The following is a 273,097-nucleotide window of genomic DNA, read 5'->3' as shown; positions in this document are numbered from 1 at the left end:
GAGCCGAGATAATGCCACTGCACTCCAGCCTGGACAAAAAGCATGAACTCTATTGAAAAAAGAAAAAGAAAAAGAAAAAAAAAACTTATCTTGGGAAAGGCTGGTTAGAATGTTTATGATTGTACACCTAAAAACAGTGACTTTGACTATCTGTACATTATATCTCAACAACTCTTAGAAAAAGTGAAGTTGTCAAAAAAAAGTCAATAAAATAAATTCATAAAATTTCTTTATAAAATTAGAGAATTTGTGTTGAGTTGCTGCTGGTAGAGATGACATGGTCCATGAGATGACATGGTGCATGCTGACAGACGACACTCAGATCAACATGGAGCCTGAGCACAGTGGTTCAGGCCTGTAATCCCAACACTTTTGGGGGCTAAGGCAGGAATCACTTGAGTCCAGGAGTGTGAGACAAGCCTGGGCAACATAGCCAGACCCTGTCTGTACAAAAAACTAAAAAACTAGTTGGGCATGGTGGTGCACACCTGTAGTTTTAACTACTTAGGAAACCGAAGCAAGAGAATCACTTGAGCCAAGGCGTCTGAGGGTACAGTGAGTTATGATTGCACCACTGCACTCCAGCCTGGGTGATGAAGGTTAAAGGAGTTCCTCATTTGATAACAGGATGAAAACAAAACAAAACAAAACAAAAAACAAAACAAAAAAACCATGCACATTTTAACCGTAAACTTCCATGATAATTTTGACAAGCAAAAATTGATGCTTGGATGTTCATTCAAATTGACCAGGTATCAACACCAGGGTTGTAATTTTCACTTTTAGACCGAAACAGAATCTCTATCTTTTAGGCTATGTTTATACAAGCTTATTCTACACCCTGGCTAATCAGGTCTTATCTGTGAGCAGAAGAATAAAAAGTGAGGGGAACTTCCAGAAGAACAACAGCAACCCTTTCAGCTATGGTCATATTTTTCCCATTTGATGCCACAGCAGAGACTCTTTCCCATGGGTCACTACTGCAGTTGAGGTCTCGCCTTCTTCCCATGGTTGTCTGTGGGCGGGCAAGGGTCTTGCCACTGCGCAGGTCATTAGCAGAAGCTTTGGAGCTGGAGGAGACCTTGGGGAATTAGTGACCCCCTCCCTTTCTATCACTGCAGTCTAGGGTTTGAAGTCAAAGGCATGGTGGAAGCAGAGCGTAGGAACTGCCACGTTGTACAAGTCCCAAAAGCTGTTAGGACAACTTCCCAGTGTGCCAGGCAAAGTCATTCTCCCTCCTCGGGTGAAAAGCTCCAGGACAGCAGGCTACTGGCAGGGTCCCTCACTATCCTCAAGTGTAGTCCAGATGCTTACCAACTCTGAGAGGCCCACTAGATGCCAGCTAGCTTGAGACTTGGAGCAGGCATTCGAGTCATCTGTGAATAGGATTGTCCAGACAAATAGAAGAAGCCCAGTTAATTTTGTTGTGTTTTGTTTGTAGACAGAGTCTCATTCTAACACCCAGGCTAGAGTATAGTAGTGCAGTCATGGCTCCCTGCTGACTGGACTTCCCAGGCTCAAGTGACCCTCCTGCCTCTTGAGTACCTGTGACCACAGGCATGCGCCACCATGCCTAGCTAATTTCTTCTTTTTTGTAATTTTTGTAGAGATAGGGTCTCACTATTTGCCCAGGCCAGTCTCAAACTCCTGGGCTCAACTGATCCTTCCACCTCAACCTCCCAAAGTGCTGGAATTATAGGCATGAACCATTGCAACCCAAATCCCAGTTAAAGTTGAACTACAGATAAACAACAAAAATTCATAGTCTAAGTATGTCCCAAATAGTGTATGAAACACACTTAAACTAAAAATAAATTTGTAGCTGATCTGAAATTCAATCTGAACTGCACATCCTATAGTTTTATTTGCTAAATCTAGCAACCCTGACTATGAAGTCAACCTCCTTTATGTTGAACCATAGACAAGGACACAGGTGATTGAGCTGCTGCTTTGGATTTCTCCTATAAGGGGTAGACAAAAGGCAAGGACCAAGCTTAAGACCCTTCCTCCAAACCACCCCCTCATTATTACCTCAGGCCTTAGCTCTACTCACCTGCCCCAACTCATATCAGCTCAAAACAGACTTGGGTGCCCCTGGAGTGTCTTCATTTGTGAGGTCCTAGTTCATAGTTCCTAGTATCTGTGCCTGTCATGCGTGTCTACAGTTTCTCAGGATTCATCCTGTGGGAGGGAGATAACAGCCCCAGCTGGTAAACCATCTTGCCAGAAGCTTGAGCTGTGGATTGTTTTTAAAGGACGTTGTATTTATTATGTCTATAGTTTATCGAAGGATGTTAACATGGAGAAAAAGGACAAAAGCAAATAGGACAAAATATTAATAGTCATTAATTCTGAGGAGTGCGAATTTGGGTAATTGCTATTTTCATTTTCATACTTTTCTGCTACCTAAAGATCAACATCCTACTTTTTCCCCCATTGAAATACCACTTTTATTACATGCTGAATTCATACACTTCCTCTTCTATTTCATTGATCGCTTTGTCTGATCACACCACTGTGATTACTAAACCTTTGTATTACATGCTGGTTTCTCTGTTACTTTAGGGTCAGTTTCTGGTTCCTTATTTTGTCTGTTTGGTGAGGTCTTTTCCATGAACATCCTCGATGCTCAAGGATGTGCAATGATGTCTGAACCCTGAGGCTCCTGCAGAGAGACTTTGGACTGTGACTGGGTGCAGAATTCTTGTTGTTGTGAGGGGAGATATGAGCAAGTTACCTTCTATTCTGCCATCTTGGTGATGTTTATTCTGTTACTTACATGTTGGTTTCTGATACAGCAAGTCCTACTCATTGTTTGTCTTCAATGTTTTCTGGTTATTCTTGTGCATTTTGTTGTTGTTGTTGTGTTGTTGTTGTTGTTGTTGTTAGGTATCCTTAGGTATCTCAGAGGTTTTGTGTTATGAGTTAGAACTCCTTTCTCTCCACCATGTTTTCAATTACTGAAAGGTAATGCATGAAAATAATTGATTTATGTACCTTGATCTTGTAACCAACAGCCTTGCTAAACTTTATCTTCATTTTAAAGATGAGGAAACCAAGCCTCAGAAAAGTTAAGTAACTTGGTGAGTAAAAGGCAGAAAGGCAGAGCCAGGATCCAAGGAACAACCTGCCTCATCTTAGGAACTTGGCTCTTCTGCAATGCTAGGGAGGTGTGGTCTTACTCAGGGAATCTGGCTCCATCGCCTCCCGCTCTGGTCCCAGGAGGGAGGGAGAGTGCTGCCAGCATGAACAAGATGAGACTGACCGCATTCCCCACCACCCCAGTCTTTCCTTTCTTTGCTTGCCCTCTAGTGAAGGAGCTACTGCTCTGGGTGCTAAGAGCAGATGCAGAAGCTGGCTCCTCACCTAAACTAGCAACTGCTGGATGGTGACATCAGCCAGAGCAATGATCGCCTTTTAACCTGGAAATTCCAACCCACATTGGGAAAAAGAGGAATGCTTGCTTTTCCCCCAAGCTGGCTCAGCCGACTGTTCTCTCCTCCCCCAGCTCTGGACTCCCTCCAAGCTTTGTTTTTGTCTTTCCTCCTCCTGGGAACCTGTGCTAGTCTCTGAAGCTTTATTTCCCCTACTCTGACTTCTTGTTCATTCCATGGTAATGAGAAAGTGATGAGTGAAATGTAACTGTCTTTAGCCTGTGTTACCTTTGCCTTGGAAAATGTCTTCAAAAGTTCATTATTTGTTCGTAGGTGCCTTATGTCACTCAAAAACCCAGCAAAGTCACTCAGCAATATAGTTTAAGATTACCTGTGGCATAGCAGGGTCCTGAATACTTCAGAACAAATTAAAGGAGGGTAGGTACATTATTAGATGCACGTTGAATTCAACTGACTTATGTGCTTACCTTTGAAAATCCCTCTTACCTGGCAGAGCCAGAACTATACGCACGAACACGCACACACACTCCACATAAATCAAGAGGCAAGGGCAATGGATGCAAAGAATGAAGGAACATGAGCAATGGCAGGTCCAACTTCAGAGGGGCTCTGTGGGCATGTCTCTTCTGGGGGAAATTTTGAAAGATGCAGGGAAACGCTATTTCCATCCTAAATCCATAAAATACCATGATGCCTAAAGAGCATTATCGGGGTAGAGAGTATAGGTGTTTATCTTAGAGATTTTTTTTAAATCTCCGTTTATTGCAGAATCACATGCCCTAAATCATTCCAGGAAGAATTTATAGAAATCTCTACAACTTCCCTTAGAAGCATATTTTTCTGTTCACCATTAGAATCTAGAAGCCCTTAGTGGAATCCTTCTTGCCGATTAAGTTTACTCCCTGATGGTAAGAGCAGCAACAACAAAGAAACACATTGGTCTCCTGTCATACTTCCTTTCCCCTTTGCTCCCACCTCTGTTTCCCAATTCGTTGGTCATTTTCATTAGTCTCTGGGCTCACCCCAAGTTGACTAACTCTTGCTTAATAAACGAGTGCTGGAGGGGGTGAATGAAAAGCACTTTCAGGCATTTCCTTTAAAAGGAATTCCTCTCCCTCACCGCCAGATGGGAGCACAGCCAGAATACCCACAGGTAGGATCACGCAGAGGTCATCCCGGCGTCTGCCTGTGGTGCTTCTGGGCCATTTTACCCTCTTCTGGGAAGGGAGGAAAGTGGTGTTCTGGCTGCTCAGATGTAACCTGCATCACAGACACAGCCCTGACTATCTTACTCATGACATCCCAGTAATATATCTGGTTTTACACCCTGGAAGCCCTCCTGCAAGTGACATGTCAATCAATTGCACTTTGAACATACACAAAGAGAGCTGACTGATCAGAAGAGCCCTCTGCTGAGTCCTCCTTCAAAGAGACTAATTCTTTGGCAAGAATGAGTCATGGGCCCTAATTTTTCATTCCTCTGCATCGGGGCTTTCAAATATCTACCCCTCTTAAAGCAGAGCAGGAAGAGGTTTCTGTTCTCCATTTATGGTGAGTCAGTCACTCCTAGCATAATGGCTCTCAGTTTCCTGACCTCATTGTCACTGTCACCATACTCATCATCAGTACGTGCCGATCTAGTGCCTATAGGTCAGCTGGGCGTCATGCACCTCAGAATGAGGCAGGAATTCCTAGGCCAAGACTGGGTGCCCAAGGGACTGCCCTCTCAGGATCATGAAAAACACAGCTCCATGGCTACAGAAGCTCTCATTCATGGAAACACACAAGCAAACAATGCATCACCTGGATGCCTCATGTCGGACACAGCTTTACAGAGACAAGGTGGGAATGCATTCAGCAATCCCATCTGAAGTGTGTGTGGGTGGATCCACTCTGATTTATCCGTGGGAAATGTTTAGACCCAGCCAGCTGCCTCGGCCTCCCCTCCTGTGCTTGCCGCTGCTTCCCACCATGCTCCTGTGTGTGCCTGAGATGGGGCATCTGGAGCCAGCAGGAGAGCAAGGGTCCTCTGAAGCACTCGAGGTCCATCCAGAGACTGCATCACTCACAGTCTGAATTTCATTGGTTTACTTTTTTTATTTTTGAGACAGGGTTTCACTCTATCACCTGGGACAGACTGCAGTAGCACAATTACAACTCACTGCAGCCTCCACCTCCCAGGCTCAAGCCGTCCTTCCGCTTCAGCCTCCTGCGTAACTGGGACCACAGGTGCACACCACCACACCCAGCTAATTTTTGTATTTTTTGTAGAGATGGGTTTTGCCATGTTGCCCAGGCTGGTCTCAAACTCCCAGGCTCAAGCTACCCGCCCACCTCGGCTTCCCAAAGTGCTGGAATTACAAGCGTAATTCCACTGCGCCTGGCCTATATTTTTAAATTCTCTCATATACCAATTTACATGATGCCTGTTTCACACGTGTCAGTTCTATCTTCCCCACAGCCCAGCAAGCCCCTAGTGGGTGGAACTCATGGAGAACACTTACCATCTGCTCCATCACACAGATCAGTGCGGCATGGAGCAAACACTGTTCTGGGGGATAGGAGACAACTGTCCTATTGCAGTTTTACTCTAAGCTTCCTGTCAGGCTCTGGGCCTCACACTCCTCATCCATGAAATATGGGAACTGTATGAAGTGTGCTTCCTGAGCTCTTCCAGAGTTGTAGTAAACTGCAAAGGTCTGGCCACCAGGCCACATGGCCACAGCCTGGCCACCGACGGCGAGATGGCCTCCCAGGTATTATGAGCTCCCCGTGCACACCCTGCACCTAACCCTAAAGTGACACCCTCTCTTAATGACCCACTTCCTTGTCACAATGCAGGGACTGTGCCTCCTTCACTGCTGTATCCCAGTGCCTTGCGTGTCATAAGTCTCCAACAACTATTTCTTGAAAGAATAAATGCTGAGCAAAGGCAGCTGGTTTGAAGGCTCAGGTCAGATATGTCTCTCAGATGTAACTGGGAGAGGGAAGGGGGCTGGCAAGCAAGAAAAAGGGAAGAGTTTTCAGGATGTCCAAGTTTTCAGTGTCCAAGAGACACTGAGGCAGTGCCAAGCCCAGCACGAGGGTAAGGCTGCCACTTTCAGCTCAGACTTCCCATCAGGTGTCAGGTGACAAACACCCCCAACCCTCCACAGCAACCTCCAGACCCAGTGACAAGACACTGAGGAGGTTTCAGCAGCATCCCACAGCGTGCCAGGATCACCAGCCCCTCAGCCCACACCCACAGGCTGGAGCTCCACGCCAGTGTTCACCAGGCTGGTTTCCAGGTCCTGCACTCCTCAGTTCAAACAGGGCCTCTGGGTCCCCACCCTGAGAAAGAGCTGGAGCGGCATCCTGTTTCTCCCCACTTTCCCTCCCTGCAGTTTCCCTGTGTGGCAGCTTCTCCCCAGTATGAGCCACAGAGAGACTTGGTGGAGGAAGCATCCTAACCATGGGAACAAACGAGGCCATTGAAGTGGCTGAAGGAGCCAAGCACAGTGGCTCACACTTGTAGTCCCAGCACTTTGGGAAGCCAAGGTAGGAGGATAACTTGAGCCTGGGAGGTTGAGGCTGCAGTGAGCCGTGATTGTACCACAGCACTCCAGACCCTGTCTCAAAAAAAAAAAAAAAAAAGGTTGGAGATGAACAGCCAAGATACACCTGGAATTCTCCAGTTCTCCTTCTGTCGGGGTTCCCTGGGAGGGCCTCTGAGAGGCAGGCATGTCACCAACATCCTCCCTCCAGGAGGGCCCCACCTGTGCCTCTCAGGCAACAGGGAGGGTTCTTGCTGTGCTCTCTGACATGGAGAAGCCTCGGGGCTAATGCGGGGCAGTAGAAGGGATCAGGAGTTCTGGCCCAGCTACCAAACAGCTGTGCGGCCTTCAACAGTTCTCCCCTCTCTGACCCCAGTTTCCTCATCTCTGGGGCTCCTCCAGCCTTTAAAGACTAATTCTGCTTCTTCTCTTCTGTATCCTGACACACCCGGGCAGCACCACACTCGTGTGCAGATTGCTCTTTTGTGAATGCACTGATGACATGTGTGTCTGTGTGTCTACCTTGTATGTGCACATCTGTTGGGTGTGTCTGAAGGGCTGGATTGTGGAGGGACAGGACAGTCTCATCACACTTTCTTAAGCCTGAGGTTGAATAAAAAGAGCACACCACTTTTCTGCTGAAATGGACTGAGAGGGGAGGCTGTCTGCTTACCTGCACAGGCTCTGCATCTGCCCATCAAATCTGGGCCCATGTGAAGTGACCGTTGAGTTGGCAGTGGACAGGAGCAGATCAGGTGAGTGTGGCCATTTGCAAGCAGATATCCCCAGTCCTGGACCTTGGCAGTTTGTTCAGATCAGCTGGCACCTTTAGTGCCCTTTGGGGAGCAATTATTGCTGCTGACTACAGGCACAAAGGGGGCTGTGAGGTGGAGGATCTGAGGCAGGCTGGGCAGTGCCTGTTAGACACACCAAACATTGAGGAAGTGTGGCCACCCCAGCACAAATAGTGAAGATGGCAAAACATTTCTGGCCAGCATGTCTCAGGCGCCATCACAACAGAATTACCTTCTCCACACTCGGCCCCTGGAGTGTCCACAACAGAATTAGCTTCTCCACACTCGGCCCCTGGAGTGTCCACAGCAGAACTAGCTTCTCCACACTCGGCCCCTGGGAGTGTCAGCTGGGAGACCCGGATTTTGGCTGCCCCTCCAAATCACCTCTGCTCTCCTCCTCTTTCCATATAAGCTCCAGGAGGGAAGGGAGTTGTGGCTGCTTTCTTCACTGCTGTATCTCCTATGCTAGAACAGCAAGTGCCTGGCATATTATAGATGCTAATAAGTAGTTACTCACTAAACCCAGACTCCACAGAGAGTAGAAGTCTGGGAAGTCTAGCAGTCGAGGAATTGGGGGTAGGTGGCTGTGGCCTAGGTCCTCAGATGCTGTGCCCAGGGCCCTGGCTCTATGATTCAGGCCAGCCTGCTCTAGGGAGGTAACCCCTGCTGCCCCACGGTCTTTAGCCCTACCAGCCCTGCCCTGGCCCTAGCCTGGCTGGAAGCCAAAGTTCCCTGGTGCGTTCGCCACTCCTCATCTGTGGAAGAGGCATCTCCCACCCACTTCCTCTCCTCCTCCACAGCCCCTATTGCCAACTGGCCCCACCTCCTGGGATTCACCACCTGCCAAGGACCTTAGTGTTCCTCCCAGGATGACAGAGATCACCTGAGCAGGATGGGCAGAGAACAGGGAAATTGAAGAGTTTGCCTCTGCCAGCTTCAGGCACCAGAGCACACACCATGGCCCTTGAATCCAGCACTCCTCCAAACTCAAGAAAACTTGTCTCAGATAGACCCAATAACACAGAGTTGGAGAGGGCTGCAGAAAGACTGGAGAACAGAAAGGAATGTGTAGTTCTTCTTTAAATTAGACAGCCTGAATCACACGAACTTCTGCCACAATTCTATCTGGGGTGGTTAGGAGGCTAGTCGGAGCTGGGAGGAAAACGCCCAACCCTCAGAAGTGGACTAACGCTCATAACACCAGAAAACCAAGATATCAAAGGGCATGCCAGAGGCAGGCACTCCAGGGAAACAGCGTTAAGGGGTAGTGCTAGGCCCAGTTCATCTTCGATGACTTCTGAGGGATAAGTTGTAAGCAGAATTACAAACAGGTTAAAAACAAAACAAAAATGGCAGAAAGCGAAGAAGGTGTTAACAATCTATGAGTTTTGAGATTTTTAAAAGGGTGGTGACACAAGTTGTCCGGGAGACCAGGTGTCCCAGCCACTCTTCTAGATATTGACCACCAGGATAAAGGTCACGGTGCAGGTCAAAGGTCACAAAAGAGGGAGTGGAGGAGGAAGGGAGGTGAACGATCTCTATTTCAATGTAACTTGGCAAAGCCTGTGAGTAAGACTGTCTAGCTTCAGAAACAACAGTCTTGGGAAAACTAGAGGGGGAAGGGGAAAAAGAATAAACGAGCAGCCCCAGGCAAGAGGTGATGGCTGAGAAAAACCAGAACGGAAACAGAATGAGATGAAGTGACTAGGAAGAGGGCCCCAGCAGGGAACATGGGAAAGAAAGGAATGGCTGGGAGGGAAGTCAGCCTGGAGCCAGCTTCCCACATGGGAAGCATGGTGAGAGAAGGCTGGGGACCTCCCTTCCCGTGGACATGCTGGCCCAGCCACTCCCCACACCCGGACCCTCCAAGGCCTTTGTTTTGTGGAAAGCTCTGCAAGCATTTGCTCAGCACAGCTCAGGAAACAAGTGTCCTTTCTTCTGGGGGCCAGATTATCATGCAATGAAGAGTACAGAAAACAAACACAATTATTCTTTCCACTTGAGAACCATGCACCACCCTGGCTGGGGTTGGCAACGGAACCAGGTGAGGGAACTCCTCTGCTCTTCCTGGCCTGTATCAACACAAGCTATGATTCATATCTTTCCTGTGCAAACTGAGACTCCCAAATAATCTCTAGATGGGGGAGAGGCCTCCCCCTGGCCTCAGTCCCAAGGAGGAAACAGCTTAGAGAACAAAGAACTGCCGCTCCGAGTGCCAAGCTGCCATTCCAGGCAGGTGAGAACGTCTGCCAAATGGTCGGTTACCAGTGTGCCCCTAAAAGGACACCTGTGTGGAAAGACCATGGAATCTGGCTCTACTTCTTGTGGGTCTGTCTGGCTAGTTAACCATTCTGGGCTCAATGCCCTCATCCATGAAATGGAGACTGAATGCTGATTAATTCCTCTCTTACTCTCCCAGCTTTCAAAACCACAGCAAGAAGAAAGCAGGCAGCAAGATAAAAGAAGATTCAGGCCAGGTGCGGTGGCTCACGCCTGTAATCTCAGTACTTTGGGAGACCAAGGAGGATGGATGACTTGAGTTCAGGAGTTCAAGACCAGCCTGAGCAAAATAGTAAAAAAAAAAAAAAAAATAGATGGGCGTGGTGGAGCATGCCTGTAGTCCCAGCTACTCAGGAAGCTGAGGTGGGAAGATCACCTGAGCCCAGGAGGTGGAGGTTGCAGTGAGCCGAGATGGAGCCACTGCACTCCAGCCTGGGTGACAGAGTGAGACCCTGTCTCAAGGAAGAAAAAAAAAAAAGGAAGAAGATCCAGCTATGTTTGGTCTGACTCTTGCCATGGTAGAGACGGGACAATGAGTTGCAGAACAGAAGGATGAGGTGCCTTGAAGTGTTCTTTGTGGTTTGTAGACTAATGGAGAATGTAGGGGACAATCTACAAGGTTAACAGGAGAAACAGGGAAATAACAAATCCTCTGCTAGGTGCAGCTGTTGGAGCTCTTTTGATGAAGGACTGGAGAGCTAGGAATTCTTGGTCCTCAGGAGGAGGAGGGACCTGACTAGAAGACTTCTGGGATAGGCAGCCTCAAATGCAGCCTGGAGGTAATGCTTCATGGTACACCATCTTGTACAGTTTTATCTTCCCAACAGGACCATGAACTTGTTGAAGGTAAATAATGTTCATTGTGTTTCTTTTGAATTCCCATAGGACTAGTCACAGGATGGACACATGTTTGGCACTTCCTTAATATTAGTTCATTGTATCAGAAGCAGGGAAGCCTCAAGAGACATTTACTCAGCACTTACATGTATCAGGCCTTGCAAAAGTTTTCACATGTGAATATTCATCACAAACCCCATTTTACAGACATGCAAGTTGAGGCACAGAAAAGTTTCATGGCTTGCTCAAGGTCCCACAACTATGAGCAGGTCTGAGATTCAAACCCAAGTCTTCCGCCCCTCACAACCTCTGTCCCCAGGAGACAGAGCGCTGGCTGGCCTTGAGAGTCACATTATATTGCAGTGGGCAGGGCACAGGCACACACACGCTCCAGAAAACCACGTGTGTGACCTACACAATAGATATGGAAAATTAAGAGCAGAATAAAGGGGCCATCAAAGAGGGGTGGATTACTAAGGAAGATGATTACAGAGCAGGACCTTCAAGGTCTGGAAAGATAGCTTGATGGGGCTTGGGGAACCAGGCAGTAGCTGCTGAGAAAATGCTTAGGGAATAGGAAGCACCCCAAGGAAACAGTGAAGCACAGTGGCTTGTATTAACACAAGATGTTTGGACAGGAAGGAGTTGGTCCCAGGCCTAAGAAAGCGGTTTAGAAATGAGGCAGCGTTTGCTGAGTCCTTTACAAGATGCATCATTAGCACATGACGGAAAGCAATTAACTTGCTTCTTACTCATCTGCTGATCAAGTTGCAACTGGAAAGGAGTTTGCACATTGTGGGGAGGGGGTGCCAGGGAACCAGCGAGTGGCCCTTACACCATTTCCCGAGGGATGTCGAGTGTGAGCTCAGGGTTGGCGGATGCCCAGGGGATGCCATCAGAAGGCCCTATCCATTAGCAGTGCCCCGCCCCCGCAGGATGCTCATAAAAGTCATGGGCTCAGGGCTCCCCAGCCACCTGTCTTCTCCACTGCCTGCACCAGCCCACCTCAGGTGCCTTCTCACCAGACTTCCTCACCCACCATGTCTCGGCAGTCCTCCATCACCTTCCAGTCTGGCAGCCGCAGGGGCTTCAGCACCACCTCGGCCACCACCCCAGCAACTGGCCGCTCTCGCTTCAGCTCTGTCTCTGTGGCCCGCTCTGCAGCGGGGAATGGGGGCCTGGGAAAGATCAGCAGTGCTGGAGCCAGCTTTGGAAGCCGCAGCCTCTACAACCTGGGGGGTGCCAAGTGGGTCTCCATCAGTGGGTGTGGCAGCAGTTTCCGAAGTGGCTTTGGTGGCAGGGCCAGCAGTGGGTTTGGAGTCAACAGTGGATTTGGCTATGGGGGTGGAGTTGGAGGAGGCTTCAGTGGCCCCAGCTTCCCTGTGTGTCCCCCTGGAGGCATCCAAGAGGTCACCGTCAACCAGAGTCTCCTGACTCCTCTCAACCTGCAAATCGACCCCACCATCCAGCGGGTACGGGCCGAGGAGCGCGAGCAGATCAAGACCCTCAACAACAAGTTCGCCTCCTTCATCGACAAGGTGAGCAGGGGCTTCATCCACCCCCTTGGGTTTGGTATCGAATAAACTCTTGGAAGGGCCATCCCATGGTGGGAGAGCAATAATGAAACGACTCCACTGTGGGAATGAGCACTGTTCAGCAAGGCCTCCCAGGGGCTGAGACCCTTTCAAGTCAGGCCAGCTTGCCCCACAGGACCTGGCAAAAATTTCCTCTCTTTCACAACCACGCGGGCTGGTTCAGTCAACACCAAGGGAAGAGTTTAGTTGATTCTCTACAGGAGAGTTGCTGCTCAGCAAACTACCCTAACCCAGAGTAGGTGGTATTGAGAAATTTAACCCAAAAGCAGCCAACAGAAGCCTCTAGGCCCCACCACCCAAATCCTATGCAAGCCCTAGGGAACTTTCTGGTAGCTCCATGGACTGCCTCCTTCTGCGTTGGACTTGTCAGTTACATTATTGTCAATGGGTGCCACGTGAAAAAAATATATCTTTTTCTTCTCTCCCTTATGAATAGGAGTGTCTGACTCTGCCTCTCCAACTTCTCAAGGTTTCATTCTCTCTTCTTCCCTCCAGGTGAGGTTCTTGGAGCAGCAAAACAAGGTCCTAGAGACCAAGTGGGCCCTCCTTCAGGAGCAGGGCTCCAGGACCGTGAGGCAGAATCTAGAGCCCCTCTTTGATTCCTATATCAGTGAGCTCCGACGGCAGCTGGAAAGCATCACCACCGAGAGGGGCAGGCTTGAAGCTGAGCTGAGGAACATGCAGGATGTTGTAGAAGATTTCAAAGTCAGGTAAGTGGAACACTGGCTTCTGGCCACACACAGCCATCCTAAGGCTCCTTTGTATGAGGATCAGAGAGGTGCAAAGGAGCAAATGCCGGTATCAGCTGGGAGCTTTGGAACTGTAGCTGTTATCCCTCAAGGTGGAGACAGCACTGTGTGGGGTAACACAAGGACCTTCATCTCGTGCATCTCTATTGATGAAGATCCTATTCCTTTTGTCCACATGACTACAAAGGGGTATCAGCATCATCCGACAAAACATTGCTACTCACTCTAGAAATCATAATGTAATTTCACAGTCAGTATATTGTTTAATTCCATTGGACATGGGCTCAATTACTGGGATGGTTTGCATTTCCAGGATGGCATTCACTGTGGAGTGAAGAGAGGTAGCAAGGAAGAGTTTAAAGGAGGCAATCTGACCTTCCTTGTGGGGGGCAACTTTTGACTGCACATCATCCAGGCTGCAGTAGGTGAGGTATCCAGTGGAAAGGGATTTGGCCCAGGCTAACCCGTTAGCCAGCTTGCCCTTATTTCTGAGCTTGAGCTACCCCTAGTTACAAAAAGCATACTTCTCGGGGGCCACCCTGAGGTTCAGTGAAAATATATCAAAATGTACCTGAAAGAGCCTGCTGAACAGATAAAGTTTACTCCACGATTTCAGCAGACACTTGAGGTGGAAAACCATTTTAAAGATTGGCATTGCATATCTATCAAAAGATGGAATTGCCTAAGTACATTTTTCTATTCCTTTAAGTTCCATGCTCACCTTCTACTCTTAGAAAAGTTTATTAAAAACTAGCAGAAGAAATTATCCCCCTTTTATGGAGGGAGAAATAGAGGTTAGGTGAATCACCCAAAGTCACGCCCAGGTCAGCGGAAGAGCTGGAAATGATTCGAGGGCTCTTAACTCTTGCTACACCAGCCCAGGAAGAGTTCAATGCAAACTTACTCAACAGCACACCCCCTCCTCTGTCCTTATAGGTATGAAGATGAAATTAACAAGCGCACGGCTGCTGAGAATGAATTTGTAGCCCTGAAAAAGGTGAGTGGGGATGTCTCTCAAAGGAAAAGGTTTAAAACAGAATCTGGAGTGTCGGGTAACCTGATCTCTGACCCTTGGGCCACCAAAAAAATGTCACATCAACCATGAGAATATCTGCAGGGTTCAAACCTCCTAACATGTTCCCTCTACGTTGATGGCCCCATTAGCCCTACTTGGGTTTCTGTGAGCTCAGGGATTCAAGTCCCAGTTCTTAGTAATCACCCATCCCCAACCCCAAATCCCCCAGACACAGAGTTTTCTAAAATCCAAACTAGATGGGCTAGGGAGAAATCTGCTCAGCTTCTTTTGGGCTAAGTGCTTGGGGCTGCAGACTCAAAGAAGCATCCTGTGCTGTCGTTCCAGGACGTAGATGCTGCCTACATGAACAAGGTGGAGCTGGAGGCCAAGGTCAAATCTCTGCCTGAGGAGATCAACTTCCTCCACTCAGTCTTTGATGCAGTAAGAGTCTGCAAGTATTTCTGTCCCTCCTAGGTCTGGGGCCTGGAAAGAAAAGGATGATGCATTGTGTCATTCATTTACTCAGTGCCTCTGCCCAACATCTTGCCTGGATACTTCAAGCTGGGGCTTGGGGGTAAGGGGACCAGGGAGAACTGCTTGGAGCCTTATCCTACTAAACTACCCCAGCTCTGATGCTTCTCCCCCGAACTCCCTCATCCCATGAAAGGACAACATCTAGCAAGGAGAGAGTACTGATTCCCAAATTCAAGGTCACTGGGTAACTTTCCCAAGGAATCAAGACATACCTGTTCCCTTCCCCTTCCCTGAAAAGTATTTAAAAAGAAAAAAAAGCAAGCTACCCCTCAGCTCATTGGTCAGGGGGCTTCCTGCCCTTTGAAGATGCCTCCTTCTGAGCGCTAACCCTCCGAAGGCAGAGACCTGGGTCTGTGGAAAGAGAGAGAGAGGTGGAAAGTGATGGAGTCACACTACGCAGGGGGAAGCAGGGTCCCAGATGTCCCCTGATGCTCTTGAAGAAGGCTTTTATGCTGGCAGACTGAACAGACATATGTCACATTCAAATCTGTGCAATTCTAATTCAGAAGATGCTTATCCATCCTTACGCCCAGGGAAAGCACACAGATGGGAGCCTTGAGAAGCAAGGCTGGGAAAGACTTTCACCACACTGATCTTTGGGGATGAATGGGAATACCTAGGGAACAGCTGGGAGAATCTTCCAGGAATACCAAGGAAAGGATTCCTGACCTAGATGGGTAGTCAACCATGAAGATTTAAGATCCTTCTTCTTATGCCTTGGTGATGCTGAGTTTACTGCCCTGCAGGAGCTGTCCCAGTTGCAGACCCAGGTCAGTGACACGTCAGTGGTGCTGTCCATGGACAACAGCCGCAACCTGGACCTGGACAGTATCATCGCCGAGGTCAAAGCGCAATACGAGGACATTGCCAACCGCAGCCGGGCCGAGGCTGAGTCCTGGTACCAGACCAAGGTGAGCATGGACACCTGCATGATAGGCTCCAGGGTTAGTGTTCTCTGAGGCTCCACATTATCACTTAACTCAACCTCAGGAAATGTGTGAGCACATTCGTTTATTTCAACTTAGCAGGCATGTCTTTGATGCTATGAAAACTTAGCTTAAAATGCATGTGGAAGCCCAACCAGGCACACTAATATGTGATCAACCCAATGCTGGGAGCTCGGGACATCCACCGGCCCCATATTCCTCAAGATCTGGGTGGCAGCAGAGTGAGACACCAGGACAACTGAGACACAGTCATGAAGCAGTTTCTAAAAGGCTTATTTATTCTCTATAAAATTTCTGAGCTCCTGCTGTATGCCAATCAAGGTTACAGGGTTGCAAATGAATAAACTGCAAACAGAGAACCCAAGCTCTGGAAGGCCATGAAGTGAATAGACAATCATGGAAGGGAAAAGATAGCATGAATAAAAAGCTTCCAGGAAGACGTGGGAGCTTTGTCCAGTTGGGAAGCCATGAGGGACAAAAGATTGCCGAGGAGTGGGGAGAGATTTAAGGCTGAACAAGGAGCTGGCAGGCAGAAACAAGCAAGGGAGTTTACGTCAGGAAGAGGAAGGCTGGGATAAACACAAACAGCTACTTCCCAGAGCTCAGACAGCCACAAAGATGTTTGGCTTTGGAAGGGTACAGGTGACCCACGATACCAGCTCCCTGCCAAATCCAGACCCCTCTTGGGGCAGCTGCTCACTTACAAGCTGGTTCCTACTCTTTGCCTGCTCCATGCACTGCCTCAGTCCCGTCTGGTCAGGAGTGTGGTGGAAAGGAAGGTGGGTAGCAGGGGCCAGGGGTCCACAGCGCAGAGGCAGCGCCTTGACGGTGAGAGGAAACATGATGCACTTAACCCCAAGGTGAAGTGGTTGAAATCGATAGCAAACAATTCCTCATGTTGTTGGGTTGTTGCTCCATTTAATCGTGTATAGAAACAGGAAGCTGAGCTCGTCAGCACTTTCAAGAACCTCACAGATCTTGACTCAGGCAGGGGATCTCCTTGTGTTGGGGAAGGGTGTACATTTCACTTCAGTCTGCTGGAGGAGACAGGGTGTAATTATCGCTCTTAAATTCATGTGTCCTGTGTCCTGGATATGCACCATTAGATTGAGAACTACCTGAGATTGGAAATACTTTTACAAAGACTTCAAAATTGTGCCTTCCACAGCCTCTGTACCATCCCACACCGTTCCCCCATATCTCCTCCCTGTTTCCCCAGCACTGGTGTTTGGTGGGCTACCAAAATTCATGAGCACAGTTGGTCTGGATGCATGCTTTGTGACCAGAAACTCCCCAGGGATAGTGACCAAATCACCATCTCACTCCTAGAACTCACCATGTTCCTTTCCTGACCCAGGGCCTTCATGCAGGCTGTTTCCTTTGTCTGGAATGTTCTCCCCCACAGCTGGTCACTTAGGTCCCTCCTTCTCATCCTTCAGACCATAGCTCAGGCCTCTCCATCTCTGGAGAGACTTCCCTGACCACCACTCCCCACTTCCAACTCTAGGTCAGATTCCTTCACTACACTGTTCATTTCCTAAGGGCACTTATCTCAGTGTGGAACTATACATTTGATCATATGCTGATTCAATTAATGTCTATGTCCCCCAATAAACTGTAAGCTTCAGGGGGAAGGAGTGAATGACCAGGAATAAATGAGCCTGCTTGTGGCACCCAGGGTGAGTCTGTGTGCACAGCGAGTGCCCGGGCCAGGCATTTGACTCAGTGACTGAGTTTGCTCTGGTTCTCTCAGTATGAGGAGCTGCAGGTCACAGCAGGCAGACATGGGGATGACCTTCGAAACACCAAACAAGAGATCTCTGAAATGAACCGCATGATCCAGAGGCTGAGAGCTGAGATCGACAGCGTCAAGAAGCAGGTAAAGTTTTGGCAGGGCCAAGAGCTCCTCAAATGCTCATTTCTTCTGGGCCATTCTGCCATCTTTAAGAACTCCTCCCCAAGAAGCACCACACCTCCATGGGCTGTCAGCAGGATTCATGGTTTCCTCCTGTCCTTACAGTGCTCCAGCTTGCAAACAGCCATTGCTGATGCAGAACAGCGTGGAGAACTGGCTCTCAAGGATGCACGGGCCAAGTTGGTGGACCTTGAGGAGGCTCTGCAGAAGGCCAAGCAGGATATGGCTCGGCTCCTGCGTGAGTACCAGGAGCTGATGAACATCAAGCTGGCCCTGGACGTGGAGATCGCCACCTACCGCAAGCTGCTGGAGGGCGAGGAGTGCAGGTGAGATAGATGCACCAACTTCATCCTCAAAGCAAGTTGAGTTCCCCCCAGCTTCCTGGGCATTCCTAGGGGCTCAGGCTGTTGCAGCCCCTTCTCCTGGAAGAAAATGCAGCTCAGAATTGGGCTATGGCAAAAAAAAAAAAAAAAGTAATTTTAATTTCCTTCCAGGCTAGTAAATCATTTGAGGTGCAACTACAATTAGTACCCCCATGGAAACCTAAAACCTGATCAGGTCTAGGTAAATGAATTCTACCAAAGGAGACATCTGGTTACATGGCAGCTCTCAAAATGTGGTCTAAAAGGCCATAGGCTGAAAACAAACAGTCCTAGGATTTGGGCTTACAGATCTACCACTAAGTAGCTACATAACCTTGGGAAAGTCAGTCTCCCTTCTCTGGCCCTCAATTTCTTCAATGATAAAATGAAAAGGTCAGATTACATGATCTGCAAAGCTTCATGGGAGTTTTGTGCTCTACCAGTTAGAAGCTGTGTAGCCAAGAGCAGATTACTTAACCTCTCCATGTCTCAGTGTTCTCACCCAATAAAATGTAAATAACAATAGTTCTAAATTCTCACATTATTAAAAGGGTTAAAACAGGGGAATACACACAAAGCTCTTAGAACAATGCATGGTACACAGCGTGTTCAATAAATGTTAGCTATCATTCAGCTTCGTGGCCAAAGACATAGGTTTTGGTGTCAGATGAATCTGGCTTCAAATCCAGCTTTGTGACTATGGGCAAGTTAGTTAACTTGTCTGAGCTTCCATTTCTCCCTCTACAAAAGTGAGTGAATAATACCTACCTCATGGGGTTGTTGAGAGAACTGAGTGGTGTGATGTAGGTAACAGATACTCAACAACTGTTAGCTCTTGTTAAGATTCTCAGTATGTGTTTATGAATGAATGCCAGTTCTGTCCTGAAGATGCTAAAGCAAAGTTACTTGGTTACTAAGATAATAATAAACTGATATTACTATTGTTATTTTTATGACTCAGACTCCTCTCCACACTTATGTATAATAAGCTCTGCGCTGGCTCAGTGCTTGACAATGGACCCTTGTTGAGAGACAAATCTTATTATAGGACAGGCCCTTCCTATCCAGTTGATGCCATTGTATGATTACTTTTAATTTCCTTAAGGCATCTAACTAGTTTAAACCAAAAAATGGATTTCTGAGATTATAGATTTTTGCTCCTATGAACCTCAAACTCCATCTTATTTTATTCATTAGATTATTAATATTATCTTTAATATTACTAGTTCTCAAATGATTTCAACCTGTATTACTTCTGCAATAAAAATAATAAAGTATGTTTAAATGCTTTGAAAACAATTACAAAAGTGTCATTGCAAAGGCCCATAAGCTGCTGGCCACATTGGTAACCTTTCTTCTCCCCGCTCTTCCCAATCAGGTTGAGTGGAGAGGGAGTTTCTCCAGTTAACATTTGTGAGTATGACATCCTTCTTGTGCCATTTGGAGTGTGTGTGGTAGAGGGGATGGGGATGTGGTGGGCCTGCAGGAGGGTGAAGATATGAGGGGTTAGAAGGGACCTCACAGACAGAGTTCATTTGGAGAAGGTTGGAGGTTTTGAGTCCCTTACAAAGCAAGCCATATTAGGAGAGTCTTTGATGTCACAGTTCTTTCCTCTTTGAGAGTGAGGGTGTCACAGAAGGGGTGATGGGAGATTTGTTGTCATTGTTCTGAGTGGGTTTAAAAGATCCTGGCCACATCTCCTCCCTGCCAGAATTCCCTGCCTTTTTTGTTGGGGCTGCAAGCCCAGCACAGAAGTGAGCATTTGATGAAGACAGGATTTATGACAATTCCTGGTCTGGCTTGGACCTTTAAAGGGAGCCTTTATGCTGCAGACAAGAGCATTGCCAACTAGGCAGCTTGTCTCCCAAACCATTTTTGAAGAAGCTCCACTGCTTGGCTCAGTTCTGCAGAGTATATCTGCAGAAAGATGCCAAGGGTTTTCAAAGCAGTGAGGGCAGCATAAAATATGACAGTTAGGTACAGTAGCTCTAAAACAGGAGAGTTATTAACAAGATGGCATGGCCCTGTGCTGGTGAGAGAAATGGTCACTCACAGAGCTCAGTGCTGGCATCACAAGGGCAACAGAAATGACTCTTACAACTCACCCTCTACAAATCAGTTTGGGTTTGGTTTTCTTGATGGGCATTCATAAGGGCAATTGATTATATTAGCCAATGATTCTAGAAGGCAAAGCCGTCTGAACCACCCAGGTGTCCTTCTTCCCTGATGTCCTTGTCTGGTGGTGCCGGAGACCCTCTAAGCTAATTTTGGGGACAGACCTTCAAGCATAACCTTGAAGCTCCTTTTCTCTTGAAAACACCTCATTGTCTGTATTAGTTTTCCAGGTCTGCTGCAGCAAAGTACCACCAGTCAGGTAGCTTAAAGCAACAGAAATGTTTTGTCTCACAGTTCCGGAGGCTGAAATTAGGGGTTAGCAGGGCCCTGCTCCCTCTGAAACTTGGAGCCCAGGCCAACCTCCTGCTCTGTATGTCAGGCAGGGTGGCGCTATCCCCTCTCCAAACCAGATGGAGTCCTGGAACATGGTGGCCCAGCCCCCCTCCAGCCTCCTCCTAGCTCTGGCAGTGGCCATCCATCCTCGGTGTTCCTTGGCTTGTGGCTGCATCCCTCCACTCTGTCTCTGTGATTGTATGACCGTGTGCCTGTGTGTCTGTGGCTTCAGATGAATGTCTTCCTTCTTTCTGTATGGACACCAGTCATGTTAGATCAGAGCCCACCCTACAGACTTTATCTTAACTTGGTTGTACCTGCAACAATCCCATTTCCAAATAAGACTGCATTCACGGATGCTGGTGTTAACACTTCACCATAGGTTTTTGAAAGACACGGTTCATTCTGTAACTGAGTCTATTTTTTTTATTTGATTTTCCTTCTGCAGAACCCTAAGTAGGGTATTAGAATGTGTAAGGGGATGAGTTATAAATTAGGAGAAGAATAGGTTGGGAGGAGAACTGGGGCACAGTTGACTGGCCAACAGGTTAATCTGTCACTTGATCCATCAAGAATATTCCAGCCTCCACTCTGTGACTCTGAGTGTGGGGCTGGGGGACCCTGAGGGAAGAGGAGTGTGCCCCTCCCCCGATGAGCATCTAGAAGGAAGAGAAACTCTGGAGTCAGGCCCGGAGAGGGAGACAGGCCCAGATGGCACAGCAGGAAGATCAAAGGGAAAGCAGGTGGACTGGAGCTGCTTCCAGGAGGAGAGGGCTCCAGTAGGTTCTAGAAGGGGAGGAGGAAGCCATTCCTGCCTGAGAGGCTGCCTGGAGCTGCAGCTCAGGAACACAGGCCAAGGCATATGGCAGTGATCTCACTAAGCAGGGGATATTGGAAGGAGGCAAACTGCTGGCTGATGAGACCACTCCTCCCCACCAAAGGACTCCAGGGCACAGGCCCTGACACTCCCACTGTCTTCTCTCCTGCACTTGATCTGACCACACCTCCTTTCTTCCCGGCAGCTGTGGTCACCTCCACTCTTTCCAGTGGCTATGGAAGCGGCAGCGGCATTGGAGGTGGAAGCCTGGGCCTCGGTGGGGGCAGCGGCTACTCCTTCACCACCAGTGGCGGGCATAGCCTGGGTGCAGGCCTGGGAAGTTCTGGTTTCAGTGCCACCAGCAACCGGGGCCTAGGGGGCAGTGGTTCTAGTGTCAAGTTTGTCTCTACCACATCCTCCAGCCGGAAGAGCTACAAGCACTAAGAGAGCCGCATGGCTCCCTCTCCCCTGCCTTGAGGCCTGTTTGCAGTCACACCTGGACACCTGGGTCCTCCTCCTTCCTCTCTCCTTGTAAGGTGCACTTGTGCTGCTGGGAGCCTGGAGTACTGGCTACACCCCATTCCCAGGCCTAAGCTAGCTTCTCCCTCCTGACAGTGCCCAGACTGCCGGCAGCACCTGTCTGCTACACATGTAAAACCAAAACCTGCTCTCTCCCGAGGCTCTCATTCAGCCTATCTTGTGAGGTCCAAGCAGCTGGAAAGTCCTCCTCCAGCTCCACCTCCCTCCCTCCCTCCAGATGCAGAGGTTGGGAAGTCTGTCTCAACGCTAGGTTGTCACCCACCTGTCTCATCGTGTTTATAAGCAGCCTGTTGGGAGTGAGCGCTCCTTCTGTTCCCTCCCTGGAATGTGTCTATTAAATGCATGTGTCACCTGTTTGTTGTCTGGTCCTCTGTTTGGAATGGTGACGGACCCAAAGTAATTCTCCTCCTCCCCCAGGCCTGCTCCCAGAACAGGCCTCACACAAGCAGTGCTCAGAGGCATCAGCCCTGGCCCCTTCCCTCTGAGCTAAGAAGGCTGGCTGGCAGGAAGGGAGGGCGGGCTGCAGAGGAGCAGGGAGTGCAGGGCTGGCCAGACTTCCTTTTCCCTCTCTTTGGCATGCATTGTTTGGGGAGCTGGAGCTACTGGGGGAAGCCCAGACTGGCCTCCCTGCTCTGTTGGTGCCGTCCCTGTTCCAAACCAGTGTTCCAGAATGCCGACACCGGGTGGGCGGCCCAGCAGAGGGGCTGATTGTTCCCTGACAGCTTCAAACTTGCAGACCCAGCAGAGAAATAACAGGCCACGAAGAAGAGTTAAAAGGCAGCCCTGGGAGCAACGCTTTCACCAAGGAGAGGAGCCATTTAGCCCATAATTGCAGGCAGCAGTGAGACATCCAGGAAGCTCCCACATTCCTGAGTTTACAGTCTCCTGGACCCCTCCCATCAGGCCTGAGCTGGGTCATAGCCCAGTGGGCTCACCCAGAGTGGGGCAGTCGATGTGGGCTTGGAGGGAGTGGGTTCATTGTTCGGGACTAAGCTCAGGACTGATGTAAGCTACTTGGGAGCCAGGGTTCTAAAACACCTTTGTCCAGGGTGAAGGAGCAGGAAGTGAAGTGGGGGGAGAGGGAGGCCTTGAATCAGAAGGGAAGATGAGTGTAAAACCAGGGGCTAAAATTTGGAATGGATGGGAGGGGGAGGATGGCAGGAAGGAGTGAAATGACACTGAGAACAATTGTGAAATCCCCAGTGTTGGGGTAAGGGCAAGTTCAGACTGAGAGAGGAGAGAAGTGGAGGGACAGGAATTCGGAGTGACATCTTGAGGCTTTCTCCACTGGCCAAAATGCCTCTCCTCTCTGGCCTGATTTTCCCATCTGTGTGGGGTGCAATGATTCAGGGCATGGGACCGGGAGTCAGGGTTCTGACAATGGCCGCAGTGCTCACTAGCTACGTGACCTCAGCCAAGGTGCCTAACTACACTGTGCCTCAATCACCTCCTTTGTCAAACAAGAATCATAACAATGACCCCTGTAGTGCTATTTCAGATTAAAGAAGATACATGGAAACCAGCTACCCATAGTGGCTGCTCAAAAAATATTCAAAATCGTCGTTATTTTTATCATCCACCCTCACAAAGTTATTATGAGAATCAAATGAAATCATGCTTGCGGCTGACCTGCCATGTGGTGCGGCACAGACTGAATCTCCAATAAATGAATTTTTAGAAATCATAAGTGAATAGAATGGGAGGGAGCATAATTTAGTGGCTTTGGGTTCAGAGCCCAAGACCTGGGAATAGAGAAGGGAGTTCAGACGAGAGGCTACAGGAGTGTCCGCAATGTGTGGCTGAGAGCCTGGGTGGGTAGGGGGCCCGAAAACCCTCAGGCTTGCCCCACGTCTGCTCCAGACCCCAATCCCCATACCTTGTCCTGGGAACTTTGTTTAAGGGGGAAAATTGTGTGTATTTCCCAAGTCTGTCTCCCACATTGAGGTGAGATGAGGGTTATTCAAGAAACCCAAATTGGCTGCACAAGACCACAAAGGACTCAAGAGAGCAGAGAGAGGAAGGGACGTGGGGGCTGGCCCAAGGCCACATGGCTCATGATGGACATGGCTGGGGACATACCCGGGTCCTCGCAGTTCAACTCCAGTGTGACCCATTGCAGCATTCCCAGAGTATATGGGCAATTGAGTCCAGATTCTAGGTCTAGAGAGATCATGTCAGAAAGAAAATGGACATGTTAAACTTTCTGCCAAGGACCTCCTGCCCGTTTAATGGAATTCAAAACTTTACCCGGTAACATGATGGTGGAGTGTTCTTTTCTTGAATTACCACACATGCACCTGGTTGGTGCCAGACCCTCTGACTCTTCCTGCTTCTTCCCTCTCCAAACCAAACCATTTGTCTCCCAAGCCCATTGCCCCAACATCTGCTTGGCTCTCTACGTTCCAGGCTCCTTCCAGGCTGAGGAAGAGGAGAAAGAGGCTGCCGCCTGGACTCTGAGGTCCAGGTTGTGCAGAACCTCCCTGGACTGTTAGGGATCCCATATCCCAGAGCCTTCTGGGAGGCTCCTGCATGGAAACTCTCTCAGTCTCTTACCTCTGGCTGGGGCAGGTGTGGTTTCTGGAACAGGAGAACAAAGTCCTGGTGACTAAATGGAGCTTCCTGCAAGACCAAAACATCGTCAGGGCCAATTTTGAGCCCATGTTTGTTGCCCACATCAACAACATGAGGCAGCAGCTGGACTGCCTGGGTGGAGGGGAGGGGAGGCTGGATGTGGAGTTAAAGAACATCCAGGACGTGGTAGGGGACTTCAAGAACAAGGGAGCAGACTCAGCCAGTGCCTGGGCCAGGGCCCTGCCCTGGGGCTCCAGGGGAGGTCAGATGGGGCAGGAGAAACAGCCTCTGCTCTCCAGAAATGTCCAGTCCAGTGGAGAAATGGAACACACTTAGGGCACAGAGGTGGAATCAGAAATAAACATAAAAGTATCAAGAGAGCTGGGACCCACCCTGTGGCCAAGAATGCCGAGGCTTTAGTGAAGGGCTGGGATCGTAGATGATGATACCTAACATAAGTACAAAAAGCATGATACACACAACATTCTTCAAACTCTGCAGATGAGGAAAGTAAGGCTCTGAGATAGCATACCAAAGAAGACACAAAGTGGCAACTCGGGAGTTAAGAATGAATCCCATAGAATCTTACTCTCATATGAATGCAAGTAAATCTCACTGCTAATTTGCACAGTGTTCACATATTCACTCCAATCCAGGCCACGAGGCTGGAGAACAAAAAAGAAAGAGACACATTTGCTGCCTTCTCCCAGAACCACATACATACAAACACACACACACACACACACACACACAAACACACACACACACATACACACACACATACCCCCAAACACACACACACACACACACATACACACACACACACACATATACACACATACACACACACACATACACACACACACACAAACACACACACACACACACACCCCGCTAAACATGAGATGCTCAAATACTAACGCCTATAGATACAAATTTATTGATTTTATTGCTTTTGCTTATTTTTATTTCTTATTTTTCTGGTTCCAATTATTTTTAATTATCTTGGTCCAACCAAAATTAGTAACTGGATCCTGAGTTTTGGTTAACACTGTTTGTATACTATAGCACAAGTTCAGGTTTTAGGGTTGTGCTATCCAGCATAGTAGCCAGGAGCCAGAAGCCACACGTGAGTATTTAAATTTAAATTAATTAAAATTAAACAAAATTTAAAATTCAGTTCCTCAGTCACACATGCCACATTTCAGGTGTTCAATGGCCACACGTGGCTAATGGATCCTGTAATGAACACAGATACAGAGCAATTCTGTCATCATGGAAAGTTCTGCCGGACAGCACTACAGACTTCAGAGTCAGTGGTTTTAGGATCTTGGCTCAATCACTTAATGGCTGAATGACCTTAAGAAAACTAACCTCTCTAAGCCCCAGGTTCTTTATCTATTAAAAGAAACATCAATAGTACCCATCTCACAAGAGCACTGAGATTATTAAATCAAAACTTGCATGTAAGGTGCTTGGTAGGGTTCACAGTGCCTGGCACATAGTAAGTTGTTAATAAGTGTTGGCTATGTTTATTGTATTTATGATTAGGGATGTATGTGTAGTGATACAGACGCAGACAAAAGAAGCAAGTGCAGATGGGTAATTTATAACATGTATGCAAGCATGGACTAACAGTGTTTCAATCCAAGAAGGCTTCCTGGAGGAGAAGGCTAAAGCTTAGGGTTGAAAAGGAAGGAGGCACAGCGCAGGGATATGGCAGGGCATCTGCTGAAGAGTGTGCTCCTGGTCAACGGCCAGGCAATGTTCCTGTGGCATCAAAGTGGCCCGTGCAGGGCCAGGTGATGCTTGCCCTTCAGCAGAGGGACTGTGAGCTGGGCCGCATGAAAGATGAGGACAGTTGTACGGAGTTAGGTAAACAAGAGACATTCAGAGTTCTTTAAAAGGCAACTCAAGGAAACAATAAGGAAAACCCAATTGCTTTTCCCAGAGAACACTGGGAGAAAGTACAATATTGAAATTTCAATGGCAGGCAAGAGATTTTCTCAGATCCTATGGAGCAGCAGAGGAAATATGAAAGCCAGGAAGATCCTGCTTCATGTAAGTCATGTGATGGGACTCTGGTTTTAAAAGAATGACAACTTTCCATTACGTAGTAGAGAAAGATTCTCTGAGAGGTCATATGACTGATGGGTAGAGCAGCTGAGATCAAAACCACAGCTGTCTAGCACCACAAGGGTGGGGTGTGCTGATGCACCCAGGTAGGTTGGGTGGGGAATGGTTCACCTGGAATAGAAGCGAAACTTCATTCCCAGAGCTCAGTGAGCAGGGGGGCACCTCCTCATGCCCCTGGGGAACAGACAGGGCGGGGTTGCTGCCTACAGGCAAATTGAAGAATGAGAAAGCTTTGGGAGAGAGGGTTCCTATGGGCCTGAAGTCTCTACTTCTTAGGCCACAGTTTAGTGTGCCTGAACAGAGTAAGGGAAATGCGGGTGTTGTGGGGTGAGGGGCTGCCGGCCTCTGACCTTTCTCCCAGTTCCTCTCCTCCCTGCCCTGGGTTGGAGCAAGACCATTAAAAAAAAAAAAAAAAAAAAAAAGGAAATGTATATGCCCCTTTAGGGGACCCAAATACTCCAAGGAGCCGAGCTGTCAGAAAAGAAACCTCAGAAAGAATGAGAGGGAATCTGTCTTGTTGTTTTGGTTTTGGGTTTTGTTTAGTGGTTTGTTTGATTTGGGATTTGGGGCCATATGTGTCATAGGAGAGCCAGGCTACAGTGGAGGATTTGCTAAGGCTGCTCTGCAGACCCGCCATTGTCTGCCCACCTCCACTCCACTGTCTGACCTAACTCCTAGCACCCACTCCAACGCCAAACCACTTATTGATCCTTCCCACAGGTATGAAGAAGAACTCAACAGGTGCACTGAGGCAGAGAAGGAGTTTGTGGTGCTCAAGGTGAGTGGAGAGAGTTCCTCCTGCCCGGCTCCCAGTGGCCTCATACAAGGCCTTATTTAATTGCACAGCAAGCCTAGAAGTAGGTCTTACTTTAACAGTGGGAAAACTACAATTCGGAGAGGTAAAGACACTTGCCCAGGGCTACCTAGATAATCAGGAGTGAGTCAGGACCCAGGACTCCAGAGTCTGAGCTGCAAATCCCAACACCAGCCCCCACCCCGTGTGGAGTCCGGTGTGGAGACGGGAAACAAAATGGGCCTTGTCCTGGGCTGGGTCTCCAGGCACCCAGTCATGCTCAGGAGGACGGGGCACTCCGGAAGCAGCTCCACGGAGTTCTGGGCCTTCCTGCTTGGTGGCCGGGGCCAGGACAGGGTAGTCCTCACCATGTGAGGTGACGCAGGAGATCCTTCCATGTGGCACCAGAGCTAATGAGCAGGTGGGCACCCCTGAAGGCCCAGGTCTTCACACAGTTTGGAAGTTCTACTCCCTCTCTCCCTGCCAAGTTCTACTCCATGGCCTGGAGTAGACAGTTGTTCTGACCTTGGGAACTGAAGCTCTTCCACCTAATTCACAGACAGAGGGGGCTGGTTATCCCTGGAAGGGTAAGGCCCAGAGTGATAGTGTGTTCTGTGGAACATGGATGCTGCCTACATAAACAAGGTGGGGCTGGAGGCCAAAGTGGATGCCCTGATGGATGAGACCAACTTCCTGAGCACTTTCTGCAAGGTGATGAGAGTGCCCGGTGCCCCCTCCAACAAAAGGACTGGGGGCTGGAGGTTGGAGCCCCAGCTGGGCACAGAGTCTGTGGGCTCCTTCCCTGGTCTTCTCTCTGCTCCTTATCCCATCTGCATATTGCAAGGCGGATGCCGCTTCCCCTACCACAGGAGAAAATGAGGTTCCACAGAGCGGCTGGCAGGTCAGGAGAGATGAAAAATTCAGCCTTAACCATTTGGATCAAGCATGTTCTGTTGGGCAGGCAGAAAAATGGGCCACCTGTCATTAAAATATGGATTTCCGTAGAACTTTCTGAGCAACTTGGCTCATCTTGCCCTGCCCAAATTTACTTGCTGCTCTTCCTAGAGCAACTGCCGGGTGATGCAATTACACAAATCAAGTGGCAATTAGTGAGCCCTCAGGTGCTTCTGGAAGCAAGCAACACAATTGCCTGGTTCTCCATTTGTGTCCTCCACAGAGCTGCAGGCACAGTGCTGAGCAAACACAACGGAGCCCAGAGCCCATAAGTTCTTAAAGCTTATGGTATAGTGCAGGATAAAGGCACAACAGAGATAAATCACTGTACCATTTCAGACGCTACAGAGGCAATGAAGACAAATGACAGTAGAAAGCAATCATAGGCAATGGGCGGGTGACGTTGGACAAGAAACTTGAAGGAATTGAGGATGTCAGCCAGGAAGTGTGGTGGGCGGGGGCAGTGCTCCAGCAAGAAGGAATGGGAAGTATAAATTTCCCCCGGTGTGATCCAGGAATGCCAGGAGGAGGACAGTGTGACTGGGGCAGAGGGGAGAGTGGTGAAGATAGGGCCAGCAGTGTCGAGGTGGGGTGTAGAGTGAGTGGAGTGCCTCCAGGTAGGCCTGGTAAGAACAGGGGATATGCCCATAGGGGTCACACATATGTAATGCCCAACAGAAGCTGGTCGCATGGTTCCAGGACCTGGGGCTTCAGCTCTGATTGTTTGGGTGGGCTCCAATTCCACCTTACAGCTGACGGGGGATAACCAGCCCCCTCTCTGCTTGTTCTCTTCAATGCTGACAACCAGGGTGGTATTGGCTCCCAATTCTGAACTAGCCCATGGCCAGCGAGCCTGAGGGCCGAGACCTTCAAACTGTATCCACAGCCAGGAAAAACCATTTGGGAAAAATTAGCTGCAGCACAGTAATAAAATAATAATTTGTTGAAACGGGGAACATATGAATCAGTCATTAATAAAGAGAGCAAAGGAATATTTTTACTTAGACTTCTGCTTTGGCCTACTGATTCTCAAATTTTAAAGAGCATCAGAATCTTCTAGTAGTTTTGCTAAACACTAATTCTGATTTAGTAAGTCTGGGCTGGGCCCACAGTGTTGCATTTCAATCAAGTTTCCAGTGATGCTGATGCTGCTGGTTTGAGGTCACATTCTGAGAACTACTGAGTTAGATGATCCTGAAAAGGGATCATTAACAAATTAATTGTGGGTTTACTGTTTCCAGACCATCTTATCTGGATGTCATTTAATCTTCACGAATTAATACAAGGCCAGTATTATGATCAGCTTTGCTGAGATCCAGGATGCTATTTAAAAGTGATTGGCAGATACAAGACTTGAATTTGTCAGTTGGGTGCCCTTTCTGCAATTTCCAGCTGATTTCCATTTCTCATCCTATCCCTGAGGAGCAGGGAGGAGCCAAATTGGGAAACACAACTGGAAAGTAGCCAAGTTTTCTGGCTCCTTCTGACTCATTTTTCTTTCACAAGATATTTTCTTTATTTGGTGTGAAGGGCTGTGTTTTCTCAGAACATGAGACATCTGTGATACTGACAGGTCACAACATGGTGTGCTCCTGTGACAAAAGGAGTGGCTTCTGGAGAACTCTGGCTAGAGTTACATGTGCTGCTGCTCCCTCCACACAGATGAGCTGATGACAAAGAACAGCTATAAACTCAACAACCTCCCTAATGTTCTTCCCAGCCCTTTCAGCCTACACAGGCCACTCCATCCCAACCGTGCAAGACCCTCAATGCCAAGGTCTGTTCTAGGGGGCAGGTCACAGCCTCCAAAAACATGCCCCCACACACACACACATGCATACACATGCTCACACACCCACATGCATGCACACACATACATGCACATGCATGCATACACGGATACACATGCACACATACACACATACACACATGCACACATGCACATGCACACTCTGCCTCAGCTCTCTCATTTGAACCCAACCACAAAAGCTGGCTCAGCTTCAGGCCCAGATCTCTGAAATCTCTGTGGTCCTCCTGTTGATGGACAACAACTGCAACTTGGACCCAAATAGCATCATCATTGAAGTCAAAGCCCAGCATGAAGACATCGCCAACAACAGCAGGGCCAAGGCTGAGTTCTGGTACTAAACCAAAGTGAGACATCAAGGTCAAGTTCATTAAACAAGCACAAAAAAACTAAGATTTCAAAGGCAAACAAGTTAAGAGCCATGTCCTCTCAGATGTCCCAGTCTGATAGGGTCAAGGGATCTAAGTTCAGCTTGGGGCTCACCCTATGTTACCTGGGGGAAGCATGTCAGGACCTGGGGAACAGCCAGTTAAAGGCAAGAGGTGGTCAGTCCCTCTGCCAAGAGTAAGATGGAAACATCTCCAATGCCCTGTATCAGAAAGACAAGGGACAGCTGGACAGTTCCAGCCATCGGTGCCAACAGGAGGAAGAGAGAGGGAGGGTGGGGACAAGAGGAAAGTTTAACTCCTTGTGGAGGAGGCTTCAGGATCCAGAGAAGAAAGGAGGAACTGTCTGGGGCCCAGGGGCTGGAGGACAAAGGCTTGATCTAAGCCACAGAATGGGATTTTCCAGATGAGAGCAAACATTCTGCCCTGGGAGTCATTGGGATGATAAGTTGCAATGCTGAGGAAAATACAAAAAAAGGAAAAGTGATTGACACCCTGCATGATACTGAGTCTGGGAGGGTGAGATACATGGTGTCAAGGGAGAGGGAAGAAAGCCAGGTACAGGAAGAAGGGAAAGAGCACAGCCACAGCTGTCCAGCTGTAGGGTGAAGCCAGTGGGCATAGAAAGTGAGGGACAGAGCCAAGAGAAAATGCAGATGAATTTGATTGGGCCAGAGGCGGCCCAGCAGGGAGGCTGTCAGACACACATGAAAGCCTATGGGGCTATGGGAAGCCACAGCCTTCTCTTCCCTGGCCTGGCTGTCCCTGCCCACTGCACACATCCCCCATCTAAGGTCTGCTTCTCCTCCCTCCTAGTACAAGGAGCTACAGCACTCTGCTAGCCTGCACAGGATGAACTCCACACCACCAAGATGGAGATCTCTGAGCTGAACTATTAATGCAGAGGCTGCACTATGAGATTGATAACTTGTAGAAGCAGGTAGGGCTGAGTTCCCAGGTGTCCTCCCATCCATGCTCCTGCCTCCAGGTGGACTTGTACCTGGGCCTCACTCAGCTCCTGCAGAGAGGAGCCTCCCAGATGAGTGGTCTTCCAGGAATATAAATACGCATTCACCTAGTGCAATGGTTAATATTGTCAACTTGATTGGATTGAAGGATGTGAAAAAGGCACTTTCTTCTGGAGGAGTAAATGGCAAAACCTTAGTTTGCTTTACTTACTCTCAATCCAGAAAAGCTCGGCATTGGAAAGAACCTCAGAGGGCTGGGTGCAGTGGCTCACACCTGTAATCCCAGCACTTTGGGAGGCCAAGGTGGGCAGATCACCTGAGGTCAGGAGTTCGAGACCAGCCTGACTAACATGGTGAAACCCCATCTCCACTAAAAATACAGAAATTAGTGGGGCGTGGTTGTGCACACCTATAATCCCAGCTACTCAGGAGGCTGAGGCAGGAGAATAGCTTGAACCTGGGAGGTGGGGGTTGCAGTGAGCCGAGATCATGCCAGTGCACTCCAACCTGGGAGACAGAGCAAAACTCCGTCTCAAAAAAGAAAAGAAAAGAAAAGAAAAGAAAAGAAAAGGACCTCAGAACATCATTTTTTCCATTCTGGCTAAGTCTCAAATTATCCAAGGGGGACAGAAATCAATCTTATTTTTAAAGATGATGAAGCTCCAACCTCCTTTGCATTAAATCCACTTCAGGGAATTCTTTCATATTTTCAACCTAAAGTTCATAGAGGATCTTACTGCATCCTGCAGCTGTTGGACCCAGGGCAGGGGTGAGGGTCAAAGGAGTCAAGGAAAGGACTCTAAGCAAGACCCTTTCCTCCCAAGTCCTGTAACAAATGCAACCATGCTTGGGACAAGCCTCAGGGGCTCTGGAATTGCCCGACAAGCTGACAGTCTCGCACTACCTCTCTGCCACAGCTGCCTCTTCTCATTTCTCTCTGTATTTGTGGCTTGCTCTCTCTCCTGGATTTCCCTCACAGGTGCACATGAGCTTCCCAAGGCTAACGAGCTGAGGGGAGAGTTTGCCAAGCACAGTGCCTGATACATGTAAACACTCTGTGCTGATAACTTTAAATACGAAGAACTCAGGGCCCCTTAACCTCTGAGTAAACAAAATGTCTCTTTCTCTGCCCAGTGGTCACAGACTCACTGAAGATGTCAGAGCCGTGAGCACCTGTGAGTCAATGTCTTGGAATGGTAGAAAAGTAGGGGGCACAATGGAAGCTGAGAGCATCACTCATGAGGGTCTGGTGGATCAAAGATGAACAGGTAGGGGCAGGGATGTCGTGAAGACCCTTTTGGAGGCTCTACGGAGACTCTTTTTGTTCCCTTCTTCCCCGTGAAGTCGAGAGAACTCAAAAGGGGCACATTCCATGTCACTAAGGAACTCAACAACTTAATCCCCACTCTGGCTTAATCTCCACAAAAACTGTGGAGATTAATCTGCAGGTGACCCCTCACCCCCAGGGCTGGTCCCAGAAGATCCCAGTGATGGGACAAGACTATTCAAACAATCGTGGGTCCCCAGTCTGAATGCCTGATTTCTCAGCTAGTGCTGTCAGGAACTCAAACTAACACAAATAACGAGAGGCTATTAAACAGATTAACTGTAAAGACCTATATTTAGAATTGAAGCATATTAATTCAACAAATACAACAGTGACTGATCTGGCATGGCCTCAACTCACAGGAGGGAGAGCAGGAATGACCTCACAGAGTGACCCACCAGGACTCTGGGGCTGTGTGTAAAAGCTCAGCATCCTAGGCAGCATTAATGGGAGCACTGACTCCTGGTCATGGGAGTAGAATCCCCTTAAGACCCGTGTGGGTCAGATCGCATTACAGAGGTTGACCTGCCAGGATTGGGAAGAGCCTGGAACCAACTCATCAGAGAGGCAGGAATGCCTCACCAGGAAAAACAGACGCCAAGAGGGGAAATCAATGAGACGTTTCCAAATGTTTACCTGGTTTGCAAAGATGCATCCAAGTAGGGAGCTCCTGTTGCTGAAAATATTGAAGCAGAAGCTGAACAATTGCATCTTGGCAATGTCATTGAGGGGTTCTGGTACTGGGGGAGGCTTGTCCAGGTGGCCTTCAGGCCTCTTTCAACACAGGAGTCTATGGCTCCCTTCCAGAATACAAGGCCTCCTCTTCCATCCAATGTGAGAGCCTCCTACAAGACAAGGGAATGAACCGAGCACAGGAGCTAAAAGCCTTGGCTTCTGGTGGGCATGGACTTGGGTATGCCACTTGATCTCTTTGCACCTCATTTTCTCCTCTACAAAATGGGATTGATTGTAGTAATAGTGTCCTCTCAGCCCCATTGAGATCCACATGGTCACAGCTGTGAATGTGCCTTGAGCATGGCGATGTCCTCTGCAGAGGTTCATGAGGAGGTAGCGTGTGATAGGGTAGTGAGTCCGTGCCCACCCTGTCTCACACTGGCTCAGGTGTTCCCCGAGGCTCTCAGGGGAGGGAGGGTTGCCTGGAACAAGGCACTGCGGGAGGGGAGCAGGCATGGGGATGACACCCAGGAAAGGCGTCATGGGAAATGGGAAAAGCCTGCCAACATACCCTGTGCCCTCTCCACAGCTGAGGTCTCTTCCTTCGGGGGCACAGGTTCCAGTGGGGGCAGCATCCTCTGTGTGGGTGGGGGTGGCCGCAGTAGTGGCCTCTGCCACAACAACAGGAGCAGTGGCATCAGCTCCACCAGCAGTCACAGTAGCTCCAACATATTCATTGTCTCCAAGAGATGGTCCATAAGGAAGTCATGGGAGCCACACACCCCACCTGCCTCCGCTGCCACTCCCCTCAAGCCCTCAAGCTTCCCAGTCCCAAGGTTTGATGCTTTGCTGACATCCTACACACAAAATCAACAGCAGGAGGCACAGGGAGCAGGAAGTGGCTTGTGAGGTCATCCTGTCCATCCCTCTGCCTCCAGAAGGTCCCCACAGAGGTACCCCACCCGCTCCCCATCTCAGAGCCCTGCAGGGTCCACAGGCATCCATTCCAACCAACGTTGACTCAACTGCTCTGTGCCAGGACCTGGGCTAGCACTTTGCCCGTAAGAAACTTCCAGAGTAGGGGGTGCAGTAGGGTCTTCCCCCTCCTGTCTGAGCCAGACTCACAGCAACCACAAGACAAGGCCTCTTATGCAGTCCTTCCCAGGACCTCAGAACTGACCTTGGTGCCCTAGAGAGGTCGAGTGCAGTGCAGGCCCAAGTTTCCACACACATTTCTCATTGCAGATGGAACACTTTTCCCGCTCAGGCCAGGACATGTCTTGCAAACCCTGCCACACACACCACCTCCTCACCTCCTTTCTTCCCCCTGCCCTGGCCCCAGTCAAGTCCCCTGACAACTCCCACCAGCAGAATATTTGAGTGAGAAATCAACACCCTTCAAAATATGATCAACTCTTGTTTATTCATAATAGAATGGAATGATGTTATCAAGAACTCAAAAGCCCTCCATGGCCCAGAGCTGCAATGAATGAGAGTTCACAGCCAAATTTCTTTCAAGTCTGCTTTATTTAAGTCAATATTAGACTTGCTGTTCCTAAACAGAAATGCCCCGATGACAGAGGGGTGGGAGGGAAGCAGGTTCATGGGAGGGTGTGGGAAGGCAGCTCAGCCCAAAATGTTTGCAAGAAATACACCATGAAAAGCCTATTTTAATTATCCTGCATTAAGAACTGCCCTGTGAGATCCCTGCAAAATAATCCTCCAGGCTCAGGACTATTCCTCTTCTCTTGTGCTAGCCACACCTCTCTTCTGGAAAGTTTTCCTTCCTTTTAACCTTGCCTTTTTCACCTTTCACCCTCACTTCTTTTTCTACTCACCTCTCCCCACTGCCGCCCCCCGCACCTCCTCTCTCTCAATCCCCTTTTCTCCTCCTGTCCTGTATTTTTCACCCTTCTTCCTCTCCCACTCTTTCCGTTTGACAATCTATTAATATTGCCTGCTCTTTCTCTTCCGACCTCCCTTTTTCCATCTCCCTGTCTCTGAACATCTCTGTTCCATGTCTTCAGTCGTGGCTGACACTGAAGCTCCTTAAGCCAGGACGCCACATTCCCTGCCCCACAGCAGAGGCCCAGGCTAGTGCACTCAGAGGAGAGGTGGCTCTTTCTTTGGTGTTTTTCCTCAGTCTGAGGGGACACATTGCTGAGCCCCAGAAGGACACAGGAGGAGATGGCTTGGAAATGGGGATGGAGTAGGCATGGGGTTCTTTTTTGAGGCCTTCACAGGGTGGTTTCTGTATTTAATTTGAAAAGTTATCAACCCCCCCCCAACACCTGCCAAAACACATTCCAAAGGCAGGTAGAGATTGTCTACTGCACTGCCAAAGTGAAGACGGAGTTCACTGCTTCCGAAGAAAATCACAGCCTTCTCAACTGCCTGTTCCCTTATGCCCCCTAGTTCCTGAACCCACTTTCATAAAATGCCACCAAGCTCTCTAGGTCTTGACTGAGTCCTGTCCTAGCTCACACTCAGAGGGCAACCCTGGACTCGGGGGACTCAGGGAACAGTTGCCTTCCACGCACAGTGAATCCAAGGAACCACCCTGGCCACTGCTCCTGAGCTCTGGTCCTGGGCTCGAGGAACCCAACACGCTCACTGAAGCCCTCCTCTGGCCTGGACATGGTGGGGAGACTCTGCTGCGTCCACTGCTGCAGTGACCCCTGCCCTGCGGCGCTGCCCACTGTCTCCCTCACCCGCCCTAGTGTGAGTCTGCTCTCTGGTGGGGCCTCTGAGTGTCTCCATCAACATTCACACCATCCTGGGCCCTCTCTGTGGACTCAGTCCAGGGCAGAGTGTGGCCTTCTTCCCCTGACACCCTGCAATTGAACCCCCTCACCCAACCCTCTGCCTTCCATCATGGCCTGTGGTCTCGCCTTGCACCCCTCCTCTCTCCACTACTCTGGGGCCCACAGTCAGGACTATGAAAAAGGGGACAGGGAGTGTGAAATGTCACAGTGAGACTGAGAATTTCCGAGGCTCAAGAAACCTTTGAGTCCCAGTGTCCTAATCCACAGGTTGGAAGGTTGAGGGAGAGGGACGACAGAATGTGTTATGGGCAGCAGATTCCCAATTCCTCACCAGGACTACCCTGCTCTGGAACAGCACGGCAGGGTGAAGTCAGAAGGAACAGGATGGACTCCCAGCTGATCGGCCACAAGCTGTGTGACTTGGGGATGCTGCTCTTAACTGCTCTGCTCCCCATTTTCCTGTCTGTGGCTTAGTAACTAACTCACGGTGTGGTCAGGGAATTAAATGAGACCATGGATGTAAAGAGTACGGAGTGGTCCCAGCACATGGTAAACACCCAATAAATGTTTATTGTTGTTATTATTATTATTATTATTGGCTTGATTTTGGCCTAGTAATGAGTCTCAATGTGGAAGGCAAAGGCCAGTTGGCCACGGCAAAAGTTTCACTGATGAAATTGATGGAAAGGAGGAGGAAAGAAAGTGAGGCGGGGACTTCAGACATCTCCAAAGATCTGTGTCTGTGACCTGCTGCTGGAAAGAAAGCCTGAATCCCTGAATCCCACATCCACCTGAAAATTCCCAAAGGCAACAACTCTCCCCAGAGACATTCTCAGGCCAAAGCTGGCTCTGTTGACCTCAGGGGCACTCAGGCTGGGTTGGGCAGAAGGGGAAAGGAACAGCCACATGGAAGCTGAAACCTGATGCTGAAATCATGCCTTTTGGGGACCCCAGAAGCGTTGGGGAGAGCGTCCCTTCCTCTGCCCTTCTCAAGCACCAGGCCTCTCCTCTCAAGTTCCCTACAGCCTTTGTGGACTGATGGGCCCTGTAGAGAAGTATCTATGCCTGGAGCCTGTCTACCTTCAAGACCCCCATGGGACAGTGGGTCACTGAGCTAGAGCTCAGGAGGGTTAAAGTCTGGCCTGTTGTAGGGAGGCTTCTCCCACCCCAAAAGCCTTCCTCCTGGGAACTTCCTGACTCATCTAGGAGCCCACAGAGGGCACTTGGGTTGGAAGGATCTGCAAAAAAGACTAGAAGCAGCCTTGGGGACATAGCCAGAGCATCCTTAAGTGTATGGGACTTGCTCTGTAATCCCACGGAAGCCGGGGTGTATAATTCAAGGCACACCACCCTCCTATGAAATGACATAGTCCCAACTCTCTCTTTCCTTGAGGCTGAGCCACTGGATACATGGAACATATCTGTCTGGTTGGCCCCTTTCATCACCCCCACAATCAAGGAAGGAGGACAAATAGGATTTTTATAGGGCCCACCAGCACTGACAATTGGCCCCTTCTCTTTGCTCTTCGCTACCCTAATTATCCACCTTGCTACTTAGCACTGCCAATATCCCAAGCTCATAAACCTAGTTTAATGGTGATTTGGGGTTTGGCCCAGTTCAGCCCTTCATCCCCCTACCAGATAAAAGGGGGAAAGCTGAGCCATGACTTGATCATCCTGCCCCCTGTTCTTTCCTCCAGGGCCCCATTTCTCTGCCTCTCTCTCCTGCCATGTCGTACCACTCCTTCCAGCCAGGCTCCAGGTGTGGCGGTCAGAGTTTCAGCTCATACTCGGCTGTCATGCCCCGGATGGTCACTCACTATGCAGTGAGCAAGGGGCCATGCCGGCCCGGGGGTGGTGGGGGCCTCCGAGCTCTGGGCTGCCTCAGCTCACGGAGCCTGTGCAATGTGGGCTTTGGGAGGCCCCGGGTAGCCTCCAGATGTGGAGGTACCCTTCCTGGCTTCGGGTACCGACTGGGGGCCACCTGTGGGCCTTCTGCCTGCATCACCCCTGTCACCATCAATGAGAGCCTGCTGGTCCCACTGGCACTGGACATCGACCCCACCGTGCAGAGGGTAAAGAGGGATGAGAAGGAGCAGATCAAGTGCCTCAATAACCGCTTCGCATCTTTCATCAACAAGGTAAGGGGGCAGTGGCCCAGGGCCATGGGATGACCCACTGCAGATCTGGGGTCTGGTCTCGTTCTGGTCCAAGGGAACCAGGAGGAGGAGACTGATATTGAGGAAGCCTCAGTTTGTCCAGTGGCCTCTCTCACATTCCATGACCACCAGCCTTTGAAAGCCAGTTAGATCAGACTCCACACTAAACATTTCTGCTTCCTTGTCTTTTTAAAAATATATCCTCTTTCCCTGAATATTATCTGACAAAATCACCAATCGCCAAGATTGCCTGAGGTCAGACTGTAAGAGGATCTTCCAAAGCAATACTGAAAGGAATGATCAGAGAGGCAGAGAAATGAATGCCCTTCCTGATGAGGCTTTAACAGTAGAACTGTCTTCTGTGTGCCTGAACTGGGTCACAACCCTTGAGCCCGAAGGTGAGGATGGGAACTGTAACCCCAGAATTTCCCATCAGTTTAAGCCTGGGATGAAAGGAAAGCGGACAGTCAGAGCTAGAGGTGCAAGGTGACGGTCACGAAAGTCTGACATCTGTCAACCCCAGAGCCACTGAAAGGCTGCTAGGAAGGCGTGCCTTCAGAAGGTGCTGAACTGGCCTGCCATCCCTCAGCAGCCCCTGGGCCCATCCCACGGCCGAGGGAGGCTGTTGGCGTCAGGATTCATTCCACAGTTTGAGCTCGTGTTTCTGGTGACCCCAAGGTTTAGGGGCAAGAGTCCTGGGCCGGAGGTCAGGAGCCCTGGCCACTGGCGTTGACTCTCCTCCTATACCCGGAATCCCTGTGCAAACCATTCACCTCTTGGCCTCTGGACGATGCTGCCCAGTGAGGAAGGGGAGGAGTGATGGCGGGAGATCAGGGGAGGTAATATATGCCAAAGTGCTTCACAGAGGAACTTGTTTAGTCAAACTCACAGTTTTATTTCTAAAGCTTATTAAGTTCTGGCTATAAACTTATTCCAACAAATGGGCCCTGATTAGCAAAAACATCACACCACCTTCTGTTAGGCTGGGCGCCTCCTGTTGATGTAGCCACTGACCAGAAGTAAGGCAATGCTACTTCTGCAGTTTTCTTGACAGACAATGCACAATATAGAAAATTCCAGAGCAAGGACGTTCCCTTTGTCAATGTCCAGCCGGGTGGCCATGGTCAACTTACTCAACTCCTAATCTCAGTTTCTACCTCACGAAACGGGAGGAGGTGGCCAGCAGCTATCCACATTACTGTAACCTGGACTTTTTTTCAGATACAGCCATGTAGGATACAGCACAGTAAGTGAAAAGAGCTTAGAGCTCCTTGATCTGACTTTTCCCCTGAGTTCCCTAGGCTGTCATAAAGGAAAGCCTTGATCCCCAATCTTCACATCCTCTGACATTAGTGTGAAGTTAACAGAGTCTCTTCCCATACACTGTCCCAAGTAGGAGCTTTGGGAAGCAAAGCAAGGCTTGAAGGGACAGGATGTCTCAGTCAAGGTCATGAGGATAGAGACAGGCAGGCAGGCAGTGCTGAAACAGGGATTGCCCAGGCCTCTTGGAGAAGTGCTGTCCACTACAACACACAACCTCTGAGTGGAAGGTAGGGGTCCACTAGGCTCCCCCAGGCAGGGGAGACACAGAGAAACATACCCTTAGATGCCAGTCTATGCAGAGACCCTGATTTTTGCAAATCTAGTGCAGTGGTAGCCATGTGTTGGGAGAGAGGGCACAAACTCATTCCATTGCCCTCTCTAAGCCATGGTCCCCAGGATCTCTGCTGCCTGTTGACATTCCACTCTTGGCTGCAGGTCCGTTACCTGGAGCAGAAGAACAAGCTGCTGGAGACCAAGTGGAACTTCATGCAGCAGCAGAGGTGCTGCCAGACCAACATCGAGCCCATCTTCGAGGGCTATATCAGCGCCCTTCGGCGGCAGCTGGATTGTGTGTCTGGGGACCGCGTGAGGCTAGAGTCAGAGCTCTGCAGCCTCCAGGATGCACTGGAGGGCTACAAGAAAAAGTGAGTCAGTGCTGCTTTCACCCTACTGGGGGACCTGGGGCAAGGGACAGAAACAGTCCAGGCCGGTTCCATTTATAAAATGGGGAGCCTAAACCTAGTTCATTGGGTGGCAGAACAGTTAGGTGGGATCCTGTCAGCAGGGCACCCCACTTGGCACACGGTGGGAGCTCTGAGACTGTGTATTGCAATCTCTCTCCCCACTACTCCACCTAAATAAGGCCCTCAGGAACTCTCTCTCTGTAAAACAAGCTCTCTCATGTGTGGCTTCTGGAGTTCCAGGTTTCGGCTGAAACCGCCTGTTCTGCCTTTGCAGATCCTGAACTACTTCCTGTTCCATAGACAGATCCCCAGTCCTCTTCCCTCCTGGCTTTTGTTCCTGCTGCTCCTCCTGCCTGGCACACCCCTTTCAGCATCTCTCTGCACCACGTCCAAGCTACCACAGCCCACCTTTTCTCTCACCCCCAACTCTGGCTTCCTGCAGAGCCCTTCTGCCCCTTCCCTGCATATCAGGCTCTAGCTCCTTCTGCCTCACTTCCCAGTTCTTTGTGGTTCCTGTTTTCTCTTCTGCTACACTTGCGCCCCCTAAGGACGAGCTCCAGGTCTGATTCACAACTTGGAGTAGGTGGTTGATAAGCATATGGTAATTAAGTGCTTGCAAGAGGCTGAGGCCCAGATAAATTGTCTCACCAAGTCCTGGGCCCAGTGCCCCATGGGAATCCAGTGCCCCATGGGAGTCCAGTGCCCCATGGGAGTCCAGTGCCCCATGAGAATCCAGTGCCTCGTGACAGTCCAGTGTCCTATGGGAGTGCATGTTAGAGGCAGGCGAGTTGAAACAGGTGTCTTTTTATTGAGGAGAAACACGGCAAATATACTGAGAGCAACAGGTCATAAGGGTTTGGGTCAGTGGAGTGGAACCACATTGGGGACACTCACTGCAGGTGTCAACCACATGCCTACTCAATGCCAGACACTGTGCTAGAAAGTGTGGGTGCTATGGAAAGAAAAAAGGCTAGCTCTTTCCCAGTCCAGTGTGCACAGACCACCTGCACCTACACACAAACAGAGAAGAAGCGGGAGAAATCCCAAGAAAGGGAGGAAACAGGAGTCCAGGAAGCCTTCCTGGAGGAGGTGCCATTTGCTCTGGCCCTTGGAGGATAATGGCTCATTCCAATGGCATTATCCTCCATTTTGGAAATGGGGAAAGGACAGGAATGGGTGACAAGGAAGAGGCAGGGCGTGCCAAGTGAAGGGGGCAACTCTAGCAGACTGTGACAGGTGAGATGCAGTGAGGCTGTGGGAGGGGTGGAGGCCAGCCTCTCAGCAGAAGCAATGCCTTTCTTGAGGAGTGAGTAGCAAGGTGAGATTAAGAGACAGGATTTGCAGCTCAAGATGAGAACTTTGACTTTTAAACATGAGACAATCGGAGAAGGATGAGATCAAACTGGTATTTTAAGAATAATAGCAAACACTTTCACAGTACAGAGCCTGTGCCAGGCACTGTCCTAGTGCTCTTCAGGTATTAATGCATATGACATGTTAGCCCACAACAGCCCTGTGAGGCAAAACATAGTGTTATCTATGGATGATGAAGCTGTGCATGATGAGGCAGAAAGGCCAAGTCACTTACCCAACTTGCCTACAGCTTGCATAGGACAGAGCCAGGATTCAAACCCAAGGGGACTAGGCTCCAGAGTCCAGGGCCAGTGCTGCAGCAGTTCTGCTGGGAAAAAAAGAGAGATGGGCATGATGAAGCAGAGAAGCTTTTAATGGATTGATGCTGCTCATCAAACTGAACCCCCTGACCAATTCCCTCTGCCTTAGGAGAATGGTGAGTGGGCTGAGGAGCCCCAAGGAGCTTGAGGAAATAGCGTGGCTGTCTCTGTGGGTCTGGTAAAATGGATAATTGCTACCTCTGCAAATGGACCACAGGTAGAGGCCAGGCTCTGAACCCTCCCAACGGGGAGGATGCACGGGTCAGCTGGGAATTCCAGTGACTCAGAGAAAACAGCCAGGCCAGCAGCACAGCCTTCTTCCACCTTCCCAGGGGAGGCCACTAGGTGAAGTGAACCTCCTCGGCAGCAAGGTAGAATGAAGGTAGCTTTAAGGAGGACTTCCCAGAGGACTCATCACGGGAACAGGCTCCTGAGGAACGGGGAGAAGAGTAAGCTTGAAAAGTGGCTACTCACCCATCTCAAGTGGGTGGAGGAGCTAGAGGTGCCAAGACAGGGCTGGACCTGGGCACTCCCCAGGGCATTCAGTCAGTGACAGGCAGAGTCGCCCCCAAAGGCCTAATGCCAAGATCTCTTCCAAAATCCACAAGCCCGACTAAAGCATTTTTTTCCTGCCCTTTCCATCAGATATGAAGAAGAGCTCTCCCTGCGTCCCTGTGTCGAGAATGAGTTTGTTGCCTTGAAGAAGGTGAGGATGATGCTCAGACAGGCAGAGCCCCTGAGCTGGACTGCCTTGCCCCAGGCCACCTAGCCCTGAACTGAGTCCAAACGTGTCTGCAGCCCACCCACCCTGAAAAAGGGTTTCTCGCCCCTCGGACTCCTGTGCCAGCCCCACTAACCCTGAGAATGAGGAAGGCCAGCCTCCTCTCCCCCGACCTTGTCCCCTTGCAAAAGGCCAGCCATTGGCCTGGCCTGCACTTCCCGACTCATACAGGCCCAAGCTGGGTTAAAGTCATGTCTACCCCTGCCCGAGCAGCTGGAGACGGGACAGACGCCAATGCCAAATCAAAACAAAAGCTCAAAAGCTGTGCTGCAAGCCCCCAAACATGACAACAATCGCGATGGTTCCTCAGACAGATAGCCAGGTATTTCCAGGCCCAGACTCTGCAAAGCGGGCTCTGAGAGGCTGTTGCCAAGGCTCATTTAAGCCCCACTCCCTTCAGGTCCTTTCGCATCAGGAAGCCAGGCCTGGGGTCCCGGGACTAGGGACCCCTTTTTCCCACCTTGGCTCCATCACCCCTTCACTGCCTGTGGGGGGTCTGTGAGGAAAGGTGAGCCCCACACCTTCCCCCTGCCACCAGCTCGCCTGTGAGGTGGCCCAGCCAGGCCACATTCTGTCCCTGCTCTGCTGCAGGATGTGGACACAGCCTTCCTGATGAAGGCTGACCTGGAGACCAACGCAGAGGCGCTCGTGCAGGAGATCGACTTCCTGAAAGGCCTGTATGAGGAGGTACCCACAGCCCTGCCCTTGGGTGGTTAGTCTGGGCTGGAGCCAAGGGAGCGAGAGGGCAGCAGAGTGGCCGCCCGGTGGGTACATTTCAGGGCAAGCATGAGAAGAGGTCCACACTGGAGAGACGGTTCTCAGGCAGTGAGAATCACAGAAGTTGGATCATCCAGGCCATGGCTCACAGGCCCCTCTGGGAAAGTCTCCACCAAGCTCTGGGCAACCAGAGGGTGGGGACAAGGAGTCAGTTGGTGACTGAAGCCCAGAACAGCCATAGCAGAGTTCTATGCACTCTGCTCTGGGAAGGTCAGAACTGGTTCTCCCCTTCTTCTGCCCCTGGAAGCTCAGAGAGCTCACTCCTTCTCACCTGGGCCCTCCCCACAGGAGATCTGCCTGCTCCAGTCGCAGATCTCTGAGACCTCGGTCATTGTGAAGATGGACAACAGCCGGGAGCTGGACGTGGACGGCATCGTTGCTGAGATTAAGGCGCAGTATGACGACATTGCCAGCCGCAGCAAAGCCGAAGCAGAGGCCTGGTACCAGTGCCGGGTGAGGCCCAGGGGGTGGGGGCAGGGAGACTGGAGAGGTGACAAAGAGACAGGAGAGGGGAGGACCCCCAGACTCCTTCCCCGCAGAAGTGGGTGAGGAGTTAATGAGAGCCGCGCCATGCCACAGACACGGGGAATCCCATAAAGCCCAGCTGCTTTGTTTCTGCAAGGCCCCAGGCCACATCCCTGCAGAGCACGTGGGAGGGACCCCTCCTTCCCCGAACAACCCAGGCCTGTCATCAGGGTGCCAGGGCGCCTGGCTGTTTGTACCTGAAGACTCACCGGAAGTGCTCCTGTAGGCAGCATTCAATAAATACTAATTGGTGGTGATGGCAAAGAGGGCTCTAAGCTTCGAGGCGTGGGAGGAGGCTGGTGGCATGGGGTGGCTACTAATGGTAGAGCAGAAACAGTGATTAAGATGGCCTCAGACTTAATAACTAGGGGCTTGCTTGGAGGGCAGGGGGGCCCTAAGGGTAATTAGATTTAACAAATATCATCGGCTCACCCTCTCTTGCCCTGCCTATGGAAGGCACCAAGCATGCAAGCACTCATTGGCCCACTCATTCAACACTGTGTGTTCAGCATCCACCACGTGCCAAGCACAGTTCTAGAAGCTGGAGACACAGCAGGGAACAGAATAGACACTAGTCCTTGCCTTCATGTCGCTTTCATTCCAGAGACAAGTTGGGGGCCAGGGTGGGGTTGAAGGGGCAGGGGGATGGATGATGAACAAGGCACATAAGTGCAGTGGATGTTTGTTAGATGGTGATACCAAGTGCTAGGAAGAAAATAAACCAGGGGAAGGGTAGGGAGGGTGGCCAGCAAAGATGCGCTTCCCAAACCAAAACACCAGCTAGCAGGAAGTGATTGCAAAGGTGGAGCAGCAGGTAAAGGGAGTTTGATGACAGAGGGAACAAATTGTGTCTGCAAAGGCAAAGGTGTTGTCATTTGATCTAATCTTGAAGGACAAATAAGATTCAATGGGCAGATGGGGGGAGGGTGTGCCAGGCTGAGCAGCGGGTGCTAGGACACAGCAGCAGAAAGCGAGGGGCCTGGAGTGCCATGTGCTGTGGAGACCGGGCTAGAGGGGTGTCTTGAGGCCAGGTCACAGTATACCTGCAGGGCTGTGCTAAGTCGTTTGGTTTTGTTTTGAAGGCAGCGGGTGCCACTACCCAGGGAGTGCCCAAAGTGATGCTCTACCTATTTTCTGGAGCTCCATGGTGGTTGGAAGTATGAAACTTTGACCTGGAGTCAGCTCCTGGTGAACCCGTCTGTGGCCTACCCACGGCCAGGTTTCACTCTGGCTGGCCCATCCTCTGGTTGCCCCTGGCAACCACCATCAGCTAGGTTGGGTTCAGGATTACAATCACCTCATTTTCCCATCCTGCTAAGTCAGAATTGTAGAGACAATTCTATTAGTTAAGGACTGCATTTGGCTACCAGGATCAGAAATTCTAAAAAAAAAAAAAAAAAAAGTAGTTAAAATTGAATTTTTACTTTTTTCTCAAGTAGCTTGAAGTACAAAATAGACTGCTCAGGATGACACAGAGGTTCTGTGACATCATCAGGGACCCAGGATCCTTCTAGCTCCCATTCTGCCATCTGTAATACATGCTTCATCCTCTTGGTGGCCTCACGTTCCAAGACAGCTGCAGCATCTCCAGTCTTACATGCTTATGCCAGGCAGCAAGGAGAACAGAGGGGAAAAAAACCAACTGGGTCATTCCCTCCTTTAGAGAGCTTACCCAGAAGCCCTGCCCAGCCATGGCCATAGATCTCATTGATTGGAAAGCTGAGAAATATTCTCTTATCTGGGCTCATGGTTACCCTAAATAAAAGCAGGGTTCTCTTTGGTTCTGGGTTTTTGTTGTTGTTGTTGTTTGGTTTTTGTTTGTTGTTGTTGTTTTTGTTTTTTGAGATGGAGTCTTGCTCTATTGCCCAGGCTGGAGTGCAGTGAGTGGTGCAATCTTGCACCACTGCAACCTCTGCCTCCCAGGTTCAAGTGATCCTCCTGCCTCAGCCTCCCAAGTAGCTGGGATTACAAGCATGCACCACCATGCCCAACTAATTTGTGTATTTTTAGTAGCGAAGGAGTTTCACCATGTTGGCCAGGTTGGCCAGGCTGGTCTTGAACTCTTGACCTCAAATGATCTGCCTGCCTCGGCCTCCCAAAATGCTGGCATTACAGGTGCCAGTCACTGTGCCCAGCCAGGGGTTCTGTTTTAAGAAGAGAAGAATGGATATTTATTGGGCAACTGCAGACTTTCCTACTGTAACCAAATAACAAAAGAGCCAATGAGTGTGATTATGTGCTTATCTCTCGTTTTGCATTTTCTATATAATATGCTCCCACCCACTATCAGAAAAATCTAAAATCAGCTAATTTTTTAAAATTTACAAATGTAATCTGTGCACACTATTCAGAAATTGGATTCAGAGTGCAAAGGTTTTTATAAAAAAGTGTTACCTCAAGGTAGGACATAAATTGCATTTTTTTAAATTGTTTTTAGAGAAAACATACAAATGTTTTCATCCTGATGGGCAGACCCATCTCGCTGGGCAGTCCTTGGTCTGTTAGGCAACCCAGGCTGAGCACAGAAACCCCTTCCAAGATCCAGAGGCATATCTAAAAGGGAGAGAGCCCTCGGGCGAACTTGGGCTCTGGGACAGAGAAAAGGACCAGACACAGAACAGCTAAACAGAGGAGGGGATCTCAGAGGCTGGAGAATAATCTAACAAGCCTGGAACTGGGGATGGGGTGAGATGGGAATCAGGAGCAGCCCACATAAAGGACCCCAAAATTGCCAAGAAGTGGAAGAAGGTAAAGGAGCAGAACCAGTATGAGAACCAGAGAGCACCTGAACTAGGAAGTCATGGGAGAAAAGACTGGGAACAGTGAGAAAGGAGGCTAGGAGATGCCACCTTGCCGTGCCTGCGGCTCTGACTTCTCTGTCCTGGCAGTATGAGGAGCTAAGAGTCACAGCTGGGAACCACTGTGACAACCTCCGCAACCGTAAGAACGAGATCCTGGAAATGAACAAGCTGATCCAGCGGCTGCAGCAAGAAATCGAGAATGTCAAAGCCCAGGTGAGGCCAGGGAGGACCTCCTCGCTGCGAGAGGCATCCTAGGCTGACTGCCAGTCTGTGCCGTGCAGGGCGGGTTCAGTCCCTGCTGTGAGTGCTGTTGAAGAGGGAATAAACTTATGCTGCCTTGCTCAAGCAGAAGCAAGCCCTTTCCACAAAAGGGCTGACCCACAGCAGGATGAGCAGCCACAGGAAATAGTCAGGTCCCCCACAGAAACGAGGTGACCAACGTCAAAGATGAAAAGCAAGGATGGTTCACTAGGTGCAAGGATAGAAAAGATGTTCTCCATGGTCCCTTCAGACCCAAAGACTGTGATTCTGTGATCCTGAAATTCAAGATGACTCTGAATTGTTCATAAAATCAGACCCACTCCATTCTCCTGGGGTAGGGAAGACCAGCTAGGCATTTAAAACCTATTAGCCCCACAGAAATTCTCAGCGTACTTAAGAGGAAAATCCCAGCTCTCTTGGAGGTATTTTAGACAGAAAACCCATCCCAGTTCCCTGGAGGAACCAGATGTCGCAATCCTAGGAGGAAGCTTGCAGCAAATGTGAGCCTGGCACGTAGCCACCCCCATGTTCTCTCTGCTCTTCTGCAAGTCTGGCTTGGGGCTCCAGGGCCCCCAGTGATGTTTTCTGTGCCCCTCCCACAGCGCTGCAAACTTGAGGGTGCCATAACCGAGGCAGAGCAGCAGGGCGAGGCGGCTCTCAACGATGCCAAGTGCAAGCTGGCAGGGCTGGAGGAGGCTCTGCAGAAGGCCAAGCAGGACATGGCCTGCCTGCTCAAGGAGTACCAGGAGGTGATGAACTCCAAGCTGGGCCTGGACATTGAGATCGCCACCTACAGGCGCCTGCTGGAGGGCGAGGAGCACAGGTGAGCTCCTCTGGGAGGGGTCAAAGATGGGCACCAGGTGTGACCATCACCCAGCCCTCTGGCGGCTGCTGCTAGTATCTCTCACCCCGTCCCCCACCCCGGTCATTGAAAACCCACAGCAGCACATGGCCCACAGTAAGGGCAAGAGCGGGGAGATGCTGCATTTACCTGCATCTGTTTGATGTAGTTACCTGTCTTTTTTCACATCCCCAGGCTGTGCGAAGGCATCGGGCCCGTGAATATCTGTAAGTAGATGAGCCGTGCCCCACTGGCTCTGGGGTCTTGGGGATTGATCACTCCAATACAGGCAGTCCACACCACCCCTTCCCAGACCTCTGATGCCTCCCCTACCCCAAAGGAAGAGCTCTGTCTGCCGTGAGCTCCCAGGCTGATGGAAAGGGCTATCCAAATATTTTGGGAGTCAGACTAGGAGCAAATTTGCAACAGCATGGTCCAAGTGCTTCGGGGCCCAGAAGCCACAAAGAACCACCCTGACAAGAGGATGCTCTTCTAGAAGAAGAGGATTTGAAGCAAGCTCAGGAAGGAGGGACCAGTAGAAACTGAGAAAGGGTGAAGCTGAATCTGGCCTGGCCTGGCCCAGGCTCTAGGGAAAGGAGAGAGGTGCATGGGGACCTTGCAAGTACTTTGTGTGACTAGGGTGGGAGACACAGAAGCTGGAGGCTGGAATGGGGTGTCCATAGAGGTGAGTGGCAGCAGGTGGGAAGAACGGCCTGGCTGAGGGGTTTCAGGGCAGTACACTGAGAGCCACACCGTGTGGGGCCCTGAGCATCCCTTCCTGTTCCCACAGCGGTGAGCAGCTCCAAAGGCGCCATCCTGTACGAGCCATGTGGGGTCAGCACACCTGTCCTCAGCACTGGTGTCCTCAGGAGTAGTGGGGGCTGCAGCATCGTGGGCACTGGTGAACTGTATGTCCCCTGCGAGCCCCAGGGGCTACTGAGCTGTGGGAGCGGGCGTAACTCCAGCACGAAACTAGGGGCTGGGGGTAGCTCCTCCAGTCACAAGTGTTAGCACAGTCCCAGACATCCAGGAGACAGGGCCTCAGCCCCATGGCCCTGGATGTCACACTCCCATCAGAGCTAAAGACAAGGATGTTCCAAAACCCCACCTCCCTGTATTGACTCCACATTCCCCTCCAGTGTTCCCTCCTTGGGAACTGAGCTGCCCCTCGGACCCCTCCTTTGCCTCATAAGTCACCTTCCACTCAGCTGAGTGCAGACCCTCAGCTAGGCCGGGATGGTGGGGAGGGACAGCAGAGAAAGAGAATGCGTTGCTCCTAACCCCAGAATGACAATAACCCCCAGAAGGTCAAATGGACACACCACAGTTCTGCTCTGTGGATCATCCCATGGAAGTTTCCTCACAAAGCCAGCTCCTCTCCCACCACAGGCTCCACACTGCCCTTACTTCAGGCTTTCATGCCCCTAAGAAGAGTGAATTTCCTTTAACACCACCTGAAACATGCACCACTGCAAATATCAAAAGGAGACACCCCCAAATCCCACTCTGAATTCCAAAGTCAAGAGCCACGATTTCAGGATCTGTCAGGACCTGCCAATGTCCTCTCAGCACAGAGAATCAAGCGGTGGCCTTTGGGCAGTAGATTTACTGTCTCAGGTATGTTGAACTCAAACTATGAGAGTAAATCTTTCTCCTGAGCTCACATTGGCAGGTGATGTCAGGCAAATGCCTAGAACAAAGGGCAAAAGGATATGGAATGTTTACTGGACAGATGGAAAACCAAAAACAGATATCATTTGCTCAATGGAATCAGTCCCGCCGCCACCCAACCCCTTCTGTACATAGCCGCCCCTTCCTGTTCCCCCTCCCTTTAGCTCCTCTTGCTTTAGGTCTGATATGACAGTGATGTGGGGCTGCCCCAGCTGACTTGGAGGCCCTGGGCTCAGGAGCTCATAGACAGAGGAGTTGTGGGCTGACTCCACCTCCCAGAAGTCCCTCTTGCCAAGCCCTGTCCCACTGGGGCTCCAGGGCCTCTACCCTGAGCATCTGGGCTTCTGTTCAAAATAAACCTACTCTGTTCATGGATTACAGAAATCGGGATTATTTACTCTGCTCTGTGGAAAGTGTGATAAGGCTGAGGGGGAACTGGTGAGCAGCTTTTGGGGACTGGAGGTTTGGGAACAGAAATGAAGAATATTACACAAACAGAAAAATTACATGTAAATAATTTACAAATGGCCTGTGGAAGAAATAGGGCTCCATACAAATCATACACAAAACCGGCACATCACACCCCAATGGTTCGCAAGTCACTTGCCATGTTAAAAACCACGAGCCCGTTGCACACAGGCCTCCTCACTCCATGGTGCCCTATACACACCCTAGAGAAAATCCATGGAGTCCTCTATCATGTCTAGACTTAGCAGCTCCCAGGCCCTGGGTTCTGTCCCTATCCAGAACCATTCTCAGTGCCTGGACACCCCCAGCTCCAGAAAAGCAGTGAAGATGGTGGCCACCCATGGTTTGAGGAGGACCAGGACACTCTAGTCTCCTCTCCCCATGTAGACAGCCCAAGACCTGGAGATTTGGCGGCAGTGTTTCCACCCTCTGCGAGGCCTCAGTCCCCTTTTCTTTGCCTCACTGACCTCCTGAAACAGCCACTCCTGGGGGGCGCTTTCCCCCTGATGGCTCCCCTCTCCTGAGAGCTGGAGTGACTCCCCACTCTCCCCAAAGAGCACCCATGCTGCGCCAAGCCCTGCATTAGAGACTGATGATGCAGAAATGACTAAGACGCCCTCTTAACCCTGGAAGGACGCTCAGCCTCCGGGAAGGAGGATTCATAAATAATGAGTGCCAAACAGCATGGGAGCCCCAAGAAGCAGCTCACGACTGCCTGACAAGGGTCAGACACAGGATCACAAGGAATACTGTATGGACAGGGACTGAAGGGAAGTCTAGAGTCAGATCTGTGGGCAAGCACAGTCAACAGAACCCATTCCTTCACATTCTCATTGGCTCAGTCTGCATCTCTCAAGCACCTGCTATAGGGCTGGCTACCCCGGGCCTGGAGACACAGTGGGGAATGAGACAGCCCTGGTCACGTCCAGTTTACCCCATAAGCGCAGTAGACACCGTATGTGGGGCTGATGGTAGAGAATGTAAGATGGGGCAGCCACTGTGGAAGACAGCCTGGCAGTTCCTGAGCATGGTCGCCACAGAGGTACCAGGTGAGTCAGCACTATCACTCATAGGCATACACCCAAGAAAGACAGAAACCTATGTCCATGCAAAAACATGCCCGTGAAAACTTATCACAACATTATTCCTAATAACTAAAAGGTGGAAACAACACTGTGTAGACATGCCACAGTGTCTATCCAAAATATGGCACACCTACACAATGGAATCTTCTCTGCCATATAAAGGAGTCCTGTGCTGATACATGCTACAGCATGGATGAACCTTGGAAACATTATGCAAAGGGCAAGAAGCCAGTCACAAAAGGCCATCTATTTTACAATTCCATTCCTATGAATGTCCAGAATATGGGAATCCACAGAGAAAGCAGAGCTGTGGCTGCTTAGGGCTGGAAGGAGGAGAAGACAGAGCTTAGGGGAGTCATAGGAGCCACAGCTAAAGGTTTCTTTAGCCCGGTGTGGTGGCTGCACCTGTAGTCCCAGCTACTTGGAAGGCTGAAGCAGGAGGATCACTTGAGCTCAGGAGTTCAAGGCCACAGTGAGCTATAATCACACCACTGCACTCCAGCCTGGGTGACAGAGCAAGACCTTGTCTCTTAAAAAACATTTTTTTTAATAAAAAATAAAGGTTTCTTCTGAGGTGATGAAAATGTTCTAAAATTGGCTGTACTGATGGTTGAACATTCTAAAAGCCATTGACTCCTACATTTTAAATGAATGAATTATACAGTATAGGAATTATATTTCAATAAGGTTATTTTTTTAAATGGGGCCATGGTCGCACACCCCATGGGCTTACAGCCTACCAGGAAATACAGACCGGAGACGCAAAATTACAGCTGTGATTTTGTGTTGTGATGGTGGCAGAGCAGAAGGCCATGGGGAGAGAACTGAGGGTCCTGCCTTAGTCCTGAGGCTCCAGAAGCTCCCAGGAGGAGGGGATAGCAAGCTTGAGCCCTGGAGGCCCACAGGACTGTCTGGGCAGGATGCTGGCAGCAGGCTCCAGGCTGGGGCATCACAACTGCCAGCTGGGCACGCAGCACATGGCTGGGGCCTGTGAATGTGATTCCAGGGCCGCACATCCACATGCCGGGAAGGAGAGAAGGAAATGATGGATCTGAGAGCCTCGTTCCCACTTGAAGCCTCGTCACTCTGGACCTGGCCCTGGAGCCAGCTCCACTCCCTGCTGAGGACTAACTCAGAGCACCCTAGAGCCACAGGGACGCTCTGCCCTATAGTCAGCAAACAGATTCCAAGGAGACTGGCCACCCCATCTCACAGATGGCTGCCCGAGGCCCAGGACACAGCCCACCTTTGTGTCGGGACTGAGATAAGAATGAAGGAGGAGAGGGAAGGAAGACTCCGTCCACTGCAGTGAGGCAGGCTCAGGGCCTGGGGACCATCCCCTTGAGACTTTGGTTCCAGAATGCCCGGCCCCTGATAAGTGTCTGCTGGGCAGGGAGGCTGCCTGGAGCCATCCTGTAAGCACTGCTCATCCCAGGAGTGTGCTCCCCCGCTCAGCCCTGGATGTGAGCACAGACACCAGGGCATCCCCTCCAGGACGCCCACCAGGGACTCCCCAGCATCGTGCAGCTGAGTCCCCATTCCCCCTTCCTCCCCAGGAGAGGAAACATTCAAAACAGGCGGGACAAAAGTGCCTCCTGGTGGTGGCTGGGACATCTGCATTCCATTCAACACAGCAAACACCTCCTTGAGTGTCTTCTGGGGTCAGCCCTGCACTGGGTGCTGGGATACAGAAGGAACAGGCCCCGGCCTCCTGCGCTGGTGAGAAAGAGAACTGTCTGTATGAAGCCAGAGCTTCACTGCACTCGGCTTGGCCTGGAGTCTCCTAATCCCAGCCCCTCCAGAGTGTGCCAGTGAGGACAGGATGGGGAACAGCCCAGAAAGGCCTCGTGAGGCTGGGGGGACCTGGAGTGGAGCTCTGTGTTTCTGTGCCTGTCTCCACAGAAAGTCGCCCATTTCCTGGCCTTCTTCCTCCCGAAGCTCTCAAGTGCTCACCAGAGTTTCTCTCCCTCCCACACGGCCCCTCCTTGCTCCCCTGGCCCCTCCCTTGGGTGACTCTGCCCTTAATGGCCCTTCCTCACACCAGTCACATCTGTGGTCCCAGGTCCACCCACGACTGCCACGCTCCAGCCAGGGTCACCAAGTACCTAGAAAGAATCCTGGCAGGGGCTTGAATTGGGAAAATGGCTCTAGAAATGGCACCATGAGCAGAAGAGGGGGCGCTTGGGGTCACTGAACCTGGAAGAGGCTGTCCTAGCCATCCTAGCACCTAAGTGCAATGCCAGGCACACATTAGCGTGTTGAAGCAAACTGAACTAGATGTCTACCAGGAGCCACGTTTTCACTCTGGACAGGTGACAGCCTTGTGGGCAATGTGAGACGTTGCATTAAACCTGAAGAAATCATCCTTCCTGGAAGAAGTATTAGGGGTGGGTAGAAAACAAGAAGGGGGTGCTTTATCTCCCCTGGGGAGGTGTGTTCATTCATCTGAGAGGGGAGAGAGGAGGAGGTACTGGCAAGGGTAGACCTAGCCTCTCACACACACCCCCCTGCCCCCCAACCCACCCTTGCTGGGGGACTCCGAAGCTTCCTTTCCCAGCAGGAGCAGGTCTCAGCATGAAAACCTCCCCAGCCAGTGCCTCTCTCCAGCACAACTCGTCCTCAGGCAAAACAGAAGCCCTCTGAAGACTTCTCAGCATCTGGGCTTCTTCCCCTGTCATCCCCTTTCCCACATACACACCCAGCCACAGTGCAAACAGGGTTGCCAGAACCTGCATGGCCAACCAGGATGTCCCCCTCCCTCACGCAGCGCTTCCCCTCCCTTTCCTCTACTCAGCGTTTCTGCCTCCTCCCTGCTCCACAGATAGCATCCTGATGACCCAGCAACCAGGCATAGTAATGCAGCCACGGAGCCTGGGCTCAGCCCGCAGGTCTCTGGAGTTACACTCAGGCTGACTGACAACAGCAAGAAGAAACTGTTGCAGCAGCAAAACCTCCCGCCCAGAGTTGCCAGGGCAACTCCACCCCCTCTCCCCACCTGCCACCCCCTAAAAAATGACTGAGGGTTGTGTTATGCATCGTCTGGCGAAATAATGCTTCCAAACTACAAACTGCTGATGGCAGAGCAAGGGCTATGCTTGACTGGTCCCAATTACAGTTAACCCCACCCCACCCAGCCTGATCAGGGTTGAGGGAAGCTGGGACATGGGACTGGAATGGCTAATGGGGTATGAATGTGTCTGCCACTGGAACGGGAAGGAGGCGGGTGTGGATGGGAACAGGGATGACAGTGTAGAAGTGAAGGGAGGATTGTGCAAAACAGAGAAGAAAAGGGAGGAAGGGAGGGAGGAAAGAGCAAGGGAAAGGAATGGAGTACAGTAGCAGCTGCCAGGCACTGCACAGTGCACATCCCAGGCACTTCCTATTCAATCCTCATCATACTATGAAATAGGGAATATTCCATATTTGTGAAGAAACTGAGGTTTAGAGGTTAAACAATTTCCCCAAGGTCTTTGGTATACCATAGGAGTGGAATGGACTACTAACATTATTTAGAATGGCCAATGTGTGCCAAAAAATGTTAATAAGCTGGTTGTATTTGGTTTTAAAGTTCTCTGCAGATAAGTTCCTCTAGTGCCTGCACCTGCAGCAGAACCTGGCCACCACCCTGCCCTTGGTATAGCACTATTCAAGATCATACTGCTACTTGGTGACAAATCTGAGTTTCACCCAGGTCCATCTGACTCTAAAATCGATATCATCTTCTGGGTCCCCAACAGGGTTCTCTAGGCAGGCCATCCCTCCCACTCCCTTCCCCTTCCACCTCCACCAGGCAGCCTCTGGTCCCCCTGCCCCAATGTCCTGGAACCCCTTGCCTGGCCTCAGAAGAGTGGGATGCCCTTTCATTCAAGTAGCCTGGCTCAAACCCCAAGAGGCTGGAGCTGGGGGACAAACCGGATTGGTTCTGTGAGCTCTTGAGTTTCTGCACCACCGTCCCCTCCTGGGCCATTCCTGTCCATTTGGGAACCTGGAGTCTCTTTTTCCTGAAATATCTGCAAAACCAAATGTCCAAATTCCTGTTCTTCACACTCCCTGTTCCTTTCTCCTCCTGCTTTTAATCTTTGCAGCCTCTTCCATTCACTCAATGAAACTATACAGAATGCCCACCATGTGCCCCACTCTGAGCCCTGGGGACCCCAACAGAGCAAAATGCACAGTGGTGTCTGCCTCCAAAAGCTTTGCTTCAGCCAGGACAAGTCAACGACAACAGGCAAATCCACTCAGGGAGAGGACCTCAGATGGCTGTAAATGCTAAGGAGACAAGGAAGAGGGGCAGGCGTACAGGGAGGACAGGGAGTTTCCAATAGAAGCTGAGAGGATGACATATGAACAAAGCCCTGGAAGAGTCAAGGGACCCAACCATGCAGCTATTTGAGGAAAAAGGTTCCCAGCAGAGAAAACAGCAAGAGGGTAAGCATCCGAGGCAGGAGTCGTTCTGCCTGTTTGATGGACAGCCAGGATGCCCGAGTGGCTGGAACACAGTGGGCAGCAGGACAGGTGGAGGACATGAAGTCAGGGAAGAGGGAGGCACACTGCCTAGCATCTTACAGGGCATTGACTCTGAGTGGGTGGGAAACCATGGGAGGAGTTTGGGCATGGAAATGGCATGATCTGACACATTTTTAAAGGATTGCTCTGTGCTGCTAAGAAAAGTCTGAAGGGGCAAGGGAGGAAGCTGGGAGACCAGCTGGGAGCATAGTTCAGAAGATGCTGTGGGAAGAGATGGGCCTGGGCCAGCATGGGAGCGGCAAGATGGTGAGAAGGAGTAGGAGTCTGGATATAGTTTGAAGGGAGAATTTGCCAATAACTTGAATGTGGGAAAAGGGAAATGAAAAACAGAGGACAAAAGGATGACTTCAAGATTTCTGGCGTGAACTATTGCAGAGATAGTGATGTTGACAAGTGGAACATACTTAGTAGGAACAATTAGGAGAACAGTTTTGATTACAAAGTCAGCCCTGTATCTGTGGCTCCCAGCTTTGTGGATTCAACCAACTGCAGATTGAAACTATTCAAACAAAATTGCATCTGTGCTTAACAAATACAGACTTTTTTCTTGTCAATAGAGTATAACAACTATTTACATAGCATTTACATTGTATTAGATATTATAATCCAGTGATGATTTCAAGTATACAGGAGGATGTGTGTGGGTTACATGCAAATACCACAAAATTTTATATCAGAGGCTCAATGAGCATCCATGGATTTTGGTATCCCTGGGGGGTCCTGGAACCAACTCCCTGGAGATATCAAGGGACAACTGTATAAAGTTTGAGAGGTTTATCTGATATCCAAATAGAGGCCAGTTAAAACATATGCGTGGCATTTAGGGGTAAGAGGGTCTGGGATGGAGATGTGCCTTGGCAGTCATGAATGGATAGATGGTATTTAAAGTTGTGAGTCTGTATAACGTCACCAAGGCAATGAGTCTAAAGAAGAGAATAGATACCCAAAGATTGAGCCAGGGACTCTTCAGTGTCTAGAGGTTGGGGATATGAGGAGGAACTGGCTAAGAAGGCTAGAAAGAGTGGCAAGAAATCGAGAGAGTGTAGTGTCTGAAAATCGAAAGAAGAATGTGTTTCAAGAGAAAGGGCATGGTCAGCTATGTGAAGAAAGTGAGGGCTGGGGACAGACCACTGAATTTAACATGGAGGCCACTGGTGATTTTGACGAGAAGTATGCACTTCTTATTGTTTTTCTGCTTCATTTCCCCCTTAAACATACATTCATTTCCTGATAGCTGGGAAAAAAAAAAAACTGCACAAATGAGCTGGATGCTTCTGGTCAAAAGCATGCATACATCCCCTTCCAAGTAGAATTCCAAGCATCCCAAAGAATCTCAAGCATCCAGTCAAACATGAGTTCCCCTGGGCAGAGGACACAGTAGAATAGAAGAGGTAAACACCAGCCTGGCTCAGGGTCCTAAAAGAGCTGCAATGTTGATAACAATGATAATATTCAGTTGCTGAGAACTTTTCCTTTTCTATCCAGATGTATATTGCTTTGTGTCTCTCTACCCTAACCAAAGATTCATCAATAATTCAAGGAACCTGAATGGACAGGCCTATAAATCACCCCTATGGTGTATTTTGGGGCTAAAAATCATGTAGTTAACTTTCTATACAGAAAATTTCCAACGCTCTGGCCTCAAATCATGCCACAAAGTATTGGCTGCTGAAAGTCCTCAAGATAAACGTTCTACTGGGCACGGTGGTGCATGCCTGTAGTCCCAGCTACCTGGGAGGCGGAGACGGGAGGATCACTTGAGCCCAGGAGTTCAAGACCAGCCTGGGCAACATAGACCCTGTCTCTAAAAAAAATGTATTTTTTAGATAAATCTTCCCCCACTACCATGAAGATAGAGACTGTCTTTGTAATCTCTGTACCCTCAGCACCAAGCACACTGCTGGGTACATAGTAGGCACTCTAAAACTGTTGAATGAATGAATATCTCTGAGTGTCTCAAATCACAGATGTGTCTACACTAGCCCAAATGAACTTTACTGTAGATTCAACTCTTGTATAAACAGCCGTATCAGATAAAACATGGCAGAAGGTTTTTTGATGATTTAATTGATTTACAGAAATGCAACAAACTGTATTTTCTCCATATCACTTCTTACTTGGAGATGTGCACACACCCCCACCTCTTTAGGGGGTTATATCTTCATGGATGCATCCTTTGTGAGCCTCTTGCTGGAGCTGTTGCCATCCTAACTTTCTGGTGGTTAGCCACACTTACAGTGAAAAAACTTATTGCATTTATGACCAAAGCAAATTAATGTCCCCATAATGGCAATTGTGGTGGACTTATAGGGAAAAATAGGACTTTAATGTTTATGTGTTTATGTGTTTTTAATGTTTATTGGTTTGCTGTTACAGTCCTCATCCCGATGAGACTAGGTGTGTCTGAGTTAACTCATTGTCAAGGAGGTTATAGGCATGAAGAGTTTCTGCTAACTACCCAAGCTCATAAATGCCTGCAAATGGATTTTTTCGTTTTTATGGGGCCAAGCCTCAGATCACCATACGCATAAAAGCGGTGCAAGGGATCCACTGGCCTCAGAGGGACTCCCAGCTCCAGCTTGCCCATTCTACACTCGCTCTTTCGCTCCCAACCAGGAAGCCACCATGTCTTGCCGCTCCTACCGAGTCAGCTCTGGTCACCGGGTGGGCAACTTCAGCTCTTGCTCAGCAATGACACCGCAGAACCCGAACCGCTTCCGGGCCAACTCTGTCTCCTGCTGGAGTGGGCCCGGCTTCCGGGGCCTTGGCAGCTTTGGTAGTCGGAGCGTCATCACCTTTGGATCGTACTCACCCCGGAGAGCAGCTGTTGGCCCTCGGCCTGGCCGCTGTGGAGTCGGCTTTGGTGCTGGCTGTGGGATGGGTTTTGGTGATGGGAGAGGTGTTGGTCTGGGGCCTGGGGCTGGCAGCTGTGTTGGTCTGGGCTTTGGAGCTGGCAGTGGCTTTGGCTATGGCTTTGGTGGCCCTGGCTTTGGCTACAGAGTTGGAGGAGTTGGAGTCCCAGCAGCCCCATCTATCACAGCTGTGACTGTGAACAAGAGCCTGCTGACCCCCCTTAACCTGGAGATTGACCCCAATGCCCAGAGGGTGAAGAAGGATGAGAAGGAGCAAATCAAGACCCTTAACAACAAGTTTGCCTCCTTCATTGACAAGGTACCTATGATAGCTGAATCTCTGGGTCTAGGAATATGACAGGCAAAATGCACTAGAGTGCCCTTTCCTTTAAAAAGAACTACTGGCCCAGTTCTGGGGACTTGACCTTGACCTCAGATCTTTCAAGTGCCTACCTCAGGCATTGTGGTGCGCTTTCTGGGTTGCTCTGCTGCAGAGCAAGGCCAAGCCAGAGGACGTGCTGCACGGTGGGATAGACTCAGACAGTGGTGACATCTTCTGGAGGACAGAGGAGCATCCAGCCAAACTCGAGGGCATCTCGACAAACTAAGATGTTCCATCTGGTCACTTAGAAATGTCTCTGAAACAGACTGGAAACACTGGGACTTTAGCCAGGTGTTGGCTGGTATATGTTTAAGAGGTTTTATTCTTTGAGATTCTTTTGTTCCTTATGAAGTTTTCATAGTTTCTGAGGCTGAGTGGCCTCATCTGCTCAGGCTTAGAAAAGCAGAGAATGGAGTTGATTAACTAAAAAAAAAGAAAAAGAATTCATACCCCCTCATGGGGTACCAAAATTTGGCCAAGTTGCCTAGATTCAGGGAAATTGTAGGGAATGACCACTGGTAGTCCCTGGTTTCCAGGGAGATAAGTGGGAACAGTGATGAGGATAACCCAGAGGAACTGACAGCCCACACACCGTGTCTATGTGGAGATGGAATGGTTATGTCTGAGAATGGAGGAGAACCTCTGTGAGTTTTGGGTTCTTCCTCTCTAAAATGAGAGGCTGGGGTAAAGGATCTATAAGTTATCTTCCAGCTTTACGCATCTCAGCCAGTGGAGTATCTGAGATGTTGGATAGGACTTACAATCTGAGAATTCCCACCTTCTAGTACCATATCCCACCCCAAATGTAGTTTACTCTGCTCCTCATTCTCTGCCAGGGATGCCTGGCATCAGTTTTCAGATATAGGAAAACCCCAGCTTAAATAGAACCAACTCTTCCAACTTCCTGATGTACAGGTGTATCCCTTTCTTAGAGGCTAGATAGGGGAATGGTACTGAAGTGCTACGGTTCAAAACCCCATATTGGTAACTAGGCCTAACTGAGCACAAGGAGGGAGTCACAACCTGCCCTTCCAGCTTGTGCTGAGTTAGTGGAGGAATGAAAGTCAGCAGAGGAGAGAACCCTGTCGACACGTGGTCAAGTCATCGCTGGCCATCTCAAGAGCTTGGTCAAGGCATGAACCCTACCAAGCACTTCAAATGCCACTTCTGTGACCTGTGGATTTAGGTGCGGTTCCTAGAGCAGCAGAATAAGCTCCTGGAGACCAAGTGGAGCTTCCTCCAAGAGCAGAAATGTGTCAGGAGCAACCTGGAGCCACTCTTTGAGAGCTACATCACCAACCTGCGGAGGCAGTTGGAGGCGCTGGTCAGCGACCAGGCCCGGCTCCAGGCTGAGAGGAACCACCTGCAGGATGTCCTTGAGGGCTTCAAGAAGAAGTGAGTGACATCTGAGCTGCACAGACCAATGACAGGCCTGGGCTGGCCCCAGAATCAGTTGCCAAGCTCAGATGAGAGCAGCTGGAAGGATCAGGGTTGAATGCTGGTTACCACATCAAGCCTGGGGACAGGGGTAGGGGGTAGTGATATGTGAACAGAGAGGAGGAGGCCCTGCTGAGGAAAATGGTGCCCATGTTTAGCATCTTTTTCAGTTGGGCCCTACTTGCTCTATAGTCAAGTGCAATGATCCTACATCATTTCTATCAGAGAAACAAAGCAATAGACCAAGTTTTCAGATCCCAAACGCACGTTAAGACCGTGGAATGGCTTTGGAGAAACTGAGAGGCACTGGCTTATGAAAGGTCATGAAGATGAGACAGAGGAGACGATGTTATAGCATTCAGATAGCAGTAGGGAACCATGCTCCTGCATGAACTGAGAGGTCTTGAGAGGTTCACTGGGGAGTTGGGAGTAACTGCCTCTCAGTTCAGAGCAAGAACTCGCCCTCTTAACTTTTGTCATCAGGTATGAAGAGGAAGTGGTATGTCGGGCCAATGCTGAGAATGAGTTTGTGGCTCTGAAGAAGGTAAGGGGTAACCACAGCCCTGCCCAACTTCTCCTCTGGACTAGCAAATGTTCTCAAGACTCCCCAGGAAACTGCCAAGGCAGCCCTGTGGAGTCTGGGACTACTCACACCACCAAGACAGTGGAACCTCAGAGATAACAAGAGATTTCCTACAAAGTTCAGGTTCAGCCTCAGATTCTTTAGGATTGGGTCACGTGCGAGCAGAGGTATGAAAAGATGACCTAAGTATCTTGGATTGTCTAGATTTTCTTTGCCTCTAACTGAACATCAGAAAATGCCCAGCAGCCCTTGGGGAAATGTTGGCATTATAATAGGGAAAAGAGTAAAAGTCACTGAGCTTCACTTCTATGCAGCGACCTTACCATCTGTGGGAAGTGGCTGCCTCTTTGCCCCCATCTCCAGACCCGGGTGGGAAGGTGAAGCAGTGGCCAGGCGATGAGTATTTATCCTTCTCTCTTTTATACAGGATGTGGATGCAGCTTTCATGAATAAGTCTGATCTCGAGGCCAACGTGGATACCCTAACTCAGGAAATTGACTTTCTAAAAACCCTTTACATGGAGGTGAGGGCTCATCTTCTCTAGGGCACCCAAGGAGATCAATGCTTGGCCCGGACTCCCTGAGGGCTTAGTCTGGGCTAGCATATTTTCATTTACCATAATATAGCTTTCCTCTCACTCAAATCTGTATGCTGTATATGCCAATATATCCTCAAATGGGGAAGGGAAGGTGAGCAGGCTTTTCAGCAGTCGGATGCAGGTCAAACTCCTTGGATCTATGATCCAACTCCTTATTTGCCAATTTAAAGACTGAGATCTAGAAATGTCACTTCCTGTGTACTGACCAGAAGACTGAAAAATTGATTTGCCAGGAGAAGTGAGAAAAAATGTGTTTGACCTAATTAGCAAAACCAGCTGTCTTTTGCTTCATAAGCAATCTGTCCAGTCTGGCATAGGCCCAGCCAGAGATGAATTGCTAGCTCTAAGTGAAGAGGAAAGCCTCCTCTGGAATTCTATTTGCAGGCCAGTCCCAAGCCCCTTGGTTCTTCTATTAAGGGCTTGGGATATAGGAATTCCTAGACCACCATGTGCTAAAATATTGTCAGGTCTCAATGGTCTGTGACCAGCCCAGGCACTTTGCAGATAATCTAAGAAAATCTAAGCCCTAGAAAAGCTCCCACTTTCTTCCACCATGTTTTTAGGTCCCCATGGCTTTAATACTCACTGAGCAAAGTAGTGTGTTAAAGGGATATCTCTGAGTAGATCACAAGAGTTCTAAAGTCAGCCTGAGATGGTTCTCAGGCATGTCTTTTTCTTTATCATCAATTTAGATGGTCTTGCCTTTTTACGAACCAATAAGTGATGCTCTCTGCCCATGACACCACTTCCTGGGCACCCTGTGGCAGAGTCCCAGCTACTAAATGAGACTCTAAGCACATCTATCTCCCCAATCCTCCAACACAGGAAATCCAGTTGCTGCAGTCACACATCTCAGAGACATCGGTCATTGTGAAGATGGACAACAGCCGTGACCTGGACCTTGACGGGATCATCGCTGAGGTCAAGGCCCAGTATGAGGAGGTGGCCAGGCGCAGCCGGGCTGATGCTGAGGCCTGGTACCAGACCAAGGTGGGCAGTGGAGGCTGGGGAAGGGATGGAGGCAGCTCTGGGGATAAGACTCATATATAATAGAGCAGGCCCAGGGAGGTTTGAGGCCCCCAACTCAGTGGGGGCTATGATCTTGACCTGACCTTTGAACCCTCAAAATACCTTCCCCTCTCCCCAGTATGAAGAGATGCAGGTGACAGCTGGCCAACACTGTGACAACCTGCGCAACACACGGAACGAGATCAACGAACTGACCCGCCTGATCCAGAGGCTGAAGGCAGAGATTGAGCACACCAAGGCTCAGGTGGGCAAAGGAAAGGAGGGAAAGCCTCAGATGAGGGAGAACCAGGGCCTCAGGTTTTGGGAACCCCCAAGTCTAATGAGGTAAGGGAGACCATCAAGATCCAGAAACCAAGGAATGGAGGGACCAGTTCAGGAAGGCTTTCTGGAGGATAAAAATATGGAAGGGAAGGAGAGCTTCCCACACAGAAGTAAAGGCCTAGGGCAGACCCAGCAGGGAAGGTGGTACAGAAAGAATAAGATTACCCTCTAGATGCCATGGCTCTGGAGCAGCTGAAATCAGGAGGGACAAAGTCAGTGGGGATGGAAACAAAAGAGCAATGCCCTACCCCATAGTGACATCAAACTACAGGATCTCCAGTGCCCTGGAAAGCAGCCACCACGGGGTCCCTCCCTGCCTTGGCCCCAGGCTATGTTCCTACTAAGAGGGGCAGTGTTTCTAACCCAACCTGGGGATGCCCTGGCACTGCCGAAGCCTACCTGCAAACTGCCTTTCCTGCAGCGTGCCAAGTTGGAGGCTGCAGTGGCCGAGGCCGAGCAGCAGGGTGAGGCGACCCTCAATGACGCCAAATGCAAGCTGGCAGACCTGGAGTGTGCCCTGCAGCAGGCCAAGCAGGACATGGCGCGGCAGCTGCGCGAGTACCAGGAGCTGATGAATGCCAAGCTGGGCCTGGACATCGAGATCGCCACCTACAGGCGCCTGCTGGAGGGCGAGGAGAGCCGGTGAGTGCTCTCAGTCCAGCAGGAGAGTGAAGTCAGACTTAGGCATCTAGAAAGATTAAGGAAGAGAAGGGGACAGTGAAGAACTGCAGACATACTTAGTCTTTAAAGATAACAATACCTTCTCTGCAAACATTAGTTGCATTGCCCTTGTCAGGGAGTTAGAAGAAGGCTCTAGATCTGTGACTCTCAAATGCAAGTCTAGACAAGCTTCACTAGAATCATTAGAAATTTTGCTAAAATTACTACTAATGATAAATTTCCTTAAATATTTTAATTTAATGGTTTTGGGATAGGGTCTAAGAACGTGCAGTTTTTCAGCACTCCCCAGATGTGTGTATAACCAGGGGTGAGAACCACTGCTCCACAGATCTGCTCAGACAAGAAAGCCCTTTTTATGGCAAAGGGGTTTTCAGTAAACAATAGTGCATGTGAAATGATTTGTTTCTTTCCCTTTCCAGGCTCTGTGAAGGTGTTGGACCGGTAAACATATGTAAGAAACTTGTTTTTTCCTCTTCACACATTTCTCTCCTCTTCAAACTTCCTTTAAACTCAGGCCCACACTGGGATCAGGAGGCATCCTAGATGGCCGGTCTAACCACGACAGTCAGGGGAGCTGGGACCATCCAGCCCTGGACAGGGAGCACCTTCTTAGGTGAGGTCTGAGATCTCCCCAGAGCCTGCCTTCTCCAGAGTGAAACATTCACAAAGGTTTGCAAGGCCTCCAAAGTGGAGGACAGCCAGCATTTTTGCTTGAGTGGCCTTGTCCTTCAAGGGAAATATCTAGGGGACTTAGAAGGAATGGGAAGGCCTCTGCCAAAGGAGACTCTCATCCCCTGATGGCAAGGAATGCAACAAGGCCGAATGGAAATCTCCCCACCATCGATGCCCTGCATGCTTTGGGCACGGCAGGCTGGGGACACTGGCAAGGCAAGACCCAGCCCCTGCTCTCTAGAAATAGAATCTTCTTGAGAAGATGAGTCCTAGCTCATCACCTAGGTTGATGGTGGTCAACCTAACCCTGGAAGGATCCCTGGGGAGAAGAGCAGATATTGGCATCCCTGTTTTGCCCACTCAGAGAAAGTACATGATTTGCCAGAACTCATAAGGTGAACCAGATTTCAAACCCAGATTTCTGACTCCAAAAACACAAATGAACACTGACGTGTAGTGGAACCAAGTGCTAAACTGGGTGGGTCAGACAGTCAGAGCTACATGTACTTGGAAGAGAGTGTCCCTTCCCACTCCCACAGAGGCAGGGAGTGAGCAGGGGAAGCTGCAGGCAATGGCTTTCTGCAGGAGGTCAAGCCTGAGTGAACTTCGTGGATGGCAGGAAGGATTCTGGGAAAGAAGAAAGGACAGGAAAGAGTGTGCGCCTCCCTGGATGGGGCTGGTCTAGCAAGGTTTCGTTGGATTTGAGTCCTGAGGTATGGAGGTGTGTCCAGAGGAGAGCAGAGGGCTACAGAGCACAGACACCAGTGGGTCAGGAGAGAAGTGACAAGGGACTAGTGTCGGAGGAGTTTCCTGTGTGCTGGGCTAGGGGAAATGTGGAGACCACCAAGCGGCATAATACAACCGGAAGATAAAAGGCCCATGGCTTTATGGAAGCTATTGCTCCAGCTGTCTGGATAATCCAGCTCACTACCTACATCTCACAACCCAATTTGACGTTAGCCATATATAAATGAGTCAACTTATGGATGTATGCAAACATCTGGGGAATTGGACGAATTCATCATTTTAATCTGGATGTTTGATTTTAATGTAGTCACAGTCTTTGAGCCATCCAGACAAGAGAGGGAAAAAGTGTATACGGACTGTGTAGACAATAGGGACCACTTCTCCAGATGCCACAACCCTGCCCCAACTCCCTCCCCACCAGACCTGGAGGTGCAGCCCAGGGGTAGCATGGAGGTGGAGGGCCCTGGTGTTGGCAGCTTGCCTGATGCTTTCTTTCTCCACAGCCGTCAGCAGCTCCCGGGGAGGCCTGGTGTGCGGGCCTGAGCCTTTGGTTGCCAGCTCCACCCTCTCCCACAGCGGGGTCACCTTCTCAGGCAGCAGCAGCGTCTGTGCCACCAGTGGTGTCCTGGCTTCCTGCGGCCCGAACCTGGGTGGAGCCCAGGTCGCCCCGGCCACTGGGGACCTGCTGAGCACTGGTACCAGGAGTGGCTCCGTGCTCATCAGCGAGGCCTGCGTCCCCAGCGTCCCCTGCCCCCTGCCCACCCAGGGGGGCTTCAACAGCTGCAGTGGCGGCCGCAGCTCCAGCGTCCACTTCGTATCCACCACCACCTCCCGCCGGACCAAGTACTGAGAGCCCAGCCCCAGACAGCTGCTGCCCAGAGAAGCAGCAGCTCCACGGCTCCCGCTTCTGCCCCCAGGGTTCATGGGCTCTGGGCTTGAGGGTCTCCAGCTCTCTTTCCTGCCAGGAAGCCACCCCTTAACTCTCCCCCGGCTGTTCTGCCTGGCCCCATGTCCTCTTGGAGGATTTTTCTGCCATGTAGATGCTCCATTAGCAGTTCCAGCCAAGCTGGCTTCTCTCTGCTTCCCAGTTTCTTTCCTTTGGATCACTTCTCTCCCTGTCAGCGACAGCCTGGAGAAAGGCACATTCAGTGCCATAACAACAATCCACCCAGTGCCCTCACCACCCGTGGCTTCGGGTTAATTTGGAGCTGTTCACACTGCAGGCATCCTTAAGTCCACATCCTTCACTTCCTTCCTCTTCCTTTCCCTGGTAGGAAAAGGTTCTTTCCTTCTCTCCCTGATCCAGGGGATCCCAGTCTTTGGTGGCCCCAGGCTCCCTAAGCCCCGAGATGGCTCTTCTCCCAGTGGCTTCTGTCCTGCTGTTTCTCTTCCTGTGTTGTTGGTGTAACTCCAGCATGCAAGTCCACGAGGTGGGGTGCAGGTGGACAGGCGGGCTCTGCAATGCTCCCCGTACTCCTGCCCCTGCACATGGTGTGAGGCCCAGCCCTGTCCACTGCAGGGTTGTGTCTGCAAGCTCCAAGGAGGCCTGAGGGCTGGGTGGGGTGGGCTGCCTGTGTGCGCTGCTCTTTGTGTTCCTGGGTTTTCAATAAACTTGCCAAGTTCATCTCGTAGGGACTCTGGCCTCTCCTTCTGGATCACACTGGGGTTGGGGGAGTTGCCTCCTAGACCCCACCAGATCACAGCCCGCCAAGCTGAGGTGGGGCAAAGACTGGTGTCCTGGGCACAGGGAAGACACTGAGGAAGGAGGGCCCAGGCCCTTCCCTGGAGGGACTCACAGTTCTGCAGGGCATAGGAGAGGTAGCAAAGGCTCCAAAAACAAGTGCCAGCCAGCCCACTGCCCACTTACCCCCACCACCGGGAATAGCCTTGTGCCCAGAGGCACCCTCCCATGACCAAAGTGAACCCTTCCATCTGTAGTTTCCTAGGTCTCACCCACCCTCAGTTCCCCCAGTTCATTATAGGTCCTTCCTGGTCTTTCTGTTTCCACTCGTGTCTCCATCCAACTCATTCATCACAATGCTGCTCGAAAGGCCTTTCTCACATAAAAAACTGACTGTGGTTCCCTCCAGCTCATATCCCTCAGTAGCTCCCCACTGCCTCCCAGAAATAGCCCAAGCTCCTTAACATGGCATACAAGCCCTATGTGATCTGCCCATAGACTTCCACCCCCAGCCATCCCCTCCACACAACCCACTGCCCACCTCTCATCTTTTGTCTGTTCATCCAATAAACATTTGAGAAGTGTCTACCACGTACCAGGCATGATGCTGGGAAAATGGTAATGGACAAGATTCAATCCCAACCCTCGAAGAGCTTACAGTCCTGTCTGATAGATGGACAAGTGCACAAGCACTTGACTCAATATATTAAGTACTATATTATGAGTAGAACTCATGCTGTACTACCCAAACAAGAGGCCCAGCCCAGACTTGGGGCATCATTAAACACTTCCTGAAGGATATAATGTCCCAGCAGAGATGTGAAGGATGATGAATTAGCCATACTAAGAAGGAAGAAGTGTCCCAAGCAGAGGCAACAACAGCATGTGCAAAAACCCAGACGCTGGAGACAGCAGAAGCTTGACAATTTGCCTGGAGTTGAAATTGACCATGACTATAGCATAGAGTGCAAGACATAGCATCAGGTGGTGACAGGAGTCAGCCAAGGCACAGTCATGAACAGCACAGCTCCATTGGGGTGCATGTCTCATAGTAGGAATGGTTTTCTGGTCAGCCTCACTCCAAGACAGTTCTTCTGAGGGAGCAGGAAGCATGTCTCGCATTTTTGTGTGTTCTGCATTGCCAAGACCCCAGCCAGCACTCTGAGGATGTAGAGGTTGCCTTGCTCACAGCCTCAGGCCCTGCCTGATGGTGGGGTCACCAGCCACTAGCCCTCCTGCTTCCAGGAGCTCATGACTTCCCACTTCATCTTCTATGTGCAAAGTCACACACACCCCTTGGGGGCAATTTTAGTATTTGTCATTTTAAAAGTCATTGATGGGCCCATAAAAAAAAAGAAGTAAACAAAGGAGAGTCAATAACTTGAAGATAGATCAATAGAAATTATCCAATCTGAAGAATAAAGAGAAAATAAGATCTTTAAAAAGTTTTTTTTTTAAGCTAGAGAAAAATAACACATTACATATAGGAGAATAACAGTTCAAATTATCATAGATTTCTCATTAGAAACCATGAAAGACAGACGACGGTGGCACATCACATTTAAAGTGCCGAGGGCGGTGGAGGCAGGGAAGGACTGTAAACACAGAATTCTACAGCCAGCAAAAGCCTCCTTCAGAAGCCAAGGCAAAAAGAAAACAAAACCAACAATGAAACAAAAAGACATTCTCAGATGAAGGAAAACTAAGAGAATTTGCCATCTGCAGACTTGCTCTAAAAGGAAACAATGTCAGAGGAAAACATAATTTCAGGAATGAAGGAAGAACAACAGAAACGGTAAATATCTGGGTAAATATAAAATTTATTTTTGCTTCTTTTATGTTCTTTAAAATATATGACTATTGAAAATAAAAATGATAACTATTGGTGGGGTTTTAATTTATGTAGATGCAATATCTATGATGACTATCACATAAATGCGGGAAGGTAAATGTAAGTGATAACATATTACCTCTAAGTAGATTGTGAAAAAGTAGATTACATACATTGTATCTCTAGAGTAGCCACTAAAAAATAATACATAGAGATATACTCAAAAATCAATAGAGGTCAGGCGTGGTGGCTCACGCCTGCAATCTCAACACCGTAGGAGACTGAGGCAGGAGCATCACTTGAGCACAGAAGTTCGAGACCAGCCTGGGTAATATCAGAAGACCCTATCTCTGCAATAATAATAATAATAATAATAATAATAATAATAATAAATGAGTTTTTAAAGTCATAGATCAAAAGAAAAAAACTTAATATCTAAATAATCCAAAGAAGATAAAAAAGAAGAAATAGAGAAACATACATCAGAAGGGCCAAAAAGAAAACAAATAATAAGATCACAGAACTCAAATAAAACAATATTAATAATTACATATAGCATAAATGGTCGAAACACACTGTCAGGGAGAAAAAGCTTTCCTTTACCCACTTAGTTTTAGTGCTTGGAGTCTGTGAATTAAAATGACAAAAGACAGATTAACAGAAGGAAAGTTTAATGGCTACTGTCGCTGTCTTTGGTAATTTGTGTCACTATCAATCAACCTCATTTAATTGACATTTATAGAGCACACCACCTCAAACAGAAAAATACACATTCTTTTCAAGTGACAACAGGGAACATTCACCACGATAGACATTGTAAATTATGTAGCCAGTCCTGCCTGAATAACTCTACATCTAGTATGTGTGCACTGAATGTACAGTTTTAAACCTTCCCACAAAGAAGAGTTCAGACCTAAGCATTTTCACTTGTGAATTCTACCAACATTTAAGGAAGAATTCAACCCAGACTCTTCCAGAAAATGTAAGAGGAGGGAAAACGTCTCAATTCCTCTTGAGACTAGCATTACCCTGATACCAAAACCAAGTAACATTATAAGAAAAGAAAGTTATAAACTAGTATCTTTAATGAACAGAAATGAAAAAATCTTCAGCAAGGCATTAGTAAAGTAAGCACAGTAACAAATGAAAGGATAGTATATCATAACCAATGAGAGTTTAGCCTGGGAATTCAAGGCTGTTTCAACTTTCAGAAGTCTATTAATGTAATTCATGATATCAACAGACTAAATAGAAGAAACAATATAATTATCTTGATAGATGCAGAAAAAGCATTTGACAAAATTTAACATCCATTCTTGGCTTAAAAGAGAGAGAACTCTCAGCAAACTAGAAATTGAAGGGGACTTCCTTAGCTTGGCAAATGGAATCTGAAAAAAAAAAAAAAAAAAAAAAAAAAAACCTACAGCTGACAGCATACTTAATGGTAAAAGACTGAATGCTTTCTCTCTAAGATTAGATACAAGATAAAGAAGTCTGCTTACACCACTCTTAGTATTGTAAAAGCTGTCCCGGCCATTGAACTAAGGCAAAAATATACAGGTTGGACATTGTGGAAGACAGTGTGGCAATTTCTCAAGAATCTAAAACTAGAAATACCATTTGACCCAGCCATTCCATTACTGGGTACATACCCAAAGGATTATAAATCATGCTGCTATAAAGACACATGCACATGTATGTTTATTGTGGCACTATTCACAATAGCAAAAACTTGGAACCAACCCAAATGTCCATCAATGATAGACTGGATTAAGAAAATGTGGTACATATACACCATGGAATACTATGCAGCCATAAAAAAGGATGAGTTCATGTCCTTTGTAGGGACATGGATGCAGCTGGAAACCATCATTCTGAGAAAACTATCACAAGAACAGAAAACCAAACACCACATGTTCTCACTCATAGGTGGGAACTAAACAATGAGAACACTTGGACACAGGAAGGGGAACATCACACACTGGGGCCTGTTGTGAGGTAGGGGGAAGGGAGATATACCTAGTTATTAGGAGATATACCTAATGTAAATGACGAGTTAATGGGTGCAGCACACCAACATGGCACATGTATACATATGTAACAAACCTGCAGGTTGTGCCCATGTACCCTAGAACATAAAGTATAATTTAAAAAAATAAATTGACTCTTCCAATCTGAGGACATAGACTAGTACTCCTTTTGGCTAAATTTTTCAATAAAGTTTTATTATTTTCCTCAGAGGAAAAAATATATAGAGAGAGGTTGGAAAGCAAGAAATACAGCTCAGAAGTCATCAGTTTCTGTATAGAAAATTCTAAGAAATCTTTTCTTAAAAATCTACTAGAGCTAATAAGTGACTTTAGGAAGGTTGCAGGATGCAAGGTCAATATACAGAAATCAATTGTATTTCTATACTCCAGCAATGGAAATTTAAAAAATTGTTGAAGTATCATTTCCAATAGTACCACTTAATTCCAAAGGATGAATACTTAGGCATAAACCTTTAAAAAGTATGTGAGGATCTGTATGCTGAAAACTACAAAACATTAATGAAAGAAATCAAAGAAAACTTAAATAAATGGAGAGGTATACTGTGTTCATGAACTGGAAGACTCAATATTATTAATATGTCAGTTATCTCCCAAAGATGACATAGGGGTCAAACCCATGGACAAGGGCACAGGCAGACCTGAGTTCAATCCCAGGTCTTCCATTTACTGGCTGCATGACAAAAGGTAACGAGAGGTAACAATAATATCTAACATATGTTGAACTGAGTAGTGTTCCAAATAATTCTCACAGGTTAGCTCATTTTATTCTTTCAATATCCTTAGGTGGTAGGTGCTTTGATTATTTGCCATTTGACAGATGACAAAACTGAGGCCCAGAGAGGTTAAATACGTGGTGAAGCACAGGAGCTCTGGCTCCTGAGCCCAGGCTCACCACCACTGTGCTGTTCTGCCTATCATGTAATCTCAATATGCCTCTTGCCTCATTTGTAAAATGGAAAAAATACGTCCTACCTCAAAGAGATGTGGGGATGACACACAATGATAATCCAAGGTGCTTGGCACTCAACCTGGCACACAGTGGGTACGCAATTGCTTCAGCAGTGGTGGTGGTGGTGGTGGCTTTTCTCTTTTATCAATGAACAATAGCTTTGTCAGCAGCTCAGCCACTCCAGTACCAACCACAGGTGGATGCAGAAGCATCAGGGACTGTCTCCAGCTTCCAAAGCTCTGGAAACCAGAGCCAGCTGCAGGCAGATCCCTGGCCTTCTCCGCTTCTGCCACAACTGAACTGCTGCCAGGCCAGTTGTGGGAATTTGCTGCCCTCTTATGGCCACCAGCTTCGGACAAGAAGGCATAGGAGAATTTCAAAGCAGGATACCAGCAGGATTGGCTTGTGCAATATAGCAAGGGGAGGAGGGAGCTTAGAGTCTTGTGAAACCATTTTGTTGTTTTCCAAATTTGTAATTAGGACACAAACATAAAAACAGTAAGTAACAGCTTTTAAAAAGAAATCTATCTCCTTTCTCACCAGCCCAACACAACCGTTTTCACTGTTCTGTGTTCTTTGTCTCCATGGGTGTTCAGAAAACCACAACCTTGAAGCAGGAAAGAACCGGGGAGCGGTCTTAGTCCCATGGCTTTCAAACTGCATGTGTTCCTCGGGGCTCAAGGGCCAAGGCTTCCCACAAGCTGTCATTTTCTGCCAAATCTCAAATGTCTAAAGTATCCGAGATATCCATTCATTTACACATTCATCAGGCAGCAATAGTTACTGAGCACTTACTGTATTCCCAGCACTGTTCTAGGTGAACAAAATGAACAAAACAGACAAAATCTCTGCTTCTATGGAGTTCACTTTGGGATGATGGGAAAAACAGACAAAATCCATAAATAGAATAAATAAGTAAATTCTGGAGTGTGTTAGGTGTGATGGAAAAATAAATAGATCAGAGCAAGATACGCCGGATGGAGAGTGCCCCAGGGTGGAGGGCAGGTTGCCATTTTTTTAAGGGTCAGAGAGATAGTGCTGGGGCAAAGCCCCGCAGGAGGTGATGGGCAAGCCACGTGCATGAGAGGGGAGCATTTGGGTGGAAGGGACAGCAGGGCACAGGCCCTGAGTCAGGAGTGCACCCTGTCCTGGTGCTCCAGGAGCAGTGGGAGATCACTGTGGTTGCTGAACACAGGGAGACCGGTGACAAAGGCCACAACACAGACAGGCAGTGCAGGGCCTTGTTGGCCATCATTAGGACTCCAAGCAAAATGGGGAGTTAGGTGTTTGAGCAGGGGAGTGACATGATCCAACTTATGTTTTACGGGGCTGACTCTCCTGTGTTGAGAATGGAGTTGGAGGGCCAGGGGCAAACAGGGAGACCAGCATGTCAATCTTATCTGTTCTACAACTACATAAGTAGATACACGGCTTTACATAGCTGTTTTCCTCCTAGGATTTGGAAGATGGCTCAACTGCCTAAAAGAAAGAAAAGAAATAAAAAAATTTCAAAACTATTCATGCAGTCCATTCCTGAAATCAGAGGCTCTGTAATGACTGAGCCTCTGCTCTGACGCTGAGTAACCATGGAAAACAGCAAAGCACCAGGGAATGCTGCCAATAGGAAGGCACATGCACAGAGTTCAGGAGGAGAAGGGAGTTTCTTGGAGTTCCCGTGGAGCAGGCCAGGGAGTAGCCATGTCAGTTGGGCACGGAACCCTATCACCACACACTGGAGAGCGTAGAGTTGCTCTGACCCTCCCTTCTCTCACTTAGAGTCCCTGAATCATGCCCAAGTCTTGTGAAAGCCAAAGAGAGGGAAAGAGGGCTAAGAAGACCCTCCAAGAGCTGCATCTCAGCAGCTGCAGTGGCGCAGCCTTGGATGCATAATAAAACTGTGGCCAGCAGAGGCAAAGGGCAGTACCCAACTTGAATCAGCTGTGCAGGCCTTGTCCATGGGGAGCCCATCAGGATTGACTGAGGAGGACCAGCCCACTAGGAGGGATGGGAAGACAGCCCACAAGAGCCCAGGCAGACACAAACACAAAACTGGGAGGATGGACAGGCAGTCCTAAGGACAGACAGTGCAGGATGGGGAAGATGTCAGCACCCTACTGTCTTTGGACAAATCCAGGAATTCTTCTTAGAAGGAGGGGATTTTAGCACAGTAGAAAAAGCAGAAGGGAAGGAAGGTAGTGGGCCTCTGGGGTCGGGGAGAGTCGGCTGCCCCAGGGAGCATCCCAGCTCAGGTAAAAAGCACCGCCTGAGGGTGGGGCTGAGGTGGGAGCAGTGAGACCTCTGAGAAAACCCCAGAATATGTACTCTGGAGCAGAGCAGATTCACAGGAGGTCTCAGAGGTTGCCTGGACCTCCAGGGTAAAGAACTTCTCTGCCCAAGTAGTTCCTGAAGACTTTCTGGAAGAAGCAGCCTCTTGGGAGCTCTTTACATTATGGGAGGGTTATGGACTCTTCAGATTCCCGAAACTAGACGGGGCCTTCAAAAGGTGCAGGGAGCAAGAGGGGGCAGGGCCAAAGGAGGTGATGAGTGACAGTCCTTAGGACAAGAGGGTGTAGAAGTATGGAGTTACCTGGGGAGTCCCAGAGAGGGCATTTATGAGACAGCAGGGAGGAGAAATCACAGCCTCCCCCTGATGATCTCACAAAACTTTCCTGGGAGAGGCAGCTGTTCTGAGACATTCCAGGCCAAGGTGTGACAGGGAGAAGGTTGGTGGAAGGGAGAGGGGTGCAATAGGGCACAGGTGAATGAGGGTACAGTAAATGAGGATGAGACACTGAAAGGAGATGGGGCTCCCAGCCCTCAAAAGATCCTGACTCTCAGGGCAGCAACTTGGGTTCCACTGAGCAGGGTGGTTGGGTGATGGCTAGAGGCAGGCACGAGGCTATGTGTTATCTGTGTCCTCCCTGGGTAGAACCATAAGCAAAGGCCCAGGCGCTTCCAGGGCAGCTGTGCCAGATCCACCTGACCTGACTTGCTCCCTGGCCCTGGACCACCTGGGACCAGCCCTGTAAGGAATCTGCTCCCCTCAAGTCTTTGCCCTCAGCCCAGCTTCTCCAATCCGAAGCTCCACCTGGACAGCGTCCTGGGCGGCCCCCAGCCCCAGCCCTGGGCTCAGCACTGCCATCAGCAGTGATGCAAGCTTCACCCAGCATGCACGAGCACCTTCCTGTGGGCAGGGTGGGCCTGTCTCACTCCCGCACACCCTTGAAGGGGCTCACACCCTTGGGCTGGACAGACCTGCTGGTCCTGGAGAGGTACCTTAGCTCTGGAAACAGTGGACTACCCCCAGACTCCTGAATCCCCTGGCCCCACCTCCCCTTCCCGATTTAGGGTGGAGGGTTGGATGGGGTGTGTGTTGGGTGCAAGGGAAAGCAGCTGAAATAGGAGCCTTCCTCCAGCACAAAACCTCCTGCCCACAAGAAGGAACAGAAATGTCTCTGGTCCCATCATCTTTAAGAACCTGGAGGAGGGCAGAGGCTTACAGGAGTTGTGGAGAGGGGGAGGTGCTTATGGGCTTTCAGGCCCCTCCACCTGCCACGCTCGGTCCCCACCCTCCTCCAGGAATCCCTCTTGGCCCATAGCACACCAGCTCCAGGTCTACACAGTACTCAGTCAGTGAACTCACTGTCCAAACATCCCTGGACCCCAGCAACAGGCCCCACACTGAGCTCCCCATACAGCCTCCTCTCTCTGTCCCCAGACTCCACTCAAAATTGCTATACAAGTGAAATCAGACTAAAAAAACATTAAAAGCAGCCTCGAAAGGGTGAAGGAGTCATAAATGTGCAGAGGAGGTGAAGGCCATGGCAGGGCAAGGAGCAGGCCCTCTCTGCTGGGCGAGGCAGGTGGGAGTGTTCCTCATGGGAAGGAACAGGCCTTTTCCTTTACACAGAGCTTTCCCGTCCCAACAGCACCTTCTCACGTATCATCCTCTTCACCCTCCCAACAGCCCGGGAAGATAAGGATGAATCCACATTACAGTTAAGGAAACAAAGGCTCAGAGAGGTTAAGAACTTCCCCCAAAGCTGTACAGCTAGGAAGGATCCAAACTGGCCCTTGAACCAGGTCTTCCAGTTTTGATTCCATTGCCCGGGTTGCCAAACCCAGTTGCTTTTCCGTGGATGATTATGATCTGCATATGTTCTAGGGTCAGCTGGTGCGACCACCTGCTCTTTCCCCACCAGCTGCCAAGGTCTCTCTACCCTGCCCTGAAGAACAATGTGCAGTGTGGAGGTGAAGTGGGAATCGATCAGCCTGATCCTGGATGAAGGTCCTGGGTGAGGTCAGCTGGCTGTGGAGATTAGAGCAGATGCAGGACAGAGTGCAGGGCATTTCGTGAAGGACTTATGGGAACACAATGGCAGTGTCTGGTTATGGAAGGCTTCCTGGAGGAGGAATTACCCTCTGAGGAAGCTCAATGGCTCTTCTTCCTTAAGTTCCTAACACTTGGGTGTCTGGCTAACCTCCCCGGGGGCAGACCCACATCCCCAAGGTTTGTACTCCATAAACATTAAAAGAATACACTCATTATCCTAATAAGTGGCCCAAGGACACGCAGGGAAGCAGAGACTAGAAGGATGGGGCTCCCAGAACCCCCAGGAGCCAGAAATCATAGCAACCTTAGACAAGAGTAAACCATGATCCCACTTCCAGCTTTGTGCAATGCAGTCTCTAAACATTCCTCTAGGGATGACAATTCAAGGGCTGGCCAACAGAAGGAATACATCCTGTAACTGGTGGTCTGGGAAGCGAGACTCACACGACCCATTTTTTCTTAAAGAGCAAAGGAAAGGTGCCCACAGCAAACTTATAGCCCCCAGGTTATCCCAAGGTTGAGTTCTCCAATCCTTTCGACCAAATGGAAGAAAGTGGCAAGAGGGAGTCTCCCCATAATCCGCAAGTGGCCATTATTGTGGCCACTGAGAGTTGTGTGGTTTGCACTTTTGCTGGGTGAGAAATGAAAGCTCTCGACCAGCGCCTTCTGGGCTGGAATCCAGAAGGTTCCAAGAGATCATCTGCCCCAGCCCTCTATCCCGGCGCCGGCATAGTCAAACTGACTGCTCTGGTCCTGAACCACATTCCAAGCAATGTTGCCTAGAGCAGGGGGGGTTCACCTGACCTATTGGCCCCTGAAATGCAATGATTTACTTGAGAATGTGTCCTCTGTGGAACCAGATAGTTGGATGCAATGATCCGCCAAGTCTCACCTAACCCGGGACCCTCCAACCTCTCCCTTGAGACAATGGCCCCGGCCTGTATCCCAAACCCAGCCACCCCCAGGCTGTTGTGGAGTTCAAATCCGTCTCCAAGTGTGGGTTGAGGCCATCTCACAGACAGACTGTGAGAAAATTAATTACTTAATATATGTAAACGAGCTTTGAAGATGAAAAGTGCAAACGCAGTCTCCTTAATAACATCTTCAAGACTTCACGGAGCCCCAGAGTCGCTGCTGAGCTCACCTTTAAGATGAGTCCGTGGGGAGTTGCTGGCAAACTTCCCAAGCCCATAAACAACATAAAATGGCTTTTCACTCCTTTTATGCAGCCAACCCCAGCTCTCCCCACCAATAAAAGGACCAGGGAGGATCAGAGAGACCAGAAGGATCCTGAGCCTCGCACTCTGCCGCCCGCACCGCCTTCCGCTGCCTCTCAGACTCTACTCAGCCTCACACGATGTCGTGCCGCTCCTACAGGATCAGCTCAGGATGCGGGGTCACCAGGAACTTCAGCTCCTGCTCAGCTGTGGCCCCTAAAACTGGCAACCGCTGCTGCATCAGCGCCGCCCCCTACCGAGGGGTGTCCTGCTACCGGGGGCTGACGGGCTTCGGCAGCCGCAGCCTCTGCAACCTGGGCTCCTGCGGGCCCCGGATAGCTGTGGGTGGCTTCCGCGCCGGCTCCTGCGGACGCAGCTTTGGCTACCGCTCCGGGGGCGTGTGCGGGCCCAGCCCCCCATGCATCACTACCGTGTCTGTCAATGAGAGCCTCCTCACGCCCCTCAACCTGGAGATTGACCCCAACGCGCAGTGTGTGAAGCAGGAGGAGAAGGAGCAGATCAAGTCCCTCAACAGCAGGTTCGCAGCCTTCATCGACAAGGTGGGTGAGGCCTAAGACGGTCCAGAGAAGCCTCCAGCCCTGCCCTCCCTTGGCGAGGTCCCAGTCTGCTGAGGAGACAGGATGGCTGCCGGTTTGAGGCAGCAGAGGGAATGACGTGCAGACCCATACAGGTGGAAGGGTCAGTTTTCATCACTTAACTCCCGCAGTATTTAATGAGGTTCAGGTGTGGTCTAGAAATTGAGCCTGTGATCCAAAGTGTGTGTATGTGTGTGTGCATGTGTGTGTGTGCGTGTGTGTGTGTAGCGGTGTGTGTGCGTGTATGTGTGTGTGTGTGGTGTGTGTATATGTGTGAGTGTGGGTACACGTGTGAGCATATGTGTGTGTGTATGCATGTGAGTGTGTATATGTGTTTGAGTGTGTTTCTTGAGCCAAGATGACATAGGACTATCAGAACTGTGTCTGAAAAACCAGACTGGGCAGCAGATGCTGGAAGAGTGGGAGATAACGGGGAGACCAAAAGGCCTTGTGGCTCCTAGCCAGGCAGCCCGTGAAGGGGCTGAGGTAATGCCCAGAGCCACGCTGCCTCCCCCAAGTCCTTCCTGCATCACTCAGCATGTGAGACCCCAGGCAGGTTACTCTGCTGGATAACAGGACCTGCCTCATCCACCTGTGAGGATTAATGAGTCCATGCATGAAACATAATGGCAAATAGCACTCAATACATGTTAGCTGCTATTATCATTATTTTCCAAGGACAGTGGTAGGTGAGGAGGTGTAACAGCCAACCCAGGCCTGGCAGCCCCTTCATGAGAGAGAGCCAAAATGCAGATGGGGAGGTGGCCAGGCTGGCAGGAGGAGGCCCCCTAATGCAGCCAGAGTGTGGAGAACTTTGCATAGCTGTGAGTCTGCTGCTCAAGAAAGGTTTGTAGGGGGAAGCTGGGAGCCTCCTTCACAGGCTCCTCCTGTGTCCACAGGCCTCTAGCAGAGCAGAAGGACCAGCTTTGAGGGTCTAGGATCAGGGTTTGGGGGCAGATGCAGTGACCTTCCCGTTTTCACTCTTTCTTTAGTAATCTGAGTCTATCCTCACAGTGATGGTCTGGGGTGGGTATCAGCATCTCCACTTATCAGACAGCAACTTGGAGCTGAGTGGGTGTATATGAGCAGCTCAGACATGCTGTAGGGGCAGGCAGAGCATGCCTGTCTCATGGTAAGACTATCACTTACCATGAGCTGGGCATTTCATACCTTGGAGTCTCAATTTCCCCATGTGCAACATGGGTTAAGTAATATCTACATCCCACAGGCCTGTGATAATTGGATGGAATTGTTAGATGATATAGACATAGACACAGATATTAGACATGGATATGTATATCTTAGCACAGGCCTTGGCACTAAGTAGTAAATATTTAATAAGTGTTTGTTGCGTATATGAACAAGTGAAGGACAACTGGTAATTATAATAATAGTTAAATACACTGAGCATTTACTACGTGTCAGGGACTGTTCTAAGCACTTGATACGCATTAACTTGTTCAATCTTCACAAGAGTGCTAAGACAGGCACTATTCGCTCCATTTTAGAAAGGAGAAAACTGAGCCCCAGGAGGTTAAACAACTTGCCCTTTAAAGTATCAAAACTGGGACTTGAAACAGATCTTTGGCTTTGAGTCAGGTTGCTTTCCCTCGCACCCACAACTGACTCCCTGGGGGCCTGGGAATGGGCCCCTGGAGCCGCAGACACTCAGCTTTATGGCTCAGCCCATTCAGCCAGCACCTGAGGGCAGAGAGAGCTGTGGGAAACCAGGCGCCTTGCGCTAGGCTCCCTCTGACCCTCTTCTCTCCACCTGAATGGCAGGTGCGCTTCCTGGAGCAGCAGAACAAGCTGCTGGAAACCAAATGGCAGTTCTACCAGAACCAGCGCTGCTGCGAGAGCAACCTGGAGCCACTGTTCAGTGGCTACATTGAGGCTCTGCGGCGGGAGGCCGAGTGCGTGGAGGCCGACAGCGGGAGGCTGGCCTCAGAACTCAACCACGTGCAGGAGGTGCTGGAGGGCTACAAGAAGAAGTGAGTGCAGCAAGCTGGGGAGACTCAGGGGAAACTCAGAGAGAATGCTGGGAGGCTCTGCCCATAGCCCTCTTGCCACAGATTCTTTCAGATTCCAATAGCAGGCTGCCTGGAACCCAGAGCAGATATTCAGTGGGGCCTAGATGTCTTCAGATTCCTGGGATTCACCTCTAAGACTCCACCCCTGTGAGCCTTAGAGCTACTTCCGGGGAATGAAGAGAGGAAATCCAGTGGAATTCTGACACTGTATGTCCCTACCCTTCTCAGCTTACCTTTATGACATGGGCTCTGTGATCTCCCTGCCAATGGAACCAGCTCTCTTGGGACCTAGGATGCACAGATGATTTTAGACTTGGGGGAAGGAATGTGCATTCCTAACCCCATCTCAGAGGCAGAAGCACTGCGGTGGAATGAAGCCAGGCTGGGACAAGGGCTAGCCCATGAATAATACAGAGAATCGATCCTGGAGGGGCCAAGACAACATCTGGAGGGGATTAACCCCTTTTCAATCCCCTGAAGAACTTGCCCAGGAGTTGGGATGGTATTCAAGGTCCAATTTCTCAGCTCCAGCCCTCTCTTTCCCACACCCAGGTATGAAGAGGAGGTGGCCCTGAGAGCCACGGCAGAGAATGAGTTTGTGGTTCTAAAGAAGGTGAGGGGCTGGTCATGGGGCAAGGAGGAGGGGGGCCCATCAGTGCAAACTCCAGCGAGGGGCAGTGTCACCACACTGACCAAAGGCACCTTCCTTTGGTCTCCTCTCACATGCATGTCCCCTCCTCTTTGTCCCACTGCCAGGACGTGGACTGCGCCTACCTGCGGAAATCAGACCTGGAGGCCAATGTGGAGGCCCTGGTGGAAGAGTCTAGCTTCCTGAGGCGCCTCTATGAAGAGGTAAGGGGGCACCTGCCACCCAGCCAGGGAAGGTGGAGAGGTGTTTTGGAGACAGAGGAGCAGTGAGGCAAGGGTGCATGTGTGTGCCTATGTTTGCCAATGTGCAATGTAAGTGTGAAAAGAGCTTGCACATACGTGCCACAGGCCCACAATACAGAGGCCATGTCCAAGTTCATGTGTGTGAGGAGCATGGGGTATACATGTTCTTGGGCTGCTCTGTGTCTGTGACCTCTGCGTGTTGGTGTGCTGCCTGTGTGAGTGCCAGTCTAGAGATGGGCACCAGAGTGTGCATGTGTGGTGGGGGTCAGGATGACTTTGCACATAGGGCATGGTCCTCATTAATGGACTAATAACTCATCCTGGCATCCAAACCCCAACTCCCCTGCTGGGTGACTTTGGATCAGACCTTTTTCACCCTCTGGGCCTCAGTTTTCCCACTTTTAAGGCAGACACTGTTCCCAGATGGCCTCTACAGCCCCTTTCAGCTTTGTTGTTTGTAAGGAGCCTGTGCATGAGCGAGGGTGGTAGGAACAGAAGTCATGTAACCTTCATGACCAGTGCCTGGTCTAGGGAGTGGACATTGCCCCCTGGGGTGGATCATATGGCCCAGATCAGGCACCAGAAGCAAATGCACTGGCTGTTGGCCCCACAGGAGATCCGTGTTCTCCAAGCCCACATCTCAGACACCTCGGTCATAGTCAAGATGGACAACAGCCGAGACCTGAACATGGACTGCATCGTCGCTGAGATCAAGGCTCAGTATGACGATGTTGCCAGCCGCAGCCGGGCCGAGGCTGAGTCCTGGTACCGTAGCAAGGTGAGTGGCACAGGACACCTGCCTGCTAAGCATGGCAGTGGGAGGGATGTGAGGCATCTATTAGAAAAGGCTTCTCTTGCCTGGGAATTCTGATCCATGAGGACAGTACGAAAAAGTCCAATAGTTCTCAGGTTAGGGTGGCCGGGCAGGACTGCCATGTGTGGTTGCACAGACTGAGCACTGTACAACCTGCACAATCATCCATGGCGCCCTGAATGGATGGGAGGTCCCACCCTGAGCCTCATGAGCATCTCTACTTCCCCCAGTGTGAGGAGATGAAGGCCACGGTGATCAGGCATGGGGAGACCCTGCGCCGCACCAAGGAGGAGATCAACGAGCTGAACCGCATGATCCAGAGGCTGACGGCCGAGATTGAGAATGCGAAGTGCCAGGTGGGGTCTGTGGAGGATTCAAATATCCAGCACAGGCAGGCTGCAGCACCTGGCCCTTAATCAGGCCTCACATTGTGCCCATGAGGAAGCAGGGACCCAGAAGGAGGGCAGGGGCTCTATCATATTTCACAGCACTCAGGCCATGTCACTAACTTCCAAAAGGAGGATCCAGCCCCTTCCTTGGCCACCCTGTGACTGCCATCAAGGAGAGATGGTGAAAAGCCCACCCATCTCCTCCCTTGTGTTCACAGGCCCATTAACTACCTGGCCATAGGCCAACCTTCTCTCCAGGACCCTCCTCTCCCTGCCCTAGCTCCATCAGCTTGGGCGAGCCAAGCTGTGCCTTCTCTCTCTCATCCTGGCCCTCGTATCTCCACCCTGATAGCGTGCCAAGCTGGAGGCTGCTGTGGCCGAGGCAGAGCAGCAGGGTGAGGCGGCCCTCAGTGATGCCCGCTGCAAGCTGGCTGAGCTGGAGGGTGCCCTGCAGAAGGCCAAGCAGGACATGGCCTGCCTGCTCAAGGAGTACCAGGAGGTGATGAACTCCAAGCTGGGCCTGGACATCGAGATCGCCACCTACAGGCGCCTGCTGGAGGGCGAGGAACACAGGTGGGGCTAAGAGGACTTTGTGGGGTTTCAGAGGTGGAGGCTGTGGTCCTCCAGGAGTGAATTTCCTTGAGCTGAGTGTGAGCTACAACTCTGGCCATGGCTAGTACAATAGCTCCAATAATAATAATGCTAACTGAATGCTTCTGTGCTCGACCTGTGCTAAGTGTTTATTTTATAATCTTCACAATCCAATAAGATAGGTATGATTTTTCCCATGTAAAGATAAAGAAGTAGGCTCAGAATTCAATGCCTTTATCACGGCTGCGCAGTTAATAAGCAGAAGAGCTGGGACCTGCATCCAAGTCTCATGCCTCCCAAATCCGTCCTTGTTGAATAGCTTCCTACTGAAGCTGCTGCGTGGCCTGCCACATAGGCCTGTGTGTTATGATGATGATGCACTTCTATATGCATTTAGCTCTTCATTAACCACAAAGTCCTTTCATACCGTGCTGTATCTGATTCAACTCTCCTTCCTGTGAGCTTGATTGGCACCATCCAGGCTGGTCACCATCACTCAAACTAGGGGCACTGTTCATAATCTTACCTGCTGCTGCTGAAAATCAGACAGCCTTGTCCTCATGATTAAAACCAGCAAAGAAAGCAAGCATGTAATGCAGATTTGGGGGAGCCCTTCTTCCCTCTCAGGGGTAGACTCTGTACACAGGATAACCCTCTCTGTCCCCAAGCAACCATCAGTCTCAAGGAATCCAACTCAGTGTCTGCAACTAACAGAGTTTTCCTTCTCCCTAGGCTGTGTGAAGGTGTGGGCTCCGTGAATGTCTGTGAGTATCTGCCTGAAATTCTCCTAGAAAAATGGCTTTTTTGATGGAAAAGCTGAACTCATTGGCCTAACCCATGGAGCCTCAAGTGTTCCCCCAACTGTTTCACCCTCCCCTGGCTCCTCAGTGGGGGCCATGACGGGTGTTAGAGAAAGCAGAGCTGAGTGCTCTTCACTAGTGTTGACAGTGAGCTATAGGCCATGGACCTGCGACCTGGAAGCTTTGCTCCCCGGGGTCCAGGGGTCCTCACTTCCTTCCTGCCACAGTCCCCTAGATGGACTGTGCGTCTCAGGAACAACAGGACCTGCGTTGTTGACCACCAATTCCTTGCAGAGGGAGGCAGCTCCTGCAGTGCCCTGGGGCTTGTTGTAGGGTAGGTGAGATCACAGGGAGCTGCTCACCCCTCCATGTCTCCTCTCTCCACAGGTGTCAGCAGCTCCCGTGGCGGAGTCTCCTCTGGGGGCCTCTCCTATAGCACCACCCCAGGGCGCCAGATCACTTCTGGCCCCTCAGCCATAGGGGGCAGCTTCACAGTGATGGCCCCTGACTCCTGTGCCCCCTGCCAGCCTCGCTCCTCCAGCTTCAGCTGCGGGAGTAGCCGGTCTGTCCGCTTTGCCTAGTAGAGTCATGGAGCCAGGGCTTCCTGCCAACCGCCTACCTGCCTGCATCACTGCACTGAATGGCATGTGAATGTAAAATGTGTGCTTGCTTCCAGAATCTTCCGGATGTTCCTACAGAGGGAAAGACCCTCAGGCCGCTCCCCTGCACCTTCTCATGCTAGGGACATGTGTCCTAGTTGTCCTCCTAGCAACATTTACAGAGGCGTTCCCAGCCCTTCACTCAACTCCTACTTAGCTCCAAAACACCTGTAGCCAATTTGCATTATTCCCCAAGTTCTCAGGGACAAGACCAGTCCCCCAGCGTAGTGGTCAGCAGGGAAACTCCACCTCCTGGGTGGAGGCGCCATCCTAACCATCCAGCCACAACCCGAGAATCAGGGAGAAAGTCCCTCTTCAGCAGCCCCTCCCCCTGGCTGGGTAGAACGGTCCCCCAGCAAGCACTTGCCTGTTCATTCCCGTTCATGTTTTGCTTCTCTCTCGGACTGCCTTCCTGCTTCTGGGCTAACGTGTTCCAGCCAGGCTCCTCATGTGACCTCACAGTCAAGAGGCCCATTATTGTGGGGCATTCTTTTGCCTACAGCCCCTGGTTAGGGAACTTTGGACGGGTCTTGCTGTTCAGTGCACCTTTGTACATTTCAAAGAAGACCCCATGGCTGCTCCAGATGCCCCCTTGCTGGGTGCGGGTGGGGACTGTCCAATGCAGCGCTGGTGGGACAGAGTCCAGCCACTTCCTAGGTCTCCCTCTTATGACTGTCTATGGGTGCATTGCCTTCTGGGTTGTCTCAATCTGTGTTTCAATAAACGCCGCTGCAATGCAAGGATGTGTGGTCTTGTGAACAACAACTTCTCCACTCCCTTCTTGCCTCTTCTGCAGCTGACCAATCCTAGCCCCCTCCCCATGCAGTGTTTCCCCAGTCACCCCCCAGAAACTCTGCCACTTCCTGTCCACTTCCACAGTCTGATTCCACTTGTTCGCCCTCAGACCCCTCAGGCCTGGACCATAGCCCAGCTCCCCGCGGATGGCCTCTTTCTCCCCGACCCACCCTGCGTACTCCCAGCAGCCAGAACTCCATCCCAAACTCACTGCTCTCACCTGCTCCTGCCTGGCTCAAGTCACTTCCCCGCACATGTGTGTGCTTCTTATGCCAAATGCAGGCTCCCTCCATCACCTCCTTCCCCAGGTACTCCTCAGCCCTGTCTAACCCCTCCACGCAGCGCTCATCCTCCCAATCATGGACTCCACCCCAAGAAGACAAGTCTACCCTCTGAGGCAGCCCAGAGCCACTCTCTCCTACATACCCCTTGTGGACACATAGCTCATCCCACATCCCTCCTCCCATTTGCCTTTGCTCAGGGCCCTCCTCTGCTCCCCATAGCTACCACCCTCATGCCCACGCCCTCCACCCCACCCCCCTACCCCATCACATAGTGTTTGGAACCCTGAGAATCTCTGGTTCTGTCTCTGCGGATCTGGGCCAAGGATGTCAATGGGTGTGTCTGGACCTGGATCAAGCTGGAAGTTCCATGAGGACAGGAAGTATCTCCTCCTGGCTCTGACCTTCCACTGAGTCCCAGGATGGAGCTCCAAGATATGCCAGGCCTGGGATGTGCTGGATGAATGCAGGCAGCTGGTGCAGCCGGAGGTAGAGACATCCAGTCCCATTAGCTGTCAGTCATCAGGCCGGTGTCTGCCAGCCCCTCCCTGCTGCTGCATCCCACAGCCTCTTTCCCTGCAAGGAGAAGCTAAGGCCCTGTGCATCCTCACTTCAGGCCCAAAGGGCTGTAGCCCCACAGGAGGCTGCTGGCTGCTTCTGAGTGCTCAGGCTGCTACTCTGTTTGAGGTTTGCTAGCAGACACCTGGCGGGCCTCCTCCAAGTCTCTTGCCTGCTGCCTCCTTTCTCCCAGCTCTTTGGGCCCTGACAGCATGGTGACAATCACAATAGGCCAACTTTCAACTTAAGGGACATCATTCACCCACAGGAAATGTTAAATCCCAGGGGCTGAAACATCAGGAAATGGAAATTTGAGCCCCAATTCTGCCAAGACTGCCAGGTCTCGGCGAGTCCTTGGACAGAAAGTGGCTTCTGTGCTTTGCATGTCAGTCTGGGGTCTGTGAGATGAGTGGGTAGAGTCCTTACCAGGTCTGCTGTCTCCCGTGGTTCTGAGATGCCACAGTGAGTCTATGCTTGGGGAAAACAGCTTAATGCTCCCATGGATCTGGGCTGAGCAAACTAAAATGCCAAATCTGATACCCAAAAAATAATGGCACCATGGATTGAAAAGTCTAACAGCCAGAACCTGGGAGATAGGAATAACTTTTTTTGATACATTTTCGTGCTTTGTGCGCAAATACCATTCAACAGATTCAGCTGGCCAGAGGTGCCTTTTGCTTATGGGGAGGTAAGCCTCTGCCCCAGCCCTCCTTGCAGCCAACAGCAAAAACCCATAGCAAGCTCTTCTGGCTCAAAGGATGCTAGGGCTCCTGTAGCTCTCTCCTGATCAAAGAACTATTCCCCACAGAATGCAAAGGGTATAGTCCAAAGGTGACTAGGGATTAACAGAAAGAAAAAATTCTGAAGACGTCAAGTGACCTGAAATCGAGAGATCGAGGAAAAGCCAGAAGTTCAAGAGGCCCAAACAATAAAGTGGGCCATGGGAGTGATCCCAGATCTCTGTCCTGGACTCCCTCCTCCTTAGAAACATCACAAACCAAGCTAACACCAGCATCAGAGAAAATTAGACCTGCAGTCTGTATTCAGTTCTTATGTAAATATTAATGATATCCTTGCCCACAAACACACAAAACTTCCAGAGGATTCGAAGAATGGAAAATAATCCTTTCAAAGAAACAGATACACTTGGGATTTGTCATCTTTTCCTTTCTCCTGAAACCACTAATACTCCTCCACCAATTCTCAACCCACTCTGCTTCAACCCATCCTCACAAACACCTATGCCCAAGAGAGTTCCTTCCCCCAGCCCGTGTTTCTAACTGTTCCCTGCTTCAATCTTTGGGATCTCAGAAAAATAGAATTTTGTGTTACTACTCACCTTAGACAAGCATAGTTAGGAACACAAATTAACCACATTATCAAGAAAATTACCAAGTGTGTTCTGTGTAGACACGGACATGACCATGTGGGAATTCATGTCCCCTTGTCTGGGTTATTCACACCCCTGCCTCTCTCTGGGAACATAAGCATTAGGAGGTGACTGTACTAAGTGCTTTGCTCATTGAAGATTAGAGCAACAACATGGGCACTAAGCGCCACTCTCCTTGGGTGTAGGGATGGGCCAGGCAGAACAAGCAATGGGATAGGCTTAGTTCACACAGCCTCAGGCCTCCTTCCTGCTTCCCCCAATCCCCAACCTGTGTATGCCTGGAAATCCCTGCTCATTTCCTATTTGTTCAAAAACCGGGGGCTCCCTCATATTGGCAGGAGAGCAGCCAGGGAGTGGAGTGAGGCGGGGAAGCACAGCACTCATAGGATAAGCTTATGCATTAAAAATGAAGAAAATACCCAAGACACTCAGATAAATAGCCACCCTCCACCACCAACAAAAAGGAAACACAGACCCTTCCCCATTCGACAGTCCCATGCCCCAGGGCAGTGAATGTCCCCCTGAGACCCCCAAAGTGTCGTCAGAGTCACTCTGGCGACCCTTTTAACCTGGCTTTACCGCTGCTCGGTGGGATCCCCACTGTGATGGGCAGGCCGCTGCAAGACCCTTTGGTCCGGGAGACAGAGACAAGGGGAGCACCCCCCTACTAAGATAGACCTCGGTCAGCCCAGGTCAAGTCCCTGCCTGGCCATTGTGGTCCCTGAAACAGAGTCTGAAGGCATCAGAACTGCGTGGCCGAGGAGAACCGTTCTAAGGCTCTTCTCTGTTAAGGCGCCCGTGCAGTGCTGGCCCTCTGGGTGCGACAGACTCGGGATTGGAAGGCGAGTCACAGTCCAGGCCAGCAGGACTTCCCTAGCCTCGTGGTTCGCAGGTCACTGGGGTGGGAACAGTTTACAGCCTAACAAGGGACCTGCAGGTCCTCCCTGCCGGTCCCCACTTTGGTCCTGTCTCCCGTTGAGGCCACCATTGTCCCCCACCTCCCCACTCACGAGAATCAGGGGCCGCCCTACCCCCACCCTCCTACCCCCACCCTCGCTTTCCTCGCGGTCGCCCCGTGCCCTGCCCTGCCCGCCTACCCACCTCACGTCCGGCCACCAGGTACCCTGGGCGCATCTCCAGATGCACGGCGCGGCGACCCTCTGCTGGAACCCCGGGATCAGATCCTCAAGGGCCTTGCGTCCTTGGCTCATGCGGGGTTCCCGCCTTGGCGCCTCTGGCCCCGGACCGGTTCCCGAGTCATCTGCCGTCCGCCAGGATCCCGCCGCCCGCGCCTCCCTCAAATGCGCCCGCCCTCCACACCTGGGCCCTGGCCGCCCCGCTTCGCCACTGCCCGAGAGCTCCCCGCGTCCCGCCCGTAACCTCCAATCCCACCCAGTGGTGAGGGGCCTGGAGGGACAGGAGGGCGAGCTGGACGCGACCCGCCCGCCGTTTTGGGGTAGTGGGCAGGGTGTTTGGGGGTTGTTGGCTGCTCAGGGCTGCCCCGTGACACGCCCATAGCCCTTTGGCCAGGGTCGGCGCCCTCCTCTCCGAAGTCTAGGTGCCTAGTGCATCCTGGCGCAGAGGTTTCTTAAAGACCCTAGGGGGTTGCCCGTCGGCAGTGAGTGGGATGTGGGGAGTGAACCCACGGGTAGTCAAAAGGCCAGACCCTGCTCCCCCAGACTCCGCCCCTAGGCCAGGGTGCCACACCATTGCCTTAGCGGGTCCGGAGCTGGTATCGGAAGGTCTGGCAGTGTGCGTGCGCACCTTGGAGAAGAAAAGGAATAAAATAAAATAAAAATTTAAAGACTTTTCCATGTCATGAGATCAGATATGCATTCTTGTGGCAAAAATTTTTCCTACCCAGTCAGGCTTTAAACAAACAAAAAAAAAAAACTTTAAAAAAAAAAGTTCCAAATAAAATAAGGTGGGAGCAATAGTTCTTCCTGTACAAGTGAAAGAAAATTGACCCTCAGAAACCCCTGTCTCCATTTATCACATACAGGTGAGACAGCCCTAGGTAGGACTTCTAGGGAACTGTCAGTTCAAGAGTAGGCCAGACACAGAGTTCACCAATCAATTGCCTCTGACCAGGTTGGAAGGGCAAATGCCTTCCAACCACGGGTCTGAGCTTTGATCCTGGGTTCCTATACAAGAAGCTTGTATTAACCGCCCCACAACACGATCTGTCCAAGATCCTTGGAGAGCAGAGGGTATGGGGAGATGTTTCTACAGATGCTTCTAGGAGGTCCTATGTGTCACCTTCCATCTCGTCTCCAAAGTGTCAGACAGCTGGTGAAGGAGCATCAGGCAGAACTCCTCCAGGAGCATCTGATGAGCCAGAATTTTTAGCCTGAGGAGCAATTAGGGAAATGCTGTGGAAACATTTATGAGCAGCGGCATTCCCCAGACCTGAGTTGGAATTCTGGACTAGCTGGGTAACTTAGTAAAGCTACTTCTTTGAGCTTTAATTTATTTATATGTAAAATGAGGATAATATTCTCGTTGCTGTGAGAAATTAATGAAATACATATATAATGTGTCAGATACTTAGCAGGTGTTTAACAAATACAGGCTCCCTTCCTCACCCCTTTTGTACCTTTGCCCACAACCTGCCCTGGTGTGTGTGTGGCCCAGACTGTGGCTCTGACCTTTTAGCATAGACAAAGGAGAAATGCAAAGGGGCTAGACCGATCCAGTGAGAATCGGAGGGACAGTTACTTCCACGGCCAGAATTATTTGACCCTCCTCTTCCCTCTACCAACATAAACCTGTGGTTCTCAAGCTTTAGTTCTTCTAGGAATCACCTGGAAGTTTGTTAAAATACAGATTCCTGGGTTCATCTCTAGAACTTTTGATTGAGAGTTCCAGATGGAGCCCACGATCTGCACGTTTAGCAACTACCCCACGGGGATTCTGATGCAGGTGGTGGTCCTTGGACCACATTGTGAGATGCACCAAGACAGTCAGGGCTTTGAGTGGGTTGGAAAGACAATGAAGGAGGCAGGCATTAATTTGGCACCTAAGAAAAAGTCTTTTGTCATTGATATTTAATCGAGCACACCAAAAGAAAGAAGGAGCCATACAGGAATCATGCAAATACAGTGAACTTCCAGGCAACCAACAGTATAAACCCAGCTGATTAGCCTCCGTCAGTCTTTCAATCTGGACATATGAATAGTTGGGGAACTCTGGGAATATACAATCTCTCAGAGCCAGTGAGAAGCCCAGCTCCACACCCCCACCGCCCCTCCATGCTGAGGCAGCATCTGGAGCCCCTCTCATCCGAGGGCAAAGCACAGAGGTGTTTCCACACACTCTAACTGGCTCCTTTCCAAGAGGATCTGGCACACTCAGGACTTAACAAACATCTGTTAGCCGAAGTTAATTGCGGAAGACAACGACTGAACAATTTATATCAAAAAAAACCTTTCTATTTCTTTCCTGGACCACAGGGAGGGGGAGAAGAAATGGAAGTGAAAATAACGTCAAACCCAGGGTTTACACCCAAAGAGTAAATCGCTAACTCCAATAAGAAGGAAACAGGAGAGTTAGTTGTGGGTTCTCTGTAAGGAGAAATTACTGAACTGACATTTGGGCATGCAGGAGAAAAGATTTCCACTCCCCAACCTACACTGCCCCCATCAGAACATGTCAGTCCACAGTCCCACCCCCTCTACGCAAACCACACAGATCGGGCACTGGAGCAGGCCCCCACCACAGAGGGGGAACACAGTGCACCACTGCTGATGGCCACACCCTCTGAGCGAAGGGAGGCAGCAGAGTCCAGGTCCCCGCAGACCACACCACCCTGGGAACGGCTCACACCTGCGGACAGAGACACAGGTCAGAATTCTCTTCCATCTCAGACACGTTATGACCCAGAATCCTTTAGAACCAATGATTAATTCTCTTCCTTCTCTAAGGGACCAGCAACATGAGTCTTTTTAAACTATGGGCAAACCTGAACCCATTGCCATCTGCTTCTTCAGGAGTGTGGTTTGCAAATTGCACTCCAAACTCTACTTGGACCAGGCTGATGTTGAGAGGTGTTCACACAATCTTTGAGCAAAAACTGATAGATCACAGTAGAGGAGTCATCTAGAAATATGATTGCTAGAGAGGTGAGGGGAACGGAAGGATGGGAATCAGACACCTGGCCCAGGGGCTGTGTGTACATTGGATTACTAGATAGAGATTTACACGTTGCCTGCAGAGACCCACATGATCAGAATATAAACCTAACATTTTTTTCTTACTAGAACATGATACCACTTGAGTAGTATTCTGTGTGTAACAAAAAGGCTTAAGCTACTTTTGCAGAACCAAATAGGGGTTCAGAATTTGCCCCATTCATTAACTCAGACTTCATGGATATTCCAGATGGATCCATGTATGGTCAAATATTTGAGGTCATCAGTTTGTCTGGATCCCAGAGACATCAGCTCAGGAGTCCCTTGTCTATCACTCCATAGACAGAGGCTTGGTCATCAGTTAGATGCAATCTAATACTAAGATTACTGACACCTCAGAGAGCCATGCCCACACATACCCAACTTACAGATATTGACTGAGCCCACGCCTTCACACAGCCTGCAGGGAGAGGAGAGAGTGTACAGTTAGTGCTGAGTTCCTCTGCTTTTGCACCAAACCTATTCTCCTCCATGCTGAAGGAGGGGAGGGGCCCTAAGAGGCAGGGGTAGGCTACCCACCTGCTGCAGACAGCATCAGTGTTGGTCCTGCTTGCTGGGATCCCCAAAGGACAGGAGTATATTAGGTTTCAGGATCCAAAAGGCCAGTTTATGCCATGTTTGGCTTTTGGCCATAGAATTTGGTGAACTGAGAAGTAGAGATGAGGGGGGCATCCTCCTGGTCCCTTGGCTGGAAATGCCAGCAAAGCCAAAGTGGTGAAGGAAGCTGCTGCTACCTAGTTAGATGTCTCTGAGCAGGAAAAAGCTTGCCTATTACACAAACAGATTCATTTTTATCCCAGGATATTAAATGATACCCCAGATATCTACCTGATTTCATTCAATGCAGAGGGAGGCTGAAGAAGAGTATGGTGTGGTTAAGAGCCTGGACTCTCAAGCCAGGCTACCTGGACTTAGATCTGGCTGTGCCACTTACTAACTGGGTGACCTTGGGCAGGTCGCTTAACCTTTCTGTGCCTCAATTTCCCCGGCATAAAATGGGGATGATAATACTCGTCTGAAAGGATTATTGTAAAGTCTGATTGAGTTCCACATGGAAAGTGCCTAAAATGCAGACTGGCACATAGTAAGGAAATCCAATATGTTTCCTACCAACATTATAAACATCTCATTTCTGTAATCCCAGTACCTTGGGAGATGGAGGCAGGTGGATCATTTGAGCCCAGGAATTCGAGACTAGCCTGGCCAACATGGAGAAACACTGCTTCTACTAAAAATACAAAAATTAGCCGGGCATGGTGGCAGGTACTTGTAGTCTCAGCTACTTGGGAGGCTGAGGCAGGAGAATCACTCGAATCCGGGAGGAGGAGGCTGCAGTGAGCCAAGATTGCACCACTGCACTCCAGCGTGGGCGACAGAGTGAGACTCTGTCTCAAGAAATATGTCTGTATCATTTATGATGAGACATTTATGCCACTGCAGTGAGCTTTTTATAAACACTCCCTCCTCCCTCACACCTCTGCACTTTCTGTTCTGTCTCCCTTTTTGTAGCTTCCCACTTCAAACCTTTTTCCCCAGGAAAGCTCTACCCTGCCTCATTCTGCCCAGCTCAAAACACTTCTTCACTCATCTTTTGAGTGAGGATGTATGCATCTGGCTCAGTTTCCTGCCACTCAGTCTGGCATTGCCGCAGCCTTAGGACTGTGACCTTTCAAGGAACCCACAGTGCCCGTGGTGGTGCCTGTCGAACCACAATGCTGGCGACAGCTATCTCTGAGTTGAGTGGCTCTGGATGCTTTTGTTTTCTTATTTTCTGTGTTAGCAGCAATGAGCATTACTTCATGTAATTAAATTAAGTGTTTTAAATGCCAAGAGGAGGCAGTCTCTTAAAAGGTCCATGGCCACAGTACACATAGCACAATATGCTAAATCAACTTTAAAATCACAATCATTGGGGATGTGTGCTAATAATTCTGATATATTAATCCGTTCATTATTAGTATCATAATGAAAATCAGTGCAAGTGCCAGCTGCTCACTGAATGCTAGTGAGTGGGTTGGGGCCTTAAGTGTCCGAATGCAGAGAGATCTCCTGTGACTTCACCCAGAGCCCCGAGGAAGCTGACAGAAAAGTGTGTGTGCTTGAGTCAAGCATGGAGCGAGTCCAGCAGCGTGGCCAGGCTGCCCTCAGTGCCGCTTCACGGAAGGTTTCTAAAGCCGACCAGGCCTATGAGTTCCCTCTCCATGGGGGCAGCCTGGCCTGACCATCATCTCTTGACAATCACCTCCTCCCACTGGGGCTTGCTATGTTCCATTAACACTCACTTAATCCTGCAACAGCCTTATGAGGTGGATTTTGTGATTATCTCTGTTTTACAGCTGAAGACACTGAGGTATAAAGAGGTCACATACTAATAAGTGGTGGAACTGGGATTTGAACCCAGAGTGAGCTCATGGCCTGTACTCTCCACCTCTATACTCTACTACCCAGTCTATCCTCCCCACCCTGAAGGGACCCAGTTAGAAGCTCTAATGATGTGGCCGTCCCAAGTCCAGAGGCCCACGCAACCATCCCAGGTGTAAATACACATCACTCTGCCCTACACTGGCTTCATCTGCCCTCAATTCTTGGCTCAAATTAGCACAGCTTCTCCTCAGCTGTTGAGAAGGCAGCCTCCTTCTCCAACAGCTTCCCTGGGCCACTAACCCCAGGCCCTGGAGGACTGATGTATGTCTGTCTTGTCTTCCTTTGCAAGGACAGAACTTGTGCTGCTCATTTCTATTCTCTGGTCCTGAACACCAGGCTATCTAGGCTGATAGGATTCTTTTCACATCCCAAATCAAATGGCCTTCAACTAATTTTCTAAATGATTCCAGCTTTAAGAACCCACGGAAGCTGATTACAGAAACGTCCTTTCAGCCAAGAGGGTAAAGTAGTGGCCTTGGAATGAGCTTCAGGTTCCAGCCCGAGGGGCCGTGCAGGAGGGAGAAGAGCATCGGTGGCCAGCCCGGAGACCGGTACATTTTAGCTGAGCCATTAACTGGCTGTGCTCTTAGGCAAGCCCCTTCACCTCTCTGGTGTCAGTTTCCCTATCTGCAAAGTGGGGACATGGTTGGAGTCCATGATTTCTAGAGTCTTTCTCAGTTTGAACATTCTCTTCCTGGAGGATTTCAGTCCAGCTCTGAGTAGGGACGTGAAGGGACCCTGGAGCCCCCGTCCTCACTGGATCCCCTCGCCCTCCAGCAGTTTGCAATAAGTGGTGATCTCCACGTCCAGGCCCAGCTTGGAGTTCATCACCTCCTGGTACTCCTTGAGCAGGCAGGCCATGTCCCGCTTGGCCTTCTGCAGGGTGCCCTCCAGCTCGGCCAGCTTGCAGCGGGCATTGCTGAGGGCTGCCTCACCCTGCTGCTCAGAGTGGGCCACCGTGGCCTCCAGCTTGCAGCGCTGTGGGGATGGACAGAAGGGAAGGAGTTTGAAAAGGGTGCAGGTTGTGGGGACTCTGGTGGGTCTCAAGTGGCCTTGGTCATCCTATTTTATCTCCATTCAAAATGGTTAACTTTTGAACTTAATACTATTTAAAAGAAATACATCAATGGAAAATTAACTAGGCAGGGACATGGCCCATTTGTATGTTTTTTCCTTCATTTTTGTACACTGTATCATAAAACTGACTTGAGTTTGGCAGGTGAGCCATTAGAGGGAGGAAATGTTAGCACTGAAATAGGAATGATCATTATTAGTGATATTACCTTATACTTGTATATACCATCGTTCATTTACAAGGTACTTTCATAGATGTTATCTTATTTGACCTTCAAAGTTAATCTGCAAGGTTGCCACAACAGGTATTATTATTCCCATTATACAAATGAAAAAATTAAGACTCCAAAAGGCTGTGACTTGCCCTAAGCTATGCAATTAATTAGCGCCAAGCTCAGGTATTCAAAGGCCACTGTGCAGGGTCTCACTCTTTGGCCTGCTGAGATCATCTTGCTGAAAGAAGCTCCCATGTGCAACAACTACCAACACGCTAACTGCAGCCCCTCCCTTCACCCCACTTAAGAAAGCATATCAGAATCAAATGAACAAAAGCATTATTATTACAGGGACAACTTCGAATCTTCTCTAATTTCACATCTAAAAAGTAAACCATTTGCATATTTCACTACTCAGCTCTTAACCACAACAAATTACTAGTGATACATCCTGCACAGTGATGAAGAACAGCAGCTTAGAAGGGAGAAGACAGAGACGGAGCCAGCCATGTGTGGGAGCTCAGTGTTATGCTGGAGGTAGTATTACAAATCACTGGTGAAAGGATGGATTACATAACCTATTTTCTTACAATATGTAGAAAAGTTAATTTAGAACCCTACTCACTGTGTATACAAAAAAAATAAAATAAAATAAAGTTCAGATGGATCACAGACCTAAATGCCAGAGGTAAAACTATAAAACTAATATGGGGGAGAAATTTAAGAGACTACCTCTATTATCTCAAAACCTTCTAAGTCTAAACCATTAAAGGAAGAACTTAAAATGGATTTGGGCACATCCGGTTTAAAGATTTGGGTTCAACAAAGGACAAACAGACAAGTGATAGACTGAGGGAAAGTTAATTGCAACATGTGTACTGACAAAGGCTTACAATCCAGATAGAATGGACAAAGGAATACTGCAAATCACCAAGAAAAAAGAAGGGAGCCACAATAGAAAAATGGGCAGATATATGAGTAGACAGTTCTTAGAAGGGGAATACAAATAACTAGTAAGTGATAGAAAGATTTCCTATCACTGGTTAACCAAAGAAATGAAAATTAGAATAACAATTAGGTGCCAGTTTACACCTATCAGATCCACAAGAATTTGGAAGTTTGGTAATGGCAGGTGTTAGAACAGGAGCCCTTGCATGCTGATGATAGTAGTGTACTCTGGCACAGTTCAAATACACGTCTCTCCAAAGATGACAGCAGTCCTTGAAGATAGGAGGGAAGCAGGAACCAGACAAGAAGCGGTAGGTGTATGGAGTGGGGTCTCGGCGTCCCCCAACCTGCTGCTTGGCGTTCTCCACCTCTGCCGTCAGCCTCTGGATCACGCGGTTCAGCTCGTTGAGCTCATCCTTGGTTCTGTGGAGGTTCTCACCCTGCTGGGTGACTGTGGCCTTCACCTCCTCGCACTGTGGGTTGAGAGGCAAACAGCAGAAACAATGGCTAGAGGCTGCTGTTCCCGACCCAATCAGCCAGGCTGCTGTTCCGCAGCTCTCCTGCCTTCTGGCCCTGCTCTACCCGGGACCTCAGTGGCAGCCCCTCTAGAGTGCAGGAGTGTGTTTCCCAGAGAAACTCGAGGCTCACAGCTATCCTCCTGTCTCAGTGGGGCAGTCCTGCCCTCCAGACTACCTTGGTTTGGTACCAGGTCTCGGCCTCCGCCCGGCTGCGACTGGCAATATCATCATACTGAGCCTTGATCTCGGCCACAACCAAGTCCATGCTGAGCTCCCGGCTGTTGTCCATCTTCACCACCACAGACATGTCAGAGATTTGTGATTGAAGGAGGTGGATTTCCTGTAGGAGACAGCAACCAGTGCCCTCAACTCCAAATCCCCTTCTGATCCTATCTCCTCAGGAAATTAAAAAAAAAAAAAAAAAAAAAAAAAAAAAGTCCCAACTCTGAAATTAGAAAACTACCAGCAAGTCAGGAAAATTTTAAAATTGTAGTTCTAAGAGTAGAAGGCTGGAATTGGGACTGTGGCCTCAAAGCAATGTAACGTGGAATTCTACTAATACAGGGATCAACAGGGCTGGATTTATGTGCATGCCGCCACCCTGGGCCACCCCGCCTTGGGGCCTGAATAATCCAGATCAGCTGTAGCTCTGTGCGCAAATCTAATCAGCCAGATCGTGGCCAGAGGTAGAGGCCTGGATTATCTGCTTGGGTTTTTACACTACCTGAATTAACAAATTAAGTGTCAGAGCTCCACTTCATGACGTGGGAATTAACCACATTCTTTCAAATCATCTTAAAGGAAGAGCATCACCCACTTCCACCCAAACAAGATAAAAATCCCCTCTGGTCACAGAAGGAAAAATATCCGAGCCTAGGAAAGTCAAGAATGTACAGTTTTCCCTAGAACCTAGGAACCTGGACAGGCCACACTCAAAGGAAATCCTCCCCTGCCACCTCTCTCACTTGCTCTTCCAGAGATGGGGAGAGATTTACCTCCTCGTAGAGGGACTGCAGGAAGACTGGCTCACGTTGGCCTCCAGGTCCACCTTGCGCAGACAGGCGCAGTCTATATCCTGGTGGAGACAGACACGAGAGGATAGGAAGTGACCTTTGTCCCCCTTGCTGTACCCCTGAGCCTCGGCACTCCTCATTGGGCCCTGAGACCACCTCCTGGCCCACCTCTCTGCCTCTGGCCTGCCCCTGCCCAGCCACCCTGCACTTACAAGTCTAACCTAGACTTCTCATCTTCACCTTCAAGGACCCCCTAGAAGGGACAGATCCTTTGTTATCTGCCAATGACATTACCTCCCATTGCATAAAAGAGACCACCTGTGGAAACGAAGTGGAAAGAGGTCTGACCCCTTCCAGAGCTGAGGACCTTGCCAAAGAAGGAAGCCTGATGCCACGGCCCAGAACGTCAGGCTGCTGCCTCCCAGCCAGACTGACCCACAGAGCACAAGCCTGTGACAATCACAGAGCCTCTCTGTAGATTGTCCTCAGAGCCCAGGTCAGGAAACACCCAGCACTCAAATAGCTGAGTCTCCTGCCTGGGACCAAGGCCAAGCCTTTATTGGCAGATCTGTCACCAGCCCCCTCTCCACTCTGTGATATTTACAAATAAGGAGGCTGGCAAGCAAGCAATTGCTTGTTAAAGAACATTCACATGCACTTTCACTCAGCAACATGAAACAAAAGGGAAATCATTCACAGTTTTATTTCTCTGGGCTTTTCCATCATCACCAATTGCGCTGAATGACGGCCACACTTTTAAATCATTAACAAGCTGAGAACCAACCCCTAGTCTGGGATAACAGGGGGACGCAATGCCCGCAAGAGAGCAACACAGAATTAAAATTGAACATTGCAGCCAATCCGGGAGTTAAAAAAAGCCAAGCAGAAGCGTGGTGAAGTTTTCTTTTTATGAAGCCGCCATTGGCACCGTCTGGGTTCCTGCATGGGCTCCACGATGGCTTCTGCGGCCAAACTAACCCACCTTCTTGTGCCAGGGGCTCCAGTGCCTTACCACCAACAATTGGGCTGATGGGAACCTGACAGGGCCCACAGCATCAGAGCATCCAGTGTCCAGGATTTAATTCTTCCCATGTGAGAACAGTCACTCACCTTCTTCAGCATCATGAACTCGTTCTCAGCTGTGGCCCTGAGGACCAGCTCTTCTTCATACCTGAGGAGAGACAAGCCAGGTGGAAAGGCCCCTGGGACTGAGGACCTGGCCAGGCCAGAGCCCAGGTGTGCCAAACTCCCTGGTTTTCTCCTTTCTCTGTGCCTTTGCAGAAGAGGCTTGGCCTCTCTGGACTTCTATTTCCTAGCCACAAAGAACCCATTGGAAGGACACTGGACTTGAAGTCCAGGTCCCTGGTATCTGGTCCCAGCTTAACTGAAGTTGCTGCAAAACCCGAGGCAAGTCATTTAATCTCTTTGTATCTTGGTCTAAATCACCAGAGGTGCAGTGAGGCACTCAGTAAACATTTGTGGAATTATTTAAAACAGACCGATGTTCCACAGAGCCTTTAAATTCTACACTGTACAAAACATAGAGCTCTATGAAGCCACCCGCATGAGGTTTAATTCCCTCTGCCCCAATATCCAAGGACTTGAATTCCTAGAAGCAACTTCTTGTTCAAGCCATTCCCCCACCCTCCTCCACCAGCCAGCCCTCTTTCTCTTACCTGTGAGACTACAGCCCCGGAGCAGCCCTGCCCCCACAAGGAAGACCAGAGTTCCCAGAGCATGGTTTTCATAACTTTTTTTTTTTTTTTTTTTTTTTTTTTTGAAATGGAGTTTCACTCTTGTTGCCCAGGCTGGAGTGCAATGGCGCAATCTCAGCTCACTGCAACCACTAACTCCCGGGTTCAAGCAATTCTCCTGCCTCAGCCTCCCAAGTAGCTGGGATTACAGGCGTCCACCACCACACCCAGCTAAATTTTTTTTGTATTATTAGTAGAGACAGGGTTTCATCACGTTGGCCGGGCTGGTCTTGAACTCCTGACCTCAGGTGATCCACCTACCTCGGCCTTCCAAAGTGCTGGGATTACAGGCGTGAGCCACTGCACCCGGCCTGTTCTCATAACTTTTGAATTACACGGTCATTTGGGGCTACAGTAAGCACTCAGCTCTATAATTACCAGCCTGCACTCCACCAGAGTGGGAGGCAGACTTTGATGCCTGCACACTGAGGACTGTGTCTACATTTGCTTCACCCCAAAGGAGGTGAGGACCCACTGCTGGGTCCAGCCAGATGGTAAAACCTGAACTTCCAAGAATCCCAAGGAGGGTTAGAATTACCAGGATTGATTGAGGTCAAAATCACCCTTCACTCTGTCTGTATCTACAAGGTAAGTACAGTGATCCAGTGAGTTTAGACTAGGTAATGGACAAGCCAAACAACTCAGGAAAACCCAGATTTATATTGGTATTTGAATTGTGGAGCCTTGCAGAACAAGAACCTGATGGTTTATCTGCAGAATAAATAAAGGAAGAGTCCAAGTTCATCAGATACTTGGAATGGCTTCAGCCAGTTCATTTTCAGATATCTCTCCAGAGCCTTTCACTTTTCTCCCGTCCTAGCTCTGACTGCTCCGGGCTCCTCCTCTCCAGCCCTGCTGGCCTTGCTCCTCCTGTTTCATTTGTTCCTGTCTCTTCATCTGCATCAGTCTGTGCCCTGCTGTGTGTTCCATCCCTCCCAGACTGGGAACTCTTCTCTATAAATATTTTCCCAGCCCCCAGCACAGGGCTGCAAGAGCTAGCAGCTGACATGAGACAAAGCAGATGGGTAAAGCAGAAGTGTCTGATAGCTCGTCAGGACAACCCTGGCCTTCAGCAATCTTGGCTTTTGGAGGAGTTACGTGGTCTCAGCTAAGACCGATTCCACTGCCTAGAACCATCCCAGCCCTGTCATGCTCACTTCTTCTTGCAGCCCTCCAGAGCCTCCTGTGTGCAGTTGAGCTCTGAGGCCAGCCTGCCGCTGTCAGCCTCCACGCACTCGGCCTCCCGCTGCAGAGTCGCAATGTAGCCCTGGAACAGGGGCTCCAGGTTGCTCTGGCAGCACTCGCGGTTCTAGTAGAACTGCAGCTTGGTCTCCAGCAATTTGTTCTGCTGCTCCAGGAAGCGCACCTGCCATTCAGGAAGGAGGAAAGAGACTAAGGGGGAAGCCTGAGGGTAGGGTTTGCCTGGTCCCCCAGAGCCCTTTCTGCCCTTGAAGATGGCCCCTGCCCTGCAGCAGCCTGTGACCTTCCCCAGGAGGCCAAATTATTGGCCAAGTCTGAAAGTGCAGGTCACAAGTAGTCCCCAAGTTACTTCCCCCACCCATCCCCCCTCCCAGAAAGAGCACACTATTTATAAACATTCATTTATTCTACACAGAATGAAATTAACATCTGATCCTGCAGAAATATTTCATACTATGCATAGTAGGCAAATAATGTTCCCCCCAAAAGGTGCCTGCACTGAAGGATCTGAAATATGAGAAGGACTCAACTCGCTATTACTGGCTTTGAAGATGGAGGAAGAGGGGGCCACAAGCCAAAGAATGTGGACAGCCTCTGGAAACTGAGAACAACCTCCAGCAGCCAGCCAGCAAGAGAACAGGGACCTCAATCCTGCAACCACAAGGACCTCAATTCTGCCAAAAACCTAAATGTCCCTGGAAAAAGATGCTTCCCTGGGGCCTCCAAAAAGAAATGCAGCCCTGCTGACACCTTAACATCAGCCTTTGAGGTAGTAAATTTGTGTTGTTTTAAGCTGATACGTTTATGGGCATTTGTACAACAGCAATTTTAAAATGTACACACCATGGCCCTTCCTTACTCTGATGCTGGGGCACTGAAGCCCAGGATGGGGGATCCCAGGCCAGGAATTAGGAGACCTCTCACTCTAACTCTGCTACCAACCAGACCACTTCGCCTCATTCTCACTGAATTTCATTGTAAAACAAGACAGGAGAAATACATTAGCAGTGATACACTGGAAGCTGCAGGCCCTATCAGGCCCACAGGTATGTTTTACTTGGCTTGCACACTGTTTTATAGAGACCTGATTAGTTGCCAACATTTAATAACTGAGTGGTTTCAAGTAAGAATCTGGATCTCTCTGACCCTCTTGACATACCAGAAGTTCTGGCAAGGCTAGGTAGGCCTGTGGCTGGAGTGAGCAGCAGCTACTGCCCCTCTAGGTGGGCACACCTCTCAAGTTTAGCATCATTCATGTGACCGCCCCCATTGAAGTTTGCAGTTACCAGACCTAAAGCAGGTGATTTCTTCTCCAACACCAACCTTTTGGGAGTACAAGCCTGGTACAAACCCTCAACTGTCTGACTGTCCATGCTTGTGGGACAAGGAACCAAAATTCTGATTATCCAAAAGGCATCTGCCTTGGGTTTTAACATGCAGACCCAGGTCATGGGACAGCCCTCTGGCAGGATTAAACCCACCATATCAATGCACTTTGTAGTCTGGAGCACAATGCAGTTTGGAACCTGCGGGAAGAAGGCTGAAGGGAAGAGGGTGGCCATCAGCAACACCAAGGGAGGGGAAAGCCGGCCTGGTGCAGTGGTATAAGTTCCTCTCTCCAGACCCAGAACTGACGCCTCTCACTAGAGACAGCAGCATTCATGGGTTATGCCCAAAAGGCCACATGCAGAGACCCCTTTGAGCCTGCATTCTCAGGGCACTCCCTGTGCTTTTGAGCAAATTAGGAAAAGATGCCTCCAGCCCCTTGCCAGGGCGCACGGTTCTGCCAGCAAAGCCTGGGCTGGATTCCAACCTCCCCTGCTCTTGCTAGATGTCCTTGTGCAATGAATAACCTGCCTAACTCTATGGTCAGCTTCTTTGTGCCGATGGAAGGGAAGAGTAATCTGGACAGCCAGCGGTATGTTAACAATGGACGCCCAGCACCTCTGTGTGCAGATATGCCCTTTTCTGATGTAGCATTGATCTGAGAGCAGAACTTCCAACCACCATCGCCCTGGTTTGTGCCTTCTTATGCAGTCCCAGGATGTAGATATGCACACCATTCAGCCCTGGAAGATGAGCTTCTCCTCCTTTAAACTTTGGTGGCTGCCCTCCCCCAAAGACTGTGAGCTCCTCGGGAGGGCATCATTAGGTTAAAGGAAACCAGAGCTATACACTCAACCAGGAGGACTCCGAAACTGCAGCATCAGAAAAGTGCAATTCAACAGCCTCTCTCCGGACCATGCTTTAAGTTTCTCACTCACTGCCTTTAATCTATCCATGTGCTTCAGGGTATAAAGTGCCTCGGACAGAAGTTTTAAGGGTTCACAGCCTTCCTATCACGTCCCCTCCAAGGAGGAGCAGGAAAGGATCCTCTCACCCCTCTGCATCCTGGCTCCTGCTCCATGCTAGGGATGGCAGCATCTTCTCTAAGGGGGAGGTGAGACATGCCTAAGCAGAGCTGCCTGCTCTGCCCACACCTTCCTACTGTGTGCCGGTGATATCAGGAAGATGGACGGCGCACACACATCATGCTTGCTGCTTGCCTGTGAGCGGCAGCAGCAAACCCTCCTGTTCTGTCTGGTAGTTTCAGATTCATTACTGCATTTGACTCACATGGCAACACTTGAAAGGCCCTGATTCAGCCATGTTCTCAAGGCCACATGCTAGTCAGTGACAGGAGAGTTTGAACCACCCCATCATCAGGTTCCAAGTCCCTTTCCCCTTCCTAAGCCACAGTCCCAGGAAACAACACACAGACCCACCTTGTCAATGAAGGCAGTAAACTTGTTGTTGAGACACTTGATCTGCTCCTTCTCCTCGTGCTTCACACACTGGGCACTGGGGTCGATCTCTAGGTTGAGGGGTATGAGGAGGCTCTCATTGATGGTGACAGATGTGATGTGGGGCGGGCTGAGCTTACAAAGGCCCCCTGCCGGGTAGCCAAACCTGCCTCTGCTGTGTAGGGCCCATCCACAACTCACCGTGATCCGGGGAGACCACACCGTACACAGGATCTGACTGCCAAAGCCTCCCAGGCGCCTGTAGCCTAGCCCCCCAGGACTGCCCCCATGATGGGCCGTGGCACTGACACAGCTGCGATCCCCAGGCTGGACACAATGGCAGAGCGGGAGCTAAAGTTCTTGACCCTGCAGCCAGAGCTGATGCGGTAGGATTGGCTCGCCATGCCTCTGCTCTGCGGGACAGTCCCCTGGTCTGAGGATTGAAGGATGACACGGTCTCACACTGGAGGCCTGTTATCGCTCCCGCCTTTTATTGGGCAGGGGACAGGCCTCCTGACAACATAAAAGGCAGAGAACGTTATTAATGCCATTTATGAGCATGGGAATCTCCCGCTAGGCAGACCGTGAGGGAAACTGAAACCTGCCTCTTTTAATAGGCATATCAAAGAGACCCTGCATCCCAACAAACCTGCCCCTGCCATTCCAACCTCACAGGCCTAGACACGTCTATCAAGCCCCTAATTCCCCTCCAACCTGTGAGAGGACCAGGAATCTTCATCCCACCAGGCAAGTCAAGGCTTGGGCCAGCACATTCTTGAAACTCCAAGGGTCCTATGTCCCACGAAAGTCCCACCCAGCCCATCCTTTCAGGTTAGGCACTTGTGGGGCAAACCCTTCAAGCCTTTCCCTATGATTGCTGTTAGCTACAATTCGTCTTATAGGGTAGCCTTTGGACTTTGTGTTGCCTCCCCTTGAAGGCAGAAGTCATGTCTATACACCTTTATATCCCCTCTAGCAACTAGTACATACCAGGTATGTTCAGGAGGGAGTGGCCAATATCTGCAGAGCATCTTTATCTAGTCCACAAACACTAACTGACCCTCCACTATGTGCCAGGCCCAGTCACTGTCCTCAGGAGCTGGCCTGGAGCAGGTGCCTTCATTTGGCAGACAAGGTCCCACCAGAACAGGCCCTCAACTACAGGCTGGGGGAAATAAAGCTAGGTGGACAGTTTGCCTGTGAAGAACCTGACCTCACTGGAGAGACAGGCAGGGAAGAGTCAAAGCCAGAGAAGGAAAGGTGACCAGGTAAGGGGCACAGATAGCATGTTCTTAGCCTTCCTAGGAAGGTCACTTATAGCTGGCCAGAGGGTCACCGAGGAGGCAAGACCGAAGCCACGTCCCAGAGGATGGCAACATCTTTAGGGAGAACAGAGGCGGGGGTGCAGAGTCTCCAGGCACAGCATAACCCTAATTCCTAGAGAAATTAAGCAGTGCATGAGATCCTTCACAAAGCAGGGCCCTCGGCCAGGGACTGCCCACCCCTGCCTCCCACCCCTTCCTATAGGGCACTTTCTGTGTCACACCAAGAACAGGATGGAAATGGGACTTAATGGGGAAAGTGCCTACCTTTTTATACAGCACAGCAGCAGCCTGGAGGCAATTATGGCAAACCGCCTCAGCCCCAGGCCCCTGAGTAGAGCTCTCTGTGCGTGAAGACAAGAATAAAAAATAATCTTCCGGAACTCTCTCTCAGAGAAACAGGCTTCGGGAAGGGGCACAAGAAAAGAGCCAAACAGCTCAGGAGAGAGTAGGAGTCTTCCTGGTCCCTTTCTCTCACACACGTGCACACGCATACACATCCACATCCACACACATGCATGCATGCACACATTCCTCACAAGAGAAAGACACAGAGGACAGAGTCACATGCTAGGAGTAGAGTGTAAGGATGGACACAGAGGGAGCAGCTTCCGGCCCAGCCCCGGGAAGCATCAGTCTGAGATGGGGGCCTTGTTTCTGCATCTGCAGCACAGAGCTCCAAGGGGAACCAAGACAGCAGAGGAGGCCTGGGGAGGCGCCCTATAAATTGAACTCTGTCAAGAAACAACGTCCTCCATCCATTTGTTCTTTTGGCCGTGTGGCTACCTCACCGCTTGCTGGCCACGGAAGGACAATTCCCACACTAACCCTAACCCATGGGGAAGAGTTGAGTGTGTCTGAAGGTGAGAGGGCTTCTCCATGGTGGACACACTAAACAAGGGAAGCAAAACAGAAACTGGAATTCAAAGCTGATGTTCTGGAAGGGCCTGTCTCGTGCTGGTCTCTATTTGTTTCTTTCAGTCAACCAGCATTTACTGAGCACGCACTATATGCCAGCCACCTTTAGATGAGCTGGGAATATACCAGAAAATAAAATAGACAAAAAACACATATTTCTGTGGGTTCATATTACAGTGGGAGAGGTGAATAGTAAACTTAGATAAATAAATTATATGTTAGATGGTGATAAGTGTTACAGAAAGAAGAAAGAAACAGGTTAAGGGGAGTCAGGAGAGCTGGGAGAAAGAGTGGGTACAATTTCAACTGTGGTTAGAGTAAGCTCCACTGAGAAGGGGACGTTTGGACAAAGGTTTTAAGGGGGTAAGGGCAAGCCACATGTTCCAAGGAAGGAGCTTGCGCAAAGAGCCACAGTGGGAACAAACAGGCCTGGTGTTCCCACCAAGAGCAAGGAGGCTGGTGTGGTTTTTGCAGTGAGAGTGAGGGAGTGAGTATGGGCATGGTCAGAGAGATACAGCGATAAGGGGTCTCCACACAGGTCATGGAAGGCCAGTGAGCTGTTGTAAGGACATCTGCTCCCACACAGAGTGCCGTGTAGAGCCTTGGAAGGTTTTGCGCACAGGACTGACATGACCTGACTTGTTTAAATGATCACTCTGACAGCTGCCTGGGAAACAGACTGTAGGCGACATGACAGTGAAAGGAGGGAGAAGGGTCAATCCTAGGAGATGGCAGAGGCTCCTGCCAGGGAAGAGGGCATGAGAATCCCTGGAGGGCGTGAGAGGTGGCCAGCTATGGATAGAATTTGAGGAAAGAGTCAACTAGATTTCTTGACTTACTGGATTTGAGATGTGAGACAAGGGGAAGAGTCAAGAACGCCTCCACATTTTCTGGTAGGTTAAAGTTGTCTCTGCAACAAAGATAAGCAGTAGCACAGTGAGACAAGTGCCAAGGCAGGTGCCCCAAATGCTCATCGTGGCTTTGCTGACTCATGCAGCCTGGCACAAGTCACCTACCCTCTCTGGTCCCCAGTGTTCTCAACTGTACAAGCAAGGGTTGGACCGGCTGACTTTCAACATTTCCTAAGGAAACCATGTGGTCTCCTTTTTGTTGGAAATCCTTGAGAGTCACCTTGGCATTTGTCCTCTTTCCAGGCTTAAGAATCAAGAGATCACTATCTATCCAAACTCAGAGTCCCCCTCTTGTTCCCTAAGTACCAACATTTCCTTTTTGTTTTGTTTGTTTTATGTGTGTGCTTACATTTTTAACCCAGTCTAATTGAGGAATAATTGTCATACAAAAAGCTGTACACATTTAATCTATACAACTTAATGAATTTGGAGATATGTACACACCAGTGAAACAGTCACTATAATCTATGCAATAAACCTATCCATCATCTCCAAAGGTTTCCTTCTACCCTCTTGATTTATTATTTATTTATTTATTTATTATGTGATAAGAACACTTAACATATGATCTACTCGCTGAGCAAGTTTTTAAGTATACAATACAATGTTTTTAACTATGGGCACTATGCTGTACAGTAGATCTCTTGGACTTATTCACCTTGTATAACCAACACTTTTTAGAGTTATACTGTTCTATTTTGAGCTGATAACTTCAATCACATGCAAAAACTCTTTACTTGTACTCCCTCTCCCCAAAACTTTGTCAGGATTCACTTCTTTTTATATTGTGTATACATTAACCAATTTTATGATCATAGGTTATTCCTCATACTTTTGTCTCTTAACTTTTATACTAGAGTTAAAAGTGATTTACATATTACCAATACAATATATTATTCTGCGTTTGTCTATATATTTATCTTTACCAGTAAGATTTATATTTTTCTATGCTTTCATGTTGCTGTTTCGCATCCTCTTGTTTCACTTTGAAGAACTCCTTTTAGCATTTATAAGGCAGGGCTAGTGGTAACAAACTCCCTAAGCTTTTGTTTGTCTGAGAAAGTATTTATCTTTCCTTTATTTTTAAAAGACAATTTTGCCAAATACAGACCTTTTTGGTTGGTGGCAAAGTAAAAACTTTTGCTTGGAGCAAAGTAAAAACTTTGCACACTTGGAGTGTATCATCCCACTCTTTCTAGCTTGCAAAGTTTCTGCTGAGAAATCTGTTACTAGTCTTGGTCAGTGAAGAGGAAAGTTCCCTTGACAGTAATGAGTCATTTTTCTCTTACTACTTTCAAAATTATCTTTTTGTCTTTGACTTTTGACAATTTGATTACAATGTATCTCAGCGAAGACCTCTCTAGTTTCAACTATTTAGGGTCTTTGGGTTTTATGAAGCTGGATGTCCATTTTCCTCCCCACATTTGGAAAATTTTAAGCCATTATTTCTTTCAATAAATATTTCATACATATAATAAATATTTCATCTTTCAATAAATATTTCATCATAGGAGTTTTTCCTTCTAAAACTCCTATGATGCGTATATTGGTTTGCTTATGGTGTCCTGTAAAAATCCCACAGTTTTTGTTACTCTTTTTTTTTCTTTGTCTTTCATTCCTCTGACTCACTAACTTCAAATGACCTGTCTTTGAGCTTGTTGATTCATTCTTCTGCTTGATTGGGTAGGTTGGTGAAGCTCTCTACTGACTTTTTCAGTTCAGTGACTGTGTTCTTCAGCTCCAGAAATTCTGTTCAGTTCTCTTTTGTGGTTTCTATCTCTTTGTCGAACTTCTCATTTTATTCATGTGTTGCTTTCCTAATTTTGCTTAGTTGTCTATCTGTGTTCTCTTGTCATTCACTGAAATTATTTAAAACTATTATTTTGGGCCAGGCATGGTGGCTCATACCTGTAATCCCAGCACTTTGGGAGGCTGAGGCAGGTGGGTCACCTGAGGTCAGGATTGCAAGACCAGCCTTACCAACATGATGAAACCCTGTCTCTGCTAAAAATGCAAAAATAAGCTGGTTGTGGTCGTGGGCACCTGTAATCCCAGCTACTCAGGAGGCTGAGGCAGGAGAATCACTTGAACCCAGGAGGTGGAGCTTGCAGTGAGCTGAGATTGCACCATTGCACTCCAACCTGCGTAATAGAGCAAGACTCCATCTCAAATCAATATATAAATAAATAAACAAACACTATTATTTTGAATTATTTGTCAAGCAGATCATAGATCTTCATTTCATTAGGCTCAGTTCCTGGGGCTTTATTTTGTTCCTTTGATGGCATCATGCTTCTCTGATTTTTCATTATCTTTGTAGCTTTACATTGATGTCTGTGCATTTGAAGAAGCAGTCACTTCTTCCATTCCTTTTAGGCTGGATTTGGCAGGGAAAGCCCTTCAGCAGTCACCCCAGTCAGCAATCTGGGTGGGCCTGGTGCCAGAGTCTACAGGAGGGTGTGCTCAGTGCCAAGGTCCTCAGACAAGTGGGCCTGGTGCTACGGTCTGGAATCCATAAACAGACATAGTGATGGGGTCCTCAGGTGGGGCTAGTGCTGAGGTCCACAAACTGGCAGGTTTGGTGTCAAGGCCCATAGGTAGGCCCAGTGCCAGGGTTTGTGGGCAGATAGGCCTAGTGCCAGGGTCTGCAGCTGAGTGGGCCTGGTGCCAGGATCTAGGATGCTCAGTTGGGCCTGGTGCCAGGGTCTACAGATGGGCCTAATGCCAGGGGCCAGAATCTATGGGTATATGGGCCTAATGCCAGGGTTTGTAGAAAAGCTGGAAGTTCACTTCATTCTCCCTTTCACAGCAGAACTCCCAGGCTGAGAGGATCTTTCTCTTTTTTCTCTCTCTCTCTCTCCGCTCTCTCTTTCTGCACTGTGCTATATAAGCTTGGGGGAAGGGTGACATCGGTGAAGCTATCCTTCTTACGCTTTTTCAATACACCTTACATCTTTTCTTATTTCTTTGCTCTACACAGGTGCTATAACCTCTCACCTGGGTTCTAGAGCTCTCATAAAGATATTTTTGTCCATAGAAGGTTGTTAAATTGGTATTTCTCTGGGGAGGTCAAGGGCTGGAACTATCCTGCTGACATCGCTCTCCCAAGATTTCTGGTAGTTGTTCTCCATCATTTCTGCATGTTTTTTCGGTCCCCTTGAATGTGATATTATCTGAGCCCTAGGCCTCTAAGGCATCAAGATGAAGCCTCAATGTCATGCCTTTGACCTCTAGCTCACCACATGACATTCTCCTGCTTTTCAAGAGTGACTATTTTCACTCTTATGAGGAAAAAAGAAGCAAATCAGGCCCTGAGTGCTTTCCTTTGCTGCTTCTATTTGCTAATGTCACACTCTTTTCCTCAACCAATAGACCTCCTCCTCACCTTGTGCCCCTTTCCTCACCTGTGCATCCCTGAGCTGCTTCTGGTTTCAAGAATTACTTGCAGAAAATAAAAGTCAACTTACTTTGTTGTCTTTGGAATTGATATTACATAGCCTGCCTTCAGGCTGTTATAAAGGTAGCCTTTTAAAATCTGGATTTAGGCCAGGCGCAGTGGCTCACACCTGTAATCCCAGCACTTTGGGAGACCGAGGTGGGTGGATCACCTGAGGTCAAGAGTTTGAGACCAGCCTGACCAACATGGAGAAACCCTATCTCTACTAAAAATACAAAAACTTAGCTGGGCGTAGTGGTGCAAGCCTATAATCCCAGCTACTGGAAGCTGAGGCAGAAGAATCGCTTGAACCCAGGAGGTGAAAGTTGCGGTGAGCCGAGATTGCACCATTGCACTCCAGCCTGGGCAACAAAAGGAAAACTCCATCAAAAAAAAAAAAAATCTGGATTCAAATATCTCTCTTTAGCAACATTGATTTCTTTACATGCCTAGCTCTTTCCTTTTTCATTAAAATTATTTATGAAAGTACCTGCAGAATTTTATTTTCTATTTCTTCCTAGGGTCTCTGTGTCTTACCAGTAATTTCTTGAAATTCAATTGTAAAACACACTTTTCTAGAGTTACGGTAAATATTCATATGTCCAAAAACACTATTCCATTGCTGTGATGGAAAAGCAGGGAACAAGCTATCTTTCTCTTAGGTTTATTTATTGTCATGTCAGCAATTAGACCTTTTTGGACCAGGAAAGGACTTAGTCCCGTGGATTCCTCTGCCCTCTGGGAGATAAAACTGCTGGGAATGGACCTCAATAATTGCAGGTGCTCTGTTCAGGTATCTGGCATGTATTCTGATACAGGAAATTCTTCATTCAACAATATTAAAGTCTTACAGTCTGTAGTTTCCAAAGCATCATCTCCATTCTCTGGTGAGGTAATTTTCTGTGCAGTTTTGTTTCTTTTTCTCTTTCCTTTATCATCACTTAAATACTTCCTTCCTTGATTTCATAACATTTTCAAATGCCTTCTTCATAGTCTGTCCTTAAGTCATGAGTTCCACCCCAACAGCCTATGAATTTACAATTATCTCTTTTTGTTGACATTCCATGTTAACCTGCTAATTCCCTATATTCGTCATGCTTTTTCAGGATTCAAGGAAGACCCATGTTTCAGCAATTTAGATGATGGGAGAATATGGTGAGGCTAACGGAGGACATTAGGGAGAAAGGACATCTATCTCAGCAGTAGCATCAAGTTTCTTCTCCACGGTGTGCAAAGACTAATGGAAGAAGGCTTATCATTGTTCAGTATCAATGGCATCTCCACTAGCCCACGTGAGGTGTCATCTCAGGAGCAGCTGCCCCTGCTTTCTTTGAGGGGGCTGTGCTTGTATATTCTCAAAGATAGAAAACTGGGTTGGGCTAGTAGATCTGCATCTCATATGTAACACCCCTGTTAAGCAGAGTCTCCCATCAAGACTGGCTTTCTCCCTGATATCCATGCTGGTCATGGTTACCTCTGGCCCAATTTCTGGCCTAATCTTGCTAATCTTGTATCCAGGGTCACACAGCACAAAGCATGGCAGCTTTATATAGAGATAAGCATCCGAGAGCACTTTCCCCAGAAGGACCTAAGTACAGGGCAGGAAGAATGTCCTGGATTACCAAATGCATTATTGTATTCACGTAGTATAAACAAAGCTCGCTGCTGTTTAAAAAAAAAAAAATGTAATAGCCCAGATGACAAATCATCAAAGGAGAATGGAGGATGGAAGCAGTCTGCTCTGATGGAGAAGAATTTATTATCATTGACATTGTTTAGAATTGCTGATGATTGGTGATAATGAAGACTAATTTTTAGTCTATTTTATTATTGTTGTTAAGTTCTGTACAAAAAACTTACTTCTTATGGTCTATACCTAGGGTGGAACAATCCCACTGCCCCTGCACACAGTCCTATACACCACTGAATGGCTCAAACACAATAAAAGTTTATTGTTTGCTCACTTAACACTACTGAGAGTGTACACTTGTCCGTAGGGCAACTCTCTTCCAAATAGTCGTTGAGGAACAAAGTTCTGATGTTGCGATTCTTTGCCTCACCTTGCAAGATAGAGCAAGCCTTTGAGCTGTCAGATGCTGGATAAACTGCCAAAGAAAAGCTAAGAATCTTCTATTCTAGGGACTGAGAGATGAATGCACTACATGGCCTTTCTCTTTTGCCTCCAGCTTAAGGATAGCTGGATTTTTTACTAACATCAGCAACATTATAAGGGTGTCCAAAAAAAACAAAAACAAAAAACACAGATGGGTAGATCTCAGTTTGGATCTTCTGATATGCTCAGCTCCTGAAGGAAAGCTGACAATTTTTGGCCATACTCCCCAGATGGGAAACCACCAGGACTGGAGGTCCCTGTCAACAGAGAACAAAACTACAAAGGCAGCCCCATTCATGGCCCATCCAAGCTGCCCTGCCTGGCATTCATCTTTGGCAGCCAGCCTTTACTTAGTACCTACCTGAATGTGCCTGTTGATGGTATCATGGCCATGCAAGCTGGTGCTCTGTGGCCTATAGGGGTGACATAGTGGTCACTGAGTGCCTATCTTCCTCCTCATCCATGAGTCCTTGGCCCAACCTCATCCACTTATCCATCCATTCAATCCATATTACTTATCCAGTACCTATTTGTCACCACACTAGACACTGGTGACACTAAAATGGACCACAGTGAGTCCCTGCCCTCATGTGGCTCACAGTTACTGGACAAGATGGAAAATCAAACATCTGCAGTACATTGTGATGAGTACTGTAACATCTTAATAGAGATGTGCAAAGATGCCTGGCTCTGTTGAAAGGAAAGGCCCCCTGAACCAAGTCTTGAGTTTCCAGACCCAGGGGATAACGTGTACAAAGGTAGAGAGGCATGATCAAGAATGACCCTCAGAGAAGTGCTGCTGAGCATAGTTGGAACTGGGTGTTGTTCCCCAGCAGCGTGATGAGAAGTGAGGTCGGAAATAGGCCAGGCCAGGACACAGAGACCTGTGTACCACCCCTAGGAGTTTGGACTTTCTCCTGTCAACAGTGAAGAATTTTCAACTGGTAGTGACACACAGAAGTGGGTGGATCAGGATGAATGAATTGATGGATGGGTGAGAAGAGGGAGAGACTGGATGCATGGTCAGATCAACTAAGTAGTGGGATGAAGAACAGATTGTGGAGCATAATAAATTAAGCAGGAAATCCAGCTAACAAGCCAATACATGAAATGAAATGAAAAATTACATAGGCCTGAGCTAAGACAGTGTTGGAGGAAATGGAAAGAACCACAAAGTATCTAGAAGGCACATCAATTTATTGGATGTCAGGGGAGAGAAAAGAAGTAGTCCAGATGATGGTTCTCAGGTTGGCAGCTTGTGAGAGAGACTGGGAAGTGGTGCAATCTCACTGCATGGAGAGCAGGAGGAAGTGCAGGCATGGTATTTGTGGATGAGTGTCCGAGCTCAGTTTTGGGTATGTCGAGGTTGAAATGCCTAGGTGACATTAAACGAAGAAACATAGAAAACACTAACTTGTATCAAGTATGTGTGATGGGCAGAATGTGCTCAATGCTTTCCAGGCATCAGTTCATTTAATCTTCCCCTAACCCAATGTGGGAGGGTGTCAGCTGGGATCAGCTAGGCTATTTAGTGGCAAGAAACAGCCCCAAAATCTCAGTGGCTTAAAACAACAGTGCTTTGCTTCTAACTCATCCTCCACATCCACCATTGTTGCCTAAGGGCTTTGCTTCTTAATAAACTTACTCCAGGTCCCTGGAACAGCCATGACGGAGCAACTACTCCCCGGAATTTTTCCAGTTGCTGTGGCAGAGGGACAGAGAGGTCTGGGGATCACACTGACAATGCAGCATCAGGACTGGAATAGCCTAGGACGAGCTAGGCTATTTATCACTTTTGCTTACACTTCACTGACTGGAGCCAGTCACACCAAAGGGCAGGGAAAGGCAATCCTGCCACTTGTCTGGAAATGGGGAGACCTAGAACTATCTGGTGGCCAGGCTAACAACAGTCTCCGGAAGATGTAGTATTCTCACTCCAGAGGTCACTAAGGCTCAGCTAAATGGGTTGGTCACCAGCAGGTGAGTACAAGAGCCAGCTTGCCCAAGGCCAGTCTCCTAAACCCCACATCACTCTGGCTGACTGTCCAGAGGAAGCTGGATGTGACAGCACAGCACCTGGGCAGAGGGGAGTCCTCAGTTGCCACTATTGCCCATTTAATGACAAGCACTCAACAGGTCCCCCTGCAACAAGGATGATGGTTGTTGGCATTTGGAACCCCTCTGCAAAATGCTTTTCAACTGAGAGCTTGGTATTAAGTGAACTCTGCTTTCCTGGAGGTTGAACGTAAAGCCATCTTGCCATCTGTGTTAGTCCATTCTCACGCTGCTATGAAGAAATACCTGACACGGGGTAATTTACAAAGAAAAGCAGTTTAGTTGACTCACAGTTCCACAAGGCTAGGGAGGCCGCAGGAAATTTACAATCATGGCAGGAGGCACCTCTTCACAGGGCGGCAGGAAAGAGAATGAGTGCAAGCAGGGGAAATGCCAGACTCTTATAAAACCATCACATCTCATGAGAACTCATTATCACAAAAACAGCATGGGGGAAACTGCCCCTACGATTCAATTTCCTCCCACCAGGTTCCTCCCACAACACGTGGGGATTATGGGAACTGCAATTCAAGATGAGATTTGGGTGGGGACACAGACAAACCGTACCACCATCCAAGGCACAGTTTTGTGTCAGGAATAAGCAGATAAGACAACAGAATGGCAAACACAAGCCAAGTGCCCTTCTCTGGGCAATACCCTCCCTGTATACAGTATAAGTCAATTAAAAGCATCAAGATTGACCAAGCTCCTCCTGAGCTGGTTGAGAGGATTAAATGAGATAATTGTGCAATGTATTTAGCACAGTGAGTAACATATACTGTACTACATGCTCAATAAATGGTAACTTCTACTGTTATCTCCACCTTACGGTCTCACAGGCATCTCAAGCCAATGTGAACCTGAAAATATCACACGCCATGGGGTCCTAATTTAGCATAGTTACAAATTATTCTACCCATCTCTGGTTTGCAGGACAAACTCAGGGTCATTGTGCAGGCCAGATGCAAAACGTCATAATCAGTGAAGCGCTGCACCACAGTCGCCATCCTGCTGGCTGATGCAAAGATGAGGCAGCAACATAGCAAGGAGAGAATGCCATTCCCAGTCCATAAAAGGAAAAGCTTGCACAAGATGGTCCCTGAGAGCCCATGGGGGCTGCACCGTGGTCCCTGCAACCCTGAGCCTCCAAGTAAACTTCACATTATATCCAATGTACTTAATGCAGCCTGAAAGCCAGTAATTCACTTTAGAAATATTTTTGTCCCCACAGAAGAGTTCTAAGTGAAACTTCATGTATTTAGTACCTTACAAAGTAACACCTGTTTCTCTCATAATTCTAGATCAGCAGAAGGTCCCTGTCTGTGAATTAGAAACCTGCTTCGAAGATGCTTCCAAACTAAGTGAGACTGATAGCTGAGGGAGAGGACAGAGAGCTCAGGGCAGAATAAGAGCTTTGACCCAGGACAAGAAGGGGGAGGGCGCAGCTACACCTGAGGCAGCATGGAGGCAGAAGCAGTGTTTCTGGGGTGCAGAGTTCTGAGAAGAGGGTGTACATTACCAGGCTGAAGAAAGTGGGTATCTGAGGGAGCAGCTTAGAGTCTCCTGCATCTGATGGGGAAGGGAGACGCAGGCTCTTCTGATTTCTAGGGTGAATAAGTAGCCCTAAAATCCTATGGAGGGCTATGTACAATAAGCTAGGATATTTGCTGTGGTACTCTGTGAGGAAGGGCAGAGCAGATGCATTTTTCCTGTGTTCCCCGATTTGCAGCCAAGGCCTAAAGCTGAGCACAAGAGGTTGTCAGCATCCCTCCTCTTCTAAGAGAGTTGCACACACCTGGTCACCACCCCTCTTAGCCACAGGCCCAAAAGATGGTCTCCGAGGACAACTTAGATGGAAGGCCATCCAGCAGCATGGAGGGCAAGATGTGGCCATATGTTGCAAGGCAGTACCAGGGTAGGGGACCTTGTGAAATCAACCCTCCAACAGGCTTGTGGGCCACCACCTAAATTTAGAGGCAGCCACGGAGACTGCTGCCCTAACAAGCTATCTCCTAGGCAGGGAGCCCTGCCTGACCGTCCCTCCCCTGACTCAATACATGCTGCAAATCTCAAAAGAGAAGGAAGGTGGAAATGTGTGATGAAAAGACCCCCATCCCACCAGGCCATGAGAGCCATAAATATGCTAGTTTGGGCATGTGGGGAGGTGGCCTAGTTGGGGAGGTGGGCAGACAGAAGAAGTTTAAATAGAGCTTAAAACTGAAACCTTACAATGAATTTCAATTTTCTTAATTTCTGGAATAAGATGATGCCAATACTCAACAGTGATTGCAAATTATGGAATCCAGGTAAGTCTGTTCCACTTTACTACAGCAGTTACTAAGTCCCCAAATTTAGTGACTTTAACAGCCAAATTTGTCTTACTTGGGGACTGCAGTCTGAGCAGGGAGAGCTCATTGTGTCTGTTCTAAGGAGCTCCTGCACCCTCAGGCAGCACCCACAGACTCACAGCATCCAGAGCAGTGGCCACCCTTCCCCTGCTGCTCAGACCCCATGAGGGGAAGAGTGGCCAGCCCCAGCCCCTCACTGCTTCCAGAGGACACTGCTGGCCCAGATAGCACCCAGAGGGGTGTCCCACGCACCCAGGTCCCTGAAAGCCTGCACTGTGAGGGCTCCTGAGGAGAGCAGGATGGGTGTGTATCTCAGGGGAGTGGGTGGGGTGCAGGGTGGAGAGGACTTGGGAAGTGCTGAGCAAGACTTTTGGGGGACCAGGTTAATGTGTGGGGCATAACCAGAGAGGCAGAGGGTGACCAACAAGCTCAAGCACAGGGCTTGGCTTAGGGTTCAACATAAGGCCCATTTCAGGTTGCCCAGCCTAGCTAGAGCCTCCCTGTTCTGAAGGGATCCAGCAGGAGTGGTACAGCACGGAGGGTGGGGTGGCACAAGACGCCCTCCAGGGCTAACCCCTCCAATCGTTCAGAAGGCTTACGGGAGGAGTGTCAGAGATGAACAGGAAGAAAACCGTGGCCCCGAAATGCTTGTCATTACCCTGGAACTGGAGCTCACCCAGCTGCATCACACCTGCATGATGTGCATCCATTTCATAGAGCAAAGCCCTGAGTTCTGTGGCTCAGAGAAGCCGTGTGAGTCATGGCTCTGCTGCAGAGCATGCCTTAGAAAAGATGTCCTGGACTGCCAGGATTGCCACAATGTTCCCACGGGAGGGCACCCTAGCCTGGCATCAGGAGGTACCCAGTGCTGCCACCTAGGAAAGCCCTTTTCCTACAAGAAACCCTCCTACATTGATCAGCGTGGAGTGTGGCTTTCCTGGCTCTTCCCTGCCTGGATTTTTTTCACTTTCCCAGGGGCTTCCCTACATGCGCTCAGCACTGGGCCGTGTACCCCTCCCTGGGCAGCCCACTGCCACCACCCCAGACATTAACTTTCTAAACAGATCTTTTGAGCCAGTCTTCCCTCCTCCAGCCCATTATATGCCTTCGCAGCTTTAGTTCCCAAAAGCTCCACTTTCAAGATGCATCTCCCCAGGCACCAAAGGCTCAGCAGAAGACATCTGAAGGCTCCTGGGCCTGATTTTCAGGCTGGCCCCAGCAAAGCTCTCTAACTCATCTGCTAGGGTGCCTCCAACTTCCTTCTGCTACACATAATGCCACAATAAATAGCCTGTTCTTTGCATAAGGGCTGCTTTCATATGTGGGGTTGGGTTTCTCTCGGGAGTGCGAGTGCTGGGTCATTTACACATTTACACATGCCTGAATTCATTGAACAACTCTACGTTGCTTTGCAGAATGTCTACAACACTCCACGATCCCAACCACAGTGCCAGAGGGTTCTCATCCTCCCACCCCTCCACATCCACCTTTCTGATCCTTGCCATTCTGATGGTGCAAATACATCTCGTGGCCTGATCTGCATCTTTCTAAGGACTGGGGGCAGTTGGCATTTCTTCATATTCCTATTAGCCATTTGGGCTTTCCCTTTGATGAACTGTCTATTCAGATCCCTAACTAGTTTTCTACTGGATTTCCTTTCTTTTACTTGTGGATTTGCAGGCATTCCTTACATATGTAGATGTTTCTTATACACACACACACACACACACATATGTGTATAAGGAACTTCTCCACATATAAAACTTCTCCCAGGCTATCAACTACCAACTAATTTTTTCTATGTAGTCTTTCACTAAACTGGAATTTTTCATTTCAATGTGGTCATGTCGATCCATTTTTTACCTGTTGGTCTTGATTTTTAAGGTTTGCTTAAGAAATCTTTCCCCACCCATAAGTAAGGACATTCTCCTACATGGCCTTCTGCTTGCCTTTTAGCTTTATCTGTCCTGGCCTTTAATTCATCCGAGGCTTCCCATGGGACATGGTATGAACTAGACTCCAGCTCTATGCTTTCCATATGGTGTGTCTATTTTTTTACAAATCTCACCGACTGAATAAATGGCCCTTTGCTTGTTGCAACCCTCATTAAATACCAGGTTTCACCGATGGGAAGAGGCCTGTTGTGAGTGTCTGTGCTGCTCCATTAGTCTACTGGCATATTGCTGCACACTTTATTATTACTATTTTATCTCGAGTCCACAGACTCCTCTTTGCTTTCCTTTTTCATAACTGGCTTTGCTATAAATAAACTTTACTCTTTCAGAAAAAAATTAATTTTATCAAGTTCCTCAAAATAAATCCAGCTGGAATTTTTGTTGGGTTTGCATTGAATTTGCCAACTAACTTGGGGGCAATTTATAACTTTAGAATGCTAGGTCAAAGTATTCCTGAATATAGTGTAATTCCATTTAATCAGATTTTCTTGGTTTTTTTATTATTATTATAGAGTTTTATATTGTTCTCCTAGAGATCTTGTGCATACTTTATAAAGTTATGTAATACTTTATTGTTTTTAATCTCTCTTAGGAATGGTATCTTTTTTGAGATGGAGTTTCAATCTTGTCACCCAGGCTGGAGTGCAGTGGCACAATCTCGGCTCACTGCAACCTCCGCCTCCCAGGTTCAAGCAATTCTCCTGCCTCAGCCTCCCGAGTTGCTGGAACTACAAATGTGCCCAGCTAATTTTTTTTTGTATTTTCAGTAGAGACAGAGTTTCACCATGTTGGCCAGGCTTGTCCTGAACTCCTGACCTCAAGTGATCTGCACACCTCGGCCTCCCAACATGCTGGGATTACAGGGATGAGCCATTGTGCCCAGCCATATTTTCTATATATTTTCTGATTAGCTGTCACTGATAAAGAAAAGCACTTTTGATTTTTGCAAGTTGACTTTATAACTAGCAGCACAGCTCAACTTTTCCTGTTACTTCTACCCTGTATTTGTTGACTGTGTTGGGTTTTCTACACAACTGATCCCATTGTCTGAAAATAATGCCAGTTCTATCTCTTCTCTTCCAATTCTTACACACATTTCTTTTCTTGGCCAGGAATTCTAGTACTTTACAGCATGGCCTCAAGAATGGACGCCTTTGTCTTGCTCTCAGTCTTCACTGGTATGTGCCTCAAGTTCATCCTTTAGGTGTGACATCCTCTAAGCTTCAACAGCGGTATCCACCGCCCTGTGAACACGTCTTCTTCAATTCACTCCTGGCATTGCCTCCACCCTTCTGACCTTTCCAAACCCCTCTATCCTTCAAATCCCAGCTCAAGTCTGACTTTTCTTACAAAGCCTATGACTGCTCCAGACCAAAGCAAGCTCCCACAAGGAAGAGGAGACTTGAAGAACTGCTTCATCCAGAATACAACTTGTGCATACTTACAAATCTGCCCAACTACACTATTGGATCCTTGGACAGGGGCCGTGTATTAAATCCCTCTCCTTCCTCTTCAGTACAGAGAACTTGCTTAGTAAATAGTAGTGAGTATGTGAAGGTGCCATATCTTATCAGCTCTGGAGGTGTGTTGTGAGTTCAAGGCCAAAAGGCAAAACTGGAGGTATCAAAGAATTCTTCCTGCCTGGACCAGGAAGCCGCATGCAACTTCTGCCCTCCTGGATTGCACACCTTCCACAGGCTTCACATGCACCCCTCTCCCCAGGTCATCTTCACAAAGGCCCAAAAGGCCAGTATTAGAATCCTCATTTTTCAGATGAAGACACAAGGTTTACAGAGATTAGCTAACGTGTCACACACACATCGTGACTGAAATGAGAGCTGCAGCCACATTTCCAGGACTCCCAGATCTAACAACTTCACTGCAGCAGGCTTCCCATGGAAATGTCGCTTCCACAGCCAGGTCAGCAACCTGTGGCCTGGCACACCTGGAGAAGACCAGAACAGTCCCCTTTGACTCAACGATTTCACCTCCAGGAATTTGTTTTAAGGAAATTACTAGACATGTGCCCAAAGATGTGTTTATTAATGTTCATCTCAGAGTTGTTTATCAAAAACCCATTAAGAAGGAACAAAAAATGTGAAGGAACAAAATGTGAAGGAACAAAATGTGAAGGAACAAAATGTGAAGGAACAAAATGTGAAGGCAAGAAAGAAGTGACAAAAGTCAGAGCACCAGGGTATCAGAAACCTAACAGACAGGCAGGCAGCCACCAGAAAAACACACAGGAATAAGGCCAGGGGGTTGCACCCCAAGAGATGCAGGCAGGAATCTGAGGACCAGATCAACAGGGCAAGCGGTCGTTCCTCCAGGCCAACCCAGGCCAGGTGTGAAGGGCACGCACAGAGTCCAGGTCCTGCTGATTGAAACAGCCTGTGGCTCTGCCGGACCCTTTATGGGCCCATGGTTAGGGCAGGAACCAATCACAGCCTGGAGCCCAGGAGGGAGGAGGCAGCCTGGGGATTTGGGTGTTGCTGTCTCTTTGTCAGTTTCCTGTCTAAGTCTGTTTTCAAGGGACTCCTGGTCTGCAGTTCCCTTTGTTCTGAGCCGTTTACAAATAGATGCTCTAATTAAGGCTTTCTGAGGTGGCAATGATTGCCTTGTAAAACTGTTTTCTGCTTACCCAGGAATGGTACTCTGCATCTCACTAGCTGTGTACACTGTCCCTTTGCAAGGCCCTGCCAGGTGCCTGCAACCAAGACCCAGTTACCCTGCTAGCACAAAGTGAGGTGGGGGTGGCGCTTCCCACCACCAGGCACTCGCTCAGTCCTCCCAACCCCCAGCAAGCTGTGGATTGCCATTTATATTTCACAAGTAAGGACCCGGGGGAAAATGCCTGTGCCATGGCACAAAGCTAGTAAGAGACATAGTTGGGCTTCGAAATGTGGTCTTTTTATCTCCAGGGTCCATGCTATCTTCAGCTCCAATCAGGGCAGGGGTGGGCATGGTCATGGCTCCCCCACCCCAAGGAGGTCATATGTCTATACAGAGCCCCTCGGTGGAGGGGTCCAACACGATCCAAGCTTGCTGGATTGAGACAGATGAGCCAGGTCAGAAGACAGCAGCGCAGTTTCCAGCATGGTGATGGGGAAATGCTTCACAGAGGGTTCACTGACCTGCAGTCCTCAGCATTTCACCAAGAAACAATCCCCCATAATCATTGGATATGTGTAGAGAACATTCCAGGTGCTCACTGGTTCCAGAGTGGGTGAAGAGCCTGGTCTTTCTTGGCTGTCTAGCATGTGTTTGACCCAACCAAGACTGAACATGACAGCACCAGCCAGCCCAGGCTCCCTCAAAGATGCCCTCAAAATCCCTCTAGCCACTCAGTTGCAATCAGCCACCTCCAGGCCCCCAGGTACCCCCAGGCTGTGCTCCCCTGGTGTGTCTTTCATACCAGGATCCCCTATCACACAGCCCACAGACCCAGACTCTGGAAGGCTGTCCACAGGACCCAAGAGGAGGGGCTAGGAGAGTCCTTTTTTTGGATCCATGGCAGATGTCCAGCTCCCAAAGAGACTTCAACAGCACCATCACCTGCCCTCCCTCAGGCCCACAGAATATGGGCCCCTCTTCCCAGATCTCCACTCTAGGATATAACTGGCCCACTCACCCTGAGTGGGAGTGGGAAGGGCAAAAGATGAGAGTCCCAGGAGGGTTACTACTAGCCCAGACTGGGTCAGTGTTGGATTGTGGCTGGGTCAGGACACAGGTCCATCAGTGGAGTCCTCCTCAACCTCTCCTGACAAAAGCAGTCCAGAGATGTGTGTTTGGAAGTGTTGATGGGCTCAGGTCTCTGGGTTAAGGTGAACCTCCTGGCTTGGTCCCACTGTCCATCCATCAAAGCCATTGCCTATCCTCACCCAAAGGAACAAGGGCCCAAAGTAAGAGAGCTTGGCTTTGGGAACAGCTGCATGAGCTAGCACCCTTCTCCCACCCAGTACATTCTCTGAGGTGAGACTGTGATCTCATTTAAGGACCCTGCCGACATCCCTCACCTCCCGCAGCTTCCCTCCTTCCTGGTGATAACATACACCTCAAGACCCCATCACTGAGCTTCCCTCCTGGGACCCTAAAGAACATCAGTCAGCCTGGACATTGTGGGGGCCTTCCCCCCACCTACGGCTTCTCATCTTTCTCCCTAGCCAAATATTGGCTCCCCCACATGCATGCTACCTCCAAGCACCCCAGGTCTCTGCAGGATTTCCAGAACCTAGCACAGTGGCTAGTGTCTAGTTGGTGGGCACCAAATAAGTATTTCCTGAATAAATGAATACACATAGTCTAGTCTGCAAATCAGAGCCGGACTCTTTTCTGGTCATCTCTCAACCCTGTACTACCCCACCCCAATCCTCCTCAAGCCCAGGTCCCCACTCTCCTCCATGAAGCCTCCCCTGCTCAGTCCCTGGAGCTCTGAGGTATTCCCACTCCCCACTCCCCACTCCCCATCCCATCAGCAATGACACCTGGAACTCTGAAGTATAGCCTGGCTCTGACCAGAACTCTCTGAATCAGTTTCTTCCGTGTCCCAGATGGTGTCCCTGCACTAGGAATACCCAAAGTGCAAAGACCATGCCCTCCCCCGACCCAAATCTCTACCCCCACTCCCATCCCTGCCCAGGCTCTGGGCAGGAATAGGATAGGAGAGGCCAATCTTGACAACGAGGGAAGGAACCTGCCTTTGAGATAAAGACAGGAAAGCCTACAGCAAGAGGTTGTCTGGGAGGCAGCCTCCTCCTTGGGACAGGCGGGCCACTCCACCCCAGGGCTGGGCCGTGGGTCCAGGGCCCACAGCCCAGCTCTGCCCCTTTCAGAACAGGGTTCAGGGAGCAGGCTTCACCCCGGTCACTGCACCCGTTCCCCTAGCTTGGAGGTGGAATGCGGCTGATGCTTTCAGGAGCCCCTCTCCGGCTCCACAGCAGTTCCAATGGGAGGGGCAGGAGCAAGGAGCAAGCTTGTAAAGGGCTTTGAAGATGAAACAAGGCCGGTGGCCAGGGATTGTTGATGCAGCCACACTGAAGAGGCAAGCAGGGTTCTAGCTTAAGAGGCCAGGGTGATGCCAAGCCAATAAAATTCAGCTATTGTCTCTGTGCTCCCTCTTTTAACGCCAGCTGCTCCCGGCACATAAAAGGGCTTGCCATCTGCCAGGGAGCTCGGGACCTTGGCTCCATCCTCTGCCATCTTCTCCACTGTCCAGACACTTCCTAACCTCCATCATGACCTGTAGCTTCATCTCCATGGGCTGTGGGTTCCGCCCTGGAAACTTCAGCTGCGTCTCCGCCTGCGGGTCCCGGCCCGGCCGCTGCTGCATCACCGCCGCCCCCTACCGTGGCATCTCCTGCTACCGCGGCCTCTCCGGGGGCTTCGGCAGCCACAGCGTGTGCGGCGGCTTCCGCGCCGGCTCCTGTGGACGCAGCTTCGGCTACCGCTCCGGGGGCGTGTGTGGACCCAGCCCCCCATGCATCACCACCGTGTCGGTCAACGAGAGCCTCCTCACGCCCCTCAACCTGGAGATCGACCCCAACGCGCAGTGCGTGAAGCAGGAGGAGAAGGAGCAGATCAAGTGCCTCAACAGCAGGTTCGCGGCCTTCATCGACAAGGTGGGTGTCCTGGATCATACCCTTCCTGAACCCCCACTCATGTTCAGGACTCAGGCTGGGCACTGACAGGGAAGTCAAAAGCAAGAACTTGCCCACAGAAGTTCCCAGGCCAAAGGGAAAGGTAGTCATATTTCTAGGACACAGACAGAAAACAAAAATAGGGCCAGGAGCTGCCAGACTGATGGGGGAGATTAACTGAAAACACAAAAGCAGAACGAGAGGCAGAGCCTTCCATACTGAGTGATAATATCACCTAGTGAGCAAAGGATCACTCTGTGGGCGCTCAGGGCATTTGAAGCCAAATAACTGCTTAAATGCCAAGGAGGTGCTGTCTCCATCAAGGCAGGGCTAGTAAGTGTGGTGCTGGAAGAGTGTCTGGAAGTGGGTCTCATGGACGGCACAGAGCTCTTTCTATACCACACAGTGATTTGGCCGCTGAACCAGGGCTAGAGTAGTTTGTCCAAGCCACTGCTCCTGGGGCTTAGGATCCAGGGGTGAGCAAGAGACATGGTCCCCGTCCTCACGGGCTTTATGGGGAGGCAGGCAGTGCACAGTCTGGATTTGGTTGAACTCATCTGTGGAGTCAGTGTCCAACTCGAGTCTGCAGGCACCTTCTCCACCGAATCCAGGCAACCACCTTGTGGCAGTGATGTGAGAGACTGGGAGAAAAGGCTCTGACTAGGAAGATGTTCTGAGGTTGGAAAAAGCCCTCCAGAGCCAAAACCTCAAGAGAGAAATCACACTAGAGAGATGCCCACCAGAAAGGATCGGAAAAAAAAAAATCTGGAATTTCTAATAGCACGAGAGACCAAGAATAGCATAAGACAGGACTTACTAAGGGTGTGGCCAAGTTATTAGACAAAAGAAGCTGGGTGGAGTATGGGCCAACCTCCTGGCTGGGAGAGGAACGTGAAAATTTCCTATAATTATCAAAGTGAGAGGAGATGTCCCTGCAGAGCAGAAGATCAGGGTTTGAGCTCTTCTCTGCCATTGTGAGCTCTCAGGCAGTCCGGGAACCTCCTTGGCCTCCAGTTCCTCATCAGTAAAATGAGGGAGTTGGAGCATAGGACATTCCTATTCTCATATTCCAGGTAACTATTATTCTAATTGCATTGTTGTTATAGGGTTTGAATAATTGGCACATGCTTTATTTTTCAACTTCTACAGTCTGCCTTTCTAAAAAGGTCCACCTGGCTTGGTGTGATTGAACAGCAGTAAGTGTTCAGTGTGGGGTTCCTTTCTGTTAACGGTTCTTTTAATCCTCATAGTAAGGTGAGATTTAACCTCCCCACTCTACAGAGGGGGTGAGTGCTTTATCCAGGAGCACATTGTTAACAAGTGGCAGCAGAATCTGGACTCCAAGCATTTTCCATGACACCAGGTAAACTGACTTGGAAGAGATTAACTCCCAGGAAGAGCTTCCAGGTGGGGAACTGGTTAAGCCCTGGTGGCATTTTTGAGAGAGATGACATAACCCCTTCCAGGGAAAACTCTGGGTCAGAGAGTTGGGGACTTTCAGGCCCTGGTGCTGGGAACCCCTCTTGCCCTATGATGCTGCAAGAAGAGGTTCTTAGGTTCTGCCTCTGGGTGGCAGGTGCGCTTCCTGGAGCAGCAGAACAAGCTGCTGGAGACAAAGCTGCAGTTCTTCCAGAACCGCGAGTGCTGCCAGAGCAACCTGGAGCCCCTGTTCGAGGGCTACATCGAGACTCTGCGGCGGGAGGCCGAGTGCGTGGAGGCCGACAGTGGGAGGCTGGCCTCAGAGCTCAACCACGTGCAGGAGGTGCTGGAGGGCTACAAGAAGAAGTGAGTGAGGGCAGGAGGGATGCTGGGCACAGGAAAGAGCATGGTGGCAGCTCCCTGAGCCCGGAGGAGTGTCCAGTCTGCAGCTGGCATCTCTGCCTGAGAGTGGAGAATAACCTGTACCGAGACACAGGGGTCCCTTGGGTGTGGGGGATGGAGGCTCAGCTTGTCTTTCCACCAGCAGATCAGGGAAACAATGCTCTCTCCCTTTCTCCACCCATTTTTCACAAAAACTTGTATTCCTTGGTTCCTTTGAGACCAGATCTCAAAGTCCTGGACATGTGTCTTCCTAAGTTTGCTCTCTCACTCGGCTAACACAATCTGATCACCTACCACATGCCAGCATATTGTGCTGGTGCCAGTGACGCAGGGCCACGCAATCCACACAGTGCGGGTCCTAGTGGAGCCTGCAGTCTGCTGGAAGGCAGGCATGACAGAGTTATAAATCTAGCCCTTCAGCTACAAAGTGTGATATATGATATGAAGAATACACACTGGATCCTCAGAAGGAATCTGTTTTGAGGGGTGGCCAGCTTCCTTCAGTAACATTCTCTCCATGGACTCCCCAGGCCCAGCATACCCCTCCCTCCCTATCTTTTGAGCTGCCTCCCACAGCTCAGGCCAGGAGGGGAGAGACAGAGTGAGGATCCCACCACCTGCTGCTGAGTGAGGGTAGGAGAGGGCTCGAAGGAAGAGAAGATGGAGACCTGGGTGAGAAAAATAGCACCTCACACTCCCCAACCACACTCATTCACACACTCAGCTTCCAGATTCCTGTCCTCCCAACCTCCGACAAAACAGGGGAGTGGGTGCTTCATTTCTCCAGCTCGTCCCAGTAGGCCCGGGCCAGCAGCCTGGTTCCTCCAGAGCCCCACCCATTTCACTTGGGGGCAGGAGATGAGCAGGGGGAGGTCTAGGAAGGAGGCTCCTTTGCACGCATGCTCATGGCCAAGATCAAGAGCTGTTCAGACAAGGTCCTGTTCTCCCTCCTCAACTCAGGTATGAAGAAGAAGTCACACTTCGAGCCACAGCAGAGAACGAGTTTGTGGCTCTAAAGAAGGTGAGTGAAGCCCAGCTGGCACTGAGCTCGCCCTGAGTCCCACCACCCATCCTCTTTGTCTTGCCACATGGCAGCCAGGTCCTTAGAGCCCTCTGAGGAGAGCCGGCCTCACAGCCCCTTCTACCCCACACAGGATGTGGACTGCGCCTACCTCCGCAAGTCAGACCTGGAGGCCAACGTGGAGGCCCTGATCCAGGAGATTGACTTCCTGAGGCGGCTGTACGAGGAGGTGAAGGGCTCTCAGCCATGGTGGGCACAGATCCCCCCATGGGATCCCTGACCCCCTGCCCAGACACCCACAGGCATGAACCAGGCCTGCTGGCATATGAACCCAGGCTCATGGCTGGAGGGTTGGCAGGGGCAAGGAGAGGGAAGGAGCAGGGAGGCAAAGGGATGGAGCACCAAAAAGGAACAAATTTAGTAAGGGGCAGGAGAGTGAGCACCCCAGACAACTGTGCCCTGGGAAGCTGCCCTGCATCCTTCCCCTGAGCCAGTGGACTGCAGCGTAGACCCCACACAGCATCAGACAGACTTGAACCCATTGCTCTGGCCCAGGACTTTCTCTGGCAGCAATAGCCTTCCTTCATGGGGCTGGTCTAGAAGAAGGGAAAGAGGCCCCCATACAGGGTCTGAGCCCCTGGAAAGCATCTGGACCATGCTGGCTGCACATGGGCCTAAATAATTCCAAAAGCAAGCAGTTGAGAAACGGTTGTGTTTTCCTCTAAAGAGATTTCCTATTTGTGCAGAAAGTTATGCGACTTCATCAGGTTTGTTTCTCCAAACATGAGAGGTTTGCTCCCAATGAGCCAAAAGGATGATAGGCATCGAGGGATTAGGAGAAGCCCAGGTAAGTGAGTTGTCCTTCCTTTCCCCACCTCCTGCAGGAGATCCGCATTCTCCAGTCCCACATCTCAGACACCTCTGTGGTTGTCAAGCTGGACAACAGCCGGGACCTGAACATGGACTGCATCGTCGCCGAGATCAAGGCACAGTACGACGACATTGCCACCCGCAGCCGGGCGGAGGCTGAGTCCTGGTACCGCAGCAAGGTGAGCGGCACAGGACTCCTGCCTGCTAGACATGGCAGTGGGAGGGATGCGAGGTATCTAGTAGAAAAGGCTTCTTTGTCTGGGGATTCCGATCCCTAAGGATGGTAACAGAAAAGCCAATAGCTCTCAGGTTGGGGTGGCAGGGCAGGACTGCCACGTGTGGTTGCACAGGCCGAGTGCTGCACAATCTGTGCGATCGTCTGTGCTGTCCCGAATGAATGGGATGTCTCATCCTGAGCCTCATGAGCATCTCTGCTTCCTGCAGTGTGAGGAGATGAAGGCCACGGTGATCAGGCACGGGGAGACTCTGCGCCGCACTAAGGAGGAGATCAATGAGCTAAACCGCATGATCCAGAGGCTAACGGCCGAGGTGGAGAATGCCAAGTGCCAGGTATGTGAACCCAGCCCACCCCTCAGTGTAGGAAGAGACTGGAGTTAGCCCTCAGCAGAGGGATTTGAATTAGATTCTGGAAAAGTCTTCCCAGTGCAACCTCAGGGTGACAGGGTAAGATGAGGAAACTACTGAGATATTTCTGATTGTCTTGGCCAAGGTGTGTGTGAGTATCTGTGTGTGTGGGGGGTGTGTGTGTGTGTGTGTGTGTGTGTGTGTGGTATAAGTGAGGAGGGAAGAAAGGTTTAGGAAGCTGATTGAGGAGACAGTATTTTAAGATAGAAGCTGAATGATCCTATTGGAGACTGGCTGGGACTTCAGGAAACTAAACTTCACTTTCTCCTCTCCATACCCAGAACTCCAAGCTGGAGGCTGCGGTGGCCCAGTCTGAGCAGCAGGGTGAGGCAGCCCTCAGCGACGCCCGCTGCAAGCTGGCCGAGCTGGAGGGCGCCCTGCAGAAGGCCAAGCAGGACATGGCCTGCCTGATCAGGGAGTACCAGGAGGTGATGAATTCCAAGCTGGGCCTGGACATCGAGATCGCCACCTATAGGCGCCTGCTGGAGGGCGAGGAGCAGAGGTGGGTCCAGCCCAGCCCTGAGCACTCCACTTGCATAGACCTGCCCACCTTTGATTTTTCCCTATCTCAGTCTCAGTGCCCAGGCGACATTCTTGCCTCTATGGATCCCGGATCCACATCTTCAAGTTGTCTCATTCTCAGTTCTTCCGAGATTTATACCCTGTCTGGTTTCTAGGACATCACCTATTCTAGGGCAGGGTTGTTGGCCAAACTCCACCCCTGACCTCGTCTTCCCAAGAGGGCCTTCCCCTTCTGAAGGTTGAGCCTATCCAGACCTGACAAATATGGTTATTCAGGTTGTTCACTGCACAAAGACAAATGACAGCTGAGAGACAAGTGAGAGCTGAAATCCAACCATACTCTGCTTGCTAAATAGTGTGACCTGACATTGCTTCTGCCAGAAAGGCAACTTTTTCTAAGTTGCACAAGGGCATAAATGTGGGTCAGAAATAGCCCTGAGATGACCCATGTCGGCCCCTAGGGGAAATTCGATGACCTCATTCTGACTTCTTTCATCTTCCCCTTCCTTACTTTTTCCCCACTCAGGCTGTGTGAAGGTGTTGAAGCTGTGAATGTCTGTAAGTATCCTGAACCCTGAAAAGGAACATGTAGACTGGGGACAAAGGACTTCTTGACTACAAGTATAAGCAGAGACTTTGGGGGGAGTGTTTCCAATAATTCCCCCAGTAAAGAGGATAGATTGGTCATGCGACAAGAGAGACTAAGGTTAGCTGGCAGAAAGAACCTCACAGCATCAATGTGTTAGGGAGGGGAAAAATAATAAGATGTCACTGCAAGAAGGGACCTCAGATGACACTCATAACCTTCACCTTGTATAGGTGAGAAAGCTGGGGGCCAGATAGAGTATCCCCAAGGTCACAAGGCAGAACCAGGACCAGAACCCCGGTCTGCTGGCTCCCAGGCTAGGGTTCCCTCCACACCTTCTGAATAGAACTGGAGGTTCCTCGCATCCTTCCCTGGATGGCCGACACATCAGACAGACCAAAGGAAGGTGGCTGGATGGGACAGCCACCAGCAGGGGTCTCTTGACCCTGCCCTTGTTCCCACAGGTGTCAGCAGCTCCCGGGGTGGGGTTGTGTGCGGGGACCTCTGTGTGTCCGGCTCCCGGCCGGTGACAGGCAGCGTCTGCAGCGCCCCCTGCAACGGGAACCTGGTGGTGAGCACCGGCTTGTGCAAGCCCTGTGGCCAGCTGAACACCACCTGCGGAGGGGGCTCATGCAGCCAGGGGAGGTGTTAAGTGGCCCAAAAGAGAACCAGGGGAGCCCCTTCTGCCTGCCAGATGTGCCACTGCCCAACCCTCAACTGAGAACAGCAGCACATCGCTGGCTTTTCCCCTTGTGTTCTGAGAATACACCATCAGCTCATTCCCACCAGCTGCTCCTCCCTACCTCTCATCCCACTGGAAAGGGGCCTGCGGCTGGGGAATAGACCCATTCCTTCCCTGTCTCAGCCTTCTGCCCCTCCCGGGAAGAAGGGCCTTCCTTCCTGGAAGGAGCACTGTGAGACTGTTCCCCCTGCCTCTCTGGCCTCTTGTCTCCCCTTTTTCAATAAACTTGGGGACCTGCTTTCTTGCCGTAATGTCTTGCTTTCCTGGGGCCCACCCACACCCACCAGCTGGTAAGCACCCCAGCCTGATGATATGGCCTCAAGACTAGAGTCGTTCTGGCCAGTTCTCAGCCTGGACACCGATAGGGCCTCATCCCCAGATGGTTCTGTCATCTCCCAACCAGGCAGTGCCGACTGTGCTCACAGCACCTTCTACCTGTCACACCTATCAGTCTGGATGGCACAGGGTTTTGCTCTTCCAATTGGCTCTGCAGATGACCGAGGAGGCCAGAGGATCAGCTGGAAGGCAGTGCACGTGCATGCGCATGTTTATATGTATGCACGTGTAAGCATGCTTGTGTGCGTGTTTGAGTTTTGCCCCCTTCTTGCATACGCAGTCCCCACTTTCTTTTCCTAGCATATCTTCACTCTGCCACCCAGCCATCCTACCACATAGGTACCATAGCAGTAACTGCCAAAAGGGCCAGCAGCCACCCTCGGGGGCCACCCTTTGTCAGTCTGGCCCCACCCCATTGCCACGTGCTCCTCATGCTGCCCACCAAACAGGGAAAGATGAGAGCCTTGGCACCTGCCCCTGGCCCACCCTTCCCCCATGCACACACCTCCTCAGAACCTGGCAGCCTTCTCCACAGCTGACATGAGGACACCATCTACTCACTCCCTCAACTGCCCCACTCACTGCCCTCATCTGAGATACCTCACAGCTTCAACCCCAAGGCTAAGAGGCTCCTCTGCCCGCTGCTTGGCCCAATCTCTCCTGTCCTCCACTTGGAAAGCTCTGGAGAGCTCTGGAAGACTTTGAGAAGCCCCTCACCCCACCCTCAAGGAATCAGGCCTGGAACTGTCCTCGCAAGGCTGCAGCCCACCTCCAGTGTTGTGCATTGCCTTCCTTGCTGGCCCTCTTCATTCCTCCCCTTCACCCAGCCCCTGGCCTTTCCAACCCGTCTCACCAGGATGTCCTTGGAGGACCCACCTCCTTCCATTCCTCCCCCTGGAATCTCCAGCACTCCCAGGGCCCTTTAGCCTTCCCCCAAGCTCCAGGGGCTGCCCAGTGCCTTCTCTCCTTACCACTTCCCAATTCCTGAGCCTCGGGCCTTTCACCTCCTTATCTCCCAGGCCAGGCTCTCAGCTCCTCCCAGGCAGTTCTGCTCACTGACTTACACCTCACCCTGCACCTTGCCTCAAACATCCAACTACCCCGGGGCCTTTTCCCACCTCTCTGCACTCTCCCTAGGCAGTCGCATCAGTCTCTCACCTTCAGCTACCACCCACAGTTAATGTCCTCCCTGGTTAAAATCCCCCACCTGGGCTTCAGAGCCCTGATGATTCTCCTTCTACCCTCCCTCCTCGGCTTAGACCCACCAGCTCCAGTTCCTACAAGACAACTCCACTTGTCAGTTTTAGAGATGCTTCGAACTCAGCACACCTTCCAGCTTAACTCATTGCTTCCCACCCTCTCAACCGGAGTCTCCTCCAGTCTCTCTTACCAAGATCATCAACACAGTTGCCCAAACCAGAACCTATGATTTATCCATGCCTGTACCCTCAATATTCATTAAGCCCCAAGGACTTCTTTTTCTACCTCGTAAATACCTCTCCACGCCCCTCTTTCCTCTCTCCCTGTTGCTGCCAGCACACCCAGCCACCACCATTTTGCCTGGAGTCCTGTTCTTCTCCCTTCCATGCCCCACCTCACAGCAGCCAAAGAGACCGTCATCAAACACAAGGCTGCGCTTTCAGTGGGTCACCACTGTCCCAGGAACAAAGTCCAGACTTAAATACAATGTACCTTCCCCTGTATGTCTAGCTCTGACTGATCGCTCAGTGCCTGTCACAGCTTCCTGTTCCTCATTGCCCCCGACCTTTCTCCCCTACACTGACTCAAGATGCCCTGAACACCTGTCAAATAAGGGGTTGGACCAGAGGCTTTCCAGGGGCCTTTTAGTTCTGCCTTTCTTGGGAAGGGGCTCTGATTTCTGCTCTGGGGTTTAACACTCCCTTCTCAGGGGTTAAGGAGGATACTGTAAGGACTGCCAGCCTCGGGAAGTCATGGAGGTGCCACCTGGGGGAACCCAGAGGCTCCATGCCTCTGGTGGTGACTCATCTCCCTTCCACCCAACCAGCTCAAGGGGCTAGAAAAGATTGTTGGAGAGTCTGGTCCTGAGTCCCTGAGCCCCATCTTCTCCACCACCACTGCCACCTCTCCACCAAGGAGGGGGTGGCTATGAAGAACCCTGAGCCTTGGTGCTGGGAGAAAAAGAGAATCACAGCCAGAGGATTGTTAAGCAGGCAAAGCTGATTATTTCCTAAAGGAGATAATATTGAAGCTGAGACCTAAAGGAAAACCAGGAGCTCATTATTTCAACAACAAATCATTATTGAGCTCCTGCTGTGTAGCAGGTATTGTTACACAAGCTTGGGTTCCTATAAGAAAAGAAAATAGTTAAAGATGCTTGTCCCTGCAAAGCTTACATTTGAAAGCAAGAAGTGAACTGAAGTAAGGAGTTAACCAGGAGGAGAGAGGTGCTCCAGACATGGAGAACAGTATGTGAGAGATAGAGATGAGGCTGGAAATGGAGCATGGGGCCATCCAGGAGCTCTGATGTGTCAGGAAGGCCGCCAAGGAGAGTGGGGGCTGCTCTCCAATGCCTCTAAAAGCTGAAAATGAGCACATCGTTTCTACATCCTCCTCCACGGCCCCTCCTACCCCAGCTCCAACTCCACTCCATGAAAACTTTCTTCACCCAAGGGTGTTTCTCATTCCTCCTTCCTTCCAGGCACTTTTCCCATCCTCTTGCAGAGGTAGATGCTATGAGCCAATTCATGAGGCCTTCCATGCTTCACAGAGAGCCAGCTGCCTCTTCTCTGGAAACTTCCTGCTGGCTGCTAAGGAATGTGAGCTAACTGGATGGTGGATCCCTCTGTGCTGACAAGCCTGAGATAGGGCCAGTGTGGCAGTGCCAGTACCCAGAGTAACAGTGCTGTGACATCCACCCTTCTCTGTACACCAGCTGAAGCTCTCATTCACTCAGTGGGCTGCTGCTATCACCTGCCTTTATCAAGTGGGTAAACTACCAGAGGCTCCAAAAGCTGAAGGAGCTTGGCCACACACTCCTGCTGACAAAAGCTAGGATGCCAAACCTTCAGCTCCCAGTATTTCCTACCAGCCCACTCTTCCCCTGCTATTCAGAGGCTGGGAATAATGCACTGTTATGATGTCATGATGATAGTAATAACAACAAGAGCAGTCATAAAAACTAATTGTTTAGTATCTGTTGTATGCCACACTATACCCCAAACTTATTTGTGTTGTGTTATTTAATCTTCCTGTGGTAGCTATCTTCAGAGATGAGCCCCCAACAGCTCCTCCCTCTCTGTGCATGGCACTGCTCATATCAAAAGTGGAGTCTGTTTTTCCTCCCCTTGATCCTGGGCTGGCCGCATGACTGCTTTGACCAATAGAATCTGATGGAAAGCACCTTCTGCAGCTTCCGTGCCCAGGAGGCCTTAAAGGGATTGGAGCACATAGGGAAGAACAGAAGCCCCGGCCATCAGCTCCTGAACTTTTGACCAGAGCTAGCTCCAAATGCCAACCTTACAAGTGAAGCCATCCTGGACCTTTCAGCAGGGCCAGAGCCCCAGTCAATGATATGAAGCAGAAGACTTACCCAGGCAATTCACACAACTATGAAAAATATTGTTGTTTTAAGCCACTAAATTGGGGGATGTGTTGTTACATAGCAATAGATAAGTGGAGGGCAAGTTGGTACCTGGCAGAGAGATGCTGCTGAAACAAAACTCAAAACCTGTGACATTGACTTTGGGCCCAGGCATCAGGCAGAGCCTAAATGTGCTCAAGGAGACAATTAGTGAAAGCAGGATAGCCATCTCTGGATGCCGAAGAAAAGCCCTGGGGGTAGGGGCTGCTCCTTATGGCTGCAGCTCCTGTGGTCTTTAGAGTTCTTGCTTTTTACTGGCCAATCTCTGTTATGGTTAATAATGCTTTATGTTAAACTTTCTCTGTTCAAATTATTATTTTCTGATTGGACCCTGACTGATACACCGTGGCCAACCACGTCAGCTGAACTCCCAGCTGGTGGCCAGCACCAAGTCCAGCCATGTGAGATTTTGGCCTTTCAGACATTCTAGCCCTCCAAACAGCATCTTGTAAAGTAGAACTGCTCAGTAAGCCCACAGAAGCCTGAGGCATGATAAAGTATTGCTGCTTTAAGCCTCTCCATTTGGGTGACTTGTTATGTGTAATAGATATCTGAAACACCTCCCTACGGCCCAGTAGATATCATCATCCCACTCTAAATTTGAAGGAACTTAAAGCTCAGTGAGGCTTAGTGATTTGCCCACAGTTACAGACTAGTAAATGACTGAACTGGCACTCAAAGGGCATTAACATAGCCCTTTCAAACACAATCCCATGTAGGGAGCTAGAAGGATCTTAGGAATACTGTCCAATCTCTCCATTTAACAGCGAAGGCAGCTGAAGATTAGGGGCTGGAAGCAATTTGCCCAAAGTCACACATGTGGCAAATGGCCACTGAGGCTTGGAATGAGAAGCCCAGTTCTCCTGACTCTCAACCCAAGGCTCTTTCTCCCCGCACAGTGCTTCTCTCACATACTTCCCTTCTCTCACATACCTTCCTTCCATTCTCACCTGTCTTTTTCCCCATGAACTTTCCCCTCCAGGAAGGCCTTGGGGTGGGGGCAGTGGATGATCACCCTGGTTGAGAACCCCTAGAAAACATATGGCCACATCTAGAGACATTTTTAGTTGTCACAAGAGGGTGGTGGAGGATGCTTGGCATCTAGCTGATTGAGGCCAGAGATGCTACTAAACATCCTACCAAATGCACACAACAGCCCTAAAACAAAGAATGACCCAGCCCACACACTGTCAATAGTGCTGAAGTTGAGAAATCCTGGTCTAGAGAAACCCATGATCCCATAAGACTCCCTGGCTCCCTGAGTCTTCTCTCATTTTCCCCAAGGCCTGGGCTGCTCAAGGACAGATGGGCGGCACCTACTGTGGTCATTTTCAGCTACTGAAAACTAGTGGATAAACGGGTCCTGAGGCGCTCTGGCAGGGAACCCCTATCACAGGAGGGCCCTGGCATTTTCAAGACTCTGAGACACTAGGCTTGATTCGCTACAATGAGTTTATTGGAAACACAGAGTGAAACAAAGACAAAGGAGAAGGCAGCAGAGTCATTACTTTTTCAGAAGCTCTTGCGGGCCACACGTGGGCCTGTCCCTCGCAGAGTCACAGAACCACCATCCAGGGTGCACGTCTCCATTCCACAGGCAGAAGCGCATGGGCAGAGTCCCAGGTCGTGCAGACAGGGACATTCCCGGGCCTCCCCCGTTCCTCCAAGCTTTGGGGAAGAGGTCAGGCAAGACCAATGCATACAGCAAAAAAACAGAAGGTAGGCGGAAGAAAAGGATGAATCCTCGGGACAACAAATTGACTACCAGGAAAGGCTAGAGAGAGAGAGACCACGGCGCTGGCCGGGCCTCCCCGGACTCCTGCGACCAGGGATGGCTCCCAGAGCGGAGCGGTGGGGAGGGAACTTAGAGTGCACGCAGCTGGCGGCGGCTCTTGGGAGGCCGGCCAGGGCGGCGCGTTCCGGTGGCCCGAGGACTGGCTGGGTGGAGAATGATGGCTACAGGCGCTGGCAGAGGCCGCAGCTTCCTAGCACCTCTTACAGCTGCCGCCGCAGGCGCCAATCCCGATGGAGGGGGCGCAAGCGTTAGTGGTGCCCACCACCACGTTGCTGTTGCTGGGGACGCTGCTGACTCTGGTGGAGACAACAGGGGCAGTAGTGGAGGCACAGAGATCGCCACAGACGACGCCACCGCGGGAGCTGCTGACGCCTGCAGGAAGAAGAGACGGAGGCGTGCGTCAGGCGCAGCCGCTGCCTGAATGGGTGGCTCGCTGTGAGCCCACGCGCCCTTTCCCCAGAGGCTCCTAGACCCGCCCTGCGGAAGGAGGGGACGGACCCCACTACTTACAGACATTCACCGAGCCAACGCCCTCACACAGCCTGCGGGGAGAGAAGGGCAGAGGTCAGTGCCTCAGAAAAGGCGCTGGGCCCCCGCGACTGAGGTGGAGGGGGTACATCTGTGGCCCTCCATCTGGGCACTTGCCAAAGGGAGAGGGCAAGAAATGCTCTCAACCAGGAGCCAGCGTAGCCCCCGGTCACTGTGAGGGTCTGGAGACAGAAGGCCTGTAAGTGCCTGGCTCTCCACCGCTCCTGAGCTGTGCAACCCCAGCTTCAGCCAGCCTCAGCCTGGGCTTCCTTATCAGGAAAATCTACTTCGTAGATCTCTTATGAGGAATGAATCAAATAAGAGGCGTCCAGTGCTTACAGCCTGGCTCATAGCCCTTAAGAGCTATTAGCTGCCACTGCCTGGAAGTTGGCTCTGACTGAATTGCAGGTGCATTTGAGGGAAGCAGATTTAACTTCTGAAATCCAGTCTGATTGGTGTCATTAGATTATAGGCATCAGGGGGGTAGACTTTGTTGTCTGTTCCGTTCCCCACCACCTAAAAATAATGCCTGGCTCAATACAAAACTGTTGGATAAACTAATGGAATTTTAGAACAGGCTCAGAGACTGCCCACCACCGTCGTCTCATCCAGCAGATGGAAAGGCTGAGGCCCAGAGGGAGGACATGTCCAATGACAAGGCAGGGCTGTCACCCCAAACACTCATTTCCACCCAGCCCACATTTCCCTCCCACATAGCTTCCCCTAAGGGAAGAAAATGGAGTTCCCCTGAAAGCACACTGGCCAAGGATTGGTGAAATCAGCTTCAGATAAGAGAAGCCACAGCCACCATCAAATCGTCCCATGCCCAGGTTCCCTAGGCAACACACACCAAAGCTCCTGAGTTCATTCCAAGAGCCCTGTGTGTTGGAGGAGTGGGCCGCTCAGATTCCAATGCCATCTCCATGTGTCTCTCCAACTTCCAAATTCAGACTTGGAAAACTCCTCCTCCCAGAATTCTTCACTTATGAAATTCCCCAGGCCCAGCCAGACCCCTGCCTCTGAGCTTTCCAATGGAACAACTCGAGTTTGTTGGAAATCTCATCATGTGGTCACTTTAATTTCTAGGTCCCAAACCTGTGTTCCCCATTTCCCAAATACACAAGATGCTCCCTCTACATCCCCAATCTTCACCCGCCTCTCCCCAGGGCCAAGGGCCTGACTGTCCACAAAAAAAAAAAAAAAAAAAAAAAAAAAGAGCTTGGAGTGAAACCAACTGACTAACTAGGGGAAAGAAACCAAGGGCAAAGACTGCGCTCACATTTTGGGAGCATTGTCCTTCTGGGAGCAGGAGCTGTATAGCTGCCCTCAAGCTGTATAGCTGGCCTTCAGCCATAGGAAGGCTGAGTGATCAGTAGGTCTTCTCCACTCCCCCCACCTCTGAAGCAAGCAAGCAAAAATCCTGAGAGCAAGGCATAACTGCCCCAACGGGTAAGTCCTTACTCTGTGTCTAACTCATTCCCACTTGCTGCAATAGAAGATCCCTTTGGGATGTTCATTGCCATTATAATAGAAAAATGTGAGTTGATGGTGTCATTTATCTGAAGCTGTCCTTATGGGATGTATCTGAACTCCCAGGTCTGGAGCTGGAGCCAGGGCCAGACTAGGAAAAACAGAAGAAATCCTGAGAGGCACTTGCAGCTACAGCTGGAAGGGAAGGAGCACTACCCAGGCAAGCTGGCCCCAAGCCTTAACTAGGCTTCTCAGTAACAGGAATACCTGCTGCCAGATTACTGGATCTCAACTGAGATTAACAAGACCGCAATTTCAGATCAGTGCCTAGGTGAACATGAGAGACTCAAGCAGCGCTAGATCATACTTAGGGGACTTACACAAATTACCTATCTGGTTGCAGGGTGGGGAGGTTAAGAAACAAAACTTGAGTGCTGCCGGGAGTGTGAAGACAGGGCAAGCTGAGAACTCTGGCACGGCTGGGAAAGGGAAAGGTCTATGGGACCCACCTCTGCTCCTCGCCCTCCAGCAGGCGCCTGTAGGTGGCAATCTCAATGTCCAGGCCCAGCTTGGAGTTCATCACCTCCTGGTACTCCCTGATCAGGCAGGCCATGTCCTGCTTGGCCTTCTGCAGGGCGCCCTCCAGCTCGGCCAGCTTGCAGCGGGCATCGCTGAGGGCCGCCTCACCCTGCTGCTCAGACTGGGCCACTGCAGCCTCCAGCTTGGAGTTCTGAAGACAACAGAGAGAACAAGGTAGATCAGAATCTCTGGGTCTCTCTGATGCTTACCTGGATGAGACCATGCTCCCCACCAACCTGGGAGCACCCCAGAGCACAGCCTCTCGCCTTCATCACCTGGGACTCACTGAGAGACCACAACCAGGGACTCTACATGGACAAAGGGGCTGGAGAATGAATGCTGAGATCCAGATGGGGCACACATAGGCTGTGTGACAATGGTTAGGCCCTCGGTCTCTCTGACCTTGGGCACAGATGCCCCATACCTGGCACTTGGCGTTCTCCACCTCGGCCGTCAGCCTCTGGATCATGCGGTTCAGCTCGTTGATCTCCTCCTTGGTGCGGCGCAGGGTCTCCCCATGCCTAATCACCGTGGCCTTCATCTCCTCACACTGGGGGAAGTAGAGATGCTCATGAGGCTCAGGGTGGGACTTCCCATCCATTCAGGGTACCACGGATGATTATGCAGGTTGTACAATACTCAGCCTGTGCAACCACACATGGCAGTCCTGCCCTGCCCCCCTAACCTCAGAGTGGCAGCCATCTCTTCTCATCCCCAGAGACCAGCATCCCCAGTAAAGGAAACCTATTTAATAGATACCTCACATCCCTCCCACTGCCATGTCTAGCAGGCAGGTGTCCTGTGCCACTCACCTTGCTGCGGTACCAGGACTCGGCCTCGGCCCGGCTGCGGGTGACAATGTCGTCGTACTGTGCCTTGATCTCGGCGACGATGCAGTCCATGTTCAGGTCCCGGCTGTTGTCCAGCTTGACAACCACAGAGGTGTCTGAGATGTGGGACTGGAGAACGCGGATCTCCTGCAGGAGGTGGGGGCCGTGACTTTAGTTGAGAACACAGCCCCACCCACCATGTCCTGACTCCACCTTCTCAGGCTTTCTCTGGTCCCCAGCCCTGCCCCCTCACACAGCCTCAGGGACTGCAACCTCTACCCACATCCTGTCCAATATTCCCACCCCCAACTCTCCTCTCTGCTGGCCGCCAGGTCTCTGCCTGGCCCCTGGGCCCGCACCTCCTCATACAGCCGCCTCAGGAAGTCGATCTCCTGGATCAGGGCCTCCACGTTGGCCTCCAGGTCTGACTTGCGGAGGTAGGCGCAGTCCACATCCTGGAAAGGTGGGGAGTGTTAGAGCTCAGAGGACCCTGGTAATCTAGCCCCCAGACTCGTCTCTCTGCCCATCCATTCCATGCAGCCAGGGGAAAGCAGTCCCCGGTGTCCCATTCCCATGCCTCTGCTTCCCTTCTGCCCTTCCTGGGATGAGCTGGCATCCTCTGCCCCTCTGAGGACAAATCCTGTTTGCTTTGGGCATGACTCACCAGCCTTTCACCCCTCCTTGCCCTCCTGTCTCTCCCTTCTCCCCTCTCCTGCTCCAGGAAGCCTGCCCAGACTGACCGCCCTGCTCTCACACCTTGACCCTTTCCTGTCCTTCAGTAGTGCTCCAAGAGCCCAGTTCCTGCTGCTGATTCTGCTCCATCCTCCCTTAGACCCTGGGATTGTATCTGTGCCTCAAGGTCCGACTCCCCAAAATGCTAGACAGACTGCACTGTCTCTCAGCAGAGACACTGTATCTGCTATGGCTCCAGGGGACTCAGCAACAGACCACAACCTCTGGAGCAGAGCAGGACACACAGAGGACAGTGCAGCGACCCCCTCACCCAAGGCAGGTGCTGATAGATGTTCCAAGGTCATTGTCCTTTTTCAAGACCCTGGATGCTCCATCCAATGACCTGCACCTGGGCAGTCCTATCCTACTGTGGAAAGGTCACTGTGCTCCACACTGAGGTTGAGACCCCCTGTGTGTCCCCAGGAAGAGCCTGTCATTCTGAGATCCCACAGATCTGTGCTTCTCAATCCTGTGTCACTTGCCTTCTTCAGAGCCACAAACTCGTTCTCAGCTGTTGCTCTCAGAGAAACCTCCTCCTCATACCTGAGGCAGAGCAGAGGGCAGAGAGGGGAGGTCAGGGCAAGGCAGGTCTCTGCAGAGCCCCCATCACATCACACTTCATCACAGCCACGGGGACAGTACGAGAAACACCCCCACACAGCCCGGGCCTGGCAGACTAGCTGAGTGCTTTCCGGTTGGATGTGGGATGTGTCTGGGATTCTCTCTCCACTTCGAACTGGGGAGGAAGAGGGCTCACCTGGTACCTCCCAGTCCTGTTCCCAAAGGGTCTCTGAGGTCCCCAGGAGGCAAATAGGACTCAGCCCCCAACCCCATTCTGGGAGTAAACAGCATATCCTCCCGGGGCCTGTAGCCCCAACCTCCCTTCACTGGTGTGAATCCCAGCTCAGGTGCTGGACCTGCAGACCCTCGGAGCTTAGAACCCAAGGCAGTGGGAACACCCAGAGCCCCAGACCTGTCACTCGTGAGAGACCCTGGGCTCACATCTGACAGGTGCTACAGGTGTCGGGGCTGAGGGTCAGGAGAGAAGCAGAACCCTGCAGAGGCTTCCTCCCCACCGAGTGCAGGGGAGAGCTGCTGGGTGATGTGGCTCAGGGAAGAGAAGGCTGAAGTGGGATAGAGACAGGTAGTGGGAGTCACAGCCCTCCTCTTACACAGGTGTCTGGGCAAAGATTCCACAAATGAAAAGACCCGGCCACCCTCGGTCATCCTAGCGGTCATGGCCACTCACCCTACCTGGGAGTTCTTATTGTCTAATCCAGTGTATTTAACCTAAACCCCATTCCTGTGCCCAGCATCCCTCCTGCTGTCACTCACTTCTTCTTGTAGCCCTCCAGCACCTCCTGCACGTGGTTGAGCTCTGAGGCCAGCCTCCCACTGTCAGCCTCCACGCACTCGGCCTCCCGCCGCAGAGTCTCGATGTAGCCCTCGAACAGGGGCTCCAGGTTGCTCTGGCAACACTCGCGGTTCTGGAAGAACTGCAGCTTTGTCTCCAGCAGCTTGTTCTGCTGCTCCAGGAAGCGCACCTGCCATTCAGGGTGGGAAGGAGGGGCAGATGGTTTCTGGTGCCCCCAAAGACAGCTCTGGGGACCTGGTGGAGGAGGGATACTTTAAAGGAAATCCCCAAATCTGGAGCTTATCTGCGATTGAGTAGAGGTGGGCAGTGGGAGACAGAGTTTCTGGATTTCCTGGTCATGATCTGTGCCTAGATTTCCCACTCAGGAATGGAGCAAGGGCTGGGTGGTGTCAGTGCCTGCTCTCTGGGGAGCTGAGTGACCCCAAGCAGATGAACACAGTGGAGGCTCAGCTCCTCACTCTGAAGCCAGGTGAGGCAGCATCCCTCACAGGCAGAGTACCCAGGTTCGGATCTCAGATGGGATTTCTGGGGATGGTGCCAAGAAGAGGGTGTCTAAATTGAATCACCATCTGGAAGGGAGCTCAGCTGTCCCAGCTCTTCCCCTATGTCATCTGGAAGTCAGTGCACCCTACTTTCTCACCCTGGGGCTGCCCAAATCCCTCTGAGTTCAGCAGCAGCGGTCACATGTCCCCCACCCCCAAATCCCTGATGTCTAGCTTGTGTCCCAGAGCAGCCTGGCCACACTTTTCCTTCACAAGCTCCCCGTATCTGAACTGTCAGCTGAATCTGCGTCTTGAGTGCCTGTGTGTGTCTCTGTGTGTGTGTGTGTGTCTGTCTGTGTGTCTGCGTGCCTCTCCCATCAGACTGGGATCTCAGGCAGTCAGAGGTCTTTCTGTCTCTGACTCCATCCTCAGTGCCCAGCCCTGGCTGTGTAGGTGGTGGGAGTTCAGGAAGGGTGTGATCCAGGACACCCACCTTGTCGATGAAGGCCGCGAACCTGCTGTTGAGGGATTTGATCTGCTCCTTCTCCTCCTGCTTCACGCACTGAGCATTGGGGTCGATCTCCAGGTTGAGGGGCGTGAGGAGGCTCTCGTTGACCGACACGGTGGTGATGCATGGGGGGCTGGGCCCGCACACGCCCCCAGAGCGGTAGCCGAAACTGCGTCCGCAGGAGCCGGCCCTATAGCCTCCGCACACGCTGTGGCTGCCAAAGCCCCCGGAGAGGCCGCGGTAGCAGGAGATGCCGCGGTAGGGGGCAGCAGTGATGCAGCAGCGGCCAGGCCGGGGCCCGCAGGCCGAGATGCAGCTGAAGGCGCGGCCACCACAGTAAGATCCGCAAGTCATGGTGCTTTTTGGGGAAGAGAGGAGGTTCTGAGGATGGAGACGTCCAAATGGAGAGTACAGTGGTCGGGGCGTCAGGCGTTCACTATTTGCACCTCTGTAGGCCTTTTATATAAGTGGGGAAACTGTGACCACGTGGGTCGGAGCAATTAGAAGGCTTTATGGGCTTGGGTTGTGTAGCTGCTGTCGCTCCCCACTTAATGTGCTTAATTGGTGCCCAGAAGCAGCCAGATGTTTATGATACTTTGCCCTAAACTGCAGTTTTCCTCTTCAAAGGACCAACTCACGTCCCCCACACCCACCTCAACCTCCCAATACACAGTTGAGGAAACTGACGTTGGACGAAGGAGTGAGCAGTGACTCAGGTTCGAATGGAAGGGAAGGGGTGGGGCTGCTACTCTTTCTGTCCTGCCGGGTTTGACATTGTCGATGCGCTGTCCGTGGTGCTGATAGGACTAGCCAGGAAAGTTGGGAGAGGGAATCCCATGATGTGGAACTTGGGGGGCGTTTGATGGTTTCTCCGAACCAGATGGCCTGTTTCTGCACCCCAAAAGCCCCACATTTACAGAATCTCTAACTTAAGTCACCTTCTCAGGACCCCAATTCCTCCACACGTACTCCCAAATCCCTTATCTATACCTATCAACATGTTTTTCTCTCTCCCACTCTCTGGTGCACACACACACACACACACACTCACACACAATGCACTCACATGTTGGCCTTCCTACTCACAACCTCCCTCTCTCTTTAACACACACACTCACACACACAATGCTTTCACATGCTGACCTTTCTACCCACCATCTCACACACACACACTCACAGGTTCTCACCTGCACATTCAACTAGCATGTATACTAGTCCTCAGGCCACCTTATTAGGCCATATTGGCCAGCTTGGCTGAGCGAAGGCATTCCCTCCCTCAGAGTGTCCCATGAGGCCTCAGGGGCACACACTAGCCCACTGGTCCCAGGAAAGCACAATTACTTCCCACAAGGCCCTAGACAAGGATTGAATGTCTGGATGTCCTCTCAGGCCTCTGTGTAACCTCCAGGGCCTAGAAGGTCTAGGGTGAGCACCACTGTTATGAATCTGTATAGTGTCTGGCTCAGATTATGAGATCATGTAGAGCCACATGAGGAGAGCATCCAGCCCCTGCTATCATCTCCTGAGTCTCTGCTGCTTTCCACACTATACTCCTTGAAACTCCTGCATGGAAGTTTGTCAATACCCTTGGCAGGTGCCAGAGAACAGATCTATATTTGTGTGTGCCATCCATCTAGTATAAGTAGTGTGGGTCTTGAACTCACGAGGGCTGGGTAGGAACCAAGACTCTGCCCTGAGTATCCCAGTGTAATCTGGGGGAAGGCACTTGACTCTCCTGGGAAATAGGTTAAGGCTTTCCCTCCTACTACTGCCTTAGAGTTACAGAGATGTGTACAAGCTCAGCAGACTCCAGAGCACAGAGCAGAAGGGCTTCATTACAATCATTAGGAGGCAGTGGGCTCAGGGGCAGTGTTTATTCAGAATTCATGTTCTGACCCACTAATTGAACCAACCAGAATTTTATTTTAATGAAATGGATTATGAGAAAATCAAATAGAGCAGAGTAGACCAGAAAATAGTAAATTGCACCATATGTCACGAGAATAACTTGTTACATGCCCTTTTTATTTCAGTTGTATGGCATATGTATATGTATGTGCATACCCAGTCACTATGTAAAATTATTTCTTACTATAGTTGCAGCTGAAAAGTTGAAATATCCATTTCTCATTGTATACAAAAACCAAATTAAAATGGATTAAAGACTTAAATGTAAGACCTGAGACTATGAAACTGAGACTACTAGAAGAAAACATTGAGGAAATGCTTAAGACATTGACCTGGACAAAGATTTCTTGATTGAGACCTCAAAAGCAAAGGCAACCAAAGCAAAAAATGAACAAATGGTATCACATAGAGCTAAAAGAACGTCTGCACACCAAAGGAAACAATCGACAAGGTGAGAAAATGACCTACAGAATGGAAGAAATATTTGCAAACTATTCAACTGACAAGGAATTAGTAGCTGCAACATATGAGGAACTCAAACAACTCAATAGCAAGTAAACCAAATAATCTGATTTTAAAATGGGCAAAAGATCTGAATAGACATTTCTCAAAAGAAGAATATACATGGCCAACAGGTATATTAAAAATGCTCAACATATCATCGAAGAAATACAAATCAATACCACAATAAGATTACCATCTTAACCCAGTTAAAATGGCTTTTATCAAAAAAGAAAAAAAAAGGATGCTGGCAAGGATGTGGAGAAAGGGGAACACTTGTACGCTGCTGGTGGGATGTAAATTACCACAGTCACTATGGAAAACAGTATGGAGGGTCCTCCAAAAGCTAAAAATAGAACCACCAGATGATCCAGCAATCCCACTACTAGGTATACTTCCAAAAGAAAGAAAATTCATATATCAAAGAGATATCTGCACTCCCATGTTTATTGCAGTGCTATTCATTATAGCCAAGATTTGGAATCAAGCTCAGTGTCCATCAATGGATGAATAAAGAAAATATGTTACAGATACACTATGGAATATTATTCAACCATAAAAAGGAATGAAATCCTGCCATGTGCAACAACATGGATGGAACTGGAGGAAATTATGTTAGGGAAAATAATTCAGGCACAGAAAGACAAATTTCAGATGTTCTTACACATATGTGAGAGCTAAAAAAATTGATCTCATCAGAGAGAGAGTAGAATGATGGTTACCAGAGGCTGGGAGGGGTAATTGGGAGGGGAAGATAAAGAGGTGTTAGTAAATGAATACAAAAATAAGTTAGATAACAGAAATGAGATTTAGTGTTCAGTAGCACAATAGAATGACTATAATCATTTATCGTGTATTTCAAAATAACTAAAGGAGTAGGTTTGGAACGTTCCCAACACAAAGAAATAATAAATGTTTGAGGTGATGGATATTCCAAGTACTCTGATTTGATCAGTACACATTTTATGCTTATCTCAAAATATCTTATGTAGCCCATATATATGTATAACTATTATGTACCCATAAAAAGAAAACATAAAAATAAATAAATAAAAAGTTTGAATACATGGCATATTAGTTAAGCACACAGACTCAGATTCTAAACTGCCTTGTTTCGAATTCTAGCTCTGCCATTCTCTAGCTGTGTAAACTCAGGCAATTACTAAACCTCCATGTACCTCATTTCATGGTTTCTAAAATAAAGGAAATAATAGTGCCCACCTCATAAAGTTGTTGTAAAGATTAAAAGAGTTAATCCATGTAAATCACTTAGAACTAAGCCTGGCACACTCTAAGTGTGTAATCATATTAGTTGTTGTTGTTGTTGCTGCTGCTGCTGACATATCCGCAGCATTGATGGGATATACTCACCCACATGCCTAAGCCATCTGTGTCCAGTTTCCATTAACTCTGCCTATCTTAAAGAACTTGTAGAAGGATTAAATGAAATAATGCATGGACAATGTTTAACAGCACATAGAAAATGCTCAATAAATGTTATCTACTGTATTCTACAATGGGAGCCAGTCCAAGGGGCAGAGGATCTTAGACCTTTGGCCATGGTTACTCCTTTTGTCCTCGAAAAGAACACCAAAACAAATGCCCCTCCTTCCATCTCTGCTCCAGCCTGATTGCCTCAGAGAAGGTCCAATGAGAATCTCTTCTCTTTGCAAAGGAACACATCACCAATCCTTGGGCAACCATACTACTGGATGAGAAGAGAAGCTTGGATAATCTGAAAATTCTGAATCTGTGAATAATTCATAAGTGTGTATTTATTATTTGGACTTAACAGACCATTAGAAATCCTCAGTCACAAATCAAATGATGGCACACTCACTCATCTTTATTTTTGCCTGATCCTAAAACCTCCTTATTGGTCAGTAGCCAGAGGATTTCATGGGGTTGAGGTTGGGAGATACGACCTTGATAATTCATCTAAGTACAATGGTGCTCCAATGAGAACAAGAGAAGGCAAGCTTTCTTTGCAGATGGACAAATGGAAGTTGGCGTTGAGGAAGAACTTCCCAGAAGGAGACAAGTAGTCATTGTTTTCTAAAGGAGCTTGCATTATCTCTTCCATTTAGGGAGGCTTTATATAAAAGAAAGACACTTCTTATTCTGCAGTGGCCACCATTTTTGTGGAGATAAGGTGAACAAAAGACCTTCAGATCTGGAGATCAGAGTCTCTTAGCCCAAGTGGAACTTTATTTCAAGGGGCACCTGTAAAGAATGGGCAAATTAGGTGATTTTAACATTAGGAAGTTCTTGTTCAGTGCTCCCTTCAGTTCATTCTGCTCCCTGGAGGGTATTATAAGGCAGACTCCTCAAGATAGTTGACCGCTTAGAGTAGATAAAATTTTCCAGCTGGGGGACTCAGGGATTTTGTGACTGATATTTCCTAGCTCTATGCTCAATCCTGTCTTAATTTTGGAGGGAAGGAGGCACTAAGAGGAGGAAGGAGACATGGGTTCTGGAGCTCCCAGTCTGGTAGAGCATATTCAAATTCATGAGAAAGGCCAGAAGTCTAAAGAGGGTTATTTTTCAGACATACTGTCAGATGCTGAGGAATGCAATGACTGCTGACAGTGTCCTTTCTAGGACAATGTGCAATTGCAGCTAATCTGATGGGAAAGGCAAGAAAGGCTCCCTGGAGAGGGTGAGGACAAGCTTTAGGCAAAAGGCGGACAGGACAGTGTTGATGAGAAGATGTGCATGGAGGCATTTCAGACAGTGAGAGACAATGAGACAGGGCTAGTGGGTGGACAACAGGTGATCCTGTGGGCCCTTGCAGGAGTGGAGAGGATCTTGAGATGCTGTGACAGTGGAGACAGAGGGAGAAAGCCAGTTGAGGCACAGCCCTCATAAGCAGGGACAGTGTCATCCCTGAGACTCTGCTACACAGCTGTGGGCTGGAAGGCAGCCTTTGACATCTAGAGCATCTGCATGCCGGGTTTACAGGTGTCCAGAGGGCCATGCCCTTACTAACCTTGCAGCTGGCTCATGCTTTCTACTCATAGAAAGCAGATGCAGGCCAGGGTCCAGTGAAGGAAGTTGAGGGGTAGTGGGGAGACTGCTTACACAACACCTGGGCTGTTGAGATGTTGATAATGGAGTTGACCCAGGCCAGTTGGGTGGGTGATTGGGGAGAGGCCCAAGTCAGAGCCCTGCCTTCTCAGCCAAGAGAGCCCAGGACACTGGCCAATTATACATCAGAACTCACCAGAGAGGAGTCCCACTGGAAAAGGGCCAGAAGGCCTCTGTGGGATGCCTGGGTGGGGCTGGAGCCTGACTCAAAAGCTCCATCCTGGTGACGTTCATCCCACTAACCAGCTGAGTACCTGCACCTCCCTCACCCCATGTCCCTGCCCTGTGAGGGTTCATTACTATAAATCTGGAGCTATGGTGCCCACCTCTTCCAGTGGGTCTACACACACTTCCCCTTGGTGCTGTGCTGCTTCCCCCATCCACCTCCTCCTCTGCTCTTTCATCCCTGGAGTGACCCCTCCACCATACTCCCCAGATCTTCTCCCACTTTTCCTCCACTGTCCTCCAGTTTCCTCCTCTTCCTGACTATCTCCCAAGATCTCTCCCTCATTTTCTTCTCCACCCATGCAGCACTCTCCTTCTCTTCTTCTAAGTTGCCCTTGAGAATAATAGTCTAAGACCAAGTATTTATTTCTGCCTCTTTTCCTAGAAATCTCCTCTGATTCACTTTTCTCTTTCCTTCTCCAATCTGGCCTCTGGTCTCTAGTCTGCCCCAAGGCCTTCAAGATCCTTGCTCTCATTGACTGACTTTCCCTACCACCCCCTTATAACCCAAGCCAAGGACTTTGCTTGGGTTAAGGACACATCTCACTCACTTCATTCTTCCTTCAGGCCCCAGCAAGGAAGGTCACCTCTCTCCACCCCCACCCCCAGGAATGACCACATCATCTGCTTCTTGTGTCCCCACCCTATCCTACCACATAGCTTTGCACAATAAACCACCAAGCTTTGATGGCTCCATTACTTAGCACTTAATATGCAGCTGGTATTCTTTTCATTCATTCAACAAATATTTATTGAGCACCTACTATGTGCCAAGCCCTTGGAATATATCCACAAAGAAAACTTTTGTACATATTGATGTGTTGCAGGGTTTGCATTTTTTTTCATGATCTGGGTATGTATCCAGCTTTTCTCTTAATACTGGAAGCTCGCCAAGAACAAGGGTGAGCTCTCCTATACCCTCTGGCCCTGAACCCTGAGAGCAACCTCCATGGCCCTGCAGAGGGCATGGGGCAAGATGAGTATTTGTGTTTGTATGTTATGTACAAACACCAGCTACTGTGTGATACTTATTACTGATGGTTGATGGAGTACAGAAGGGAGCGCAATGGGACAAATGCATCCCTTCCTTTGGGATCAGACACACAGGCTCTGGGTGCAAGCTCTTCTACTAACACACAACCTGAGCCTTAACCTCCCTAGACCTCAGTGTCCTCATCTATAAAATGAGAATAATAACACCAACCTCAAAGGGTAACTGTAAAAATTAAATGAGTTAATGCATGTTGGACTCTTAAAATAGTATCTAGCATGGTGTAAGATGAACATCAAAAGATGTTATTATTAAGTTTGGAAGAATAGTCATAAAATAGTTTTCTACATGAAACACCTACTACTTACATAACTTTAAAAAAAAAAAAGCCACATACCCCAGAAAAACTCTTGCACAAATATACCAGAAGACATGAGAAGGGATGTTCATAGCAGCTCTGCTCGATCTACAGAACTCTGAAAACAACCGTGCGGTTATTGAGGTAGAAAGGCAAATAAACTGTGGTATAGCCATGCAATGAGTGAAATCCACAGTGAAAATGATCACAGAACAGCTACAGGAAGCAGCATTTAATGGAAGAAACCAGGTGCACAAGGATCCATACAACATGAGTCCATTTATGTGAAGTTCAAAAGCTGGAAGAAGAAACAATATGTCATTGCAAGATGGGTACATTGGTTTTAAAACTGTAAGAAAAGCAAGGGAATAATTAAACACAGAATGCAGGAGAAGAGTCACCCTAGGCCAGGAAGGAGTAGGGTACAATCAGAACGAGGTACATAGGAAGCTCCTGAAATACACACATGTTCTATTTTTTCCTGTAAGTGGTAGGTATTGGTACAGATCTAACCACCTATACATTCTTTTGTGTTGAAATATTTCACAATAAAAATAATTGTTACCTCCATAAAGTTAAAATCTTTCCTCTTTACCTTGCCAGAGCCAAGACCATAGAGTGGAGATTCTGCCATCTTCCCTCCCCTCCTCTCTGCCATCTTCCCTCCCCTCCTCTCTGCCATCTTCCCTCCCCTCCTCCCTTCCCCATGACAAGGTTTTTTTTCTCTGAAGAAAACAAGTTGAATGTCTTTTTAGGTCTTCAAAAATTAGCAGCAATTAATTCCTGAAGTTCAATGAAATGGTGTCAACGTTTGAATTTTTCATACCTTGTTTTAAATTGCTTCTTACATCTTTAAAATTGCTTAGTAAGGACCAGCCATTAGTAATTAGCTTGTGTTTATACATGCTGTTTTTATAAGGAGTTATACTGGTAGAAAAGGTGAAGTGTGGATGAGATGTACTTTGACTCATAGTGCTCCTCAGGACATCCAACCACTGGTTTGCTGGGGACATCACTGCGCAATTGTGGGCAGTGCCCAGAATTGCAGATGAGGGTACAAAGAGCTTCAGAAGTGCTGGCCCAGCTGCCCTGAACTCACAAAGGAATAGCAGTGCCATACTCTTCTCTGGGGTGACCAGATAGCTCAACACCATCTGTGACCTCCCACATTTGTCCTGTCACAAGGCCACACTCTGAATGTTTTGCACAAATACCCTGAGCCCTACTCTCTTCTATTTTTTTCTTCTCCTCTCTTTTCCCATCAATCCTACCTGTTCTCTTTCCCTAAGGCTACTCTTTCTGCCTTTGCCCTTGAAGCACAGCAGCTCCAGGGGGCTACAAACCAGGTCATTTCACTTCCCTTTTCTTCTCCTCAATTTAATGCAAACCTCTGTACTTTATGAGCTAATTTTTCTAGGACCTGTTCTATTGGAGTGGGGGTGGTTCATTGGGTAAGTAGAACATAGTACAATCTATCAAAGTATTGTCATATACCAGAGGTATGCAAATAACTAAAACTGATGTTTTCCATCCCGTCCTTCAATTCTTAGCCATAGAGTGCTGCACATCTAACTCATACTCCTTCCCAGCCCCTAAATAGCCTCACATCGCCATGTGCCACATGTCCCTAAAGGGCCCCTCATGGTTCTAACCATCCCAACCCACTCTGACTCTGCCTGTCTTCCTTAGATAGATTCTCCCACACCCTAAATTCACAGATATTCCCCTGTAAACAACTTTCACTACCCTCTTGAACTTATCCAAGGATTAGGAAGTCGAGGGGTTGTCACAGCTTATAGGTAAGAAGGCATTGCAACTCCTGGCTCTGTCACTTACCAGCTGGGAGACTTTGGGCAAGTTATTTAACCGCCCTGACCCTTGGTTTCCTCATCTGTAAAATGGGGATAATGGTACATACTTCATATGATTGATGTGAGAATTAGAGATCATTTATGATATATAATGATGATCACATAGTAGGTGATCAATTGAAAAGAAACATATTCTTATCAAACCAGGATCTATGTTTCTCTACACAGTTCTTTCTAATTCTAATTCTCTACACAGTTTTTCCAAATACAGGGGGAAATGTACTCAAGTGATCCAACCTCCATCTCCCGGGTTCAAGAGATTCTCCTGCCTCAGCCTTCCGAGTAGCTGGGAATACAAGCACATCCCACCATACTGAGCTAATTTTTGTATTTGTAGTAGAGACGGGATTTCACCATCTCTGGTCTTAAATTCCTCCACTGCGGCTGGTCTTGAACTCTTGACCTCAGGTGATCCACCCGCCTTGGCCTCCCAAAGTGCTGGGATGACAGGTGTGAGCCACTGCGTCCAGCTGTGATTCAATTTAGCATCACCAATCCGATATTTCGTGCTTCCTAGGGTGACATACTAAGAGTTATACAGCATCTTTTATGAGGTATTCTACCCAACAATGTTTAATTTAAACCTAATCGAGCCTCTAGCCCAGTGCTGTCCAACAGAATTTTATGTGAAAATAAATAATAAATCAAATAAAAATAAATAATAAAGAAGTGTTCTTTATTTGCACTGTCTAATAAGGTAGGCACCACTTACAGGTAGATGCTGAGGTCTCAAAATGTGGATTGTGCAACTGAATAACTAGATTTTTAACTTATTTAATTTTTACTAACTTAAAGTAGCCACATCTGCCTGTTGTCTACCAAATTGGACATCCCAGCTCAAGATTTAATTTCCAGTTTATAGAAAATACAAGGGCAAGAGCCACAAATTAAAGTATGTAAAATCTAGTTTTAAAATTCTTAGGACAGTTAGGAAAATTAAATCTGAGATGAATAGTAAGTGGTGCTTTGGAATTATTGTTAGTTTTCCTGCATAAGAAAATAGTACTCTCCTTATTCTTAAGAAATTCCTACTAATGTATTTAAGGGTTACATGCCATGCTTTCTGCCACTCAGATAATTGGGCAACTGCGAAAGCAAATACGGTATAATGTTAACTGTTGAATCAGGGTAACCAGGTGGAGCATCAATACATGCATGTTGTATTATTCCAATTTTTCTCAATGTTTCAAAGTTCTCATCATAAGAAAGATAAAAGACAAATATTTCAAAATCTGCTGATTGTTCCCATGGTAGGAAAGTGAGATGGTTTTCAGCTGAGAACTGAAAAATCTGGAGATGGGGAAATCCAGATTTGTGTCTCAGGAGCACTTGAGCCACAGCTGGGATGGAAATAAGGGAGGGTATTTATGAATGCCTCAGCCTTTCCTGAAATCCCTCTCCCCACATCACACTTAACACACAGATCTCCTCCTCCCAGTTTCTCCCAGAACCTGGCCTCCCTTCTCCTCCCCTCCCCAGGCCCTGCTCCTCCTTCTCTTCCTCTCCTCTGCCTTCCCCTTCCCTCCACAATACCTACAGATGAAGGAGTGCCCTGCTGGCAAGACACTTTGAAGATGAAACATGCTGACTCCCCCTAGAGCCCAAGGCTGACATCCTTTACAAAGAAGAGGGTGCAGGCCACTCCACCATTAAAGCACAGTCTAGAGAGGCGTTGGACCTGGCTAACCACCCAAGCCCATAAAGCACAAATTGCCCCAACACCATCTTCACAGCCAAGCCCCTTCAGAATCTGCGCATAAATAGGGCTGCGGTGCCCTGAGGAGCACATTGGAGTTTCCATCAGGACTCCAGGTACCCTATCCTGTCCTCTGCAACTCAAACATCCAGGAGCACCATGACCTGCGGATCAGGATTTGGTGGCCGCGCCTTCAGCTGCATCTCGGCCTGCGGGCCCCGGCCTGGCCGCTGCTGCATCACCGCCGCCCCCTACCGTGGCATCTCCTGCTACCGCGGCCTCTCTGGGGGCTTTGGCAGCCACAGCGTGTGCGGAGGCTATAGGGCCGGCTCCTGCGGACGCAGCTTCGGCTACCGCTCTGGGGGCGTGTGCGGGCCCAGCCCCCCATGCATCACCACCGTGTCCGTCAACGAGAGCCTCCTCACGCCCCTCAACCTGGAGATCGACCCCAACGCGCAGTGTGTGAAGCAGGAGGAGAAGGAGCAGATCAAATCCCTCAACAGCAGGTTCGCGGCCTTCATTGACAAGGTGGGTGTCCTGGATCACACCCTTCCTGAACTCCCACCACCTACACAGCCAGGGCTGGGCACTGAGGATGGAGTCAGAGACAGAAAGACCTCTGACTGCCTGAGATCCCAGTCTGATGGGAGAGGCACACAGACACACAGACAGACACACACACACAGAGACACACACAGGCACTCAAGATGTAGACTCAGCTGACAGTTCAGATAGGGGGAGCTTGTGGAGGAAAAGTGTGGCCAGGCTGCTCTGGGACACAAGCTAGACATCAGGGATTTGGAGGTGCGGGACATGTGACTGCTGCTGCTGAACTCAGAGGGGTTTGGGCAGCCCCAGGGTGAGAAAGTAGGGTGCACTGACTTCCAGATGACATAGGAGAAGAGCTGGGACAGCTGAGCTCCCTTCCAGATGGTGATTCAATTTAGACACCCTCTTCTTGGCACCATCCCCAGAAATCCCATCTGAGGTCCAAACCTGGGTACTCTGCCTGTGAGGGATGCTGCCTCACCTGGCTTCAGAGTGAGGAGCTGAGCCTCCACTGTGTTCATCTGCTTGGGGTCACTCAGCTCCCCAGAGAGCAGGCACTGACACCACCCAGCCCTTGCTCCATTCCTGAGTGGGAAATCTAGGCACAGATCATGACCAGGAAATCCAGAAACTCTGTCTCCCACTGCCCACCTCTACTCAATCGCAGATAAGCTCCAGATTTGGGGATTTCCTTTAAAGTATCCCTCCTCCACCAGGTCCCCAGAGCTGTCTTTGGGGGCACCAGAAACCATCTGCCCCTCCTTCCCACCCTGAATGGCAGGTGCGCTTCCTGGAGCAGCAGAACAAGCTGCTGGAGACAAAGCTGCAGTTCTTCCAGAACCGCGAGTGTTGCCAGAGCAACCTGGAGCCCCTGTTCGAGGGCTACATCGAGACTCTGCGGCGGGAGGCCGAGTGCGTGGAGGCTGACAGTGGGAGGCTGGCCTCAGAGCTCAACCACGTGCAGGAGGTGCTGGAGGGCTACAAGAAGAAGTGAGTGACAGCAGGAGGGATGCTGGGCACAGGAATGGGGTTTAGGTTAAATACACTGGATTAGACAATAAGAACTCCCAGGTAGGGTGAGTGGCCATGACCGCTAGGATGACCGAGGGTGGCCGGGTCTTTTCATTTGTGGAATCTTTGCCCAGACACCTGTGTAAGAGGAGGGCTGTGACTCCCACTACCTGTCTCTATCCCACTTCAGCCTTCTCTTCCCTGAGCCACATCACCCAGCAGCTCTCCCCTGCGCTCGGTGGGGAGGAAGCCTCTGCAGGGTTCTGCTTCTCTCCTGACCCTCAGCCCCGATACCTGTAGCACCTGTCAGATGTGAGCCCAGGGTCTCTCACGAGTGACAGGTCTGGGGCTCTGGGTGTTCCCACTGCCTTGGGTTCTAAGCTCCGAGGGTCTGCAGGTCCAGCACCTGAGCTGGGATTCACACCAGTGAAGGGAGGTTGGGGCTACAGGCCCCGGGAGGATATGCTGTTTACTCCCAGAATGGGGTTGGGGGCTGAGTCCTATTTGCCTCCTGGGGGACCTCAGAGACCCTTTGGGAACAGGACTGGGAGGTACCAGGTGAGCCCTCTTCCTCCCCAGTTCGAAGTGGAGAGAGAATCCCAGACACATCCCACATCCAACCGGAAAGCACTCAGCTAGTCTGCCAGGCCCGGGCTGTGTGGGGGTGTTTCTAGTACTGTCCCCGTGGCTGTGATGAAGTGTGATGTGATGGGGGCTCTGCAGAGACCTGCCTTGCCCTGACCTCCCCTCTCTGCCCTCTGCTCTGCCTCAGGTATGAGGAGGAGGTTTCTCTGAGAGCAACAGCTGAGAACGAGTTTGTGGCTCTGAAGAAGGCAAGTGACACAGGATTGAGAAGCACAGATCTGTGGGATCTCAGAATGACAGGCTCTTCCTGGGGACACACAGGGGGTCTCAACCTCAGTGTGGAGCACAGTGACCTTTCCACAGCAGGATAGGACTGCCCAGGTGCAGGTCATTGGATGGAGCATCCAGGGTCTTGAAAAAGGACAATGACCTTGGAACATCTATCAGCACCTGCCTTGGGTGAGGGGGTCGCTGCACTGTCCTCTGTGTGTCCTGCTCTGCTCCAGAGGTTGTGGTCTGTTGCTGAGTCCCCTGGAGCCATAGCAGATACAGTGTCTCTGCTGAGAGACAGTGCAGTCTGTCTAGCATTTGGGGGAGTCGGACCTTGAGGCACAGATACAATCCCAGGGTCTAAGGGAGGATGGAGCAGAATCAGCAGCAGGAACTGGGCTCTTGGAGCACTACTGAAGGACAGGAAAGGGTCAAGGTGTGAGAGCAGGGCGGTCAGTCTGGGCAGGCTTCCTGGAGCAGGAGAGGGGAGAAGGGAGAGACAGGAGGGCAAGGAGGGGTGAAAGGCTGGTGAGTCATGCCCAAAGCAAACAGGATTTGTCCTCAGAGGGGCAGAGGATGCCAGCTCATCCCAGGAAGGGCAGAAGGGAAGCAGAGGCATGGGAATGGGACACCGGGGACTGCTTTCCCCTGGCTGCATGGAATGGATGGGCAGAGAGACGAGTCTGGGGGCTAGATTACCAGGGTCCTCTGAGCTCTAACACTCCCCACCTTTCCAGGATGTGGACTGCGCCTACCTCCGCAAGTCAGACCTGGAGGCCAACGTGGAGGCCCTGATCCAGGAGATCGACTTCCTGAGGCGGCTGTATGAGGAGGTGCGGGCCCAGGGGCCAGGCAGAGACCTGGCGGCCAGCAGAGAGGAGAGTTGGGGGGTGGGAGTATTGGACAGGATGTGGGTAGAGGTTGCAGTCCCTGAGGCTGTGTGAGGGGGCAGGGCTGGGGACCAGAGAAAGCCTGAGAAGGTGGAGTCAGGACATGGTGGGTGGGGCTGTGTTCTCAACTAAAGTCATGACTCCCACCTCCTGCAGGAGATCCGCGTTCTCCAGTCCCACATCTCAGACACCTCTGTGGTTGTCAAGCTGGACAACAGCCGGGACCTGAACATGGACTGCATCGTCGCCGAGATCAAGGCACAGTACGACGACATTGTCACCCGCAGCCGGGCCGAGGCCGAGTCCTGGTACCGCAGCAAGGTGAGTGGCACAGGACACCTGCCTGCTAGACATGGGGCAGTGGGAGGGATGTGAGGTATCTATTAAATAGGTTTCCTTTACTGGGGATGCTGGTCTCTGGGGATGAGAAGAGATGGCTGCCACTCTGAGGTTAGGGTGGCAGGGCAGGACTGCCATGTGTGGTTGCACAGGCTGAGCACTGTACAACCTGCATAATCATCCGTGGTGCCCTGAATGGATGGGAAGTCCCACCCTGAGCCTCATGAGCATCTCTACTTCCCCCAGTGTGAGGAGATGAAGGCCACGGTGATTAGGCATGGGGAGACCCTGCGCCGCACCAAGGAGGAGATCAACGAGCTGAACCGCATGATCCAGAGGCTGACGGCCGAGGTGGAGAACGCCAAGTGCCAGGTATGGGGCATCTGTGCCCAAGGTCAGAGAGACCGAGGGCCTAACCATTGTCACACAGCCTATGTGTGCCCCATCTGGATCTCAGCATTCATTCTCCAGCCCCTTTGTCCATGTAGAGTCCCTGGTTGTGGTCTCTCATTGAGTCCCAGGTGATGAAGGCGAGAGGCTATGCTCTGAGGTGCTCCCAGGTTGGTGGGGAGCATGGTCTCATCCAGGTAAGCATCAGAGAGACCCAGAGATTCTGATCTACCTTGTTCTCTCTGTTGTCTTCAGAACTCCAAGCTGGAGGCCGCGGTGGCCCAGTCTGAGCAGCAGGGTGAGGCAGCTCTCAGTGACGCCCGCTGCAAGCTGGCCGAGCTGGAGGGCGCCCTGCAGAAGGCCAAGCAGGACATGGCCTGCCTGATCAGAGAGTACCAGGAGGTGATGAACTCCAAGCTGGGCCTGGACATTGAGATCGCCACCTACAGGCGCCTGCTGGAGGGCGAGGAGCAGAGGTGGGCCCAACCAAGCCTGGCCCAGAGCCACCCTTCCCCATCCCTGGCACAAGCCTACCCTTGGTCTTGGCTGAGCAAGGGCCAGGGCTCTGGGGAAAAAAAAAAAAAAAAAAAATTATTATTATTCACTTCCGGTGTGGGGAGGGCTGGTGTGTGAGTTTGTCTGAGACAAGGTTTTCCCTCAGACTCTGTTCTTAATCGACCAATTGTGGACACTACCCTATGACCTAGGGAGCTTTTTCAGCCACTCTGGGGCAGTTACTAATGTTGCTTTTTCTCTTTTGCCCTCAGGCTATGTGAAGGCGTTGGGGCTGTGAATGTCTGTGAGTATTTGGGGTCCGGTGTGGACAGATTTACTACCTCCCTGTGATGGAGGGCAGAGTTTGGAAAAAAGGAGTGTCACCGAGATTGAATGTAAAAGAGTGGGCTGGCATCACAACAGGAGGGATTTGGGGTCAGACACCCGAAAGACCTAATCTGTTGGACTAGATGGGCCTACAATTGTGCACTAAAGATGCTTGTGACTTTTCATACCAGAGCTCAGGTCTTAGGCAGGGGCGGTGGTCAGGGAGGCAGGATGGCTTGCCCTCCGGAATTTTGATTCAGCCTTTGGGGTTCACAGGTGTCAGCAGCTCCCGGGGTGGGGTCGTGTGCGGGGACCTCTGCGTGTCAGGCTCCCGGCCAGTGACTGGCAGTGTCTGCAGCGCTCCGTGCAACGGGAACGTGGCGGTGAGCACCGGCTTGTGTGCGCCCTGTGGCCAGTTGAACACCACCTGCGGAGTGGGTTCCTGCGGCGTGGGCTCCTGTGGTATCAGTTCCTTGGGTGTGGGGTCTTGCGGCAGCAGCTGCCGGAAATGTTAGGCACCCCAACTCAAGTCCCAGGCCCCAGACATCTTTCCTGCCCTGCCTTGCTCGGCCCATCCAGTCCAGGCGCCTGGAGCAAGTGCTCAGCTACTTCTCCTGCACTTTAAAAGACCCCTCCCACTCCTGGCTTCGCATTTCTCTGTGTGATCGCCTACTTCTGGGCTCTGCCACCCCACAATGGGAAAGGCTACCCTAGAAAGAAGTCCCCTGGCAGCCACAGGAAGGGGCCTCAGGAGCAGGAAGGGCCAAGACCAGAACCTTGCCCATGGCCACTGCCTTCCTTCCTCTCCCCTTCTTCCTCTGCCCTTGATCTGTGTTTCAATAAATTAATGTAGCCAACCTGGGTCTTGTCTGCATCTCTATTACCCTCCTCAGGGGTGGGGGTTAGGGAGGGTCCCCAAAGTCACATGGAGCAGCGAAAAGCCCAGGTCAAGGGTCTCCAGTACAGTTCTCTATCACTCGCCTCACAGAAGGTTCAGATTTAGCCAGGAGTTGTGCTAGAACCCTATTTGATGTAACTTTATCCACACAACCCTAATGATACACCTTGCAGATGAAGAAGCTAGAGTTCAGAGGCACTCAGTGTTTGGGGCAGGGTCCCCCACTTAGTTGGGTGGTTCATCTGGGGTTTAAGTCCTGTGTATGTCGCTAGGGCTCATTTCACTAAACTGCAGCTGTCTCCCAGAAAACACCTCGTGCATATCTGGAGACTGGTGGATCATGAAAATCAGATTCACCAATCACTCAAAGCTTGAGGCAACATCACCCATTGCTTTGACAGGGAAGACTCATGCCTGAGTAATTTATTGGAATTCTTTAAGGGGTGAACACATGAATATGATTTAAAGTTTCAAAAAGCCTTTGACGTTGGCTTTCTTTTTTTTTAAACGGAGTCACTCTGGGGTTTTGGAGACCTGCCATAGCTGATACATTTCCTCAAAGACAGAAAACAGCACATAGCAAGATGATGTGGCATAGAGAGGGGACACAGACTCCAGCCAGACTGCCTGGGCCCCAAGCTGGGCCCTGGTCCTTCCTAGTTGAGTGGGGCTGGGCAATGTATTTACCCTCTCTGTGCCTGCTTCCACACCTCTAAAATGAGGATGATAGAAAGGGCAGCCACCTCATAATTTGATGAGTGGATTAAGGGATTTCATATATGTAAAAGGCTTACATAGTGCATGCCACAAAATTATCACTCTATTTTTTATCATTAGTGCTATTCTTTTGCAGAATGTAAAGTAGAAGTCCCTCTAGGGATCAGGGCCTCTTATGGCCAACCTCTTATTATACTTATATCTGTGATCAGAGATTGCAAGTACAGAGAGAAATCTCCGTGGTTACCAGGGCCATTCAGCTCCTTCATGCATGGAAGTATTCCCTGGCACTGATGAGGTAGGGGAAGGGGAAGATGACAGCTCAGCTCCACTATGGGCCAAGGTGACTCCCTGAACATATATCTTTAGGCCAGGGTGAATCTCTACACTTCCAGTTCCAGACCCAGAAAATGCAGCAGAAATGGGAGTCCCCCACCCCTACCCTTCTGTGCACTAGAAATGATTAAGAATATTAACAGACCAGAAGTGAGTGGACTGAAAAAAAGCAAAATCTCTTGTAAAAGCTAGAATCAAACCAAGGTCTCTCAGCCACCCCTGATGGAATTCTGAGCAGGACAGAATCCTGGAAAGTTCCAGAATTTGTGATCAATCATTCCAACTAGCCCTCTATGCTGTGACATCACACAGCTCAGAAGCTGGCCCTAGGCCAGGTGCAGTGGCTCACACCTATAATCCCAACACTTTAGGAGGCCAAGGTGAAAAGGTTGCTTGAGCCCCAGAGTTAGAGATCAGCCCGGACAATATAGTGAGACTTTGTCTCTGTAAAATATAAAAACATTAGCTGGGCAAGGTGGTGTGCACCTACAGTCCCAGCTACCTAGGAGGCTGAAGCAGGACAGCTTGAGCCCAGGAGGTTGAGGCTGCACAGTGAGCCATGTTTGAGCCACTGCCTCCAGCGTGGGCGACAGAGCAAGATCCTGTTTCAAAAAAATAAAAAAACAAGAAGCAGCAGCAGCAGCCCCTGTCAGAAGTCCAGACCTGAGACTCAAGCACCAGCTCCATCCCTCCCTAGTTCAGAAGCCAACTGCAACTCCAGTCCTGATGGACTTCTCACGTCTCCCAACTTCAGCCCAACTGGGCCTTAGTGCCCTGCCGTATTTCACTCCCTCACCCTACCTCTAGCTCTGACCCTCCCTTCCTACTCCAGCCCTACCACCGTCACCTCCCTCTAGGTTCCCATTCCTGCACAGGCTCAGGCAGAGGAGCAAGGCAGGAAGGAATCAAACACATAATTCCCCGGGTGCAGAATGGTGAAGAAAATGGAACATCTCACTGTGTGACCTTTAGCAAGTCAACTCCCCTCTCTGGGCCTTAGTGTATCTGCTAGTGAAATAAAATGTTTGGGGCTGGGGTCAGTGGCTGATGCCTGTAATCCCAGCACTTTGGGAGGCCGAGGCAGGTGGATCACTTGAGGTCAGGAGTTCGAGACTGGCCTGACCAACAGGAAGAAACCCCATCTCTACTGAAAATACAAAAAATTAGCCAGGCGTGGTGGTGCATGCCTGTAATTCCAGCTACTTGGGAGGCTGAGACAGGAGAATTGCTTGAACCCGGGAGACAGAGGTTGCAGTGAGCCAAGATGGCACTATTGCACTCCAGCCTGGGCAACAAGAGAGAGACTATCTCAAAAAAAAAAAAAAAAGAAAAGAAAAGAAAAGAAAATGCTTGGATTAGGTGGCTGCTAACATCCCTTACCAATTTAAAGCTCTATTATTCTTTTTTTCTTTCTTCTTTTTTTTGTGAGACAGAGTCTTACCCTGTCGCCCAGGCTGGAGTGCAGTGGTGTGGGCTCAGCTCACTGCAACCTCCACCTCCCAAGTTCAAGCGATTCTCCTGCCTCAGCCTCCCAAGTAGCTGGGACTACAGGTGCCCACCACCACACCTGGCTAATTTTTGTATTTTTAGTAGTGACGGTGTTTCACCTTATTGGCCAGGCTGGTCTCAAACTCCTGACCTTGTGATCCGCCTACCTCAGCCTCCCAAAGTGCTGGGATTACAGGCGTGAGCCACCGCGCTCAGCCAACTGTGTTATTCTTTGGGAGAGGTGGGACAGGATTAGGGGCTAGAGGGAAATGGTGATTCCAGGTTTCATGCAACTGTGCAGTGTATGCGCATGTTGTTTGTGTATTCATTCTGCATTGCTCAATGCCTAGAGGTAACTGTGAGTGGAGCAATATGATTGCATTCAGGTACATGCACATTCCAGTTACCCGTGTGGAAACGCGTGTGTGAGAGAGATGGTGAGGGTTTCTAAATATGTGATTATACATGTGAACATGTGTGCATCTATGTGCTGAAAAGGGGAGATTTGTGGGTACATGTGGATGTGAGTGCATGTGGGTACATGGGTAGACCCATGTGTGCTGGTGAGGTAGGGGTCACCAATGGGGATTGGGGCTAAAGTGGGAATAGTGATGGGCGATGCTGCTGGGAGTCAAACTAGGGAGGTCCCCCCTGGCTAAGGAGCCCTTGCTCTAACCCCTAGGCTTGCCTACTTATTCCTCCTGCCCTACCATCACTCTCACTCCAGGTGGGGCAGAGGGAGGTCAGTCACCCTTAGACTTTGTAAAGCTTTCTTTAAAGGGGCTCAAAACTTGGCCGGGTACCGTGGCTCACGCCTGTAATCCAGCACTTTGGGAGGCCGAGGTAGGCGGATCACAAGGTCAGGAGATCGAGACCTGGCTAACGCGGTGAAACCTCGTCTCTACTAAAAATCCAAAAACAAAATTAGCCAGGTTTGGTGGCAGGTGCCTATAGTCCCAGCTATTTGGAAGGCTGAGGTGGGAGAATGGTGTGAACCCGGGAGGCGGAGCTTGCAGTGAGCCGAGATAGCACCACCGCACTCCAGCCTGGACAACAAAGCGAGACTCTCTCAAAAAAAAAAAAAAAGCAGGGGGCGCAAGGCTCAAAAATCTTCTAAAGAATTCCAGTAAGTGAAATAATAGTTACACTTAATATAACTTCCGATGCTTTAAGCACTTTACATGCAGCAGTATCTTTTCTCAAACAACCCTCTGATAGTTACTATTCTATTTTGCAGCTAATCTTTAGCTCAGAGGGACTAAGTAGGGAAGAAAATAAGGAAAAATAAAGCCAAGCACAGTGGCTCACACCTGTAATCCCAGTACTTTGGGAGGCTGAGGCAGGAGGATTACTTGAGGCCAAGATTTTGAGACCAGCCTGGGCAACAAGGTGAGACCCCATCTCTACAGAAATTTTTTTTTAATTAGCAGAGTGTGGAGGCGTGCAACTGTAGTCCCAGCTACTGAGAATCACTTGAGTCCAGGAGGTCGAGGCTGCAGTGAGCTATAATCGTGCCACCGCACTCTAGCCTGGGTGATAGAGCAAGACTTCATATCTACAAAAATAAATTTAAAATTAAATAAGAAGGAAAAAAATGAATCTTCACAATTTAGATCTAGAGGAGGGCAGGACTGAGGCCCAGAAACAGGTAAGAGTTTGGTCAAGGTAAGAACAAGACTGGGAACAGGATCCAGGCCCTTCCTTCCTTACTCCAGGTTGGTCTAGTTGATCTCTTGCAGCTGAAATCACAGCAGGAAGAACTGCATTTAGACTCCACAAGAGACTTCCAAGGGGTTATGCAGAATGCAACACGCTAATGGTCAAAAACAGGGCCCAATACATCTCAGGACAGGACACACCAACCAGGACCACGCAGCCTCAACCTCATCACATCTACTCTGAGGCAGACACTGGGGATGGATGAGACCTTCACTGCCCTCCAGGGGCTCAGATAGAGACATGACCACAGCTAAGTTAGCATCTGACATGTTTGAGCGCGACGGAGTGTGAGGCAGGCGTGGAGAGCCAACAGAGGACTCACGCCTTATGGTGCCCTTCTGCTGAGAAGCAATGACCGAACCAAGGACAGCCCTCCTCCCTTCAAAAGCCACCCCAACTCATAAAGCTTATAAATGGGCTGGAGAATGACTCTCCATAAATGCACTGGGCAGTTTCCTCCCACCCCAGGCTGGAATGTGGCCCATGGCCAGGGGAGCCTCTCAGGGAATTAGTCTCCAAACCACAAACACTGCTTGTGACCCACATGGCCCTGGCCCAGGAAGAAACTCAAACCTGACCCCAAAGCCCTGGGGATCTTCTGGATTGACATCAGGCAAGTCCAGATTCGGTATTTGAAAAAGGAAAATGTGAGCAACCAGTCCTGAATGACGCAGGTTGCAGAATGTACATCCTAGATCCTGCCTACAATTCCCATGAAGTTCCCTTGTTGACATGATCATCACAGCAGGAGCTGGAGAAAATTGGCCTTGAATCGCACAGAATCTCATGATTCCCTAGCAAAATGCAAGGAGCACAGAGCTGGACTAAAGAACCTTGAAATAATCTTCAGGCAGCTTGTTTGCATTTGCGAGTGTTGGCAGGTCAGTATTTATCAACCAGGGCTGATGTGTGAGCCCAGTGGGGCCATGCCTCCTACCCCTCAGGAGGGTGGCAGCCTGCCAGCCAAGTTTCAGTCCCATTCCTCTTGCATGAGACTTTTCTGTTTACACAAGAAGAGGGCTTTTTGGATACCTGTCCTCCGGGCAGGCACCCAGAAGAACACAGCAGACACTCTGGCACTAGAGTGCCTTAAAAGGTAAAGCCCAGGCCTCTGGCCAATGACGCACTTTAGCCCCACCCAGGCACATAGAAAGCAGAAACTATTGTTGTATTGATGATGTAACTTCATGCAATAGAAAGGAATGTGAGCTCACTGTATAGAAGCTTCTCTTGAGCCTGTGTGGCAGGGAAAGAACCCAGAAACCCAGCCTTTATCTAGCCACCCCACTCCCCAGACTGGTCTATCTTCCAACCGCCAAAGTTCAATGCGTTGTAAAAACTTGGACCAACTTACACCCTAGATCTGAAGTAGAGACACAGCCGGAGCCTCCATCGGATTTCACAGCCCACATTTTCTTCCACCCCTGTGTGTTGTTCCCCTGCCCGCCACCAGATCATATTAACAGAACTGGGTGGCCCAATTGTGTGTTAAACCAGAACTCAGGCTTTGGCCACCCAAGCCAAGAGATATGTTCATATCTCACCAGCCCCCATCTGCAAGGGCCACCTGTCCTCAAGTGCCCCATCAGGGAGCTAGAAGGCACTGACCCAATCCCCATCCCACCCTTTTCTGTTTCTGCTCGGTTTCCTCATCTATGGCCCACCTCCCTACCCAGAACCTCATCTCCAGGAATCCTAGAGTGTTTTCCTCACCATCCTGTCCCCTGCACCAAGCACTATGAGACCATTCAGTAAGTACGTGTAGAGTGAATGGACGGATGGAGAATGGAATTCTCAGCTCTGCTGACCAGACGCTATGGGCCCCGGCTAGACCGTTCTGCATGAATGAACCCTTTCTCTCGCTTTCCCCACGGACTCCGGGCTCCCCATCCTAAAGACCCTGGTTCTATAATATCGAATCACCATACGCTTAAGTCACATACACCCGCACACCAGGAGGGGAGGAGGTTGCTTCCTGGTATTGTTCTTGCCCTGACCCCTCCACCACAGCCAGGTTTGTCTGCGCTCTGGGAATGGCCTGGAGAATCCAGGTTTAAACGCCTGGCAGCTCAGACCACTGCACAACTGTTTATTGAAGAAAAGTCCCTGGAAAGAAGGGAAGGGGGCAGTTCCGAGGGGCAGGGTTCTTGGTCCAGGTAAGCTGGCCAACCACCTCTACCCAGCGGCACCAGCGTCCAGGCCATCTGCACTGGGGATGGTCATAGTCCCGTAAACTGTGCTCCAACGCCTCACGCCCCGGTGTTGGGGGCAAAAAGAAAAGATGATGTGGGGTCAGCTGTATGGGAGGGGGCATCTGAGACAAGAGGGCTAAGTCTTTAGGGCAGAAGCTGAGGGTTCCTTGTCTTCTCCGGAGCGAGGCGGGAAGGGTTCAACATCTGCGGGAGACCCCGCTGCTGAAGCCCCGGACGCAGCCACAGCCAGGGGAACCGCAGAGCGCGTAGCCGCCGCCAGGGGCGCTGTTCTCCAGGGCGCAGGAGCCAGCTCGGGGCTGGAGCAGGCGGGCGGAGCCCGGGGCGGGGACCGGCGGAACGCAGGACTACTGTCGGAGGGAGGAAAGCCCTTGCGTACCCCAACCCCAAGCCCCAGAAGACAGAGTTGCAGGCATCTCCTCCAGCGGATAGATACACAGACCCTCCTCCCCACCAGGAGACAGACGTATAAACTCCTCCAAAGGAACAGGTACACAGACCTCTCCCCAAAGAACAGACCACAAGACCCCCTTCCCCACACACGCAAACACAGAGTCACCCCCGAGAGAAGAAATAGCCCCCGACAAAAGAAGAGGCACAGAGGGAGCTGTCACAGACACAGGAACAGAAACACAGCCCTTCTGCCTTCTTAAGAGGAGGCACGCCAAGGTGTGGACGGGGAAGGAGGGAATAAGGAGAATAAGATAATAAGATCCGACCACGCCAGCCTACTGTTTACTTACTGATGCTCCCTGCCCCAAATCCCAGACCAAGCCTGCGGGAAGAAGGAGGAAGCAGGTGAGTCCATCCGTCCACTAAGTTTCGTTTTCGCATTCCCCAGGACACACACTCCTGACCCTCCCAGACAGCAGTCCTTCCACCCTGCAAGCTCCCTGGTGCGCTCTGATCACTCCTGCCTTAGATTCATATAACTCACTTTTGTTGATGACTCTTTGGAGGAAAGAGAAGACAAAAAAAAAAAACCTTTCTTTGGCCTGACTTGATCTTGGAAGGTGAGACCGTGATGGGGACATTTGAAACCTCTAAATGAGGTTTATCCCAGGAACAGGGAGAGTTAAACTCTAGGAAACTGATTATTGTAGTTTACCACATCTAACCATTTAAATTAGTACAAAAAAATTTAATGAAATTCAATATTTCCTAATTTAAAAAACACATTTTAAAATCTAGGATTAGGAAGAAATGTCCTTAACTTGAATGCCATTAATCAGAAACCAGGGACAGTGATCTAGATTCCAGCTTCTTCTCCAAACCCAAGGCTGCTAGGGGAAGTGCTGTCTATGAAGTCAGGGGACCCCTTCCCTTCTTGCACCTCGCCCCCATGTGCATTCAATACACAAACAGCCAGGGAACAGTAACTCACACTTGCACAGTGTCTGATGCTTTTCACAGGCTTTACTCCACCATCTCACTGGGGCCTCACAACCACCCATGAAGTTAGCCAGATGGATGTGACTTTTCCCATTGTCTTTCCTCAGGCAAACTGGGGCACATTCCATCCACCACGTGCAAGAGGGGAGTGAGTGACCCTGCCAGCCAACAGTTGAGTCAGACTGCATTTTAAGCCTGTACTCTTTGCTCTCCACCAAGGTCATACACACCCCCTCAACCCAGAGAGCAGGAACTGTTCCCACCAGCCCATTGCAAACTTTCTTCTAGGGCAGATGGAGTGTGGGGGGACAGACTCCAAAACATCATCTCAATCTCTTCTGTGTTCCCACTGCCCCCTTTTTCTGCTCCTGTTCCCAAAAGCTGTATGCCCAACAGATCTGGGTGGAGTCCAAGACACCTCATCCCTGTGTGACCAGGGAGCCATGTGTATGAGTCTCACCATAGAGAAAGAACTGTGGTCTCCTCCAAGCCTCTCTTGAGCACCAAAGCCCAGCTCCAACCCAAGAGCTACCAGAATCCTTGCCACTGAGGACTAGGGCCTCTTCTTCCTGGGGGCTCTGTGACCTCACCTCATTACAATCACAGAGTTCTGCCCAGGAGGCCTCGGGGGCATAGGGTAGAAGGAGGCCATACTGTGACCCCAGATGGGAAAATGGAAGTTTCTGGGCTGAAGTGGAACTTAAAGGAAAGTGGAGGAGGAGAAGGCTACCTCAGATGGAGGAAATGTGTGGAGCTGAAGAGCTTAAGCTTATGGATGGGCACTGGGGAGCCACAGAGAGTGTTTGAGCAGAGGAGTGGCCTGACATGAGATGTGATTGTCTAGAAGCAGTGTAGAAGATTGACAGGAGGGCAAGAAATTGAGACTGGGGATGCCAGTCCCAATACTTGGTAGGAAATCTTGGGTAAGGCAATGACTTTAACCTGTAGGAGTGAGTAGGGGCTAGAGAGCACAAGCTGCTGTCAGCATTTTCCTTTTGTTTTATAAATTTCTCATACATGCAAAAGAGTATGCAAAACCTACATTTATTGATTTCAATAGCAACAATAATAAAACAAATCCTTGTGTACCCACCAGTACCTTCAAACCCCTCTGCGGGATTTTTTCTGATCCATCTCTATCCATCTCTAACCCCATCTGATCCCCAAAGTAACCACTGTCCTGAGTTTTTATGTTGGTCATTCTCTTGCTTTTCTTTATTACTATGTCATATGTGTGTATCCCTAAACTAGTGCTGAGTTTTCCTACCTTTAAGTTTTATATAAACAGAATTACACCTTGTACATTTCTATGACTTGCTTTTTCCTCCTCAACATTCTAGTTTTGAGATTCATCTTTTTGATGCATATAGTTTTATTTCTCAGTACTGTATAGTATTCCAAAGTATGACTATATATATAGATATAGATAGATATACACATATATATATGCATTTTCCTATAGGCAGCACATGTGTTTTTTGTTTTTGTTATAACAAACAATGCTGCCATGAACTTGCTTGTACATATCTGCTGGTGGACCTCAGCAAAAGGTTCTTTGGGGTACTAGTTGTCAAACTGTTTTTTAACCTCAACTTTAAATAAGAAATATATGTTGTATCATGAATCACTATCTACATACAAATATACACACATCTACTGAAATAAGTTTCATGGAAAAATCATTTACTTCTACTATGTGTAAGGCAATCTGATCTAACCAATCACCTTAACACATTCTTTTACTTTCAACTTATGTCCTCATGTTTTAATTTATTTCTTATAACTAGCATATTACTTTATTATTTAATAATAGAATGAAAATGAAATACTCATGAACCCACCTACTGTCCCAAAACTAAAAGCTTACTAGTAATTTACATTTAGCTCCATGCTCCTTCCCTACCCTGTCCTCTACTAACCACCCCAGAGGTAACCACTTCCCTAAAGTTAATAAAATTCCTTTGTTTTTTCTTAGTTTTATCACATACACGTATATGCCTAAATATATATTTGTTTCAGTTTTTTGTTCTTTTTTTATAAAAAGGGTGTCACACAAGGTCTTTTTTTAATTCAATATCATGTAGCTAGTATTCCTCCATTATCGTATTAGTATTCCATTCTTAGAGTATTCCATTGTGTGACTATACCACACTTTAGGTAATTCTATTATTGTTTTGTTTTGTTTCTTTCTCTTACAAAGGTGGTGCTATGAAGATTTTTCTACACATCCTCTGATGCACATATGTGAGGATTTGTATACAACTACAAACAGAACTTCTGACTCATAAGATGGTCACAATCTTATAAAGGTGTTAACTTTATAATATAAAATTATTTTCCAAAGTTGTTATAACAATTCACATTTTGCTCAGCAATGTGAAAAAGATTCATATTCTCTTTAATGTGTCTTAATTTCCAACAATTAAATAATTCAATCTCATTTTTGGTGTTACTTTATATTTTCATGATTACTGTTAAAGTTTAATATCTCTTTAAATATCTATTACGTGTGTATTTCCTTTTCTTTTGCCTTTATTTTTCTATTGGGTTTTTGTCTTATTCTAAATGACTATAAGTGTTCTTTATATTTCTGAGTATTACTATTATATCACTTATATATATCACCAATATTATCATTTACAGCTTATCTTTTCACTTTGTCACCTATTTTGAAAAATAAAGTTGATAGTTTTAATGTAATCTAATTTATCAGTCTTTTATGTTGAGCATTTTATGTGCCTTGTTTAAAAATCCTTCTCTACACCAAGGTCAGAAAAATATTCTCCAATATTTTCTTCTGAAACTCTTAAAGTTTTGCTTTTGATATTTGTAATTTAAATTAATTTAAAACTGATTTTGTGTATAAGAGAGAACGGGGACCTAATTTTATTTTTTACATGTGGTTAACCAATGCATAGTCCTTTTCACTACTGATCTGCCATACCACTTCTATTGTACAACAAAATCATTGATTTATTTACAAATAAATTTAGGGCTATTTTGTTCCATTGTCCAGTTTGTCTATTCTTGTGTGGGTACTATACTTTCTCAATTACTATAACTCTATAATACATTATAATCCCTGAAATAGAGAGTACCTATTTCTTCCTTTTCATCATTCCTTAGCTATTCTTGACCTTCGTTCTTCCCCATAAATTTTAGAATCAACTTGTCAAGAATTATGTAAATCTTTGTTTGGAATTTGAGTGTAATTGCATCAACTCTGTAGATCAGTTTAAGGATAATTAACATATTTATGATAGTAAAGCTTCCTATCTAAGAACATGATATCTCTTCATTTAATTATGTCTTCTTTATCTTTTGTTTCCTATAACATTTTGTATAATGTTTATATTTCTCTAGGTGTAAGTCTTTTGCATATGTGTTAGATTTATTTCTAAATATCTTATGCGTTTTAAATCATTGTTTTATCAGCTTAATTGAGATATAATTTGCATACAATTGTATCTCAATAAAGCGCACACATTCTAAAAGTACACAGTTCAACAAATTTTGACAGATGTATGCTCCAATCTAATCACCACTGAATGAATCTAGTTCATTATTTTTTGTTGCTGAATAATATTTTATTGTATGACTGTATCTCAATTTGTTTATCCATTCATCTACTAGTACACATTTGGATTGTTTCCAATTTGGGGCTATTATAAATAAAGTTTCTATAAAATTCATGTACAAGTCTCCGTATAGATCTGCTTTTATTTCTTTTGAGGAAATACCCAGGAGTGGAATTGCTGCATCATTTGATAAGTGCATGTTTAACTCCATACGAAATTGACAAACTGTTTTCCAAAGCAGCTAAATCATTTTACACTCCATGAAAGTTTCAGCTGATTCACACTTGGTATTGTCAGTCTATTAAAGTCTATTAAATTTTAGCCTTCTAAAGCTAGCAAGAAACAAGGAGGAAAAGAAGACTGGAGAAGGGAAGGGAAGAGCAAGACAGCAAGGGAAGGGGAAGGTTGGAAGATGGCTGGTGAGAGGCTATTCTCTTCGTGGGTTCAGTCGGGCCAGAATCCTCAAACAGGAAATGCCCATGGGCTACGTGCCACTCCTCTCAACAGCCTTTCTCAGCTTGGGGGCAGCAGGGGCCAAGGAAGAGGGATTCCCACACAACAAGAAGTAAGAAATGGGAAGCAGAGAACATGGATCAGGGTGGGTCAAGCAGTGGCGCCCCACCACCAGGCTGCACAAGGTCAAGTAGGGCCAGCTGGGACCCTTGCAAGTGTGAGAGGCTGCGCTGGGTGCATCCTCAAGCTCTGACAACTTAACACTTCCTGCAGCTGCTGACACAGGCCCCATCCCACAGGAGCTGATGCCGCAGGTGCAGTTGGCCAAGAGGGCTCCACATGCAACCACACCAAGGAGCTGCTCACACCTACACAGGGACAGCAATGAGAAGTTAAACCCTTTGGTAGGGATGGGAGCTGGTCCCAAAAAGCCCCACCTCCAATCAGCACTGGCTTCCTACCAGCTGGGAGCAGCCAGGAGGATGGCTTCTGCTTACCTCCATCTCCAGGGGTGAAGATGGCATTGCTTCCCTGTAGTCCGGGCCAGGGACTGACACCCTGACTAGGAGTGAGTCCATCTTGGGGTTTAATCTCAATCCCTTCTTCCTTTCCTTTTTTTTTTTTTTTTTTTTTTGTGTGTGTGTGTGTGTGTGTGAGATGGAGTCTCACTCTGTCAACCAGGCTGGAGTGCAGTGGCACAATCTCGGCTCACTGCAACCTCCACCTTCCAGGTTCAAGCAATTCTTATGCCCCAGCCTCCCAAGTAGCTGGGATTACAGGCAAGCACCATCATGCCTGGCTAATTTTTTGTATTTTTAGTAGAGACAGGGTTTCACCATGTTGGCCAGGCTGGTCTCAAACTCCTGAACTCAAGTGACCCACCTGCCTCAGTCTCCCAAAGTACTGGGATTACAGGTGTGAGCCACCGCACCCAGCCTCAATCCCTTCTTTCCATAAATGTGAGCTCTTACTATATTGCCCAGGCTGGTCTCAAACTCCTAGGCTCAAGCAATCCACCTGCCTCAGCCTCCCAAAGTTCTGGGATTACAAGGGTGAGCCACCATACTCGGCTGAGACCCTGTCTCAAAAGAAAAGAAAAAAAAAATCAGGACAACCTCAGGATCTACGACATGTGGATTTGATGACAGCTCATTCAATCCACATGTATTTAAAGAAGATTAAATGAATGTTTTAATCCAGTAAAGTGACTGACATCTTGAACATGGACAAGTATGTTTGGACAGGGAGAGAATAAGAGCTTCCTACCGAAGGGGAGAAATTATAATTTTCTTCAACCCACATAAATTTGTAGTTGAGACAGACTCCTGCAACAACAGACAGATTAACAAGAGAAAAACAAGCAAGTTTACCAACGTGAGCAGCGCACGTCATAGAAGGAGAAAAGTAACAACCAGGGACTCTACATGGACAAAGGGACTGGAGAATGAATGCTGAGATCCAGGTAGGGCACACACAGGCTGTGTGGTTTATGTAGTCATTCGTCAGTACTCATGAGGGACTGGTTCCAGGACGCCCGCAAATATCAAAATCTGAAGATGTTCATGTCCCTTATATAAAATGGCATAGTATTTGCATTTAACCTATACACATCATCCCATATACTTTAAATCACCTCTAGATTACTTATAATATCCAATGCAATGTAAATGCTATATGAATAGTTGTTACATTGTATTGTTCAGAGAGTCACGAAAAGAAAAAAAGTCTGTGCATGTTCAGTATAGTTTTTTTCCAAATATTTTCAACCTGCAGTTGGTTGAATCCACAGATTCAGAAGGCCAACTGTATATTCATCTTCAACAAGGAATAATCAATTTTAGAGAAATGACAAGACAAAGAAAAGCAGTTTAAGGCTTCCAAAGATGAGAAAAGGTGGGAAGGTAAATTTATGGGTAAACTAATAGAGTAAAGTCCACCCAGATTCCTCTGGCGCCACCTCTAAGCTCATAATGGTTGTAAGGAGAATTTACATCTTGGCTTTAGGCAGAAAAGCGGAGAGGATAGAAAGACCTTTGTCTTTGTAATTCTCTGTTCTGCTTTTAGGCAAACACAGGGAAAGCAGAGAGCTCCCCTGCATCTTCTTAATTCCTTTTAGCTTGATAAAATATTTATATCAGGCCAGGCACGGCAGCTCACACCTGTAATCTCAACACTTTCGAAGGCCAAGGCAGGTGGATCACTTGAGCTCAGGAGTTCAAGACCAGCCTGGGCAACATGGCGAAACCCCATCTGATATGGTTTTGTTGTGTCCCCAACCAAATCTCATCTTGAATTGTAGTTCTATAATCTCTATGTGTCATGGGAGGGACCTGGTGAGAAGTGATTGGATCACTGGGGCAGTATCCCACACGTGATTCTCATGAAGATGAGTGAGTTCTCATGAGATCTGATGGTTTTATAAGCATCTGGCATCTCCCCTCCTGGCACTTCTACTTCCTGCTGCCTTGTGAAGAAGGTGCCTTGCTTCCCCTTCACCTTCTGCCATGATTGTAAGTTTCCTGAGGCCTCCCCAGCCATGATGAACTATAAGTTGATTAAACCTCTTTCCTTTATAAATTACCTACTCTCGGGTATGTCTTTAGAGCAGCAAGAGAACGGACTAATACACTACCTCTACGAAAAAAAAAAAAGAAAAAAATTAGCCAGGTGTGGTGGTACACACCTATAGATCCAGCTACTCAGGAGGCTGAGGTGGGAGGATGGCTTGAGCCCAGGAGGTCAAGGCTGCAGTGAGCCATGATCACACCACTGCACTCTAGCCTGGGTGACACAGTGAGACACTGTCTCAAAAAAAAAGATAAATATTTATGTTAAAGATACATATTTTGAGGTGATGCATTCTGGTTCCTCCACTATGGTGAGGATAATAAGACTGCCACTCTGACAAGTCTGGCATAAGGAATGATTCCACTGAAGACTTGTCGTTTGGCTCCCTCTTTATAACTGTGTAGCTGTAAACGAATGGAACCACTTCTCCCTTGGTATCTCCACCCTCAGAGCTAGAAAATTCTTCCCGCTGGCAAACCTCAGAGTCTCCCTTCAGGGCCAGAATTACTCACAGATATTCACAGCATGGATGCCATCACACAGCCTGGTGCAGGAGAGAAAATGTCAGCATTAGCACTGGGCATTAATTCCTGACAATGACACCAGAGGCCATGTGGTCACCAGCTCTGAACTCAGTCAAGCAAGGGGTCACCCAAGCCTCTCCCAGAAGGTGAGTGGAGGGAAGACCTGGGTCTAGCACCCTCAAAGTCCCAGCATCGTCCCAACCCTGTTCCAAAAGAACACAAGTGCCAGGCTCTCCCAGATCCCCCCGGGAAGGGGAGCCTATGAAAATGCAGCAGGACACAAAAGTATTCTCCAACTATCCCAATAACTCCGTACCAGGCTGACTCCCCGACCCCCACAGTCTCCCTAAGCCTCAGGTTTTTCATCTAATAGAAGAGACAAATATCTTCCTATTTGTCTTTCAGTGTGAGGCACCATTCCATCCTGGCCCCAACCAGCGGTTTCTTGAACCAGTTCCCACCAGCTCACAAGAGCCTATTGTGTACATTTCTAGCCAATTCTACATGAAGTCAGAGCAACAGCCTGAAATCAGCCATGACAGAAGTATATACAACTCTGAAATCAGTAAGTGTTATAAATTAGGGCGTTGTTCATCTCAGAGAACAAGTTCTTGAACATTTACAGACAAACCATTGTCCCTAATAGATCATGCAAGGAGCCTATTGGAAATCGGCCTGTGGACCCCAACTAAGACGCCACTCCTTGGACTGCGCTCAATACTGGTAGAGGTCCTAAAAGTGTTCCAAGATGAAAACAGAAGTAGTAGTGAGGGCTGGGTCAGTGATGGTGCTAAAAAGTGGGGTGGGTTTATGCAGATGAGCTCTGGGCCCAGCTGTGCAGGTTGCACCCACCTTTGTTCCTCACCATCTAGAAGGTGGCAAGAAGAGGCAGCCTTCACATCGGGGCCCAGCTTGGAGTTCATCACCTCCTGGTACTCCCTGATCAGGCAGGCCATGTCCTGCTTGACCTTCTACAGGGCGCCCTCCAGCTCGGCCAGCTTGCAGCAGTCGTCGCTAAGGGCCACCTCACCCTGCTGCTCAGACTGGGTCACCGCCGCCTCCAGCTTGGAGTTCTGGGGGACCAGAAGAGAACAAGATAGGTTATGGTCTCTCTGTCCATTGCCTGGATATGCCCAGTCTGCCATTCAGCTGGGAGCACCTCAGAAACTGGGCCTCTTGCCTTCATCACCTGGGACTCCCTGACTGACCACAACCAGGGACTCTGCATGGACAAAGGGACTGGAGAATGAATGCTGAGATCCAGGTAGGGCACACATAGGCTGGGTGACAAAGGTTAGGCCATCAGTCTCTCTGGCCTTGGGCACAGATGCCCCATACCTGGCACTTGGCATTCTCCACCTCGGCCGTCAGCCTCTGGATCATGCGGTTCAGCTCCTTGATCTCCGCCTTGCTGTGGCCCATAGTCTCCCCGTGCCTGATCACTGTGGCCTTCACCTCCCCGAACTGGGGGAAGCAGAGATGCTCATGAGGCTCATTGTGGGATATCCCACCCTTTAGGGATGATTGTGCAGGCTGTGCCTGTGCAGTTGCAGGCTCAGCCTGTGCAACCACACATGGCAGTCCTGCCCCGCCACCCCAACCTGAGAGCTATTGGCCTACTATCCATAGGGATCAGAATCCCCAGACAAAATAAGTCTATCTAATAGGTATCTCACATCCTGCCCTCCCAACTGCCACATCTAGCAGGCAGGTGCCACATCTGGCAGGCAACTGTGGTACCAAGACTCGGCCTCGGCCCAGCTGCAGGTGACAATGTTGTCATACTGTGCCTTGATCTCGGCAATGATGCAGTCCTTGTTCAGGTCCTGGCTGTTGTCCAGCCTGACAATCACAGAAGTGTCTGAGATGTGGGATTGGAGAATGGAGATCCCCTATAGGAGGTGGGGGCAGTGACTTAAGTTGAGAACATAGCTGTAATTTGAACAAACAGTTGAGCATTAGGGATGTTGCTGAAGTTGGCCAATAGGTGGACTTTGTAGGTCATGTAAAGATTTCAGTTCGACATGACAGATACAACACTCCATCAAGTTACTCTCAGAAGGTTGGGCATGGTGGCCTGCTCCTATAATCTTAGCACTTTGGGAGGCTGAGGCAGGCAGATCACCTGAAGTGAGGAGTTTGTGACAAGCATGGCCAACATGGTGAAATCCCGTCTCTACCAAAAAAATACAAAAATTAGCCAGTGTGGTGGTGCATGCCAGTAATCCCAGCTACTTGGGGGGCTGAGGTATGAGAATTGCTTGAACCCGGGAGACAGAGGCAGTGAGCCAAGATCACACCACTGCACTCCAGCCTGGACAATAGAGACTCTGTCTCAAAAAAAAAAAAAATGTTACTCTCAGAAGCTACTGATTGTGAATTTCGAGTTACAACATTCTCCTGCCAAGCGAATGAGGAAGGTGTAAGCAAGGAAAAATTTAAGGAAGGTAAGAGTTGCATGGCGACTGAGAAGTCTTGATCCATGGTCTTGGGAAAGCTGTCCACATCTAGAATACTGTCTGCTTCTGGGAAGAAACTTCTCCTGTTGGCTTTATCGTAAGGTCTCCAATGGATGTGCAATTCTAAGAGTCTGAATGGGCCCTTTTGAGTTGTGAGATGTAAACCCAAAGTTCAAGGCCCTGACGTTTTGCTGAAGAGTGGGTGATAAGAAGAACTTGGTATGGTCCCCTCCGATGGGGCTCCATGGCAGTCTTTCTCAGATATAGTCTCCAGATAACCTGATCTCTGGGTTCTAGGTTGTGAAGGGTTTGATTGTCCTCAGTGGATAGATCTTGAAAAGCTTCCTTTACCTGGTGAAAATATACTTTGGCATAATGCATTAAAACATTGCAGCATTTAGTTATGTCAGAGTTTAGGAGAGTAGAAAATAAATGAGGTTCTATTATTAGGGCATAGGCCTTCCAGTAACTATTTCATAAGGGATCAATCTATGATGTATTACAGCAGTGGTCCCTATTATGGAATTAGACTTCCAGACTCATTTGTCCTCATGACCTGTTTTACTTTAACCCAGTCATGTGATTCAAGAACCAAGACTAATGAGTATATTACAAGACAAGTTTGCACCAAAAGCCCAAACAGATTTTCTTGCAAATTGACCTATGTGCCAGGGTACTACAGCACTTTTTTTTTTCCTGAGATGGAGTCTTGCTCTGTCGCCCAGGCTGGAGTGCAGTGGTGCAACCTCAGCTCACGGCAACCTCTGCCTCCCAGATTCCAGCGATTCTCCTGCCTTAGCCTCCTGAGTAGCTGGGATTACAGGTGCGTGCCACCACACCCAGGTAATTTTTGTATTTTTAGTAAAGACAGGGTTTTACCATGTTGGTCAGGCTGGTCTCAAACTCCTGACCTCGTGATCCGCCCGCCTCAGCCTCCCAAAGTGCTGAGATTACAGGCGTGAGCCACCGTGCCTGGCCAGCACTCTTTTAACCTATAATAACTCTACCTCAGATCCTTGGGCAGAAACTGTTAATTCCAACATTCCTAGTTGGAATTAGGAATACACTCGTAGTAATGTATTCATGAACAATAGAACTGAAAAAAGGGTCTTGTGTGCACTCATGGGGTATACTTTTCTTTGTGGAGTTGTAGCCAACCTTACGCTTGGGCAACCCTCATACCTTGAAGGATGGAAAATGATGGACCAACGCAGGTTAGGAATTATAATGGTACCTTTGTTGCTCCATAATCAGTCAGAAACAGAACGCTGGTCTGCTCTTCCTAAACTACATCATAGGTTAAAAAAGAACATCATCAGGAGACTTTAACCCTTCTGGATGAGCATGATATGTTAGATCCCTTTTTCCATAGCTTGGTGTAAACATGAATGAGGCAATGATTTAAAATGTACCTCTCACAGTAGGCTCTATAGCAGATTCTTCTGCAAAGGCTATGATTGCACAATAGACTTCCAATATTCTCGCTAAAGTTGTACTAGATAATAGAATTGCTCTAGATTACCTACAGGCTGAACAGGGAGAAGTCTGTGCAATTGCCAACACTTCTGGTTACATGGAACTATATATATTATTTTAGAAAATTGAGAGACTGACCAAAAGTAGGGGAATTGTTAAACTAGATTTGACCTGAAGAAGTCTCCCTTTGAGTTTTTACATGATGACCCGCAATCCGACTTAGTAGGCAAACAAACTGAAACCTTGTTAGGGTCCACCCAACTGGACTGTTTCTCCCTCCCACAGACCTAAGCCCCAAAGGCCAAAAGTAAAGCCCCCCACCCCAAACCCACCTGTAACTGTCTGACCAGAGCCAGCTGTTCCAGGATGCGGTCAACAGAACTGGCAAGAAAAACATCTACAGGAAGCAGTCAGACACCTGGCACAAAGGACCCCCCCCACTCTGTTTTCTTTTTCCTTCACCCTAACCCAGTTCTACGCCCTATAAAACCTTGCAATAGCCTATAAGTGGGACTGCCTCCTCTGCTCTTGTCAGGAGGTAGCCTGGCAGGACTGACAATAAATCAGTTTGCCTGAACTTGGTTCTATTGGCCTCATTCCTTTCTCGGCTGTCCTTCCAATTATCCCTTACAAACCTAACTTCAGAATTATCCTTTGTAACAAATAGCTGAGTCTCAGCCAATCACAGTAACTGAGCTTCAGTCAATCACAGGCAGCCAAATGTTCACAAACATCAGCTGTAAACAATCCAGCTGTTTCTGTACCTCACTTCTGTTTTCCATGTGTCACTTTCTGTTTTCTGTCCATAAGTATTTGGGACCACAGTGCAGCCAGAGTTCCTCTGATCAGTTCTAAGGGCTGCCCAATTCTAAAATTGCATATAAAATCCAACTAAGATCTTTAAACTAAATTTGTTGAAGTTTTGAAATTTGGCATCTTTCTTCCACAAGCTCTCTGTATCTGAACTGTCAGAGTCTTTCTGGGCCTTGGGTTCCTGTGCCTGTCTGTCTGTCTGTCTGTCTGTCTGTCTGTGTGCCTCTCCCATCAGACTGGGACCTCAGGCAGGCAGAGACTTGCCTGGCTCTGATTCTTTCCTCAGTGCCCAGTCCCGGCTGTGCACATGGTGGGGGTTCAGGAAGGGTGTGATCCAGGACACCCACCTTGTGGAGGAAGGCAGCAAACCTGCTATTGAGGCACTTGATCTTCTCCTTCTCCTCCTGCTTTATGCACCATGCAATTTCCACGTCAAGGGGCATGAGGAGGCTCTCATTGGCCAACACAATGGTGATGCAGGCAGTGCTGGGCCCACATGTGCTGCCAGAGTGGTAGCTGAATCTGTGTTCACAGGAACCAGTGCCAAAGCCCCCAGTGAGGCCACGGTAGCAGGCGCTGGCCGTGATGCAGCAGCAACCAGACCAGGGCCCACCGGGCAAGATGCAGCTGAGAGCTGGGTCATAACCATATCTCTGAGTGGTTGCCCAGGACCTGGATTTGCAGACTCCACTCGGGAGCCCAGGCAAGACAATCTACAAGTCATGGTGACTCTGCTGGTGGACAAGAAGCCAGAGGAAGAAGAAAAGGACTCTGATCTCTCCCTCACTGCTAGCACCTTTTACAAACCTGGGCACCTGGGTCTGTCTGCCTCCCCACGTGGAGAGGCCATATTGTCACCTTTATGAGCCTGGGAAATTTCACAGTCATTTCTCCTCCCTCCTGGGGTAACATCATCAATATGGAACTTTGGAAAATCCTACACTCAGGCAATTCTGAAACGTTGGCAGCATTTCTTCCACAGCTAAGGGCTGACAGTGCCCAGGAGTCAAGGTCAACCAACACCTGTGAACTCCACAGTTTGTGAGGTAATTGTGGAGCCGGGGGGAAGCCAGGTTGGGACACTTCCTTTCAGGTGGTTAGCTGAGCTCAGAACCTCGCAGTTTTTCAGTTTGGGCCATCAGGTGAGCTGTAACCAGGGACAAAGGACAGGCCATCCTCACTCCGGGTGGTGAGTCCTGGCTCCTTCAAGTGGAAGAGCCTTCCAGGTTCTCCCCAGGCAGGGCCCCAGGGTTGAGTCCTAAAGGCAGCCTGTGACACCTGCCTCCTATCATGGCCAGTAGGAGATTGTGTCTACCTCTACCAAAACATGGAAGAGTCAACCACACAACCAAAAAAGTTTTGTCCAGCTCTTCTTGCCACAGGAGCCACGAAGTGGGTATGTGGGGGTTCAGTCAGGCTGATGGGAAAAATTTTAGTTATAATAGCCACAAAGCCTCTTGGAAGGCCTGAGAGTTGGCATAACTTCAGTAATCAATCTGGCTGAAGGCAGTCTAGTCCCTTTACCTTAAATTAAATAGATTAAAAGTAAATACAAAGGAATGTGGGGGAGTTTATCTAACTGGCTTTTTTACTCATGTGGTCCTAAGACTAACCTTTGATCTACAAGGGTGCTTAATGGCTTTCTACTGGGAGGTTCACAATGTCAATTACCCTCTAGTGGTGTTGACTCAAGCCTTTGTCAATTAATCTTTACTGAATAAATGCAAGTCTCGCTGGCTAGTCTAGGCCATGGTCGCAACTGTTTACAGCACTCTCCAGGGAGTCTGTAAGCTACCCGGACTCTCAGTCGACCGACAAGCATAATATCTGCATCAGTGCAAGTTATTCATCCATCACTGGGTCAGGGTCTGTGGGACAGACCCCAGCATGGGTGGATGTGTGTAAGCATCTGGTTTGAGGGTTCCGAGTATCTGGATCCCTCTGCCTGCCCACCCACCTCCCTTCCTTCCCATGTGCCTTTAAGATTTCTCACCCCCACTCGACAGTGTCTCCCTCAACTCCACCAGAAGCACAGGGCCACACTCTCCAGTCTCTTGCAAAGGCTCCCTCTTTATCAGAGGTACTCCTCAAGAGAGCTTCTCCCATCAGCTTTCAGACAGGCCCAAGGAACCTAACTGAGACATGGGAGTGGAGGTCTCCAGCCAGGAGAGCATCAGTGTGTAGGAAGCCACAGCCCCCAGACCTGAAAGAGCAGGGCAGGGGGCTGGGGGGCTCTGGATGGTGACCAGGGCAGTGAAATAACAACAGTACCCAACAGTGACTAGAATGTACAGACCACTTCTATACAGTAGGCAGCATGCTAGTGCTTTACACATACCTCACCTGATCCTTGCCATGTCTCTGGCAAGTTCTATTACCTCAGTTCTAGATGCAAAAGAAACAGAGGCTCAGAGAGGTTGTGTGCAAGTTTTCACTCACATTGTAAGTGGCAAAGCCCAGGTGTGTCTGATTCCAGAGACACTTTTGATTACTATACCATAAAGAATGAAGAAATGTGCCGGGCGCGGTGGCTCAAGCCTGTAATCCCAGCACTTTGGGAGGCCGAGACGGGCGGATTATGAGGTCAGGAGATGGAGACCATCCTGGCTAACCCAGTGAAACCCCGTCTCTACTAAAAAATACAAAAAAAAATTAGCCGGGCGAGGTGGCGGGCGCCTGTAGTCCCAGCTACACGGGAGACTGAGGCGGGAGAATGGCGTGAACCCGGGAGGCGGAGCTTGCAGTGAGCTGAGATCCGGCCACTGCACTCCAGCCTGGGTGACAGAGCGAGACTCCGTCTCAAAAATAAAAAAATAAAAAAATAAAAAAAGAATGAAGAAATGTATTTCTGAAATGGACACACTGGTGTTCAAGATGTTTCATAACGAAGTTACCAGAAGAACACACACGCGTATGTGCACACGCACACACTTTTACACATATACACTCTCTGTGTACTATCCCCATGTCCCGTTCACTCACATACCTCTGAGCATGACCCTCTGCAGGTCAAGAACCTCCAGCACTTCACTGGATATTCTAAGCCCACCCTGCCCATCCACCATATCCACCGTGCGGCCTCAGCCAGCCTCCTTCCCCCTACCCTTGACAACCCCTATTTTTCAGCCAAAGCAGATGACCCACTATTCCCTTCACATCCTCTGGCCTCCCTTGCTTTGTGTCTTTGCTTACACCATTCCCTCTGCCCGAATCCTCCCCTCTCTCATCTCAGCACTTCCAAGTCCTCACCTTCTTCAGGCCAAACCAAAGTGTTATCTCCAAGGACCTTGCTCTGACCCCTGGTCCCAAGCTCCCATGGCATGGTGTTGCTCCACTATAGCCAGACCCCCTGCGGCTTTGCACTAGGGTCCTCTGTATGCATGCCTGTGCTGTCTGAAGACTCCAGTCTCTCCTTCATGCTCTGAGCCTGGTTCCTGATGGGTATTCAGTAGATGTTTTCTTCCTGCCTTGAACTGGCCCCTGGGACTCACTGGGAGGTTAAAGAAAAGGCATGATAACCCAAACAGAACACTAGCTTTTCACTGATAGACTGGTATATTGGTGACAAAAGGGGCTGGGGGGGTGTTTTCTAGAAGATCTGGCTGACAACGAAGAAGCCCTCCTCTTCCCTGGCACTTGTGACAACCAACCCTCTCTATGAAGAAGTATGTCCTTAATTGTTTCTGAAATTTCTCAGGCTTCAGCCCATTTCTCTCCCCTGAGTTCCAAGAATAATAAAAGACCACAAGGGATCATGTTTCCCTGAGGCTGGGCCAGGGATTAGCACTAACATTGTAGAAGACCACTGTGATCTAGATGTCAAACCTCTCCCTTCCAGCCCCTTCACATTGTTTGCTTAGCGGGAACAACGTAGCCTGCAGCTCTTCTGTTTCTCTGGATTTTAAAAGCACGTAATTATCTGTGTGGACAAAGGCTGATTATTAGCATCCTCATTGATTGTAATAGCATAGGAAGTCCAGTCTATCCACCCACCAGAACCCAGAAAGGGATCCAAGCAAGAATCATGTAAGTGCCTTCATAAGTCTAATTTAAATCCTCCATGCTTCAGGATAAGTCCAAATCCTCTTGTATCCTCTCGTCCGGGAGACACCAAGGGAACACTCCTCCAATACTACTTATTCTCAAAAGAAAATTGGAATCGAAATGCATAATCCTGAAGCCAAGCATTAGTCACACAGCTGGTGACTGACACAGCAGGAGCACCGTCATCTTGGACAAACACCGCCACTTTAAGTTCCAGCTCCCTTTCTAGCCTCATGCATTTCAAGGAAATCACTTCTCTTCTAACTACAAGCAGACAGAAGGAGCAGGCACTAAAACACAGATAAGACAGCTCAGGCACAGAGGGAAGTAGGAGGAAAGTCTCGTGGGTAACTGCCAAACTTCACCCTCATATAATGGGCCCCAGTAAAACAGTGGGCCTTAATAAGCACATTCCTTTCCCTTCAGGTGCACTAAGATAGAGAAGCTAAAAGCAGGCTCGGGGGATATGCCTGAAGCTGCAGAAAGATGTTTGGGAACAGACACACACCTCCCTCTCCCAGATAAGCACAACAAAGACACAGAAGTAGTCCAAGCCTCTTATAAACTCTCCCACCCTGAATCCTTAAAAAAAAAAAAAAAAAAACTATTAGTCTTAGAGAGTGTGCCTCTGACCTAACTTGGCCAGACACCCCTCTCAGGCTTGTTTTCTCTAAAATAAACCTGTCTTGACTGGCAAGCCACCTTTCATGTTTCTTTCTTCTTTCTTTAATTCTTACACTGACTCCCAGCTGAAGCTGGGGCAAGGGCACAAGCCTGCGGAGTTGGGATCCAGCTTCTATAGAGGACTGAACTAAGGTTGGCCTTAAACTGCTGCAAAGCAGACCAAGCCTGGGCCAAAGGAATCCAAGCCCATGAGAGTGCAGAAAAGACAGGAAAAGGGGTAAGAGGAAATGAGATGCCAGGCAGCTTAAAGCCAGGACTGGCTGTGATGACCTCTGGAGTTCTAAGACTTAATTACTGCTTTCACAATAATAACTCGTATTTAAAAGCAAAGGAAGCTGAGGGTGATTTGCATGCTTCTCTTTAATGCTGGCTGCTGAGTGCACACTCCTGGTTTCCTCTGCCAATAATTGGACACATAATTAACCTCCTTTATAATGGATTATGGCCTTCTAGAGTTGGTGGCCATGACCAAGCCTCAGTTGAGGGGAAGGCCTTGGATCAGAAAGATTTCCCCAAGGGCCCAAAGCCTAGCAATCTGTGCTCCTGCCACCAACAAAAACTCAACCTTCATTCAACCCCCAAAGATTCAGAACCTGGGTAAGACCAGGGTGGAGGAGGGCTTGGAGCAGGGGTCGCCTTTCAGATTCTGACTCTGCCCCTCTATGGATCCTTCTATGTATGACCTTAAACAAGTCACTGGACCACCCTGAGCTCACACCTTCCCAATCAGGTAAATGGGCACAATAATACCAACCTCAGAAGGACGCCCTGGGAGCTAGAGGAAATGATATAGCATAAAAAGGCCTCAGCACAGTACTAGGCACATTGCGGGCACTCCATGAATACAACTCCCTTCCCCTCACCCAAGCAGAGTAGAGAGGGGTACAGGAAGGAGGGACGCTTACAAGAAGAGGAGGTATGAGCTGAGTCCTGCGATAGAAGAGAAGAGAAAGGTTTTGCCCGAAGGGACACAGGATGAAATGATAAATTAACAATAGAATACATAGAACAAATAACCAATAAATAAACTAACATTTACAGAGTTCTTATTAAGTGATAGGCAGGGCCCTAAATGCTTTCTGGTCATTATCTCATTAGATCCTGGCAACAACTGTCAGTGCTTACTATTATTATCACTATTTTGCCTGTGAGAAATTGAAGCTTAGAAAGGTTATTCAGCTGCCCAAGGTCATGACATGAACCTGCGGGACTGACTTCAGAGGCCCCACCCTCTCGACACACTCATACACTCGCCCCGCACACCGTGCAGAGATGCCAGATAACCCCGCTGGCAGGGGACCAGGGCTATGGGACTGGGACCGAAGCTGGGGCCGGATCCAAGAAGGCAACGCTCCGAGTCCCGGTGGAGGGGTGGACAGGCAGAGGGGTTCCACTCGCACTGCCCGCAGCGCATGGGCAGCGGAGCTGACCAGGCGCTTCCTGGCCCCATAAAGCTCGGGCAGGAGGTGAACGCCGTTTTATGGAGGCGGCCGGGCGGCCCGGCCCGCTTTGATTCCCGGCTCCGCGAGGCGCAAGGGCCGAGCCCTCCAAGCTCGTAAACGCCTTGGCCGCGAGCTCCCTCCCCGGGCCCGCGGGCCGCCATATAAGGCGCAGCGCGGGCTTGGGGTCCAGCCGCCCGCTCCTGCTGCCGCCGCACCATGTCCTGCCTCTCCTCCCGCCTCAGCACCCCCTGCGGGGTCCGCGCCTTCAGCTGCATCTCGGCCTGCGGGCCCCGGCCCGGCCGCTGCTGCATCACCGCCGCCCCCTACCGCGGCGTCTCCTGCTACCGCGGCCTCTCCGGGGGCTTCGGCAGCCACAGCGTGTGCGGCGGCTTCCGCGCCGGCTCCTGCGGACGCAGCTTCGGCTACCGCTCTGGGGGCGTGTGCGGACCCAGCCCCCCATGCATCACCACCGTGTCGGTCAACGAGAGCCTCCTCACGCCCCTCAACCTGGAGATCGACCCCAACGCGCAGTGCGTGAAGCAGGAGGAGAAGGAGCAGATCAAGTGCCTCAACAGCAGGTTCGCGGCCTTCATCGACAAGGTGGGTGTCCTGGATCACACCCTTCCTGAACCTGGCGGTCCTGGGAGGAGATGGAAATTCCCAGAGTGGTCTCTCTAGAAATGGGGAATGAGGACGGCTGATATTTTATATAATTTTAGGCGGTGCCGGCCCATCGTATTAAATAACATTGAAACATCTGGTAAGAAAATACATCTTCTTTAATGTCTGTTTCAATCCTTAAGATTAGGTGGGAAAAAAATCTCATTGGATGCTAATGTCTTTAGCATCTCTCTAATACTTGCTTCCCTCCTGCTTCTAATAAAGAGAGCAAGCCCCGGCTTCAGAACTGTCTAGGACAACTGTTTCTGCTAGAATTTAATGTTCTGTAATTTCCCTAATTTATGTATGCCTAGTGATGACGGTTTTACATCTCTAGTGGTAATATGAAGTTACTCTTTTAACCTGATACGTGTAAATGTTAATTGAATTAACTTATAGATAAATTAGGAGTAAAATAGTATATGGGATGGCAAAATCCTGAAGTCAGCCTTGAGTGTACACAGAAGAAAAAGGAGGCAAAGAGAGGTTGAAGGGCTGGTCCAAAGGCCCACAGAGAGTGGGTGCCCAAGCAAGGTTCCAAGCCCAGGCCCTCTCCAACTCTCCAGACCTTGGGCTAGAAGGCCCACAGCTTGGGACCCCAGCTGCCCCACTCCCTCTAGAAGGGGCTGGTTCACCTCAACAGGCACTGCACCCTGGAGAGGTGACCAAGAAGTGGCTCATGGAATGAACACTGGCCCAGGAGGAGGCGACTTGGCCTCCGTGCTCAGTTCCTCTACTGACACACTGTGTGGCACTGGGCAGAGGCTTCCCTTCTCCACCCCAGTGGCTTCCTCACCAGGGCTGTGTGTGGTGCAGCGTGTGAGCTGCCCATGACTCTGAAAGGGAAGATAGGGCCCAAGGCAGCCATGAGACCCCATAGCCAAGACCACCTAAAATTATCCCATGTAATATCAGCAGTCCCTGCTCCCCATGTCTGCAAGTTCCAACCTGGGAATTCCCAGCTGCACTCATGGAGCTGGATGAAAAGGACCCCAGGGCTTAAAGGCAGGGAGACATCTCAGCTCCAGCTCAAATGTATGAGAAGTGGAAAACTGGAAGCCAAGGTCCCTAGTTTGTTTGCTGACATCCTTTCTGGCCAGCACAATGTATTGTTGCCATGTATTCCTCCCGTTTCAGTGAAATCCAGGAAAAGTGTACAAGCCTCACTTCCCTAGGGTCCCCACCCTCCCTGTTTTCCAAAACCTCCCCCCATTCACATTACCTGTCTGGCCCCCAGAGACATATGACACAGTGTCCAACATAAGAGTTTAGGCCACCTAGGACCACGCCCTGCACTTCCTGGATGCCTCTTCAGGCCCCAGGCATCCTGCTTGGTAGGAGCCTAGCCTCTTTGACCTCCCCAGCTAGGAAGCCCTTCCCACCTTGACCACCTGTTCAATCAAACGTTCACCAAGCCAAGGGCTGGCTATAAGGACATCAATAAATAAGCCATAGGCCCTGCCCTGAGGGAGCTTATAGTGAAAGGCATTCTCCCTACTCTATCCCTCCCAACACTGCTCTGCATTCCTTTCCTCCAGGAAGTCTTCCCTAATTGTCACTACCCCCTACCCCCATCTGTCCCCCCCAGCCTGACAGTAACCCAGCACAGCCCACAGGCCTCTCAGTTTCTCACTCATCCCATCCAGGCCCACCTGGACAGACCCTCACTTAGGCCCGAATAAGCAATTATGAAACAAGGATTCTCCCGCTGCATCCTCAGGACAGGAGAGGCCAGCAGGGGCCATGTGGTCTACCCCTTGCCTCTGCACATCTCACTGCCAGTTCTGTCTTGCCTCTGGCTGTTCCCCAAGGAGAGCTGAGGAGATTGACTCCTCCTACTGACTTTTCTCCCACTTCCACACCAGGTGCGCTTCCTGGAGCAGCAGAACAAACTGCTGGAGACAAAGCTGCAGTTCTTCCAGAACCGTGAGTGCTGTGAGAGCAACCTGGAGCCCCTGTTTGAGGGCTACATTACAACTCTGCGGCGGGAGGCCGAGTGCGTGGAGGCCGACAGTGGGAGGCTGGCCTCAGAGCTCAACCACGTGCAGGAGGTGCTGGAGGGTTACAAGAAGAAGTGAGTGCAGTGGGAGGAAGGTTTGGAGAAACTAAATGGGATTGAGTCAAAGTATGATACATTTGGGTTAGACTGCAAGAGGAACTTCCCAACAAGAAGAAAATAGTACAATAATCCTGTGGGGTGTGGGGAATTTCTTTTCTAGGCTGGGAGTTTAAACATTGGAGATTCTGAACTGCTCCAGGTTACTTCATCATTATGTATTTATTTCATTAATTCATCAAACATTTTATTGATCATCTACTCAATGTTGTAGGTGCTATGTTGCGCCCTGAGTGGGAAAGGAGTAAGGAAGTAAGAAGGAGGAGAAAGGAGAGATTCCAGAACTGGGCAGGGTTCCTGCCCCCCTACCCCCCGCAAGGAGTTACAGCCCAGAAACAGAGAGGAGGTCTTTGAAAATGTGCAGAACCCCCACCCTGACCCATGTCAGGAATGAGAGTCTCTGAAATAGAAAGAGCTTTGAGTCACATGGGTTGGTTTGAATGCCCAGAAGAAAAGGATGGACAAGTTCCCTTTGGTCCAACACTTTTTTGATTCTTGCGACCACCTCCAAAAGATCCAGTTCCTGGAATGTGTTTGCCTGTGCCTTCATTCCCATTTTTTTCCTCCCCAGATCTGAGCCTTGTGTGTTTTGTCCCCAGGTATGAAGAAGAGGTGGCACTAAGGGCCACTGCTGAGAATGAATTTGTGGCCTTGAAGAAGGTGAGTGACCCCAGAATCCTTGTCCCCTAACTCAGAACTGAGGCCAGAGACAGAAGGGTCCTAGACCCAAAGGTTTGAGCTAGGAGGCCTTGACTAAAATCAGGCTCTCCGTAGTTCAGAGAGATGGAGGGACTCCCTTAGAATCACACAGCCCAGCTTCTTTCTATTCCTTTCCACAGTGCTCCAGTGCTCCCTGGGTGCCTCTGGCAACAGAATATACTGCCTGCTTCAGGCAGTGCAATATTCTCCCCCATCTGAGGTTGCTCCCACATAGCCACCGGCTTTTTACCTCCTTCAGCCCTGCACCTGGCATAGAGTAGGCACCCTATAAATATTTGTGAGTGAAACAGCCTGTGAATTGTAGACAATGGCTGCATCCTCAAGCCAGCAACAACTCAGAACCGCAGGCAGGGACAGTGACCGTCACTCCTTGCTTCTTAGACTTGACTCTGTACAAGTGCCTGGACTCTCATTAGGCCCTTCCAGCCACCTCCATATGAGGAAAGCAGGGGTTATTGTGAGAAAATGAGGCGCAGAGGTTAAGGGGACTGCTCAGAGTCACACTCACTTGGAAGGGACAGAGTTGAGCCCTGAGCCCTCTTCTGACCACAGATCTAGATTATCTTCCATGAGATTCCAGAGCGGAGAGGGGTGGGGCATCATTAGAATTTACCCATTGTACACTAGATCCTAAGTTTTGGTGATAGTGCATGGCATGGATTCTAGAGGAATCATCCCAGTGGGTACCAGAGGAAGTGTCTGCAAACCTCAGTATCCCCCTCCCTTACCTGAACCTGCTCTTGACCCCACTACTAACTGCATAAGGGGCTTTGCCACGGCATGATACCAGGCACTGGGATGAGCATGTACAGAGGGTTTCCAGGGAAGCTGCTCAGCCTGATGGTGTAGGAAAAAAACAAGGGTTCTGAATTGTCTCCCAGTGCAACTCCTGTGCCATCTTCTCCCCTTTAGGATGTGGACTGTGCCTACTTGCGCAAATCAGACCTGGAGGCCAATGTGGAGGCCCTGACCCAGGAGATCGACTTCCTGAGGCGGCTGTATGAGGAGGTGCGGGGTCACAGAGCAGCAGGGCAGCAAGGAGGATATGAGTTAGACACTGGAAAAGACTTGTCACAATTCAGCTTCTGACCCCATGGTGGGACAAGGGGAGAAACCCCAGGCAGGTTCACCATGAGCAGATGAAGAAATGTGGCTTGACATCCCACTGCTATGCCCCGGGCAAGCTGGTGTTCCTGGTTACTAAAGTGACAATTGCCACAAGGTGGTAAACTCTGGTCCTAGACCCAAAGGTTCAAGCTGGAAGGTCCTGATTAAAATCAGGCACTGGGCCTCAGACATGGACTCTCTACCTCCAAGTCCTCTAGGCCTCAGGACTCTGGGCTTGAGGAGTCTTGAGGGGGTCCCAGGGTTGAGGTGGAAGACTATAACTGGGAGAGTGGAGCTTCAGAGAGTGAGGAAGCCAGGAAAGGGGACAGGGGATGATGATGAGGGTGGGCTACCAAGAGTAGGGCTCTGGTCTAAGAAGCTCTTGCCACTCGCCCTCTCCTGCAGGAGATCCGCATTCTCCAGTCGCACATTTCAGACACCTCAGTGGTCGTCAAGCTGGACAACAGCCGGGACCTGAACATGGACTGCATCGTCGCTGAGATCAAGGCACAGTACGACGACATTGTCACCCGCAGCCGGGCCGAGGCCGAGTCCTGGTACCGCAGCAAGGTGAGTGGCACAGGACACCTGCTTGCTAGACACGGCAGTGGGAGGGATGCAAGGTATCTATTAAATAGGCTTCCTTTTCTGGGGATTCTGGTCCCTACAGATGTTGGGGTGGCAGGGCAGGACTGCCATGTGTGGTTGCTCAGGCTGAGCACTGCATAATCATCTGTGGTGTCCTGAATGGATGGGAGGTCCCACCCTAAGCCTCATGAGCATCTCTACTTCGCCAGTGTGAGGAAATGAAGGCCACGGTGATCAGACATGGGGAGACCCTGCGCCGCACCAAGGAGGAGATCAACGAGCTGAACCGCGTGATCCAGAGGCTGACAGCCGAGGTGGAGAACGCCAAATGCCAGGTGTGGGAGCCCAGCCCACTCCTCAGTGTAGGAAGAGAGTGGGGTTAGCCCTCAGCAGAGGGATTTGGGTTAGACTCCTTGCCAATATGTGGGGACAAGGGCAAACACCCAGCATGAGGACGGACAGCCTCCTCCATGGAAAATGTTCTCCATTCTCGCTGAATGGAGGCATTGGGGCAATATGGAGGGAATGAGGTGACAAGGGCTTTCCTGCTTCCAAGGGCAGAGTGGGGCAGAGGAAATAGCACCAGTCTAAGGGGCAGGAAATCTGGGCTCTCAAACCAGCTCTGCCACTAGTTTGCCATGAGACTTGAGAAAGGCATTTAACCCCTCTAGCCTGTTGCTCTAGATCAGTGATCGTACATTCAAACATCAGCGGGGTTGGTAAATGAGCAAAGCAAGCAAGCTGTTCCCAAGGCACTTGGGTATGATCAGGATTATGGCAAACTGGAAAGCACAAAGGGCAGAGCTAGGCAGCTCCAACTGAGGCAGGCCATGCAGAAATGCGGGTCCAGTATGGCCAGATCCTCTGATCTTTTGAAAGAAGCCAGGAATTTCAATTATTGTGTTAAATTTCCAAAATTGAAGACACCGTGCAAACACGCCTGGGAGCACTAATTTGCAACTCCTGGCCTAACAAATAGATAAGGCCTCTTCTTCCTCTACTAGTCAGTGGTCAGTGGTTACCTGGTCTCTGACCCTGAAGCCAGAACAGAGATTCTTAATAACCCACCTTGCCTCCCAGAACTCCAAGCTGGAGGCCGCGGTGGCCCAGTCTGAGCAGCAGGGTGAGGCGGCCCTCAGTGACGCCCGCTGCAAGCTGGCCGAGCTGGAGGGCGCCCTGCAGAAGGCCAAGCAGGACATGGCCTGCCTGATCAGGGAGTACCAGGAGGTGATGAACTCCAAGCTGGGCCTGGACATCGAGATCGCCACCTACAGGCGCCTGCTGGAGGGCGAGGAGCAGAGGTGAGGACCACAGCTGTGGGGAGGGTGTCCCCTCAGTTTCCCCTAGGCAGTGCTGCAGTGCTTCAACACCCAGGAGCATGTCTGCATATTATTTACTTGGAATGTGCCTCAACGCTAATTGGAGGAGAGAATTTACAGGTTAACAGATTTCACCAGTTTTGCTCCCCACAACTAATTTCTGTCTTTTTGCTTTCCCTATAAGGTTGTGTGAGGGCGTTGGTGCTGTAAATGTCTGTAAGTAATCCATTTTGTGGGTCCTGAAATAAGAGCCTGGGGTTCTGGGCAGGCAAACTTTTTCTTCAAGCTTCAGATGGTAAAAACTTTAGGCTCGTGGGCTCACTGCCTACGAGTCTCTGCCTCAACTGCTCCACTCCGTTGTTGTCATGTAAAGCAGCCACAGCCAAAGGCAATACTTAAAGGAAGGGGTATGACTGGGTTCCAAGTAAACTTGATTGACACACAGGAAGCCTGCATGTGACCATAGTTTGCAGACTCTAAAAGGAAAGATGGAGTTGGGCAGTGAGTGCTTATAGTAACTTAATTAGCTACAGTCATGCACCACATAAGGACTTTCAGGTCAAGGATGGATGGAATATAGGACAGTAGTCCCATTAGATTATAATACCATATTTTTACTCTACTTTCCTATGTTCAGATACACAAATACCTACCATGGTGTTACCATTGCCTTCAGTCTTCAGTACAGTCACATGCTGTACAGATTTGTAGCCCAGAAGCAATCGGCTATGCTATACAGTAAACTTGTCAAACCTGCGACCAGAAGGCTGCATACAGCCCAGGACGGCTTTGAATGTGGCCCAGCACAAATTTGTAAACTTTCTTAAAACTTACGAGATTTTTTTGTATGTGATTTTTTAAAGCTCATCAGCTACCATTAGTGTTAGTGTATTTTATGTGTGGCCCAAGACAATTCTTCTTCTTCCAATGTGGCCCAGGGAAGCCAAAAGACTGGACACCCTTGGGGCCTGGGTGTGGTGGCTTACGCCTGTAATCCCAGTACTTTGGGAGGCCAAGGCGAGTGGATCACTTGAGGTCAGGAGTTTTGAGACCAGCCTAGCCAACATGGTGAAACCCCATCTCTGCTAAAAATTTAAAAATTAGCCTGGCGTGGTGATGAGTGCCTGTAATCCCAGCTACTAGGGAGGCTGAGGCAGGAGAATCGCTTGAACCCGGGAGGCAGAGGTTGCAGTGAGCCGAGATCGTGCCACTGCACTCCAGCCTGGGCGATAGAGAGAGACTCCATCTCAAAAAAATGAAATGAAATGAAATGAAATAATAAAATAAAATAAATAAAATATAGCCACTCTTGCCATAGAGCCCGGGTATGTAGTAGGCTACACCATCTAGGTTTGTGTCTGTGCACTCCATGATGTTCGCACAATGACAAAATCATTTAATGCTGTACTTCTCACAACCTGTCTCTGTTGTGAGGCGAAGCATGGCTGTGTCTGCCTCTAGAGAGGACCTGGGCTAACAGTGTATCAAGGACGCTTGAGGCTAAGACTGCAGGAAGGAGTGCCCATGTGAGGGTGTTGAGGGGAGCGGATAGAAACAGAGGGGAGAAGATCTGAGCAGAAGGGGCCTCTGGCCGCCAGGAGACTGAGCCCTGTGCTCCCCCTCCGGCAGGTGTCAGCAGCTCCCGCGGCGGGGTCGTGTGCGGGGACCTGTGCGTGTCGGGCTCCCGGCCGGTGACCGGCAGCGTCTGCAGTGCCCCCTGCAGCGGGAACGTGGCAGTGAGCACCGGCCTGTGTGCGCCCTGCGGCCAGACCTGCGGCAGCAGCCGCTCCGTGCGCTTCGCCTGAGCGCCCTGCTTTGTACCGACGCCCTCACGCCAGCAGACGTCCCAGCCTCCTGAGACAGGCCGGAGCTCCCAGGGTCCTCAGACGTGGGGAAGGAGGGCTTCGGGGCCCAGCTTCCCCACAGGCCCCCACACCGCGCCTTCCCGTCTCGCTTCCCCTCCCGCTAGTCCCTTCACTGCTTCTGGGAGCACAGGGCTCCTAGCCCACAGCTCTCCCCACCTCCGCATCTAAAGGACTGTGTCCTCGCAGCCCTAGGCAAAGACCCGGGTCCGGAGGCCTGGATGCCTGTGGCTTCTGAGGGACAGATGGGCCTGGAGCCCCTTGGTGTGGACTTGCTGTGCCTTCTAATCCACTGTCTTCTAATACACGTGTGGGACAGGCCACCTCTCCCGCCTGGCTGCCTGGCTCCCTCCCTCTCCCCTGTGCTTGTCTCAGCATTTCCATTAAAGCTCCTAGTCATATACAATGCGCCCTGAGAGTCTCTTTTTCTTCTTGCCCACTTCGTCTTCTTAGTCGGGCAAGGGGGCCTGGATCTCCTGACACCTTGGGTGGGAACTTCATCACTGCGGCTGCTGGTCCACTTCTTTCACTCTCCACCCCAGCCCCCACCTCAGCATTTGAAAGTTCCCTGACCGTAGGGTCAAATATACAGATTTCCTCTGAGAAGCCAACACATCCCAGATAGCTCCTCCACCCACACCACCACCATCACCCCCCTGGGATCCCAGACACAGAGGCCTCCCTGCGGCTCCACAGTACCCATCATATGTGCTGCTGCCCATCAGGGACACATTTCTCCACGCATAGGCCCTGCCACAGAACACCTGCCACACTGACATATAGAGGCCCCCATCAAGCCCTGACTTAACACAGATGTCCTTCCCCACTCCCACGGATCCAGAAACAAACCCAACCCTCCGTTAAGGTCCTAGGCACAGACCTGTTACGGGGGATCTAGACTCTAGGACCCTCCTCCTGTGCACACACACACCTCCTCCCCCAGCCACCGCTGAGGACGGCTGGCATGAAAGTTGGCTAGGTCACCCGAAACTGGGGCCTGGGGCAGCTGAACGTCTGTGACCTCCTCACAAAAAGAATGTGTTCTGGCAGCTCTGGACATGGGGGGAGGGAGGCAAACAGCCTTTCTACCCCCTTAGCAGGACAGCACTCCAAGGCCCAAATGCTGGCAGAGCCTGCATTTCCCCATGGCTCTTCTGAGTTCCTCAGGAGAATCTTTGGATCAGCCCCAGCCCTGGAGGCCAAGGCTCGCACTAGGTAAGCATCCTGCTCCTTAGAGCAGCACCCCATCCCACCATGTGCCTTCTCAGTCTCCTGCACAAAAGGCTTCCTAGTCAGCAGGGAAACCCTGCCTTCTCTAGTCCTGTCTTTCCCCCTGCCCAGCCTCATGAAGCCAGGATACCAGGCACGTGGATCACTCACGCCTCAGAATGAGGGTGCTTTATTGGAAGCTATTCTGACATCACTTTCCAGACTGTCTCATGGTCTTGGGACCAGGCATGGGAGGCAGGGATGGGAATCTTCTTGTGACTGTGGGTGGTGGCTGGAGGAATGGAGTGGTGGGAGGCAGCTCAGTTGCGGGCACTCCTGCGACTGGTGGATGTGGTCCGGATTGAGTAAGCCTTCAGGGGCCCAGGACCCGCACTGCTGGAGAAGCTCAGGGCATTGCTGCCCATGGTTCCCCCGAGGGTCAGCCCAATGCCACCACCATTGCTACTGCCACCAGTGGAATTCACCACAGCTGGGAGAGAAAAGAGGAGGGCTCTCTTCAGTGTGAGGCTCCCTACCAGGGACCCCATCCCTTCACTGCACCCCACCCTCCTGTCCCAGCTGCCCCTCTCCCTCACCCCTGCCCCACCCCCATGGGCCAGCCCAAAAGGAGCATCTAACAGGGGTAGGGCTGCTCCCCAAGTGCTCCCGGCCCCACCCTGCCCTCTTGTACTGCTTCCCAGGCCATTGAGCCGGGCGGTATGTGCTCCAGGGGACCTGCCAGACCCTGCAGAAAGGAATGAGGTTCCTGGCCCCTCCAGCAGGGCCCTGGGCCAGTCTGCCATTCTCTAGACCCAGCCCCATCTGAACAGCACAAGGGATGCTTCCCACGGGCTGCAGCCAAGGACTTACAGATATTCACGGCTCCCACTCCATCTCCGGCCAACCTGGGGGCAGAGGACAGACAGTGAGGACAGCGCTTTCCTAGCGTGGGAGGGAAGCGCTCTCAGCTCCCTATCCTTCCAGGCCCTAAGCAGGATCATTGATTTTTCCTTCTTGCCCCACACTTCCAGCCTGCCTTCAGCCTTGTAAAAGGAGCGAGGAGGCATGCAGGAAGGGAGTGTTCACCTTGGCCCTTCTGTCCACTGGCCACATGATCCCAGGCAATGTCTCAGGGCCTCCATTTCCCACCTATGCCTTGGGCCCAACTACAGGACCAAATTCATGGGCTTGTTTGTGAGGGTTAAATCACATAATCTGTCTAAAGCCCTGAGCACCTGGGATTCGGTGAATGGTAGCTGTGTGTATTATTTATGTAGATGGTTGCCTTTCCTCACCATAGCATAAAATCCTAAAGGTGTCTGTGGCCTATTGATACTTTTATCCCCAGTATGAGGCCTGGAGAAGTCATTGCTTAATATATGTCAACATAAATTAGTGAATCATTGACTGATTGAATGGGGCTCCAGCCAGGACTAAGGAAGGAGCAGGGAGTGGGGGTGGCTTTAAGCAGCCATTGGGGCTGAAACAGGTCTTGCAGTAGAAATTAAAAATCCATTCGAGACAGCTGGCTATGTTTGTTTTGTGACTCACAGCCCCATTGTCACCAAACCCTTGGCCTTGGGGATCAGTTTGCTCCGTGGAGGCAGGGAGGACCTCACTTTAGTAGAGGGAATAAAGGGAGCCTCGCTGGCCTCTGTGGCCCCAAGCCCAGGAAGCAGGCAGAGCAAAGCCTGAGGGAAAGACACAGGTTTGCTGAAAGCTTCCAGGGGGCTTGCTTAAAAGGCCCCTGCTTGTGCTGGGAGTTGCTGGCACTTGTGGGTGGGGAGAGGGAGCCGGGTTGCAGTCAGGCAGCAACTCTAAGAATTTCTGGTACAATGCCTAAAGAACTCAGACGGAAGAGGCCTGAATGTCCAAGGCCCCAGTGACCTGTGTGACTTTTCTCATTCTAAATAAGTGGGTGTTTTTTGGGTAACTTTGTATTCTTAAAGTAGGCCTCCCAGTCTGAATGAGTTTCTGGACCACAACTCTGATAAGTTAAGGGATAAAAGCAAGGTATCTACCTCCATGTCCCCCCAGGGATGGGGGAACCGCATCCTCTCAGAGTACCTGAATCGAAGCCTGGTTATAGCAGCTCAGACTGAGCTTAAGCTTTCGGAAGAGGATGTCTCTGCATGCCGTGTGACCTTGGGCACACTACTGACCCATCTCTGAGCTTCAGTCCCCTTTTCTTCCCATGGGAGGAAGCCAGATCAGGTACCACTCTAAGAGTCCCCCACCTCTGACTTCTATGACGACAGAAGGCCCAGGGTATGGGTTCTAAAGAATGTGGGGCCTGTGCCCCATGAGAGGGGTGGAAGCAGAGAGAGGCATCTCGGCTGGAGCTCCCTGTGCCCAGATCAGCTTCTGTGTTCCCAGAGGCCTTTGGTGTTCAATTCTCCTTCCCACAAAGAGGACTGGGTGCTAACCCAGGGAGAAGGCGGGTCAGTGGCAGGGGCAAAGCCCCTTCCTCCTCCTCTCCGCCCCCTACTCATACCCTGCAGCCCTGTGTCTCCTCTCCGCCTCCCAGTGCCCAGGCCCTCGGCCCCAGCACCCCGGCCCTTGACCCGAGCACCCCTTCACTCCCCAGTCCCTTCCCTGCTGCTCCATTCATCCTCCATCATGTCTCTCTCTGGCCCCTCAGGAATAATACTCAGAAAAGAAAAAGTTCTTGTATACACTCAGCATTTTACAAATGCAAGTTACTTGTCTCTGGGGGTTTCCTTTGTGGATGTTTTCTCTCCTCCACCCTCTGCACCTCCCTGAGGGCAGAAACATGTCCTACATATTCTCTATCGCCATGGAGTCTTACAACAAGCCAAGAATGAAGAGGTTGAGTTCTAACCCAACAATACATACATGAAGGCCTAGCTGCATGGACAGAGGTGTCATGTGGTTCATGAAGAATGTGCTCTCAGACTCACCCATTGCAGCCTCCTCTCTTACTACAAGTGAGTCTGCAAATATCTCCGGGGACAAACGAAATTATCCCCCTCCACCACAGTCAGTTAACACCACATGATGTAGCACTTAGTTCTGTAGTGAGAAGCAGCTTGGCATCCTGGAAGATCCTTGGAGCAGGAATCAGCACACCCTGACTGCACACTGGCCCTGTTCCCTCAATTAATGAAACTCAACCACAGTTTTCCCCTCTGGAGACTAAGGAATCAATCATCTCTGACCTGACTACCTGAATGTGTGCTGAGGATCAAATATGATAACCCTAAGAAGCCACACACACAAAGGGACTGTTATCATTTCAACCTGCCCACTGAGCTTCACACTCCATGGTCTTTCCTTCCAGAAGCTCATCTCATTGAAGGCAAAGAGGCAAGCGTCAGCTCTGTGTCCCCTGCATCCCCACACCCAGTGCCCTGCAGAGGAGGGGCACACAGGAAACGCTTGTAAATGGATGAATGTCAAGCCCCAGACCCCACGGAGCCCTAGAAGGATCCCCTTTCCAGCTTCCTTGTCCTCACCGGCTCTCCTCGCCCTCCAGCAGCTTGCGGTAGGTGGCGATCTCGATGTCCAGGGCCAGCTTCACGCTCATGAGTTCCTGGTACTCACGCAGCTGCCGCACCATATCCTGCTTGGTCCGCTGCAGGGCAGCTTCCAGCTCCTCCTGCTTGGCACAAGCATCCTTGAGTGCCAGCTCCCCACGCTCCTCAGCCTCGGCAATGGCGGCCTCCAACTTGGCACGCTGTGGGCAGCAGTGCAGCTGTAAGCCGGGGCTCACCAGTCTGCCTTCCTGCCTACCCATCCTGCAGTGAGCACCCGGGCAACTTGCTTAAGGTGGCTTCATTGGCACCACCTACTCCCCCAAGTACCAGAGAATCCCAAGGGTTAAACACATAGGTTTGGATATCCAATGCCTATGTTCCAGTTCTGGCTCTGCCACTTACTAGCTATGTGACCATGGATGAACCAACCCTGCTAAGCCAAAGTCCCCTCTTTTCTGAAAGTACAATAATCACAGTGTATGCCTCATCAGGAGATTTTGAGGATGAAATGAAATAGTATACAACATGTCCTTGGCACAATGTCTAGCACACAGCAAGTTCTTAATAAATGCTATTGTGATCATTTTTAATGAATGCTATTATGATTTTCAAACCCCCAGTCCCCCAGCCCCAGCCCCCAGCTGCAGGAGCTCTAAGACCATGGGATCTTAATTGAGTCCCCAGATGTCAGGCAGCTAAGAAAGACCAGAAACCACCTATAAAATAGGAACCAGTTGAAAGCAGGCCCAAAACAGGAGGGCCTGGAGCAGACAGACCCTCCTAGATGCCCCCAGATGCCATGAGATGCATGACTCACAGTCCCCGGGTTTGGTGAGGGATGCTCTGGTTCTAGACCTGTGCCTGCCTGGAGCAGCTGCCACTTCCTCCCTGGCCTTAGAATACCCTCTGCTTTGGGCTCAGCCCCCATGGCCAGGAGCCTGAATAGTCCCAGGCCTCATTTTGTTTAGCTCAGAGAGGCACCATCCCTGTCCCCTGGGCAAGGACTTCTCTCCCTTCTCACCGGCCATTCTCTGTCCTCAGATCCTCTTCCCTCAGCAGAGGCAGCCTGCCTCTCTGCCAGAGACTGCATTCCCCAGGAGGCCCTCTGACGCTCTGCCCCTCAGCCGTGGCTCAGTGCCCTGCCTTGTCACACTGGTGCCCCCAGAGTTAAGGCCATCCCCACTGCCTCTGGAGACCCCTTGTAGCTCCCCCTAATGCTCCTCAGTGGTGGTAGACACCTGGCCCTAGGCCTGGATCTGCCCTGTTGTGTGAGAGGAGAACCGGATGTGGTGGAGGCTGCAGTGTTTGGGAAACCACCATTTGTTATTCTGTGCTTCCCCTCCTGGCCTGGAAGCTGGCCCACTTCATGGGGTGACTAGTGGCCCTGCCTCTGTGCCACAAGGCAGCCTCCGCCCTCCTGTAAACAGGCCCGCAGGGCTCCAAGGGGAGGACATTTCTGGGTAAATCACTCCCATATTCCCCGGACCCACAGCTCATCTGGAAATCAGCTTTCCGAAGCTTCCACATGTGTCGCCTTCCCCCTCTCTCCACTGCAGACACCTGCACAGGCTGAGCTGCCCTGGCCACACCCTACTCAGCCAGGGCTGGGGCCCTTCCCCCATCAACACCTCCAACTCCAGCTTCCAGCAAAGCTCATCCTCCCAGGCAGTCTCTCATCTGAGACCCGTGCCCCTGCCATGTGCCAGGTGCCGGAAGAGAGGAGCAGTGAACCAGACAGACAGGCTGCCGATAGAGGGGCTGGGTGTTTCAGGCTGCTGTCTCTGAAAAGGGGTCTTTTCCTAAGCCCCAGGGAGGAGAAAGGAACAGCCATGGACAGAGCTGGGAGAACCACATTCCAGGGGGAGGCAACGCCAAGTGCAAAGGCCCTGAAGCATGACCATGCTTGGTAAATGCAAGACACAGGAAGTAGGTTAGCATGGCCAGAGCAGAGTGAGGGGAGTCATGGAAAGTGAGGTTTAGGTGGGAAAGGGCCATGTGAGCCATTATAACGTCTTCCGCTGGCCTCTGTCCCTGCAATGAACGATGAGCTCCCAGGGACAGCACCCTGCACCAGAACCAGGTGCAATCAGAATGCTCAGTATCAATGTGGAACCAGTGGTGGCTTTCCTCTGGCCAGTCAGCCTGAGTCTCCCTCCACATGCTCTGTGCACATCCAGGACCCTTCTCCCATCAGCCCATGCCAGGACCTGGCCAAGAACATTCTGTCCTGGAGATCTCACAAGGGGGTCTGAAACAGTGGCACCAACTTTGGCCGGGAGAGGGGAAACCTCCTGCTCCGCATCCTGAGTGTGGCCTCAGCTGGCCACCCCTGCGTGCCCCAAGGAGCAGGGGGAGCCAGGAGGGCTTGTCCCACCTGGTTCTTGATGTTGTCGATCTCAGCCTGCAGCCTCTGGATGGCCCGGTTCATCTCTGAAATCTCGTTCCGGGTATTCCGGAGGTCGTCCCCATGCTTCCCAGCTTGAGCCTGGAGGGTCTCAAACTGGAAGGGCCATACAGAGAGTTATGGTAGGGAGGTGGGCAGAGAGTACAGGTAACTCATCCCTCTCCCCACCCAAGGAAGGCCCCTGCCAACTTATATTTTCAGGGAAGGACCGTCTGACTCCCATCAACCTTTGCCTGATGCCAGGAGACCAGACAGCAGCGTGAGGAAGGGATTCATTCTCCTCCCAGCCAGCCAGGGAGGACAGACAAGGCTCCGCAGGCCCATCCCCACGGACCCCAGGGCTCCTCCACTCCCACCATGCCGTTCTGCTGGAGAATCACTGAGAGTTTGAGATTCTCACCTGTTCAACACCCAGAACACCCATTTCATAGGTGAGGAGAGTGAGTCTCGGAGAAGAGAAAGCACCACCCGGGGATCACACAGCCTATCAGTGGTGGAATGAGAGCCTGAACCCAGGTCTCCTTGTTGGCATACTTGTGTTCTCGCCCATGCACCATGAATGACTCCCTATCTCTCCAGGGGCAGACCTCTCAATCCTTGCCCCAGGATCCCTTCTTCAGGAACACTGGTTCACCCCAGCACCCACTCCTGCTACCTCAGCCCCTGCACCATCAACTGTCCTGCCACCATGGAGTAGATGCGATGATTAAGCCTCCCAGGTCTAGAGCCCTCGTATTCAGGATCTAGTCCCTGCTCTTCCATCTCCTAGTTGCATGCAGTTGCAAATTACTAAACTTCTCTGTGCCTCAATTTCCTCATCTTTAAATGGGGGTAACAGGCCGGGTGCGGTGGCTCACGCATGTAATCCCAGCACTTTGGGAGGCCGAGGCAGGTGAATCACCTGAGGTCAGGAGTTTGAGACCAGCCTGGCCAACATGGTGAAACCTCCTCTCTACTGAAAATACAAAAAAAATTACCCAGGCATGATGGCACACACCTGTAATCCCAGCTACTCAGGAGGCTGAGGCACGAGGATCACTTGAACCAGGGAGGCAGAGGCTGCAGTGACCCAAGATCACACCACTGCACTCCAGCCTGGATGACACAGCAAGACTCCATCTCAAAAAATAAAAATAAAATACATAAAATAAAATAAAACAAAATGGAGGTAATAATGATGCCTATCTAATAGGGCTGTTCTGTGGATTACATGAGTCTATAGCGGCAAAACATTTGAAAATTGCCTAGTACTGTGTAAATACTTACCATATTTTAGCTATTATAATGATTAATCCATATCTGTTTCCTCTGCCCTGTCCTCCCATCTTGGGATTTCCTCCAGGGCAGAGCACCACAGATTTAAACCACTGGTGCCTGCCAGAACAGTGGGACCCAGGCCCTGAAGACTTGAGACAAGTTGAGGAGTAAGGGAAGCTGCCACCAAGGACCCTGGCAGGAGTAAGTATGCCCCCCGGTGGCCTCACACCTTGGTCTGGTACCAGGCCTCAGCCTCAGCCCGGCTACATTTGGCCATCTCCTCATACTGCGCCTTGACCTCAGCAATGATGCTGTCCAGGTCCAGAGAGCGACTGTTGTCCATGGACAGCACCACAGATGTGTCGGAGATCTGGGACTGCAGCTCTGTCAACTCCTGTAGGGACCAGACAGGACATCAGGACTTAGGGCAGGATCCTATGCCCACGCCCACCCTGGGATTCCCCACTCACAAACGAAAGAAAAGAGAGAATAGCCTGGAGTGGGCTGAGTCACCAGGCAGCAAGGGGGCCCAGACCCAGCACACATTAAGTTATTTCATTCTGCCCACCCTTGGCTCCCTGAGAGCCCATTAGCAGTGTCTCAAACGAGAATCTGGCAGGGTTAAAGGGGATAAGGAAAGGCACAGTGTCGTGTGCTGTGCTGACTTCTCACTGTGAGGTTCTGTAGGCACACGAGCTCTATTGTGAGGGAGGCCATGGGGAATGGATGAAATTATCATATTCTACCCTGCTACAGGATACTCTGCAGTCTGTACACTGATACACACACACACACACACACACACACACAGAGACACAGGTGTGTTTACACACAAATAAACTAAACTTTCACCATGGTACATGTGTGTTTACATATAAATAAACCATGTGATAGACACAAGAAGACCTGAGATTAGAAATGCCTGAAGCAAGCCTCAAAGAAACTTCCCCTGAAATTAACCATACATATGGACATTTGCTCTGAGGGGCTGATGGAGACTGGACGTTCAGGCAAAGACTAGACTGAAGAACTGGTCTGTAATTAACCTCCCAAGCTAATTATGCCCAGGCTAGCCTCTGCCAGGTGCCCTACCTTCTGCCTAAAGCCAGAGACTCACACTGATGAGAGTGGAGAGGTTTTTAAATCCCCTTGAAGAAAAACAGCTGGAAAGTTCGGAGGACAAGGATGAGAGGGAGAGAATGAGAAGGGAAGGGAGGATATTAGAGTGGTGAGTTGGCAGGCAGCTACCACCCAGCCCCTCTGGGAGTAAATGCTCAGGCACTCCAGTCTCTCCTGACTTGGGCTCCCCTGCTGGCCCCACCTAGCCCACCTTTGAACCCTATCACAGCCTGGAGTCCCCTGACCTCCTCCTGGTTCCTTTCAGTCCCACCCAATCCCCCTTCCTTGGAAATGCTGCAATCATCCCATGTCTCTCCAAGGTCAATCCTGATTGACTCACCCCCACCTCCTCCCGAACCCTTAGCCCATCCTGAATTCCTGAGTCCAGAAAGGATAAAGGGCAGGATAAATTCTCCCAACCCCTGATGAAGGAAATAATGTATATAATGGTCCATTTCCAAGACAAAGTGCCTTAAATTGACTTAGGTCAGCAAACTACAGAAGAAATAGGATATACTAGCCCTCTACTTGAATAGCCAATGCCTGCTTGTTAGCCCCTCAGCTTCTCTTGCCCTCACCTGAACCAAAGAAGTTTAGTCTAAGATGAAGGTTTACTAGCCTGCAAAATGACTCACTTTGTTTGTTCTTATCAGCCTGCCCAGCTACTTAGGTCATAAGTCAAATACTTAAAGAGCCCTTGAGCTGACTAGGATTGCAATGCATTGTGGGCTGCAACAAAATGCAGCAAGTCAACCCTAAAAAAAAACACCTAAAGCCCCAACCCAACAACCAATAGGCGACGTCCAGGAAGATTCTAACCCCATAGTACTCAGCCTGTGAGGAACTGAGGGAGGGACCTGTGCACTAGGGGATAAATTGCTTGTTGTGGCTGTGCTGGGCGTACCTGCCCATCAGACACCCATCTTGCAAGACTGTCATTAAAAGTCTCACTTTCGCTGTTCTCCAGGTCTGAGTCCATTCTTTGGGTTTGGACGGTTGAGTTTGTTTCTCACACTGACACATACCTGGACTGGCCCAGAGGCAGGGGGCTGGACCAAATGTCTCTCTGGTTAGAATGGGTAGGATAAGACATGTCACCCAGCCCCGTGGTCCTCACCATCTCATTGAGGGTCCTGAGGAAGTTGATCTCATCATTCAGGGCATCCACCTTGGCCTCCAGCTCCACCTTGCTCATGTAGGCAGCATCCACATCCTGGGGGTTGGGGCAAGATGGGGCAGAGGGAGACCATGTCCTCAGTACGGGGAACATTTAGTAGGGGTGGGAGTAGTCCTGCCCTACCCAACCCACAGGCCAAACACTACCACCCTACCCAGAAACAGAGTTTCTCCAGCTGCCTGACACGGTCACAGCAGGAAGCTTGCCCTGCTGCCCCTCCAGACTGCATGGCGGGCATCAGCACAGGTATCCCAGAGCAGCTGAAGCCCCAAGCTAGCACTTGACCAGTTCCTAAAGACCTAGATGGTTTCAACACTCCCCTAACTCCACCTACTAACCGTGTAACCTGGAAAAAATCACTTCAACTCTGGGAATTCAACTTTTCATCAGTCAGTAGCAGAACACAAAGTCATTCAGATTCCCAGCCCCTCTCCCAGAGATGGAAAATCTCCAGGCTATGTGTTTAATTTCCAGCATGGTAACTATGATGCAGGTGGGCCTCAAATAACACGCCAGGTGAAGATGGTGTCTGGGCCTCTTCCAGCTGCACTTTCTCGAGGTTAAACTCCTATGGACAGGCCTCACTTTTACTCATCCCTGAATCTCCAAGGGCCCAGCTCCCAGGGGCAAGTTGCACTTCTGTGGTTTGGCCTGGAACACCAACTGCTCAGTGTTTTGAAGAGAATCTTAAAGGGCATATAGACAAGACCCCTAAGATACTTCTAAGGCCTTCCAACATTGCACATCTTCAGGAACAGAGAGCTCATGCTGGCTCGAGGCAGCTCATTGCATTCATTTAGCAAACATTTCAGGCCAGCCAAGCACCACCTTTGTGATGAAAATGTTCTGGCTTGAATAGAGCACTTCCTTATTCAGCATTGAAATCTCCCTCTATAACCTCCATCGTTTGCTCTTAGTTCTAACCCCTAGAGGCCTAGAAATGAGTCACCACACACACACACACACACACACACACACACACACACACACATGCACCCACAGGACAGACTGCGCAGACTTCCTCTTGGACAGCTCAGGCAGGTCTTGGCCAGAGGTCCCCATGGGCTGCTCAGGTGAGAGGACCCTGTGGTCCTTTGTCCCACATGTTTTCAGAAAACCTGCCTCCAGCCTGTCTTCCCCACTCACCTTCTTCAGCACCACAAACTCATTCTCAGCAGCTGCGCGGCGGTTAATTTCATCTTCATACCTGCAGTAGAGGAGGGCCTGGTGTTGGTGCAGCTTTGCCTCCACGCTCCCCCAGCCATATGCAGCTGTGAAATCTGCCCTGCTTCCCTTCCCCTACTCTTTAAAGACACACCTGAAAAAACAGGTGTCAGCTACAAAACCAAATTTCCCTGACTTCCATGTGGCCATTCCTAGGGCTTTGAGTCTTGGCATTGGGGATTGTTGGTGGGGCGCATAGGAAACATGTGAGTGACAGCACAGAAGCTGCATGTCCTGGGAGAAAGAAAGCAAATAATAATAGTCATATGCATGGACTATGTTCTATGGGTTGTACACATATTATGTGCTTCCTGTGCATGAGCTCATTTCATCCTCACAGCAAACCTATAACGATGGTACTCTGTTTATCAGAGAAGGGAACAGAGACACAGAGAGGCAGCGTAATCTGCCCAGGTCACTAAGCTGCTAAGTGGCACAGCCCAGACTTGAACCTGGCAGCTGACTCCAGCCATGCCCTAATCACTACCTAATCCCACCCCTCAGGGGCAAAGAAGGAGTCTGAAGGGGAGGAACGTTGTAGAATCAGGATGAGGGATACACAAAGTCATGAAAGAATCAGGTCCCGCCTAGATGATCCAGTCCCCATCCTTCCTCCCACAGCTCCTGTCACTCTTCCTCCCAAGGAGCCACTCCTGGCCCTTAGGAGGACCTGAGCAAACAAGGCACAGAGGAAGAGACCACACTGGCCTAATCTAATGTTTATGTTGAGACTCAAAAAAGGGTGCTGGAAACAAGAGTTCCAAGAGCTGCTGGGAGCAGTAGGGGCAACCTGGGGTGGAGAGCAGGACATCCAGGTAGGCCAAGCCCCTTCAGGAGCCCAGACTCAGGGTGGGAGGTGCCCATACTCTCAAAGTTGCACTCCCTCAAGTCCTATAGAAGCTGTAGAAATACCTGCAAGGCTTCCTGTCCACCCCTGCCTCGGCGGTGCACAGCCAGGTCCAGAGGGTGCACAGATCAGAACTCCCTGAGTGGCTGCACACAGGGACCCTCCCTGTACCCCTTCCCTGGACCCCCTTCCAGTTCCTGTTTCAGTCCCAGCCTGGATCTCAGGCTGGCTCCACAGGAAGGTGCTCTGAGGGTTTGGGGTGGGGGGAGTATTGGGGGGGGCAGCAGGTGTGCACACATGCATACACACACGTGTTAGTCCTGACAACACGGGCTGAATGGTGGCCCCAGGCCTTCCCTACTCTGCACCTGTCTGGTTCCACCTGCTATGGGACTAATCCTGTTGACTTTTGCCCTAGGGAAGTGGGGATGTGGGGGGGCACTCCACAAAGACCTTGTTTGCTCTCCTCCAGTCACAGCCAATGTACCTGCTCCTGCTTAGTCACACAGCCACAGGCAGGGGACAGAACTCACTCACTGCCCCGCTGCCCCTCAGGTGTGCCAGGGTGGGGCCGGCCTGAGCTTCAGGCTTTTGTTTCTATTCAATGAGAAAAGAGCACAGCTAGCACCTCAAAGGCCTGTCCTCAAAAGCCCCAGTCCCAGCCTTCCGGGGCCTCCTTCTGGCTCCTACCATGACCAGACCCACCCTCAGCCTCTGCAGCCCTCCCATGGCTCACAATAACCATTTTCCCTCCCTGCTTCTTTCCTTCCCAAGTTGGCTCCGTATCCCCTCCTAGGAGTCAGGGACCTAAAATTCAAGTCCCAGCTCTCCCAGTGACCTTTGCTGTGTGAGCTCAACCAAGTCCCAAAATTTCTCTGGTCTCTAATTCCTCACCTGAACAAAAGAGAGTTGTTCTAGAATAATCTGTGAAGGTCATGCCAGTTCTGAAGCACCCCTGTCAGAAGACACTTTCTGCCCTACTCTCTCTCGGGGCCGTGGTCAGGCACCCACAGGAGACACTGCAGGTCAGGGCTGGGCTGAGACATTTCACTGGGACTGAGTCAGGGGAAAAGACCAGAATGATTTGGAAACAGTCTCCAGGAACAAAGAGGAGAGAGGAAAAGTGGGAAATGCATTGGTCAAGACTGGCCCCTCAGGGAGTTATTGGACTGAGCAGTTGTATGCTGACTCCTGAAGCAGGGGGACTTGCACAGGGTCAGCTGATGAGGGTCACATTGGTCCAGGGCAGGGGTTTTCACACGCAGCACTGGGGGCATTACTTATTCTTGAAGTCCTCCACCACATCCTGCATGCTCCGCAGCTCCGCCTCCAGGCGGCCCCCATCCACCTGCAGCGCCTCGAGCTGCCCCCGAAGGCCAGCGATCTGGGCCTCAAAGACTTCTGGGAGGCGGCTGCTCTTGGCCGACTTCTGCTCCTGCAGCAGCGTCCACTTGGTCTCCAGCAGCTTGTTCTGCTGCTCCAGAAACCGCACCTAGAAAGGGCGAGAAGGAAGAAACTCAAGAGGAGCCAGAGTGTGTCACCTACAGCGGGACTGAGGAGCATTGTCTCTAGCCACTTAGCAGAATCATGCTCTCCCTGGCTGTTTCCCTGCCTGGGGCCTCCAGCCCTCTCCCTTTGGACTCCAAATCAAGGGTCCTACAGAGTGATCCAGGAAGCAGGTCTGCCTGGTGCACGGATGTGCCCCGTGGTTGACTCTCGACGAATGTGCTCTAGGGCCTCGCCTCCACTTCACTCTCCATCGCATTACAGGTGGTGTTCTCCACCTCCCTCTCTGAAGGGCCACCTCTTCCTGTCAATGGATCATGAGGATGACCAGGCCCAGCCCTCCCTTTGGTCTGGGACCTCTTCTCTTCCTTCCTCAGTATCCTTTCTCTCCTTCCCCTTTCTCCAGCAAGGCCTCAGGACAGTCAATCCATTGGTAAAATGACCCCAGCCTGGAGTCCACAAAGGCTCTTAAGGAGTAGCTGGTATGACTAGGGGTGGGAGGCAATAGAAGCCTCTGCAAAACCAGCATCTCAGGGCCCCAGGCCCTGTGGACCACAGAGAGTAAGACGCTGCGGCTCAACACGTGGGGGGAACCTGGGCCTGGAGCAGCTTGGGGAGGCCCCTACAAAATCTAAAAAACAGGTCTGGGTGAATGGTGAAGGAAAGGAGGACATGAGGGATGGGGGTGGTGTGGGAGTAAACTTGGTGGAAGCCTGAGGAAGCCAGAACAGCCCAGCAGGGCCAGCCCTGAGTTCCTGGTTTTGGCCGCACTCCTCCCAAACCCACCAGTCAAGTCTGCCCCTCGACCCCTCCAGAGGCCCCTTGTGTGGCGGAGTCCAACAGCCAGGAAAAATATCTCCAAAATGGCCCCTTTTCGAGGCCCCCCTCTGCCACTCCTTGCCCCCAACTGGGCCGTCTTCAAGGGCAGGTGTACCCTCTCCTCCTGCCACCTAAGGGAGGCTGGAGGACCAGGCAGGTGGGGGCGGGGCGAGGCGGGAGCCTCCCTCATTGTAGCCCTAAACTCCAGCATCCGCATCCGCATCAGCATCTGAACCAGACTGGGTCTCCCCCGCTGGGAAGGGCGTGCCACCCAACTCCATTCCTGACTCCACACGGTCCCCTCTCAGGGAAAGGGTCCCAGAGAGAGAACTCCTGGCCTAGGCCTCTGGAACTCCTAGCCCGAGGCAAAACTCGTCCAGGGGACCCACAGGCAGCCAGCGACGGCAGCCCTGCAGCACTCAGGCCCGCACTCCCGGAGAAAAGGGAGGGGCAGCTGGGCAGTTTGCTGGAAGGGAGGGCTTGGAAACCGAGGGGATAAAATAGCCACGGGGTTCATGCGGAGGAGGAAGGACCCCCAGATCGTGTCTCCAACACTGGCGGAAAGAGAGAAGGGCGGCAGTGCTCCCAGCGCCTCGCCCGCGCGCAGGCAGGGCTAGTTGGGGCGGCTGCTGTGGTCTGGAGCGCGGCTCGAGGCGAGGCGAGGTCCAGTCCCGCTCACCTTGTCGATGAAGGAGGCAAACTTGTTGTTGAGGGTCTTGATCTGCTCGCGCTCCTCCTGGCGCACCCGCTGGAGGGAGGGGTCGGCGTCCAGCCGCAGCGGGGCCAGCAGGCTCTGGTTGATGGTGACCTCGCGGATGCCGGCGCCCACCGGGCCTCCATAGGCGGAGCGCACCGCCACGCGCGGCCGCGAGGCGCCCAAGCCGTAGAGGCTGCTGCTGCCAAGGCCGCCGGGGCGCGCGGAGCTCAGGCGCACCTGCGCGCCGCGGCCCGAAAAGGCGGCTGAGCGCGAGGTGAATACCGGGGAGCTGAAGTGAATGGACATGGTGGCTGGGCCGGGATGGATCTAGCGGCGGGCTAGGAGGAGCGCGCACTCGCTGACCTCGGGGACACTCTGCGCCTTTTATCCGCCGGCGCAGGCGGCTGGGCTTCCACAGGTAGGGGCGGGGCTGGCCGCGGGCCACCCTTCTCTGCTGCCAGGCCCCTCCTGGGGCCGCCCTCCGCCATCTGCCCGCCCGCTACGCCGAAGCCCAGACTTTCAATCCAAGCAGGAATGGTTCGGAGTGGGCAGGAGCGCCATCCCTAGACGGCCGCAGAGAACAGCGGGGGACCACAGTTCGAGCCCATCAGTAAAGGGCTCAGTGAGGGAAGGCTTCCCGGAGGAGGATGCTTGGAGACGGGGTGAAGAACAGAGATCCCTGATGCCGGAGCAGAAAGACCCAGTGCCAAGAGACTGGGGTAAGGGGTGGGCAGAAAAGTTCCAACCCAGGAGTCAACGCCCAGACGCCTGTCCAGGCTGCTGAAGCCAGAAAGGCATTCCTTACCGCTCTCCCTCACACCGATCCAGCTCCTCCTTGAGAGATCAGCTCACTTGTTCGGGAGTCTGACCCCTCCTGGCCCAGCTAGTTTCCCTGGCTGCGTTCCCTCCTACTTCATTTCCCAAAGAAACTAGGCTGAGAGGGCCGCGACCGCACTTCTGGCTCCTCCCCTCCCCACTCCAGTAGGCATCGGAAACCCAGGGGCCTTGGGAATGATTACCCCGGACGCTCACCTCCCGGACCCTCCACTCATATTCCTGCTCATTTATTTTATGCGTCCCTGTAGAGGAAGGGGACACTCGTGCGTATTTGTGACACTTTGTGGATGTGTGTACACTTCTGTGTGTACACACCTGCAGGCCTTTGGGCTCTGCTGTGCTCACACACCCAGGCATATGCAGGCGCATGTCTGAGCCTGCTTACACAGACGGGGTCTGTGCGTGCATCCTGGGCGAGGGGGTAGCTGTGGCTACACAATGGCACACACTTGCAAGCCTGCCTGAGCGCGTGTGCTTCTATTAGCACTCAACTCTCCTCCCACTCCCCCCACCATTTTCCTATTTAAAAGTCCTCAGCTCTCATTATCTTTCTCCCATGAAGCCACCACCAAACAATTCCCAGCAGTTTCAAACCCAGTCAAGAGGGGTAAGCCTCCGGTGCTGGAACAGGGAATACCCGACAGAGCCTGAGTGCTAGCCTCACTTCCCAGTAGGGCCAATCATGCTTGCCACACCCTGTTCTCAGGCCTGGCTTCCGTCTGCCCTTAGCCCACCTCTAACCCCTCCCAATAAGCTGGCCAGATTCGTCACCTCAGACCAAGCCCTTGGGGGAGACGAGGGTGGGGATGGAATGTCCTTCCTGGTTGGCCATTTCAGTTAAAGCACAAGGACTTCCAGCGAGGCTAAAGAATGTCACCCCTTCTCAGTGATCTTAGTGGAGGCTCACCAGCCTCCCTCCCTGTCTCCCCTCCTGGCCCTTAGCCTTTGGTGTTGGGTCAGCTCAGGCCAGAGGCAGAGGGGTGCCCAAGCAGACCTGTTGTGGTATCAGCTGTGGAGCATGTATGTGTGCATGAGGCGAGAGAGATTCGACCTGGAATTGTGCCTGGTTGTAGCTTGAAGAGCATACGGATTAGCTGGCCCTGTGATATTTGCATTCATAGGAATCTCACTGCCCTCCTTCCCCAACGCCCAAGCAGGCAAAGAGACCAATTGTTTAATTTATACACATACACACACACACACACACACACACGCACACAAACTCCAACTTCCTTACCCCTCAGGGCTCATCTTCAACTCTGTTTTCACCACTGCCTCTCACACCAATGCCTGCCTTCCCACACCTCCCCCAACAAGTTCTACCTCTGGCCCTCTCATCCATCCCCACCTCCAGCCCCCTACAGGATCTGCACTCTGGAGGCTGTGCCCACCCAGGTCAGGAGTTCCTGCATTCGCTTCTCTCCTAAAGCCTGGCTGGGAAATCTTTGTCAGGGAATCTTTGTTGCTGCCTTGAGGCCCTGGACATGTCACTGCGCTTCCCTGGGTCATGGATTTTTCACCCAAGATGAAATTCCCAGATTCCATACCTAGAGAGGGCTGGGGAGGACAACGGGAAGGAGAAAAGGTCTCTGGACTTTTCAGGTTCGTATCTGGGGTTGAGGGTGGGTGACCACTTTGAGCAACATTTCCCCATTCCAGGTCCTGCCTGACATTCACCCCTTGGCCTCTCCTCCCCTCCCTGAAGCATTCCAGGCCATTCCAGCCCTGGCCAGTCTCCTCCTGCCTCTCCATTCACAGGCCAGCACTAGGAGCCCACTCGGTGCCAGGTGGAGCATGCAAACATCCCCTGAAGGGCTTCCCAAAGTGCTGCCAACCCAAGAGGCTACAGATAAGATTCCTGCCCACAAGAGTTCACAGCTCAGCCATCCATCCAGCTTCTGTCTCCACCCCACCCGGCCTTTGTTGGCCTCACCAAGACCACCTTAGGAAATCCTGGGCAGAATCGTGAGGTGAGTTAATCCCACAGTCTTTCCTCGTTGGTCATCTGCCTGCCCCAAATGCAGGCTCCTGTCTCCGTAGCACTCTGTCTCTCTCTCTCTCTCTCTCTCTCTCTCACACACACACACACACACACACACACACTGTCTTCCCACCACCCTCCTAGCTGTCCCACCTCACGCTCTAGAACCGAGCTATGATCTCAAAGCAGCCCCAGGTCATCCACATTTCCTGGCTCTGCTAAACCTGCCCTAGACACCTCTGTCCCTGTGGCCCCTGCTACTCCTTTCCCAGAGAGGAGGCATTCTGTTTGGCTCCTTGCTGCACTTAGGGAACTATTACTCATTGTCTATCCCCTAAAAACACATTCTCTGACTCATAAAGAAAAAAAAACTAATTTTTTCATTATCTTGAAATTCAGATTGGAATGTGGTATATTTGTGAAAAAATAGAAACATCCTAAATGCCTGTCAATAGAGAAGCGATTAAATGAATTGACTAATTCATTTAATCCAGTGAATTGACCATTCACTGGAATGCTATTGGTTGAAAAGAAAATCTTTTATACACTGATTGAGTTTTTAACCTTTATATATTGATTGCACAGATCACTGTGATTCTAAAAATCCTGTGGGCTCCTGCCATCCAGCTCCACCACTCCTGCCCCTCTCCCCTGAGGCTGACCCCTGCTGGCCCCACAGCCACCTCCTGACCTGACTCCCTTCATGCTCACTGTGGACTCTGGTACCCGGGGCCTGCTTCCTCTGCACCCTGAGCTCCCTCATTCTCAGTGCAAATGACCCACCCAGCATCTTACCCTTTGAGTTCCTTGAGCTCCTCAATTCTTTCACTGCATGCTTTTTCTCTTGCCTACACCTGAGGTCACACTCGAGATCCTAAACTGCAGGACCATTGATAACAACTCTCACTGTCATTGATGGATTCCTCAGGTACACCAGCACCCCAGTACCCCAGTCCTGAAGTTGGCTGTTCCGTTTTCTCCCCACTACCACCCTCCTTTCGCCTTTCTTTCCAGCTTGGGCTCCCTGACCATTACCCTCATGCTCTGACCCCTGACTCTTCAGTCCCCACCTGGATAAATCTCCAGCCCTATTCAGACTAAACCTTGGACTCCTCTCCTCGAGCTCTAGCCTGCAGAGCATTAGTGGAGAAAGTCACATCCTCGAGATTGGGTGTGACCACCAATGCAGTCCCCAGCTCAGCGGCATCCACTTTGCCACTGGGCACTTCTCCCTGCCTTTGGTCAGCAGTGTCTCCTGGGCCTCCTGGTTGCTGGCCATTGACATCCTAGCATTTCCCATGTACCTGCTGAATTTTATGGGCTTGTAGAACTGGATATGCAGAAATGGTTCCCCTACTTCTTGGTGAGGTTCATTGTGATGTACAAAGAACAGAGGGCAAGCAAGAAGCGGGAGCTCTTCAGCAACCTGCAGGAGTTTGCAGACCCCTCCGGGAAGCTCTCCCTGCTGGGGGTGGGCTGTGGCACTGGAGCCAACTTCAAGTCCTACCTACCTGGGTGCAGGGTGACCTATATGGACCCCAACCGCAACTTTGAGAAGTTTTTGATCAAGAGCATTGCAGAGAACCGACACCTGCAGTTTGAGTGCTTTGTGGTAGCTGCCGGGGAGAACATGCACCAGGTGGCCGATGGCTCTGTGGACGTGGTGGTCTGCACCCTGGTGCTGTGCTCTGTGGAGAACCAGGAGCAGAGTCTCTGCGAGATGTGCAGAGTGCTGAGACCGGTGAGTGAGCTGGGGAGGTGTGCTAAGCTGGATGGAGCATCAGGCTGCATCCAGACACCTGTGGGCTCAGGCACAGCTCACACTGAGGGCAACCTTAGACAAGTCATTTTACTCATTTGTTTATTCTTTTTTTTTTTTTTTTTTTTTTTTTTTTTTTCTGAGACGGAGTCTCACTCTGTCCCCCGGACTGGAGTGCAGTGGCCGGATCTCAGCTCACTGCAAGCTCCGCCTCCCGGGTTCACGCCATTCTCCTACCTTAGCCTCCCGAGTAGCTGGGACTACAAGCGCCCGCCACCTCGCCCGGCTAGTTTTTTGTATTTTTTAGTAGAGACGGGGGTTTCACCGGGTTAGCCAGGATGGTCTCGATCTCCTGACCTTGTGATTCGCCCGTCTCGGCCTCCCAAAGTGCTGGGATTACAGGCTTGAGCCACCGCGCCCGGCCTTGTTTATTCATTATTTATTCAACAGACATTTCGAGAGATTTTAAGAGTGCTGACTACATGCAGCAACAGTTTTCCTGGAGTGGGAAAATTAGTCTCAGAGGGCTTAAATGAGTTCCGCAAAGTTCACAAAAACGGCAGAGACACAACTAAACTGAGGCACCTTAATTTCTAGGCCGGAGACCTCACCATGCTGCTCCATTGGTGGCTTTCAACCTGGTGTCTTCTAAATCCCATCACAGAGTCCGGTTTTCTAAAAATGAGGATTACAAATCCCCTATAGCGCATGCCAGAACAGCTCCCTTCCCTAACAAATAAGAGCTTATAAGTACTCAGATATCCATCTTTATTGGCATCATACATTATTCAGTTCTTATTCTGGGCCCTCACAAAGTCACCTACATGCCATTCTCTAGCCCTTTTCCCTAGTAACAGTCATTAGTCATTGTTTCTGGGTAATGGGGAAAGCATACAGGGAAAGAATGTAAGAAATGAAAGAAAGGAGTTTTGCCAAAGACATTGCTTATGGAACCACAGGGTATCTTTGAACACCATTTATTTTACAATGTTTCTTACTTCATTGATTATAATTATAAGGGCAATTAATCAACGCAGCCTTGTCATTAAGAAGAATTCAAAACTTAAAGAACACCGGCCAGGTGTGATGGCTCATGCCTGTAATCCCAGCACTTCGGGAGGCCAAGGCAGGCAATTGCTTGAGCTCAGGAGTTCAAGACCAGCCCGGGCAACATGGCAAAACCCCGTATCTTCAAAATAGATCCAAGAAGAAGAAGGAGAAGGAGAAGGAGAAGAAGGAGAAGAAGGGGGAGGGGGAGGAGGAGAGTAGCTGGGCGTGGTGGTGCGTGCCTATAGTCCCAGTTACAGTTACATGGGAGGCTGAGGAGAGGGGATCTCTTGAGCCTAGAAGGCAGAAGTTGCAGCGAACCGAGATTGTGTCACTGCACTCCAGCATGGATGACAGTGTGAGACCTATTACTAATAGTTACTTTCATCTTTCAAGTTATACTTGAACCCGTATTTCACTATCATCATACCAAAAGCATAGAGTAACGTAATCCCGTCAATTTAGATCACACCTATAGCACCTTTTATTTCCCCATCCTCATCCCCACAAGCCCCTCTATCTCAAATCCTGGATTTGGTGGAAATAACCTGTCATTTTAGTTTCAAACTATTCTAAGGGTTTTTCTTCCTTGTCTTCTCTTTCAAAAACTCTTTCTAATTTATAATAGTTTAAATCACTTTATCGTCATTCATTTATTTACTACACATTCCACTAGATGTATTGGTCTCCACTGTTTCTTGTGCTATTTGTCTTCCCCTATTGTGAGTTTTAAATTGTTTTGCTCACTTGATTTTCAAATTTAAGTTTCAATTGCCTAGACTACCTTCTTGGATAGTTTCCTTAGAAATGGTTCATGGGGATAATCTTTGTATATCCGAAAATGTCTGTCTTCGCTCCTCACACTTAAATAATATTTTGGCCAAGATTCTTAGATCTGAGAACTTTCCCCAGAAATTGTAAGTATTGTTCCGTGGTCCTTGGTCTTCCCAAATTGCAGAAGATGCCTTCAGTGGCCTTCTGATTCTCTTTCCTCTTCAGGTAACTGATTTTGTTCTTGGTTGTTTTTACATCTGGAATTTTTAAGGATTATTTTCTTTTGAAGTTCCTTTGAAGTTCAGAAATTTCACCAGCATATGATTAGGTATGTGTCTTGTTTTTATTACTATTTCTAGGCACTCAAAGAATGCTTTTGAGGTCAATATTCAAGTCTTCTTTAGGTCAGAGAAGATTTCTTGCCTTGTTTCTTTCTTTATTGGCCCTACTCCATTTGTTCCTTTCTCTTCTTCTGGAACAAATATTATTCAGATACAAGATCTCCTAGCTTTAGCATCACCGCTCTTCTCACTTATTATTTCCATTTCTTTATGCTTTTGTTTTGTGTTTCAACATAGTTCCTCCATTCGACCTTCTAGATGACCTCCCCCATGGCCCAGCAGTATTTATTCTACTTTTTACTTCCGCTGTTGAATTTTAAGTTTAAGATTTCTTTTTAATTGCCAAAACCTTATTATTATTTCCATATCATTTCTTAGTAATATGCTGCTGGATGCCTATGGAGGTTACATTTGGTGCTGTAGATTGTTTTAAAGTTCTATTTTCTTGACCGGGCACAGTGGCTCACGCCTGTAATCCCAGCACTTTGGGAGGCCGAGGCGGGCAGATCACCTGAGATCAGGAGTTCGAGACCAGGCTGGCCAACGTGGTGAAACCCTGTCTCTACTAAAAATACAAAAAATGAGCTGGGCATGGTGGCACATGCCTGTACTCCCAGCTACTCGGGAGGCTGAGGCACGAGAACCACTTAAACGCAGGAGGCAGAGGTTGCAGTGAGCCAAGATTGCACCATTGCACTCCAGCCTGGGCGAAAACAGTGAAACTCCATCTCAGAAAACAAAAACAAACAAAAAAAGTTGTATTTTCTTTGTTCCGTTGTCCTCAGTAGTAGGCACCTGTTTGATTGTTGGTTCCCTCCTTCAAGCTGGCAGCACTCTGAAGAGTGAGGAGAGCCCCCAAGTTTTCTGGCTGTTACAGGTATTAACGGATGAGGGCGCTCTTCTGCCAGCTCAGGTAAACAGAGTGAGTCCCCCTCTATAGAGGGCAGCCAGTGTCAGTAGATTTTATGGCCAGGGCTGGATCCTTCTCTTGTCCTGAGAGAGTGGATCCACCCAGCTCAAGTAACTCAGAGGATCTTGGCTCTGCTAGACAAACAAGCTTCCCCCAAGGCCTTTGGGTCCAGGGTTCTAGGAACTCAAAGCTTCTGATGGAGCTGCTTTGGGCTCTAGCAAAAGACCAAACTTCCCCATCCACCATCATTTAACTGATTAGCTTTTTATTCTATTGACTGATTATCCCAGCAGCACAATGAGGGAAGAAAAAAAAAAAAAGTCACTCTTCTCCACTTCAGCCACCACTTTCCAATATGCTCCAGAGATAGATAAATATTGATACGGATATATACATTTTTATCAAAGTTATACATGCTGGCCGGGCATGGTGGCTCACACCTATAATCCTAACACTTTAGGAGGCCAAGGCAGAAAGATCACTTGAGTCCAGGCGTTCAAGACCAGCCTGAGCAACATAGAGAGACCCTGTCTCTACCAAAAAAAAAAAAATTTTTTTTTAAAGCAAAGTGGCATGCACCTGTAGTCCTAGCTACTCAGAAGACTGAGGTGGGAGGATCGCTTGAACCCAGGAGACAAAGGCTCCAGTGAGCCATGATTGTACCTTTGCACTTCAGCCTGGATAACAGAGTGAGACCTTGTTTCAAAAACAAAACAAAAAAAAATTTATACTTGTGTGATTTAAAGAAGCAAACCATTAGACTTATTATGAAAAATAACAGCTCTTACTTATATACAATGTCTGCTCCCCAATGGCAACCACATTCAAGTTTTGGCCTTCTATTTTAAATTTTATATCCACATCTCTAAATAACATATTTATACTGCTACTTCTCAACTTTTCAGGTTTGAGCATTAACTATTGACTTCTCACTCTGAAAAGTAAGAATTTACCTCTCTTTAACAACCATCCCAGGGCCACCATATTTCCCATCTCCCCTCATCCTGATAGAATTATTTCATTAATTGATATTCAGAGCAATATCAATTATTGGGTATAGTATACTTCATTTAGTTTTGGGACCATTCAATCAATATGCTTCCCTACTTTCACTTTTCCCAAAGTTAATGAATCATTCCAGAATCTCCCTCATTGATAAATTGATAGAACATGTCAACGATTATATCAATTTCATCATCTGGAGTTGTTTTTCCCAAAGTCTCTCCCCGTTCCCACCTGGACTGGGTGCTCTCTAGACCTGATGCACTGCTCTCACCTTGGTGCCTCCCATCACCATCATGAGGCTAGGATTTGTCTCTTGCTGGGGACTTTCTATCTCCTACATTCTATCTCTTCCTTAGTTTACTTTCTAGTTTTGGTAGCTTTCTGAGGTTTGTGAGGAAAATGTGTTGAGAAAGTACACGTCTGAACTTTTTTATTCTCAAGACTAATTCATAGTTTTGGCAGCTGTGGAATTCTGAGTTGTAAAATGTTTGCCCTCAGTAGTTTAAGGGTGTCCATTGCCTTCTAGCCACCAGTATCGCTGCTGAAAAGTCTGAAACCATCTGATTCTAGATTTCTTATGTGAAATCTTCTCCCCGGAAACCATATGTTTGTTGAATCTTCCCTGTCCCAGTGAAATGACTTGATCTTTTGGAGATTTAGTGGACTACTGCATTAACAAGCTCCTATCTTTCGGTTCTGGAAATTTGCTCAGGCTATTTCTTTGAGTTTTCTTCCTTTACATTCTTTCTGTTTTCTCTTTCTGGAACTCTCCTTATTCAGTGCTGGAACTAACGCCTGAACTGGGTCTCTGATTTTCTAATCTTTGCTCTCCTGTTTCCTAGTGCTTTGTCCTTTTTCTCTACTCTCTAGATTTCTTTCATATTCTCTTCAAAGCTTTTTACTAAATTTTTCATTTCTGCTATCATTGTTTTAACTTCCTAGGGCTCATCTTGTTTTCTGACTACACCTTTTTTATTGCATTCTGCTCTTGTTTCCAGGATGAAATATCTTCTTTTTCTCTCTGAAGATATTAATAAAAGGGAGAATATTGGTATTAATTAATATCAATTATTTTTATTTATTTTTACTTTATTTAAATAAAATTTTAATACATATTAATTTTTAAAATAATATTTTTCTTTTACTATTTCCATCTTTCCATTTAGTCTCTGCTCCTAATTTTTTATTTTTTTATTTTTTGGATTGTTGTTGTTGTTGTTTGTGATCTGAGTTCCAATTTTTGTGTGAGAGGCTCTTCTCCAACGACTAGTGACCCACAGATGATTCACATTTCAGGGGGTGTCACTAAAGGCTAGTTGGTCACTCCATAAGCATGAATGAGGCATGTCCACCTCGACGAACTAGTTAAACTGTTCACATGGAGAAGTCACAGTGCCAATGTTTCGGGGTTTTTCCTTTCCAGTTGGTCACCCACAGAAAAGAATCTTCCAAATCGCTGCCTGGAATGTGCAAGCTTGGCTTCCAGCATTCTGGAAACAAAATGAGAAAAGAGGACAGAGGGGTCTCACCATTCAGTTGTAAATCCTCACTTACTCTCTTATCTTTTTAGTAGGTGTCTATGCCCTAAATAGGATGCACTGTACCTTGTTACAAAGATCCTCTATCTAGCCATCTCCAGAGAATAAACCTCTGCTGAGGGGAGGAGGGACAGAATTTGGCTATTCTGAGTGGGGTAGGGGATCCCAAGTCTGAATGGCTTATTAAACAGACTTCAACCAAACCTCAAAGTTTTTTAAAAATCAACCTTATTGATTTAAAGTTGATTTTAAATCAACTTTACAATTTCCTCATGTCTCTGTGTACACTGTTAAATAAAACAAAATAACTCATGTGGTTACCACAAGGGCCTCAGCAACTCGGGGGCTCAAGGCCTGTCCTTTATCAGTCAGGTTCAATAAGGAGACAATACCCACACTAGTTATTTGAACAGAGTAAAGAATTATTAACTAAGGCTGGCATGGTGGCTCACATCTCTAATCCCAGCACTTTGGGAGGCAGAAGCAGGTGGATCACTTGAGCCCAGGAGTTTGAGACCAGCCCAGGCAACACTGCAAAACTCCGTCTTTACAAAAATTTAAAAAACTAGTCAGGTGTGGTGGTGTACATCTATAATTCCAGCTACTCAGGAGACAGAGTCAGAGGGATGGCTTGAGCCCGGAGGTTGCAGTGAACCAAGATCATGCCACTGCACTCCAGCCTTGGTGACAGAGTGAGACCCTGTCTCAAAAAATAAATACATAAATAGAATTATTAACTAGGTTTAGAGTTGTTGACTGGGTAAGTGAAAGAGTAACTAGCTATAAAATATCACAGAACTAGCAGAAGTAGCTACCATAGCTAGGGCTGAGGTGACAGAGGGAAGAAGTTAGAGGTTACGAAAACTTGGAAACTTAGAGGAGGAGCCCCTGAAACTCAGACTTTTAAGGAGGAAACCCTGCTTGGCAGGTGCTAAAAGCAGGGCCCTGTGGGCCTGGGACCCAGAGCTCTGAGAAAGGGGTAGTACAGTACCCGTACCAGGCTGGCTGGTGCTGGCATCTCTGAGTGGGAGGGCACAATGAGGCTGATTCTCCAAGTGAAGGGAAAACTGCCAACTGGATGGCAGAGTGAAGACACTGCTCACAAGAACAGCAAACAGACGGGACGCCCACAGAAAGCAACGCTTTGAGTCTCCCTCTGGCGCCCCCTATCTGCACATCCCAGGCAGGAGCCAGTTGACAAGGCATAGGTGAGCCAGAGTCGGCTCCAGCACCCCAAAGCTGAGAGTCTGAGTTGGGTTTGGGGCAAAGAGACAGTAACTCAGTAACTGTCACACTCATCAGCTGGCAGTGCCACCTACTCTGCATCACATTTTCCCTGAGCTGATGAGACCTACCCATTTTTTTGGCATTTGCACCCGTATCACCAAGGCTTCTCCAGCACAGCCCCTGAAACCATCAGCTGAGTGAGTCATGGGTTAAAGTAATTGAAACGCCCTGGTTTTGGCTTTCTGAGTGAGTCGTATAATACAAACACCTCTGTATCTTCCACTCGTACCATCATTCCTGGCATACAGCAGGTACCCTTTAAATGTTTCTTGAATAAAGCCAAGCCTGTATTCAACCATGTGCCGATTAAACCAAGATACTGTTGCCTAAAAAAGCATCAACTATTTTTTAAAATAATAATATGCTATTACGGTTTAAGTCTGGCATTCAAATTAGGGCAACCCTTTAGAAACACAGTTTGGTTAAAAGCCGTATCCATGAAGATGTTAATCATGGTATTATTTATAGAGTGACAGAAAGTAGCTCATGTGTTCTACAACAGAGGCGTGGTTAAGTTGTGAAACCATCTCTCATTAGCATAATATGTCTGCATGTAAAATCAGAGTTATGGGAATAGTGTTGTACTATCAAAAAGGTACTTATGCTTTGGGGAGGCTGGATACCACAATGGGTAGAGCAGAGATTTCAGAGTCAGAGATATCCAGGTTCCAATCCTAGCTCTATTGCTTATCCAAAGTGCAACTGAGACTCCCGGAGCCTTGGTTTCTTTATCTGTAGTGTCAGGAAAATGCCTACTTCCCAGGATTATGTTAAGGATTTAATGAGAAAGAGAAAACAATTTATACAGATCTTGGTACATGCCAGGTATTTCGTAAGTAATAAATGTTTTTATTGTCTTAAGTAAACACGCAGAATGGAAAGAGGTAGCAATATTACACTTACAATTATGCTTAAAAGGAAAACAGGTGCATTGGAGGAAAAAACTAAAAGGAAATGCATTTAAATACTAAACAATGGTTGTACTGAGGGCTGGAATTATGATTGACTCCCTTTCTCTGTTTTCCAAATTATGTCATAATTCAGTATATATATATTGGGTCTCTGCCCCCAGCACCTGACACAGAGCTCCTAAACCCTTGTAATATCCTGAGTGACAGGGGTGCTAGCAGCACCTTTTGTTCTAATATTTAGTCTTCAATCCCTGTTCCTGACACAGAGCTCCTAATTTCCTGGACAATAGGAGTGCGGTTTTTGTTCTAATGAACTGACTGCCAGTGGGCTCCTAGATAGCATCAGGATAGGGGCTGGTCATAAGAAAGGTCAATGTCTGATTAGAAGCTTGGAACTTTCAGCCCCCTCCCCCATGCTCTGGGGAGGAGAGTGGGGCTAAGGATTGAGTAATAATCGCTAATGCTTATGTGATGAAGCATCCATAAAAATCCCTAAACTACGAGGTAGGAGAGCTTCCAGGTTGGAGAATGCATCCACTTGCCAGGACAGTGGTGCATCACAGCTCCATGGGGACAGAAGCTCCTGCACTCAGGACACTTCCAGACCTTGTCCTATTTCCTCTTCATCTGGCTATTCATGTCTATCTTCTATAATCTCCTCTGTGATAAACCAGTAAATCTAAAGAAAGTGTTTCTGAGTTCTGTGAGCCATTAAGAGTAAATTATTGAACCTAAGGAGGAGGTTGTGGGAATCCTGGATTTATAGCCAAACTAGACAGAGGTGTGGGCACCCAGTACTTGCAATTGACATCTGAAATGGGGGCAATTTTGTGGGACTGACACTTTAACCTGCAGGCTCTCCCCTACCTTGGGTAGTTAGTGTTCAAACTAAATTAAATTGTAGGACACCTAGTTGGTGTCTGCAGAGAACTGGAGAATTGTGTAGAAAACCCACACATTTGCTGTCAGAAGTGTTGTGCATAGAGAAATGGTTTTCCTTTGCAGATATTATTCCATGAAACTTGATACTTTAATAACGGCAAAACAGGCCGGGCACAGTGGCTTATGCCTGTAATCCCAGCTCTTTGGGAGGCTGAGGCGGGCGGATCACTTGAGCTCAGGAATTTGAGACCGGCTTGGAGGAACATAGAAAAACCCAGTCTCCACAGAAAAAAAAAAAAAAAAAATTAACTGGGCATGGTGGCACGAGCTTGTGGTCCCAGCTACTAGGAGGCTAAGACAGGACAATCGTTTGAGCTTGGGAGGCAGAGGTTACAGTGAGCCGAGATCATGCCACTGCACTCCAGCCTGGGTGACAGAAGTGAAACCTTGTCTCAAAAAAAAAAAATGGCAAAATGTATCATTTTTTAAAAAAAGTTATGAGCAAAACATTCCAAAGATCAGGAAAAGTCAAAGAGCTGCCGGCCTGCCTGAATAATTTAGTCCCAGAGCTGTTAGATGGGGCTGGGAAGGCAGGCATTGTGCCAGGGCAGCAGCGGGGAGGTTTTTTGTCCCAGTACAGACGAAGGCACTTGTGCCGGCAGTGGTGCCTACAGGGAGAGACTGATTTTACACACAGGTATGATGGAAGACACGCTTCTCACTAAAGGAGAAAGGATTTATAAATATGGTAAGGGAGGAACTGCATGAACCATGTGATCATGGGTTTGGTATTGGAGATTTCAGTGTGGCTCAAGGCCTTCAAGACAGACAGGCAGATGGACAGATAGATGGATGGATGGATGGATAGATAGATAGATAGATAGATAGATAGATAGATAGATAAAATATATACAGATTTAAATTGTGTAGATGTATATTTACATAACCACATATACAGATATGTACATATATTTGTTAACTCCACTGATGATCTTATTTCCTATAGAATATTGTTTATTCAATCAATAGATTATATTTTTTCATTAAAGGTCTCATTATTTCCATGTTGCCCACCACCCAAACAAGCCTTAGAGTTGCTGGTTTCAAATATTAAAGCTTAAAGGAAACATCCTTCCCCTGACTCCAGTCCAAGAATCACTGACAAACTGACGAACTCTCGAAAGCAATGAGGAGAGCTAGTGCCCGGATCTCGGTTTCTATATCCCATTCTCCACCAAGAGAAACGACTGCTCCTTGGAAAAATGGCCAATACCATGGGTGGGACAGGGAAAGCACAAGATGAGCCAGGAACACCTTGTTTTAGAAAGCAAGGAAGTGCCTAAAGAATGGAGGGAGTATCGCAAAAGGACACAGAAGCCTGCTGAAGGGGTGACCCCTTGGCCAAGCAGGGAGATTTTTAGCACCAAAATAAATAATGAGGCCAGGTGCTGTCATCCCAGCACTTTGGGATACCAAGGCAGGAAGATCACTTGAGGCCAAGAGTTCAAGACCAGCCTGGGCAACATAACAAGACCCTGTCTTTAAAAAAAAAAAATGAGCCCGGCATGGTGGTGCACACCTGAAGTCCCAGGTACTTGGGAGGCTGAGACAGGAGGATTGCTTGGACCCAAGAGTTCGAGGTTACAGTGAGTTATGATCACACCGCTGTACCCCAGCCTGGGTGACAGAGCAAGACCCTATCTCAAAAATAAATTAACAAAAATAAATTAAAATTAATAAAATAAAACCAAAATAAATCATGAGTAAAAGAGGAATCCCTGAGTCTATACTAATATAAATAAAAATATGAATAAATAAATGTAGGGAAGAGAAAGAGCTTTTTCTTTTTCTGTATAGAAGATGCCAACTGATAAATGCAGAAGTAATAGTGGACTTGGCAACTATCACAGTAATAATTAGACCAAGAAACATCAACGATGCTAACACTAGTGGGAGGAAGTTTGATGAAGATCAAGATACTTACATAGTCTCAAAGGATCTCTCCATAAAGTGCTTTTTAATTACAAAGAGGAAAAACGTAAGTTACTTTGGAGAAGCCTGGCAGACACCATCTTAAGCGATCAAAGTTAACATCACCGGTAATGGAACAAATTAAGATGGTGCAGGGCCTGACCGGATGCTGTAGGAAGAACACAGCATGGCTTCTGTGATTTTCCTGCCAGAAATGCAGAATCAGAATCTATTCATGAAGAAACATCACGCAAACCCCAATGGAGGGACGTTCTACAAAACTCAAGTGCCAAGGTCATGGAAATCAAGACGCAGGAACTATTTCAGATTCGAGAACGCTAACCAGACATGACAGTCGCACGCAACCATGCCTGACTCTGAACTGGAACATTTTGCTCTAAAGGACATCACCGGGACAACTGGGAAAAACAAATGGGGTCTAAGGACTTGATGGCAGTAACGTATTGAGATGAAATCCCTGGTGTTAATGGCTGTGTTGTGGTTATGTGAGAGTGAGAATGTCCTTGCTTGAGGAAATACACATTAAACTATTCAGGAGTGAGGGGTTATCAGGCCAGCAACTTACTCTCAAATGATACAGAAAAAAAAAAAAGTTCTTTGTACTATTCTTGCAACTTTTTCATAAGTTAAAAATTATTTCAAAGGGGAAGAAAAAGTCCCAAAACTTCATTCTGGCTGCGGCTGAAAGCTCTGAGTCTTTCTTTATCTCACTAAAGGCAAAGGTTGCAGCCAGTTCAGGTGGCCAAACCTGTTCATCCTGACTGTCTCGGGGCAGCCTACCAGGCGTGGGCAGACAAACACCTCCCTGTGCAGGGGTTCAGGCCTGAGGCTGGCCAGGGAGGGCTGGATGCTGGCTGTGGGCCAAGGCTCCAGTGAGGAACCTCAGCACTAAGCACTCCAGGAGGAGGTCGGTCGCCTGTGGCCTCTGGGGCTTGGGATAGGAAGTGAAGCAAACCAGGACTTTTCCTACCCTCCACTGGGACCAAGACCTTCCCATCAGGCCCTGAAGGCTCAGAGAAGGAGGAGACTGGGGAAGGGAGGAGGGGAGAGGAAGAGAGGAGTGCCTTTGCTCTGGTATTGTCACATTATATATATATATACACACACACACACACACACACACACACATACACACACACACATACACACACATATATAGTATTTGTTTTATCTAAGTCACCAGACCTGTTGTCCTTGGCCCTCTATGCCATTTCCCCTTCACTGTTTCTCCAGCAGGGGTGGCAGGGGCCCTGCCGGTGCAGTTGCCAGTGGAACCAGGAGAGGACTGCCTTAGGAACCAGTGTTCAGTGGCCTGTCACTAAGGGTTTCTGAGGTTTGTTTTTCCCCACAGCAAAGCTGCTGCTTCACTTTTTGCATATTTTAACAAGTTTGATGTTTTCCCTGGGATAGTCCTACAGATTTCAAAAATGGAAAAGCAGTAAGCATTTGCTGATGCATATCTTCTCCATGCAACTGTGAGCTGCTAAAGGCAAGCACTGTGCAAACTCGCTTTTCTGTCCACTCCCTCCCAGTGCCTAATAAGGGTCGGTCCACAGCAGGTGCTCAATGAATGCTTTGTTTCTCTGTCCAGGGGTGTGTGTGTGTGTGTGTTCCCACACTGCCTTTTTCTGCATATCTGGGAAGCAAAGGGATAAGTCCCATCACCACACCACTTCCCTCCATGTTTCAACCTGCAAAGGCTCTCTCTGAGGCACCTAATTCCTAAATAAGGTCGTTAATGTGTTTGACTGTTTAAAGTGGCGTGCTTTGCTCCTGAGAGATGGATAAGCCATCGTTATCTGCCATAAGAAACAAGAGAGACAATGGCTCCTAGAGATAAGGAGCCAGGCACTGGGCATATGCCTAGTATGGCTGAAACATTGACTTTTGCACAGTGCAGAGAAGCTTGTCCCCACCCCACCCCACTCATGAGCACTGTCCATTGTACTGAACGGTCACAGTTTACAGCAACAGCGGATGATGGACCCCTGCTCAAGAGTCAAAGGTGTAGGAAAGAGGGTTAAAATAGGAATTTCCACTCCTCAGATGTTCTCCAAAGCCTGGTGGAAAGCGCATCTGGGTCCTCACTGGTGACTGCTAAGATCTAGATAAAGAACAGAGGCTCTCAGGAAATCAGAGATGGGCTCTGGGCTGGCAAGCTAGATTCGGGAGCTCTCATAGAGGTGATGGGGGTCCCCAGTTGATGGAGGTTCTGTCCCCAGAAGTAGCAGCAAAAGCAGCTGTGAAGGCAATGCCTTTGGGGGCTTGCTGGCCCTTTTCAGGCTGTGCTATCTGAAAAGCATCTACGCATCGTACAGCCCACGTCAACAACATTTTGGCCCACAGAGCTGGAATGCTTCATTCAGCCCCAGGGCCTTATCTTCTGAGATCTAGTTACTAGCATCATGATAAGATGGCAGCCAGACGCCTGTCTGATCCTGTCTGGGTCCGGCATCTGACCCCAGTATGACCTCCCTCCTCTCCCACCTGGGCCTGACTCATGCTTCCAGAACAGGAACTCGAGGATCTCTGCTGCCCAGCTATAGCTGACTCATGGCTGGTCCAGGGGTTGCTCTGGAAGGGGTTCAGGGCAGCTGTCAGCTCTCAGGGAGGAAACACCTGTCATTTCCTGAGCACCTACCATGTGCCAGGCACCAGGCGCACCTCTGAACTTCTTTGGTATAATTAACTTGTAGGGGATTTCTGATCTTTCCTAGAAAGGAGAAAAGTGAGGGTCAGGCAGAAGTGAATTCAAAGGCCAATCTCATAGCACTGAGCACAGCCATCCACTCACCCTCAGTGCACTCCCTGGGGCCAGCCAGCACCACCCCTGGGAACCGCAGTTTCTTTTTTAAATTAAAAAAAAAAAAGATTGGGCAAGGCGTGGTGGCTTACACCTATAATCCCAACACTTTGGGAGGCTAAGGCAGGCGGATCACTTGAGATCAGGAGTTGTAGACCAGCCTGGCCAACATGGTGAAACCCCATTCCTACTAAAAAATACAAAAAATCAGCTGAGTGTTGTGGCACAATCCCATAATTCCAGCTACTTGGGAGGCTGAGGCGTGAGAATCGCTTGAACCCAGGAGGCAGAGGTTGCAGTGGGCTGAGATCGTGCCACTGCACTCCAGCCTCAATGACAGAGTGAGACTCTGTCTCAAAAAAAAATGTAGAAACAGGGTCTCACTATGTTTCCAAGGCTGGTCTCCAACTCCTGAACTCAAGCAATCTTCCTGCCTCAGCTTCCTAAAGCTCTAAGATTACAGATGTGAGCTACCTCACCCAGCCTCACCGTTTCTTCATTCATTCCTCCAACCCACATTTATCAAGGGCTTTCTCCCTTCTGCTTTGTGGCCAGTCGGTCCCAGAGGGCAGGCTTCGGGAGGCCCACCAGCTCTCCTGAAGGAGCCAGGCTTGGCTGGGAAAGGGGGCACTTGGACCCCAAGTCCACCAAGGCAGAAACAGGTATCCCTACTCCCTGCAACCCTCTCTGAGCCAAGGGGTGGGGCTAGTGTGGCCTCCGTGGCTGCAGAGGGTCTCTGGCCTGGACTGCAGCATGGTCCTGGCAGCTCACTCCTTCACCCAGCAGGTGCTTCGGGAGGCATCCTTGCTATCCCCTGGCATCAGCCCTACAGTGGGTGAGCAGGTGAGGTGGCAGTGGCAATGAGATCACCTCTCATTCCTGTGGTTTCAGGTGCCTGGCTGATGTCAGGCCTGAGTGAGGTGGCAGCGGGGGGCAGGAAGTCACTGTGTCTGGGACCAGAATGGGGGCTGAGGCTTTTCCTCAAAAGCTCATAAATTACTAAATATGCCCCCTTTCAGCACAGTCACACCCTGGGCCTGGGAGGATGCATCTCCTCATGTAGACACAGACTGCTTCCCTCAGGCCCTGCTCACTGCTCACACGTGCCTTTATGGCACCACAGACCTTCTGGGGGCGAGGGTGGTCTCCTATCCCTCACACGTGCAGTGAATACACATGTGTGCACATAACTCACACAGGCAGATAGTCTCTCTGGGGCACACAGGTGCATGCTACAAGCAGCCTTGTGCAAGTGCCCACAGCCCCCTCCCACCTCACACATGTCCACGTGTCTTCATGCTATTCCCATGCTCACTGGTGTCCCCAGGCACAGACAAGGACACACTTGGCAGGGCACTTAAGTTTCTCCAAGTATGCAGGAAAACACATGACTTTGTACTGTCGCACATGCTCCCAAATGTACACACTCACAAATATGCAAAGTCTGCAGGAGCCTGAATTCCATCACACACCTGCACACCCATGTGCACTCAGCACTCACACATACACCGCGGTTCCCAGGGGTGGTGCGCACTCAAGGCAGGAGGTACACACTCAAATCATGCACACCCCCAGACACACACGTGCATGCATGAACAACAGAGTATGCCCAGGTGTCCACACAGCGTTCACATGCTCATGCCCACCAGTAGACATACAAGTGGGACATTCAGGACATCACGAGTGAGAGTACAGCAGGGAGGGAACTGCAGCTGGCAGGATGCTGCAATCCCCAGCCTCACCTCTGGGAGCCACTGTTGGGTCTGCAGCCAAGCCCCGGGTTTGGAAGGGCAGGAGCCTGCCTGAGGCACAATCCCACTGGCCTGAGCCAACAGGCAGCACAGCTCAGGCTGGACCCAGCCAGCCTCAAGGAGGGGAGAGGGGGCATCCTGGTGGCACTGGACTCCCTGCAGGGTATGGGATGAACTCTGCTCCTCAGTTGGGCAGGGGCTGCAAAAAGGAAGAATGGGAAGCTTGAACTCACGGAGGTGGGTCTGTGGTGGGGTAAGTGGATGGAATAGAACTGGAGAGTGGAGGAGGAGATGGGAAATGGTAGTGCAGGGGGTTAAGGAAGAAATAAAGGAGACAGAGGGAAGGACTGTGGGGAGGGAGACCAAAAGGTTGAGGACAGGAGGGGAGTGAGAGAGAAAAGAAGAAGAGAAGAAAAAGTGAGGAGAGAAGAGGGGCCAGACGCGAACAGAGCAGTTCAGGGGTGTGAGGAAGGAGGTAGAGGGATGGGCACGCCCTGCACCGCCAGCCACCTCCCTGTCCTGCCAGCTCCATCCCCAGTCAGGGAAGACAGGCCAAGGCTCTGCTGCACTGTGCACCTTCCCTTCTCCAGACCCAGGATCTTAGCATCCCTGGATTTTGACATCCAAAAGGCCGGGCTCAACTTACCCCACGTGGAAGGCAGTGACTCACATAGATGAGCCTGCTAGAGCACCTTTTCCAGGAGCAGAGATCCACCAGGGCAGACGGGGGCTGCTTTCCCCTCTCCTGGGGCTGGCTGAAACACCCTACTCTTACCCAAACTCACAGTGATCCCCAGAGGGGGAGGCAATGCGGTGGTGCACTCTGCTCCTGCACCTGCCACCTGCCTGACACCCACATGGGGACAGCTTCCAACGGGATGCAAGTGGCAGACAAACGTATCCCAGGAGAGCAGGTGGGGGAGGCTGAGACTGGAATGGGCACCCCTCATCTCCCACAGGCTCAGCGGCTCCCTCAGGACATGGAGAAAGCTGGGAACCCTGAGACAGAACTGGAAGTTCTTGTTGCCTAAATCTCTCCTGGCCTGCTGCACATGGAACCTATTTCTTCCCATTCAGGGCCCTGCAGAGGCAGAAGATGAACAGTAAAATGCAAAGATCTGGCGACCTTCAGAGCTGGGTGAGTCCTGGGGTCCTCACCCCATTATGCCTAAGCTACAACCCTGTGTTCCCTGTCCTCCCAGCCCTAAGGGTTCTGGTCCCAGTACGCAGGGGTGGCTCAAAAACCCACTGAGCTGCAAGGGTCTGAGAGCACCCCATGTCACAGAGGAAGAGAGGCAGCCTTGGACCTGGGATCTTGTTTGCAGCTCTTTATCATGGACACTCTCCTAGAACTCCCCAGTCCCTCCACCTCCTCCTGAAGTACTCCAAGAGCCGGTCAACACCGAGAGCCCACCTCAGGCTGTGGCATGGCTCTTCAGGGGGCCTGGTGGGTCATGGGCTTACCTCTCCCAGTTCCTGTGTCCCATAACTCAGGGCCCAGATGGAGACACTGTGACTGTTCACTAATCAGATAAGTATGTAGGAGAAAGGCCTTGCAAACTCTATTCTTCAGATGAGAACACTGAGGCTCCGCGAGGCAGCAAGTCTTTCTGAGGGCCAGTGGAGCAGACCACCCTGGGAGGCCTAAAGTAAGTGCTGGCGGAGCTGAAGCCGCAGTTCTCCTGCCTGGTCTTCCAGTCCAGCCCTCCACCTCACCCTTCCCCCTCCTTCAGCCCTGCCCTGGGCTCCAAATCCTGACCTGATGGAGTCTTACCTGGGCAGGCCCACCTCAGACTGCCTGCTGCAGACCCACACACCCCATCCCCTTCTCCCTCCGCAGGAGCATGCCCCCACCATCACTCCCCTGCTCCATGAAACCCAAAGGCAGACCCCCCGCAATCCTCCCCATTCCCATAGCATTGCAGCCCCTGCATCTGACCACATCCCTCCCTGCTTAAAACTCTTCAACAGCTCCCAGCTTCCCCTTGGACAGAAAGCTCACTCCTCATGTCAGCATTCAAGAGCCCCGCGTACTTTTCTAGCTTCATCTCCAGCCACCGTCACCCCCCACCGCCACTTCCACCCGACCTCTTAACACCCTGGTCTGCTCTCCAAACACACAACCGCTTGCATGTCCCTGGCTCACCCTGCAGGGCCAGTCTCACCCCCACAAAACTTCACATGGCCATTCTAGAGAGACCAAGTGCACCCCTCAGAGCTCCTGTAGCCCCCAGGCTTCCTCCCTTCCTGGTGCATATCCTCTGCGTGCTTGTCTGAATCCCCTCTAAACTGTAACCTCTCTGCAGGCAGGGGCCCTGCCAACCTTGCCAAATGATTATCCTTTGCACCCAGCACACCCCTGAACACCTAGTAGGTGTTTAAGAAATACTGTCTAATATTAGGCACTAATTATTTCATTGATAGTGTAGTCTGGTTCCCCGCTCCATCCGCATGAACCGAGGAGACACTCAGTCGGGGCTGGGGGAAGCTGTCAGTCAAGTTCCCCTCAGCTTTCACCTCTGTGCTCTCTCTCTGGGGGATGGGCCTGCCCCCACCATGGGGTTCCCCAGCAGCGGTAGGCCCACCGCAGTGCCTGAGGCCCCAGGGACTATCCCTGGGAGAATTGGCTTAACATCTTGTCAACGCCAACCTCCCCAAGCTCCTTAATCACTTCAGACATTACACAACTGATGGGTGACCAATAGGACCTGAGACCTTCCCCATCCCCTCTCCACTTGCCTACAGGTCCCTGGGGCCTCTGCAGAACCACCCAGAAGCCCCAAAGTGTGACATCACCAGTTCAACAGTCTTTCCCACTCCCATCACTTCCTGAAACAGCCAGAGCAAGAAGATGATGCATGTGAGCCCTGCCCTTGGGAAGCCTCCAGGTTGGGAAATGAGGAATGAGCCTGACACCCAGGACCCAGAGAGACCCAGGACAGAGGCAGGCCAGGAGGCAGACATGTGCTGCTGGGTGATGACGACAGCACCAGCAATCACGACTACTCCTTATTAAGTACTTACTAAGTGCAAGACTCCAAGCTAAGCAATTAATAGACCTTTTCTTGTTTAATCCTTACCATAATTCCATAGGGTGAGTATAATCCTTAATTTATAGTTTGAAAAAGGAGGCTCAGAGAGATCCAGCAATGTGTGCAGCATCACACAGCTAGTCAGTGGTAGAGTTGGAATTTCAATCCAGATCTGCCAACTCCAAAGCCAGTGTCCTTTCTACCCTACTTCAAGCTCTAGGTGGGGGTTTGTTAATTCCCTTACAAAAAGCCTCATAGGAGCCCCATTACCAATAACATAAGCCCCCCACAGCTGAGACTCCCCCGGGTGACCCCTGCCTGCCTTCTCACCATTGCTCCCAGCACACCACCATCACACCTTAGATTTTAACACTGCCGTTTTTGAAGTTTACCCCTCTGAGTCTTGGCTTCTGCTGTTTACTCAGGCTCAAATCCAGCCCCACTTTACAGATGACAAAACAGAGAACTAGGCCGGGCGCAGTGGCTCACGCCTGTAATCCCAGCACTTTGGGAGGCCGAGGCGGGCGGATCACAAGGTCAGGAGATCGAGACCACGGTGAAACCCCGTCTCTACTAAAAATACAAAAAATTAGCCGGGCGCGGTGGCGGGCGCCTGTAGTCCCAGCTACTCAGGAGGCTGAGGCAGGAGAATGGCGTAAACCCAGGAGGCGGAGCTTGCAGTGAGCCGAAATCGCGCCACTGCACTCCAGCCTGGTCGACAGAGCGAGACTCCGTCTCAAAAAACAAAACCAAAAAAAAAAAAAAAAAAAAAAGAATGTTAAGTAACTAGCCCAAGGTCATGCAGCTAGAAAGCAATTGAGCCTGGTTAGGGCTCAGATCATTAGAGCATCAAGTAATCAAGCATTAATTTGTGTTACAGACAATTACAGAATGAGAATTAGCAGGACATGTTGCTAATGGTGCAGAAGAAGTTAGGGGAGAGGAATCAGGCAGGTTCCAGAGTGAAGGAGGGCCAGGCTAGGCCTTGAGAAATGGGCAGGCTCTGAATGTGTGTTCTTGAAAGGGGAGGGCAAGAGAAAAGTACAAAGATGACAGCAAAGAGAGGGAGAGAGGAAGGGAGAGGGAGTTGTCAAAATTAGGGAGAGAATGTGGCATGGTGAACAGAGCTGTGACTGGGAGTCAGGAGACCCAGCTGTGTCCCCTCAACTTCCTGTGTGATCTTGGGCAAGGAAGGCCCTTCCCTCTCTGGGGGGTGCCTTGTCTATCAGTGAAGGATAGATGCACCTAGGTGGCCTCTGGGGTCTCACCTGGCCCTGACATCCCAGGAATTTTTGTGTTGCCATTGGATCTTGAAACACAGAATCTGACCCCAGACCCCTGACCTGTGGTACAGGCTTGGACACCAAGGGCAGACAGGGCCAGCAGCTAACATGACACCTGACAGGGAGCACCCAAGGGCTATCCCCATCCACACGCAGTCACTCACGCGCCCCTTCTCCCCCTGCATCCCTGCTGCTAAGCATGTGTGGACTCGCTACAGTGGATCCAATCCTGTGGAAGCTAGAACGCAGCAGAGGCGAAAGAGTCATATACTCAAGGAAAGGCGTTTGTCCTCAAGGAAAGGCAAAGGGAATGGAGGTCCTTAGAGAAGGGGCAAAGAAAAATTCCTGAAAGTAAGGGTGGAGGTTTTCAGATTGGAATACATGGTCTGCCAAACTGGAGGACATCTGAGGAAAAAGAATGGTCCCCAATCAAGACAGCACTGCACCCAAACATAAAGTACCTTCCAGACCATCAGCAAAGGAAACAGTCCCGTCTCAGGGGCCTGTGCTCACAGCAACAGACACTGCTGGAGAGCTCAGAACCCGTGGAGGCAGAAGACGCCTCACTAGAGACTGTGAACACACATATCTGGGCACACACAGGCATGCACACACAGGTGCTCACACACAAGCCTGAACAGAGACCCCACTGTGGGCTGTCCATCCTCCCACTTACCAGTTGAGCCCAGTAAGCAGCTCTCCCTCTCAGGAAACACACCCCTCACGTGCCGATGACATGCAGCCCTGGAAGTGAGAACGTCTCGCTGTCTCACCTCGCTCCCTCTTGCTGCAGTTCTGATGTGCTTGCTTCTTTTCTGACTCAAGAGATGCCAAACAGAAACAGGCCCACCCACTTCTGCGTCCTGACTTTCGCCTTCTGGAACATGAACTCAGCTCTTACCTTTCCTACCTGTTTGACCTCCAGACCCCTGTCTTATTCACAACAGAATGCCAAATGATGGATGATGGGCACTCGGGAGCCCACGTGATCCTCCAGTGGCCAGCCTCACTGTGCCCTCCAGATTTATCCCACAGCTAGAAGCTCAGGGCAAGCACCAGCTCCTCTGCTGACTGGCTGCAAAAGCTCGGGCTGAGTTTCTGTGTTCTACAAGGTTACGGTGAAGATTACACGAGAACTGCCTGCAAAGCACTTAGCACAGAGCAGGGCACAGAGTAAGCCCTCGATGATGAATAATACACTTATTATTATTATTTGTCCCTAATTTTAACTCCCTCTCCCCTTATCCCACCATCCCACAGGTTGAGTAGGAAGTCCTTTTTGAAGTCTAATCTCAAGCCTTCATGCCACGGATTGGGCCAATGTTCCACCTTAATTGGAGTCCGGGGACTGAGGTGGAAAAGGCAGAACTGGCTGATTGGAGGAGCCACGTCCCTGCAAGGGGCCAGGAGGGAGATTACAGAGGCGCCAGGCCCAGAGCTCCAACATGCACCTGCCGCCGCTCCAGGGGAGATCGGGGTCCTGCCAATTTACCCCTCCCCATGATCTCATGGCTGTGTGTGCCAGGCACTGGCTCAGGGAGCAGGTACTGACAGCAGGGCCTGGGCAAGAAGCCCAAGACAAGAAGACGGGAAGGCTGTGGAGAGCCGACAACAGAGCTGTCCCCATGGGGCTCAGACACGAGTTTCCTCCGGCCTCCACGTGTGACCTTTAGCTAGTGACTCACAGTCTCTGTCCCTCCTTCCAGGCCCTTCCATGCTCCCCAGTAGCCTCCCTGTGCTGCCCCCTCACACCAAAAGACAATGGGTGAGGGGAGGGGAGGCTCTCCTCCTCGCCAGGGGCCATTCCCTCCCCTGCATCTCTTTCTGCTGACCCTGAACAGGACACCCTTGCTTTAAAGCACAGGAAGTTTGCTGGGCAGGAGACTGGTAGCCAAATGCTGTCACTCCTGAGGCTGCCGCAGGCATGCAACTAAATGCCAGCTGTAAAGGGCCTGTAATCCCCAAAGAGATGCCTCTCTCTCTCTCTCTCTGTTTCAGGGTGTCCGTAGAGATCAGACAGACCTTGAGTTAACCCCAATCCCAAGTTCTCCTGTGTCTTAACCCTCAACTTCTCCTTCCCCAGCCAATTCCTGGATATGTCTCTCCCCAAATTATCCCCTCCACTCACCCCAAAATCCACCACTGGGGGTCCAAAGACCCTCCCCTGAGCCTGGCTGGACAGACTGCAGCTTCTGGAACACAGCATGGCAGGCCTGGCTGGCAGTCCCAGGGGAAGGAGATGTCTGGTCCTGCTGGACCACCAGGGGCTCCCTTTGCCTCCTGATTATAGGAAGAGGCCTCCACATGGCCCAGAGCTCTGCCCTCAGGGTGCTTTCTCTGCTCCCAATCTCACTGTCTGCTCTCAGACTTTCAGCTCCAGCGCAGCCAGACACATGTGCCTCCTTGTCCCCACCAAGGATCTCCCCAAGTAAGTTCCACCCCTTCCAGCTTCCCGGTCCCACCCCTTCCAGCTTCCCGGCCCTGCTTCCTGGCCTACGCTTCCTACAGGGAGCCACCTGGGCTCTGCCTGTCTCTCCCTCCACAGTCACCACCCCAGCCCTAGAGTCCAGGTGCCCCTGCTGCTCCCACCTCAGACCTTGGCCTGGGAGACACCAGCCTTCCCCACCCTCAGAGAATTCCTCAAAAATCAAAAACCTCATAACATGGGTCCATCCACCATACACACACACACACACACACACACACATACAAACACACACATATACATGCTCTGTCCTCCCCTCCTAACCCCTTGCCCCCACCTCCCTCTCTGTAAGGAAACGGGAGACTGAAATCCCCTCCAGCCCAAGACCTCTATGAATCTGAGGTTTCTCTCCACAGCCTCAGGTCGGGGCTCCCGCCCCGGATGCAGCCAAGTCTGGAGGCAGGCTGACCACAGGGCACACACCCTCCTGACTGGCCTCTGGATCCTGAGGAGGGGGACAGCTGGCCTTGGTAGCATTCCCCACTCCACTTTCCAGAATCTCCCTCAGCCCCACCTTGGTAGAAGTCACACTCCCCTCTTCTCTCTCCCCAGCATCTCACAGAGAAGACACTTGGATGGGCCACAGGCCAAAACTGGGCCAAAACCCTGGAGAGGAGGACCTGGCTCAAGGCCATATCACATTTCCATGTCATTTTCCAGTGGCACCAACTGAGCTGGACAGGCATGTGGCTGGACAATCCCCACCCAGGAGGCAGGGCAAATTCCCAGAGTACCAGGTCACTGAGCCATCTCTGGGGTAGGGCTCCCAAGGACTGGCTGGTTCTGGAATGATGCCGCTGGGATGCCAGATGCCAGCTGCTCCCCCTGCCTGCCCCAGCCTCAAAGAAAGCCTTGTCCCTCCCAGACCATCACACATTCCCTGCTCTTGGAAGCCTTACCTGGTCAACCCCACCCAACTTTTACCACTTACTACACCACTTACTTCGCGTACCCTCAGCACTTCGATCCCAAGTTACCCTGTGCTCATTTGCCCTTGTTTACGTGTTACTTTGCAGATATTCTCACAGAGCTACACATGCCATGATCATCACTAGTTGCGGGAGTCTCCAGTGTTCATTAAGCCTATTTTGCTGGAGGATTAGTCCCTGCCCTTAAAGAGTGCCAAAGAAGACTTTGGGATCTAAGTCACATCTCCCCTGCTGCAATTTTTTTCCTTTTGATAATCAAGCAATCTCACTGATAAAATTCTCAACAATGGGCAGCTGTCCCCATGAGCAAGTTCTTGCCTTGACTGCCAGGGAGGCCCCAGCTAAGGTTATACTGGGAAAGGAATCTCTGCGAGTACCTGTAAGAGGTCAGCTTCTCCTCAAAGGAAACCTCTCCAGCTGGTGTACTGCAAACCCTTCCAAGACCAAGTTCCCTTCTCCTGGCCTCTAGAACCTGCCTGTGTGCCAGTGCTGTGTCCCCAGTAACACACACGAGTCTCTCCCTCAGAAGCCACAGAAAGATGCAGAGAGAGACCAACCTGGGATTGATTCTCCGCCCTAGCACTTACTAATTGTGTGGACATAACTGGTCTGGACCTCAGCTTTGCTATCTATAAAATGAGAACCATTTTATAGATATGAACACTTGAGGAGAGTCATAAAGATTGAAGTTGATCTGTGCTGTGCCTGGCACAGAGGCCTCCCTCAGTAAATGGCAGCCATTGCTATTGGGATGCCCCTACACCCCTTGCCCCTGCCCACCACTGGCCTTCACTTAGGCCCACACTGAGGATGTGGCTGTTGTGTTGGGGGAAGGAAAGAAAGACCATGCCTGGGTTGCAGGGCCCCCACCCCCAACTGGTCTGCTTTTGTGGGAAGGCTTTTTTGATGCCTTCACCCTACCCCTGGGCTGATTGACTAAGTGTCCAGCATCATGAGGAAAGAAGCAGGATTCAGGGACACTTGCTTCAGCCCTGAAACTCATCCAGGCCTAGGTCCAGATGAGAGGCATGCCTGGGAGGCCTTCCCTTGTACCCTTGCCTGTCCTGCAGCACCCTCCAGCCTGCAGGCCACTCCTGGGTGGCATAGCACCTTGGATGTCAAGTGTGGGCCTTCCCAGGCACATGGCAGGAGGGGGCACTTGTGTGGGTTGTTGGTGGCAGGAAGGGATGTGTCTCCAGCTGGATCTGGGTTCTTCCATTTTGGGGCCTAGCCATGCCAGGACAGTGCACATGGGCACTTAGTGTGAATCTCATGATGGAGCAGAGGAGGAGCAAGGCAAAACCAGGGAGTCCCCAGGCCCCTGCTTCTGCCCTGCCCAGAGACAGTGGAGCAGGTGTCTCCAGCTTCTTAATCTCAATGCACAGTAAGAAATATATTTAACAGCAACCAACAGACACATACATTTACAAAACGATACTCTGTATTGCACTGGGATGGTTTTCTATCCTCACGACCCTCTAGTGAGTTGCAGATGAGTCTGAGAAATCCCGCTATAAGTAACGTAAGCAAGCCACAGTCCCTGGCTGGCAAGTGAGGAAATGCCCCACCGGGACAGGGACACTGAGGTAGCAATGAAAACAGCCAGTGCAACCACTCCTTCCTTTTCCCCCTGCTCAGCCCCTCATGGGTGAGGAGAGAAGCGGCCAAGCCGAGGACTCCATGAGAAAGATGCCGGAGCTGCCCCACTCTGCAGCAGGTGCTTCCCCTGGATTCTCACTAATCCTCACGACAGCCATGAGCACCAGCAGTTATCTCTTCCATTTTGGAGAGGGGGCAATGCAGGCTCAGAGGCTTTAAAAAGATGTACTGTGTGCTTGCTGTGTGCCGGCAATGTTCTGAATGGTTTATATAATGCACAGCGCTTATCTAGTCCCCAGAGCAGCCCTAGGCAGCCGGTACCGCTGCACCGGCACTTGGCAGAGCAGGACGCCACAGCTTCCCCAGCCCCCCGCTCAAGGTCTCACGGCCAATTGCAGACCTGCATCTCTCAACCCAGAACACCTTTAAGAAGTCCCTCCTGCCCCAGGCAGAGGCCTGGGCTTCCCTGCAGATCCAGGTGAACTTCAGCTAGGAGGCCTGCCTGTAAGTGGGGAACATCAATGGGAGGGAGCAGATTGAAAGCTAGAAGAGAATATGAATGAACAGCTGTGGCTGTGGGCTCACAGAAAGGGGGCAGCCCCTCCTGCCCAACTCTCCTCCCGAATCCAGAGGCTATTTTAGTTTAATGTTGATCATAAAAGAAATATTGATGGTGTAGCTGAATCAGCCTCCGTGGTGGCCTCCATGCAGGTAGCCTGCTCTGGACCCTGTGGTTCCCTGGCTGCTCCAGATGCCCTCACTCCCCAAGGTCAGCTGCAGACCAGAGCCTCCTGGGCACAGAGAGCCCTGCTCAGAAGGGACATTTCCATTCGCAGAGGTGAGAGGTCCTGCGGGTTTCATGATAGAAATGCAAAACCCTGTCTTTGGGACCTGATGTGGATCTGGCTGCCAGCGTTCAGGGTCACCTGTGGGGAGGGGCAGCAGCCACCCAGCTTTGCCGGAGACAGAGGGCAGGGCCAGACCTCGGGCTTCCCGCCCAGGATGCCATCAGCCAGCTGAAATTCCAGCCTACACCGGCACCCCAGGGCTGTTGGGGAGGGGCGGGATTTATGACTTCCCCACCCCCCGCAACACCCCAATGAGAAATGTGTTGAGTTGGTCAACATCTCTCCGGTCACAGGGCCAGTGCTCCTGAGGCTCCTCAATGATGGGGCAGGAGCCAGGTCATTAGGCAGGGGAGACTGTCATTAGTGCGGGTGATGCCACCACCGCTCAGACAATGGCAAACAGTCATTAGCGGCTGTGTCACAGGGGTGAGGCAATGCTGGCTGGCTGGGGGTGGCGCTTCCCCAGCCACACACTCACACACACACACACATGTTCACACACAAGGAGGAAGCAGACATGCTGAAGCACTCACTCCCACAAGGACATCTAGAGACACACACATCCACACGTGGGGGCATGAGTGGGTGTGTCTGCACACTCACATGCTCACGTGTCCACACGCATTCACATGCAGGGTGTGAGGAGGCATGCACTCCCACGTGTTCACACAGTCACATACAGGAGCATGAGCAGACAGCCACATTTGCACACTCACATGTTCACACAGAGGAATGAGTGAGCACAGGGCACAGAGACACATGTTCAAACACTTACAGTACAACAAATTCACACAGGCACACAGGCACACTCGCATGCTCACATTTCCACACTCACACGCAGGGGCTGAGAGACACATGGCCCAGAGAGGGCCACAGTGTCTGGGACACCCCCACCCACACACACCCCAGGGGCAGGGCCCTGGGATCCTCCCCACGCCAGGCACCCAGACACCCCCTACCCTGAGATAGACACACAGAGCCTCGGGGGCCCCCGAGGAGAGACCCAAAGACACCCCCTCATCCCACCCACTCCCTGCTTCAAATGATGGAGCAGCCAGGAAGGAAAAACCCAGTGAAGTGAGGAGGCAGCCAGGCTGCATGGACCTCGGCAGAGGCCATGTCGGCTGTGCCGCCGCAGGGCTCTCCACACTCCCAGCCCTGACGGCCAGCACACACCTGCTCCCAACATGAACCCCCAAGAAATGGGCTGCTGTAGGCGTGTTCTCTGCCCGCTTCCCTGTGGGAGAGGGACAGGAAGCGGGAGGCTGGAGTTGGAGGAGGAGGGGGAGAAGAGCAACTGAAACTCAGCCCCTGGCCCTGGGTTGAATTCTCTCCCGTCCTCACCAGGCTTTCCCCCACCAAGCTGTGGAGCTGCCCTTCAGAAAACACAGGCAGGCAGCGGGAAGAGAGGCAGAGAAAGTGGCGGACACAGCCACGCCAGGCCAAGAGAGTAGCCTGGAACCCAGCCCTCCGCTCTGGGTTCAACGGCTAGCTCCACCACTTACCAGCTGGTAGCATTAGCTTCCTGCGGCTGCTGTAACAGATTTCCATGAATTTAGGGGCTCCACGCAACACAACTGTATTTCTTTATTTAAATAAATCTTACTGGCCGGGCATGGTAGCTCATGCCTCTAATCCTAGCACTTTGGGAGGCTGAGGTGGGAGGATCACTTGAGGTCAGGAGTTCAAGACCAGCCTGGGCAACATGGTGAAACTCCATCTCTACTAAAAATACAAAACTTAGCCAGGTGTGGTGGCACGTGCCCGTAGTCCCAGCTACTCAGGAGGCTGAGGCATGAGAATCACTTGAACCCAGAAGGCGGAGGCTACAGTGAGCCGAGATCTCACCACTGCACTCCAGCCTGGGCGACAGAGCGAGACCCTGTCTCTAAATAAATTAATAAATAGATAGATAAATCTTACTTACTACTGCAGCTCTGGAGGCCAGAAGTTCAAAACAGTCTCACTGGCTGAAATCAAGGTGCGGTGGGGCTGCATTCCCCCTGGAGACTCCACAGGGGAACCCATTTTCCTGCCCTTTCCAGCTTCCCATGGCTGCCCACGTTCCTGGGCTCCCTTCCATCTCCCTCACACCGCCTCAGTCTCCTGCCTCCCTCGTCCAGTTTAAAGGACCCCCGTGATGACACTGGGCCCACACAGATAATCAGGATAGTCTCTCCACCACGGGATCCTTAATCCCATCTGCAAAGTCCCTTCTGCCATGTAAGGGAACATGTTCATGGGTTCCGGGGATTAGGATGTGGACATCTTTGGGAGGCTGTTATTCTGCCCACACTGGGACAAGTCATTTAAGCTCTCAGAGTCTCAGCATCTTCAACTGTAAACTGAAAATAACTCCTCCACATGGGTGGCCATGGGATTTGGAAACCACGTGAGTCCTCAAAGCACTGCGCCTCTCACCCGGGCCACCTCAATCAGCTGCACTGCCTTCTCCAGCTTGGGCTTCCTGAGGATGGCTTTGAAGCAGTGTGCGCCAGGAGAGGGTGAGGAGGGACCCTGAGGCCAGTGAGGGAGTCCGTGTGGACTTGGGCAGGGGCCGACAGTCGGGGTAAGGACTGGGAGGTGCGGGTGTCCACGAGGGTTCCCTGGATCCGGGCGGCAATGAGCCTGTGGTGGGGGAGCCACCCTGAGCTGAGGACACACAGCTGCAGGGACCCAGCACTCAGTCTCCCGAAATGGGCTGCTGTAGGCATGTTTCTCTGCCCGCCTCCCTGTGGGAGAGGCACAGGAAGCTGGAGGCTGGAGTTGGAGGAGGAGGGGGAAGAGAGCAACTGAAACCCAGCTCCTGGCCCTGGATTGAATCTTCTCTCCTGTCCTCACCAGGCTTTCCCCTGCCAAGTTGTGGAGCCGCCCTTCAGAAAACACAGGGGGTGCTGCTCCTGTTTATTCCTGCCCTCCCCTCCCTCATCTACTGCCATCTGTTTGCAGGGCCTCAAGGCCAATGGGCAGGCAGAGGCCCCAGACCAGCCTGCTATTACCCTGGTAAGTGCAGCCTACAGAATGATGACCCAGCAGATAAACCCGCATAGAGGAATCGCCTGCTGGAAAACAGTCATTAGCCCCCGATCTCGCCCAGCACTGTTTGCCCTCTCAAGAGGTAGCCAGTGGCTGCTCAGAGGGGAGCTGGGGTTATTGGATTCCCACCAGCTGCCCTGCTCCATCCAGCAGCCCAGGCCGGGAGGCTGATCCTGAGCCCATCTATGCCCACTGACCCAGCCCGCCCCCTCCCTCTGCTCCTCACCTCATCTCCATTGGCTATCCACTGACCCAGCCCGCCCCCTCCCTCTGCTCCTCACCTCATCTCCATTGGCTATCCACTGACCCAGCCCGCCCCCTCCCTCTGCTCCTCCTCACCTCATCTCCATTGGCTGCCCATCCCCAGCCCAGCCCAACCCCAGCTCTTATCCCACCCAACAGAGGGACAGCAAGGCCAGGGAGTGGCAGGGCATCTGGAGATGCTTATTTGGAAGTCCAACTAGTTCCCCTGAGCTTCAGCTGCTGCCTTTATCTGGCCTGATAATAGACCGAAACCATATTCTGCTCCCTGTTAAGCTATCTGTGAGCCTGCCGGGGTGGCAGCGGCACTCTAGCTGCTGAAGGATGAGGCGGGAAATCTGGGCGCAAACCCCATTCCTCTGCAAAATGGGAGTGCAACAGCCCCATGCCTGCCTGCTGGTGCTGAGGAGATGGCATTGGCCACATAAGCAAGCACTTGCTGTTATCCTAGGCACTGATGCTTCCTCCCTGAGACACGGTGGGCAGGGCTGGCCCCCGACTGGCCTTTCACAGACCAACTGCCTTGGAGACTCCCTGCCTGTCACTGCATCAAGGAATCCCCAACAGGTGCTGAAGGAAGCATACAGAAGGATGGGGAGGGGGAAACACAGCTTCCTGCACTTCGTTGGTCTCTGATAAATAGGTGCTGAACGCTTAACGTTCAGTCACGGAGCTCCTACTATATGCCAGGCACTGTGCTCAGTGCTGGAAATACCACACACCACAGTAGATGAAGCTGCCCTTCTCCAGATATGTCCTGAGCCTCCTAGACAGCCATTGAGGACCCCTGGATGGACAGAACATCCTTGCATGGCAGGCAGCCTGCAGGCTGGTGGCTCCCCGCCCTGTGTCAGCTGGAACAGTGCTTAGCGCCACCCTGGGCTGCTGCCACCCTGGCAGGCCCACAGATCGCTCAGCAGAGAGCAGACTGTGGTTTCGGTCTATTATCGGGCCAGATAAAGGCAGCAGCTGAAGCTCAGGGGAGCTAGTTGGGTTTACAAATAAGTGTCTCCAGATGCCCTGCCACTCCCCAGCCTTGCCGTCCCTCTTTGTTCTTTTCTGAAAGCAGCCCCAGGGAGGAAGAAACCTCCTAAATAGCCGTATACAGTGTCAGGAGTGGAAGGGTGAGGAGGCTGCAACCAGCCGGCAGTTGGCCCAGAGGCAGGGATGGATGGAAAGAGACTCCAGAGCTCAGGAAGTGCTGGTCTCAGGGGCAGGGGGGATCCGGAATTGTGGGGTGAACACCCGTCACAACCCTGCCTCGCTTATCTTCATATTTGCACCACTGCTCAGCACAGGGACGGGCACCTAGTAGAGACTCAGAAATGCCCAAATAGCAGAGGTAAGTAAGATTGGCCAGTTTCTGCAGTGACCAGGATTCCAGGCATAGGAGACTAGGAGGAGGAGAAACAGGTCCTCAGCCCTGTCTAATGGGGGAGGGAGGGAAGAGACCCTTGCCCAAGACAGCCATAGAGAAAGTGCTAATAATAGAGGGCGTGCTGTGTCTTAATTGAACAACTGTTTACTGCATACTTGCCATGTGCCGGTGGCAATACAACAGTGAACAACACAGGCCCTGCCGTGGTGGAGGTTGCTTTTGAGAACTGTCTTGCTCAAAGGACAAGTGAGGGGACTTCCTGCAGGGAGGAAGCAGGCAGAAGTGGCTGAGGGCCAGTGCGAAGCCCAGAGACAGAGGGAGGGAGCGGAGCAGCTGAGTGTTGTCTGAGGTCTAAGAAATGAGGGTTGTAGGAACCTCCCTCGTGGCTCACAGCCAGGCACAGGACCCCTGTTTCCGGGACCTGGCCTCTCCTCCTGGGAGATGACACAGATGCAAGGACGTGGTGTCTCCCGGGGAACCAAGACAGCCTGTGCTGCCCCTTGGCCCTCCCTGCAAGGAGTTGAGCAGCCGGAAGAAGTGAGGCTCTCCTGCCAGTTTCCCTTTGTGCAATCCTCCTTCCTGCTCCTCTCCACCCAGAAGCAGGCCTGGCAGCTGTGCCAAAATGCCACTGGCATGAACCAAGCACCCACACAGTGGGGCAGGGTCTAGGGCTCCCCAGGAAGGCTGGGCCTACCCTACACCTGGACCAGAGGAAACCTACCAACCCCAACATGCTCCCTCCCTGTGTCCCACCTCCAAGGAGAGGGACCTGGGGAGCCTATGGCTTGGTCCCGCTCGGCCCCACGTGCATGTCTGACAAAATTCTAGGCTTGGTGGGGCCTCTGCCATCTTGGGGAGGCTTCCTTCTGCTTCTTTGCTTTGCAAGAGGGACCCTAATATTTTCATGCCTCCAAGGCATTTGGCCATGACCAGACGCTGGGCCAGAAGCTGAAGGAGCAGGAAGCCAGGCCTAGGAGTCAAATGGCACTGGTCTACCTGACCCCTCCAGGCAGAGGACCCAGTGTTGCAACTCATCCCAGTGAGCCCAGCACAGCCTAGCAAGGGTGGGGCAGGGGCCCCAAAGCTGGCTTCCAGAGATGGGGGGACACCCTGACCTCCTTCCACATCCCGCCTGGGCTCTGTCACTCTACAGCATCCCAAAGCTCTTGCGGCTGTCCCCTGTGTCGAAATCCAGTGTAACATGGGCGCTGGGAGGAAGGGTGGCCTTTTACTCATTCCAAAAAGAAATAGTTATCAAACACCTATGATGTCTGCCAGGCACCATGCCAGGCATTTTGACACTGAAGAAACAAAGCCACCACATAGTCCCTGTGCTCACAGAGCTGCGCAGGGGAGGCAGACACAAACACGTAAACACCAACAATAAATAATTACAAATTGGGCTGAGTGCTGCGAAGACGGGAAAGTGTAATTAGCCTGTGCCTACCTCTCCCTGGCCCCAGAGGCCTGGCCTCATTACAGAACACCCATCCCTGCCCAACCTCCCAGCATGCTGCTTGTCTGGGACCGTGGATCGCACTGGCAGCCAAGTACCCAGCAGAGTAAGAGGGTTCACTGTAGTTTGAGGAACATTTGTTGAACTGAACTGGAAAAAAAAAAAAAAGAAAAGAATATGTAGTACAACCTAATTGTACAGGCCATTGAGGCCCAGAGAGGCCAAGCATTTGACCCCAAACCACATAGCTGGTGAGTGGCAGAGCCCCAGACCAGAAACCAGGTCTCCTAAGTCCAGGTCCAGTGTTCCTGCCACATCCCAGGCTGCCCACTGGACAGTCTTGAACCCTTTCACAGCCCCCAGGAATCTGCAGCCTCCTGGCCCATCTCAGATGCCTGCTTTGCAGGTCAGCACTGTCCAATAGGACCGGATGTGATGATGGAATTGTTCTGTATCTGTGCTGTTCAACTCAATCACCTGACACCACTCAGCAGGTGCAGGGAAAAGTGGCCAGTGTGGTGGGGTCGGGGGGTGGGAGAATGGGCAGGGCTGTGGGAGAAAAAGGCACAGTGGAGGTGAGACCCAGCAAGGAAGAAGGATTGGGTTTGACATTTCAAGGAATCTTCCATCCCCAAAGCCACGAAGAGCCCCTAAAGGATACTCTACACAGTAAGGACATGCCTTGATCAAAGCCTCTGTGGGACCCCAAGGGTGTCACTGCTCCTCTGAGCTCTACAGTACCTCCGACACTCCAGCAACACCAGCTGGAGTGGTCATTTATTCATTCGTTGTCATTCTTTGTCAAAACCCCACACAAACAATTTCTCACACCCGCAGCTCATAATGCTGGCCCAGCCTGAAATACCCTTCCCCTCCCCTGCCTGGACAGCTCTTGCTCTTCCTTCAGGCCTGAGCTCACTGTCCCCGTCTGGGAAGGCATTGTAGACACCCTCATCTGGGTCAGTGCCTCTTCCATGTCTCCATAGCCTGCCTGGCATGTGGAGGAGGCTTAATTTCTCTGTCTTTGCTATTAGTTCTCCTTTCTTGACCCTTCCCACACCTACATTTACATCCCCAATCCCCAACTCTGGGACCCTCAGAAATTCTGAGCACAGGTGGGGCACAGTGGCTCGTGCCTATAATCCTTGCACTTTGGGAGGCCGAGGCAGGCAGATTGCTTGAGGTCAGAAGTTCAAGACCAGCCTGGTCAACATGGTGAAACCCTGTCTCTACCAAAAAACACAAAAGTTAGCCAGGCACGGTGGCGCGCACCAGTAATCCCAGCTACTCAGGAGGCTGAGGCGGGAGAATTGCTTGAACCCGGGAGGCGAAGCTTGCAGTGAGCTGAGATCACACCACTGCACTCAAGCCTGGGTGACAGAGTAAAATCCTGTTACAAAAAAAGGGGGGGCCAGGTACAGTGGCTCACGCCTGTAATCCCAGCACTTTGGGAGGCCAAAGCAGATGGATCATGAGGTCAAGAGATCAAGACCATCTGGCCTTTGAAACTCCATCTTTACTGAAAAAAAAAAGATTTAGTTGGGCATGGTGGCATGTGCCTGTAGTCCCAGCTACTCGGAAGGCTGAGACAGGAGAATTACTTGAACCCAGGAGGCAGAGGTTGCAGTGAGCCAAGATCATGCCACTGCACTCTAGCCTGGGTGACAGGGCGAGACTCCATCTCAAAAAAAAAAAAAGAACTTCTAATCACATAGCCACAGTCTGCCAAAGACTCTCAGTCCCCAGCCTAGGTCCTCCCACTCCCAGGACTTGGCCCCTGGACCAGCCCTGCTCAAAGGGAAGATCCAGAGAAAAGGCCAGGAGTTGCTAACTTCATAAGGGAGATGGCACCAACCCAGATCGCGACCGTAGGTGGGGACATGCATTTAGAAGAGAAGATGGAAGATTGACAGGAACTTGAGCAGGCTCATCTGGGAAGGCTTCTTGGAGGAGTGGCCCTCCTTCCCATCGTGTCCTTCAGTAATACGAAGATTTTCCCCTGTAGATTCCAAACCCTTTGCTGGCTCCCCTGCCCAGAGAGTCCCTGTCTGTCTCCCCAAGAGTCACATCCTGCCCCAGAGCCTGACCCAGGCTAGGATGTGCCCACTGGAACATTCATCCAACAACTATATCTTGCCATCCAGCGTCTCCAGAGACCTGTTGCTCCACAGCCAGGAGGCCTCAGGCCAAATGGGGAGCAGGGCAAAGAGGAGGCGCTGAAACTATGACACAGGGATGCCATTCTCATAAGGACATCCAGCTGGGCTGCAGGGGCACAAACCCTGTTCCCTCTGCCCCCACCCAGGGCAGAAAGGAGGAGCTCCAGGCCGGGACTCTGAGTGGGCAGGTGACTCCGAGAGGGACAGGAAGACAGTAAGACAAGTGAGAGAGAGCACGACAATCGAAAACACAGAGGAGGCGGATGAGAATGCAAGGGAGACAGACCACAGGTTGGGTGGGACTGACATGGAGAAGGAAATGGGAGGAGGAGAGAGAAAAAACAAGAAAACTCCCCCTCACTTCAAGACCAGTTCCAGAAGGCTCTGGCAGCCCAGCCTAAGCCTCTTCCCCATTCCTCGCCTCTAGCCAGCCCTTCCCCTCCTCTGCTCTTTCTCTGCCTCCTGGATCATCAGGATTGTGTCCTGTCACCAGTGACAGGGGAGTGGGATAAAGGGGATAGACTCAAGAGGCAGGAAAGGGAGATGCAGATTCCTGTCCCTGGACCATGTAAGGACTAGAAGGGCAGGGTTCCGGAATCCCAGAGGGTACGGGATACCCAGGTGTCATTTCTAGCTGGGGTTGTCCCATCCTCACCTGAAGCCACAAGCAGGTTTGTTTATTTGTATATCCAGGAGGGAGCTGGAGACTGCTTGGGTACCTAAACATCCTCAGAGAGACTGAAACCTTCCCCTACTTCCATCTCCCACCTCCCAACTCCTGCCAGGCCTCCTGCTTCCCTGGTTGGGGGTCCAAGCCCCCAGGTGGTTCAGGCTCTGTACCAACGCCAGGAGAGGGTGATGTCAGGCCCTCGGTGAGGGTGGAGGATGGCACTGGCTGGTACAGACAGCCCTGCTCAGAGACAGCAGCCTGGACCAGGACCCCCAGGGATGCTAGTTCCAGAGTAGAGGGAGTAGAGCGCCTCACTCCAACTGTCCAGGTTCCCATCCATCATAATCGGGTGACCTTAGACTAGGCACTCAAGCCCTCTGAACTTCCTCCTCTGTCAATTGGAGTGATGAGAATTAAAGCATCCACCTCAAGTGGTGGTTGTCGGGAGGATGGAAGGTGAGCTGGGGGAGGAAAGGAGACAAGGGGTGAGGAGGGGAGAGGGAGCAGGAAGGGCTGGGCTGTTTATGGAGTTTTGTTTATTTGGGGTTTTTTTGTGGCTGTTCCTGTTTGGCAGCCAGAGCAGTGACAGTCAAAGACATCCTTACCAACTGCACCCAAGGAAGACTGTCGGACCAGAAAGGAAGCAACAGGCAAGCCCCACCTACCTCCCCCAGCCCAGAGCCCCAGGCTAGCATGCCTTCCAGTCCTCTCCAAGGAGGTTAAGACATCCGCAAGGAAAGCCCCCTGGCGTGGGGCCCCAAAGGCAAGCCCTGCAAAGCCAGCCGAGGAGCCAGGGACTTGGCAATTAACCAAGACCTGTCAACTCTCAGGAGCTGACTGAGGCCAGAGGAAGGAAGCAAGAAATAGATTTCAAGTGCACAGGCACTTGCGAGAAAAAGGCATTCAGCTCCAAGAGAATTAGGTGGCAGGGCTGCCCTAAACTGCGCCCCAGACAGTAAGAAGGCAGCTTCCTTCTCTCACCCACTACCCTTCCTAGGGGTCTTAAAACTTAGAGGCTCAGATTAAAGAGCTCCTCGCCCCAACTGTCCAGGTTCCCATTTATCATAATCCTGTGGCCTTAGACTAGACACTCAAGCCCCCTGAGCCTCCTTCTCTGTCAGTTAGGGTGATGAGAATTAAAGCATCCACCTCAAGTGACGGTTATCAGGAGGATTGAGGAGCTAACTCCTGCAAAGCATCTGGGACATACCTAATGGATCAGCTGTTATTCTGGCCTTGGCAGAGCCCAGATGCCACTGCTGCCCCCTCCCTTCCCCACAGAGCACACAGGGGTGACAGGGTGGGGGGCAAGGTGCTGTGCTCAACCACATGCCCTTCAGATACCAGACCAGAGTGAGGATGGTGGGAGGCCAAGGTGGCCCCACACGTAGGTGTTGAGTGGGGAGGGCTGCACACATCAGTCACCTACCAGTGCCTCGCTACCCTACCCAGCACCGGATCCTGGGATCAGGCTCAGGATGGACCCGTGGCCTCTGGACAGTGTCCTGTGCCCTTGTGAGCCAGAAGTGCCCAGTGTGTGAGAAAGATGTCTGCCCTGGGAGGCGGAGGCCCAGGGTGGTGATGTGACTGGCAAATGGTTGTCCCTCTCAGGGGCTGTCTTCCTCTGGGCCCAGAGGGGGCTGCTACCCCTTCTATCTCTGACCATCTGCAACTCTCCCAGACACACTCCTCTCTCTGCTCTGGCCCCTGCCACCGAGAGCAGGGGTGAGCCAGGTCCAGGAAAGACATGCAGAGCCAGCCACCAGGGCCAGAACATCAGGACCACCAGGCCAGGAAAGAAGACGCGGGACTGGGAGAGCTGGTAATCCCCTGGGGTGGAAGAGTGGGGTCTCAGGAACTGTGGGAAGGTAGGGTTTGCCTTGGTCTGTGTGGGCCTCTGCTGCCCTGCCAGAGGCTCTGTGGGGGCAAAATGGCGTCTTTTCTGTTTCTACTTCACAGATGGTGTAAAAGAGGTCAAAGGAGGCAGAGAAGAGAAAGAAGAATAGGGAGGAAAGAGTGTGAGGAAGGCAGGGATTCTCATTGCCCCAGAGCAGAGCTGCATTCGGCCATACCCATCGCCCTGCTAGACTCAGTGCCTGGAAAGTAGCACCATTGATTGAGGGCAACTTTGTCCCCTGTCCTCTACCATGTGCTTTGTACATGCTATCTCCCGTGAGGTGGGTGTTTTCAAACGAAGACAAAAGTCAAGTAACATGCCTGAGATCACATGAGTGGTAAGCAGCCCAGCTGAGTCTTGAACCAGGTCTCACGTTTCCAATGCTGAGAGCTCCTTGGCCTTGACCATCTATGTCCTCCCAGCCTCTGAGACAGTGGGGTGTACACAGTAGGTCCTCAGTCAATGCCAGTTAACGTGAAGGAAGGAAGGAAGGGAGAGGGGGTAGAGGGAAAGGGGAAGATAAGCCAGGGAGACTCTTTGGCAGCTAGAAAATAAATCATAAGTGCTGTTTTCCAGTGCCAGGCTGGCACCGTGCCCAGGATAGCTGCCCTACACTCAGGAGCTCAAGGCCTATGCTTGCCTCATCTTTTCCAGAAGTATGTGAGCCCAGATACGTCAGCCTTCAGGTATGCAGTGAGGTCTGCGGTGAGGCGATCTCTCTTCTCTCCTTCCTCCTTGAATGGCCTTCCTTTTGCCAACTCCCCACCCCCAACCCACCCAGCCAGCCCAGCCTTTGCCCCCTCCCCAGAGCTAGGCCTGCTTTCTTGGGGGCAGGGGGTTATGGACCAGCCCCCTAAGCAGTGCAGATCCCTGTGGGGAGGGAGACCTACATGCTGCTGGGGGAGGGGCGGGAGCACCACATCATCCAACAGGTTGGTCAGGCTGGGAGGCGTCCCGCCCTCCTGCAGCTAATGAGCACTGTGCGACAGGTGTCTGCTCCTCAGTCCCCAGCCTGCCCCAGCTGTGACCAGAGCAACCAGAGCCCGCCACCCGCTGCACTCCCAGGCTCACTCACTCAGCCCCCGGGCCCTCCTGCTTCCGGCCGGGGGCGCCATGGCCTGCCGCTCCTGCGTGGTTGGCTTCAGCAGCCTCAGCAGCTGTGAGGTGACCCCGGTGGGCAGCCCCCGGCCTGGAACCTCCGGATGGGACACCTGCGGGGACCCCGGGCTGGGCTTCAGCTCCCGCAGCCTCACAGGCTGCTTGTCGGCTGGCACCATCTCCAAGGTGACTGTGAACCCCAGCCTGCTGGTGCCCCTGGACCTCAAGTTGGACCCCGCTGTTCAGCAGCAGAAGAACCAGGAGAAGGAGGAGATGAAGGCCCTCAATGACAAATTTGCCTCCCTGATTGGCAAGGTGAGCACAAGTGGGGGGGTCCCAAATATGAAGGGCTGCCAGGCCCGGGCAGGTAGCCAAGCTCTGTGTTTTCCTGAGCATCGATCACTGTGCCCCACCCCTGCACCCAGCCAATGGGGAGATGGCACTGCTAACCCGGCAGCCTAGCTCTGAGCAGAGGCTGGAGGAGGGAAGTCCCTGATCCATCCTGGCATGTGGGGAGAAAGGGACCCCAGGATGGCCTTTGAGGGATGTCTTGATAATATGCTGCATGACCTGGGGTCACCCACCACCCAGACAGGGACTGGGAAGGACCACCTAGTGTGGCCAGGGGTGCCCTCTTGCAGGAATGGCTGATGGAGACGTGCTCTGCGGTCCTACTCTGAGGCAGGTGGACAGGGGAGATGGCCTCCCAGGCTCCACGCTCCTGTTTATCCCTCAAGCCTCTGGTCCCGCAGCATCTCTCTCAGCTGCCCCAGTCAGAAAAGCCAGCAGGATGGACGGGGCGTGTGGGGCTGCTGCCCAGACTGCCGCAAGTGAGGGTGCAGCTCGGGTGTCAGGAGATAGGAATGCAGGGGACAATGCCTCAAGTCAGAACAGGGTAGCCAGCTGGGCCTTCCTGCACCCTGCACCCCGCCTGACTGCAGGGAGTGTGGCCTCAGCATCACAACCACCCTTCCCAGACTCCACTGTCCATGGCCTGCAACAGGTCTGGGGTACTCGTGTCCATCTCTGCTCCCAGGGCAAGGGAGCTCCCAAGGAAGTCCTGTCCACTTCCCAAATCTGTTCTTTACTCATCTTCTCCAAGAAACTCCTCCTGACTCTGCACCCTCCTGCACCCTCAAGAATAATCATGACAGTATCAGCTGCTATCGGTTAATTGCTTACAATGTGCCAGGCACTGTGCTGATGCTTTTCACATTTATCTGTATTTCTCTCAACAACCTTATGGGAGAAGACAATTTTATGTCCATTTCACAGATAAGGAAAACTGTACATTTCTGACCCTCCCAGTAAACCAGAGGTCCAGCCTTCAGCCCCTGGCTCCATCCTTGTCTGCTCTTGGCCTCTGATTCTGTGTTCCTCTGCACATTGCTGGTCTCTCCCATGAAGTGGGAGCTCACAGGGAGGGGCAGAGGGAAGAAAGTAACATGCACTGAGCATCTACTTGTGCCTCGCCCTCTGGAGGAACTTTGCAAATGCAATGACATTCAAGCCACACGGCTACCCTGCAGTTGTTGTTATTTTTCCAACCGTGCAGATGAGGAAACTGAGGACCAGCAAGGCTAAGTGCCTTGCCCAAGGTCACACAACCAACAAATGGTAGTCTGGATTTGAACTCAGGTCTGTTGAGACACGAAGTCAGTGGTCTCTGTGGTGGGAATCTTTTCTTTCCCTCTTCCATTCATGTGCCTAGACCAGAGTTTCATCATCCACACCTGGGGTACCCCTGGGTACCCAGAGGGGAAGGACCACTGTCCACTGAGGCAGAACATCCCTTCCCCCAGCCCTAGCTGCACAGAGCCCTGCACTGCTGGGCTGGTTCTCCCTCTAAGAGCAGCCCAGCTGCCCTGGGGAGGCAGGTCCCTACAGAGCCAGCTCCTCACCAAACCCAGTTTAATCCTTTAGAAGGAATGCTTCACTGAGCTATGTAATTTGGCTCAGATGGGTGATTTTTCTCCCTCAAACACCAGCACTGATATCACCCTGTGCCACTGCCATGGGGATGGGGGGATGTAAGCCCAGGGAGGAGGCCCTCGGGGTTGGGGTCCTGTGCCTAGAGACCAGGGCAATGCCCTTGAAGTTCTTTAGCAGAATTGGAGCCTCCCAACCCTTAGCCTTGACCTTGAGATGGGGTGCCCTTCAGGGTGGGACACAGGGAGCTGTGGGTACCGACCCTGTGGGGGCCCTGGTTGCAGGAGCTCTGCCCCAAGGGGTCCCAGCTGACCCTTCAACTCTGTGAAGAAGATCTATTAGCCCCACCCTCCTTGCCTCCTTGTGGAGGCTGTGAGGGCCCAGATGGAAGCAGGCAGCGGTTAAGATGTGAAATCTGGAGCAGCATTGCGGGGTTTAAATCCCCGTCCACCACTGACCAGTTGTGTTATCTCGGGCAGATTATTTAATCTCTCTGTGCCTCAGCACACATTAGGTTAATGGGCTCATCAGAATCAAATGGGAGAATTTTTGAAAAGCAGTTAGAACATACCTGGTACATGTTAAGTGCATTATAACTGTTAAATAAAAAATTAAATAAATGGGTCTAGCCCAGGGAGCAGCTAGAACCCAGTTAGCCCCTTCCAGGCAGGAGCATGGAGAGGAGGTGGGGAGAGGCCCCCTGCGGGATAGAGGAGTGAAGGGACTCAGTGGGCAGGGGGTACAACGCAGGGCTGTTGAGCAATGTATGGACTTAGAGGAAGGACTGAGGTGAGATGCCATGATCAGTGGGCAGGGGCTCTGGGCAAAGAGAGGAGAGGGGTGGGGGCCCTCTGAGGAACTGAGAGGAACCAGGGAGCAATGAGGAGGAGCAGAGACTTTCAGGAGGTGGCAGAGGCCCTGGAGCAGTGTGGTTTCTTCAACTTGCTGGCTGCGTTTTCCTGGGCAAGTCATTTACCCTCTCTGTGCCCCCGATTCCTCTGCTCTGCTCTGCTCTGCTCTGCTCTGCTCTGCCAGTGGCCCTGAGCTCATCCCAGCGGAATGACTGGCAAGGTCACAGTCATGAGATGAAGGGGGATGAGGAGAAGCAGCAGCAGCAGAAGAGGCCAGGGGAGGCAGGGAGGGAGCAAAGCCGACCTCCAGCAGAGGCTGCTGGCTGGGCTTCTTGCCTTCGCGCACACATGGACAACAGAGGGGATGGAGAGGGAGGCAAGAGGCAGGACTGCCTGAGGTCATCCTGGGGAGGCTGTAGAGAGGGAACCCATGAGCAGTGGTGAAATGCCTGGAGACAGAGGGACGGAGACAATGTCTTCACCGAGGCCTGTGTGACCTCTGGAAGAACTGAAGTCAGCCATCCCCCTGCCTGTATGCAGAAAAGCCCAAACCAGCCACTCCTGATGAGGCTGTGAGGCTCCCTGGCCAAAGCCAACGTCTGGCTGAAGGCCGGGGATTCAACGGCCCCCGCTGAGGAACACTACCTGTGTGGCCCAGAGGCACTCCCCTATAAGCTGGGGACCTGCAGCCTCTAAGATGTCCAGCCTGTCTCCCTCCAGGAGCTCCAGTTTAGACTGCTCGGTTTCCCCTACAAAACAGGTCTCTCCCCTAACCTCAGCCCCAACCTGGCCCTACTTTTCAACTGGGCTTCAGTTTCTTCACCTGTAAAATGGAGAGGTCCCTGCTACAGCTGCTACGGTATGATCTAAGGGCAGAGGGCCAGGCAGAGCAGAGAGGAGGAATCAGAGGTGAAGACTCGACAGTCTTCCTGGGTTGGAGCAATTAACCTGGCACCTCTCAGGGCGCCAGGATTATCAGCCCTCCCTAGGTGTTTGTTCTGAGAGGGAGGAGCCTTTCTACAAGGAAGGTCCCAGGTGGGGGATGAGTTTCCATCCCCGCCCACAGAGACAACCAGAGACTCCCCCAAGGGCAGCAGAAAACAGGGGGCTGTCCCTAATCCCCTAAGACACAAATGCCTTCTAGCTGGACTGGCTGGCCAAACACACACCATGTTCCAGCGAGCTAGTGCTGAAGCATAGGGAATTGAGGTTAGACAGTAGGAAGAACTTCCTGGTGTGAAGATTTATCTGCTGCTCATGGGTGGAGGAAGGAGCCTCACATCTCTCCTCTCACTCCACCCTCAGTGTAAACATGGAGCTCCTGCTTGTCAAAACGGAGGCAAGGTGGGGTGAACAGATACCTGCCCCCCCAACGCTCCCTCTCACACACACAAGGCAGGGCAGAAACCCTCTTGACCTCCATCCCTACTGAACCTGTTTGGCTGTGAGTACAGCAGAGAGCAGGATTAAGGTTGGCTTCGAGTAGAATCTACCAGTACAGGTACGCAGGGGAATGGCAGCCCACAAACACCGTCAAACGCCATCATCCAGTATTCCCGCTGGCATTGTCTGCTGTGAATGTCGAAGGATCATCAGAGCACTTCGGGGAAAACAAGGACACCCTGAAGAAGCAGAGCAGAGAGAGAGGGGCTGGCCCCACCTGACCCTTCAGGAGCCCACGAAGGTGCAGAGTAGGCAGTGGCTGTCAGATGGGGCTGTCTGGGAAGCTGGACCACCAAGTTGCTTTGAGACCCTGGAGAAGTCACTTGACACCCCTGGCCTCCATTGCCTCCTCTGTAAATGAAGGACCCAGCCCAGCTGATCCAAAAGGCTGCTGGCAGCTTTTTCAGGCTACGATTCTGGGAGCCTGGGCCAGCAGCACCGCCAGTGGCAGGAGAAGGCCCAGCTACTCACCTGTGACCATAGGGAGCATCACTGGGCTGGTTATCACAACATCCTCATGACAAACCACCCACACTGACGGGAGCCAGGCCCCAGCCAGGCCTCCAACCTCATGGCCTACCCTCATGGCCTATCCCTGGCACCAAGGGAGTAGAGGCCCCAAGGGGGAGCAGATGGCTCCCAGTGTGATGGGGAAAGTGGTGGGTCAGGACAAATGGGAAACAGGTAAACTGGGGGCCTTTCAAGATATGAGTCATGGAGGGCTTCCTGCAGGAGGGAGCTGGAAGAACAAATGGGGAGGAGGGGAGGGCCTGGTGATGGGAAGGAGAGTAGAGAGGACAGGCAAGGGTGGGGAGGAGGGAGGCAGGGGGAGCCCCAGGCTGAGCTGGGCTGGACTGGGTTGAAGGAAGGGAGGACCGCGCAGGACCCTGCCAGCAAGAGGCATATGGGAGGCAGAGTTTGAGAGGTGCAGCAGGGCTCAGAGCCCTTCCAGGGTTTCACCGCGAGGCAAAACTGTCCTTAACTGGAGGCAGAAGCCAGCCCACAAAGGGCAGCCGGGATCCCAGGGCCCACAGTGACTCCAGCAACATACAGGAGGCATGTGTCACAGTGGTTAAAAGGTTCTAAACCCAAAGTGCCTGGATTCCAGGCCTGGCTCTGCCACTCGCTAATTTTGTGACCTTGGGCGAGTTCCATCACCTCTGGTTTCCTCATCTGTAAAATGCAGCTTATAATAGTACCCACCCATGGGGGTGTTGCAGGATTTCATGGGTCAAGCGTGTAGAGCAAGGCCTGGCACACAGCAGGGGCCACATGGGCACTCGATGTTGGTCCCATCCCAAAGCACATCCCCAGGTGTCCCCGCAGTCTCATGGCGAGAGTGGTGGGTCAGGACAAAGGAGGAGCAGCTAAACTGAGGGCCTCGGTGCTGGAGGGAAGAGGGGAGTCTTTCAACATGAGTCACAGAGGACTTCCTGCAGGAGGGAGCTGGAAGAACAAATGGGGAGAGCAGAGGCCTGGTGATGGGAAGGAGAGTAGAGAGGACAGGCAGGGTGGGGAGGAGGCAGGGAGAGCCCCAGGCTGAGCTGGGCTGGACAGGGGTGGAGGGAAGGAGAGGACTGCTCAGGCAGGTGTTAGCACTCCTAACTTCTAGCTGGGGAAACTGAGGTTCAGAGAGGCTGCGTCGTTGAGAGGATGAGCGCTTAACCACAGTACTAACCAGGCCCTACCCTGCTGAGTTTCCAAGACGAGACCACGCTTGTCGTGGTGGGGAGGGGGCAGATGGGCCTCTGACACCCCATGTTCCCTGGGATCCCCCCGCCCCAGCCCCAGGCAGGCACGGAGAGCCTGTCGCATGCTTGGCACTCTCACACCCTCATCCCCCTTCCTCTGCCAGCCCTGCCCTGCCCTCGCCTGGAAACCTTTGCTAATTGGCTCCACCTTGCTCTGATCCTATCCTTATCTTACCATCTTCAGTTTTAACAATCAGTCATTGGAGGTGCATTCTGCTGAGTGAGGGCCCTGGGTGGTGTGCACAGATGAGCTGCCACTTCCCAGGGAGTCCCCCGCGGGCTCTTGCTGGTCAGCCCGGGGCCTCAGCCCCCGACTGGTCCACGCCTGACCCATTCACCGCCCTCCTGCTCTCCCAGGTGCAAGCCCTGGAACAGCGCAACCAGCTGCTGGAGACACGCTGGAGCTTCCTGCAGGGCCAGGACTCAGCCATCTTCGACCTCGGGCATCTCTATGAGGAATACCAGGGCCGGCTGCAGGAGGAGCTGCGCAAAGTGAGCCAGGAGCGGGGGCAGCTGGAGGCCAACCTGCTGCAGGTGCTGGAGAAGGTCGAGGAGTTTCGAATCAGGTACACAGAGCCCCATGGGAGCCATGAGCAAGGCCTGAGGGCTGGGAACAAGCTGTCCTAAGACAGGAGGCACTTAAGCCAGAGAAAGAGGGAAGATGTTCTGGAACATTTCTTTACCTGAGACGTTTATTGAGGGACTGGTATGTGCCAGGCAGTATTCTAAATACTGAGGATATGGCTGTGAACCTACAGCCGCCCCCTCCCTAATAGCGACCCTTACAACAAAGTGAATCTTGTGCTGGCTCCCAGCGAACCCCTGCGCCTGCCGGCCCTTGGGCATCATCATAACCCACACCCCTGCCTCGAGCAGCCGCCCCCTTGCACCTGTGGACACACTTGCTCTTGCCCACACATTGCTCTGGCAATGGGAAATTACGTCACTAACTAGAACAGATGGGTTTCTGCTTTAGATGTGGCTTTAGATTTTGATCTGGATTGGGTCGGAAAGGAGAGGAAAGCCACGGGGAAGCAGGCAGGGCATGGAAAGAGTGGGTTTTATTTGAGTAGAGAAGCAATGCACGCCGGACATCAAGGTAGACTTGGAATCAGACAGAAAAGGAAAACAGCCCCAGTATGCAAGGTGCCTTTACAACTGAGGGGGGCAGACAGACAGACAGACAGCTGCTGGGCAGTATATTCGAGCATTTATGGTCCCCCGCTTGGGCATTAGACCAGGATGAGGTTTAATCTTCACCCTCACCCGTCACTAGCTTTGTGACCTCCAGTAAGTGGCTTAATATCTGAACCTCAGTTTCTTCCTGTGTGAAGTGGGAATGATTATGGTCGATGCCAACCTAAGGTAGGTATCTAACCTAAGGAGGAAGTTGAGAGTGTGGCACGGTGACTGGCAGTTATAAATGGCAGCTTTTCTATCCTTAGAACGCTGAAGTTCTCAGCACACAGCAGGTCTTTGACACAGGTTTGCTGAACTGAATGGGCCAGTCTAAAGGGGAAGGCTGGTCACTTGGGCTGCTTAGAAGAGAGGTGACCCTCTCTGGTCAGGTAGTGGGCAGGGCTTCAGCAACACGGAGCCTGAGGCAGAGGAGAGCGGCTGTGCCCCTGCGCCCACCTCCTGGGTCTGGTCTACTTGCAAGGAGACCTCCAGCCAGGGTGAGGCGAGGACAGGGCAGGCTGAACCCCAGCCTCCCCTCCTGCAGTGCTGCCGCCCAGCCCCAAACCCTGCCAATCTGAGGTGAGACCTGCAACCTCCAGAGCAGCTGACCAGGCAGGCTGGAGGGTGGAGAGCACCTGTCCCGTCCGGGAGTCCAGAGACCTGAGCTGTCTGGACTCCAGAGGCTGACTTTACCCAACACCTCTCCCCAGCCCTGCCCTCCCAGGCCTAGGGAAACACACAGGGCAGCTGACCACCCGCCCCAAGAGGCCCAGCTTCCCAGCACCTGGCCATGACCGGGCAGTCAGGGCAGTTCACTAGAATCTGTGACCCACTTCCCTGATCCCTAGTAGATCTTCGGCCCTCAAAGGATCAGAGAATGCCAGAGCTAGAGGAAGTCCTGGATCCTCCTTTTATAGGGAAGGAAACAGACCCAGAGAGGGCAGGGCTTGTCCTCAGTTACACAGCCTTGCATGCTAAGTCCCATCCCTAACCCCAGCCAGCCACTGGGTAAGGCTGCTCCCACGAGCTCCGCCAGATCACGTCCATGGAAGCACTTTGTAACTGGAAGTCCTATACACACACTACCTGTTGTTTTAATCTGGCTCAGCCCCCTCATTTGGCTGCCGCCTGATTTCTATCTGCCTGCTACCTGACTGTACTGCTTAGGCTGAGCCTCTCTTCCTCTGTCTGCGTAGGGAACCCACCCGAGTTGGGAAGGAGAGACTGGGCAAACAGCCTAGCTGGAGGGCTTCTCGGTCTTCAGGCCACAGCCAGGGGAGCTAAAGCCTGGCTGTGCAGAGCCTAGGGCCCCCAGGAGATGCCAGGCCAAGCCCCAGTAGGGAAGGGCTGTGCCCTGTCTCTACAGAGCCGATGAGATCAGCCTCACTCCCAGAAATAAACAAGTTGGGGGGGGGGGTGCGGTGCAGGTGTGACAAGCTAAAAAAGTCCTGAGAACGGGTTTGGGAATTGGTGGCTGACATACTGGCAGAGGATTGGGAGTGGAATAGCGGACCTAAGCCTCTATGGGGATGGAGACTTCCAAAGGCTTTGAAGTAGCAGAAACCCCAAGGATCAGCAGTCCACCCCTCCTGTTTCCTAAGGACAAAGCAGAGGCCCAGCAAGGGGAAGCAACTTGCCCAAGGCCACACAGCAAGTGACTCAGAGATGCCACATACAGCTGTGCAAACTGTGCGCTGCACAAGAGTGCATGATTCAGGCGGTGGATAGGAGTTGAGATCCAGCCAAGCATCAGACCATGCAGGCTGGTACAAGGTCAAACAGCCCGTGAGGAAGGGGGCTTTTTTCTAATTGGCACAAAGCCTGGAGATGAAACAGTGTTGGCCTTAAGGGGACTGGCTCCAGACTGGAACCCATCATCCAGCCTCAGCCCAATGTTCCCCACTGTCCTCTCCCCTGGGGCTCAGGGCTTGCTCCCACCCCACCCACAAAGCACACCTAGAGGTCCACGGTCAAGGCAGACCTGGCCTAGCCAGGATACTGTGAGGACGGCCCCTCCAGTCCCCTTACTCCTGGTGTCCTTCTCTGCCAGGGGAGGTTTCCCAGGGCAGCTGCCAGGCCACTTGTCTCCCTCAACTCACCCTGCTTATGTTCCCGCAGGCAGGGTGAGTGGCAGACAGCCGCCTGTGCTCTGCCGTGAGGCTTCCTGAGGCCGAAGCAGAGGGGCTGAGCCCCAGCAGGTGCTACCCCCGCTGCAAGCACTCTGTGAATTGCCCCACTTAATTGTCACAGCATCACGTGATCATGGCTGAGGCACACAGGAACGCACCCCAGGACACAGCTGGTTAGCAAGGAAGCCAGGATTTCAGCCCAAGTAGCCTGGCTCTAGTCCCCTTGCTTCATCAACACACTCCAGGAGCCCCCAGCCCTCTCTTGAGCCTCCATTTCCTCATCTGTAAAATGAAACTAATGGGACTTCCCTAACTGGGTGCTTTGAAGGCCACAGGAGATAGTGCAGGTGAAGCACTCAGCACTTGTCATTCCCCACTCAAGTCCCATTTAGTTCTCTCTGGGAATGCCTAGACAGCAAAACATTCTCCCCAGCCTGCTCCTCTGCCCCGCCCCCAGGACCTATACCATCAGAGCCCCAAACAGACTCTTAGCAGCCAAGGCAGTGGCCAGGGAGGGTGTGGGCCCCTGGCACACTGAGACCAGAAACCCATGTGTCCTGCCGTTGGGTCCACACCCCTCAGCTCCTCGGGTGGGCTGGTGGGAAAGAAGGCATGAGGGGCGCCAGATACAGCCAGCTCAATGGGTGATGAGTGATGTGGCCCTGCTGGGAGGCCAGGGCCTGAGGTAGGCAGGCGGCTGTAATTAGAGCTGCCTGTGATTCAGGCATTCCCCGAATAGGAGAGAAAAAAACAGAAGCTGCTGAATCCCCACGACCACTGGGGCCAGCAAGAAGTCTGGAGCCAGCAGACACCCACCCCGGGGACTAAGACAAATGTCTTGACTGGAGGAAGAGGGTCGGGCCAGGGATCTGAGGGTCCCGTCCTCCCCATCCAGTGATGTCCTTGTTCCAAACACAAGGTGGGAGTGAGTAAGGAGAAGTCCAAACTGAGAAGAGCATTATTGTGCTTTGTTGAGTATGGCCTGTAGCCTGTAGCTGGCTGTCACTGCGTCAGGAGTGGGTTTTGTCAGCCCCCTGTACACGTGGGCACACGCATACCCCTTAGAGGCAGGAAGCCAAGGGAGGAGGGGTGACGCAACTTGCCCAAAAACACACTGGGGGTCCAGCTGACAGCAAAGTTCACACTCTTCCCATCCTCCCTTTGGAGGGAACACAATGGGTTAGTGTCCTACCAGCTCACAAAGCAGAGGGGAGGTGGCTGGGGCTGCAGGGAAGGCATGGAGGTGGGAGAGGTGAGGGGTGAGCAGGATGCTCCCAGCGGACTTGATTGAACCTGACATTGTCAGGGAAGGAGGTCAGGTAAAGATGAGGGGACAAAGTGCCAGGGTGAGGGGCTGCACAATCAGGGAGGCCTCCTGGAGGGGGTTGGGTGTGGAGCAGAGCCAGGAAAGGGCAGAAGCCGCTGGGAGAGGACGGGGTCATCAGGAGGGAGTGAGGAACTGGAAACCAATGCCAGGAGGTTGCGGGGGGAGAGACAGAGAGAGGACTTGTCATAGAAGACACAAGAGGGAGAAAGATGGGCTGCTTTTTTCTAACTGGCAAAGAGACCCCAAGTGGCATAGCAGAGGCCCCGAGCCCCAACCAAGGGGAGTTCACCAGGCCCAAGCCCCTACCACATCCAGCTGAGCAACACCTCTCTCCCTCCCAGGTATGAGGATGAGATCTCCAAGCGCACAGACATGGAGTTCACCTTTGTCCAGCTGAAGAAGGTAGCCTGCCCAGCCTGCCCCAGGGGCTCCTTCCCATGGGCCCTGGGCCTTCTTTCCCTCCAGATATCCTATTCTCCTTTATGCCCAATCAAAGCCCTCAGAGTCTTAAGTCCCAGGACCAACAGACAGACAGGGAGATACCCCCATCCCCATCCAGCTCTTTTTTCGAGGCTCTGAGCCAGATCTCCTCTGGAATCACCCCCACTCTCACCCATGAGGCAGTCCCCCCAGCCCACTCCTGCCCGGGGACCCTCCATTCCCTCTCCCACCACTCACCACTGCTCCCAACCCCAGGACCTGGATGCAGAGTGTCTTCGTCGGACTGAACTGGAAACCAAGTTAAAAAGCCTGCAGAGCTTCGTGGAGCTGATGAAAACCATCTATGAGCAGGTGAGTGAGATGGGGCCAGTGTCCCGCCAAGCCCAGAGCTGGCTGGTCCATGGGTAAAGGACTCAGGGGAAGCACAGCCATTCGGTGGGGCATGGAGACATGGAGACTCCAACAGTCACTTACGATTTCCAGGCCCAGCATAATAATTTCCTAAACCCCTTACTGTGATTATGTCAATAACCCTGCCTGACCCCTGGCCATTCATCTCATGGAACATGGGCCGGTTCCATGAGATGAATACAGAAGAACTGTATCTTTGTGTGCTAGAGTACTGAGGGCATGCGGGAGACCAGGTGCCTCAGACAAGGGTCAGGAGGCTGGCCTCAGGAGCATGGAACCCAGGGGCCTGGAATGAGTATTCTGATTGAACTGATCTAATTCCTGCAGCCTAAACCACAGCACTCACAGTGCTAGTTCTGATAGGCCTGCCTTTCCCTCTTCCCCATTTTTGGCTAATGACCTAGTAAATGGAGACAATGGAAACATTTGCATTTGTTTCCTAAGTCCTCAGTGGGGCCTAGTGTACAAGGGCCCAGAACAGCGTAGTATGTGTCAGCACAGCCATCAGATGGGCACAGCCGCTGGCTTCGGGACACCGCTCCTCCATGCCAACTGCTGACTCCCAGGCGCCCTTCAGGATAGGAGTCCTCCTCTCCACACCACTTCTTTCAGGGATGGGGAGGTTCAGGGGTGACACTCCTGGGCTAAAGTTCCTTCCACAGAGGTCTTCGGTTCAGCTAGGAGCAGGCAGCACCACTGTTGGGGATAACAGGGCTTGGCCACCTAAGTGCTGCACACTGCTGGTGCCAGGCTATGGCAGTGCAGCTAAGGTCAAGGCCGAGATCAAAGTCACCACCACAACTTACAGATTCTGCTACAATGGCCCTGTGATCTGCTGACCACAGCTTCATGGCTGCATCCTGTGGAAAGGAAGACCGGGCCTCGTGGCCCTGTCATGGGCCACACGCCTTTCCAGCAGTCCCAGCCTCCAGCTGGGGCCTCCATGGAACTGAGTCTTGTTTGTGGCCACGAGATGTAGCATAGCAGAGAGAACAGCAAACCCTTTGGAGCAGCAGGAAGGCAGCCGTCCCAGGCAGTCTGCTCTCCCCACAGCCCTGAAAAGCTTCCTGGCCCTAGCAAATCCCCCCACAGCCAGGCCAAGTGCTGTGGGGCTGACCAGGGCACCATGCCCACTAGCTGGGTGGGAACTGGGCGAGGGGCCCCTCTGCCCAGACTCACTGTGGGCTTGTGCAGCCCGGGCAGGCATCAGCAGGGCCATCTCGCATCTCCACTGGGCTGGATCTCTGCCATCCTTGGGCCTCCACCCACTCGTACTGCCTCTGAGAGGCTGAGCCCATGGGTGGGTGCAGATTCTGCCGAGCCTAGGTGGAGTGCAGATTCTGAAACCTGAGCCCAGCGTTTCTCCACCTGCTCACTGATGTCTCGGCAAGCTCAGAGCTCAAGCTGTAAGCCAGGATGCAGGCCCTGCAGCTGTAGAGAAATAACTGGAAGAAAGCTGGGCATAACCAGTGATATTCCTGAGCGTTGCCCAGTCGTACCCCACAAGACTTCTTGGCCCCCACCCCAGTAGCCAGGCCTGTGGGTTCCCTTTGGATTTTGCAGTCCTTGGGCCCCAATCCCAACTTGGCCTTTTTTTTTTACTATTTCTGTGACTTTAGGCAAGTCATTTCTCCTCTCTGTACCTTAGTGTCCTTATCCGTAGCATGGAGAGAGTAACAGCACCAGCCTCATAGGGCTGTGAGGAGGACTCAGCCCAGTCATTCATTTAACAAATGTTTATTGCATGCCTACTAAGTGCCAGGCACTGATGCCACAGCCTGGGCAAGCTCCCTTCTCTCAAGGAGGGCATGACTTAGCTGAGAGAAGTCATAAGCAAGTCAGCAAATATCTGGACAAGATGGCTTTGCAGGGTGACAGATTCTGGGATGCAAAGACACCGGGTGCTGCACTGGAGCTGGAGGGAGTGGAGAGCCTCAGAGCCCATGGGCAGGGCCTCTCAGAGGCGGTACCCTCCCCAAGAGTGGCAGAGATCCAGCCCGGTGCAGACTGGAGATGGCACAGAATTGCTATGCAAAGCCCCTAAGGCAGGAGGGAGCCTGGCGATTAAAGGAAAAGAAAGAAGCCTTTGGTCAGAGCACAGGGCAGGGTGGGAGCCTCGGGTCAGAGAGCGCCTCACAGGCTTGGCTCACGACTCGGACCTCATTCTGAGTGTGACAGGCAGCCTCCAGTGGGCACTGGGGCGGGGTGGCACACAGCGGGTTTCAGGTGTGGTTGTGCTATCCTGAGCCTGCCACGGAGAAGGGCCTGCGGTGAAGGCAGTAGGGGCCAGGGCACAACAGCAGTTATTATTACTTTTGGGAGCAAAAAGATGGGGTTGAAATTGGAGGTTTGCCTTTCTCTCCATACACTGCTGCAGGCTAAGAGGGCAATGCTGACTCTTTGCCAAAAATATTCCCCACACCAGAGGGTGTCTAACTCAGTGTTGTCTGATAGAAATGTGAACTGCATATGTAATTTTAAGTTTTCTAGTTGCCACATTTTAAAATAACAGAAAAAATAATTTTAATAATATATTTTATTTAGCCCAATATATCCAAAATATAATTATTTCAACATCTACCTCATTGGACAGAGCAGCTCTGAGCAAAGACTGTGCCAGCCACGTCTGCCTCAGGTGGAAGAATACGAGTGGCCCAGGAGGCCCCGATACTCTAGTTTCAGCTTTGGAGCAGACACCAGATCAGAAATACAGGCCCACACCTGTGTCCCAGAAAACAGCCCTCTCCTCTCTCCAAAACACATGTGTGTGCGCACATACACGTGCACACACACACACACGGCCAGGATACATTCTGAAAAGCCCTTCCCAGCCAACTGAGCAGGGGCTCATGGCCATGATCTGCTCAGACCGCATCTGCTGCAAACCCTCCGCCTCTCTCCTCGGGGGCACAGGCTGGAAGGGTCCCCCGCAGTTTCTGAGACACAGTACAGCTCCCAAGTGTGTTTGGGCCTGGCTGCATCCAGTTGGAATGCCACCTACCCCACCCCTACACTCTGGCTCCAGGGAGATTAGCTGTGGAATCTGCTGACAACCCCCTGCAGCCAGGCACACCTCAAGGGAGGCCCATCCCTGCAGAGAGAAGCCAGTGCTGCCTAAACTTCTGCATGGAGGCTGCCCCAAGACTAGGCTGCTCTGCCTCTGGACACTTCGTCCCAGCTTTATCACTATTACCAATTACCATAATAGAGAATCTTTAACTACTGTTTAGTGAGCACCTAATATATTCCAGACACTGTGCTAAGTACTTTCCAGTCTTAATCTCAGTTAACCCTCACGACGACTCTATGAAGTAGGGATAATAATTAAGACAGCACAGATTTTGAACAGCTGGGATTTGAATCCTGGCTCAGTAACTGTGGGAACTGGAGCAGGCTATTTTATCTCTATATGCCTCAATTTCCCCATCTATAAAATGGGGACAATAATAGCATCTACCTCACTGGGCTGTTGTGAGGATTTTTTTTGTTAGCATATCCTAAAATACTTAGAACAGTAACTGACACATGGTACGCATTCAATAAACATTAGCTGTTTTCAGCTCTATAATTAGATCCATTTTACAGATGAGAAAACCAAGGCTTAGACACATTTAAAAACTTGACCAGGGTTACTCAACTAATAAGAAGGGATTGGCCGGGCGCAGTGGCTCACGCCTGTAATCCCAACACTTTGGGAGGCCGAGGCAGGTGGATCACCTGAGGTCAGGAGTTCAAGACCAGCCTGACCAACATGGTAAAACCCCGTCTCTACTAAAAATACAAAATTAGCTGGGCATGGTGGTGCATGCCTATAATCCCAGCTACTTGGGAGGCTAAGGCAGGAGAATTGCTTTAACCCAAGAGGCAGAGGTTGCAGTGAGCCAAGATTGCACCATTGCACTGCAGCCTGGGCAACAAGAGTGAAACTCCGTCTCAAAAAAAAAAAAAGAAGTGATGGTATTCAGTGTCCAGAGCCATTAGCGCTACATTTTACTCTCCAACACTGTTACTCCATAAGAGTCACGATCTACCCTGACGTGGGGAACACAGTGAGGGTGCTCACACGCACAGCAGCCTCCTAAGGGAAGCCCTGAACTGGACTTTGGCTTCATTCTTAACCATTTGGAGGCTCACGTGCTCTCCAGGGGGCCCATCCCATGGGGCACCTCCACACCACACAGCCAGCATTGTCATACTCTCTGCAGCCCGGCAGGGGCCTGCATGTCTGAACAGGTCTGTGGATGTTCTGAATGCTCCATTTCCTGCTTTTGTTTACCAAGCTCCTGCTTAGCCTGCCTCATTCCAGAAAATGTCTGGCCAGTCTTTTCACCCTGACTGGGAAGTCCTACTATAGTGCGTCCTCACAGTGCGCTGGCCTTTCCTGGGGCCATAACGAATGCCAAGTTAGGCCCTCGTGTAGAAGCACACTGGAGGGCTCTATCTAGGTCCCCACCCCCACTGATGCCCACAATGTGTCAACCAAAACAGCCTCAAAGCTGCAACTCTGAAACTGTCCCCAGCCAAGCCCCAGCCAGGGTGCTGGTGCCACATGGGAAATGTCGGCTAGTGACTGGGGCAGGAGAGGTGGGGCCATGGTAACAATTGATCTTACTCTGGCACAGGTTGAGCCTGCTTTTCCCAGAGATTTATATTTTCATCTGAAGATCAACCAAAACCCCCAGCAGGAGACACGCAAGGGCAGCTGGCCACTGAGCTCAGGGTCCTGCCAGCTCCAGGGCAGAGATAGGCTGTCCCCAAGAGGGGCTTCCGAATGCCTGCCACTTCCACACCATCCTTGTCACCACGAGGTGCTGGTGGGCAGAGTCAGTTCCCAGACAGGCCTTTGTGGCTGCCCACACAGCCCTAGCTGGCCCCTCATCCCTGTTGTCTACAGTTCAGAAGTCCAGCCTCTGCCTGAGACAGAAACCAAAGGCCTCAGCACAAACTCTCTGAGCAGAAAGAGGGACAGAGGATCAGGAGGGAGCCCAGAGTTAAGAACCAGGATCAGAACACAGTCAGGAGCTAAAAAGCTGAGCCTGGATCCCAGCAGGCATCTAGGTGCACCAGCCAGTTTTCAGGAAATATTGGGGCTAGAAGAGCACATTGAACATTGGCACAGGGTACAACAATCAAACCCAGCTGTGGGGACTCCGCAAGGCAGACAGCCAGTGTGTTCAATAAGAACAATGGCAAAGAACAAAAAAGAGAGAAATGGAGATTACAAGAGACCTAGAGACATATGGACCAACTGCAGTGTACAGGCCTTGTTTGGATCTTGATTCAAACAAACACACGTTTAAAAAATTATGAGGCGGTGAGCAAAATGGGAACGCTGACTAAAATTTGATGATTGAAATAGGGGTCGGGCTGGACTGTAAATGCCAGAAGGAGCACGATGTGTCTGCGCCCAACACCCACCTCCTGCCTGGCCCCCTCCCCGCCATCAATTCACTCGGCACAATGCTCGGTTGACTCCCCTTGCTCCTCCTTCCCACAGGGAGGCCCTACCCTTTTCAGCATCTCCAGGGTAAGCAACCCAGGGCCCTTTGCAGCCTCTAGAGATCCCTGGTCCCACCTGCCTCCCTACACACCCCTGAGCATTCTGGCTAGAAAGCTGCAAGGCTGTGGCCAGGAGAGAAAGCTGGTCTGGGGCCAGAAAGACAATGAAGAAGGTGTCAGCCCCTTGTCTCCATACGCTAAAGGAGCGTCACAGCAGCAACAGCAGCAGTTGCTCTGGGGTCCACCCTGCCACTCACCGCTGTCTCCACAACATCTTTGTGCCTCAGTTTCCTCCTCTGGGGCCGCAGCGGTGCCAGCCTGGTGAGGACGTGTGGAAAGCGCTCAGCACACAGTCCAGCCTGTAGGGAATTCCTCGGGGAATGGTGGGTTTTACCATTTCCAGAAGTCTCCAGGGATAGGGAGGAGATGGTGAAAATATTGTGGTCGTCCAGGCAATGTCCCTTGGCTAGAGAGGGAGTGGGCAGTGAGTCTCCAGGGCGACCCTGAAGTCAGCACCGGAAGCTGCGCCCAGGCCCCTCACAGGCTGTTGGCTTTCAGTGGGGCCGGGAAAGGGGAGTACAGGTTTGTCAGCCTCCAGCCCTCCCCAACCCTGGTCACTCACTTGCTTCCCTCCCAACATTTACCAAATGAACTGAGGCACTCCTTTCCCAGACACAGGGACTCAGAGATGAACACGGCTCTGCCAGGCTCACAGGGAGCTCCTTGCCCAGTGGGAGAGGCAGAGCTGCACCCCACAGCACAGGAATAATGGAACAGTGAACAGAGGGGCCCAACTCACAGCCCCAGAGCCTGACTTCTCGGGCCCTTTCCCATCAGCCAGGAGGAGGCTATCCCTCCTGGGGAGAGGGCAGCAGGGCGGGCAGTGGGGAAGCTTGCGGGGTAGCTTTTAGAACCTACAGTCCCAGCCTGCCCTCCACTCAGAGAGGAGGACCGTGGGTGGGTGAGCAGTGGGCAGTGAGCTGCCTTCTGAGAGTCCTGGCTGGGGAGACATAGCAGGGAGGCATTCGGTCTTCCATCATCTCTCCAGAGGGACAGGAAGGGAGCAGCTCCACTCTCTGCTCACCCCGGGGACAAAGGGACTGTGTGGGACTGAGGGTCCTTGTGCCCTCCCCACCAGCCCTGAGCCCCCACACCTGTGCCCGGCCAGGAGCTGAAGGATCTGGCAGCACAGGTGAAGGATGTGTCGGTGACCGTTGGCATGGACAGCCGCTGCCACATCGACCTGAGCGGCATCGTGGAGGAGGTGAAGGCCCAGTATGACGCCGTCGCAGCTCGCAGCCTGGAGGAGGCCGAGGCATACTCTCGGAGCCAGGTGGGGCTGACCATGCAGGTCAGGAGAAGCAGCCTGGACAGCTCTCCAGGTGGCAGGAAGGGCTGGACTGGTGATGGCTGAGGTTGCCTGCAGCTCTCTGTCCTGAGAGTCTATGAGAGAGGAATGGAGAAGCACAGGGGCGGGCGGGCGGGGGGAGACCACAGAAGCTGGTCTGTGCCCTCCAGGAGTTCGAGGTGGTGCTGTTATCAGCAATGCCAGGCCAGATGTGGGCATGGGGCTCAGCTAGGGCAGCCAGGAGGAGGCCATCTAGAAAGTGAGGTGGTAGGGGAAGCAGAGGGAGCCTGGCGTGGCGTGGTGGGCTGCAGAGTTGGAGATGGGACTGGGGGGTGCAAGAAAAAGCAGAGGCAGGTAACGGGTGCTGGGAATGGCACTGAGCTGCCCCTCACTGAGACCTCCACGTACCTCCAGCTGGAGGAGCAGGTCGCCCGCTCGGCCGAGTATGGGAGCAGCCTCCAGAGCAGCCGCAGCGAGATCGCGGACCTCAATGTACGCATCCAGAAGCTGCGATCCCAGATCCTCTCTGTCAAGAGCCATGTGAGTATCTGGGGGACGTGCCTAGGGGTGGGGAGGAGAGCAGGGAGACACAGTCCTGTGTGCTGAATGACCCTGGGTGAGTCGCTTAGCGCCTCTGTGCCTCAGTTTCCTAATCTGTCAAATGGGTTAATAGTACAGCCTCCTAAAGTAATTATGAGGATCGTGTGAGCTCCGCATACAAAAATACTCTATAAACTGATCAAGGCTGCTGGAACGTTAGAAACCCCCACACCACGCACACCCAGAGCCCACTGCCTCCCTCCTAGGAGCCCCCCACCAACTACACAGAGAGGAGGGAGTAGAGGCCTAAGTCCCAGCTTCCAGTCAGGACAAACCTTCAGGGCAGGTGCTGCCCCATAAGGACAGCCAGAACAGGCTCCTTTAGTGCCTTGTGGTGCTCTCTGCTGGCCTTGGGAAGGTGCCTCTTCGGGTCGAACTAAACTCCCTCTTGCTGCATGGCAACCAGTTACCACACCCAGAAATGCCATTGCTCAGCCCTCCCTCCCCACACCCAACCCCACCAAGGACAGAGATGACTCCTGGCCGTGGCCTGCTCCTCCTTCCCCTGCTCACAGGCCCTTTCCCTCTGTCCTCCTGGCTGCAGTGCCTGAAACTGGAGGAGAACATCAAGGCAGCTGAGGAGCAGGGTGAGCTGGCCTTCCAGGACGCCAAGACCAAGCTGGCCCAGCTGGAGGCCGCCCTGCAGCAGGCCAAGCAGGACATGGCGCGGCAGCTGCGCAAGTACCAGGAGCTGATGAATGTCAAGCTGGCCCTGGACATTGAGATCGCCACCTACAGGAAGCTGGTGGAGGGCGAGGAGGGCAGGTGAGAGCCAGGGCTGGTGAGGAAGGGCTGGAGGGGAAGGAGGGCTGGAGGCCCAGGCCTACACAAAGTCACTTCTCCTTTCCAACATGATACAGTGAGCCTGGCAGGCCTGGGTTTAAGTCCTGGCTCAGTCACTTACAAACTGGGACCTTGGCCCAGTTCATTTCATCCTGTTTTCCCATCTGGAAAGTGGGCTGATCATAAACATGGTTCACCTGTGGCAGGGATGATTCATGTGATTATGCAGGCAAATGCCTGTCAAAACTCAGTGCTCAGTGCTATTAGCCATTTATGCCATGGAGAGGGGCCAGAAGTCCACAGAGAACAAGCTGGCTAGCCAGGGCCACACAGCAGAACAACCCCAGGGCTGGGAGTGACCACCAAGAACTACCCTCCACTTGCCAGCCCCCAGGGCAGTCTAAGCCACAGGCTCCCTTCACATCCCATCATATCCCTCTCCCACCCCCCACCCCTCACCCCCAGGATGGACTTGCCCTCAGCCACTGTGGTCAGCGCTGTGCAGTCCAGGTGCAAAACCGGTGAGTCCTCTTGCCCTGAGAACCCATGGTGGGGCGGGGGTGAGGGTGTAGGGGATCATGATCCTAAAGGCATCATTTTAAGTGGCTCCCAAACCTCCAGCCCCTTCCCTCCCCTACCCCTTATGTTCCCTGTAGCTGCCTCCAGGTCAGGCCTCTCCAAGGCCCCCTCCCGAAAGAAGAAGGGCAGCAAAGGCCCCGTGATCCAAATCACCGAAATGTCAGAGAAGTACTTCTCACAGGAGTCGGAGGTCTCAGAGTGAGGCGACGGGACCCCAGGACCCCCAGGGCACTCCACTGCAGCAGAAGGGACTTAAGCTAGACTCAAGAAAGCAGCTTGGAGCCTCTAGGTTGGGAGGAGAGGCAAAATCTGATACTGAACTGAGAGGGGGGGTTCAAAACTGACTGCTGTTTTGTGGGCTGCCAGGGTGGGAGAGGAGCATCAGCAGCTGCTCAGAGCCACTCCGCTCCGTATCAGTATCTCACAGTCCCGTCCTTCCAACCTTCTGGCCAGAGGTTTTCCTGATGGGTGAGCTGGAATTAGGGCTCAGTTTTGTCTCCACCTCCTTGTTCCTCCGAGGCCCCTCCTCCAGCACTGGGCTCTGCCAAGGCCCTTCTGACTCTTGCCCAGTCCTTGACCTTGACTCCTATCTCAAGCCTTGCCTTGCCTCTGCCTTGGAACTGAGACTGGGACCGGCTCATCCACCTATGGGCGGGAGCCGAGGAGGACGGTGTGGGCCCTGTCCTGTATCTGGAGTTCCTGGGAAGCCTGGCTGCTGAAGACCCTCTTGGCTTTCCCATGCTCCTTGGGCTCCCCAGAGACCCGACAGTATTATGGAGTGAAGGGAGGAGGGGCCCTGGGTGTTGGGGACCTAAGCCTAGGCCCCAGAGATCAGCCCGAACACCTGCACCCCTCCCTCCTCCTATGGGTCCCTCCCAGTAGGCCACAGTCAGAACTGGACAGGCTGCCCCCAACCAGCTCCTAGCACCTTCTCCGGAAGCTATTCTTGCCATAATCAGCTCCCTGGGAGTGGAAGCCAGATGGCAGCTTGAGATTAGGCAGGAGCATTAGATCTTCCTTTCACCTCCCTGCCATACTGGCGTCCTACCAGTCCGGGATCTGAGCTCTCTGCCCCCAGCCCAGGTTGTTCCCAGCCTAAACACCTGGTTTTGGTGCACCTAGCCCTGAAGACCCCTGGTCCCACCCCTGCCATGAAGCCCCAGGTCTACTTCCCAGGAATCTCACTTCTCAGGGCCTCTGTTCTCCTCTCCATTGGGCCAAATAGCCTTGCCCTCCCCTCCTCGGCATTCATGGAGGAGCCCAGGAACTCCCCACACCTATGGAGTTAGAGCTCCTCCTTTCTTCTCACCCTGTCCCCCTCCTCCCTCCATGCCCATTCCCCCTGCCTCTGGCCGGCCAGCAAGAAGGCACAGTCCAGGCAAGTCTGGGAGCTTCCAAGCCCTTGAGGTCCAGCTGTGGGGCCTGAATGACAGCCTTACAAGGGCTCTACCAGAGAGGAAAATTCCACACTCCACCAGAAAACGGGGGTGCTGGCAGGCATACTCCTGTCTCCCCCTCTTGGCTCTCAATGCTGAGGCTTGCAGAGGCATCCCAGTGGCACCAGCCTCCCACTGCACAGCTTCCTTCCCTCCTTCTCTCTCATCTCCCCTCCCTGCCCCTCGCCTCACCTCCTCTTCTAAACTGCATTAGATTCATTCATCTCATTTTCCAGGACATGCTGGCCAGAGGTCGGGGCCCCCAGGCCTCAAGGCCCTCCAGGCCTGTGGGGAGCACTGGCGGGTTACTGACTCTCCGGCCATGGGAACTCAGATATTCTCATCCCCGAAGTCCCAAAAGAGGGTGCTGATTGGTGCTTTCCCTCAGGCTCTTCATTGGTTTCCAAGGGAGCAAATCCTCAGTGGGGATACAAGATATATAAAGTATATATTATTTTTTCATAACTTATGTGGCTTTTAACTTATTGCTTCCCTTCCTGTTTCTGCATGATCAGTCTGTATGTACTATCTGGATAGATAGCACACGCTCCAGCCACCTCACCTGATTGGCTATCTTGGGGCCATGTCCCCTTCTCGCTGCCACAGGATGAATAAAGTGTTGAGATTTGTCTATGGAGAAAGCTGTATGTCTGTTTTTTATCTCCCCTCTCAGGACCGGTCAGCCACTGGTCAATCAGGCTGACCATGGAACACTAGGAATTCTCCAATTAAGGGAGAAAAAGTCCAGGGACCTAGTTATATCTTCAGACCAGTGCAGCTTGGACACACAAAGGTCTTGTGTCTCACCATCTGGTATGGTTTGGATGCTCGTCCCCTCCAAGTCTCATGTTGAAATGTAATTCCCAG

The 273,097-nt window shown here is 50.7% G+C and overlaps 11 protein-coding genes, 1 long non-coding RNA gene and 3 pseudogenes across 20 annotated transcripts; 10 read left to right on the top strand and 5 right to left on the bottom strand.

Moving 5' to 3' along the window:
- The first annotated feature begins 11,241 nt into the window (after positions 1-11,241).
- Positions 11,242-22,116, top strand: KRT75 (keratin 75). The gene is made up of 9 exons (XM_001098580.4): positions 11,242-12,377; positions 12,930-13,144; positions 14,120-14,180; positions 14,544-14,639; positions 15,479-15,643; positions 17,433-17,558; positions 17,700-17,920; positions 19,335-19,369; positions 21,427-22,116. Exons 1-9 carry the CDS (start codon positions 11,718-11,720, stop codon positions 21,663-21,665), a joined length of 1,818 nt encoding a protein of 605 aa, XP_001098580.4. The 5' UTR covers positions 11,242-11,717; the 3' UTR covers positions 21,666-22,116.
- A 15,698-nt stretch (positions 22,117-37,814) lies between these two features.
- Positions 37,815-50,022, top strand: KRT82 (keratin 82). Its single transcript, XM_001093789.5, has 9 exons — positions 37,815-38,284; positions 40,061-40,269; positions 42,627-42,687; positions 43,354-43,449; positions 43,828-43,992; positions 46,953-47,078; positions 47,729-47,949; positions 48,163-48,194; positions 48,758-50,022. Exons 1-9 carry the CDS (start codon positions 37,874-37,876, stop codon positions 48,976-48,978), a joined length of 1,542 nt encoding a protein of 513 aa, XP_001093789.1. The 5' UTR covers positions 37,815-37,873; the 3' UTR covers positions 48,979-50,022.
- Positions 50,023-56,593: 6,571 nt separating this feature from the next.
- KRT84 (keratin 84) lies at positions 56,594-66,649 on the top strand. Of its 2 annotated transcripts, none has more exons than XM_077954323.1 (9): positions 56,594-56,616; positions 57,486-57,500; positions 61,384-61,495; positions 62,396-62,560; positions 62,718-62,843; positions 63,342-63,562; positions 64,021-64,052; positions 65,524-65,557; positions 65,597-66,649. In XM_077954323.1, exons 1-9 carry the CDS (start codon positions 56,594-56,596, stop codon positions 65,868-65,870), a joined length of 1,002 nt encoding a protein of 333 aa, XP_077810449.1. In that variant the 3' UTR covers positions 65,871-66,649. The 2 variants fall into 2 exon arrangements, with proteins under 2 accessions (XP_077810449.1, XP_001093676.3); XM_001093676.5 differs by lacking the exons at positions 56,594-56,616; positions 57,486-57,500 and adding exons at positions 58,277-58,889; positions 60,139-60,347; positions 60,873-60,933 and having other exon boundaries at positions 61,400-61,495; positions 65,524-66,649.
- A 10,497-nt stretch (positions 66,650-77,146) lies between these two features.
- KRT85 (keratin 85) lies at positions 77,147-84,592 on the top strand. Of its 2 annotated transcripts, XM_001093434.5 has the most exons (9): positions 77,147-77,642; positions 79,461-79,669; positions 80,261-80,321; positions 80,465-80,560; positions 81,213-81,377; positions 81,644-81,769; positions 82,155-82,375; positions 83,126-83,157; positions 83,581-84,592. In XM_001093434.5, the coding sequence occupies exons 1-9, from the start codon at positions 77,223-77,225 to the stop codon at positions 83,772-83,774; spliced, it is 1,524 nt and encodes a 507-aa protein (XP_001093434.3). In that variant the 5' UTR covers positions 77,147-77,222; the 3' UTR covers positions 83,775-84,592. The 2 variants fall into 2 exon arrangements, with proteins under 2 accessions (XP_001093434.3, XP_077810450.1); XM_077954324.1 differs by lacking the exons at positions 77,147-77,642; positions 79,461-79,669; positions 80,261-80,321 and adding an exon at positions 80,208-80,241 and having other exon boundaries at positions 80,445-80,560; positions 83,581-84,487.
- A 5,957-nt stretch (positions 84,593-90,549) lies between these two features.
- LOC100427990 (keratin, type II cuticular Hb5-like) lies at positions 90,550-103,399 on the bottom strand (annotated as a pseudogene).
- A 19,828-nt stretch (positions 103,400-123,227) lies between these two features.
- LOC698195 (keratin, type II cuticular Hb3) lies at positions 123,228-130,134 on the top strand. Its single transcript, XM_001093322.4, has 9 exons — positions 123,228-123,671; positions 125,266-125,474; positions 126,471-126,531; positions 126,665-126,760; positions 127,416-127,580; positions 127,846-127,971; positions 128,328-128,548; positions 129,095-129,126; positions 129,619-130,134. Exons 1-9 carry the CDS (start codon positions 123,288-123,290, stop codon positions 129,804-129,806), a joined length of 1,482 nt encoding a protein of 493 aa, XP_001093322.4. The 5' UTR covers positions 123,228-123,287; the 3' UTR covers positions 129,807-130,134.
- A 5,157-nt stretch (positions 130,135-135,291) lies between these two features.
- On the bottom strand, positions 135,292-142,507 carry KRT86 (keratin 86). Its single transcript, XM_015151778.3, has 9 exons — positions 142,139-142,507; positions 141,124-141,332; positions 140,271-140,331; positions 139,416-139,511; positions 139,039-139,203; positions 138,651-138,776; positions 138,157-138,377; positions 136,160-136,191; positions 135,292-136,021 (listed from the first exon to the last, which is right to left on the bottom strand). The coding sequence occupies exons 1-9, from the start codon at positions 142,505-142,507 to the stop codon at positions 135,840-135,842; spliced, it is 1,461 nt and encodes a 486-aa protein (XP_015007264.2). The 3' UTR covers positions 135,292-135,839.
- Positions 142,508-152,880: 10,373 nt separating this feature from the next.
- On the top strand, positions 152,881-158,503 carry KRT81 (keratin 81). The gene is made up of 9 exons (XM_001093214.5): positions 152,881-153,318; positions 154,121-154,329; positions 155,123-155,183; positions 155,943-156,038; positions 156,252-156,416; positions 156,681-156,806; positions 157,080-157,300; positions 157,592-157,623; positions 157,923-158,503. The coding sequence occupies exons 1-9, from the start codon at positions 152,950-152,952 to the stop codon at positions 158,159-158,161; spliced, it is 1,518 nt and encodes a 505-aa protein (XP_001093214.3). The 5' UTR covers positions 152,881-152,949; the 3' UTR covers positions 158,162-158,503.
- Positions 158,504-164,878: 6,375 nt separating this feature from the next.
- LOC144332657 (keratin, type II cuticular Hb1-like) lies at positions 164,879-182,507 on the bottom strand (annotated as a pseudogene). Its single transcript, XR_013400635.1, has 7 exons — positions 182,489-182,507; positions 178,625-178,911; positions 175,248-175,421; positions 174,868-174,984; positions 174,382-174,602; positions 173,518-173,549; positions 164,879-165,789 (listed from the first exon to the last, which is right to left on the bottom strand). The product of XR_013400635.1 is annotated as a keratin, type II cuticular Hb1-like (transcript).
- A 1,779-nt stretch (positions 182,508-184,286) lies between these two features.
- Positions 184,287-193,225, top strand: LOC697511 (keratin, type II cuticular Hb1). Its single transcript, XM_001086087.5, has 9 exons — positions 184,287-185,047; positions 186,973-187,181; positions 187,823-187,883; positions 188,856-188,951; positions 189,456-189,620; positions 189,848-189,973; positions 190,719-190,939; positions 191,142-191,173; positions 192,587-193,225. Exons 1-9 carry the CDS (start codon positions 184,664-184,666, stop codon positions 192,760-192,762), a joined length of 1,470 nt encoding a protein of 489 aa, XP_001086087.3. The 5' UTR covers positions 184,287-184,663; the 3' UTR covers positions 192,763-193,225.
- Positions 193,226-194,183: 958 nt separating this feature from the next.
- On the bottom strand, positions 194,184-208,954 carry KRT7 (keratin 7). 2 transcript variants are annotated; one of them, NM_001193952.2, is given in 9 exon segments: positions 194,184-194,518; positions 194,899-194,933; positions 197,505-197,725; positions 199,900-200,025; positions 201,416-201,580; positions 203,423-203,518; positions 204,629-204,689; positions 206,834-207,045; positions 208,558-208,935. In NM_001193952.2, coding segments are annotated over 9 exon segments (1,410 nt in total). In that variant the 5' UTR covers positions 208,882-208,935; the 3' UTR covers positions 194,184-194,348.
- Positions 208,955-209,088: 134 nt separating this feature from the next.
- On the top strand, positions 209,089-236,783 carry LOC144332903 (uncharacterized). The gene is made up of 5 exons (XR_013401108.1): positions 209,089-209,294; positions 211,171-211,382; positions 229,353-229,531; positions 229,967-230,042; positions 233,969-236,783. It is a non-coding gene; the product is annotated as an uncharacterized LOC144332903 (long non-coding RNA).
- LOC697389 (thiol S-methyltransferase TMT1A pseudogene) lies at positions 212,309-213,263 on the top strand (annotated as a pseudogene).
- Positions 218,361-241,864, bottom strand: LOC144332902 (uncharacterized). The gene is made up of 4 exons (XM_077954346.1): positions 241,832-241,864; positions 228,385-228,592; positions 226,481-226,552; positions 218,361-218,719 (listed from the first exon to the last, which is right to left on the bottom strand). Exons 1-4 carry the CDS (start codon positions 241,840-241,842, stop codon positions 218,657-218,659), a joined length of 354 nt encoding a protein of 117 aa, XP_077810472.1. The 5' UTR covers positions 241,843-241,864; the 3' UTR covers positions 218,361-218,656.
- On the top strand, positions 241,334-272,871 carry KRT80 (keratin 80). 5 transcript variants are annotated; one of them, XM_077954328.1, is made up of 13 exons: positions 241,334-241,572; positions 249,211-249,351; positions 249,489-249,632; positions 250,003-250,112; positions 250,711-250,839; positions 256,856-257,064; positions 261,475-261,535; positions 261,830-261,925; positions 268,653-268,817; positions 269,247-269,372; positions 269,977-270,197; positions 270,681-270,736; positions 270,837-272,871. In XM_077954328.1, coding segments are annotated over exons 3-13 (1,209 nt in total). In that variant the 5' UTR covers positions 241,334-241,572; positions 249,211-249,351; positions 249,489-249,631; the 3' UTR covers positions 270,872-272,871. The 5 variants fall into 5 exon arrangements, with proteins under 5 accessions (XP_077810454.1, XP_077810453.1, XP_001091826.1 ...); XM_077954327.1 differs by having other exon boundaries at positions 241,340-241,572; positions 270,819-272,871; XM_001091826.5 differs by lacking the exons at positions 241,334-241,572; positions 249,211-249,351; positions 249,489-249,632; positions 250,003-250,112 and having other exon boundaries at positions 250,238-250,839; positions 270,872-272,871.
- The last annotated feature ends 226 nt before the right edge of the window (positions 272,872-273,097 follow it).

This window comes from Macaca mulatta, chromosome 11 (assembly GCF_049350105.2).
Source record: "Macaca mulatta isolate MMU2019108-1 chromosome 11, T2T-MMU8v2.0, whole genome shotgun sequence".
Classification (NCBI taxonomy): Eukaryota; Metazoa; Chordata; class Mammalia; order Primates; family Cercopithecidae; genus Macaca; species Macaca mulatta.
Note: the sequence above shows the minus strand (reverse complement) of the source record. Positions and strands in the feature narration are given on the sequence as shown.

Coding starts and splice junctions, on each gene's coding strand:
- KRT75 (XM_001098580.4), top strand. CDS start 11,718: ATGCCCAGGGGATGCCATCAGAAGGCCCTATCCATTAGCAGTGCCCCG. Junction 13,145..14,119: donor GTAGAAGATTTCAAAGTCAG/GTAAGTGGAACA, acceptor CTGTCCTTATAG/GTATGAAGATGAAATTAACA. Junction 17,921..19,334: donor CTGGAGGGCGAGGAGTGCAG/GTGAGATAGATG, acceptor CTTCCCAATCAG/GTTGAGTGGAGAGGGAGTTT.
- KRT82 (XM_001093789.5), top strand. CDS start 37,874: ATGTCGTACCACTCCTTCCAGCCAGGCTCCAGGTGTGGCGGTCAGAGT. Junction 42,688..43,353: donor AGTTTGTTGCCTTGAAGAAG/GTGAGGATGATG, acceptor GCTCTGCTGCAG/GATGTGGACACAGCCTTCCT. Junction 43,450..43,827: donor TGAAAGGCCTGTATGAGGAG/GTACCCACAGCC, acceptor CCCTCCCCACAG/GAGATCTGCCTGCTCCAGTC.
- KRT84 (XM_001093676.5), top strand. CDS start 58,344: ATGTCTTGCCGCTCCTACCGAGTCAGCTCTGGTCACCGGGTGGGCAAC. Junction 60,348..60,872: donor CTTGAGGGCTTCAAGAAGAA/GTGAGTGACATC, acceptor TTTTGTCATCAG/GTATGAAGAGGAAGTGGTAT. Junction 62,844..63,341: donor TTGAGCACACCAAGGCTCAG/GTGGGCAAAGGA, acceptor CCTTTCCTGCAG/CGTGCCAAGTTGGAGGCTGC.
- KRT85 (XM_001093434.5), top strand. CDS start 77,223: ATGTCGTGCCGCTCCTACAGGATCAGCTCAGGATGCGGGGTCACCAGG. Junction 81,770..82,154: donor TTGAGAATGCGAAGTGCCAG/GTGGGGTCTGTG, acceptor CCACCCTGATAG/CGTGCCAAGCTGGAGGCTGC. Junction 82,376..83,125: donor CTGGAGGGCGAGGAACACAG/GTGGGGCTAAGA, acceptor CCTTCTCCCTAG/GCTGTGTGAAGGTGTGGGCT.
- LOC698195 (XM_001093322.4), top strand. CDS start 123,288: ATGACCTGTAGCTTCATCTCCATGGGCTGTGGGTTCCGCCCTGGAAAC. Junction 126,532..126,664: donor AGTTTGTGGCTCTAAAGAAG/GTGAGTGAAGCC, acceptor TACCCCACACAG/GATGTGGACTGCGCCTACCT. Junction 129,127..129,618: donor TGTTGAAGCTGTGAATGTCT/GTAAGTATCCTG, acceptor TTGTTCCCACAG/GTGTCAGCAGCTCCCGGGGT.
- KRT86 (XM_015151778.3), bottom strand. CDS start 142,507: ATGACTTGCGGATCTTACTGTGGTGGCCGCGCCTTCAGCTGCATCTCG. Junction 138,378..138,650: donor TGGAGAACGCCAAGTGCCAG/GTATGGGGCATC, acceptor TGTTGTCTTCAG/AACTCCAAGCTGGAGGCTGC. Junction 136,192..138,156: donor CTGGAGGGCGAGGAGCAGAG/GTGGGTCCCATA, acceptor CTCTCCCCGCAG/GCTGTGTGAGGGCGTTGGCT.
- KRT81 (XM_001093214.5), top strand. CDS start 152,950: ATGACCTGCGGATCAGGATTTGGTGGCCGCGCCTTCAGCTGCATCTCG. Junction 153,319..154,120: donor TCGCGGCCTTCATTGACAAG/GTGGGTGTCCTG, acceptor CCTGAATGGCAG/GTGCGCTTCCTGGAGCAGCA. Junction 156,417..156,680: donor AGTCCTGGTACCGCAGCAAG/GTGAGTGGCACA, acceptor TACTTCCCCCAG/TGTGAGGAGATGAAGGCCAC.
- LOC697511 (XM_001086087.5), top strand. CDS start 184,664: ATGTCCTGCCTCTCCTCCCGCCTCAGCACCCCCTGCGGGGTCCGCGCC. Junction 189,974..190,718: donor TGGAGAACGCCAAATGCCAG/GTGTGGGAGCCC, acceptor CTTGCCTCCCAG/AACTCCAAGCTGGAGGCCGC. Junction 190,940..191,141: donor CTGGAGGGCGAGGAGCAGAG/GTGAGGACCACA, acceptor TTTCCCTATAAG/GTTGTGTGAGGGCGTTGGTG.
- KRT7 (XM_077952475.1), bottom strand. CDS start 208,881: ATGTCCATTCACTTCAGCTCCCCGGTATTCACCTCGCGCTCAGCCGCC. Junction 203,519..204,628: donor AGTTTGTGGTGCTGAAGAAG/GTGAGTGGGGAA, acceptor CCCAACCCCCAG/GATGTGGATGCTGCCTACAT. Junction 201,581..203,422: donor TCAGGACCCTCAATGAGATG/GTGAGGACCACG, acceptor TGGTCCCTACAG/GAGTTGACAGAGCTGCAGTC.
- LOC144332902 (XM_077954346.1), bottom strand. Junction 226,553..228,384: donor CCCAACAGTGGCTCCCAGAG/GTGAGGCTGGGG, acceptor TCTCCTTTCTAG/GAAAGATCAGAAATCCCCTA. Junction 218,720..226,480: donor CGCCTGGTGCCTGGCACATG/GTAGGTGCTCAG, acceptor TTTTGTTTCCAG/AATGCTGGAAGCCAAGCTTG.
- KRT80 (XM_001091826.5), top strand. CDS start 250,540: ATGGCCTGCCGCTCCTGCGTGGTTGGCTTCAGCAGCCTCAGCAGCTGT. Junction 269,373..269,976: donor TCCTCTCTGTCAAGAGCCAT/GTGAGTATCTGG, acceptor TCCTGGCTGCAG/TGCCTGAAACTGGAGGAGAA. Junction 270,198..270,680: donor GTGGAGGGCGAGGAGGGCAG/GTGAGAGCCAGG, acceptor CCTCACCCCCAG/GATGGACTTGCCCTCAGCCA.